This window comes from Aulonocara sp. 'chitande type north' Nkhata Bay, linkage group LG5 (assembly GCF_057382095.1).
Source record: "Aulonocara sp. 'chitande type north' Nkhata Bay isolate Kocher_YH1m ecotype deep benthic linkage group LG5, A_spYH_male_GT1.1, whole genome shotgun sequence".
NCBI lineage: Eukaryota > Metazoa > Chordata > Actinopteri > Cichliformes > Cichlidae > Aulonocara > Aulonocara sp. 'chitande type north' Nkhata Bay.
The window spans coordinates 35478663-35767020 of NC_141348.1; the positions used below are offsets into that span (position 1 = coordinate 35478663).

Consider the following 288358-nt stretch of genomic DNA (forward strand, 5'->3'; position numbering starts at 1 on the left):
TTCCTCCCTCACTCACACTGGCCTTAATGTCCTTGGTGGCCACATACAGATTTTCATCTTGCAGCCAACTTTATGGAAAATCTGCAGTGATTTCCTGCTTCCAAATCCGTCAGCCTAAAAGGGACATTTTCTGCAATGTGAAAATACTGGACAGCAGCTCGCATGAATTTTCAGAAAATCCTGAAAACATACCTGCTTCAGGCTATGCATGTGCCAGTTTTTAATGTATTTAATGTTTTTACGCTATGCCTACTTCTTCGTAATCTCTCATGGATCTTTAGTTACTTTCTTTGTTTCTTTTGACATCTGGACCAAGATCCTTATTTAGAACTTTCCCAGCTGGTGGCTAGATGTTTTCATATAAAGTGAAAACCCAATCAAAGTTATAAAGTTACTCTTTCTGGTTTATTTGGCTCAGGCTTTCGTCCAGATGTTCGGCAGAATTTTTTTTTTTGTATGTGAACCTTTTGAACTGATTTTAACTGACTAACTGGTTCACCATAACTTACTGCTATTTAATTTCAAACAGAACTTTGATGATGTTGCATAAGTATTTCGAAAAGGTGATTCCAGCTCAGTGTGATGTTGATTGACTTGTAAGGATTATGTAGTCCTTCATATGCGGATGAGTGGAAAAAAGCTTAAAATTCTTCCCAATCCCACTACAGTGCCACTGGATACATTTTAAAATGCTGTATTAAATTTAAAGAAAAGAAAAGAAATAGCTATAATTGCACAAAAATGGATCAATGGATAATTACAATTTTAAAATATGAATAAAAGGCATGCTCGAATGCTCAAATGGCAGAAAATATGTGAACAAAAATGTAAAAAATCAACACAAACAGATCTGTTCCTTAGCTATGTTTACATGAAGCTAAATATATTGTTTCACATTAGTTTTATTCTATTTAGGCTTTTAAACCATTCTACAAACACCATGATCAGATTTAACAAACACAGTATCAGACCCTTACATTAGTCTTTATCTCACCTAATCAGAAGAAAAACTGTACTGTATTAATAACTTAGTCTGCTAACTTTCAGACTGTATGTGTCCTATGTTGAATACGATTAAAGAATAGGAAATGTGTGGGAAAATAGACCTCTCTTTCTAAAATAAGAAAAGTTGTTTGTTTGTTTTTTTTGACATATTCAACATTTGTACACGTGAAAACTGTTGGTCTGAAATCTTAATTCAGAATTGTTTAGGTAAGAATAAAAAAATGTGTGTATGTAACCACTTACACTGTGAAAATAATAATTTAATAATACCTCTTGCTAACACTAACTTCTAATAAATATTGACACTGTGTGAATAAATCAATAATATTGTAAACAACTGTATGATTATCATTTCTGTATGTGTCAGCATAGTTATGCTAACAGGCAAAATTATAAATGAATATAACTGATAATTGCCAAAAAATATTGCAATTGTAAGTGTAATTGTCCATTTTGTTTTAGTACACATAACTGAAGTAAAACATTGACATTATGAGACCACTAACTATTGTAGAATATAGTTTCATGCTCACAAGTTATTTTTTCCAGTTGTTGATGCCTGCAAATATTGATCATCTAAAAATAAGTTTAATAATTGTAAAATTTTAAATTTAAAAATAACACATACTGAGAAGGCCACCCTAAAATTCCACTGCTTGGAAAAAATGAAAATCTGATTAGAAGAGATAGGGTGGAAAAATATAATATAATAACTGGGTGGGATTTTCAGATTCTTTTTAATGAGGCATCCACATCCCCCCTCTAGATAAACACCTGGTGCTTTTTAGTCCGTCTGTTTTCCTGTGTGTGCTTGTTGTACCTACCTTTGTTTCTTGGAAAGGTGTTTTGTTTTGACTATTTGAGCTAGCATTCTGGATTCTGTTTTTGCAGATTTTTCTACATTTGAATCGACTATTACATGGTCAATTTTTCTTCTGCATGCCTGCCTTCTGGATATAGGTTCTTTTTTTTTTACACTACTGCAAAGGCAATAAGCCGCTAGTACAGCCCAACAACTGACTTATTTTCATGAAAGAAAAGAAGAACAACATGAACATGGCTGGTTCGCAACTCTTTTCTGTAATTGGTACACCAGGTGCAAAGGAGGGCTCTGGACGGTGTCGTAGCAATGAATTATGCAAAGGACAAGACCGTAGGCACCGCTACAAATCCCCCTTATCCCTATTCAACCATAATTCAGTCTACAACAAAAAAACAACATTGCTTAAGTACCTGAAATATTCCTAAATTAAATGAATTTTCCAATATAAAAATGCTACCGTCACTCACGTAAAAACCTATAATCTTCTTTGCACCCACTTTTGCAAGTGTACTGTATGTTCTTCCCCGCTCAGAGAAAAAAAAATCTATCAATTTGTTCCAATGCTGGACTGTGCTGGGCCCAGAGTCATCAAGGTATAACCAAGTGGAAGAAATTATGGGTGGTCAAGGGTAGCAGTTGAAAAGGGTTGGGTGTACCCCCCTCCACTGAACTCCTGAACCTCTCCCCTACTCCTCATGGGGTAAACCGTTTAACACACACGCCATTCTCCAGCGGGTCAGGTCGAGGTCTCCAGCCTTTCACGCGTCGGCTGCTAATGAGGTTTCAAAATTCTCTGAGCAAGGTGAAAGGAGCCTGACCTACAGTCAAGAAACGGAGCTGTGGAGAGATGGCAGCGCTGTTGGTCAAATCACTTCTGACACAAAACCACAGAACAATGTGCAGTAGGAAGGCTCCGGGCATACACTGAGAGAAGTGATGCTAACTTAAATGTTTAATTTGACCTAAAATAATCATCTCTGGATTTGCAGGTGCTTTTGAGACTAAGTCCATTTTGATGTGTATGCAATGCGACATTTCTGAACATGAAAGCATTTACTAAATCTTTAGCCATGCTTTTAGCATTGGTGAAGTTACTACAGAAGATTTAATTTTTAAACTGTAGGAATTTGAATTATTTCCTGCGGGACTTTTTTCCCCCCTTTCTTTTTAGGATAGCTCATTGTGAGCTCAAATAAATCCCATCAGAGTAGGACTTGTACCACTGAAGGTTAAATAACCCTTCTCTTACAGTTTTCTTTTTTCATAAAACACCCAGTCAGGCATTTTAAATGTTAGAATTCTCAACATAAAAACAGCACTCTATTGAGCAAAAACAGAAAGCAACAACTAAGCAGACCAAACCAAATAAATGATTTTTTATGAATCAGTTTTTTTGTCCTTTTAGGCTGCGTAACCCAGCAAAAAATATTGCCACAAATCCAAATATTGCATGCACAAGGGGAAAATGAAGCTTATGATGATTTGAACCTTGTATTTCAAAGGAATTAAAAACACTAACAGGTGGAATATTAAAGCAAAAAAAAGAGAGAGTGAGAAAAAGATCCTTTGCACCTACAGTGAGGGCATCCTGGGGCTCTGTTGTACTCTGATGAAACTCTTATCCTGATGAGAGTGGTCTCTTCCAGATTGCCAATTCCCTGAATGATCTGTGAACATTATGTGAATCATATGCTAAAGATTTCTGTTTCATCTGATAATGCAGTGTGAATGGATTAATGGCATCTCCACTAGAAGTTCCAGGAAGTTGTAAATACAATGGCTTAACAAAGATTTCCTGACAGCATGCTGTGGCCCAATCCCTTACTAAGAAACTTCTGTTAGCTTTTTCTTTAATCTTTCACCCATCTACATGCCTGCTCTGTCATGGGTAGATGGGGCCACCATGCAGTACACTTAAAAAACGATGTAGAACACAAACAAACCCCATGTTAGCTGTTGAATGTAAGCAAGCTAGCCATAGCAACAGCTTAATTGAGCTTTTCCTTTTCATTATGACTAAATGTCTCATGTATTACTAAGGTTTTGCTTTGGGTTTGTCAGCCATGACTTTAAAAAATATATATATCATCGGGGTAAAAACAAATGAAAGCTGAAGTTTTCTTACCTGCTCTTTTCGGCTGTTTTTCCCCCTCAGTGCACTAGCTTCCTTGTGGCAGTATGCCTTAGGTGTTTTCAAAAGTGTCACCCGGCTTAGCTTTCAAATTGTTTTTTATTTTTTATTTTCTTTTTTACATTTACTCTAATAATTTATGTTATTGGGCAATTTTTGAAAGGCAAATAAGTATCAAACATAATGTTAACCTAAAATACCACATTTTGCTTTTCTAGATTAATATTTAATTTTAATAAGAATTGTATCTAATGCTAGGAAAAAGAAATCCTCGGCATTTCAAGTGACTAGGTTTTGAGTGATTTGACATTCTTTTAAATTGCAAAAGAAATAATAGTAAAGTAAAATATAAATATAAAAAGTATAATATATATATAAAAATAAATATATATATTTACTTACAGCATTTATTTGTAGCTGCTTTTTACTTGATTAAATTAAATGCCAGCTGACTAGACTATTGCCACAGAGACACATTTTTATTACATGTAAACTTAAAAAATATCCTTAAAAAAATGACTTAACCAGTAATTATCTGTCTGGCAGTGCCACAGCCAGAATCCACTCATGTTTGTGACACCACATATTTTTAGATAAACACTGTAAAACAGACATTAAAAATGCTGATGATGATGATATTTAAAATCAATAAATAATGAAAAAAAAAACCTTATCGACATTTTCTTTTTATTACAGATGTTTTTTTTTCTTTGTGTTTTTTTTTTATTGAGGAGAGTCAAGTTGGGCTTTCCATTTTTAGAAAATAAACCAATGACAATATTACAAATAATGAAATTGTTACATCATTCACAGGGTTACAGTCAATATACATTTATACAGAAATACAGGATCTCCCACATCAGTCACAGTGGTCTGAACCAACACTGGTCTATAATATAGGCTTTAACAGACCAGAGGAGCACACAGAGATACCCTGACTGCACTAACCAACAGCCAGAGTGGTAGTGGTGGAGTGAGAGACTGGGGTAGGGTGAGAGAAACAGAAGGCAACACAAGTGACAGGATGCCATACTGGAAGAAAAGCTTGTTGAACTGAGCGAAAGACTCAGGCCTGCTCTGAGCAGCAGCCAGCATTTGTCCATCAGCAGAAGCTTTCTGAAATGTCCTAAACACTGGTAATCTGGCTGCTGCAGCATTCGCAAACTACTTGGACCTGAAAATGTCACCCCAATGAGATACAATTGACCACCACGGCAGTAGAGGGCGCTCTGGTACTTCAGTCTGCAGCCATTAAAGAGGAGCCATTTTCTGCCACAACAGGAGCTAGACTTCAAGGTCTGACCAAACTGTAGTAAGGTGGCGTCCATATGCAGCCCAGTTGCTGGCACAGCTCGTGTTTATGCACACGGTCACGTAACTGTAACACTGAGGCTTAACGGTTTTTCTTCGTCCTTCAAAAAATTGGCACACGGTGAGGACAGAGCTGAGTGGTTTTACTTTTCTTCACAGATGTAAAAGGAGAAAGTACAAGATGTTTCTCTGAAAAATGCAGAGACAAAATGTGTGAAACCATCACTGGCATCACCACCACACTGCATCTACTTTACTACCCAGAGGAAAACAAGGGAAACTGGAGCCTGCATGTGTAGATGCCGTATTTTTGCTGCGGTAAGACTACACCTGTTGAGGTACTCATACATGCTGTTTTTTGGGGGGGAGGTGAATGGTAAAAAGCAACTGCTCTGAAAGAAAAAATAAGTAAGTGAATAAAATAAAGAGCACAAAGACCCTTCTGTATTTACAAGTCATCAAATTTCCAAGTGATTGAATATTGTGATATATACTACTGTACTTCTGAACTGTGAAAACCATTTACAAAAATGGAAAAGTAATTTCATTTAAATGAAATATTCAGTCTGATTTCAGAGGCAATAAAAGAATAATCACATTGAGTGAAAATTCTTTTAGAAACATGCCTGTCATAAAAACTGCACTAGCTGAATCACTAATTCATTTTCTATACATTTTTCAATAGCCTAGAAGTTGAACATACGAGCTCGCTGGTCACTGCTCTGATCTGCAACAATATTTTTTTTGTGCCACGAGAATCATAAGATACATAGAGCAGACACTTCATGCTGCATTTCCAAACACTCCAAATTCAAACAAAAGATTTAAACTCCAATATATGAAATGAAAAATAAAATAAAACCAAACTTTCAGAAAAAGAATTCTCTAAGCTGCAAGAAGTACAGACAGTATGGACCAAAAGAAATTTGAATAATTTCAGCACTATTCCACCACTGCGGCATGTCCGCCCACCCTGTTTTAGGTACTTCCTTGAAGCTAACGTCAAGGATAATTGCTTGATTAATAACTCACAGTCTTGGCAGCATCCAAGGACAAGCATCTGAATGAGCTTTAATGGGGCTGGAGCGAAACCTCACCAGCCTTGTGTATACTCGAGTCTAATTTCTTAAGTGTTTTTCCTGACGACAGCATATTTGCTGTACCATGAGAGCGTACAGCCTCAACTAAATAAAACTGATGAGCTGTTAAGTATTGGGAAATGGAAAGGGAAGATAATCAAAACTCAGGAAAAAAAAAAAGAAGACTACATGTTGGCATCAGTGGCATTTAGGTCACAGCATCACTTCTCACTCACTTCTCAGCTATGACTTAACAGCTCATGAGTCTCCTCCTTCAGTTTCATATGTTATGAAAAGCTTCCAGGGAAATATTTGTTCGATGTGTTGTACCGCAGATGAAAATAACCAAGCAGAGCGTAGGGCAGAAAAAGAATGAAAATCCCACCATCCACTGTTGGCCTTAAATTCTCTGGACAGGCAGGGATAATGAAAGGTAGAACAACAGTGGAGCAGTAACTGAGGTTTCTCACTTTCTTTAAGAGGGGCTTTGGTGCTAAAGCTGTCTTGGGAACTCCTGTCTACATCTGAGGATTTGGTGCAAGCAAACATGGAAGCATTGTCCGGTCCCGAGGAATCTTTCTCTCATACTCAGTGGCATGCAGCATTAGGACAAGACATGACACAACTGCCCCACTCATGAGTGGCAGTTCGCCTGCTGCTGTAGATTCTTTTAAAATCGCCGAGATGAAACCGGACAACTGTTGGAAGCCGACTGTGTGGAGATCAGTGGAAGCGGCAGACAGGTGGCCCACAGGCATGTCTGTGATCAAGAGGACGGGGAAGGAATCAGTGCCTGGACAGAGCAGCAGTGATCAGGGTGCGGCTGCCCCGCTGTGACCAGACACATCTGACCGATGGCTCACAGCTGGACATCCATGTCTGGCTGTCAGGTCTCAGAGCGCAGCTCAGTGGGAGCTCTCCACTGCTGATAACATTTAGTGGCTGTGTACATAAACCCCTGTCTGATTCAACATTCACCATCGCTGGAGAATGACTGCATTGCTATACACTCCATCTTTCCCCCCATAACCCTTCCAACGGGTTACTGACCACAACACAAACAATGACTGAGTGCTCTGAACTCATTAGACAGTACCTTTCACAGGAAACCATAAAATAAATGCATATACTGTCTATTAAATAAAGCCAAGGCCTGTTACATGAAATTGCCATTTATCTACATGGTTTTGTGCACCAACATGATTCAAAAATAATTTCAAAGCATTTATGGAAGATCCAGAGTGTTTTGTTGGAGTCACACAGTAGACTCAGTGCAGAAAAAAAATCTTAAAGTAATAATAGCAGTTCATTGATACCAATAGAGAAATTAATACAACGCATTGCATGTTTTTCCATTCAGTCAACATCTCGCTGAAAAGTCCATTCACGATTCGGATTGTGTGCGCGAGGAAGAAAAATGTACGAATTTGTTTAGAAAAGGAAAACTGGCAGAAGAAGACCGAATATAATGCAGACGCATTACACTCTGTAAAGTGTGTCAAATCTAAGCTCTTACCAAACAGAGTTCTAGTAATTGCAGCAAATCAAAGCACTGTGAAATTAACCACTCACTCAGCATGCTATCAAACAAGTCCCGACGTTTCGGGAGCGACTGCTTCTTTGTGCATGTGTTATGCATGTGCACATGCGGACACACAGCACCGGAGATGAACATGAGTGAGGAAGCTTTAACAGAGACTTAATGCACGTGGATTCTAATGTATAACCTGTCTCTTTTTGTATGACTACACAGGTATTCAGTTTGCTTTAAAAAAAAAAAAAAAAAAAAATCAAGAAAATAAACTCAAGCCCACCGCCTTTGCAATCAGTTCTTCTGCTCCTGAACAGTTTAATTACAATAGCTATCTCTGAGTCATCGTTTTATGGCAGGTCATGTGCATTTGATATGTACAGTACAGGATCATGATTGGGGTGCAAAATACTTCTATTTGGCAGGCTGTGAGGAAAAAAACACTTAAATTTTCTTTAGTGAGAGGAAGCATGGTGAGAGGGAGTCTTCATCACAAAATATCACACAATATAGAAAATTACTTGCAATGAGATTTTTTTTTTTTCCTTTTTCTTCAGTGTTGATTTCACTGTTTATCAGTCTGATTGAAAGTGGTTTTGACATTGTCTGTGGCAAAAGTTGTCTAGTTCACTCTTTTATATCATCTTTCCCGGGGAAACAGTTGGGTGTACACATCGGATCACCTAGTCTCCTCCACACCTTGCCTTTCTGAAAACCACAGAGAATTTCTGTGTTTTTGAACAATGTCCAAAATTAAAAACAAAAACAAAAAAACAAAATCCAGGCCTTGTCGAGAGCAGTCTCCTCAACTCTTCCTTGTGTTCTTTTTTGTTGCCCTTTTAAAGGGTAGCTTTCCTACTCAGTTCATCTAGTGTTCAACCTTATATCATCTATAAATTTAGATAAACTCCTTTCCTTTTTCAGTTTTTCTTCTTTTTTTTTTCTTTAAAAAATTCTTTAAAAAATTATCAGAACAAGCAAACCAAAAAATAAAATAAAATAAAATAAAACAACATCAATGAAAAAAGGTGGAAGATTGAAAAAAATGCGTTGCTGGTCACGTCTAACCTCCCATGTTTCTGGCTCTAAAGGTGGTTTGGCTGTGGGCGGTCTGATGCTTCTTCACAAGGACTTTTGTATTCCTAACTCTCCACAGCTGATCCCAAGGATGGAGGGAGAGTCAGGGTAAGGGGATAGGAGGAGCACGGAGGGAAGTGGAAAAGGGAATGGGAGATGAATGGCAGTCTGGTGGGAAGACCAGACACATTGTCACATGGAAAAAAAAAGAAAAGAAAAAAAAAACATCAACTCCATCCTCTGCACCCAGAGCCCTGCATCCCAACCGCCTTATTTTTCCCTCTGCTCCACTTGGGAGGGTCAAACCTCCACCGACTGGATCTGGTTCATCTGTGCCCGCATCATCTGGACACTATTCAAGATCTTCTTTTGATGGCCTGCTAACGTCACACCAACCCTCAGGATGTCACTGGAAGTACAGACAGAAGCAGATGTTAGGCTGATGTTACCACAGGCTATAAAACAGTCTTTCACGACCTATTATTCCATCTATCTTTCAATCTTTCCATCCACCCACAATATGCATGTAAAAGACAAACGGGCATTTGCCAAAAAAGTCAGAAATTGGTAGCAACATATCGCCACATATCACAGTATAATATGACAGCATAAGACATGACACAAGCATTACAACTGAAAAAAACACATGTATGAAAAACGGTTTGACAGTAATCGAACGAAAGCACGAATGGTTTTGACAAGACACAGAAATAAAACAAAAATAAAGCTTGAACGTCAGTTGTTTTTTTGTAAAGGAAGTCTTCTGGCTGTCTCTCACCACTAAATCGAATGTATACAATGCCAAAATCGCAACATGTTTTTCACTAAAGTCTACCATAGAGAACATCCGTTACAAAGATCATGAGTTCCCGCTGAAATATCCAGTCCCACATTGTCTCAAGGCTTCGGCCCCAAATATCGCTTGCTTATAATGTGTTTCTTATCCATAAAATAATTAGTTTTCTTTCTTCTACTGCTAAGTCTCAGCAGTAATCAAAGTTGTTGAATTACCCATTACCATCTGTTTTCTTCAAAAGAACTGAAGCTCAACATTTCTGTGAAACAATGTCAGGCATGTGATACTGTTATACACTGACAGCATTTTTTTTTAAATCAATTTCTCTACATGTGGCACTCTTAACAAGATTCTATTTTATATGTTTGGGGTAATTGTTCTCCTAGTATTTCATGAAACTGACCCCACATTCTGATGTTTCCTCTTAATCTTTAAAGTGAGGTCAAAGAGAGGCCTGCTGAACACATGGCAGAGAATAAAGGCTGATTTTATAGCTCTGAGCTATTGTGCCGATGGTTCAGCCTTGCAACTGCATTATTACAATCTGCTAATTGCATGCAGTGCTTGCGTCTTTTCGAACAGGCCAGAGGCAGAGTCTGGTGCTCGTTCAAGTTTTAGGTATATATGAGACTCAGCAAACCCACTTCTTGTGATCTTTTTTTCCCCCTTTTTCCTTATCGTATCCAGAATACCAGCAATCATCAGCACTTACTCCATGGTCATCTGAGACACCACATCAAATGTAGTGAAGTCCTCATTGGCAAAGCTGTCTTTATACTGGCCCATCTTGATGGCATCCAGCCACTCATCCACAGTGCTGAAGCTGGAGAAGTCTGGGATGCTGCGGTCCAGGAGAGGGAGATGAACACTGAAGGGGACACAAGCAGGGCCCGTTAAGAACAACGATAATACAAAATGGCAGCTTGAACATCAAAGCCAGTCTAGACCACCTGGGTATGATTCAAAGATGAATTATTACATTACATTTTCAAAATTTGAGACGGAACTTCCAAAAATCCCACCGGCCTTATCCATGAACCAATATTTTTCAAAGTGATTCCTCATAAAGGGTATTTTCCAAATGAAGTGATAGGCTTCAGGGAGCCAATATATTCACTCAGTCTATGTGGAAAATTTGGCCCTTGGTCCTGCAGTTCACCACAAACTAAACTACAGACGGGGATAATGGAAATCAGTAAACCCTGGCTCTCAAAGGAAACTAACACCCAGAGCAGAAACGCTTCAAATGTTTTGAAAATTTTGAAAGTGCTTCAATCGAGGATTTGCCTGAAGCATTCGTGGGAAGGATCTGATCTATCAAACCAAGGCTTTAATTTACATAACCGCTCGGCGCCATGGGAAACAAGAGACAAAAGTTGACGGTGCTGTGGATGACACTGTAGCAAGAGGACGAATTTAGAGAGACAGAGTCTTTTTATGGAGAAAGACTCTGATGCTTATATTCTATCATTGACAAAATCTGTTTTTCACTCAATCTGTTTTTCACTCACCCTGAAGATAAAGGGGTCATCGCCTTCAGTGTGTTAGGATTACGGATCATCTTGTCAAGGTTGTTAACAATCTGGCTGAACTTGGGCCGGTTGTTGCGGTCCTTCTGCCAGCAGTCCAACATGAGCTGGTGAAGGGCACTGGGACAGTCCATGGGCGGGGGAAGCCGGTAGTCCTGCTCAATGGCATTGATGACCTGCAGGGGGAGACAAAGATTTCTAAGGGCCGCTATGAGGCTCTACAAGGAGGAAACTGATTTTTAGGGAGAAGAGATTTAAGAGCCAATTCTGGAAGATGTGAAGACATCTTTCCTTAATTATAAATAACAATATGATAGTTTAAAATACTGAATTACATGGGCTACATTTGAAAGTATGGATGTTTATCTGACAATATATTATGATACATTACGTTATTAGATTGTTAATTGCAGCAGTGCTTTTGAAAATAAAATCATGTAAGGTAGGAAAAGGAAAAACAAAAAAGATTTACATTTTTATTTTTTGGTAAACTTTACATGTATTTAGTGATATTTCTAAGACTTAGAGAAAAAGAAAAGTATCTTTGTTCAGAGTGCCAAAATAATGGCTCATAAAACTTTGAAAAGTTATAAGAAGCAGCTGCTTTTTATTGGGAAATTAAATAAATTAAATTTTTTAACGATGTAGTATCCCACGCCTAAAAAAAGAATTCTCAATATTTCCCTTACAAATACAGTTATTAATTATTATTATCTTAGCTTTATAGAGTAATGCTCCATCCACAGTAAAAATTCATCACAGCCACATCTAACACAACTAAATCCCGGCGCTGATGCTTTCATTTCTGATTAAATGAAAACATCCGTTAAGCAGTGAACTGCTACAGCCATTACTTTGTGCATTAGTGTGCAAAGTAATGGCTGAAATATTTAAATTACTTTTAATTACAGTTATTCCATATATATATAATATATGTGGAATATTTTTGTACAGAACTCACTATGTTAATTCCGATTTTGAAGAGGTGTGAAACTCTAGTTAGGTCAGTAGGAACATAAACCTTATTCCAACAACTTCACATTTCCCCTTACACTCTGCCAACAGTGACTTAATCTCCGGCCTTTAAAATGTATTTAATGCTTTCTCCCCATTAAGCCACCTTAAATATGTGTCTGACGTGTGCCATGGATGTTGTTGGTCGAGGGAGAACACAGAGGTGGTGCACGGCTAACAGAGTGAAACAACTCAGAGGACACTTGTGACAAGGATGCCCAATCCCCTGCTCATTATCAGGACCATTAAAGAAGCTCCATTCAGACCCAGATTAATCTCATTCATGAGACCTCCAAACGAGGACCCCGATGGAGCAGAAACACTATCTGGAGCTGCTAATAAGATAACTGTTGAGGTCCTCAGTCCCTCTTAGCACATTAGTGTTCTCACTTTCAATTTGAAACTATTTTCATTATCTCTCTCCCCATAATTTGCTCTCCCATCCACTACCCAGAGGGAGATAGAAAATGGAGGCTCCAGTCAAGAGCAGAAATTGTCCACTGAGCAGGGCTGTGCATTTCAAATGATCTGATTATGTCTCTGTGGCGAGTGCGGGGAAATTTTCATATAAAGCCCATGTGTGAAAGCTGCTGTTTAGCTAAGGGAAAGCAGATACGATGGCAAAATGCCTCTCTAAGGAATTTGAGGCTGTAATGAAACTCAGACACCCAAAATGTACCCGTAGTAAGGCCTCATTTAAAATGTTTCAAGGGGAACTTTGTCTAAAGAATTAAGAACAGCCAATTTAAAAATTATTTCAGCAAAAATTAAATACATACATCTTGATTAGTCATGTCCCAGTAAGGCCTCTCTCCGTAGGACATGACTTCCCACATGACAATCCCATAGCTCCACACATCACTAGCAGAGGTGAACTTTCTGTACTGGATAGCTTCGGGTGCAGTCCATCGGATAGGGATCTTCCCTCCCTGTGAACACAAAGGGCACAACCTCAGCAAAAGACGCAAGACCGAAACCTGACCGTCACAGTGTCCTGGCTCCGGAGAGAGACACTGTTCATGGCAACAATGCTGATGGTAATCCAAACTGGGAGATGGATATAACAAAACCCCTGGGAGGAAAGTGTGGTACATGAAATACTGGAGAGAGAGGAAGTAAAGAACAGGTGAAGGGGTGATATTTGTCTTGATAGGGAAAGCAGTCTGGGAGTGCACTGTAGTATGCACGCCAGAGCTTGACTTAACCCTTAAAATAACCTATAAAACTTTCTGCCAGCAGCAGACGAATGGAAGCCACGTGGTCATTTGCAAAATCATGTAAATCATTTAGAAGACACAGTTTAATTGACTGCTTGTGTGTCTCGTGTCTCATTAGGTGAAGGGAAGACTTGATTCTTTCATACCAAAGCGCTAGTGTAAGTAGGATCCGACGTATCATCCTCGAGGAAGCGTGAAAGGCCGAAGTCTGACACCTTGCACACAAGGTTGCTGTTGACCAGGATGTTTCGGGCAGCAAGGTCACGGTGCACATAATTCATGTCGGCAAGGTATTTCATGCCCGAGGCGATGCCGCGTAGCATACCAACAAGCTGGATCACTGTGAACTGCCCATCGTTTTGCTGTAAAAGAGATGTATTGAATTACAACCACGTATTGCACGGAGGGGTTCATAAAGAGGAGAAATTCTGGTTCACAGCAGGACAATATGTGCATACAGTTAGACCATCAGTGCAAATTCATCTTTAGATTTGTTAATTCTCAACCAAGTTTAAAAATTGTGTTTTCGGGATCATCAGTCATGGTTTAATATTAAAAAAAAAAAAAAACTTTCACTGTCTTGCCTTAAACTTTTTATTAAACTTAAAAAAAAATGTTGTGTCCAGCTTGAGACTCAAAAAGACTATACCTAAAAATACATCCAAAAGGGACATGGTGCTGTGCTCATACACTATAGGCATTATCTATTTGATGCACCAAATAAAATGTGACATTTCAAGCACCACTGGTGATGAAGAGCAGTGGTGTTGTAATGTCACATTTTTTATGCTTAGAGCTTTTATTTTGTTGCATACAATTTAAACATTCTTTTTTCAGAGATGAAAATGTTAATAATGTCATTTTCTTTCTTTTAACTCTTCCACACACTCTGCTAAAAATGTGCTACAAATCCACACTTTAGTTTAATATAGTTAGATTATATATAGAAAAAAAACATGTATAGATCTGCCTGAAACCCGAGCCCATAATGTCAGCGTAGAAAGTTACTATAACGTATTGGCTTTCCTTTAACAAAACACATGGAAGACAATGTTTGGGTTTGTCCAACTCTGCTCAGCACGGACGGGCAGGACTAAGCTAGGTCTGGCTGGCAGTCTACAGCTGTTCCCCGCCCTGGTTTGGTTAGGGCTTTACCCCATACGTGGGGAGCGTCTGGAGCAGTGGTGCAGCTGTGACTCCAACTGTGCACACCTGCACTCTCCCCACCACCCACCACGTTGCCTGGAAAACAAAAGATTCCACAGGATGGTGCATGGGAGCTCAGAGCCGGGTGTGAACAGACAAAAAGGCTAAGAAGTGGAATTGGAAGGGCAGGCAAACAAGGCCCAGAGCACAGCCAAATTCCTCTAGCCCATTTTTCTTTCAAACACTTTGCTGCTCATTAGCCGAGTGGATGCTTCTCCTCACGTCAAGCTGCTCCTCCTTGTCTACCACAGCAATTAAGCAGAATGCATTATTCATGAAACTTTTCTCACAAATACACAGTGCCACCTCATCTGAAAGCTATGTTTGCATATACTTTAATTGGAAAGATTCATCCAAAGTCTTTGGGGTCAGACTAACTGGAAGTAATACCCATGAATTTGTGAATGAAGGTCTAGTGTGACTAATATGAAAGCAGTGTTTCACATTAGAGACAGAATTTCATTTTTTGTACTTTCTCACCTCATATTGAGCTGCAGACACAACCCCCAGCCTTGATCGATCTATTCCTTTCTCTACCTTGCTGCAGGTTTGCTGCAGAAGGCAGCAGGGGAGACAGTCCTCCTGCAGGCAGCTCACTGCAGTGACCATTTAAACAACCGCCCACCAATCACCTCAGAGAAGACACAAACCATGTTCGGAGGCTTTGACACTGTCAGCAACTGTTGTCATAAACTGTCACCATGAGGCGTTGCAGGCGTTCCCTGTTGCTTTGAGTACAATGTGCTGTCAAATATGTTTAGCAAAGATCTAAATATACACAAACACCATGAGCCACAAGATCAAATTCCAAAAAGAGACGATCCTTTCCCTCTCAGAGGTCAGAGGCAGAATGCAAAGAAAGATTTTGAAACCAGTCTGAGCAGTATACTGACAGGAGCTTGGATGTTTGTTTCTTAAGTCATGGCCTAGGAAAGCTAAACTGGAGGATATCATTTAAAGAGATAGAGACTGTTCTCTGGTAGTTAATAATTAACCAAAAATACCATGGGAAACAAAGAAGAAAGGCAGTGGTTCTGGTGTTCACTGAGAAAATGGAAATTAAGCAATAAGGCTAGATTAATCCATATAAAATATACAAATCTACTAGTCTAAGATGCATTTTTATTTCACTCACATCCCAAGACAGATGGTAAAGGTTTGTCTGATATCTCATCTCATATCCAGTATCATTTTTAAACATCTGACATCTCATTTTAACTCTAGCAAAGTATCTTAATTATTTATGGGGGTTGTAAATGGCAGAGCATGCCTGCCTCATTCTAATATCCTTCTCTGGTTAAGATTATGAAAATTAAAAATCTTGGGAGCAATCCTTATTTCTTGTCAAGGAGTGGTTGGTGGGAGGGTCTTTGTATCCATAGTCTGATATGTATGTGCATCCATACACATTGCAGCATATTAAGTAGAAAGAGTAAACACAAGTAAAGACAAGAAAAATAGAAAAGCACACAGACAGTGCTGCAGTCTACCTTAAAATGCTTCTATATTTATTATTGGTTTCACTTTGAAGAGAAACTCGGAGTAAAAAATGTTAGTGCTGGGGTGAACACACATTCAGTGTGTGTGAGATGCATGATTGATGAGAACAATTTTAACACTGTAACTCACTGACTATACTGGAGAGATTTTATGAATAATATTTCCTTGAACTAAGACTAAACGAGTGCATAAATGACATCAAATTATTTGAGAAGTACTTGTGTAACTGTCAGTGTGCGTTTGCGTGCACGTGTCTATGTGCAAATACCATTTAGTATTCTTGGTTGTGATGCATCTAAATAACCAGCAAACTAATATGACTGAATGATTCATGTTTTCATATTAACACTGCAATCTGAAAACCATCCTACTTACAAAATGCAAAAGCTGCAATTTTACATTTTGAGAAGAACTTCACAAACTGTAATTAACAGTGCATTAATAATCAGGAGATGCTAAAAAAATTCAAACTGACAACTGTGCATTTCTTCAACAACCATTGGAGGTAAATTTACTGAAGTGAAGCTAATTAGCATTAATTCCGTGATCTGGCATAGCAACTAAAATTAAAAAAAAAAAAAATGAAAACCTTGTTTTCTTGATAATAATATGCTCTTGTCATAGTAGGGGTGATTGCCTCTTGTCAGTTTTTGACAGGTAGTTAGCAGGAAACAGCAGTTGTCTAGTGTAACAGACACTGTTGTCAAAAAACTCATTCTGCTAATACCATCACATCAGTTTTTAGGCTTGTCACAAGAAAAGCCCTGAATTGAGACCTCTAAGATTCAAAGCAGTGAAGCAGTTCATCTTGTCAGTGTGTGAAGTTAATGTTACTGTTAGCAAAACAGCTGCAATAAAGAGCTTTCAGTTTCATAAGTCAGTCTGACTCACTGCCAGTTTGTCATTATTAATATACGGCTAACCATGCAACTAGCAGAAAACATAAATCAGTGCAATAATTATCTCATTTAGTACTATGTAGACCACATAAATTAAAATTTGTAGAAGAAGACTAAATCACAGGCGCAATATTGAGACAAAAAAAAATCTATCACGGATGAGACCCAGGCTAAATAATGCAAACATGTAGTCACTTACTCTGAGGAAAGTGTCCAGAGATCCATTTTCCATGAACTCAGTGATGATCATAACGGGACTGCTCTTGGTGACCACACCTTCCAGATGAATCACATTAGGATGGTCAAACTGGCCCATGATACTGGCCTCGCTTAAGAAGTCTCGCCGTTGCTTCTCTGTGTAGCCAGACTTCAGTGTTTTTATCGCCACAAACATCTCCCGTTTACCTGGAAGCTTTAGGTTGCCACTGCACACCTCCCCAAACTCCCCTGCAAAGAGGTTGCATAGAAAAAATTGTTTAATTAAAGTTTGCATCAACTGCTATTTAGAATTCAGCAAACATTGCGTCGTATTCTGGCCACGTTTCAGTCAGATTTTTCCATTACCTGCACCAATGACCTGTTCAATCTTCACACAGGATATATCAATCTCCTTCGCAAACTCCCTCACAGCCTCATTGGGATCCTCATATGTGAACGGATCAATATAAATCTTCATTCCTGGAGTCACTTGTAAAAAAGGAAAGTACAGCTATAATATTTGATTCCTGTGGTCATGCTTACACTGCTGTGGCTTGACAGCCAAATGCAGTGAGGCACATTAACAAGCAATTCACCTTGCATTCACACACTCCTGTACAATTATGGGATTTCTGGCGTGACATTCAAGCGATGAAGGTTGAAAGATGGAAGCAGTAGTGTAGTTACAAATAGAGGTTATAAGTAGTGCCTCATGGCTATCGTGCATGGCTATTCAGGCAGCAAGGACATGGTACCTCCAGTCCTATGATAAGGCAGGTTAAAATATATATGTATAATCTCCTGTGAGTCATAGTGCCATTAACACCCAGGAAAGAAACCTGGACCATATATCAGAATTGCTTAGCCCCACTCCAAGAAATAAATTGGCTATCCTAAGCCCTAGTGCCAGGTAAATTGGCTTAAGGTGGCTTTTAAGCATTCAGGGACTTAAGTGTCCCAAGTTTTAAATCCGATTATTAAGCTCATACCTACACATCAAGCCAGAGGCTATTTGAATGGATACTGAACTAATGGTCCACTGCAGAGCTAGCCGAGCTAGCAGACTGCCTCAAAACCTGGCACACAACGCTGAAGAAACACGGTGCAGAGACGAACAGATGGAGACGATCTTACCAGGAAACCCCCCACCCCATTTACTAAACCCTAAAATCTCTTCCCAAGCTGTAGCACTGTTTAACAGACCACCTTCATGCGATGGCAAAGACCACCAAGAGCAAGGGCAGAAGTCTGAACTGTGACTGGTGTGAGGACAGAATGCACAAAGGCACACTGGCTTCTGATGTTAATAGCTGTGAAATACCCACGCCTTTCACTAGCTCAGTGAAACTGAACTAAACTAGAATTCTTCACACAGAGGATTTTACACAAAAAAGATGAAGCAGAGTGGTAATTACAAAATAAAATAAACAAATTTAGATTAGGTCATAAACTTGAGCTCAAAACAGATCTCTGTTTCTCCAATCATGCAGGACAGAGACAGATTAGCTTTAAGATCTTAGATGAAGCAGTGGTGAAATTACTCAGTCCTTTTTCACAGATTTATCTCTGCATTATTGTCCCTATGATATTGCACTGCCTGAAAACGAAGAAAATCATTGAGTAATTTCATTCATTCAGAGTCTTTTGAATTTTTTAACAATGACAAATGACTCACGTGCATTAGCATGCTAATGGCCTTAACGTGAGTAAAGACTGACCTATTTCTGGCACAATGGATTTAGTTAACTATGAAATGTGTTTCACAGTACACACAGACACGCACACACAGACACGCACGCACGCACACACTTGGAACACTGGTTTTGATGTGGTTAAATCCAAGCTCTGAGTGAGCAGATCCAAATAACAAAGTGGGGGACGAGCAAATAATGGGGTGCTGTGCAGGGCTGTAGCCAAGGACACCAGCATGCAAGGTGGTAGCCATGGAGACAGGTGTGTGTGGCAGCATGAGGTCTGAGTGATAGCCATGGAGATGACTATGTGACGTGGTAGTCATGGAGACAGGTGTGTCTGGTGCAGGAGGAGGAAACAATGGTGACCGCAAGCAGAGAGGAGTGGTGGTTTACTCACTGTGGCCACTGGTGTAGTGCTGCAGCTTGTCTGTGTATTCTGAATCTGCCCTGTCAAAGCCACGCCTCCTGGGGGAAAGACAAAGAACTCTAGCACTGGTTCAAGGAAAAGGAGCAGGGAGGAGGAGAGAAACAAATCAAACAACCCCAGGTCTACCTAAACTGAGGAGATTGCTGCAAGCCAGGACTTGGTGAGCAGAGAAGCCTTTTGCTGTACAGAGAAAAGTATCCAGCTACGCAGTCGTACTAATTCGATTTTCTTTCCAGTACACAACAGTTGGGCAACTGCATGAATCTGCATGTCTCTCCCTCCTTCCCCAAGTTCATATAATGATAACATGGGTGGGGGTTATTGGTAAACACATAAATCTCAATTTTCAATTAGATAAGCTTGTATAGTAATCGGTAACATCACAGAGACTCTTCAAACAGAACATGACAGAGGTCTTCTTCACAGATAAATAAATACAAAAATATCAGGTATTGCCAATTCCTACAGATCTTCCAATAAATACTTGAGGCTTTCGCCAAAAACAAGTTAATCCCTCATTGACTGCTAAAATCCCCAAATTCAGCTACAGAAAACGAAGAAATTTGTGCTCAAGTTTTTTGTTACTAAGACTCGAGTATCTGTTACTTAGCACTGTAGGTATGCACTTCATCGTTTCTGCTTATGAATCCAACTTGTAACTAAGCGCACCACCATAACCAGATATCTCAGAGCGCCACCCTAAGTTCTGGCTCAAAACAAAACAAACAAAACCCTAACAAGATTATACTTCGGTTAGATGAAAAAGCAATTTTTTAAATTCTGTTTCTGTATCATAGTTTTAGCCACTGAGCTAGTTTTTAGTATTACAGACTTAACTTAATATATGGCACATCAGATCAGATTCTTTTTACCTTTTTTTTGCACTGTATGATCTACAGCATAGGTGTCAAACTCTGGCCCGCGGGCCAAATTTGGCCCACAGCCTAATTACATTTGGCCCGCGAAGCCATACCAAATTACTATTAGAGCTGGCCTACTGGTATTATACAGCTAATATATATATTGTTTAGTATTAAGCTTTGCTTGTTCCATATTCAGTTTTTCAGCAAAACGTGTTTTAGTCCATAAGAAAAGATTCATTCTTATATGTGGAGGAATAAATATATTTCAATAAATATTAACATTAGCCCGCAACTTTGTTCCAGTTTTGAATTTTGGCCCACTGTGTATTTGAGTTTGACACCCCTGATCTACAGTATGTCATCACGATCTATGACAGTGACATGTCTAAGCAAAATAGCCTGCCTACATAGTAAAAAAAGAAAAAAAAAAAAGGGTTAGATCTCCTATAGAACACTGAAAAATTTATCTTGTCCATTCTTCTGTGAATTAAAATGCTGTACAGGTGGATGGCTACACTTTTAATTTAAGCGGCCATAATGAGAACTGAATTCTTAATCTTGCATTATAAACCTCTGGCACCGTCTGAGTGTGAGCATCCAAAGAGCTCTAATTTCAGAGATCCAGACTTTTATTATTAAAGCACATTTTATTATTTTTGCTGCTGCGAGACTGAAACTTATTAAGAATTAATATATGTTAATCAAATTGTTTTCATCGCTGCAAAATCACATTTATGAAGCCATGACCCCGAATAAGCTTACTAATAAAAACTCAACAAATAAAAAGTGCTCATGTTGCAGGCCTGTTCAGACATTATATCAGCGAGCAGTTTAATAAACTCTGTGTCAGAACTGACTCACCGATTACAGACGATGATGATGACAACCACCGCGATGAGGAACACCAACCCAGCAGCTGCTGAGCCAATGATGAGAGGCAGCTTCTCCTGAATGCTGGTGTTGTATTCCGCTGTAGAAAGAAAAAAGATATATAGATAAACACAGATAAACATGTGTCATGTAAAAATACACACACCCACGCACGCAGAGTCACAAGCTGAAACATATGGGCAAGCGTCTGAGCCACTGCATATGGAGGGAGCAATGGGTGACAGACAAACATACGGCTCGGTGAACCGATGAGCATTTTGGCATCTTGACTGGTTGCATGCACCATTTTCCAAAGCACAGTGAATGTGTTCAGATGCCACAGATATGGACAAATCATCTGGCAGAAAGTGTGTGAAGTGAGAGAGAGCATGTTTGGGTGAGACCCAGACTGATCAGGCAGCCAAAAATGGGAAACCAGCTACTGAATGTGCACACAGCCACGGCGCCAGATTCTTTTCTTGAGTACCACGAATGATAAACAACTTTGCAATCTTCCAGACAAATGGGTGTGTGAGTTTCCCACTGCTTTTTAGTAATAGTTAATAGTTCATAATACGATGTAATGTAGGTGGTAGTAGAAAAAAAAACACATTTATTAATGAACAATATTCACCACCAAGATGTTATTTACAACTACGTCATGTTTGTATTATTTATTTTTATTATTTACAAAGTTGTGTGGGGCTAGAAGTGTTGCCTAAATCATTAATAACATATAATAAACTCTTTGGAGTCTTCAATCATTCATCAAGAATAAAGTTAGTGCAAGTGATTGATAGTGTGCTGATGTAGGTTGCTGGAACTCTGCTGAGAATTCGCTGATGTAATAATTTCTCTGTACAATTGTATTTGTTTTTTAAACTTTGATGTGAATACAGTTTAATAATTAATTAAAGCATCTGTGCTTTTCTTTTGAAACCCCAGTTTCAAAAATATAGTTACAAGCACAGTAGTTTCTGTTTTTTCTGTTTAACTTTTCATTTGCTAGTCATTTTTCCTTTCGTCTTCTTTCAAACACACACACACACACACACACACACACACACACACACACACACACACACACACACACACGTTAGAGTCTATGTTTACACAATATTTACAGGTACGAGACAGTTTGATACCTGTAGCATTAGCACGGCATCAAGGATATTTGTATTAAAGGCTGAAGACGGCACCGCAGGCACAGGAAATATGATGTTCAGAGGGGGAAAACCCAGGCTTGGTTCTAAAATTAAACAATTCCACTGATGTCTTCTAAATGTTCTTCGTCTTTAGTTATATTGCAGTACAAAGATAAGGTATCGCAGTACCTTGTGTTTGACTTGAAAGCTTAAAAACAAAAAAGCTACATTTTTTCTTTTCATAAAGAAATCTGTTTAACAACACAAAGGAAAGAAATCTGCAGCGCTGAAAAGGAGGATAGTAATTATTATACGAATAAAATATTTAAGATTGCTCTTGCTGAAAAAAGGACAATGGAAATAAGAATATGACTTCAAGGCCTGTCTTATATGGTTTCGGGTATTGGGATTGTTTACACCACAACATGCTTCCTTCGCATTCCAGCAGCTGTCTGAATTCATACTATACAACATGGTGTGTCGGCAGGCCACGCATGAAAGGTGATAACAGCCCTGCGTGCTCTGGTGAACATTGGCTGAATTCTCACCCTCAGTCATGGTCTGGAAGTACAGTTTGCCACTGTAACGTCCAAACCCAGCTACGGTGCGGGCCCGGACCTGGAACACGTAGATGCTTCCTGGCTTGAGGCTGCGGATGACTGCAGTGTTGGTCTGGCTTCTGATAGTGGTAGAGTTATATTCTGATTGGTCCTGCAAGAAAAAAGCATGTTAAAGAAAACAAAATGTTAAATTTGGGAACATTAGTAATAACAGTCTTATAAGAATTATGAACTACTTCTTAAAGTAGAACCCAGAAGAGACAAATAATTCAATAGTATCGACAAGCGCAGCATCTAGCACTTATAAGGAATTTAATATATATATAGATATGTATATTTTTCTTATCTTCATTCATCACGCTGTGTTGTTTTAAACTGTGTGTATATTAATCACATTGTACCTGCTATGTTTGGAGCTGGAACAGTGCAGAGGAAAAAAAACACTGATAAATTTCCTGACTTCTCTACATTTCTTTTAAATTCAAGGTAACCTCAAGAGAACTAATATCAATCATTTGCTACCACAAAAATAATGCAGTGCTTAATGAAGAAGCATGACTGAAAGTGCTCCAACAGCCGCAGTTAAGAAGGTAGAGTTGGTGGCAGTTCTAGGTCAGTCGGCTTCTTTGAGCCATACGTTGTGATGATCAGAGTTGTATTTCACCACCACGCTCTTCCTCTCCCGAAAGCTGACAGGTTTGAGAGCAGAGACTCTTTTAACTGCTCCCTTCAATGCAGTGCTCAGCGCACACTTCTGAGTCACAGCAGGGGTCAAGATGATTGTTTTGACAGCTCTCTCCAGCAGTGTCAGAAAAAGGAATTATACTCAAAAGTAGAATGGCTCAGCATGTAGACAAAAGCTTGACAAATGCTGCTTATGTGTGTGCAAATACGTGTGTGTGCTATGTCTGTGAATGGCTATATGTATTTAAGTGAACGTTCTGCTCAAATCAATGCACGTTTCTCACTTCAAGCGTTGTTGTGAGAAAGTATGCCTATTTGGTGGAGCCTGCCCCTTAAAAACTATTTTTACAGCAGTCAGTGTACCATTGTTTTAACCACAAGTCTGCATCAGTCCCCAGTGGCTGTTACTGCAGGCCTGAGCATGGCTTCCTTTCCCAGTGACGTCTGCTCATTCTCTATAAATGAAAGAGGGTTTGACAAGCTCTTTCTACAAGCTTTATATGATCTACTGTGGGCAGACATTCTGAATTTAAATTAACAAACAAACAAAAAAAAGCTTAACAAATGACACTAACTGACCACTCCATTAGATATACCTTACTAGTACCTAGTTGGACTCATGCTGTGCCATTTACACTACGCTCAGTTAGTTCTAAAGTGTGCAACAGAAATGTGCCCATATTATTACACCTCCACCAGCAGCCTAAACCTTTGATGTCAGGCAGGATGGGCCCATGCTTTCATGTTATTTATGCCAAATTCTGGCAGAAATTCAGACTGATCAAACCAGGCAACATTTCTCAGATCTTTTATTGTCCTGTTTTGGTGAGTTTGTGCAAATTGTAGCCTCAGTTTTCTGTTCTTAGCTGACAGGAGTGCCACCCTGTGTGGTCTTCCTCTGCTATAGCCCATGGTTCAAGGTTCAACATTTGCGTTCAGAGATGCTCTTCTGCATACCTTGGCTGTAATGAGATGATACTGCCTTCCCAATAGCTTAAAGAGGTTTGGATATTCTCTTCGGTCATCAGTATAACCCAGAGAACTGCAGCGAGCTGGATACTTTCTTTTTCTGACCATTCTCTGTAAACCCTAGAGATGGTTATGTGGGAAAGTTCCAGTACATCAGCAGTTTCTGAAAAATTCAGACCAGCCCGTCTGGCATCAACAACCACACCACATCCAGAGCCACTTAAATTCACTTTCTTCCCTATTCTGATGTTTGGTTTAAACTTCCGCCTAAATGTTCTGTGTTGCTGCCATGTGTTTGGCTGATTAGAATTTTTTATATCAAACCAAGCATCCTGTGACTGTATTTATTTATTCTAAAATGGGAAAAAAAGAAATTGAATTCATTTTTATGAGTACGAGTAAAGAGTGTGTGTTCAAATGAATGTGCATGAGCTGTACCTTCTCATAATACCGCAGTTCATAGTCTAGGATGACTCCATTAGGCTGGTCGGGCTGGGACCAGGAGAGGGTGATGCTGTCAACAGTACGGCTCACCTGGTGCATTATAGATACAGTCGATGGAGCTGTAAAGAGATAACAACAACAGCATATTAAGTAAAAAGCAAATCAATCACCACCAACTTCACAGTCATGCTCAGGAGAGTTTTACAGGATCTTTAAAGTCACAGCCAAACACTGGGTTCTGCAAAGGTGTAAGGCTATAAAATCTAATGTAATAAAGTGGAGTCTCCTGTTGGAGAGTTTCATGGCTAGGAAGCATTTCAAGTTGGCAAGTGACAACACTAGCTAAATCACATAAACAGCGTCACGGGACTTCCCAGTATCAACCGTGACTTTCATGGGATTAATTCCCGCTTGTTTTACTGTTGATAACAGACTACCTTCTACAAATAAATCATTTTAAAATCACCAGACCATCATATATTACATGAAGAAAGCACATTTTGAAGCCAAATAAACTAAACAAATTGAGCAAATAACACGAGCCACAAAGAGTCTACACAAAATTCTTACCAAGCTGTTTTTGTCCTCCCGCATTCCTGTTTTATTAAGAATTTTTTTTAAAAATGGTGTTTTCTCTGCCAACATTTTTTGCAATTCCACCATTTATAAAAAATAAATAAGGCTGACTGTTGACTGTGATGGACTGGCTTAGTAATAAGATTAAGTCAAGCTGATTTTAAAGAATGCTGCACAATTGTTTGGCTGGAACGTTAAGTATCCATTTTCTAGTTAAATATTCAAAACTTTTGATCTGTTTGCCTAACAACAACAAGTAAATGGCCTAAAAGGTAAATCCCTCTGGTAATAGTATATAGTTAGGAGTTTTAATATTTGATCACACATTTGTCAGGTCTATCTTGAATAGTATTCTCTGTGTCATAAAGACATTCTTTAAAAAACAAAGCTTGTTTTTTGAATTTTTTTGAAACATTTGTTTTGTTTTTGTGAGTTTAAAACTTATTGGGCATAGAGAGAAAATATTTTTCAAGGTTGTGACATTAGTGAAGTTCTTTTTTCTTTTATGTAGCAAAACAAGTGAAATTATTTTTTACTCCATTGCCTGATTTTAATCATACATGTGTTTTCGAGCAAACTGAGTCACAAAGTAATTTAAACGTCTTACATCATGGGTGGTCTACTCTGGTCTTACACAGCTCAGTGACCTAAAATTCTGTCAGGTCGGGGGGGGGGGGGGGCGTGAACACCTCAAGTCATCTAACATCCATTATGATTAGTTCAGGGTGCTGCAGGTCAGTGTTAAGCTAAGAGAAGCTAAAGGGAATGTATGGGAAGTCTGGCAAGGCCTCCAGGCCTTAATGTCTGCTCCTCTGAGTGTGTGTGAAAGGGTAGGGTGGGTTAGGGTGTCAGAGAAGGAGGGGTGCTGGGCAAGATTTATGGACACCAAGCCCCATGCTCATCCCCTACAGACCCGTGCTGCTCACACACACAGCCCTCAACCAGCAACAAAGTGGCTCCCCAGAGTCCCAGCAATAAAGTCAAAAGTCTCTCCACCGGCACGCGTTCTCTATGGAAAATCCACTGACTGGAAAACTACAACTGCCACGCCTCTATAATCTAAGACTCTAAGGCTGTGTGTGTGTGTGTGTGTGTGTGTGTGTGTGTGTGTGTGTGTGGCTTTTTCATATTCAATAAAACTTTCATTCTTGTTGTGAAACACTTACAAGTGAGTAACAGGAAGGCACATCTTTCTAACTACTGTCCTAAGGCAGGGGATAAAATATCATATATAAGTAAACATATTGACTGAATGAGCCAATGACTAAAAAGTCCCATTTTTAATCTTACTCATTATAATTAACCAATCAGCCAAGCTGTTAATGCCCTCTGACCAAAACAGAAGCATCTTTCTGATGCAACAAATTATGATGTCTCATATAAACAGTGATATTAAAGGCAATGAGTATGTTCTCATGTATTACTGCCAGAAGATAATAAATTGAGGTTCTGTATTTCATCTCAGCAAAGCACTTAAACCATGACGGCCTGTGACTCTGCAAGTACATCATGCCCCTATCCTTGAGCCAGAGGTACAGTAATGTATACAGTATCCAGCCAGGACACCAGTCATAGGAATCTCTTCCATCTCCAAGTTCTTTTGCTAGTTTGGTTGCAGTCACAAGACGACGGCCTAATAAGGCAAACTGTGACTCTAAGGAGGACTCACGAGTATCACATTACGGATGTACATAGCATATATTCAAGACTGCCACATGGCCTTTCCTGCATAACATTTCTATTAAACACACAGTGCAGCCTTGCTTAGTAACCTGATACAGGGCCACAGAAACAAAGGCAGCTCATGTATTCATGTTCAGAGGATGGACACATGCCAACATCGAAAGCTGTTGGAGGGGAACACTGTGGTTTTCTTCTGTTAAAGGACAACTTCCAGACAGAGTGGCAGTCGCCATGTCTGGGCTCAAGAAACCAATAAGGGGCGGTGCAACTAAAAACAAACAGATTAAGATTAAATGATGACATGACTGAGGTGAATACTAAGTAAGAATACCAAGTGTTGAAACATCACGCTTGCAGGGAAAATAAGAATGCATTTATGAATATAAATCCAGCTGTGCTGAACTTTTCAAGTCAGTTCAGTACACACATTTCAAGCTAAGCTGACGTTCCACCAATTGACTGCAGAATGTAGAAGTATGCCAAGTCAGCCTTTCATTGCATTAAGAGCTACAGCACTGATTCACATATGAAAACCATTTTCAGACATCCCATTGATGTACTCCAAATCTACAAGTCTCCATTATATTCCAAATCTTAAAGTGTACCGAGAATTCTTTTCCACAAGTCCATCTATAATTTGAAGGGTTGAATAAATACTTGGTTTCCATTGTGTCAACATTAGTCACTGAGTTATGCCACTAAATACATATTGTAGCTGTTTCAAACAATTTTCTTTGTTGTTACAGTAATTATTTTTAAATCATGTGGATCCTGCTCCATTAAAGATAATTAGGAATTAAAAACAAAGATGTGAAAATCTTCCCTACCATTTAAACGAAGTAAGCCAATTTTCTGTCAAGTAAGATCAATGTCTTCATAGTGAGTGAGCTGCGCTTGCAATGGATGCTTTCGTTTTCTCAATGAATCCTCTGTTCATGTTCTTAAAACTAATGAAGCAGCTATAATGGCAAAGACAGAGATTGCACATTCATATAATTTGATTAGATTGCTGAACCTAAAAGATAAATGCTGGGACCTAACTGGAGTATTTTATTATTTTCCCATACGTTACAGAATAGTGAGGGCACCAGGACAAGGACTGTTAGTGATAATCACAGCCGATACAATATCTTTGTCACAAGCATGCTTCTTCTGTTTCTGTGCCCTCGTATGATTATTATTTATTTTGTGTGACTGCATTTAACTTCCTGAACTCCAGTATAACTAAACTTATAAATAGCTCAGAGATAATCAGACTAATAATCAAATCAAATAATGAATACGCTGGGGCCTGGGGAGGAGTGCAATCGCATTGCTTAATTGTGAGAAGATGGGAGGCCCCAGCTGTTATAGGAGAATTAGGTTTCAGACCCCACATTATTAACCCAGCCTGGGATCTGATATGGAAGACAGTGCTTTTGGAGTCTATTCTAGCATGACACTCTGGCCTTTGCTCACAAGCAGAGAATACAAAGGCTCTGTTTTGCTTAACATCACTAATAGATCTTTCGCTGTTATGTTAGAACATAACAGCGAAAGATCTATTAGTGATGTTCCCTAATCAATTATAGACAGGGTTTAGGGGGATATTTTCACTCATTTAAATCCAAGGCAATTTAATGGGGCATGCTTCTGCTAACACACATAGATAAGTGTGGCTTTCCCATGGAACTGGTGTGAGATTAGGACCTAGTACTGCTTTGGTGAAAAAGAGAGTACATGCCCACTGGAGAGCTCCCTCAGTAGCTACATACCTTCAAGGGCTTTTTTTCCTTCTCGCAGTAGGAATGCTAACCTGACTTAATAGCACAGCATAGAACAGCTGGAAAACCAACAAGATAGATGTTGTGTAGAGCACAGCTCAAATCGCATGTCATGTGTTTCATGATGAAAATGGAAAGGCAGGGGTTCAACTAGAAAAGTTGATAAGCCCAGCTACTATGACCAGCCCAAGAAACTACTCACCCATTATAAGGCCATTATGTTACCTGAGGCAAGAGGAAAAAGCAACTGTGTAGATGCAGCTTAGTTTTTTTCTTTTACTTTTTTGTAATCTTGTTTCAGCATCTTAACTTTCTGTCTATATCCCTTTGCTGTGTGTGAAGGCCCAAGTTAGCAAGTGTTAGGGGAAAGGGTATAAGCTTAATAAAGTCTGAACTTCACTGTCAGGCCATCTCTTTATGTTCTGCTCTATTTTAAAAAGCAGTCTCCTTCTTACACAGCTGATAATTACATGAAATTTATTAAAGTGCCCATTATCTGTGCTGGAAAAACATTCTTACATTACTTGCGCTGGAGAGCAGCTAACCTGAATTAGAACTAAAGAAATACAGAAAAGGGGCTTTTAAGATATTTGATGGTCGATTTCAGCGCAGACAGGGGCCTCCTTCAGGGTTATAAGAACTGAAAAAGCTCCTTTAGACTGAGTTACATAGCGTTATGTTTGGCTGAGCAGTGGTGGGAAAAAAAATCACAGTAATCAAAATAATGATTTTACTTCCTGCAGCTAACAGATGACACCACCTGATGGTTTAATACTTTTCACTCTGTTCTATATCAGTCAACGCAGCACAGCCAAAAGGTGAAAAACATTCGCTGGCACATGAATCATGTTTCTGAGAAAGTATATGTTTGAGGCTTTTTATCTGCATCTTTCTTGCATCACTCTGTGTCTGCAACCATGTGGCTCTGATTTGATTAGATGTTCTGCTGCAGAGAACCATGCTATGATTTGGGGAAGATGGGGGAGGTAGCAAGAACAGGTCAGGGCTTGTAAATCCCTTTTTCCTTTCATTGTAAAAAATCAGTTTCCCTGCAGAGCAATCTCTCCCAAAGGGCTCAAAGCAGCTGGTCTTCTACCAGGCTCTCTCCTAAACAGGCTGCCACTGCTCCAGTCTCTCGACTGCCGTCCATTTATTAGCAGCACGTTGAGATGTCTTAAAGAGAGAAGCCCATATTTGCATGTACTTTTAGCATGCTGGCAGCCTGCCCTGTTTCCCCAGCTGAAAAGGATTGCGGCTTCTATATCTATAAAGATTTTCCAGCGCAGTTAAGCTACAAAAGTGAGATTTCAGTTCATCAAGCTTTAAACCATCTGCACTGGAAAAGATTTGCGGACTTTAACGCACTCACACATCTATAAGCTAATTCTAAAATAGGCGATTCAGAGGTTTGACCAGTTTTCAGATGCTTGCACAGGTTAGCGTTTAATTCTAATCCAATATATAACATCTGCAGGCAGAAGAAATGCAAGCCAGGTTAGTATATGTGGACAGAGGGAGGGAGGGATATTTATACATTTTATAATCAAAACCAGTACATCTCTTTAGTGACTGCATGTTGGTGGATCTAACAAGGACATGCATGGTAGTGAATGACTGTCACTACAAAAGTTGATAGACTGCGAAAATAAACCAAGGGCAATCTTATACCAGACGGTTTCATGTGTTGTATATAAACACAAGAGAAACTGTCAAAGCTGCTGCCAAATCACACGGATTCTTAAAATTCTTAAAAGTTTTCTTTTAATACAACAAACTTTGTACATTCTCACCCACCCATTTCAACTGTTAAACACTTCAGATGGACTAAAGAATACAATATGTGTGTTGTTTGCTTCTGTGGGCAGACTTGGGCATTACAAACAAAGTCTGAGCTGTCTGGCACAAGGATATGCGTGGAATTACATTTGTGTCAAAAGCAGCACGCGAGATAAAACATGAACGCGAGAAAATAACTTCATTTCATAGACGCAGGTATTCATTGCCTCTCTCAGAATTCAATTCCTCGCTTGTAAATTCAACAACCCGTACACGTAGAACAGAGTTATGATACTTTTATTTCATACTGCCTTTTTGTTTTTAACTCAGTTTAGTTTCAGTTAGTTAGATTTTCCTGTTTCGGTTTAGTTTGTATTGTTTGGAAAAGTTTAGTTTTAGTTTTGTTTTTATTAGTTTCAGTGTCTTATTTTATTTATCATTATTATCATAATTATTACTATTACTATTATTATTATTATTATTATTATTATTATTATTATTATTATTATTATTATTATATGGAGGACGTGTCAGAGGCCAAAATTTAGGAAAATTTGTACAGATATTACAATAAAAAGTTGGCTCCGGATATCTTGTGGATATCCAGAGTCTCATTAAACAGGTCTATCAGGTTTAGGTTAACATGTTAAGCCATAATAACTGCGTTATGCTATATTTGTGCACTCTTGTCATGACAGACTATAGGAGTGCAGTGGTTTCAGTCTCTTTTAAAGATTTCTTCAGTATTAAAGTGATCTGGTCATAATTGTCAGCACTTCCTTGGCTACACACACACACACAAAAAAAACAAACAAAAAAAACAGCTGATAGTTAATTCCTACCAAAATGTCTGTGAATGTTCTCAGTCAAGGAGCTTGGAAAGAAGTCCAGAAGTCCGTAAAGAAGTCCAGATGCTTTTCTTTCCAAGATCCTTAGACTTAATTCACCAACTTTATTTTGTAGGTTGTGAAGAAGTACAATATGAAACAGTGCCCATGTTGCTACCCAGTGAATCTCACTTTCAAATGGTAAATTGATCGCACCAGGCACAGAGGTTATGGTGTCACTGCTTCGAAAGTGACGAATCACATTAGTTTCCTTCTTCCTCAGTGCTCCACCCTCCCGACTCTCAAAAGTCAGATTGATCTGCGTGAGTAGAATTCAGCTTCGTGATCAGAGCTGCCTGCGAGAGTGTGAATCCGCTGCAGAGTTTGCCAAGCAGGCGCACTCATGTGAATGATGAGTTCTCTCTGAATTCAGTCCATACGAGTTGCTGAATTTATGTACAGGAAATTACAAAGTAATTTAACTGTTTGTGATAATGAATATCCACACTTGTGAAATGGAATGATTTGTTCTTGATTTTGTTTTTCCTCGCACACCACTTTTGACAAATATAATTCCACAGGTGTGGAATTAAGTTCTTGACACACACAGCTCTGAGAGGAACTGAAGGAACTCCATTTAATCAGCACTCTAATTTAAATGTATTTAAACAAGTTCTAAACTGCCATCTACAAGGAGAAAAACTCCAGAAGCATGTCAGTGTTTTACAGGGTTGGAATGACCAGGCTGTTCTCATTCCCTGGGCACCATACACTGCTGTAGTTAAAAATGCTGGCATCAGAGATACGCACAAGGTGTGTTTTGGCATCAGGGACTTGATGAACCAGGCTGTGGAAAGAGTGATTTAAATCTGATCCCCTGGCATCACATTTAAAGCAGGGCATGGTTAATGAGGGGCATATTTGAACTTAAACCTAACTGTGAGTTTTTGGTGCCTAAACCTAGCCAGCAAGTAAAAATGCAAGTAAATATGAAATAGTGTGTATTGTGCAGTCTCCTGACATGTTTAGGACTTAATCCACCAGCACCTATCTGATCTCCAAATACAAACTTTATTTAATATCTTTCTGCTTTCAGTGTACTGAATTATCTACACCGTGGGACACCTTGTGTGCATATCTGAAACCCAAGTAACATCTAAGAGAAGAGCAAAAACGTAATGCACTGGGATAAAAATGTGTTTAAAAGAGTGGATAGTGTAACAACGTGAAGATATGAAATCCAGTATGGTGTGACATCCTTCAAATGGAGATCTGTTTAAAGATAATTTATTTGACAGCGATTTAAGCAGTGTCCTGATTTACTATCACTCTCATTTAACAAATCTGAATATGTACGAGGATTTACACAAGTTCTGTCAGTTCCTGTCACTCCCACTCAGTAGCTCAGAAGTAATGATTATCTAAAATAAAGAAGATGTGTAAATTGCATTTACTACACCTGCTTCATTTCTGTGTCAATGAGCAGCAATGACTTCTGTCTTTACATTGAAGTCATTCTTATCTGCATAGTATGAAGTTGTTATAATGAGTGGCGCACAATAGCACAGTTTCCAAAAGATCATCTCACATTATAAAGTTCCTGACCCCAATTTACAGTTAATACGTTCAAGTGGATGAGAGTCTGCAGCTTGTGTGTTCAGTATGATCCGTGCGAGCGAATCAAGGCTACATTAAAAAATGAGAGGTATTCATGACGTGCGAGCAGGAGCGGGGGGAAGGTGGCGTGTCACGATCACACCAGAAATTCCAGACGGGAAGAAGACAGTTGCTCAGACAGTGACAACTTTGTTTTCCAGCCGCCTTCAAAGGAATACTTGGTGTACATGACTGCAGGAATTTGAGTGTGTTTTGTAAACAGAAAGGTTGAGCGGGGACACAAAAAGAGAGGATCAGGGAGAAAGTCAAAAGAGACAAAAGCGGGGAGTGGCACCGAGTTTATCATAAATCCATTTGCTTAATTGACGAAGTTAACTCCATAAAGTTTATAGAAAATCACTTAGAAAACAGCGAGCTGATTACGTTGTCACCCCTTTTTGCTTCATGACCTTTATTTATTATCTTTTTTAATTATCAGAGCTTCATGCTCTTGAATGTAAAAAGTAAATAAATGATTGCACGCTCAGTCATTTATGCACCTCAGTGTATAGCTAATACACTCAATGTTAATGAATAATGTATTCACGTTACGCTCAGTTTGACAGCCCACAGACCAAAAGATCATGGCCTTTTCACCAAGATGCATATACAGCTGAGGTGTTTTTTCTGTTCTGCTTTCCTGTATAAATGGAAATGAGAGGGAAAAGATCCATAAAATCTACCCTGAAAAAAAAAAATTCAAATGACTACTGAAAGATTTATGAATAAAATCAATTAGTTAACTAATTTAGAGAATCCATGTGCTAATTCTCTTCTGGGGAGTCATAATTAAATTCTTATTGCTTATTTAAAGCCTGTAGCTGTGGCTCAGGTAGAGTGGGTTTCCAATAATCGCAGGGTTGGCAGTTCGATCCGTGGCTTCTCAACATGCTGAAGTGTCCTTGGGCAATACACTGAACCCCAAGTTCCTCCTTTTGGCTCAGTATCAACAAGCACATGAATGTGGTTTATGTATGGGTTGCTGGCTTACTACCAGAACAGCCTTCTCTCAAGGCTCTGTCAGTACTGAGGTCCAGGTGCATGCTGAGGCCTCCTGTCTGTCTGCCTGGCTGACCTACACTGGCACCCACCATATGTGCCCTTCTCAACACCTTCTGTCACTGTCACACTGCGTGGCATGTATACCGGTGGTCCCTGTCTGACTCTCAGTTTATTTTCTATTTTTCAGCTTGCATCTCTGGCATTTTGCTGATACTGAGCTGCTGCTCCACTGAGAAAATTTCTAAATATTTTATCTCAAGTTTGTTTGATTTTTTTTCTTACCTTGGTCTGTTAGTGATGTGAACTGCATATGCATGAGGATGTATTATAACTTTTTAAGATACTATATAGTGAATGAAGCACACATAAGGCTTTTCAAACAGAAACACTTTTTTAAAATGTTACGTTTCAAGTCTGATCGATAAAAATGCCACTGTACTAAACAAAGGCAGTCAATCAGTGGCCGTGGCCCAAAAATAATATATCTTTTGTAACGGGTTTCAGTGCCCTCAAGTTAACAACGTAGTAGCCACATTGGCTTTTTGGTGTACTGACACATTCTGGCGGTCCCAGCTGGCTCTGTACCAGTGCTTTTCACACCATGGCCCAATGGAGCAGCAAAGGACTTGGTAGCCTGGTTACAGTGGACCTGGGCAATTTGGACCATAATTAAGTCATAAATCTTCTCTAGACCATATGAAAAGGCTGCACCCGATTACACACTGCCCCCACCGCCACCCCACCCGGGTTCCCTCGCACAATCAGCCAGTTCACCTGATAAGAAACCAATTCAGTTCCTCTGCTTTTCAATAGCATTAGCAGCAGCTCACCTTGAGTTAATGAAACGCCTAAACAAATATGTCCTCTGAAATCTAATATACTCAACCAGAATGCAATATGGCAAACACACTGAGGATATGGAGATCTCATTCATCTGTCTGCAGAATACCGATAAGTACTCACTGAGGTAAGAGATGATCTCTATTCTATGCACTGAAATTGATGATACAGCATATCTAGAGTAAGCTATAACATAAATGTCAGTTCTGTTCTTAGCTATTATTTATTCATGTCTTGTCTGCATACAATAACTGGATGGATTTCTCATAAAATCCCTACTGACATAATCCCAACTTCAACCAGTCTCAAGCAGAACCAATTTAAAGGGCCGCCTGGTCACTCTGGCTTGGCAATGGTGGTTTATTTAAAAAATGAGGCAAAAATCACAAAACCTAGGAAATGAAAACATCTAAAATATACTGATAACGCTGCTATTTGTCTGTGTGGCTACTACAAAACAATGTAATTTGCCTTATTGCTACATCTTTTTGCTTCACCTTACTGCTACTTTCATTTGACTGAAATCTACTAAGTTAAAGATTGAGTCAGACAAATGAAAAGCTCCCCAAGAATACAGTGAGATGTAAAACAAAACTGCAAGTTGGTGCAGAGTGAGAAATTCTCTCTGGACAGTCATGCACAGTCATGAGTATACTGACAAAAACTGGATTTGCTGGATATAACCTCTTTTTTTCACAATGCACGTGTTCAGTAATTCACTGCTTAGAGGAGGTAATGACACACTTGTTGTAAATCTTCTTACCAAACATAAGATGGACAAATATAAAATCTATCCTCACCGCATAATGTTCACTGCACAGAAGAGCAATCTCTTTAAAAGAGCTGAACTATTTTGGGGCATTTGTCTAGTTTACGTCTGTTTGCCTCTTTTTTTCCTTCCTAGGTTAGATTAACTAATGAAATGTAATGAAATGATTATTTTACTTATTTAAAAAATAATAAATAAACATGACTTCCCTTTCCTGTCTAACTCTTTGCCCATAAAATATTTGCACAGAGTAGTGACTTGAAAGAAACTGCAGTTAATAAATGAAATTGCAGGCCAATGGTGAACGTGATATATACAGATGTTTTTCATATTTTTTGGAGGACAAGGTAAGTCAGGCACTGAATACGCTAGCAAGAAATCTATTCACTTTTTTTCTTGGCCTTGTGTTGGCAGTACAAGCCACACATTCACACACTATTTTATTCTATGCACACCCTGCTGTTACACAGACTAATGGAGGCACCCTGGGATATTTGGAGTTCAATACAGTATTTTACCAAAGGAAACTTTTACTTGTATACCCACTAACTCCTGAGCTAGACCCTCAATTTCTTTATTCTCCCCCTGAAAGGAAGGGAGGGAGTATGTAATCGGTTGTGCTTGTTTGTTTGTCCATTTGTTAACATTCTAGCAGCCCTAGTTTTCAAGATATCATTTTCAAATTTTGTGCGATGGTAGATACAGCTCGAGGTGATTTAATCTTGGTGAAAATTAGGTCAAGGTGACACCAAATTTGAAGAAACAGTAAAAACTTTATTTTACCCACGTATTGTCTTCACACTTTACAACAATTTAGCAGGCTTTGGTGGTCACAAGTACCTTTGTTGGCTAAGCATAGTTAACACCCAAGGTCAGAACTGGCTTGAAAATAAATCACAGCAAACGATATTGAGTAATATATCATATGGAAGGGCATGGAGAGAGCCTTTTTATTTTTTCAATATGACACCCTATGACATCACAATGGCACCATAACAGGCTGACATCGTCATATCGTAATAATAAAAACTAGAAATATCAAAAGTTTTAGTATAGCCCTTGTCCTGCAGGGAGAGTTGCACTCTGAGTGCTCTGGTTTCATTTATAATCTTGTTCCACACCCAGTATCAACTATCAGTATAACTAATTTAGAATATGTATACATATAGTGCACCACAAAATGTTTGTGAGGATGGTCTTGTGGCATAACTACAGATGCATTACCCAGAAATGGCTTTTTCGCTGCTGTAAAGCATCTCTTTTGCAACTCTCTGCCTGATTTCCAGTGCATATTTCATGTCCCATATAAGTAACATATAAATACAGTGAAGCCAAAGTAAATGGCTTAAGTGTGACTCATTATTACAAAAAAGGCTTAGAGGCACATTTCAAGGCTTCTGCGTATTGCACACAATACAAGGTTTGGGGAATTAGTCATACGCTTATAAAACAGGCTCAAACGGCATTCAGCCCAGAATTTGCTTTTGTGTGGCATTACACTGTGTAATCAAGCGCCACACTTTCCAGGGCAATCATGTCCTTTATCACAGAGGAACTGTCGCCAACCACCTACAGAGTGGGAGGATAAGCCCTGTAGGTAATAGCGTGTGGTGGGTGCTTGATTGGGTATGGAGAGTGAGAAGTTTTGCTCACGCCCCCCCCCATACCCCACCACCCTTTACACCATCAAGTCATAGCAGAAGAGGCAGCCATCCGTACAAGTAATGAGACACACTTTTACGCCACTTGCTTCAAATTTTCTTTTTTGTCGCTTTCACAGAACGCTCTAGCCGATGGTCCAAAGCAGGTCGGATTTACATGCATGTATCTACAAAAATTCATAGACTCTGGCTTTTGTTTTCTCCATCTCACGCTCTCATTTTCATTGTAAGGGGAGGCATAAAACTGCCTGAGTTAATTAGGGGTGACACGATGTTTATGTAACCTCCAAGCCTCACAAACCAGACGCAATTATGGCCTCCAGTCCCTGTGACCCCAGCCTGTAGCGTAGCACGGCAAAACTCCAATCCTGTGTCCCTGGAGTGAGCAGTAAGGTGATGGGGGAAGGTGGGAACGTGGACAGGGGGGGAGCAAGAGTTGAGTTCTTTTCACAGCTCCATCTGACGGGAGCTCTCGCTGCCTAATCCAAAGTGACGGACACTTCAGTGGAGAGGGCACAGAGCCCCCCAATTTCCGCCAGGACCCCTCGGCAGGAGAAGCAGAGAAGCCAAGGGTTGGGGTGGCAGACTTATTGTGGCCCAGTGAGACAGAGTGGGGCAGGGGCCTCATTACAACGCTTAACTGCACTCACAGGCCCTCATTAACCCACCACACCAGTGACTCAAATCAAAACAGACAATAAAAAGAGGTCTGTGCTTGAATAAAGGCCTCTGTTTTAGTGTGACAGAGTTTCAGCATTGTAACGGAGCACTTTATGGAGCTTTTAAACAAACAAATCACATACGTTTGTTACAACGGGTCACTTTAAATAAAGGATTTCCCTCTTGTAGATATCATCATTCAACTTGCATACAGTTCTCTCGTTGTTTTTCTTTTTTTTAAAAAGGCACAAGGAATTTATGATTCAAAAATGAAGGGCACCAACATGGTGCTGTAAGAAGCGCATTTATAAGACTGCCTGCAGTGCAAAGGCATGGATGATGAGTGATGACAGACACCTAAGCCTGCTGCCAATGGAATGCAAAGCCAGTGCAAAGATTAAGTGCAGGCTGTATCCCTCCGCTCATCAGTGCTTTGGGAAACGAAGCTTAGCCCGCCAAATGATGCGTTTCATAGACACAATTAAAGAACAAATCAATTCAGCTGCCTCGGTAAAATAATCAGAGATGCGGTGGCTGAATTTGGCTGCAATTGCATAGTGGAAAGCTTGGAAAGCGCCAACCATTGCACAAGAATGATTAAATAAGATTTTGATTTCTATAAAATCCTAAAGATTACAACGTTGCCCCACTTATCAAGATGTTTTATATTAACATACTAAAATACTGGTTTCTCGTTCATTTATGAAGGTTTTTTTAGTCTACAAGGTAGCTCATACATTGCGATACTAGCCTTGCTTTTATTACTTTTTTAAAAATATAATTCCACAACCAAGTGGCTGCATGCATATAAAGCTGTAATCACTGAACCGCAGATGAAGTGGGGAGACAGCAGCAAGCCTGCTCTCAGCTCCTCAGTCTGAAATACATGGTGATGAGGTCACACTGTAAAGACCAGCAGGCCATCACATTCTGTCTGTCACATCATCAACGGCACTCTCCTTCCCATTTACAGCCCTTAATCTGCATACATCACCATGCAGGAAAGAAACAGACATAGTGGAGCTTTATGTGCTCTGCATTATGTGCTTGTAGAGGGGTTTGAGCAATGAAGAGGTTCTCTACAAGGAGTGTGTGACAAAGGGGAGAAGTACAGAAATAAACACAGTGAGAAGAGGAGAGAAGAGAAGAGAAGAGAAGAGAAGAGAAGAGAAGAGAAGAGAAGAGAAGAGAAGAGAAGAGAAGAGAAGAGAAGAGAAGCCACATGGGGAGTATAATGTGCAGAAAAAGACAGATGGGTCCACTTACCAGCCTGGTTAGTGGTAATGTTGACTGAGGCATACTGAGGGGAGTAGGGGCTCTGATCTGACACCCCGTTGACAGCCTGCACCTCAAACGTGTACTGTGTGTGGGCCAACAGGTCACTAATGTAGACCCGAGTTTCTGTCAGGCCCAACTGGCGGGGTAAAAACTGAACGTTGTCCCCACATCGGGTGCACCCTCCTCGGCCTCCGCCACAGCTTTTGCAGATGATGTTGAAGACTACATCCTCGCGGCCCCCTGAATCTCGAGGGGGCATCCACTCCAGCATTACAGAGGTTTCATTTACGCTGGAGATCACATTTTGCGGCGCTGAGGGGACAGCTGGAAAACACATAAATGTGTGCATTTATTCTAAATGCTGAAAAGTGCGAAGAAAAATTAATCAATAAAAAGGGAAAGAACACTTCAAGAAACAAATGAAAATGTAAAGAGGATCCAAGTCACTATTTTGACTCCAATTTTTGTCACATTACAGCCTTTACTTTTTGTGGGAAGGGGGGGGGGGGGTGTCAAACTGGAGCAAAGTAAAAATATAATAACTATAAAGTTGATGCAAAAATGAAGCCAGGCAAGACTTACCGACTAACAGGCTAACTTTATCATTTCATTTAGAGTTGGTCCTGTTTCATGAAGTTTGTTATTGAAATTATAATACGAAGCCCCCTGAACCAAACAAAGCAGTAATTTAAATGTAAAACAAATGTTTTCCAAACATAAACTCATTGCGTACTTATTTCTAATATAAATCATCATTTTTCCAGAAGGATTTTCCTAATCTTAAACACAGCTTAATTGTAGCATTGGCACATCATCTTCTCGATTCTCGTTCTTTTGTTTTGTATTTTTCCATTTTTCGGATAAGACTTTTTTTTTTCTTTTTTTTACTAATGCAACATCAGTGGTGGTTTCCCAAAAGAGCCCACCCAAAGAATACACATGGAAATCAGCTTTCAGCTGTACCTAGCACAATACTTGTATTGTGCATTGTCACTTTTTAATATCTAATAATCAGTGATTAAAAAATTCTATAGAGATTTGCAATAGCATTGCAATATATACACAAATGTTGCAGCGTTTGCCATTAAATGAAAATTGCTTCTAGGTGGACCAGTGATGTATGAGGATCATGGACAAAAAAAAGGGAAAGAAAGACGATGAAATGTGTTTTTATTCATTATGTTATTCAAGCCAAACCTTTAAAGACATTTTTAGTTCTATATAGAATTGGTGTAATTTTGGGATGGAAGTTGTATTGTGTCCTTGATGGTGTGGAGGGCAAAATTACCAACCCTATTTAAACAGGAGCAGAGAAAAAGCCCGCAAAGATACTGTACAGTCATTTTGAGGTCCGTGCTGACTGCATTCCAAGCTGGCAGCGCCTCTTCCCTCGGGATGCCCATTTACACTTTCTCATTTTCAATGCTGGTGTCCACTCCATCAAGTGTTTTCTTAACATCTATTCTTGACAATTTTCTCATGGAGCATCGTATAGAGTTACTGCAGCGGAGAGAAACCTACTGTTTCTCCTATTGAGACATTCTTAGCAGCTAGGCATTATAGAGTGGAAACTTTCCACATGGTGCTACATGTTGAGTGACAGGCCAAACAAACAAACAATGAGAACTGTTTAGCTTTTACAGACATGTGCACCTAATTATGGTAGACGTATCCTCCAGGACTAATGAGATAAACAATTCCACTCCGCCCACAACATCCTAAAATCTGAATCGATCATTTCTTATTTAACCTCGTTTTAATTGGCAGCAATTAACAGATCTCTGGCTCTGGAAGAAAGCCCACTGGAGTGCCCTTCTTGGTGTCTCTTATACATAGAAACATAACTCCTCCTTGGCATCTCCTTCCTGGGGAGGAGGACTAATATCCGCCCCATTAGCTGGCGGGCCGCTCTGATGGGCCCATTCCCTTGCTTTAATCAGGCCGGGCCCTGCTGCTCTTAATACGGGTGACGTGACGCTGTTGCTTTCTCATTCACAACAGCTGCTCAACTCCCAGAGCCAGGCTTATGCAAATCTCCTTTGTTGGAGACCATCAAATCTTTTCCCTCCTCTCTCTGTTTCAATAGACAGAGGGGGAGTGTGAGGAAAAAAAATACTATCGAAGCATTGATAGAGGCTTTTTTATCCCACTTTCTCCCATTTTGTTTTAGTTAGACTGCGCTCTATGCAGTAATTCCGTCTTTTTCAAATACACGCACCCATTCTCCCTCAAATTCCTCCTTCGTGTCTTTCTGCATGTCTTTCCCTCGCACTTTACCCCTCCCTTGCTCACTTTTGCTTAGGTCTATCCCCGGCCCGTCTCTCTCGTCCAACCTCTATGTCAGTCTCAAATTCAAATTCAAACAGCTTCATTGGCATGACAAGAGAGGGTCTCGCCTCAGCTCATTCTCCAAGTCTGCCCCCTCACATAGCTATGCGGCCTGTCCCAGTAACCTCTGGTCTGGTTTGGAGTACGGACTGTGTGATGTTGAGGAGGGGCAGCTGAAGCTTGTGTGCTGGGTCAGATCTGTGGACAGCCACACTATGAGCATGTCAGCATCCCTTTCGTGTGAGGGACAGCTCTGACAGGGTTTCTGTTTGGAGTTACACAGACTACCACTGTCCTTTGATCCCGGAGCGCTTCTGCTTGTGCTTGTGACATGTGTGTGTCAGAAAGCTCATATCTGACGCCAAAACGTTTTCCATTCATGTCTGTGTATTATGTGCAAGTAATTGGCAAGTTCATATATCACAGCTTCAGTACCATACATACTTGTGCAAGGCATCTGGAGAGGATCTGAGTCGGTGCGATAGTATCCATTTCGGCAAACGCAGTTAATAGCACCTTCACTGGTGGTACGGCTGTTGATGGGACACTGCATACAGGGCTCATCTCCTTGAGTCGGCTTGAAAAAGCCTGACAGACAGGCTAAAAGAGAGAAGAGAAGAATTTTTAAAATCACAAGCAGCTGATTTTCAAAAAGCAGACTGCATGTGAATACATTTTTGTATGACTGAAGTACTAGGTTTCTATAATACTATACTCATCATTGTGGCAGTCTTAAAAAGGGTAGCCATGTAATTCCCTGTATATATGCATCAACTGCCAATGCATAGTTCATATTGTGTTATAAAAGAAAATCCATCAAGTTACCAGAAATCAAATTTAAAAACAAAAACATACACACCATAAATCAAACAAAGATATATCAGAGCAACCCTGAATATAAACACACACTCTTGCATGCCTCTGCAGATATGGCTACATGTACGTTTGCTCTGAATTATTCACCATGCTGTAGTTGCCTGAGAAATCTCTGAAGTGCCCCGCTTCCTGTTAAGATCCCTTTTAAGGGCCTCTTTCTGGAAACATGGGAGGAAAGTTACATTTATCACAGAGACTGTGATGAACACACACACGGCTCAGCCATTAAATGTTTTATCTGTGCATCTGACTTTGTGTGGGTGAATCACAGGCTCTACCACTGGGTACATCTGTTTGCGTGTTGCCACAAGCGCCACTCATTGCTGCGATAAACAAACTAACTTAGCTGTCTATGAAATCCCCTTATCCTCCCCTTTCCAGTCACATTCCACCTAAACCTTCACTGCTTAAAATAAATAAATAAAATAAAATAAAAATAAATAGCCTTTTTTTCAGCATTTGCACCTGCACCATGTCGAGAGATTTTCTCGTATCTCGGGCCAAAAAAGCTACGGTTTTGCTTCAGGTAATCCAGCTCCCACCTGCCCCTCCGATAAAAGAATATAGAGGTGTTGAGACGGAGACATGAAATAGTAACATGAAAAATTTACACACGGGACACACTGCATATCGGTACGTTAAAAGCCCTCGGGTCTTTCGGTGCTTTTTCTGGGTAGAAAGCAAAATGGATTTAGTGCGATGAAAAGAAACAAAAGACAGAAGATGAATGCTTCCTTGCATATTTCTTTTATTTGAAAATTTAAAACTGTTGATTTATATAGGGTCCTTTTTTAAAATGCACTTCAAACAATTTCTCTTCCTCATTAAGAAAACAAGTTATCCAATTTTCTACTAGTATTAAAAGCCTTACTATTACACGACTGCCATTTCTACACTGTAAAGTTATAAAAACACAGCCATTATTTCATTCTGAGACTATACTGGCAATTACAGCTCCACTGTAGCATCTGGAATGTGGAAATATCAGCAGCTGCAACTCCCATTTAAAGGAGGTCATTTCACAAGGCAGAATTAGTCCGGATCCAATCCCAATGTTTAGATTATGCAGACACCAGTGTACTCATAGACCATACAGGCCACAGATTAATGGCCTTTTTCCCTTTTGGAACTCGACATACATTTCTCAGAGCCATCACCTTCGACCACCATGAAGAACAATTCTCTGTAGTTCAACAAATCATAATAGTTTAGCCGTATCACCTACAGACAGTAGAGTAAAACATGCGCTACTACTTTACGAGGGGGCACTTTAAAAGAAGCTTCATTAATACAGTTTACCGTGAAAGCTAGTTTCATTAAAACTAACAAGAAACAGAAGAAATCATTTCTTTCATTCACTGAAAAAGTTACGCCTTAAAGACAAAAAGTACAAACAAACAAAAAACAGTGTTTTGTTACTGAATAGCACAAACGCCAGAATGGCAGAAAATTATTCCTGAACAAAACGGAGACAATCTTAAACATCTCCTCACTCAGTATTAGCTTTGACATGTTTTTCTACCACCGTGATTGATGGCTGAAAAATTTTCGGGGTACAGCGTGAAACATGAGGCCTGGACATTCACCCTGCCAGTCAACGGGGTCTGTGAATGAGGCCCGGGCAACAGCTATGCGGGGAATTGCGATCGAACTTCAGCGGCGCAGTGAGGTCTATGAGAGCGAGGCGCTCTGAGGAGCAACACCAAAGGAAAAGGCATAAAGAGGTAGTCGGGGTGGGGGCGTAAGGACAGAAACAAAGAAAGGAGAGGGGCGATGTGGGGAATGGCTGTGTTTGGAGGGTTTTCAGCCAAGGATTCGAGTGCATCACTGGGCCCACAGTGAACGTACAGTATGTGCTGTAACAGTATGCAGACGGTGCATAACAATCAGAACAATGACTTGCGGAGAAAAATGGAAGTATTTAAATGATTAGCACTTATAAAGCCACATGATGCCATGCTACCACAGTGGTTGCATTTAAATACTCTGTGGCAGCTGTTGGATGGCAAAATGGTAGTTAATTCTTATTTTCCCACCAAGTCCCAAACCATCAAACATCTTTTTTTTTTTACTGTCTACTGTAAGCACATTCAATTAGGCGTGGAAAAAGTTTAAAAAAGCATTCTTTGTTCATCAATTTTCAAACATTTCTACACACTTACAAGTTCCTGTAACACCACAAAAGGTCAAACTGTAACCAATCACATGAGAGCAGAACAAAACTCATCATGGGCAAGTAAATAACATTTCCACTTCGAGTGACTACCTACAACAGCGTTGCTCACTGTGTTAACACCTATTCAAGTTACAAGGAGAAATGTCTGTAAAAAACATCCTATGCCATTTCAAGAGGACACTGAATTATATGTCTTGGCTTTCCTGTGTGCTTCACCAGGGCCATTATTTTGGGGAAATATTTAGGGAATTTCCATTTTACTCTCGGATGACAGATTTTAAGAGTTGCACAGTTGTCTGGTGTCAGATGTAGAGAAGCAGAGACACGGAGAGCAGTGATTAAAAATCAGATCAGAGCTTTAATTCCCTACCTCCCTGCCTGCCCGGATTGCTGCTGCTGAGCTGTTTGATCATCATGCTGGCAGTCTTGCTCAACATGTGAGAACTAAAGGCTGTTATTTTGGATGCTCCTTCAAACTTCAGATATCCTTCTGGCAAGAAAGGTTTAATTACTGCAAGAATATTCATTGAAAAGGGCTCCTCTGTTGCTCCTGCTTCCTATACACACACACACACTGCTATTAATATCATCAATGGCAGCAATCAAACATGCCAAGTTTTCCTATTAGATCTCTGGAGACTGTGAACGTGGATTTTTGGAAATGGGACACACAATAAAACGTGGCAATAAGTCAAGAACAAAAGCCGCATAGAAAAGCTTTAAGGGAATTTATAAACACTTCAGACTCAATTTAGTGGTAGCTGTGTCAAAAGGTCCAGATCACCCCTAAAATTGGTTCCAGGCACACAGCAGGCACGTTCGCTCTTAAATCCCAAATTTGAAAAATACGTGAAAACCTCTGCCAGCAGGGCGAGATAGTTTTGTTATGTTACGTGTTCATCTGAAGAACGAGTATTGCATTACTTTAATCTAACAGTAAGTCTTAAATCGTAAACTGAATACCTTGCCCCATACACACATACCAAACCCCCAGCTGCTCGTGTCTGCCTATGTTTATGGCTTCCAATAATATATAGTGACATAAAAGCTTTAATTAGGGTTTTCTGCTCGACTCACTGAATAAAAATAGTTGTGCTGGAGCTGTGGGGTAAGGTAAGCCACTGCGCTAGGGTGCTAGTCAGTTTTTACAGCAGGTAATTTGCTGGTTGTTTCAAAGGTTTCCTGAATATTATAGCCGAAAGATTTATAACGCACTGAAGAGGAGACCTGTAGCTAAATCCACTGTGTGTGCATGTATTTATATGTGGGAGGGAGCAGGGAACCATGTTAAAAGAGAGAAGAGGGTTGAAAGCTCAGAGTATGACAGAGAAAGGAAGGGAGTGTTGTTTTCAGTGGCAATGACAACATGAATGGCTGCGCTGGCCTGTCCCCTTTGTCCAAATCAAATGTCTCTCTCTCTCTCTCTTGTGCGCGCGCACACACACACACACACACACACACACACACACACACACACTTTCATATCTAAATGAGGACATCTAATTGACATAATGGTTTAAAAATGGCATTTTGTCCCCATAAGGGACGTTTTTGGTCCTCACCAACACAGTACACACACACACACACACACACACACACACACACACACACACACACACACACACACACACAAAGAGACCAAACAAAATCAGGGCCTTTGACATTTCCATCATGGCTTCCTGGGAATTTGGTCACAACCAGACAATCAGTTGGGAGATACAGGTAATCCAGTCTATAAACCCCATATCTGTTGTAAAAGATTAAAAATAAATAAATAAAACAACCCAGCACTTCTCCAGCCTCCGTCTCCCACCATCTCTCATCTATAGCGTGCACAACAGCAGCCTTCTTTGTCCAGGAGGATGGGCCATCACAGCAAAAACAGCACACCCTTCAAGCCCCCTCCCAACTCACTCTTTTCAGGGCCCAATCCACCCTCCCCAAAACTGCTTTATTTGATGAACACACCATCAAAGAATAGACAAGGGAGATAAAGACAGGCAAGGGGTGTGTGTTCATGTGTGGTGTTCAAGGTGTAAAAGAGAAAAGGCTGGAGGGGTGAAAAAAAAAGAAAAAAAAGACAGAGGTGCTAGGTTTTGTGTGCACAGCAGGAAAAAGTGCTGAAAGCGGTGAAAATGGGCAGCGTCAGAGGGATTGTGTGTGTGTGTGTGTGTGTGTGTGTGTGTGTGTGTGTGTGGGGGGGGGATTTCCCTGTATTCCTCTGTGACCAAAGAGGCCCCTAGAGCGAGCCATGGACAAGTTTGGGCTTCCATTTGCTTTGGTGCTGCCTGTAAAAACTACATGAATCACTGACGGGACAAATTAGAGGCTTATATAAAGAGATTTGTTCTTTTTACAAGAGAGACCAACGCTCATTCAAAGGCCTAAATTAGATTAAGACAACCTGTTAGCTTTAGCTTTTGCAATGGCTTTCTCATTACCTTTACTATCATTCAGCCACAAATATAGACTATCAGCCCTTGAACTGGTCACATCTGAGTGGAGTGTAACCTTGTGAAATGTCAGTCACAGCCACAGATAAACTATAGTGGAGCAGCCACGAGTTGCGTGTCTGTTCTTGGGACCGAGGACAAACCGGCTTGCCCCCCTCTGCTTCAGCACTTCCATGGGGAACACTAGACAGCACTGTTTGCAACACAGGGTCTCTGCAATTCAATTAGGAACGCAGTCCTCCTGGCCATCTAATTCAATCAGGCTTGTGTGAAAGCTATTAGACAACTGGCATTCGCTTCACTCCACACACACATACATATGCACACACACACTGGCACACAAATGATATATTCATTTCTCCCTGTAGGTTTCCATGTCTGGTGCAATTAACAGGTCTGGGGCTCTGTGTGGCTCCTCACACTGTGAGCCAGGACAGTGCCAGTGTGTGAGGGTAACCACTGATGAACTCCAAGGTGTAAATCAACCCACACTCAAACTCAAGGATACCACAGGGTCATTTAAATGGGGTATATTGTAAGAAACTCCTGTCTGATATTCAACTTTTATAACTAAGGCAGGTCAGGAAAACTATAACAAAATTTATTCACTAGATGGGTGAAGAGGCTAAACATACACGTTTGCTGATCTTACATACATACATTTTTGCGACTTTGTGTGCTTATGTACTCACAAAGGTGACTGGACTCATGCATCCTGGGGTATGAGAGGACAGCAGAATGATTTTTCCCACTATGTACCTCAGCATTTTGCTCTAAGCTGTGTTTCCTATGCAGTTGTCACAGAGCTCAGATCCCCAATCCCCCTCCCTTCAGCAGAGTCCTTTGAGACAGATTAGGAGCCGAAGTGAGGAGCAGATTAGCTGGGAATGTGGGGCACCTGGGAAATGAGCTCCGAGGGTGTAGGCACCTTAGGAGGGCTAAGACCCAAAGCACACATACACACAAACAGGACCTGCACCGTACCTACTCCCAGGAAACTCATTTAATCCATCTTCTTCTGATGCACATACATCAACACATAAATAAGTAGAGGCCGTAAAGCAGAAAGCTACTAATAAACCCCATCTGGCCATGGCCCAAAGGACAATTTCAGCTCATACTTCAAGGGCTTAACCTCATATATGTGCCACGTATATGAGGCTCACCATCACAAGGTTTGGTATTTACAAGGACAAAAAAAAGTTTTCAGAATGTCAGCGGCAGCTAAAAATATTCTGCAAGGGAAATATTCATCATGTAACAACTGGTGTAAATTAATTTCCAACTAACTGACCTTATTTCTTATTATCTCTTTAACGTTGGCCATAAATAACACAGGGGAGCAACAAGGCACAGATATAGTACATATTACGCTCAAGTATTTTAGGTCTCTTTTGAATTTTTTATAAAGCAGATTTTGATAAAGTAATTTGTATTTTGTTAACTATAATCACAGTTGATTTTTGGAAAATATTGCATACATGTACGCAGCTGGGGATAAAACGGATTTTTCTTTCTGGCTCCAATTAATTGGACAGATATGTTTTAATTAATCTATTCAACTTAATTCTTTTAAGACATCAGAAATTTTCTGTTGAAAAAGGCCTCAACACGGTTCCAGTCCCAACCCCCAAGAGATATTCAGTTTAAATTATCATAATACAGAAAAGCTGAAAATCTTTATTTGAGAAACCAGAAGCCGGAAAAAAAAAGGCTTTTTTCCAAATTTAATATTTTCAAACAACTGATGTACTTTCAATTGATTAATTAAATTTTTAACTCGAGTCATATATCAACACTTTGGTGCAACACTAAAGTACGCACACCATGAGTACACCACTGCACTCAAACACTCAGCGTCTCTGCAGAACATCATTCCCATGTGGCACATGTTAGCTTCTTGACTCATACAACATTGGCAGATTGGCCCTCTGTTCAAGACCACAACGCTCTCAAGACGATCATCGGGTCATAAATACCAAAGCGGGGAAAAAAAAATCAGTGAAAACTATCTTAACCACAGTATTTCCATACTGTCTGATAACTACCATCTGTCAATAAAGGAGGAAACAGAGATGAAAGGAAAGTATCACTGGAGCCATGCATGCTGCACAGTAATAATGTCTGGAATTTTCACTGCACTCTGTTTTTTCATCTTTTCCCACTTTTTTCAGTAGGGGAGGGAAAAAAAGAAGAAGCACAAATGGTGAAATTACAGGCATCTGAGCCAACACATATACACACAGGGTCGAAACATGAACAAGGCTAGAGGGTGGGCGGTTGGGGGGAATAAAGCGGAAAGGGTCATTTCATGCAGGCAGATCACTTGACAGCTTGCTCTCCAGAGGATGTAGAGGTCCAATCAGGTTGCTGGTGGACCTCTTAGGTACATTGGGTTGCAGATGGTTGGGGTGTGGCAGGAGGCATGCCCCATTGTCTGCATTAATCTCTATTTAAGATGGCTTGTCAGCCTTGAGGATCCACATCACACAGAAGGTAGCTAAAATGTGTCCTATTATTTGTAGTGACAGATCATTAACAAGACTGGAAAAAAACATCCGTTAATGCAGATAATGGTATATAATTTGAAATTAGAACATGGTACTTCATAATCTGGCCACTAATTAAATGTCTGTGCTTGGAAAAAGTAATTAATTCAGTAAAAAAAAAATCTGTGGTTTATTGCAGAAGGTTCACAGATGTATGCACTTTGCTTGGTTGTTTCAAATAGCTGAATTCTAATGAGCTTTTTGCATATTTACTAATCACTGCTACAGTTGTTCTTCATTAAACCATCATTTCACAGCTGTCTTTAAATAGTTTGAAAGTTTTCAAAACTATTTAAAAGTCCGTTTAAATTCACCTTTGTTGCATAAAGTTATTTTCCCTCAGCCTTACCTAACATTGCATGCAAGCTGCAAGTAGAGACACTGAACTTTTACTGTAAGTTGACACGGCATACCAGTTATTGTGTTTGTAGTACCTCGGTGTTTATGACAGAGGAAAAAAGCTCCACCTTTCTTTTTACGTACCAGCTGAATGAGTGTGCACTGTTTCAAATTTGAGATGGGTAGGAAATTAGAAGACACAGTAGCGATCAGATGTCAGGCCGTTGAGCTGTGATCGTAGAGGCAAACAAAAGAATGTGTGCAGGCTCCACCAACCCTCGCCTGCACCTTCGTGGGAACAGATCACCTGCTGCACCACGGGATGCATTGAAAAGCACAGCATCCCTCGAAACGCAAGACTATACAGTGGTTGCAGAGTTGCTGCCTCCCCCCCTATGGAGAATTACATAGGGGGGAAAATACATTCCAAACTACTCATGCTCTATATCACAGCTCTCTAAGGCTATGAATCAGACATCTATTTTTAAAGCATTTCTGGAGGACTGTGTTTACACTACGTGCTTTCTTGAGATGTAAAGATCAATGTGTCTGAACTCCTTATGAGTTTTGACTGGGGCTGTTAGTGCTATGGCCTCCTAAACCCCCAAATGTGCCCTTTTCTCAAGGACAGCCAGTTGCTAGGGCAACAGGAGCCATTGCTATGTGAGGCAGCTTCCCCGCTCCGTTCCGCAGGCTGCACCCGGACCTTACAGCCCCGATCGTCTCAGACTGCTGATGACAGTAGGACTCGGTGAGCCCAGGAAGAGGATAAGAGGTGGAAAAGGAAGAGGCAGAAGAATAGTGGGACGAATGGATGATAAATAACCTCAGTGACCCACTGAAGACAAAAAGCACGTCGGCCTAGAATTCACATACTCATCTTCGTGAAGATAAGCAATACAGAATGACTTGTGCTGCACAGTGTGTGAAATAAACAACCTATTAAAGTTGTCCGACTGTTTTTGGAGCTTGTCTGAATTTGTAAAATACCATCAGCTTCACATTGACTTTAATCTTCCTTATCTAGTTCAACAGGCAGCATTTATTTTCTGCGCAGCACAACAGCCCCAGTAACTGGCATCCTGGCCGGTACAGGTGAGAGGCAAGCTAGGAGATGGGTAGAGGCGGTAGAGTCCTTTGTGCCTGGAGGCAGATGTAGGAAATAGCTGACAGAGGCAATCACCGGTCTGTATATGTCTTTTTGTGTGTCTGTGTTTGTAAAGGACAGCACTGAGAGCAACAGCAAGCAAGACCGAGCAAGAGAGAAAGAGACGAGGAAAGACGGGGGAGGAGGAGGGAGGCTTTACTAAAATCCAAACAAAGGCAGAAAGCGGCAGCTCCAAGCTCGGCGACAGAGGCTCCCTAAGGTGCAGTCTAGCTGATGGACAGGTGGCATAAAGGGGCTGCGTGTTGTCCAGTCAGTAGGGACAAGGGAGGTGTCACAGCAGAAGGGTGGGGTGGGGGTGGGTGTGAGGGGCAGTGGGGTGAGTGGCATTGCAAGGAGCAGCTGGTGCTGAATCCTGCCACTGTCCCTGTGTAACCCTCCAATGCACACATACAAACACACAAAGACATACCTCATACAAAGCACAATAGATAAACAGTGCCCCAAACTGGACCGTGGGTATAATTTTCAGGGGCTGGATTTCATATCTACAACCATCTCTCCCTGGAGTGTATTTATTGAAGATTATATCAATTCTTCTGACCACAAGCATTTAATGAGGCAGTAGGGAGTCCGAGTGAATTATATTATCCATTTCATCTACAAGAGAAGAAAAAAACTCCCAAAACAGCTGTAACGTGCCTATTAGGCACCTGAGCTCGCATCCATGAAGCACGTAGACACACGTCTGCACAAACAAACGTTACTTTAAAAATACATTTATAGACAAAATATTATTCTTTCAGCCTGTCAATCAGTAGGAAGACACGTTTCAACCTTGTTCAGCTTCTTGCAAATGATAAATAAATATCAAATCCTTTTGCAGACCTTGTAAGTTGCCAAGAATAATACAAGGCAAAAGGTGTACGTTTCACATATATTCTCTGCTTTGATCGCGTGACTCAAATCAGGCTTACTTGTCAAATGGATAATAAGTTCATAAAAATTCAAGTCATGACAAGCCACGGAAGACAAATCACCAAAACACGATTTTACCCGACTCAAAAGATGCAACCTCAAGGAGCAAAATCAGACATTTGCACCTACACAAAACACATCCAAAACCTCCTCCCTGCTCCATTACACCTGCACCTGAAAAGAGTGGTATTGTTGGGAGGAGATTCATTTGAAGGCTTTAATGACTGCCATTTAGAGGTGGAATACATTAAATAGTCCAATCATGGCTGCGGAGTGAGGTGATGGCCCAAGCATATTTATACTGAGTGAATACATCGACTAATTAGCCTTTAAATATGTCATTAATTCATCTAAAACAAGCGATCTCCGAGCTATTCATCTGCCTGCTCTACATCTTCTCCCCCTCTATGACTACATCCTTAACCCCGATAAAGGAGGGGCTTAGCTGGCTGGTCTCCCTTCCATTTGTCCTAATCAATGGAGACTGTTCAGCCAAGACCCGGGGGGTCAGTGAAATTAAGTATCCAGCTCACACAGAGGATCAGGCTGATTCTGGGGCAGAGGGAGAGATAGGCAAGCCCTTTGTTACCTTGGTAACTAGTCTGCTCCTGAGTTTCTCCAATCTATGCCTTCAGGCCAAGTCTTCCCTTGTTGGGGTGGCTTACACCAAAACAGCTGCTCTCTAAGAATAGTTACGCACTGTGTCCTGTTCATGGAAACATACTTTTTAACATTTTTTCATGAATGCTTGGTGTTTGTTTATGCTCATTGAATAGACAGTATTGCCTAGAACCACTGAAAACATATTAACACTGATTTGTGTGAAGTACTTGCCCTTTACCATGGATGCTCCTTGCAAAAGTATTAATATATTCACACAAAGCACTAACATGACTAACACTAACATATTCTAGCACTTTCTTGGTTCAAATCTCTGAGGTAAATAAATGGTTTTATACTGTAATTATCTCTTTTGTGGTTCACAGAATGGCAAAGCCAAAGAGAGACAGGCAGGTCTGAACACATTACATCTAGTTCGAAGACCTTTCTAAAAAAATGTTTGTAAGCGATTAACTACAAAGGGGGTTAAGAAAATAATTACTGTATATAAGGATAACCATTGATGCTTCCATGTTCCCTCGCAAAGCATCTACTCAAAGAATCCTGAATCCTCTTCATTTTCAGGAAATGCTCCTCTATGCTATGCCAGGTGTTAGCAATTTGGACTTTTTAAGGAGGAATGAAGGCCTGGTTTCAGTCTGTATTTTAGTTTTTAATTTTGTTGTCAGCCCTACAGAAACAATAACATTTGCTGTAATGGGATGTGCAGTTACACTACGTTAATGGATAAATGCATCACTTCATTGTATCTTTAATAGCATCTTTTCTCTTTACAGCATACTGGTTTTGAACCCAACATTCAAATTGTTTCATTATGGGTTGTGGCGAAAACTAATCACATCTTTATTAGATGAGATTTTTTATGTATGCCCATCACGTCTTGGAGAGTCTCTGATGAGGCTAGTCAATCATCCTCAGTTAGAGACGCTTAATAGTATGACTGAAATGCATACATGCCACACATAAAACCCTAATTCAGCGCACCTTGCCTGAAGCATAGCTTTCCACTTGGCACAATTCAACACATTCCAGTACCACATATGTGACATACCCACACAAACCAACACATATCCCCTTTGACATTAATGCCAACGTACTGAAAAGGTCATTGTACAAATATAAAGGCCTAGAAGATGCCTACAGTCGCTGTCTGAGGAATAGCTACTGTACTGTACGTAGCCATACGCTGACAGTCATGTGAGCCATCATTACCACATCTATTTGTGAGAAATTTACAGCACTGGTATAAACTTGCCTATGCGCAAAAAAAGAAAAAAAGAAAAAACAAAGACATCAGTCAGATCCACTTTTGGGTTTCTAAAGTTAGAGTGTCAGAAGTTGAGGCAGCTTCAAATGAGTTAGGGCCTGCAAAAGGACGACTGGCAGATTAGTCTTGGGTTCCTGGAGGCAGCAGGATTATCCTAGGGAGGCTAGCGGGGGTCATGTCAGTTTCACTCAGACTAAAATCCCTGTCCACAGAACCCATAAATGAAATGCCAAGTGCAAAAAAGCCAACAAAAAACAAACAAGAAACATTACACATGTTGTAGATGGTCAGAAATGCCATAGAGGTGTGCTTTCACAAAGCGCCAGACAAAGCTAAAGTAAATTTGTGTAATATCTGTGTCTTAGTCGTACAGGTTTCTGAAAATCGAATAACCTACTATTAACAGGGGGGAGATGAAGTGCCAAAACTATTTTAGAAGATCTGGTACAATGAGAAAACAGGACGGTGGAAACACTGCTACTCTTGCTTTTCTGCTTGGAACTTTGATGAGGAAACGGGAAGGGCAGCCTTCCAAAGCCATTGATTTGTAGACCTCTTCCAACTCTCTTAACCAGAGGGAGAATATACTGAATACATTAAAAAAAAAAACAACCTGCAGTCCTATGTTGTGATTTTTTTCAGGGGTCTTTCTTTATCAACGTACAATCTCTAGAACCCTGGCCTGACATTCACTATTATTGTGAATTAAGGTGTCAGAAAAAAACTGTTCAATTCTAAACAAATAAAACTTTATTTGAAAGTTTATTTCAATACAGAAAAAGTATAAAATACAGTAACAATGTGTTCCACTGGGAACCAGTGCGGGCCTCCTAAGAGGTCAAATACCTTCTTATCAGCACACTAACAGGTTCTGGCTCGACAAGCTCAATTAGCTAGCGCTTAGTGCAGTGTATGAGAAGTCCACGCTCTCAGCACAAGTCCCATATCAACAGAACCAGGGAGATGACAGACAAGCCAGGCCCACAAAGGCCCAATTGTGGCTATCCCTAGAAGACCAATGAATGACTAACGGAGGAGGAAGGACTTATGTTCTCAGGGGTTTTGTGATGTGGCTGATAAAATCTCTCAGGTGAATGACAATGCCACTGTAGAAACTCTACTGAATAAATTACTTCCATTGAGGTCAAAATCCTGAAATGAGTTTTACAGAAAATCTAGTGTTGATAGATGAGGTTAAAATGAAAGATTGAAACTGGGAATATATTAAGTATAATGTGCTGTTTTCTTTTGCATACTCAAGGATTTACAGGAAAGAACTTATACATCACTTTTGATTGGGCTTCTGTTTTGTTTGGAAGACCAAAAAGATAAACAGTGAAGTGTTTAGGCACATCTGATAAAAGTCTTCTGATGAAACAATGACAGTATTTCTGGATCGCTGATGATTTGACTGGAATAACAGTGATCCTGTTGATGCCCATCCCTCTTGCAACATAATACTGACAGATAATGAGGTGCGTCAGAGCCATGATTTCAATCATAGTCAGTCATTTAGTAATGGGAAACCTGCCTGCTGGCATGGCGTACAAGCAGATGGAATTTAAACCACCTTTTGCCAAGTTTTCATTGGCTCTTTTCCCCATTGCCACACTTTATTAGCAATGAGGTACAATACTGTGAATGATCCGTACTTAATCACACTGCCTGCAGGCCAAATTGACTCTCATAATCTCACAAGTTTTCATGTTGTTAAGGAAACATCTTCTGAGGGCCTTGAGTGTCATGGTCCTGGGCCATGTGGGCCCAGTATTCTTAGTTTCTTGTATTTTTGTATTTCGTTCCTTATTTAGGCCATGTTTCCTACGTTGTCCTGTTGTGGTGTTCCTTATTTGACTTCCCCTTGTGACTTTTATCCCCTGTGTGCCCCTCTATGTATCTGTGAGCCCTCATCTCCCCTCCTTGTTTCATTCCATGTTTCCCCAGCCCACTATGCCCGTGCTCTCTCTCTCCTCCTGTTTGCACCTGTGTACTTCCTGTTTTACTTTGACAGTCTCCCGTCAGTGTTGTTTACTCCTGCCATGTCTTGTTATGTTTATCTGTGTCAGCTGTGTTCCCATGTGTGGCCACTTCCCCTGATCATTCCTCTTGTGTATTTAGTCTCTGTGTTTCATGTAGTCTGCGTCGCGTCGTCTGTGTTACCACCCCCTGTGTTCCGTATCTCCAGCCATAGCTTTTTCTTAGTTTATGGCCAGTTTAGGTTTTCTGTTTGAACTATTACCCTTATACTGCCCTCGCTCTGGTTTGTTCTGTTATCAGCCATAATAAAAGGCTCGCTTTTGTTTAATCCACTCCTGCATCTTCGCTTGTGTTCGCGTCTGGGTCCAACACACACATTCCCACACGGTCTATCTCCACGGACCGTGACATTGAGAGCATGACCAAATAAACGAATGCTGTGATCAAAATGTTAAAAACAGATCCTCTAGACTACACTTGTGCAGGATTCCTACATTGACAATGGATGTGTGCAAATGTTGTGTCCATCTCCACAAGGAAAATTTGACTGTCTTCTTCCTTGTGTAGACTTGACACAAAGGCTCCACTGAAAGAAAACTACTTAACTACAAGCAATCTGTTGAAATAGGTCATTATGGTGGAGGCAAGCTGTGAATGCGCCACATCCCCAAATCAATACGTGAATTGCTATATTTAGTAAGAAGGTCGCAAGGAGGAGTTATCAAGGCTCTAGAAGGAATGAATGACATCGATGTATCAGTGCTGTGCTTGAGTGGGGCCTGCTCATTTTGGATTCAGATAGCTTCAAAATGTCTTCTCTATTGGGGCTTACTCTCTGTGGAGTGCTGAGCTATCCCTTACGGTGGCTGAAAATGTCACATTCTGCTCAGTGTCAATGTCATAACATTAACCTTCACGATGGTACACTCATACAGTGCAGAGACATATTCTTTCTTATTCTAATTGTCAGTATTCTCATTTGTATTTAAATCATGCAGAATATATCTCGTAGGGAGTGTTTACATTTAATGTTTTATATAATTTAATTAGGTGGGTTGTCGATTTTAAATTATAATCTTCTGAATATTAGTAATATGTGCAGATGCTACCTAAATGAGATAAAACAAAATTTTAAAAACTATAATCCTTGGATCTTCTCTCTGCTTTTGGCAGATGACGTGATTCTGTTGGCTTCATCAGGTAGTGGCTTCCAGCTCATACAGAGTTCACTGCCGAGTGTGAAGCAGCAGGAATTATGGGAATCACGACCTCTAACCTGGGTTAGTAAGTATTTTGGGGTCTTGGTCACGAGTGAGGGGAGACTGCCAAAAGGATTGGGGGGACGTCCACATTGAAGAGAGGTGATGAGAGAGCTGAGCATAAACACAAAGCTGTCAATTTAACAGTGGTTCTTTGTCCCCACCCTCACCCATAACCTAAAGAATGAGGTTGCAGATACAAGCAGCGGAAATTAGTTTCTTTTGAAGGGTGGCTGTACAAAGGCAAAATTCATAATGTAAGTTAACTATAAATCATATATATATCCTATATATCTTACAGTTAATATCATCCCATAAACAAAACAAATCCACTCCCCTGCCAAAGGAAGTTTATGATAAGCAGAGACATAGCATAAGTTTACACTGAGTCTTTCTTTCTAAGTCTCTTTTTGTTCTATTCCTCTTGCCAAATCACCGTTTAGTTTTAACTATGTCTGTCTCCCTGAGAGCTGACAAGATCTGTCTTTTCGTTTCAGCTAAAATCCCCAGCATCGCGATGACTTCGCACAGTGGAAAAAAAAAGCCAAGACAGAGGGAGACAAAAATCAAAACAGCCTCATTAATAACTGTGACTAATATATTCCATACAGTTCTTTAAGCCTGTTACTTCAGAAGAACAGAGATGCCTATATTGTGGGGGGAGCCAGTAGTGGCCCCAATGTGTGCTGAGATGGTGCCATACAAAGTCAGTTGGTGGGGTGTAATGAAAACACCCTGCACATGAAAATGCACGGATACCCCCACCCCTGATCCCACCCACCTTAAAAGCGAGTGAAACACTGTAAAGACCACACAGCCTTGAGATGACCACAATAAACCAGAACACTGGTCCCAGCACGAAGTGAGCATTTCCCAGGCATCAATACGCTGCAAGGCCAATCTGTGCTTTATAGTAAACACTGGCGGGTGGTTAATGTCCAACTAGAGGAGCAGGGTACGTGATTTTTCTGTTTATCCCCTTGAGTGTGTCTCTGTTTTAGTGCCTGTTATTCTCCAATCCTTCTCTCTCTTTGAGCCACTAAAGCTTTATGAGAGGCTACGCTTTGAGTAAACAGGAAATCAAACCTTGACCTAAAGAACCTTATAGTTCCCTCTTTTTTTAAGGTTAGTGTTAAAATCCAGTATTTATTGTTGAGTTAATAGGTTTTCAGCAACCAATGTATTCAGGTATTCCTTGCATGGAATCCTAGTATCAAGATTTAAATAAATTAACCGTAAAAGGTTCAGATGATACTGAGTGGATAGAGTTGTTCATTATAACAAGAAGTGGCGATATCAATCACTTCCTTAGGTAAAATGAGTGTATCAGCTGAGTCTATTTTAACAGTGTGCAAAGTATGAACTGCTAACGTGTTTGCGTTATCATTCCACGGAATTAAAAGGCTACAGTTCAGCTTATTAAAAGGAAATTAAGAAGTAATTACTGTCCAATTTTCACGCATGATGGGGACATAAAAACACAATTGATAATATCTCAGTACTGCACTCATGCTGTGAGGTCCAAAGGAAGCAATGTTTTTTCACCCCCACACAAGGCAGCAGCCTTCTTATTAGCTTGTTATTTTGCCACCAATAAAAAAAACCCCAACTAAAATCCCTAAAGGGTTTACTGTATAACCTGTGGGAAAATAAAACTAATCATAATGCAAAGACCTAGAGGTAGAGAGGAAGAACACGAAAGAGTGGGGCATTGTGAGATTTGTCACCCATAAACCACGGGTACATATTATAATGAACTGGAAAGCGTATTCTAGCTGACTAGATAAGGATTAGCCAAGCGGATTGTGCCATGCCTTTCATCTTCCAAGGCATGTTTTCAAAAAAAAATCTGTATCCTTTAGATGAACCCAGTTCTTTACAAGAGTGCTAAGAATGAGAAAAACCGTGTCGAACCATACCTTTTAGCCGATAGCTTGTGAATTTCCACGGGAGAGTGGAACAGCTCATTATACTGAGTAATTTATTTGCTTAGCAGCAGCCCGATGGGAGGTAAAAAAGTTTTAACATCCAGAAAATTCTGTAAGTAGCCCATTTACAAAGCAGAGCTGTCCCCCGCAGCAATGAAACACCATCCCCCTCAAAGTGGCTTCAACAGTTAAACCAGGCCAGTATTTTGGCTGAAGTACTAGTACTGGATAGAGTGACAATGTGTGTGTAGGAAACCAACAATAAAATAGATCTTGGAAAAAAAACATGAATTAGAGAATACGCAGTTAAGTGTCAAGTACAGACGCTGCTTATCTGTGTTTTGTAATGGCAGTGATTCTGGCTGTGACTATTTTTACTTTTGGTAGCTACAAGGTTCTAGGAATAGATAGTCTTAAGATATCTAAAATTAGGTGCAGATATACACAGTTCTCTCACTATGAAGCCTCAAGATCCTCTCACTTTCTTCTACTGTCATCTGTAGTTCAGGCTTTTTGCTTATCCTCTGAAATATCTGATATAGCATCCAGTACATGGGCTAGTAGAGAATTCAGATCAACATTCATGGCTCCAGAAGCCAAAATGATGACACTGGAGATGAGCTTTTTTTTCTTCTTGCACTACTACTGTTTGTGGTTTTGAACTCTGGAGCACATTTTCCTACCACCATCAGTTTAAACTGCACTAACTTAGGTGATCCTCATCCGGCAACATGACAAAGTTACACTTGAGATCAAATCTAGTTCTATTTAAATCATTAATTTTAAAATCATTTTTCAGATCATTTTCAGATCATTCTTGAGGTGTGATGTTTGATATAGTGAATGACCTAATACAATATTAGTGAGGTGGATTTCAGCCAGAAGTTGGGAAGACACATGTAGTAACCTGGCTAAGAAAACACAGCACAGTTGTACAGCAGTGGTTCTCAACAGGGGAGAGCTTAACTTTTCATGGGGCTTTGCGTGGAAGTGCACAGTTTAAGACTCAAACACCTTCCTGGGAGACCGATGACAGAAAACTTTGCTATAAGAGTCCAACTTCTGGGATGACATTAACCAGATGGTTTCTAAACATTATGGAATGAAATCCACAAATAAAATAAATATCAACATAACCTCCTTGATTTGGTTGTTGACATTGCCCAAACTCTGCAGAGGCTCCGGGGGTTACGTAAAGCTTGCGTGGACACAATCACCACACTGAGATGGACAGAGATGTTGCCCTTGAATCCAAGGATATTTTCTGTTTGTTGGTTCTTCTTATTCAGTCTCAGCCTGTGGAAACAGTCGTTAAATTAACTCAATCTTTTTTGTTTTCCTTTACAGCAGCAGGAAGTCCTTTCTGAAGCTAAATCGCCTTGATTGCCGACTAATTAAATGCACAGGAATTTATCTTAATGACACTGCAAGGGAGATATATCGACAACACAGAGATTTACAGTGCATGCTGATTCATGCTACAAAGTTAAGTGGCACTCATAGTGTCAAGCAGATAAATAAGTATACATTTAAACCACTTAACTGTAGAAATTACTTTTCTTTTCTTTTTTTAAATCCAAGTACTGGAGGTCACTGTATGTAAAGGAAAAAAAAATGCTTATTTCTCCGTATTGGTCATATTATGAATTATGGTTCAAAAGTCAAAGAAAGCAGACTTATTTTCATATTAACAGCCAAAGTTTTTCATATTATATAAAGTGTTTTTGAAAGGAACTGTACCGTCTCATCTCAATGCGTACGACCAAGTAATCCCTAAGCTGAAGTCAAAACATCAGAATGACAAAATACCGCAATTATGAAGTTTATGGCATTAATATTCTCTCTCTGTGATATCTTTCTCTTCGGCTGCTCAGTGGAGATTATCTCTCTTGGTTATTAGTGCAGCATGTTGACAGGCATTGGGGCATGTTACACAGATAAGAGGAGAAGAAGAGAAACGAACTCTAGCTCTAGCCTGTCCCTGTTAATACGTCCCACCTACACTTTGCCTTTCAATTCCATTTATCTCTTTCCCTTCCCATCTCTTGGCCTCACTAGTGCAGCTATTTAATCTTTAAGCAAGTGAAGTTTAGCAGGGGAGAGATCTTTGTTGTTCGGTGATGCTTCTCATTTTAGATCCTATTATTGTTTATAAGACTCTGCAGAGGAGGAAGCAAATATCGAATGAAATAAAAAAGCAACACAATAAATGACTGTTAGATTATAACTAAAACACCTGTCTATAATGCTGCAGTGTTCCCATTGTGCTCCCACTCAGAGTGGTCTAGAGCTTCTGAGTCTGAAACACTGTGATGCTGTATGAGACTGAATGGTCACCCTCCTAAAATGATCAAGGGTTTACCTCTGTGTGAACAAGCATGCACACACTATGGGCATAAATTACATGTGGCACTTCTAAGCACTTTTAATCAGTGACATGAACACTGTTTTTTCTCTGCTCTCACTTTTAGATTAGCTGCAATGTAGGTCAACAGCACACAACACAAGACACCACAATTTTTTCAGTGTTGACCGAGTTCTAATATATCATTGAAAGAAGCAAAAAAAAAAAAACAAGGTCACTGATACTCGAGAGGGATTCCTGTCTTAAACAGTGAGCTCAATTGTTTCTCTTTTTCTGTGTTTTTTTTTTTTTTTTTACCAGACAGATGCTTTATCCATCAGTCTCCCTTAGCTGAGAGAGCGAGGATTCCTCTAACAGGACACGGGTCGAGGACATCTGAGAGACAACACATGGGGATGTTTTGACAAAGCCCCGGCCTCGTCTCTGATGAGAAAGAGTCCCATATGGATGGATCTGTGCACTGCACGGCTCTCATTTCCAGAATTGCCTGTCCAAGGCAAATTAATCACAAATAAATCCATAAGACTTGTCACTCTGCCTTGCATTCATGGAGAAATCCCAGAAAACTACCTATAGTATCTTGGGGCTCAGAGTGAGACAGGTAGAGGTGTTACAAGCAAGAAGCAGACCAACAGGAAGCCCTTACAGTCAAGGAGAAGGCCAATAATGTGAAAAGAGGTGCCGGGATTATAAGAGGTCATACTGTCTGAATTTGAGATTCAAAAGATGGTGTGGGATAATGAGGAGTGTGACGGAGGGGCATATGGAGCAGAGCCCGGCATGTGCAAAACCATGTGGAAAACGTTTGCAGGCTTAACAGGCCATGATCTTTGAATTCTGAGAGATTCGCAGGGATCGCGGGTCACGTTATCACATCCACATATGATAAATGTGCTGTGAAAATGAGGATAATAAAGTGCATGTGTATGGGTATACAAATGACTGCTTACTGTTATTTCATTTGTGTACTAACAACACGGCTGAATTTTGACAGTTTTGTCTTATTAGACTCTTTCTTTCCCTTATCTGAAGCTCCCTTAATTCTTCTTGTTTTTCACCCTTTTTGCTGCTATATGGATGTGTGCAGGGTGGAGAACAGACAGAGAAATAGAAGACCAGCAGACAGAAAAAAAAAGCACCTGGCCATACTGAAATCCCATCACAGTGGGGAAGAAGGAATAAAGGCTCCTGAATGTTCCCTGGGGCCCCTCTGGGAACAAAATGACATGTCTTAGAGCTCGTCTATTCACCTCCTGCTGTTACAACATCCTACAATGTGTATAGACCAAAGAGGCCGCCTCTATCAAACACACATCACAATCCTTTATTGGATCCGTGTTTAAAAGAAAAGGGGGGTAAAAAAGAAACCAGTAATGGAAATTAAGGGATGCTGCTTATGATGCAGATATTAAGTCATGTTGTCTGTAATGCCATTTAACAGGCAAATGTTGCAGTAATGAACATCTGCTGAGGCACTAATTTGTATTCCTTATGTTTAACTAAACAGCTAACAGCAGCCGAAGTAGCCATCAATCCACAAGAATACAAGAGGCTTTTACTTTAACATAATATTGTGTGAATGCCTATTGTGTAGGCAGGCTGTTGACATTTTGGTCTCTCTTTCTTTCCCTTATTTTCTCCCACTCTCTCTCTCCCTCACTCGCTTTCCTCCGTTACTGCAGCCCAATGCAAACCTTCCCTCATCTTTGTTTGCACAATGCACAATGCAGCAGAAGCCTTGAGGGGGTGTGTTTGTTTTGTTTTGCTTTGTGTCTTGTTCCACACAGAGGACAGCCATCCAGTCATCAGCATGGCTGTTCCCCACGTGCACTGTTAGTCAATTAGAGCTGCCATTAAAGGCAGAGGCACCGAGGGAAATAAAGGCAGCGGCGTGGATTTGTCTGTGCTGCGCTGATTTCCATCCTTAAAGCCTCTCCAGACGAAGAGGCTGCAATAATTGGGATTCTGACAGTGGGTTAGGGGGACTCATTTCCTGGTTTCGCCTCCTCCCCACCACTTTTCCATGCAATCATGTCTATCCAATCATGTCCGCCCACCACCTACCTTTGCACTCGACCCCCCTAACTCTCTTTATCTATAGCCACATTTGGCTGAAGAATTACTGAAGCCTTTCCTCCTTAATCTAATTGCTCTGGTGTAACTCCAGGAACATTGCTTCCAAGCACCTACTACCGATGATGCAGACCTCACCAGGAGACAGACTTGTGTTGTTTTCCAATTCTTTTCAATGTGACCTAAAACACGTAGTTCTACTATTAGTTGGGAGAAGTTCTCTAATAAACAGTATGTCTAAATACTGGAGTAGTTGCCAATAAATCTGGTAGATATCGGAGTTACAGAATATTACTACTCCAACAAATCTGGGCCACAAGGGTACACAAACTGCTACTTCTTTTACAATACTTTTCTTTCTCCTTAGATACAGTGACTATCAAAATCATTGCCAGACATAAATCAAGTTGTTGTTATCACTGTGACAGATTGTCTCCATCTGAATCTTCACTCCTCAATAACATGAGCCACACTCCCACAGTTGAGACCCTTGAACTCACAATAGCATGGGGTTAGATGATCAGATTACACTCAGGAAAACACACATGGGCATTGTTAAAGGAGATTGCAATTCCACTCATGAACATGGCTCTCATTGTGCCCCACTGAAGAGAATGCTTTTCATTCTAGGGCAAACAGGACCTCATGTGTCTCTGTGGTGCACCATCTCCTCAAGGCTCTGAGGGGAAATCAGATCTTTCTCGTCAGGGCCAGCTCTACTGAAAGGGTCTGGTATGGTTTCTTCACTCATGGCACTTCTTAGAGAAGAAACTTAATCTCACTTATAAGACAATTGCAGAGGGAAAAAAAAGGCCTCAGCAATTCGATGTAAGCACCCCATTCTGCTGTCAATATTTTGACAGATTTCATGACAGCATAATTATTTGCCGGGATCCCTGCCAAGGGTTTAATTGTTACATGCGTAATTACACGTTTAGTTGAGGAGATGTTGGTACAAAGCACTGGTTGCATTATTACTATTAGAGGACAAATAGTGTCTTTCATCTTGCCTCCTTTATGCTGTCTCTACAGCTCCATAATCCCCTCATGTAAGAGGATACCTTACGAACCCTCTGAGGGCACCTCTCACAAATCAATTCATTACCCCATAATATCGGCTGGCATATGTGCATCTTTCATAGATCAATTCATTATCCAACTTCTGGCAGCTGAAAGGCGGCGGCAGACCACAGTTTAATGTAGTGATATCAGTTTGCAGTGTTCAGGAAGATGACTAGAGAGCACATGAATTGAAGGCAGTCTTCCATCCAAAAAGGCTTCTAACCAATCGGGGAACTACAACACAACATCTTTTTTTAGTCGTAATGGTTTTATGTCCTTTCTTGGTAAAGGACACACTTCCCAATTGTTTGTGCTGAAGCTCATAATTATTGTATAGAGCCATAAAATCCATCTCTGTATCATTGTGCTGCATTCCACAGCTGCACTCACAGATAATCCATCCCTCACATAAAGCTTTAATAATGAGTCAATGCATCACAGGATCAAGGGAAATGGAGGGAAAAAGAAAATGGTGAAATTCTGCGCTCATGTAGTGTATATATGCTTGCCAGAATAACTGCCAGTACCCAAATCTACTTTCACTGCCTAAGTGGTGCTGAAGACGAAAAGGGAAAATTGGCCATTAAAAAGGTTTTATCCTAGTTGATCTTGACCAACAAAGCCAGTGAACAGAAACTGAGAAATAAATATGGAGGCAATCAGACAGAGCAGGCAAAACGCAGTGAGGATATGAAGTGGATCAACATACTTTCCCTGAGTGGACAACATTTAATTGTATAATCCCATTTAGCTCAAAATACACCATGACTGAGGACACCCCTGAGATGTTCCAATCCACCACATGCAGTGAATTACATGTAGGTCAGAAAACAAGCAGATTAGTGTAATTATGCATGGATGTGGATCAGAGTAGCTTGCTGCACCATCTTCACATGCCTCTTATTGGCCCATATTCCTTAAGGAGGAGCCGCTGCCTGTCCCCATTAGTAGTCCTTGAACAGGCCTGACAGTGTTTGGGGAGGCAGCACCCATCAGGTTTTACCCTCCCAGCACACAGGTGCTAGGGGATGCGCTGTAATTACAGGTGCACATAAGAGAGGCAGCAACACACCGCTCTGAAATGCAGGTGGGTGGTTTGTTGTGCTGAGCTGGATCAGCACTGCTGCAGTCCGCAGGTTACACGCTGCTGTGCTGCTTCAAGTGATCAGCATCTCTAAGCACGCTGACCAAATGCCACCTGGCAGAGTGTGGATAGGGCATGGCACAGGTAAATGTTGGGTGCATTGATGTTTTGAAAAGCCAAATCGATTTGCCTGAGAGGGATTCCAATTGACAGGAAAATGTGTGCAATTTTGAAAAATGTCCTCTTTGTCCCACTGGTTGAGAGGAGGCATACTACAAGCAGAAGAATTTTACAGATTCAAAATTGTTGCTAGCATTTGAGTGTGTGTGTGTGTGTGTGTGTGTGTGTGTGTGTGTGTGTGTGTGTGTGTGTGTGTGTGTGTGTGTGTGGTCTTATTTAAATATCTGTTGAACTTGATCACTGTGAACAATATGCACAGAGATGTGTTTTTCTCTGGGAAGAAGCTCAAATGCTTAAAAGCACTAATATTAATAAAAAATATATATACATATGGAATAAAGAATGTATTCATACAGGAGATAAAACAAAACAAAATCACATACTGATTGTGTATAATTTAAGGATTCGTTTAAGGTCTACTCTAAATGTTCTGCAATTTCCAGAGCAGGAAAGTTAATAAACAACTGCTTCTTTGAAAAGCAGTTATGATTTTAAACCAAACACCTGTGTTGTTTGGTGCTGCGATTCACATCCTTTTACGGCAGCTCAGAAAAACTCAACATGTTCTGTAGTCATGACTTCCAGCAGTAGCTGTGTAGTTTAAGATCCAACGCCAGCAACTATTATTTCTGCTGGAAAAAGGATAGGATCATATTTTGTATGGAAATGCCCCAATGTTGAATAAGCTATGCATAGAATATGTACCTCCCATCATATTCTTGATATATTACCTAATATCATTTTATAGTGTCAATTACATTGTAATAAATAGATCTCGGAACAGCTTAGTGCACTACAAGAGATAAAAATTGCAAGGACTATATCCTTTAGTTGATGGAGTACACTGTTATGACAGAGAAGACTGATTAACTAGTCTTAGGAGAAAACAGAGAGCAAAACATACCTCGACAAACAGTCCCATTTTCCACAGGCTCATTCCCAGCTTTGCACATACAGCGCCCGATAGGTACCATCCACTCTCCATCGCCGTTGCAGTACAGCTTAATAGGCACATCTACCTCCTCTGCATTTGGGATACAAACCCCTCTTGCTGCCACAAGGGAGGTGCTCTCTGCTCCAGATAGGGTCTCCTGGAATAATGCCCCGTTAGTGATTATACGAGGACACTTCCGGTAGAAGACACGAACAGCGATGAGAGACATGCAGCCGCCATAATCTTGGAAGGCCAAGTAAAAGCCATTCCGTGACACTGGGCCAAAGCTTCGAACCTCAGTGTTAATCTTCATCACTCTGCCCCCAAGGTCGACCTGGGAGAAGCTCTCATCTGCTGCAATGGTGTCAACCTTGATCCAGGGGTTCTCCATCCACGGTGGTGATGTTCTGGTGGCTGAATCAGAATCAGATTCATAGTAATATAGGTTAAAAGTCTCTTTACAGGAGCCTGGAACATTAGGAATGCTACTGCAGTCCCTAACAGAGAACTTCATCTCCACGTGGATTCGCTGCGCACCGCGACGCCGGATGTATTTTGTCCGTACCCAGTTGTTCTGATTGGTGTCGAAAACATTACAGACTTGGTACGTCCGGATGGTGTTCATGTTTTCATCATAACCGCTCACCTCTTCCCACTGTTGATCAAAGACATGGAATAAATTTTGTGTCAGCTTTCAAAAACACTTTGATTTAAATACATTAAAACAAAATAAAGCAAAAAACCTGCAACAGAGACACTCGTAAGCCATATTCAATAATGTTTTCTGATCATTTCTAATAACAGAAATTATCATCAAGTCCCGGAGCTACCTAGTTTCCAGCAATAACAGGTATGTTTTCATTCACTTCTAATAACTTCAATTACTGGGAGTAATCAGCTTAAAACAATATTTTGATTCTAATGACTTCGTGGTAAGAGGAAACATAATATCTCTAATAACTTTACAAGGATGCATTCCACTAGCTTAAAGAACAAATGAGAACCAGCCCTCCCAGCATGTTCAAACACGAGTATTACCTTGAGAAAAGGAAAAGCCTTCTCCAACTTCTCAAGGTAATTATTAAGAAATTAAAGTATGTTTCATACTTACTTTGAATCATACTTAACTTAATTTCATTCGATACAGTCAATAAAATAACAGTTTTCAAAACAATAGTAGCAATAGTAATAGAAAGAACTTCTTCTACTGAAAAAAGGCTCACTCTTCAGGGCTTCTAAAACGTTGCTCGGTTATTCCTAATGCTTAATTTCTGGATACTTTAGGTCAGGGTATGAATTGAGTTTCAAGCTTCATCGGGCAGCAGTTTTTTGCATGGTAGAGTCTGTCAAGAGTTAAATATAGCATTTAAGAGTACGTGTTAAACTTTTAGAAAGAATCTCATTTGGGGAAAATAAATGCATTTTGGGTGGTTATAGAAAAGGAAATCTTTTTCCACAGGCTTAGACTTCTTATATTCGACTGCTCCTTCCCATTTTCTCAGTAAAGGAATATTTCACATGCTATACTCAAAGAGAAATTGGAGATGTGACATTAGTCACTTGAACACAGCAGAGAGACTCTGGTTTATATGATAGCGTGTCCTACTTTTTTTTAATTGTAACTTAATAGGACACATTCAAAGCACATGCTGTTATGGGGTATTGAAAATGTAGTGAAAGCGCCTTTCACTATGGTGAAGCACTGAGAAAACATGACATGAATTTTCCACAATCAAAGTCACACTAAACTGGCATAATCATATTACACAGGTAATCATATAAAGAATAATCAGGGGGCAAATTTTACTCCAGGTTTTTTCAGCATGCTGTTCCACTTCAAAGTCCACATTCTGCACACCAATTTAAGTTCTCGCTCCAGCTATACAGAGTCCAGATGCAGCCTCTGTGGATTTCCTGCCCCTTGGCTAAGGATCAAACCAGCTTTAAACACCATGTACTCTAACCACTATGCAGGCCATGACCTTGACCCCAGCATCTCAGCCAAGAAAAGAATCCAGTTCTCACCCCCATGAACCACTTTGCATTGGCTGCTCCTGCTACGGCTTCTACCATTCTTCCTCCCCCTTCACTCTTCACTTCACAGCTGATATAATTTCTCAAATTAGTGCCCACTTAGTGAGGATTTTGACAGATTTTGACGGTTTGGGAGAAAAAAGTCACCCCTCCTGTTACAAACTTGCATTCTATCAAACACTTTTACTAATTAAAGCAGCTTTAGTTCTTAATTCCCATGTCCCAGTTAATCATTGCTAGTGTAATGCTTGGCGTGACCCAAACAATCACAGAAGCCAACCTAAACAGAAAAGTCTGATGTGCAGCCAAAAATAATACTAATAATGAGAGAGAGAAAAAAAGCTGCATTAAAAAATTTAATAAAAGCTTAAATGGGCCAGTCATCCAGGCAGCACTGAAAAAAACTGAAGTCTCCCTATTAAAAAAGAAAAAAAGTGTTTCAATTGAAATTTATATTTATATTTCTCTTCTTGACTATCTATTTACAAATGAATTTCTAGCGTTAATCCTTATATTGATTATCTCACTATAATTATGAGGATTTTCCTTCCGGTACCTTTAGAGATCAGATTAAAACCTAATTAGTTGGAAGGCATGGATGTATGTGCTACAGTTCACGGGTATGGTTAACAGGGAAGGAAAAAAATCTGTCTTTTGCCCAGTATTGGCAGACATCATCATCCCAGGTCATGAGCACCCATTGACCTTCCCACTTGTTGAGGAGCAGTAGGGAGGCTGTGGGCCAATTAAATAAGAGCGGACAGCTTGCTTGTAGTGAGCAGAGCATTGGGCAATCACAGTTTAATAAAATGAATGTGGAGACAGGTGGGGGTTGCTACTAATGAGGGATGCAGACAGGGGAAACTCCAGGAAAGTGTTGGCAGAGATGTGGGGGAAGGGTTGAATCTGGCTAAAAAAGACCCCAAACAAAATGTGTTTTGATGAAGGGCCCCTTTTTGTCCTGTCACGGCCTCTTTGCCCTGCTTTCATCACAGCCAGTGGAGGGAAGCAAATGGGGCATAATAAGACCCTAACGATCAAGCGCAGAGTGTGAAATTAGAAGAAACGTCTTCATTTTCACAGCTTTTTGCACTGGCTCTTCACGGAGAATGCTGTAAAAGGTGGTCGTGTGTTTTGAGTACAGCAGGTGAAGGTAGCACTGATGGAGGATGTCTAGAGAGATTAGATGGAGGGAATGAGCTGCCCTCAGATGACGATGGAAACAAAAACTCCTACTCATTGTACCAAGATCCTGATACATTTGGCCAAAGTTTTCTCAGCAAAAGTCAACAAGCAATGGAATAAGCGCACTGAACAGTACACTAATAGACCGTAAAATAAGCTCCTTTGCATTTGTGCGTGATTTGGGGTAATTTTTCAAAACTGTTAGACATGATACTGCTTCAAGATAAACAAAAACTAATGGTTTTTCACGGTACACATGCTTCCTTCCTCAGAGAAACATCCTCTCATGATGAAAAACCAATGGTGTGAAACCGAATGCGCGACTGGTTCCAAACAAAAGCACACTGTTCTGCGTTTTAATTGCTCTCGTTGGGGTCCTAGCTCGAACAATCTTGGGTCGAATGGTGCAAGAAAATAGCTTGCTATGTTTGGTTGAACCTGCTGGATGTTACTCATTGGTTAATCCAAACGTACTTAAACAAACACTAGTATTTACCTGCATATAATAAGTGATTACTCTGACAAAAAGCAGGTTTTAAAAACTATGATAGAATCTTTGAGAATCCCTATCAGTGGCATAGGAAAGTAAATTGTTACATTCATGGCACAGTCTAACTACTTTTCAAATACACTTCTTGTTACATGAAGTGTACTAGAGTCCAGGCAAGTAATTGCTCTTGTACTTTACACAGAACCTCTATTTTCCTGCCAACTGTTGTTATGTTTTCTTAACAAACTATTTACAGGTCCACTAACTGCCGAGGAGTCTGATTTAGATTACTCTGGAAAAGCAACACTGAGAAACTATTGTCTTAAACAGAAAAAAAAAAAAGCTTCAGAGCGTGAACTCTCTCAGGCAAATTTTCTTATAATTTCTTGAAGTAGTCTTTAGGAATAGTTCTCCAGGCTTAATTGCCAGCATTTTGGTAATTTTTCACCATTGTCATGTTGAAACAATCAGATATTTTCCAGCCCAAAACCTGATGGTACTTTTCTGTGTTGATGAATCCATAAGTACAATAATGGTCCCAAACACCACTGGCTGAAATGGAGCCCCAAACCATGACAGAGCCACCACGGTGTTTTAAATATGGCTGTAAATGGTAAATGGCCTGTATTTGTATAGCGCTTTTCTAGTCCCTAAGGACCCCAAAGCGCTTTACACAATCAGTCATCCACCCATTCACACACTGGTGATGGCAAGCTACATTGTAGCCACAGCCACCCTGGGGCGCACTGACAGAGGCGAGGCTGCCGGACACTGGCGCCACCGGGCACAACGACCGAGACTGTCCGAGCCGGGGCTCGAACCGGCAACCTTCCGATTACAAGGCGAACTACCAACTATTGAGCCACGATCGTAGGAACTCATGTTTGTATCGCTCTCCTGATCTCCTCTGTACAATGATGATTTAAAACACATATTTCAAATTTGGACTGATCCCTCAATAAGACCTGTTGCCAGTGTTGTTTTAGTCCAGTTCTTTTGCAGTTTGGCACACCTTAGCCTTTTATGCCCATTTCCCTTCCTTTAGAGTGTTATCTTGATAGTCACTCTTCTTTTGGGACCATTTTTGATGTGTCTTCAGCAAACAGTAGTTGCTGCAGAGCCACATGTATCTCTCAGGTATTTTACGTAGTCTTTGCTGGATTTTCGTCCCTAATTCTTAAGATCAAGACTTTTTGATACTTTTCAGCTGCTGTAGGAAGTTTTTTTAGGCTTCCAACTTCTCTAAATTCTTCAAGTTTTTCCAAGGAACGACACAACATGCCATGCCAGGATATACCAAGACTTTGGCCAATGTCTCTTTAGAAATCACCTTGATGTTCAGACAGTTATTTTTGCTGTTTTTCCTAGATTTCACTTGAATGATTCATAGGTCACTGTTAAGGAGCTTAACAAACAAATAAACAAAACCAAAAAAAGGCCTTTCCTCTGAAAATATCAGGTACAAGGACTGGACTGAAAATATATGAAAAATAGCCAGTGTCCAAAGAAAAACTTCCAGGACGTCTAGAAAGGCAGGACAATTATTACTCTTTTAAAAATTACTTGAAAGTCTGGTTCCTTGCAACACAAAAAATGAAGGAATGAGGGTTGGCACAAGACTTTTACACAGCATTGTAGATTGTGCTGGACTCGAGACTGCTGCTCCCCTCTTCTTCTGTAGTTATTTAAGGTGCTCCAGTTCAGTGAAGCTCACTGAGAGTGAGGCCCAGAATCAATATCTCTTGTGCCATTTGAGGAGAGAGAAAGAAAAGTTCACCTGACCTGCAATCCATGTCTCTTCATGACAGTATGTCTCTACTTTATCTGTAAAGCCAGGCGGAACGCACCGACAAGGCTGAATTATTGACTAGAGCAGGCCCTACAGCTCGGATTATTAACTAAAGACAGTCTTTTCTTTAAGTCCATGGTTTCATATCTCTTCATAAGTTGTTTTTTTTTAGCAAAAATATATAAATTATGTACATTATGTAAAAGATATTGTATACTACCTCTTGTATCCATTTATCGTGTAATTTAACAGTAACTTTATTTAAACACAATTTAAACACAATTAGTAGGCACAGGTGTTCTTTGTTTATGTTTATGCTGTAATAAATAACCCCACTCTCCTATTTCTGATTTAAGAAAACTTTTATCCATGTTATGGCTTTGTGTAAGTGCCATATTAAACTTTTGCAAATATAAAAAGGTACGTAAAAGGGCAGAGAATTGCACAAAATACAACCAATTTAAGTGCGGATGTTAAACATTTCAAGGATCCTGCCATGGAAAATCCAGACCAGACTGCAAAACCCTCAGAATCAAGGTGCTGTATTTGAATCTGCTTAACCAGCTGCTGCCAATCTGGGCATGAAATGTGATGTTTTGATTACATTAACTTATTTGAGAACTGCACTTGTGATTGACAAGTCATTAGCCAATTAGCACACCCTTCCACCAATCCTTCTAACTCTATTAATGAACAAAGTTTGAAGAAAGAACTTGATGCCTACTAGTGCATACCCATGCTATTGTACTGTTTGGCCTGTTCATGATGTTCAAACTGATGGGGGCTACTTAATCAGGAGTGGTAGATATTGTTTATATTTTAAAAATGGGCCATTTCAGCCTACTGTTAGGTAGTCACTAAGTATGCATGAGTCAACTTTTCTAGATCTACAAGAGACGCTATTTTCAACAAACAATAGGAAGCTTACATTAGGTGTTATAGGTACACAGAATATAAAAAGCAAGTAATGCATCATGCATAATTCAACTTTTGTGGCTATATAGTAGATGTTGTGAAATAAAAAAAATTATAGGAAGTGTTAAATGGTCATTTTTGCCCATTGCTAGGTAGTTGCTAGGTAACATAATGACATAATAATATCTGCTACAAAAAATTCAGTGATCTAAGATGTGCCAAATTTGGCTGTACAACTCCTGGTGGTCTGGAAGGAGTTTGCAAACAAAGAAGAGATAAAGAGAGATTTCACATATTCTAAAGTTATCTGAAACTACAGATTGATATCATGAGCTCATCAGGAAACTACTGAGATCACTGTCCGGCTTCTTTACAATGAAGTCTTTTTGCAACCACAGAAGTTACCCCCAAGTGCTCTTTAGAAAGAATTCAGTTTTAAGGCACTTCCATGCCAGCTTCATTTTTCAGACTCCATCTGCTAAATCCGTCTTTTAAACTGTCTGAAGCAGAACAGTCATAGTCATGTTGCGTGACCAGTGTTCAAGAACAGCACTTGCATCTTTCCGTAAAACATGAACGTAGTAACCCTGTGGACCTTGGCCCACTAGATCCTTAAGTTAAGCTCAGTGTAAATAACCTTGGTGTAAAAATGGACTCTGACTTTAAACTGAACAAACAGATTAATTCTGTTGTGAAATCAGTTTTTTACCAATTGAGCCTTTCCCCCCAAACTCAAGATCTTCTTATCTTTTAATCATTTTGAGTTACACATGCTTTTATAACAACTCAACTGACTATTGTAATGCCCTTTACACATTACAATGGTCATTTACTTCTGTCAGTGATACTTTCAAGCCTTCCAACATGCTACTGCACACCTCCTTAACAAAACCCGTAAGATGGCTCATATCTCCCCTGTTCTGGCATCCCTTCACTGGCTTCCTGTGCATTTTAGGACTGATTTTAAGATTTTATTGTAAGTTTATAAATCCCTTAATGGGTTGGCTTCCTCTTATCTTGCTGATCTCGTAACACCTTATGTTCCTCAAGGTCTCAGATCTGCAGATTAGCTAATCCTCCATGTACCAAAGAATAGATTTAAGAAACTTTCTCAGCCACAGTCCTTAAACTGTGGAATGAGTTACCTCCACATGTTAGGCTGGTCATTTTGTAAAGTATGCCTTTATTCTTCAGCTTTCAGAGTGAACGCTTTGGTATTTAGTGTTGTATTTTGTGATTCTTTAGATGTGTTTGTGCATGTGTGTGTGTATTCATTTGTTTCATGTGAAGCACTTTGGTCAACTTTGTTATTTTTAACTTTTCTTTATTAATAAATGTGGTTTGGAAAGGAAAGAAAAACAGCTACACTGACACGAAAGCACACAAAACAAAACTCAAAAATATTACTTAGTGCTAATGCTGCCATTCACTTTCAAAATCATCCTCGTGACTAAACTGCTTCCAAAGATTTCCACAAAAACACAAGTGTTATGTCATCTGTTATATTTCTCTAGTAGGACTACTATGCTTGTACAACATATTCAAACTGCATGTAATGCATTCAAGTTGGCAGAAAGTTTTCCTCTGGATCTGTGCAAATGGAGAAACTTAACCAGCATTCAGACAGTCAGTACATTTGTTGGCTACAAATAGTCTACCACAAACACGCTCTTTGGGACTGCTGTTGATGCAGTCAGATTTCTGATAGATGGTTCTGCTTGGAAAGCACAATTTGAAGATTGTTGATTGTCATTACAATCATTCGAAGCTGTGTGAATGTCTTTAAAACTGTTATCTTGGCAACCACATGAAAAATCAAAAATGACTGCACCTATTACTGCAGCGAGCAGCAAGGTCATGCATAAGATTATTTTACCTTTCATATGCTATCTGCACATTTTCAATGATTAAAAGCATGTCATTTTATCATAGATATTTACTGGCAAACCAAGAAATAAAATACATTATAGATAAGTGTTTAGCTGCAAAACAGACACGCAGAACTAAACAGCTTGTTTAACAACCCCAAAACTGGTGAGAATAGTGACACATCACTGACGAACGTACTGTCAGAACTCTAAAAACGTTTAACAGTTTCATAGGTTGACATAACATCTACTGTCTGTTTATAGCATCTTGTCATTACGATGTTTGAATTAAACTGATTTAGTTTCACAGTCCTGAGCCACATAACACATCACTGCTCTATCACTGACAGAAGTAAATAAATTATTCACACAAACATGGAGAAAGAGACCCAGTGGAAAACTCCCGGGGCATAGTCGAGCCATTTGCAGTTGTGGGAAATCTGTCAGAGCAAGAGTGGCTTCCCTAGAGGAACACAGGACAAATGACACCCACTCTCTGCATTCAATTACTACAAGAGAGGCCATGGGAGCCAAATCCTGCAGGAGACTGGGCTTCACCGAGAGGAGAGACTAACCCACGCACAGACATAAGTAGAACTGTCTGCTGCAGTCAACTCTAATCGCCACTGTCCATTACTAATGCACAACATGTGAAAGTTGGAGAACAACTCCATCTTTTACCCCAATTCCACAAAGTTATATGTGGATTACGTTAGCATATTTCTATACATAACTCCAAAATTTCATAGACTTAATTGTGAATTACAACAAATCGGTGGTCACTGTAAACTGTAAACAGCATCCCTGTGTTTTACAAATTGCTCGTTTATGTTTAGAAAAAGCATGCCTTGTTGGTTTACCACACAATTACACGTAAGCAGCCGCATTCTTATTTCCAAAGGAATTCTTAGTTATCTTTGATAAATTACAAGGAAACAAATTTCTTTTACAAACATTCTGCAACATGTGCTGCATATTGTCTTTCTGGAAAAGTGTGCACTGCGGTGTGTCCCTAAATGACACGAGATATATCCTGGTACAGCACCACATTATGACACATACATAATGATAACCTAACCCACAGAGTACCTAATTATGCTCTCTGCCGACGCAGGAGACCTCAGTTTTTCTTCCACAGTAGCTGTGTGTGCGCCATGCAGACATAAGTCTATTTCTAAATGACTACTGTTGTTAGTACTTCAGCGTGGCAATGAAGAGGTCAGGAGGTCTGACCTGATGTTCACACGTCTCTCAGCTCCACTTGACAGGAAAACCATTGACCACTTAACCCTCCTCTGCTAGTGCTGTTTTTCATAGCTGATTTTCATTAGGTCAAGCTCTCTGGGTAACTTTAGATAAAACACAGCCACATCAGTTTCTTTGCAGCACATCTTTGAAGCTGTTTATCCTAATAATGTGTTCTTGAAGTGCATAAGTAAGGTGTAAACTTGTTGAAACAGTGCTACACATTTACATATTACCATTACTTTTGTGCAGTCAGTTTCCTTGTGGCCATCTTCACAAAAGCTGCCCAAAGACCCAGTTTAAGTACTGTACACCGAGTGCAGGGGTTTTCATGTGTGGGTGTGCTTAGGCATGGGAAATGCATTTTACTGCCAGAATGTGAGGACTTTTTATTAGGAGATACTTCCTCAACACTTCCTAAATGCCCCTAGCTAAACTTTGGTTTGGTAAATATTATACTGATTCTTAGTGTTTTTATCATTACTATCAAGAATAATGTGGCTGTCTTAGGCACAATATACTGTTTGACTGTCATTTTCCATAATTAAAAAGGAGAGCTGCCTGGCAATACACAGAGAGAGCTATAAAACTTGATTTACACATCCCGAAGCGTAATATTGTTTCATATAAATCACTTCCAAAGACCCACTGTGGGATGACGATTTTGTGGCTTCATTTGAACGAATTTTTTAAAATAATAATTTGACAGACATTATTCAAGTATCCTGTAAAATAAGATAAGAATAATAACAACTGCCATAACATTTCTGACTTTCAGTAATATCATACTGTTTCTTGTTTGCATTGCCATTGTTGTAACATATCACATGCCATGTTAGGATATAGAGTATTTCATGAAGCTACAGAGAACAGTGAAAGCCAACTGCTGGTGCGGCACTCTGCTGGATGTTACTGATCCACGAACTAAGCCCGTGAAGCCATGCATATATATGTGTAAGACAATAGCTTCTGTAAAGCACCTCTTGCTGTTATACTGAGAGGGGGGAGTACGCTCTGTTTCCACACCTGTTGCCCTGGCCCCTAAGGGACAGGCTATCTCCATCACCCTCATTCTTTGCTTTCCAACAGCCCAGGCTTTGGCCAAGCTCAGCCACATCATCATAAAGCCTTAGTGCCCACACCGATAAGGCCAAGCTATACCTGATTAAATCCAAGGGTTTAAGGACTTTACATTTCATTGCACTCCCAATGTGGAACTTTTCCAAAGGAAGCAAGAACTGATTTGGGAAAATAAGAGCCCAAACTAAAAAAAAAAAAAAAAAGGAGAGAGAGAGAGAGAGAGAGAGAGAGAGAGAGAGAGAGAGAGAGAGAGAGAGAGAGAAAATCATATTCATAAAACTGAATATGATTTGGAAAAGAAAATAACCACAAACTCAGGCATTACACCACATTTAACTGGAAGACGTGATTATTGAAGAGCTTAGAGGTCTTTAGTTTGATGTTTAGACTCTAGTTTTACTTATTTTGGCAACCATGAGCATTTTAACTGCATGCACAGAGTTTACAACGGGGACCTTTTCATGTTTCTTTAAATATTCAACTTCTTAGTCTAGAGTTTCCACTTAATATGAAATCTCATTATTAAAAAAAATGGTGAATGAATGTTTTTCTGAATCAAACATTTTGCAAAGATGAAAGAAAAATGTGATGTAAACTGTCTTTGGAGTTTGCATTAGCTCGCTCTCTGCAGATTGAATCCAGAGCTGGCAGGAGAAAATGTTTTGGTATTGATTGTAAAAAATTAGCATGGGAAGAGACAATGTGCCCTCAGGTTGGTAGAGATGAAGCAGTCCTAAATTTTTTACCGTAGAGCTTTGAAGTTGTATCATGGAACTGCTGACGGCCAGCTCTCATCGCTGCATTTTCTTTAACTTTTTTTTTTCTGTGCAAACAGACACAGCGTGATGGAGTATAATTTGAACCATCTTTAATACAAACCACAGAAGCATAAATAATTGAATAAAATCGGCAGAGGTTTTTTGAAATGCACCAGCAAATAAGCCTACAATGTTTTTCTCTCTCTTTTGGATCCATTCTAGGAAGGCAAAAGTCTGTGGTGGAGAAAAAAGTGGAGGAGACTCTGGTTTTGGCTGCTTGAAGTGGGCCTGGCTCGCATGTGGCTTGGAGGAACCAACGCGCTGGCAAACCATGTGGAAATACTGTGCATCAAACACCAACAAGGCTCATAACACATTGCTTCCAGTCTGGCATTAGAACACACATATTTAGCTTTAAATGAACATACTTCACCCATAAAGTGCTTGCCTTGAACCAGAAAGTTCAGATGAGGCTAAAATGTACAACATCTTATTAAAAAAGCTATGTCATTCTCCAACTCCGAGTCTGCCAGCACATCTAAAACCTGCCTATTGTTTTTTTGTCATCATACTTAACCTGCTCTCTCCTCTCCCTAGTGCTGATTGGCTGCAAAGATTGTCCTGCATGCATAAAAAGCCAGAGAAGACCACGGGGTCAGAACTCTCTCTCATTCTCTCTGGTCCCCTCATCTCTCTATCAGCACCGGGATTATTCCTCTTTTTTTTTTTTTGCTTATAATAATTTTGCTTATATAATTTTGTTTATTAATGAGTTGGAAGTCCCGTTTTCAGTTTGGGTTTTATTAATTTACTTTACTAATGCTAACTATGGGGACAATGCTGAATCCAAATAGTCGTGTTGTTGGTTTTGTTTGTTTTAGCAGGGGTTCCCTTCCCTTGTTTTCCATGTTTGTAAGAAATGAGTTTCTACAGCAGTGATGGGACATCTTGTAGGTTTGTTTCTTTTTTGAGGCATGTATTTCTGGACCCTAATATATTTAGGTGCTCGTGCTACTTTTGTCTCCTTGTTTCACTGATAACTTTCATTGTAATCTACCGTTGCATCAGTGAAGCTTCTGCATCTGTTAATTTGTGTGTATTTGCAACACTCTGGCTTGGTTATTTTGGGAATATTTTCCCTCCGCCTGTTACTTTTGAATAACTACAGGATTTATGTGAATTATTGATGTTAATTCAGCGATTTATTTTGAGACTTTACTGAAGTTGTATTTTTCTTTTCAGCTAATTGATGCCCTCAGAGCCTTCAGCTTTCAGACTGGAAACATACATCCTCTCCACTTTGAGCTTTAAGATTCAAAATGTTCCTTTTTTTTGTGATCAACATTTTATTGATTTAAAACGGGGTTGGGGGGGGTAAAATGTTCCTTTTTGATAAAGCTCATATGCTTTTGGCAAGATCAGGTGACCCTGGTCCCTTAGTTATGGTAGTATCGGCTCAGACTGTTGTGGGACTTGTGAGACACTGAGCGTTTCTTCTCGGCTTACCTCTTTCACTTCCAAGGTGTTAAATAACACTGCAGCGTGTCATTAAATTTTGTCTTCTCTTTCTCTCATAGTTTGTGTTTTGTCCCGTCTCCCTATGTCTCCCTATTCCTTTTTCTCTTCTCTTTCTCCTCACCCCCCAACAAGTTGTGGCAGATGGCCGCCCCTCCCTGAGCCGGGTTCTGCCAGTTTTTTCACAAAATGCTTGCTCGTACAGGATTGTCCGATTGTTAGGATTTTCTCTCGAAAACTGTAGGGCAGTATAAAGCATCTTCAGGTAATTATTGTTGTGATTTGACACTATATTAATAGATCTGAACCAAACTGATCTGAACCTAATTTTTAGCTCATGGCTCATTGAGGAACTTGTCCTCTACAGTTTGTTGCGTTTTTTTTTATGTCTGAGCTGTGTTTTTAACAAAGAAATGTGGTTTCATTTAGAGGGCTTTGCAGTTTTGCCGAGCCGTGATAAATTTAATCACTGCATTAAAGATCCTTTGTTGGTTATCGCTACTCGTTCTTCTGTGCCTGTTCAAAGAATCTAAAAAGAAAGCAATCAAATCTGAACTACGGACTGCTATGGTATGAATATTTAAATGCTACGATAAAAACATACAAAGAACACCACAAGTGTGTGGAGTTTGTTATTTCTAAATTCAAGTGATTTCCCGCTCTGCAGAGCAGGCAGGCTCAGTGGTTGATCTTTTGGCCTGAGAGTGAGAAACAAAAACACTGACTACCATCATAAAAAAAGCTTTCATGGGAGAGTGAGCAAATAAGCAAAATTAAAAGCATTTAAACAATTAACCTTATCGACTTTTAAAGAAAGGACAGGGGCACTAAGTACAACAGAGGCTATTACAGGTTAATCATAGAACAGCTGGGAGGGAAAATCTATTTAATAAAGAACTAGGACGATTCCTTGTTCTGTTTTTTGTACTTCTTTCTTGATTGAAACACTGATGTCAAACTGAGAACTTTTCTATTTAGTTCTTGAAAAAAGTGCTACATGGCACAATCTGTGGCACTGTGATAACTGTAATGTTGTGACTGTTATTTCAATGTAAATATGTGACCAAAAACTACATTTAAAAAAAATCTTTGCCACACTTATAAATACTTAAATAATAGCTTAAACGAAATCTTCACTGTCAGAAGTGGCACAAAGTAAAAGCAGGCACTTACACTGTTGTCACTTGACCCTGACACAGGGTAGACAGTCCAGCCGAGCTCCGCCGTGGCTGTAGTGGAGTCCATGAGTGTCTCTGTGGAGAGCCATAAGAAGAGATGGCAGAAACATAATATTACTGGGGTTGAATATGAACTGCTTGAGTCAGACAAACAATTTAAGGGGAAGTCTACAGTATGAAATGTCAAAGTGTTGTAATGCTTACTGAAACATCTGAATATTTCTTTATATTATAAAGGACTGTTTTAAATGTGCTGGAAAAAAGGGGGGAGGATGTCGAATGTTTTCTGTTCCCATTCTCATTTGTCTAGTCAATAAAAAGAACACTAGTTACATTGCTATAAGTTTCATAACAGCTGTGGTGTTATTTGTATGACTTTATAGAAAGAATAGAGCTTAGAGCTCAGAATAACAAAAAACAAATACAATAGAATCTCCATGACATAGAATAGAGGCTACACCCTATACTGCACTGTATATGAGGGAGAGAAACAACTCTGGTAATTGGGGTCAAACAGAAATGTGCCTCCTATCTGTCATGAGGTCATCTGTGCCACACATTCCTCCAGCCTGAACCAACTGTCTGTCATATGCTTACTGAGCCATTGGCACAGTCGCCTCCTTTGCTCGTTTTGCTTAATCTCTGTACCCATGCCCTCACGCCTGCTTTTCCACCACTTCCTCTCACTTGTGCCACACACTTTAACAGAGGGCAGGTCTAATGAATTTCTTCAGCTCATTATGCCTGTGTCTGTCTTGTAGACTAGTGTTGAACTGCAGCAGATGTAGAGACCATTCATCAGGTTCAAGGCGTCAGCTGCAAGTCCAAAATGCCACAGAGGGATTTAGAAGCCCCCTTGACAAACACGGCTACTAAGCTTAACATAAGTCACAGCCAGTGATTGTTATGCAGGGCCAGCAGACAAATGCTTGCTGTGGCTCTTCATTATCATTGTTGAATGGACTGATGGACTAGGTGCTAACAGCGTGGGTTAATTAAAAGTAGAGTCAAGGTTAGATAGATCTGTTTTTTAAATTAATTAATTCATTTTTACGAGTAATAAGTGAATGAAATCAAAGCCAGAGAGGATCTCTGTCTCACAGGACTTTGTTCAGCCCTGTGCATACTCTGAACAAAATCCGTAGCTCTGTAACAGCCTGCAAGAAATGTTGGAGATTTAAAGTTGTTTCATAACCCTGGGTTTTCTCTGATTTTTATTCCAGCAAAGGCAGCAGCTTTTAATTAACAGGTTCCACACACGCTGGTTTATTTCAGGGCCTTGTGCTGACTTTCAGCATCGCACCAGCACTCAGAAGACATAATACCAGATTTCGCATCCTATTCAGTTATCACAAAGTCTAAATCTTATAATTAGGCAGATAAGACTGCAATTGAGCATCTATTGATAACCTTGTGTGTGACTCAGAGCTGAGGAGTCTACATGGGTGTTAGGGAGTGAAATGGTAATTATCCCCCATAATGATAACGATAATTAGTGGAAAGTAAAGTGAGAATAATGAACCCCCTCTGTGGTGGTTAGGGAGTGTTGTGGGGGAACGAGGAGGAAATTTCCCCAGGAATGTAACACTCCAGCCTCCTCTTTCTCTTCTTCTTGTTTTTTCTCTCTCCCTCCATTTGTTGCTTTTCAGTATCCCTCCCGTCACACTATACCGCTTCATTCTTTCTCCAATCTCTCTCTCTTCCTTCTCTCATAGCACACCTCCTCTCAACCCCTTCTTCTCTCCTTTATGCTCAGACTCTCCAGCTATCAGCAGCCCACATGCTGGAAAAGTAGAACCTCTCCCTGAAAGACTGATCACTTTTCTTCCTCCTGCTGTCTACACTCCAGTCCGCGGCAGCCACACCGATTCATTACCTCCCGTGGAGCAGAGCGGCACATAGCTCTCCACTGTCAGCCACTGCCTCGTTTTCAGTGTGAACCCCCAGCTGTGGCAGAGCATGGCTGCTCAGCACGACCCTTTGGCTATTAATCAAAAAGAGGACATGGTACAGAGGTTCTCATCTAAATCCAGCAACAGGAATCACTTATTTTGGTTTGTTCTTGTGGGCAGTTGTTTACAGTGTGAGGATTTGAATTCTGACACTCTTGGGAATAGCACTGACGTATTGATATCAAGCTACCGCTGGTTCATCTGGTTGTTATGATCGGTACCATTGGGGTTGTTTCCAGCCTCAGAATGGGCAAGTTGGGGGTCCACATACAGTTAAGGCTTATTAACAGACAGGCTTCGTTTTGGATTTTACTGCCACTTTTAAATAGTTAAAATAACAAAAAACAAAAGAAAGAAAAATGACCATTAATAAAACAGATCACAGAAAAGTATAAAATCAGGTACAATCAATCAGGGCAAGTTTTATTAAAGGCCTTTAATTAGATGATTTAAAATGCCTAACAGACCTCACAAGACTTCCATTAGGCCTTTAATAGAAAAAACAGATTAATAACACATGGTGCTCACGTTACACTGGAAGTCTAAATTACCTGTCTGTCAACTAACTCAATTACAGGATATCAATCAAGGTATATTTGAAACATATGTGTTAAATAATGACTATTCTCTTTGCTGTATTTGACTGAAGAATATTTCCTGTTCTGTGAAAAATGTTATCAAATTTAAAAGCACCCCAATGTGGGCTTATTAAATATTAAAAGTGACTGAGTACTTGGTGTGTACATTATTTCTTCATTTGGAAAAAAAATCAAAACAAAACAAAAAACTTTTTTTGTGAAAAACTTTTTTAGACATGCGTTTTGTAATTGAGAAAAAAATTTAGCATGGGAAGAGACTTCCCCCCCAATCGCTCTCTAAACTTAAATAGTCATTAAAAGATTGTAGGTTTTTCCCCCCCCAGAAAGTCTTCCAGATGATCTCTTCATTACCAAACAAGTTGGCATTTTGCAATATATCCCCCTAACACTGGAAACTGTGTAATGGATTTTTCCAACACCAGAATCTGTTGTTCAGAAGGACACAGATCTGATGACAAACTGCAGCCTCTCAATTTCCCACTTACAGCAGAGAGTGTCTTTGTATTGTTTGTGCGGCAGCTGAGGGATGCAGCTCGTGGGAAAATGGACACCGTGTTGGCGGTCGAAAACAGCAACGATATTTCTCTCGACAAAGAAATGCTTTCAAATATGAAGCATTAATGAGCCAACCTTTCTCAGATCACAGACAGCGATAACAATTTGACAGTAAATAATTAAATGTTGGATGTCTTCCCCCCCCCATTTCAAACCTGATACCCTTGACTTTGGAGGGTACTATGAATATGCAATGAGACCTAGGAATTTAAGAAAAGCCTACTAGGCTGAGAGTGCTTCCTCCAACACTTCCTGAGACTAAGGAGAGAGTTTAGTGCTGATCTGAGAGAGAGCTCTCCAGTGAGAGGCTGTCTGAAGTGACAGGCGGGGGGAGTGGAGGGGGGGGGGGGGGCAGTGGTACTATAACAACACTCTTCTTCTCTAAGAGGGGTCAACGCTGCATCTCAGCTTTCTAAAGAAAGCAGCAGCATTTTCAATGAGGGATACAGAGAAGAGCTGTTCACAGAAAAGACATTTCAGCTGAAACAACCATAGCGAGAAAGAAAATAAACATTTTGAACATGCAAATGTGTGCTGAAAACTTCAGACTGAAAGGAATCTAGTGTGTACACTATTGTGTTCAAGCACTAATGAATGAGAGGAATAAATGATATCATTGATAGGTGCTGTGTAAAATCTTTTCATGCATTATTCTTTTTTTCTGCAGAAGTTGTGGTCCAGGTATTTCCTTTTCCCCTTTTTCACAGTCGGTTTGTACTACTGCGTGAGCACTCATGATTTGGCCAAAGGGCATAGAAATCAGTTTTTGATAGATAGAAAACCAATTAGTTAGAGGAGACAGACAGAATCCCGCAATCTGAGTGATAGATGGCTCTCCTGCCAAAGTTAATCTTTAAACTAAACCTGTACACCTTTTCCCAGGGCAGGTAACACAAAGAGCACAGCTTTTCAAATAGAAAGCCGTCTCCTGGCTTTCAATCACATACAAGTACATAGTGTACATGCTGTTACACGCTCATGTGTAATTATATAGTGAGATATTTCTCCTTCACTTTCTTTTAGCAGCATGAAGAACCCAATTGACAAATTGCTTTGCAGCTTATTGCATCACTGCTGAAAGAAAAATCCTGCATATAAATTAGTCTGACATGGTAGCTTTAAACAGAATCAAAGAGAACATACAGATTGTTTTCCCCCCCAAACAAACTAGCCTATATTTAGACCCTTTAGGTTTAATGCGAGTATTTTAAAGATGCAATTGACCTCTAAAAACAGCATGAAGCAGCTTAGAAGTAAGATTTCTTTTTATCTTTCTTGCAACCAGAACTGTAACCTCTGTTTTGAATGGAACAAATCCCTCAACGCTCACTTCAGCATCGGCATAAACCGCATATGGTTCTTTCCGTTGCTGTGATAATGTCATCTAACAGAGCTAAAAAGCAGCTAAACATTCTCCTCATAAAATCCAAGCTGTGTAAAGTTCAGTTTAACCACTGTTGAATTCTGCATGTGTATCACGTTCTACTACACCGAACACCTGAAACCACAATATTTAATGGCAAATGTGGGAAGATTGTAGTATGCAGTGCAGTTGTAGAGTAACATGAGCAAGCTGTTCCTAAAAACAGAATCCTATAGAGTGGACCCAGCACGGAAATCTGCCCAGATTAAGGAGAAAGGGAATGATATACCCTGAGGGAGCCACTGCTAGTGCAGAGACATGATTCATAGCTTTAATGATGGACAAGGCTACTGTATGGCCTGTTGGAAATAATAACAGTCTGTTTCATTTAGAAATAGGAAGTGGATGGAGCCCCTGGTCTAGAGCAACTTAGCTCAACTCATCTGTCAGCACAAGCTGGGCCCATTAAAGGTACTGTAGAGCTCCCACCACTGTCACAGAACAGCTTATCCCTGTGTGTTAAATGAATTTTTAATCCCACTTTTACAATGAAACAGGCTTTGTGGACCATGCACTATGGACCCAAACACCAGAAATACAGCTTTTCTTTCTCAAAGTGTACAAGGCAGACTGGCATACAGCCCTGGGTGTACAGGTGTGTCAGTAGTGAGACATATCAGAGAGATTTATAGCGTGTGTAGATTACTAATGAGTTCCAGAACTATTCAGAATTGAGATGATGGTGTAGGTGTGTTAGGAAAGACCATACACTGTGCGCACCGCGGATGACGTCAGTGCGCACACTGTGTCTGAGTAGGATGTGCGGAAGTGCTTCAGGAAGGTGAACGCACGCAAAGCTACTGGTCCGGACGGGATTCCCGGCCGCGTCCTCAGGTCATGCGCGGCTCAGCTGGCTGGAGTGTTCACGCACATCTTCAACCTTTCCCTCTCTCTGTCTGTAGTCCCAGCCTGCTTCAAAATGGCCACCATCGTCCCTGTACCCAAATCCTCCACCATCTCCTCATTGAACGACTGGCGACCTGTAGCCCTGACCCCCATCGTAAGCAAATGCTTCGAGAAGCTGGTCAGGGACTTCATCTGCTCTGCACTACCCGACTCACTGGACCCTCTACAGTTTGCATACCGCCACAACAGGTCCACTGATGATGCCATAGCCCTGACACTACACACTGCCCTGTCACACCTGGAGAAGAGAGACACGTATGTGAGGATGCTGTTTGTAGATTACAGCTCAGCATTCAATACCATCGTTCCCTCGAAGCTGGACAGGAAACTGCAGGATCTAGGACTGAGCAGCTCCCTCTGCAGCTGGATCCTTAGCTTCCTGTCTGACAGACGCCAGGTGGTCAGACTGGGCAGCATCACCTCATCCCCCATCACACTGAACACTGGTGCTCCACAGGGGTGTGTACTGAGCCCTCTCCTGTACTCACTCTACACCTACGACTGCACAGCCACTAACAGCTCCAACATCATTGTGAAGTTTGCGGACGACACTACAGTGGTGGGTCTTATCACCAACGGTGATGAGACGGCTTACAGGGAGGAGGTCAGCACCCTGACCCACTGGTGTCAAGACAACCATCTCACCCTCAACGTCGCAAAGACAAAGGAGTTGATAGTGGACTTCCGGAGGTGCAGAGAAGTACACACCCCCATCACCATCAACGGCGCTGCTGTGGAGAGAGTGAGCAGCTTCCAGTTCCTTGGCGTACACCTGGCTGAGGATCTTACGTGGTCAGTACACACAAACAAAACAGTGAAGAAGGCCCAGCAGCGCCTCTTCTTTCTCAGGAGACTGAAAAGATTCGGCATGAGCCCCCGCATCCTCAGGACCTTCTATCACTGTGCCATTGAGAGCATCCTCACTGGATGCATCACCACCTGGTATGGCAACAGCACCGCCTACAACTGCAAAGCTCTCCAGCGAGTAGTGCGGTGCTCTGAACAGATAATTGGAGGTGAGCTTCCCTCCCTCCAAGACATCTACAGGAAGCGGTGCCTGAGGAAAGCGGGGAGGATCATCAAGGACTCCAGTCACCCCAGCCATAAACTGTTCAGACTGCTTCCATCAGGAAGGAGGTTCTGCAGCATCCGGTCCCGTACCAGCAGACTGAGAGACAGCTTTTTCCATCAGGCCATCAGACTGCTGAACACGTCATAGACACCTCAGCTTCACTACTGGAACTTCAACATTATGCACTCCACACTGTATATAAATGCCACTTGTTTTGCACATATTCAACTCTGTATATTTTATTATTATTATTATTATTATTATTATTATTATTATTATTATTATTATTATTATTATTTTATTTTATTTTATTACTATTTAATTTGTAAAAATGTGTATACACACACACACACACACACACACACACACACACACACACACACACACACGTAGGAAAATATTTAGTATACACATCCAGAAATGCATACACTATTATATATTGTACATATATTTATTAGTTTCAGGTTGGCCATTCTTGTATTTTGCTCGTTTGTGTTGTTGTGTTTGCACATCTCTGTTGCTTGTGGGGCTCGCACACAAGAATTTCACTCGCATGTGCTGTGCCAGTGTGCCTGCACATGTGATGTGACAATAAAAAGTGATTTGATTTGATTTGATTTGATATATAAGATAGACACCATTAACCATGTTAATGCTTGTAAGGTTAGCTATACAACATTCATAAGCTGTATGGCTCTAAAGCATACACATCTGCTAATTAGTGATATGTAACAGAATCATAAAAACACAAGAATTTTACTCAACAGGAGTGAAGCTCCAACTTTTCAGATGCTCTACTATACAGCAAGAGATACTATTTATCAGGTAATTTTATTTAAAACATTTTCAAAAGGCACTAACAGCACAAACATGACAGAAAGATTCAGTTCAGTAACTTTAATTAGCAGAAACAAGGCCTACCACTACTTGCTACACTACTTGCTACACAAAGCACCCATGGCCCAAACCAGTGTCCAGTGAGTTCTTTTAAAGGAGAAAAAAAAAACTAAAAAGGAAAAAAAAATATATCCGTAGGGGCTAAAACCCATTACTTGTAATAGGCTGTAAAGAGTATCTTTCATATGATGGACACTTTAACACGGGATTGCCTTTATTTTGGAGCCAGCCTCAAGTGGTCATTAGAGGAACTACAGGTTTATGCTCTTCTGCTTTGGCTTCATTTTTCAGTCTTGGGTAGGACTCAAAATTCAGCCCCACTTCATCAAGGATGCAGAGTGTTGGGTTTTCCAAGGCAGAGAAAGATGGGCAGTTGATTTTGGCAGAGCATGGTGCAGAGTGAAATATAGTACAACACTGACAACACGGACACACAGAAAGTAGAGCACTCTCACAGCACTAATGGTTGACAGAATGATACAGCATGGCATTCCCAGGAGGCCTCAAGCAGGATGTACGACAGTAATCCCTACACAGCCAAGCTGTGTTATCAGTCAATGTAACTTAACTTGTCAGCAATGCCATGGGACAACAGCCAAAAAACAAATGTAAGAGATGCAAAAACTGTGACTTGACGTATGTCAGGTTCTCAAACGGCCTGCCATTAACAAACTTAGCATCTCATGGGTTCTTTTAATTTTTGTGATGACAGAAGACAGCTTAAGGTTGTGTGTACTGTAAACGTAAAAACAGCCAGGTACTCTTTGAGTTGCTGTATCTCCCTACACAGTTTGTATTTTCTTATTTAGCCAATCCATTTTGCTTATTTAATGTAAACAAGCAGAGTAGCATGAAAACATAACTAAATTGCCTTTTATGGGCCTGCTTATAAAAAGTACTATACTATAGGTATAATAAGCATGTTTGGCTTTTTATGTCAGTAGGCTTGCAGGTTTCTATAGTTTATAGATATATAGTAAATGTTTCACGAGTAATGAATCCTAACTTTTTGTTGGATAGGTAGTAAAAGAAGTCTTTTATTCACAGAAAAACTTTCCAAACTAGTTAGACGTTGAGAAAAGTAGAGGGCGTTTTTTGTAATCATTTAACAACTGCCACCACCCCACATTACCTTTGACTACAATACTACTGTTGTGCCAGTCATGCGAAAGTGCAGATTTTCATAGACGATATGTTTTTGCTATCAGTGACACCTGTAGGGGCGCATCATTAAGGACGTTTTACCCTTAAAATAGTTCAGTTAGAAGACACCATATTTCATGGTAGAGATACGTCAATCTAAGCAATAAACTGTGAGCGGGAACAGTCACCTGGCCTCACATAAGCCGTCTGAAAGAAACCTGGCTAATAACACACGCTTGAGGATTTATTAGTACGCCTTCCATATTTCCCAAAAATGCCTGACACTCCAACAAGACCTGGTTAAACAATCAGTACATTTCAAATTTTGCAGCGGAAAATTCTGTAAAAGTGGTTCCGCAGTTTTATAAGCAGCAGCTGAAGTGAACATGTGTATGACTCAAAAAAGAGGCCATACTAGTGACATTCCTCTAACCATCCAATCATTTTAAGTCTTGTATGAGCACTCTGGTGTTCATCCATGAGTGTGGTTGAAATACCTGCAGCAAAGTTAGACAGGGATGCACAAATCACCTTTCATCAAAGTGACAGCTTTTCAGAAACCACTACTAATTGACTTGATGGAAATAATCACCACCAGCCTCCCACACCTTGCCTACAAGCCATTAGTCAAAAGCGGTTGATTAAAAACGTACAATGCTCACGGAAAAACAAGTTTTCTCTCCTTCTCCTTTCTTTTTTGATCTTCCTAGAGGCCTTTTAGGAGCTGTGTGATCACGATATGCTTGTATTAGTCCTAAAGATGAGATGTTCCCCCCCAGCTTAAAATATACTCAGAGAGTGTGGAAGCAAAGGGACCAATTTCCCCTCCTAATTTGCCCTACATGAGATGAGATCTGTGGCAGTCAAGGGACCAGCTATCTCCATGCCTACCAGTTTGATTGGCAGCTCTGGCAAAAATGAGGAAAATATGATGCAAGAAAAAATGCTTTGGAGATTTAATACAAGGAGAATCCCCCAGAGTTCAACTCTGGGTTGAAAAGAAAGTGTATGTCTAGGTATGTTTGTGTGAAAGCGAGGTAGGTGAAAGCGAGGTAGGTACCCTTTTTATTGTGCTGGCCTGTCCTTGCTCGGCTGATAAAAAGGATTCTACTATATATTAGCAGCCAAGTCAAGCCATTAAAGTCTGACAAACAAATTTAGTTTACAACCTATTCTACATTCTTTTAAAGACTGTCGTCCTTTGAAAGTTGCTTTAAAACCGGTTGTAAATTCCAGTGCATGGGCACTGGATCTTTATCATTTGAGGTTTGTTGATAAGGTTCCTTTAAGTTCCGAGCTGGATTTTGGCCAAAGACTAATTAGCTTCATTGAAAAATACATTTGATAGTTTTTACAGTCACATTGAAGGCTCCACTAAGATAGTCCCAACAAAAGGGAACCTATAAACTGAACAGGATTGATTGACACCAGATTGATAAACATTTAATAAGAATTACAGCAAAGAATGCTGTACAGTACCATTACGTGCATTACAAAATGTGCAAGACAGTGGCTTCGGTTTATGGTACTTAAAAGTAAATATTTCTCTCCAGTAATCTTTCTTATATCTCTATGCTTAAGACGGCTTTTAAGTATTTAGTTTGAATTATGACTTTTTTCAGCAGCATTAAGCCCTAATCAAGACATATCAAGACAGCTCCACAAATGACAGTGAGAATCTGCAGCAGTTCTCATATACTGAAGTGTATCTGCGAAACAACACAGATTTTTTTTTAAACACCCTAATTTGATTTCTGGGTCAAGTACTGGGGGAAAAAACAAGACGACCCCTAAGACTGTTGTGTTTAATGATAAATGCAGCTCATCTGGAGCTGTAAATGTTTCACAAAACCTAAATAAATGAGTAGCTTTTCCTTGGTGCAAAACAGTATTTGTCACAGGCTAAGTTGTGATTACAAGCAATCAAGGACGCAAACAGGAACCTTCATCTGTGAAGAGGTTGGATACAAAATAAAGCAGTAACATTTAATAATTTAAAAATCATTTATACCAAGAGAGTCTGAAAACACAGCAAACCGTTGAAGTCATTTAAGAAATATACCGGTACCTGGTTTCTGTGTTTCACCTTTGATAGCTCATGAACTGTCTGCTATTGAATAACCAAGGTTGTAAGATGTGGCCTTGCTCTATCTACACAAGGACACCAATATGCTCCCTGTATGACACATCCATGTTCATCAACAACAACTCTATTTATCATCTTACCTTTTTAAATTGTGTGTGTTGTTAAATAGCTTTGGAGATATGAAGAATCACTGTCTGCTACAGTTACCAGCGTTTAAACACTGGTTCTATTAGTTCAAGTTCTATATTATATCAGGAAAGACAAATAATATTATAATTGCTCATTATATCAAATCTTTTCAAAAAATGTTGTTGTTATGTTAAGATATGAGATTAGAAGCTAGCATGATACTATATGAACATGCTTTGACTTGCTGTGTTAACTTTACTGGAATTCAAGACACTGTTCAAGCATGTCAATGAATTCACACACGGTGGAATCAATAAATAAATCAAAATAATTAAGATTGAAGGGGGGGAAGAAATGTCACCGTCAAAAATGCCATTCAACCAAATCTGCCCTTTTCCATCCAGAGTTTTCTGTTAAGCTTCCAGGTACAACATTTCATGCCTGCATGTCATCTGGAGGAATTTTAACAGCGTTATTGATGTGTGAGAGGTCAAACTAGGGAAGCTGATCTCTTGACAGTCAATACAGCCTGTCTGCCAAGAAAGTCATCACATCAGACTTTCTCTGTCTGGGCAGATATTGCTGCCTCCACATGTAGACAGACCCACACACCACCCAAATCCCATGCTAGTTAATCAACTGCACGGGGTACTAAGCCAATATATTTTCTCACTTCTTTGTTGCTAATGTTATGGAAAGAATGATACTTAAGATAAGAGGCTTTAAATAATGTATGCACATTAAAAAGTAATGAGGTAGGTGCAGAAAAAGAAAATGCTCTATGCGGTTGAGCAACTTACAATAAAATGGTGCTGTTAAGGATGTTACGGACCGATCATGTGAAAGAGGGAGGGTAGATGGAGGAGTGTAATGTATATTAATGGGTATCTTTATTTGTGTTTTACAAGGCCTGTTGCTGTGTGAGGAGGGCTAAAGAAGAGTAATGATTCATTTCCTTTTAGCAGTACACCAAAGATTTCCTGTTTGCAATTATCCTCATTTACATTCATTTCCTTCTCTACCATATTTTCTTTTCTTGTTTCCACTGACTGTCCTGTTTCCTACAGTCCACCTCATCTGAACCCCATCGTCCCATCTCCACCCCAGATCATAGGTATTGTTTCCTCTCTGCTACCACCTGACATTGCTTTATTACATCCACCCCATTATCAGCTCTAATCCCCCACACTCTGTGACCCAGAGAGAAAGAAAGCGTACCTCCTAACAGGCATGACTGTTTAACTATCACCACCGCTGTCTGTCCCCACCCTGCTTTTCCTGATGAGGACCACACATTTCATGGAAGAGGAAGGCAAGGGGGATCACACGGGAGGAAAGGCATACTGGCGGATTCCAGGCCTGTGAGCTAGCTCCTCTCCCTCTCTAGCTGTGGAAGAGTTATGGTGGGGTCACAACCTTCTGAAGGTCTATAAAGCAGAGAATGGGAGGCAGTGGGAGGCAGTGGAAGGCAGTACCTCAGTCATATACTTTCCTGCCTGCATGCCTGCTTCACTGCTGGGACCATTACCGCATCCAATCACACAGACACAGAGCAACAACAGGCCACAGAATAACCCAAATATCACTTACGGTACAGGCACCCCTAAAGCCCCAGCAATCAACATCCTCTTAATCAACAACTGCACGGCACAATGGAAATTGTGTTGCCCAACCATTAAGGCACCTTGAGGACTTACTGTTAGTCAAACTAACATACACTGGGAGACATTGGATACCAGTGGAGCACAAACACAGAGCTAATGGTTTCACGGTGGTCAGCTGTGAAAGAAGACAGAAGCTAAATGAGAGAAGGGGAGAGAAAAGGGAAAAAAGAGAGAAAAGATGGAGGGGACTTAAAGAAAGCAAGACAGCGCTACCTTGGAGACTGTTTATACAAGGCAAAAGCCTCTTCCCTGATCTGTGCCAGCCCTCAGACAGTGTACCCTTCATCTGAAATGAGGGCCAGCCTGAGCATATTAAATTGCTTAAAGTGGGTTTTTAAAGAAACTTTAAGTCTCAAAGGCCTGCTACTGTTTCACAAAAGTGTCAAGAAGTTAAACAACTGCATAAGAATAGTGTTACACAATTATTACAATTTAAAATGATTAACTTTACAAGCAGACTTCAATATTTTCAGGAATTTAATTTTTTATTGCTAAAGGGCACTTTGTCTGGATATAAACAAGGTTTGGATAAAACAAATAAAAATTTGAGAAAGAACAAAAATATAAACTCTCGTTCTATTTGGCCATACAATTAAAAACACTTTCCACTGCAAATGTACCAACACAACTCTGCCTAAAGCAAAGATTCTTTGCTTTTAAGAAATCCCCCTTTTAAGGTTTCATAGTACTCGCATAGCAAGTTGGCTTAGTGTATCTGTCATGTGGCATTATGTCGGGAACAGGAAGGTGTGCGCCAGACTTGGCCATTCGCCTATAAACTTGGATAAATGTTTGCATTACAACCTGCAAGGTAAACAGACAGCGTCTGGCTCAAGTTAAATCCAGAGATGCTTTGTGGTTTTCTGTGGAATGCAAAGTCCTTCTCTCCTGTGAAGAAGTGAACCCTCCTTCTGTTTGTTCTACAGCCATTACAGCCACTTAGCCTGACAGAGTACTTTGTTTCCCTTATCTCCTCAACAGCTAAAACGCATAAGTGTATTTTCAGCGTCTGTTCAACCTTGAGTTTAACTCCTATCGCCATATTTACTTGTGACACACATGAAAGATTGTTTTTTATGACTGCTTGCCCAGAAACTAAGAAAAAAAAGCTTCTTTATGTGAGCAACTTTAAGGTTCATTCCAACAGGAAAAAGACAAAAGGCATATTTCAGTGCCAAGTGCTGCCTCTGACAGCTGAACACAGAAGTAAGACATACAAACAGAACTTGTGCTGACTAATGGCAGGAGATAGCACTGCCTAGCAGTAAGTCAAAGGAAAAGAAAATATTGTTGTTTGAGTGATTTTACTGATATTACTCAAAGTCAAGAAATAAAAGTATCTTCAAGAAACCAGAGCAACACTTGTTTCTGTGCAGGTTAGAAAATAACTGTTCTAGAATTCTGTTAACAGTAAAGACCACGTCCTGCTTTCTCTATCCATAATAATCATATGGGTTTGCAGGATGTAAAGTATGGCATCTTCCCAAGTACGCAAGGGTGTCCAAGGCTCAGCGGACTGTCAACGTCAACTTTCAGCCCAAAGTTTGTGACCATGTGGACGGTATGCAGTGCAATTACCAGAAGAAATAAAATAGATGCCTAGTTCGACGTAAGGCTGTACAGGCCTTTTCCCCATTATATATACTTCAATAATTCATCATGAAAAAATACAATGACAAGCAGATGATTTTGAACTGAACAAAAACCCTGCCCCAGGTCTGGCTGTTGTACTTGAAAAGCAGAAAAGAAACAATCTCCAGCTCCAGGCCACTCCAGAACTTGGCACATCTCAAGGATAAACACCGACACAATGCTAAGTAGCTGGCATACTTTGCAGGGCAAAGACTGTACCCAAAAGTTATCACATCTCAGCCACAACTACCTTCAGAAACATACACAGGAGCTCTGTGTGTTGATCTGTAACTCATTTACTAGAAACGTATCCTGTGTCCTGTTGTATGAACTGAGTTGCATGCATGCCCATACAAGAAGGACTTAAAAGACTTTAGTTCTTCTAGTCAAGATAACATCACCTAGAGGACAGGAGGGAGTGATAAAGTGGAACTGCTTATCAGACGGGGAAAAACGTGTTGAGCTTCATGATTACAGACAGTGCTCTCAACAACCAGATATTCAACCCTCAGACACACCACAGAAAAGATTAAATGCCTCTAAAAACATTGTCAGCAGAGCTGCATAGTAAAAGCTAAACCAAGATACTTCCACCTGGTTTTGGTTAGGCTGTTAAAACCTTAAAAATCAAACCTCATTCAGCCCCTGAAAACAAAAACAAAATCTAAAACACAGTGTATTAAATTCTACCTGAAGATCTTATGTCTCCCTAGAAACCACTTTATTTCTCAGTTTAACCAAATTTACCCTTAACAGCGTCACTTCATCTCATTCATTTAAACACACATTGTCGGGAACTTCTGCCCAGCCTTTCTTCATAGCTTTAATAGAAGAAGGGGAATGAGCAGGAAATAAAAATGTCACAAAAGTAAAAGTGTTATATTTCAAACTGAAATATCTCGATGGGAGTTTCTAAGGGTTTTAGAAGTAGAGATGAGAAGGGGATATAAACATCTACACACAACAGAATATACAGTGTTCACTCCATTGCATCATCTTTACATTTACACACATGTGTGTACATATAAAAATGGATGACAAAGAGAAAAAAAAACCCATAACAACCTAAAGTTTATTATTAAGGCCAAAACAGCTCCAGTGCTCCTTTTTGCATTTCTCTGGAACTCTTCTAGAACAAAGAAACAGTGTTCTTCCAAAAAGTAATTCCCTGCTTGGATGTGTTGATGACTAGGGAGGAAAAAACAGCCAAACATAAAAGGCCAAGATCTCCACTCGCTGTTCAACTGGTTCAACTCCGGTGACTATAAAAGCTGTAGTAGAAACAATGACTTTGTGTATCTTGAATTAATTATTAGGTAATGTGTTTGAAAGAACATGTGACGTATTATTATACTAACTTAGTATGATGTATTACTCGTATACATCTCTGTCTTTTGTTTCTACATCTGTATGTCATTTTTATAAATTGTGCTTTTGTGACCCGCCACTAGACTTCTGGATGTGGATGTGTTGCAGTTTTGCTTACATCTGATATTTTTGCATTTTATTATTCCATACTGAACCACTAACATGCACTGTCCCTGCTAATCAGATGAAATCACACATCGTTGCAGAATGGCATGTTCTGTAACAACTTTACTTGTGGAAAAATTTTAATATAAATCTTAAAAACCCTCGTAATAAAAAAGCCATCAATAGGTAGCAGATTTCAACATTAAAGACAGGCTCAAACATGAAAAAAAAAATACAGCCAGGAGAATCCTGACAAACCTAAAGATTAGGCGCAGACATGGGGATCAGGAGGAACAAAATGATATAGATAAACAGATTGAAGGATTGAGCCAGCTGAAGCACAGAGAGACTGATTCACAAGCGTGGTGAACGGTTGGCAAGCAAATCAAGCCTGTGCGGGGTTACAGGCAGGGTGAGAAGCGGGTGCATGAAGGGCCTTCACAGGCAGTCATTTGCCAGCATTCAGCTCCCATCAATATCAGGACAGATTAATGAGGGGCTAGAGGGGAGAGTAGGGAGAGGGCACAGAGGACTGAGTGGGGGGGCAACGGCCAGGTGTTGGAGGAGGAAGAGAATGGGAATAAAGAGGACGCAGGCAGTGATCCGCGAGGAATTCCAGCCGAGCAGCAACAGGAGTGGTGTGGGGGGTGGCTGTTAGTCATGCACTGCAAAAAAAAATGGTCATTAAAAGGCTGCACTTGGTTCTGTTTTCATTTTTTAGGGATCATTAGTAGTCTAATTTATAAATGAAACTGTAACACACACACACACACACACACACACACACACACACACATACAACTGGGCAGAATGCAGCACTGATCTGTGTATTTATTTATGAAAAGTGAAGCATCTTTTAGTTGTTTTACACAATATCTGGATAATGGAAATGCAGTAATTCCCCATCTTTCTACAAGACAAGTAAAGTCACTCTTTAGGCTGTTCACCTCTTTGAAAAAGTATTTTGAATTTCTCTTCCTGAAACACATCATTTGGAGTGAAAACTGGTAGTAAAGAAGCACTTTTACATTAGATCTTTAAAAAAAAGATTCAACTATTGCAACATTGTATCATGTGGACTATGGCAGACTGAGAGGCATAGATAAAAATGAAAGAACGGGACGAGGGGTTTGATGTGCGTTTGGCTGCATGTCTGAGAAGGTCTTTGTGAGGCCCTTTAAAGGTTTGAGACAAAGTTTTAAAGCAAAATCATGTTTCAACTTCAAAAAGTGCTCCTCCCTTAGAGGAAAGGTTCCCAGTATGGATGACAAAGGGTCGTGTTCTTTTAGGCATCTGGGAGCCTAAGGTTGTGCTTTATTGTCAGTCCTGCCGGTTGTCCAAGTGGGTGGCCGTGAATGTATGAGTGCTCGTGGACCGTGTATATATGTGTGTACACATTTAGGTGTCGCATGAGTGAATGCGAATGTGGATTCTGTTTAGCTGATGTGAGTGTGCTATGAAAACTTGTGTGTTAACACAAAGGAACAACATCAGTGGTTTAGCATGTGTATGTGTGTGTGTGCGCGTGTGCATGTGCATGTGTGCGGGTAAGAAAGAAAACTGAGCCCAAGGGAGCAGGGATTTTGGGGTGACCGCAAGGAAGTGTTTGGGGAGGTGGGGTGGGGGGCAGGCCCCTCTTGCTTAGTCTATGACTCGCCAGGTCATGTGACCACTTGTTCTCACAGAAGCACTGGGCAGTCAGAAACAAGAGGGCAGCGTGTTAAGCCTGCAAGGCTGTTCATTGTTTGTGCAGGGTGCCTCACTGCTGAATGCAGACAAATCAGTCCTGAAGTATCAGCATCAATCCACAAGTGCAAACTGGCCTGAACGAGGCAGGACAGAGGCAGCTCATTTATCTGTTTGCATGTCTCCTCTGTCTGGCTCGGTTTTCTGTTGTCTATCCTGATGGCAGGGAGAGGAAGGAAATACGTCTCTCCCTCTCTTTTTCTTAACTCAGGTGAGGTTGCAAATCCTGTAATTATTAAAGGTACTACGTGTAAAAATACCAAATGGGGGTAGAAGAATGCGTAAGTGCTAATTTGAGATTCTCTGGTTACACCTCTGGACTGACACCAAGCAGTTGCATTTCCTCTTTGACTAAGTGAAGGAAAGGAGAAGAGCAATATATCAAGACATATAGTATTACCCTTGGTAACATTAAATCCAGTTTTTTCAGTTTCAGTTTTATTAAAGGTAAATGTTTACCAAGGCAACTGAATATCATAACACTACAATTTCTAACCTGCTAGACAGGAGTGCAAAAGGGATCAGAAACTGCTGATTGATGTGTAAATCAAGAGACCAATGATATGAAAGTTGTTTTTTTTTTTTTTAAAGAATAATGTCACAGATTTACTCTAAAGCTGGTTTGCATTTAAGTTGTGCTTAATGAAATTCACTACAGCAGGTGTGAGAGCAGTGTGTAGGTAGTACACTTTGTAAGGAGATCCACTTTATAAGAGTAAAAACAGGCCCGACCGTTTACACAGAAACAGGCCAAAGAGTGTTTGTTCCTTTTTCAATTAAACTGCCAGCATACAGGAAATTATTGTAGCATCTGCATCTTTTTTACTAGTAACTTCAGCCCTTATATAGTCTACAGCAGTCTGGAGATGTAGAACTTACTCATATTACATGAACTTGATGAAAAATATTTCACAGGGCTGTGCTAGGTCTATAAATTGAAACATAACACAATTCCAAAAAGACATCTCATCCTTTTGTTTTGCCCGAGCACTGCAAGTGCAGCCAAAATCCACACTGTCATTCAGGAACCATATTAGAGATAAAGAGAAAGGACAGAGTACAATTGAGTCCTGCCTGTAGTGGAGGAGAGAACAATTATCATCTTCATTGACTTTCTATGGTAAGTCAGTGAAGTCAGTTCCATCTGTTTGCATAAAATAATAAAAGTTTTTTTTCTGCTGGGATGCACTGAGAACTAAGAGCTAAGATTTTGTAAGCTACCAAAGCAAAAGACTGAGCCTTGCAAGAACCAAAACTGGAGACAACTGACAAAAAAAGCACCAGACAACAGAAGGAATCAGAAAGCTCAGTACTCAGTCACTTACATGTGTAGCAAGCTTTCACTTTTTTATTTTCAAAGTAAAATTTTCACATCAGCTGAAGGCAAGTTTATTTCTGTAAGTGAGGCTGAAGCAGTTTTGATAGCATGTGTCTGTTTTTGTAGAGTATTTTTCCTACAAAATGCAAATTCCTCAGCTAAACACAGTAGCGAAAATGAGCTTTCAAATAGGTCAGTAAACAAAGGGTGTTAAATGCGTGAAATAGCAAAATGCATTTTGTAAAGGTATCAGCACTCAATCGCTTAAACCTGTTGGGATATGAAGAATTATTTTTGATATGAGTTTCAACACTCTTTTAATAAGCCCTACACAATCGTGAGGTCACATATTGGACCAAATTACTGAATGAAGCATATCTTCTTCACATTTTACTAAATGTCAAAAGCCACAAAATAATTTGAAACATTTGCTCTGAAGCACATACAACCAGCCAAACCAGTGACATTAAAGTCTTTCATATTTTCCAATCGCAGCACTCTAAAGATATCGCAGATCATTGTAGATAGCTTTGTGAATCCCCAACACTGGTTCCCGATTTCTTCAGAGGGCTGTCAAGTTGCGTTGGTGGTTATGACAAGGTCAGATTTAACAATCAGCTAAAATAAACAAAATAAATTGGGGAATTCTGGCACAACTCCTTTGGAAATAAATGCCAGATCCGTTGCGAGAAAACCTCAACACACACACACACACACACAAAGGTCGCTTTGATTTCCAGACAGCTCGATGATTCCCAAGGGTGGGGTCTGGCCTGGCGAGGACGGTGGCGGTGGTGGCGGTGAAGGGGGTGGTGACTGACTCGGCATCTCTGACAAGCCCACTGTGGCACCGGGTGGCTCTCCCTCCCTGGTGACCTGAGAGAGTGTTAGGGCCTTCGCTGAATAACCAGTCCCATCCGCCACATTCAGACAAGGGCTAAAAGGTTAATTGAACCTCTGTGCTGTGCCTTCCTCTGTGTAATTTACTGTGATTAATGCATGGAGGTTACTGTCAGACTCATTTACTAATTGTCCAAAGCAGTATGTAATTAACCACATCTGCAAAAATGTGTCTGGAACTGTACAGGCTCAGAAGAACAGGGCTTGTGTCCAGACAACAATGTGCCTCTCAGTCAGTCGGCTCTCTTTGTTACAGTGTTAGTCTGACTGAAGAAACGAATGCATTAAAATTGCTGAGCTTCTGTAAAAATCAGACTCTGTTAAATTTAGAATAGGACAAAGCCACTCCTCCACTAACAAGAAATAGGGCTGCTCACCGTGAAGAAGACTTCAGAGGATTAATACCTCCCTCGCACAAGTTTCTGTGTGAAACTACTGACATACAGAAGTTCACATCAAGAGAGGAGATGAAGCCAAAGGGATCATAGTGTGCTCTCTTATAATGCATCTTTGACTAACAGTGTGATATCCAGGCTAAACTTTTCAAGTTGTTGTTTTTTCCGCCGATGCCAGCCTGAGCCTGTCTGGCTTCGTTTCCTGTGTCAATTATTTCTGCAGATTCTTTTTGCCAGACTGTCAGACAGCTCTTGTATGCAAAGTGTGCAGCTCTCTAAAGTGAGAGTGTCATGTAGGCAGCTAAAGCTATGCTTGTGTTATCTTTGTTTTGCATGAGCATCGGTTATTCAAACGCTTGGAAAGTTACAGGGAACATTGTTTTGACTGCTTTCCCGAGACAGCAGCAAATAAATAACAGAAATTACAAATGTAATGTTAGAGTCTATAAGCCTCGGCTCTTAAAGGACTTAAATTTTAATGGAGCCTTCTCGTTTTTTTGATGATATAGATGGCTAAAGTCCCCTGACGACACGCTGCCACAGCTTATCTTTGGGAGAGAGTGTGTGTGTGCATTAATTTTCTTCTGTATTCTCTCTGCTGGGGTATGTGCCTGCATACGTTGAGCACATTCTGCCGGCCCAGTGCTGTGACCTTATGTCCCTGTGTGCGACTGTGTGTGTATTCAGCGCTCTGGGGAACCTGGCCTATTCTCTTGCTCTTTCTTGATAATGGGTGTATATACATTTTAATCTTGGATTACTTGGCCGAATTCGACGAGGGCTTTTTTGTCAGTATGGTGCACGCAGACAGCCGCCCTGAAGCTGAGCACGAAAATCATTGCCATTTGTATGCTTTTTCCCCCCATTTTTGTGCTGCTAACTTAAGGCATCAACAAACACAAAGGCATCGAAACAGAACTGAGCTGGGGAATGAATTGCATTCAGTCTATCCTCCCTATACACAAAATGATATATCAGTTGTGTCTTTATGCAAAGGACAATGTTGTCTCTTACAGCCTCATACATCACCCGAATTTTTGATGAGCACACAAATTGACAATGATTACATTTACATCAATTAAAAGCCACTTTCACCCTTAAGCTTTAATAAGATTTCCAATGTCATGTTTAAACAACATTTTCTCACATTTTCTAAGGGCATCTTTTCAAACTAATTACAGCAAAGTCAAACTTCCCTGTAATTAATTGTTATTTATGAGGGAGAATTAATTTCCAGAAAGTTGTGGGCTACTTTGAAATGTATGCTGACCTTGGCAGTAGGACACAACGCAGTAATGCATTCACACCGTTGGCAGATTTTATGCAAACGAATGGAAACCTGAATACTTGATCAGGTTTTTGCTCCCAAGGTTACATGGTTGGTGGTTTTCCCTGCTACTCTTTGATTATGTATGCTTTGTAGAGCTTCTTGTTATACATTTTTGACAGTCGCCAGTCTATCTATAAAGGTAGCAGAGATTCACAGTGGGTCGCTACGGTGAGCTCCAGAGGGAATGCAAAGAGAGGAATGAGGAATTGTGGGTTGTAATTAATTTACTGGTAGATTGCACTGGATAATGCCCGTATCATTACTAAATTAGGCTGACATTGGTCTTGGTGTTGATAGTATTTGGGGCATGTATCAATACACAAAGGATTTGCATTTGTCTGTTTGTGGAGGCAATTATGGATCTTGAGAGTGTTTTTTTAATTGTAACGTTCATATGCATATGAAACAAAATAGTGTACGAGTCACTGAAATAAAACTGCTGTACCATTTCATGGGGGTCATGTGTTAATTAATCTCCTCTCCTTCTCTATGATCAAATAAAATCGCACAAGGTAGTTTTTACATTTGGACAAACAATTACATTCATTTCCTCAATTAAGTTTCAGTATACTTTAGTTCCTTTGGAATTTTAACAGTTAAACATTTGTAATATTTTTAAGGATAATTCAGGAGAGTCTAGTCTCATAATGAAGCATGTCATAGATATGGCAGTCCACAGAGCAAACCATGGCAAGCAAGCTTTCTAAATTTTAAAATGCCAATTTTTTTTCTCAGTGTATTAAGGAAGCAACTAAAAGGAGAATGGAACTTGTAACATCTGATTTAATATTATGAACAACTGTTAAAATACAAAAATGTATTTGGTGTTTTTATTGTTGGTATCCTGATCCCTCCTTGTCCCCCCTCCTTTGTCTTCCCTTTGCCCTCAGGTGAAGGTTAAAAGGGAGTTCTTTATTCCCACCTTCACCACGTGCTTGTGAATAGATTAATAATAGAAACTAATAAATCACTCTACATATATTTAAGGTTGAGGTCCTCACTATCACTAAATGTATTTGTGGTGAATAAAAAGCATTTCATATGTATTTTTCTTTTTTAAATTCATCTGAATTCTCGCATGTGATCTGCAACATCACAGCTTGCCCCTGAAGCTCAGTAACGGAAAAGACGTTTTCAAGATGAGTCTCCAGAACACTTGAATGGTTCTCTCCATTCTCTCCTTTCTCTCACTCTTCCCTTGTCCTTTGATTTGCACTTGAACAAAAGCAGTCAAAATGCAAAAATGTTTGACCATTCCACAGGCGTTCACTCTCTGCATAAACTTCTCTGTTGCCCCTTTGTGCGATTAATACCTTCATGTCTTTCAGACTCCCCCCCTACCCCAACCCCACATTGCCATCCCAGACAAGCCTTAGTCCTCATTATACACAGCTTCCACTCTAGTTCCCAAGATTAGGCAAATGAGCTCCCAAGCGCAGTCTATAGACAGCAACCCAGACCCCACTCCCTTTTCAAAATCAATCCCGACATTCACTACAAAAACTTACAAGTACATAGTAAGTACTGTTTTGCTTTCTTATATAACCTAAAATTGTAGTCTGACAGGATATGAGCAGCAATTACAGTAAGTGGATATTAAAATATTAATATTTTCCCCTTTATTTTATAATTCACCCAAAATTCAGAATAAACATTGCTATTCATAACAATAGCTCATTCTTGAGCAGTGGGGCAAATCCTTTCATACAGCAGAAAATGAAGGCTCTTGAACAAAACATCACATGGAAAGCAAACATAATTCAGCATCAATTGAATCACTTCCTGTCATTTCAAATGAAGCATGAATTAATACATTACTGCTCATTTATTCTTGAGTGAACTTCATCACTTAGCGTGGGAAAAGACTGTAGTCTGCAAAAAGCTTACAGAGTAGCAAGAAAGTAATTTTGTTGTTGTTGTTGTTTTTCCCCCCAGTGTAAAGTTTTTTTAACCTATTAATTTCATAGTAAGAAGGAACCTACTCTTGAATTTAAATTTCTGTATAAACAGAGTTACCAACTTGCAACACATGCCTGTCCTATCCATTATAGTTTCAGTTTACATACAATACATGCCTGTTCACATTTGTAATACATGTATTGAAGAATCAAAGAAATTGATAGTTGGCAACAAAGATTTATGTCACAAAAATACAGCCTACTTTGAATAGAAGATTGCAAGAAACTGAGAGATAACAGTAACATTTATGTTTGGTCTTTTGGATACTTTTTTTTAGCCTATCAGACATCAGTGCGATTATTCACAAAGTGATGAAGTACTTCTGTTTTGGCCAAATATGTGATTTCTGAAGTTACAGAGACCTGGACCTTTGACCACCAAAATCTAATCAGATTTTTTTTTCTTTCCTTTTTTGGTCCAAGTAAAATTCCCTTAAGGCATTCTTAAGATATTGCATTTACAAGAATGGGAAGGACAGAAGATGGGGTCAGGACAAGAGGTCACAGCGACCTCAATACCTTTGACCACCAGTATCTAATGACTTTTTCCTCAACTCCATGTGAATGTTTGTGCTAAATTTGTAGAAACACACCATTTTATTTTTAAGTAATCTGATTTTTACTGTCACTTTTTGAATGCTGTATTGCCTTTTCTTATCATTAAATGTATCTATACTTAGAATTATTTCAATAGAAATGTAGGTTTATTATTTTGTATTTTCTAACATAATGATTAAACTACACAAGTAAGATGGTTTTCAATGACAGCAGCATTCAGCAGTAGTTAAAAAGGAAAATCAAAAGGATATGCATGCCCATATTGCCAAGAGCTGGTGCATTTATGGTGGTGTATGTTGTAAGCATTCCATTTCTACTTTCCTTACTGAACACAATAAATACATTTACTGGGAAAATCCATTCTTTCTTTATCAGATAATGAAATCTCATATTTGGGAGTCCCATATCCCAACTTGGACGATATCCCAGCTATGCACATTTCAGTTTAACAACTCCACAGCACAGTTATACGAGGAAACAGTATGGTATTGAGCTTCAGAGAGATGTGAAGCTGATTATATCTTTCTACCTCCTTCCAGCTCCCTGGGTTTTCCAATACTCTTAACCTCATTGTATTCCCACTGGTCACTGCAAGAAGTAGTAGTCAGCTAAGAGAGGGTTAAATGTCAGGAACCGTGAAACTATGGATCAATAGTTGTGGGAATTTGTGGTAATCACCTTATTTGATTTTGATTTGAATGATTTAATACACAACTGCACTGTTATTGAATTACAAGTATTAGTGTTTTATTAAATTTTTGAATTCATTCAGCACATCAAGGGAAAAAAAAAATCCCCTCAAGTGAATTTCACCCTAAACCATACTTATGGCTTACATATTGCAACTGGCTGGACACACAGATATGTTAGTTAATGTAAGGTAAAAATAGGGATGCACCAAACAACATTTTCAGCTATACAGCTTTTGATTGCCATTGCTGTTTCAAATCCAGAGAAGGCCATGCTTCCCAGGTTATAGCTTCCTCACTGCAGCAGATCGGCTGAATCTGTGGCTTCTTTTAAGCTTTTGCTGAGAACTCAATTTTTTAGAGGTTAGAATGTTGTTCTGTATGTTGGGATATGAAGAATTAGTTTCAATATGGGTTTCAACACTCTTTTTAATTAGCCCTACACAAATAAAACAATTATTCAGCAACCAATTAACAAACTACATAACATTGACTAATGCAGTAATCACTGTTTATCTGCTGTGCCCCATAAATGTTTTCAGTCATTATATCAGGGATCCAGTTTCATAAATTTATATGATTGGATTTGTGCTTATTCAAAAATGAAAATGTAGAAAAATGTGGAAACAGAAGTGCAAAGTTCAGTTTTCTTAAACTGTCTAACATGCCAATCACGATTTGGGCAAATTTCAAATAAAGAAAATTCACTCTGCAATTCATCTTAAATGGAAAATGTAATTTATCTTCATTATAAAATGCTGACCATTTAATACATTTACACCAAGTGACTTCCCATTTTATTCAAGCCAATCAAAACAAAGTACTACAGGCTACTGGCAAGAACTTCTTTAATAACTAAAATCCAACTAAAACTAAATTGTAGTATATCTCTCTTTAACGAACATCTTGTTTTCTCAGTAGTGTTCACATTACGTCTGACATAAAGCTTACGATCAAACAGTTCCTTTTTCAGAAATAATTACTACAAAAAAAAGAGGATTTTATAAATACCTGAGTCTATATATAGATTGAGCTGAGTAATGAAAATGAGGGAAAACAACAGTCAGTAATCTCAAAGTGTGCTAGCTACTGCATTAGTGTAAATAACCAAACAAACAAACAGGTAAATTACTTATTTATAATGACTTCTTTGTGTCTTTGGGCAAATACATGGGGAATACATTTTGAACTAAAAAATGTAACAGAAATAAATTATATATTAGACACATCATCTTTTACTAGTATTTCATCTCTTGTTTGAATCACCCTGCCCTCCATATCCCCTAATTTACTCCTACAAGTAGAATCTAATAAAATGTGTAGTCACTGCAAATGGCTTAGATCTACAAGACATCTCATATTACTCATTGACAGAAATGAACTCCAAAATGTCAAAGTCATCAGCTACTTAAAAAAAAGCAGTACTGAAGTTGATAAAACAACTCGCTCCATCTTCTTGGCATTAACCTTTATGTACATTCCTTTCCCCCCGCCAACACATGACAAGAACCACAGAGAAAATTGTTGTTAACCCAGACAGTACTCATTCCTTGACATTTGCTCCCAATTTATTCTGCTTGTGTGAGCCAATCTGTTTAAAAAAAAATATTGGGCAAACTCACTGCCTAATGGCTTCATGAACACCAATACCACTTCAAGAACTTTGGAGGCATGCATGTGAAAAATGAAAGACATAAGTAAGGTTAAGATTTGGCTCTAGTTACATTTGTTTGGTTTATGATTGTCTGGTTTTGACACAACATAAAGTTGGACAGTAAAACTTTGCTCAAAGCTGCTTAACTGCTGCTAAATGCAGGAAGACGTTGCATCCCTTTCAAACTTGGAAAGAAGTGTGAATCCTAAGCCAGCAGCCAAGATGATAATAATTCATCATACATAGCTATTGGTCCAATCTAAGCTGGACCACAGCCAAAACAGCACTTTCAAGAGAGAAAAGACACCTTTGCCTTTTAAAGCAGCCATAAATCCTGTTGATTGGAGTTAAATGCTTTCATTCTGTGGATACCAGCTATTACACCAAGCTGTGTGTAAAAAGGGGGGAGGGATCATTCAGAAACAGCAAGGTACTCAACTAATGTTCATTTTAGATGAAGTCAATATTGGACTTAATGTACAGATCAGTGCTGTAAGACATGAGTTTGCATTTCTTCTGTGTTCCAGGGGGAAATTATGAAATCCAAATACATGTCCTCACCTTTTGTTCTGACTGATCATACTGGTATGGTTTAACCAAACTACCCATTATTTAGCTGACATACTGTATAGGACTAACCTGCACATTAAGTTTACAGTAAAGATCATAATGTATGAATAACATCAACATGTAGCAACATTTGACTGCGTCTTCTCCTAACAGTTGCTACCTTTACACTGTGACCACTGCAGGAGTGGAAGAACAAACAAAGAAAGACACAAACCATGCTACATCCAAGGTTCATTCACTGCAGGGAAACTTTCTGGATGGATCACTGGGGCTATTTTTAGCAACTTCTTCTCACAGTGCTCCACAACAGCTTTAATCCTAAAATAAATTGTGTTTTTAAAACCTCTGTCCCAAAAGACTTTTCAAATCCTTGACTGCAGTTCTATTACTGATAGAATACTGACAATCATTCTGCTAACAGTCACGAGCACCCGTGAGGTCAAAGCAAAGATATCAAGGTAATGATTATAATGAGTTTTTGACTTTTAATTTGTATAACTTTAACTGTAGCAGAAGGAAAAGTGCAGGAAATAATATTCTGATGCAGCTGCCAAGAGTTTACTATCAACTCTACTGTTGGCCTAGGGAAAGAGTAGACAGAAGGAAATGAGACTGAACTAGTCTGTACTGTTTCAATAAACATTTGGTGTCCGAAAGGCACACCGAGTCAAAATCACTGTAATTTGCCATTTAGCTACACTTTCACTTGTAGTTTAGACTAAAAGGGTGCAAAGTCACAACTTAAAGAGTAATCCCATATATTTAGTACAAGTACACAATATGTTGTATCAACGTTTTCAGTGTATAGTAAGTAACCCTTTCTCACATCTCTTTACATGCATCCTAGTGCATTTGCTTAGCAATCAGACTTGAGTGGGGTCAGGGCTCCTCTTCCCATCAGTCCCATTTACACTGTGTGTTTATTTTGCAGTGGAGAGACAAAACGTCAGTTGCTTAGCCAAGGCTTAATGGGCAATTACATAAAAAAAGCATGACTGCTTTCAATTAATAAGTCAGCAATGCAGCAATCCATATTAATTTTACATTAATCAGTATAGCTAAGTAGTAGGAGTAATTTAGCAGACTTGTCTTGAAAAGGAATGATCAGCAGTGCTGCAATAAAGCAGTAATCTTGCGAATATTTGCTTTTTAGTACAGAATAAGGCAAGATTAGCCACAACAATAAAATTGTGTAGGTCTTCCTCCTGCCTTAAAAAGAGCTCTGACACAGTAATTTGGAGGTGTTCTGTAGTATCTCATTCCTATGGTTTACGTCATAGTGCTTGCTCTGCAACAGTGTTTAAGTACGTGGTTCTTTTAACATCCGCATGAATGTCTGGACACAAGGTTTCCTAGGTGAACACTGCATTGTAACAAGATGTCAGAGGTTTTATTGTATGGTTTTAATTACTAAAAAGGTCCTTTTATTCATCATACAAAAAATCTGCATGAAATACAAAAGCATCAAGTCCCCTTACCATTTGTATTCAACTTACTTGGCCTTGTTTTAGTAATATTTTTTTTAAAACCACTAAGCAAGTAGTGATTTAAGCGGCAACCTTTCTTCAGGTTGTTGAATTGCAATTTAGTGGGCTGAATAGCTACTTGATGAGCCGTCTAGAACAATAAAAGTCAGGGTGCAGCCCTTAAAGACTCTTTGTCATCTCTGAACATTTTATGAAAATCACTACAACAGAGTCAACATCTCTGCTTACACAGGAAAAAAATAGCATGCCCTTCTGCGGCTTATAGGTCAAATCTCTGCAGTAATCTGTAGATTAGATTTCATACAGAGATCATAAACATCTTAGTTTAAGCATAGCTATATGTTCCAAGAAGTGCATGATTGAAGGAAATGATTAAGCGGAGCTGGCCAAATCCCCTGCTGGTCTGCTTATAGTTGACATGAAAGCAGCTAAGCACTGGAAAAACATGGGGCTAGGTTCCTTATGTTAACCCAAGCAGACATGTCACTTACTGTATTATATAAAAATAAAAAAAACACTGAGAAGAAATAGCTCTATGCCCTCCTCTGAGGCTTCAGTATTATCTGTCCAACTACAAATAAAACGGAGGTCAACAACAAATGGAGGCATTACAAGACAACTTAATAATATAGTCTCGCCAGTCCTCAAGGGCTCAAAACCAAGTCAGATCCCCCACAGTTTCTTTTCACCCTCTGACCTGCTACTGCTACTTTACTGTTTGCTATAATAAACATATCTTAAGTCTGACACATATCCTCCAGTGAAGATCCTAAATCCATAAAATTGCTTAGCTGTATAATACACATAAATTATCTACTTGACTCCCAAAAAGCAGATAATGTGCTGATCATGACAAAATATGCACAACCACATCTTCTTTCCGTTTCCAGAAATGACCAATACCTTAACATAAGTGAGCTCATCTTCTAATGCTGGCTGCCATTTGGTGAAAAGGGGAGCACACATGTACAACAGTGACAGAAATTATATGCTGACTTCTGCAATCTTAATGAGGAGATTAGGTATGACTTTCCTCCCTTCAGTTCTTGTACCAAACTCCATCATGCCTGTGTAATAAATTGCTGGGGCTACATCCTGCCAAGGCTGGCTTCAATAATCACCACATTAAATTCTTCTGCTGACAAGGAAAAAGCCGTTGGTTGCAGTGAATCCAGGATCATGCAGTCCAACAAAAATATGTGATTATTGTTTGCAGTAAGTCCCTCAGCAATCTTAGACCTGAGTCAGGCATATGCAATCAGCTCGAGTCCACTGGCCGGGGAGCTAAAAGGAACTAATGACTCATGGTCTACTGATGGAGCGGCTCAGTGAATGTGAGAGAATATGATTTAAGAAAGAAAGGTGGGCTTTGAGACTTAACCCCATACTGTCAGACAGCCCCCACCAAGAGGGAGGACAACATGAAGTGTGGCCTGACAGTATAATTCACTCAGGGAACGAGCATGTTTACCAGCCCTGTTATCCAAATTCCAAAGCATATGCTGCTCGCACGAGCATCAAGATTCTCTGTGCAGATGGTCTTCCATGAAAATCAAATCCCACTCTTACTCAGCCGTGTAAACTCCTGTTGGCATCGGCCAAGGGGCTGTAAAGCCACTCGCAAGCACAAGACAGCAATAAGGGACATCATCGGTGCCATCACTGCCATATGACCGAATAAAAATATTTTTAAAAATACCATATTTGCCAGTCTACATTTTCATTGACTTTCTCACTATGCAAATTAGCAGGAGCTAAGGAAAGACATAAAATACATAACATTTATAAACAAAATGTTTTTTTATTCCACTTTTCAATGAAATACTGAACTTGCTTTTTTTTTTTCCCCAAAGCGTGACATTACCAAATTAGAAAAGAAAGCTAAAATATTATTGAGAATTATTATAAAAAGGAAAATATAAGATTAAAAAAAAACTGCTGTTCATAACATTTAGCATTTCAACATACACAATGATTAAACTGCATACTTTCAGAAACTAAACTTTAGTTTATTTGGAAAGTTCTGGCCTCTTGAAATACCGTCTAGCTATTCCCCGTCAAATGTCACCACAAAGCTTTACCATGGCTGTAAGAAAAGACTGTTACATTTATTTCAGCCAAGACGATGTTCAATAGATAAATGTAACACCCTTTTGGCAAGCACAATGTCAATTGTTTTATGATAGATATAGATACAAGTACAAAAATAAAAGCAGATCATTTAAAATGAGATCGTCTCCTTTAATGTAGCACTTGCTGTTGAGATTATATGAATTAACACACTGACAATTCATTCATGCACTTTGTAAGAGGCTTTTTGGCTGAATCAAAACGCTGCCACAAGTCTGCCAAATAAAAAAACAATACAGAAAAAAAAAAGCCTGTTAGCTTTAAGAGCACTCCACAAAACAAGAGCTCAGATCTTCTGCTGTATCATCTCAAACCTGAATGTAGAGGTTAAAACAAAGCCTTGGGCTCAGTATAAAGATTACTATTATTATTAAGATTATTTAATCATCATTTGCTCTTCCTATCCATCTGACTTTTTGTGAAGAAAAACAAAATTTCAGTAATGCGTTTTAAGAGTGTATCATTCTGTTCCCTATTGTCCATATTATTTTCTCCAAAAATAGATCAACATGCTGCAAAAAAGGTACATGACTTTATCTTAAGTTATTACTTTACATTAAGGGTGCACTACATACAAATTAAATTAAATTAAAAAAAGACTATGTTACACAGCAAGCACTTTGGATCCTAAGCGGTGCTACTTTTGTTTCTCAGCCTAATTGGCTTTAATTAATCAATCGATCTTACAGCAGAGGCCAAGCCTCCAGTCCACTAAAATAAATATTAGTTTGCCTAAAAACAATTGAGCTCTGAAAATGGAGAGGTTGTGTATAGAAATGGCTTTAATTCTTAAAAAGTGAATGTAATACATTTGTTAAACCCTTTGAGCTGATGCCGCAAATCAACAGAGGCAGTGAATGAAGCAGAAATTACACTAATTGTGTCATTGTTGTCCATATACATATGAACCCAACTATTATAATTAAAGCAAGATCAAAAGGTAACAAAAAGGTAAAAGACTAAAACAAACTGTAGCTGGCTAGCTCCTCTGTCAATGCTGCTCTTCAAAAGGCCGCTTTCCAAGAGCTTCAGTTACTGCTGTATTTACTGTGTAGTTCATTGATGGCCTCTCCCTCCGTATAACAGATAATAAATCCTAGACTATATAAACGAACGATACAATCTCTGGACGTTTTGACTTCATCTTGCTCTCGTGTTACTGAAGCCAGACTGGATGCTAGATTGTGGTTTCAAGCAAAGGTAAGCCAACTCCATTACACACCTCTGAAACACGTCATATTATATGAACAATCTCCCTTTAGAGATTAGACAGGCTTCTTCCCGACCTGTTTTTAAATCACTCCTGACACCATGTGAGGTGTTGGTTTTTAGTTTTAGTTTTATTTTAGTCGTTTTTAGTTGATTCTATGCAGTTTTATCTTTTTTTTTTTTTTTTTTTTTTTATTATAGGGCTGTTTTATTTTTTATGTATTATGTGTTTTATTTATTTATTTTTGCTGTTTTCTATTATTCTATTGTTTTTAACTTATTTTCTGTACAGCACCTTGGTCCTGTGCTGGGTAAGTGCTTTATAAATAAAATTGGATTGGAGCTTCCTAAAATGTAATAGATGTTAATTCTTTACATACTTTTGATATTGTTGTTCTAAACTATGTTCTAAACTTTTTTTTTTTTTTTTACCTTTGCTATCCATCCCATAGCAATATATTTCATATGTCATGTGCATCTCATCTCAAGTCCATTTGTTATATATTTAGGCATGATTTGCACACAGCCAATTTCCCTGTGGACCTCCAAGACAGCGCCAGCCATGGTTTTTGAGAACTTATGTGATGCAGCTGCAGAGCCTTGATATAATGGATGTCTGTTCACTAAACCCAACCACACTTTGCCTCTGACACAACCTTGCACCTCCTCCAGCGTACATCCCAAAGGAGCAATTCACTTTGTCAGGGATGTTAAATATAACCAACCTACAAACCCACCTGTTCAAGGCTCCCCATCCACTCCTACACTTGCACTCCTACACATAGAAAAAAGTCAGTGGCAACAACATGGCTAGACAAACCATTTGGGTTAAATGAACAAAGAGTGCTTTCTATCACATTTCAACTGAGATGGCCCTTAGAAAGTCATAGCACCCCCTGCACTCGTGTAGGAGTTGCTCAACACCATCACCACAGTTTTCTACTGAAATATCTTGTCCTGCAATGTTTCAGTGTGTGCACAGTGTATAAAGTCTTCTTCCCATCAAGTATGTTTTTTGTTTTTGTTTTTTGGGGGGAATTTAGAATTTAGCAGGGATCTGGGCTGTGGCTACAGTGGGAGGAACAGCGATAGAGCTGGGAAGAAGGACTGTCCTGGGACTAAAGCCATGCAGCCAGAGAGGAATGGGGCTTTGGCGGGATGTGGTTAGAAAACGTCTGGGACCAACTAAGGATGGGAAAACAGCAAAAATATAAGTTAGTTATCCCCATATTTAGCAGTTTTCAGTGAAAACGCATAAACGTGTGTTCCAGTGTGACAGGAAAATTTACATCTTTCATCTGGTGTCCAAAGCTAGTCTATTTCTTTTGAAAAAAAAAAATCCAATGCGAAAAAAAAAAAAAGCAGCCAGTTTTTGTTTGCCAGGAATATACCACTAGATAACAGAAACAAGGCTAATTAAATCATGTCCAAGCAGATTTTGTTTAGAAGAACACTTAATTTTAAAGATAAAACAGGTAATTAAAGTAGACATTTTGTTTCGATGGAAAGTTGTGTGAATGGAGATAAAAAGAAAAAGTTTTCAGCAGTGGATGTTTCAAAGGGTGAAGAAAGAACAAATCTCTAAATATTGCACATCTGCTGCAAAAGACTCAAGTTTGACAATATCCATAAAGCAAATATCATTACATCGTTAAAAATCCCCTGTCCACCCCAATAGCTTATTTTCGTATAAGAGCTTTTTCATCAGATTCAATTCAGTGATGAAGAGCTTCTCCACGTGCAGTGTCAGGTAGAATGATGGTTTCAGACAGCCCATTAACTGCTTCAATTAGACCTGCTGGTTCTCACCTCCTCCTCACTCCCTGTGAAACTGACTTAGCTCTTCCGCATCGCAGCTGTACACAGCAGACAGACACACGCTCAAGTGAGAAAAAAAAGAAAACAACACTATTCAACACACACATCTGGTGCCGCTTGTCTGACGCCTTTAAAAAAAAAAGAAAAAAAAAAAAGGAGGCACATATGTTTCTTTATAGCCGCAGGCACAATTATGTCCCTCCTGACAACCTTAAAAAAGGCCCTTAAATCACTTGACACTGGTGAGGTCCTAATCCAGAGACAGGATGACAGGTAATGTATTTCTACGAAGTGGTGCGTTTCTGTTTGGGCTCCCAGGCTATTAATGTTTCACATTAGCATTGGGGTGACAGGTGGAAGCTGGTCACAAAAAGAATAGCAAGACAAGCCGTATTTTTGTTTTTTGTTTTTTTTAACGGAACAGGCTGGGCGCAGGACAAAGGAAATGAAGATGGCAGCAAATGTTTTCTGAAATAAAAGCTGTGAGCGCAAGCCATTAAGTGCCCTCCACCTACCTGAGTGTATAAGAAGTGTAAGGAGTTCAGCACACTTGTGTCAGCTGGAGGATTATGTGCTCTGTTTTCTTTGTCCCATAGCCTTCCCACAATGAAAAGCTTAAAACCTTCACAATGACCGCTTTCCTTTGAAAAGTGACCAATTTTTTAAATGTATGGCTTGACTTAAACATACAAAGGTTACTTTTTGTTAGAGAATGAATGAAAGACAAAAAGTGCACGATTAATGAGTTTGCATCTACAACAATAAGTCATATGTGCTGTAGTGTTTGCAGATACTCAGTGGTGAAAACATTTAATCTCCTAAGGCAATAGATTTTTCTCAGCACTTAGTATCATGTAACTTTAAATCCATGTTTCATTAAGCTTACTTGATGCTACACATTTGAATGGTGGATGAAGTTCAGGGACACTGCCTTTTCAAAACAGCAAAGTTTATTGAAGTTTGTAATCCTCTTAATACTCCTTTTAAAAAAATGGATTGGGTTTGTCATGTTGCATTTCTCATGATGACAAAAGAAATATAATCTAATAATAACTCCTATTCTTTGAGTTTTGGTTGCTAGGTCCCACGGTGACATTTCCAACTTTATGATTTTGTTGCTAGATGCTTTGTCATCTGTGCTGCGATTTAATATCATGGATATTGCAAAACTCCCAGCTTAGCTCGAGTGCCATTTTCAGCACAGGACTTATGTTATTAACAGAAATTTTAACCTTGAGTTAAAACAAGATCATCAAGAAGCTGCCACTTGCAGTCTGCACTAAGCACAAGGAAACTTAAGGTTCTTCAAGACACATCCTTCAGGCTTTAACATGAGCTGGAATCAACAGCAAATGTAAACAGCAAAAGGTGATTACTTTTTCTTCCAGAGACAGCATATGCTACACTGTGATAGGACATGCAAGAGTAAAAGGACATGACAAAACACTAGCTGAAGGGCTAGTATATTTACCCCAAAACCTTGTGTTCACACCTCCTCCTGAGTAATCCAGCTTCAGGCCTCTGATATTCATGTTAATGTCAAAGAAAAAAAAAAAAAGCCTCACAGGCCAACCCTGCAGGTGTTGAGTTTGAAATAATTCAGAGAAAAAAATGTTCATACATTTGTTTGTTTGTTTGTGTGCGCGCACGCGTGTGTGTGTCTGTGTCTGTGTGTGTGTGTGTGTGTGTGTGTGTGTGTGTGTGTGTGTGTGTGTGTGTGTGTGTGTGTAAGAGAGAAAGCAAGAAAGAGAAAGGAGAGCGAGAGAAAATGAGCATGCTAGTATCTGTGAAATAGAGATTAGTACTGCTCAAGCCAAAAATCTGTCTGTGCAGAAGAAAACCACTAAACACTATTACGGGTCTCAATTTCTGTTTCTCAAAAATGGGACATATTACTGTAGGCACCGAGATCAAAGGAAAACCTGTTTTTGCATAATATGCTGTTTTACAGGTTCTTATGGCAGGCACAAAAAAGTTAAATCACACAGTAAAACGACCTAAAGCCTTTACATTTTGCTAAATGAGGCAAAAAATGAGGCAAACTCAAAACAACAACCACTGTTCTCTTCATGTTAAAAACTGTTGAATTTAACCTGCCCACGGGAAATCTGGAGCAAGGATTTAAATGATTGTTTTTCTTGTATTGCTCTTAATTGGCAGCAAAAATGGCTCCTGTCACCAATTTGGAATAAAATTTATGTGTTTGTGCTTGCTGGCAATGTGCGTAAATGTGTTTATGAGATTGTGAATATGCGACTGTAAGAGGCTACCTCTCTGTAGAGTGAAAGTAGTGAGGTCCAACTCAATTTAGTCAGTCACTCAACACCGAGGCATTCTCAGCGAGCAGTGCAACCCCCAGACTCACACCCCTCAAGTGTCACACAGATGAGGACAGACCACTAATCCCAAACATGCCTTTTCAGTACCTCAAACAGGCAGGGTTCCTTACAGCAGCTCAGTCAACTTACACAGACACTACATGCATACATGGTGCCTGCCTGACCACTACAAAGTGTCAAACCATTTGTAAAGGAGAGCAGCTTGGAAAGTGCTCAGAAGAGGTGTAATCAGTCTGAGGTGTTACCATACGCACAGCATGGGAGTAACTGTAGCCAATTTGGGGGTTCCTTCCCTGCTGAGCCACCCATGCCACAAATGTAACTGTTACTTTATGTCCTTTAGGAATCATTTATTGCATGGTTTCACCCAGATTGATGACTAAATCAACTGATAATGAAACCATGCAGGAAATGATTCACATGTTTAGTATATCTAAAGATATAAAGAAATTTTAAATACTTTGTTCTTTTAAATGCCCGTTTTATTCTACGAAATGACTGCTTCAAAAAGCAGACATGGGTTAAACACAGATGGTACTGCTCATCATACAGATGAACTGAAAAACAGAATTAGTTCCAACACAAATTATTAGTAAGGTAATGGCTTAGGCAAACAATAGCAAAAGAAAGAATAAATACTTAAGAGGGTTTCCTATTAGTCTAAGTTGCTTTCTCAGCATTCCCTGCCAACTCAATCCATGATAACATACATTTCTAGTACAGGCGCACAGCCGGTGTTACCCATGCTGAACCACACTGCAGAGTCCTGCTTAGTATCACGTCTGACCACAACCAACTGTAATGGTCTCCTCTTAAGCCTGACACCGGCATCTCAACTCAAGTGTGCTAGAGACAGAGAGACTGTTAGTATAAGTCTCTTTGTGTTCTGCTGGAGCATCTACCTGAATCTTAACTCCCACATATTTTTACTTTCTGAAATCAGCCTCTGTTGTGATGCAAACTAAACAGTTCCTTTTGCCTCCTATTACATATCTTCCATTGCTGAGCCAGAGTTGCTCCTGTTGTTTAGTTATTAGAAATGCACTGTGCATACCAATACAGCTTCATCAGGGGTCCAGGTAAACAACATACATTATTGTGCAGTGCAGTGGAAAAACACTTAGACCATGCTAGGAGCTTTACTGCTAACTATTCACTCTACATTAGAACCTCTCAGTACAAGTATTTAATACCCATATTTATTTACATCTGTATGTGTTATTAAACAGCAATTGATGGATTAATCACAAACATTAATAAGGTCAGTTTTATATTTCAAGAGTATTTTAATCAGGGAAATTACATCATATATTTGAAACTGTTTTATTCCAGATTAGGAGATGTGTGCTAAAGGAGAGACAGAAAATGACAAACCCATAGCTGATGGTGGTTTGAGTTTATACGACAGTGCTACCTAGGGCTGCTCGATTATGGCAAAAATGATAATCACGATTATTTTCACTGAAATTGAGATCTCGATTATTTGACGATATTTATTTAACCCTTTAAGACCTACCATAGAACTAAGTCCGCCAGAGCTTATATATATATTTTTTTTACATGCTGTAGTGCCATTTCTGGGAGCATTTCAAGTTGATATACATCAATACAACTGTTATAGCCCATGTTTTAATAATATGTCTGCATTAAGTCCATAGTAATTACATTAATTGCAAAAAAGTGCAATAAACTACAAAAAAATTGAAAATCGTTTTTGTTTTTACATATATTTCTACTTGGGGAAATTTAAGAGGCTTATCCCTCAAAACTTTAAATACAAAAAAGTTGCAAAAAATAGTTTCCCACCACAGGAAATTTATTTTGAGTGTCTTCATAGTTTTATTTTGGAGATACAGCAATTTTTATATACTGCAGGAAAAACAAAAAACAATCCTATGATGCAAATTTGCAAAGAAAACAGCATGTGCATCAAAATAAAATATTTCCAGCAGTGCAATTCGAGTTCTAAGCATCCCAGAAACTATTCAGAAAAGTATAGAGTCAAACATGACTTATAAAAACACCAGTATAGGCTTTTAAGGCCTACAAGTAAAAAACTACATTTTCCACGAAAATGACGTCACTTCCGGTTTCGGACAGGAAATGGCGGACATGCGATAGTTCGAGTTGACGTCTGTTTCAATGTGGGAAGTGTTACGAACAGCTGATCGGATCGGCAAAGCGCGTTTCTGGAATATTATGTTTTTGTTCCTGCAAGCACTTTTTATGCCGTTTTTGCAAAGCTTTATGTGGAAGGAAACCGTGACCGAGGACAAGCTGATGGCATAAGACAAGTCCTCCGGTTTCATATGCAAAACAAATTATTGCGCTAGCTTACGCGGTTCCGGTTCTACAGGGATGTAAAGGGTTAACAATAACAATGTATTGGATAATGACTTTAAAAAATAATATAAAATAGTGTGCAAATACTGATAACAGTGCAAATGTTTGCAATATAAAAAATAAATGAAAAATGTAAACATCTATGTTTAGTGAACTTTGCAGTGTTGCTCTGTGGTGCAGCTATGACACTGTAGCAAAGTTTATACACTAGGTCTACTTGATCCACGTCTGACTCCGCGAACCCATAATGTTTACACACCATTGAAGTTTTTTTTTACCTCTCTTTTCAACCAACGGCAGTCACTCTCCTCTCTAAATAACTTCTGCTTAGCTTTCCGAGCTTCCCTCGGGTCCTCTTAATTGTTGTGATGTGTGTTCGAAATGCAAAGAGGTGGGCTCGATTTGCCACATGGAGCAGCGCGAGAGTAAAGCACGATGGAGGGGCTAATAATCGGCTCAGTCATTTTTAATGATTGTTGAAAGCCCAGAATCGGAATCGTGATTAAAATTCGATTAATTGAGCAGCCCTAGTGCTACCTGAGTGCTGACAACTGTTATCTGCTGCTATATTTCATCTTTAGAGAAACTACATAAAAGTCAACTTTACATAAAATAAATACTACATTTATGTAACGTGACCACACTGCATCTCTATGTATCTTAGAAAACAGGTGGAAAAAGGTGGACTGTGCAATGCATATATGAGGTGTCCTTATTGATGCCTGTGCCTTCTTGTACTATTTGCAGATGAAAAACCTATTTGGACTCTATGAATAATAATATTCTATGTATTTAACCCTATCGTGTGACATTCATTTCATTTAATGGTCTCAGCTGGACCTCTGTATTGATTTCACAGGCACAGTAGGTCTCCTGAGATCCTCTATGGATATTCCAGCTGCCCTCCCAAATGATCCATTGTGATTTGTACCCAAAGGGCTCCTGCCACTGAAAGGCATGGAAAACAGTCATCATTTCACCATCTCCTTGTATACCTGGCTCCCGTTTGGTAGGCCACGTTACCTCATGGCTGTATTGAGAATCCAGACATGGTTTTATTGACCCCAAAAGACATGTATCGGTCTTTCTTTGGCAGCTCTTCAGAACTGTGGCCATATGGTTTGCAGATAGTATTTCCTGCTGGAAATCTTTAACAGGTTTGAAATTAGCATATAATAAGAATGAATTGTTAGCTGGAAGAAGAGGGGGGAAGATGGTATTGCAATAACAGGAGCTCTTACAAGTGAGAGTGAGGCAGATGCTGCTGATTGCTCCCCTCCACTAGATCCATTTCAGACAAGTGATTATGTAAATTCAGGTAAGCCTTCTCTGCTCGAATGGAACGTTTATCATGGGCTTTGCTGAATATGAATTGACTATAATGAAGTGTCAATTGATAAGACTCCATAAACAAAATCATAGGAGTTTAATCTTTGCTGAGTCTGGGTTATTGATTTTGGAGAAGTAGTTGGTTTTGGACTGATGGCATGAGGTCAAGGCAAAACAAAAAACAACAACAAAAAAAAACAAAAACAAAACAAACACAAAAAAAACCCCAGCAAGTGGAAAAAGTCTAGCTTTCGTCTGTCCCAATTACACTATTTTTTTAAGAAAAGGCCTAACAGCAAAACCATGTTCACTGTGTGGGCCACGTGTCACTCCACAGTAACCTGAAATCTATTGTATGGCTGTAACTGGGTTGAGCTCTGTTTCACTAGGGAGACACACATCACCATCAATAATATCACATAAATCATTTGTGCCCTTCAGCTAACTCCAGACAACAAACTCACCACTGATGCTCAAAGAATGAATAATAGAAATACATTTTTTTTTAAAGAAACATATTCTGCCAATCAGTTGCTAGATATCTGCTGCAAATTAATTCGTGTTTTTATTATCTTGACCTCTTGATCCGCTGAGAATGGGCTAGAAACATAAATCTCATTAATAAAAATGAAGCTAAATTACAGTTTTGAAAAAGACAAAAATTTGTTGAATTTTACAAAGAGCCCAAACAGTATAAACTAAATGATTGGTAGGATCTGTCAAAACACAGTTGTTGCTAGGCAGGTGTACCCTGATAAAATGAAAACTGCCCATATCAGCTCTCAAAGTATTCAATTTTCATTAAGTCAAAAATTGCAGAATTTAGTGCTTATGAGAGTTGAAAGATTTAATTGCACAGATAAGTGAACAGACCTCTTTTACTACCCACCATTCAGATAAGCATGTAATGTTAAGTGTCACAGGGTTAACTGTATTAAATATGGTGTATGTGGACATCAATAGTACCACTGCAAAATAATCATAGTCTCCAGCTAAAAGTTAAAATCATAATTATAAATTTACTGTTAACAAACAGCCATTCAGGCATACCATAGTTCTGTAATTAGACTACAGGCAGTTAAGCACGAAGAAGTGCATTTACCGTGCCGTCGTCATAATGTGTGCCTTTGACAGCCCTCACCCCCCCAGAAAGCTCATTTTCTTCAGTTTTATCAAAGGTAACCAAATGTTACCAGAATGGATACTGTCTGTCTCCACTCGTCAGTGTTAAATGTATTTATTTTGATTGATTATATCCAGTTCCAGGGTTTCTGCAATTGACTGAATGCAATTTCCAAATTAATCTATGAAAATACTCCAGCTCTCTAAAACCAGACAAGTCACAGCCAAAGGCCAAATCAGTTAATTGCCTTGTGTTAATTCCCTATTCTCTGAGCTAATGCAATTACTTGTGAAAAGAAAACCAACTATCACACTTGAGGACACAAAAAGTCATTTTGGTTCCCTTCCCTCCATCTGTTTTTCAGATGTTACACCCAGTTTAAACTATTGAATTTATTCATAAAGCATCTTAAATAGAAAGGTTTTTTGTTTTTTTTTGTTTTTAAAAAGCATTTATCTCATAATCCTGTGCTCGGAATATTTCTGTTCTATTTATATCACTTCCAAATATGTTTATTGCAGGAGAAAAAGTGCCAATTCAGGTCATAAAATATGAAAGGAAGATGGTAACTTTGAAAAGTAATTTGATAGTGATGAAACATGTAAATACTTGTTTTGAAAAAAGTCAAAATAAGGCTTAGGCATGTACTTATTATGTACACAGGCTTAAGAAGTTGAACTGAAAACAGAAGCTTGATCTGTTTCTGTTGTGGCTGTTGGAGCCGGTTAGGTCAGCGACGCAAGGCAGGTCATCAGTTACAGAAGAACAGAGCCTGTTTTCCCAGCACACTAATCAGATAAAACACATCTGCACCTCAGCTGGGGTGTCTGTCTGAATGAGACTGCTAGACCCATTAAGGTCTGATATTATGAAGCTGGGATTTGGTTTCATATATATGCATGCTGACCAATCTAAGATCCAGCTAGCCAGCCAGACCCAGTGGGAGATAGACAACAAATGTGTTAGTGGGTCTTTGTAGCGAGAGGAGCTGTTGCATACTGCATTAAGCACATAACTACTGGCAAAACCAGAAAACGGCAGGGTTGGTACAGACTAAAACGCTGGCTTCTACTGGGAAGAGATGGGGGAGGGGGTCTTGTTGTTGATATGGACTGTGGTGGACAGACGGTGTGGGGCAGAGAGAAAGGATAGAATGGAGGGGGAGGCAGAGATAGAAAAAAAAAAGGCAGATGTCACGTGGGCCCAGATTCGCGATAGAAGTGATGCATAGCATGGCACACAGGCAGTGGTTCAGGTGAAAAAGGCTTCCCTTTGTGATGCAGATGACAACGCAATCAGCCCCGCTTTGTCTCGGCCAATGGGCTCTGCTCCCAGGGACATTGAGAGACAGACACTAATCCGGTGGGTTTGTGTTCTCCAGCCACACTCATAAAAGCAGTGTCACAGTACCTGGGGTGTGTGTGGATGGGGGTCTCTGAAACGAGGTCTGACCTCTCTCAGGGTACTCTCCCTCCGCCTTTGCTTTCTTCTGTCTTTCTACTCTCATCCTAGCTCAGTAGTTGGCTTTGCTGGGGTGAAAAAAAATTTAAGTGCCGAATTGTTAACGTGCATGACTCCATGTTCGCGTTAGGGATGTGACATAAACAGAGGTTGCATTGATTAATTCTATTCTTGCTTTGAAGAAAATTCTGTTATAAACGGCGATTTCACTGCTTGGATAAAATGAGGAATTATAGAGTGACAAAGACACAAAATTCACTGATTCCACATAATAGCTGAGACTTGTGTAAAAAATGAAAATTAGGTCTACATGTTGCAGAGCCATTTTGATTGTGAGTGCTTACACGGTTCATATTATGAATAATGTCTGGAAACACATTTCACTGTCCCCTAATGATTTCCATTCCCAAAGGGTTGGGATGAATCAGGCGCTCCCTAATAAATATGACTTACCAAGAGACTGCGCATTGCCAATTAACATGTGCTAATTAAGATAGCAGCCTATAAGAACATCCTTGATCTAGATTCCTGTGTGAAATATCAGAAAGGTTACAGAGAGGTAAAGCAAGTTTCTTCCACAACTATCCAAAAAAAGTCTCTTCCAGTTAAGCAATAAAATACTATATGGAGTCTTTGTCGCACGGTCTGAAGCATGCCCACAAATGACTCATTTAATAAAGAGTTAGAGTTGCTAAATTAATTTATGGCATGTGTCTGCAAACTTGATTAGGGAATATACATGACAGATGTACGATATGCACACACACAGACACTTGCTGTTAACAAACAGCTGTCCGTATTTCATGCATTTATGTTCTATTAATGTTAAGGATCATTTGATAATGCTTACTGCAACCTAAATGCGTCGAGTACTCAAATGTTCTTCTACTGATTACAGCAAGATATTAAACCAGATCAATCCAAATTTCTAGTTCAAGGTCCAGCATCTATTTATAATATATTTTCAAGCACACACATATTCTGTAGACATAGACATATACATGAAAACTTGATGATTTTTAAGTTTTGTTTTTTCTCTTGTTATTTCAGTTATATTTGCATGTTCGCAATAAAAATTCTATCTAATAATAAATGTATAACACCACAATGTATGCACAAACAGATGAACTTCCTCACAGCAAATAAATAATTGTTAATCTAAGAGTTATGGGCATTTTAAATCATAAAAGTGTCTGTAAATATGAACTCACTGATGTGGAATTTGTTGGTACCTTTTCATTTTTCCTGTGATTGTCTAACGGCTAAAGAGAAATGCGTGCGAAATATTCAGTTTTAAATGAATTCCCTCCAGTTGTTGAGCACTGGCCGCGCTGGGTAGCACACTGAAAAACTAGAAACACCTGTTGACTCTGAAAATATTTCCATTATCAGATACCATCGAAAAGCAGTAATATCTGTTCTTCTCAAACTAGTCTGACCTGATTTAGAACAAAGTGATATCTGTTCCTTTTCAAAATATATGAAAAGTGTAACGGACCTGATAGTTTTGGATACAGAGCCTGTTAAACAGCAGGTTCATAAAAATTATTGACTTACCTAAGGAGTACCTCAAGCATACCATTTACACCTCTGCGGTAAGTAAAGTCACTCGGTGCAGTATGTGGAATTTGTGCAGCGAGACTCAGAACACTTTTGTGCTCGGCTAGTGAGGGTTTTCTTAAGTAGGTCATATTGTGTTTTTAATGTATAATGTAGTACTACCCAGTATGTTAAAGGAAGAAGACTTCCACTATTAACTCTGCAGTGCTTTCATGTGCATTTCCCCACACATAGATTTTTCAGGGATGCTACCTAGTTTTTTTTTTTTGTTGTTGTTTTTTTTTTTTTAAATCTGTCAAAGAGTACAACGACAATACCCTTTTTTTTTTTATTTTGAAAGCTAGATCCACTCCTTCCCACAGTCCTCAGTATCCCCAGACAGGATCTTGTCATGCAGTCAGAGGTACTTCACCATCTTGGACTGCAGTTGGCAATGGTGTAGAACTGCTTTATGTGCTGCTTTGCCGAGTTCACCGAGCCTGAAGAGCAGAACAAACGCTACCAGTGCTAGCTACAGTCCATAACAGGAGAATTGGACCTTGTCCACAGGATAAGAGACTCATTGTATAAGCAGCTGATATATAGATATCTCTATATATCTCTCTCTATATATATCTCTCTCTCTATATATATCTATATATATCTCTATATATATCTCTCTCTCTATATATATCTATATATCTATATCTATATATCTATATATCTATATCTATCTATATATATATATATATATATATATATATATATATATATATATATATATATATATATATATATATATAATACGTATAGTGCTTGTCAAATACATTTTTTGAGGAGGAGTTAGCATTATTTTTGTTCACATACATCATGTATAAGCAAGTCAGAAATTAAGTACAGTTTATTTGTATACCACTTCTCAAGAACAAAATTCACAAAGTGCTTTGCAATAGAGAATAAGATATAAAATACTCTGAGCATATAAAGTAAACAAATAAGATGTTTGGCAAACATGTCGTTCTTTACACCTTCCTGTTTCAGTGAAGTGTATTGTTGTCAAGAACTGAAAGTACCCCAGATTTGAAAAGTCTTTCCAAGTCCACGCATGTGGTATCATGGATGCACCATTAATTTTAATTCATGTCAGTTTACACATGAAATACTAAAATGTCAGTTTACCATCACCTCTAGAGGACAAAATGTGTATTGACTAGAAGGAATGAAGAGTTGGCTTCAGATAGTGAACCACAGAAGTAGAGCTGAACAGCCAAAAGCATGGAAACACTTTCAAACAGCCCATCATGCACTGAACTGAATTCGAAGTTAAAACAAGCTAAAGCCAGGAACAACATACAACTATTTTGCTTGCAAAGCCAACTGGAACAAAAGCTTACAAAACAAAAAAAACCTTGTTTGGAGGTTTTCTGCTTAACTTTTAGATGTTTCTGTACTGATTTCCGTATATTCACTCTTGCAGAAATGTGACCAAAGTCTAGGTTTGATACATACAGCAGCTCACTGCAGTGACTGTAACCTTTTGCAAGGACTACAAAAATTTCTCAAGCAAATCAGTAATAATACTTCCATAATCTCACCCTAAAGGTAGCCATAGATGTCTCTGAAATGTGACACCCTGCTTCAAGTGAAACAACTGGTACCAGCACTAATTGAAATTTTGCATGCAAAGTGACAATGCCTGGGCCCTCGGCAGCATGGATTAAGGCTTGAATAGAGACAGATTCTTTGTGAAAGCCTACTGTGCCGGTTGGCGTGCAGGCCAGCTCCCTGCATCTGCTCACTGGGTGGACTGAGAAAACACTGGATTGTATACGGTCGCTCATTTTACCTTTATCTAATCCCATTTCAGAACCCGCCTCCGTCAGTCTTTTGTTACTCTTCCACAAGACATAATGCTTCCATGTTACACTCACACATCGATTCCTTACAAAATAATTCCGGTCAGAAACAGCCACTTAATTTACATATGAAAGCATTTTTTAAGCAAACTTGGCAGGATTTTCTAAACATTAAGAGTCATACTCTGTCCCGAAGAGTCAGGTCATCCTATTTTGTGGAAGAAAAATGGTACTGATAGAAAATCCAAATGTAATACACAGAAAAGTACATTCTTGCATAATTATTTAAAAAGGGAAACCATTTCAAACATCAACTTTGCCACTATTTGCCAACATTCAACTGAGTCTTCCAGTGTTCAATAGAGCACTGAAGGAATCCAGTGCATATTGAAATGCAATCAAATCTGTAAGACATTCTTTGAAGACTCCATGCTGTGATGTCATTCTGCCCCACGTCAGCATCCTCTACTGTGGTTTCTGTCCCTTTATATATTTCAAAGAAAAACAGGAGGAAAAAAGTTATATCAGTGTGATCTATTCTCCAACTAACTTCACGAACACCACGCATACATGTCTAGATGGGGTTGTTATTGCATCACAGCAACACCAATCCTCCTAGCTGCACTGCACAAACTGTAATACCACAACAGAAAGGGCCAAACGGAAAAGCCAAATTATCTGTCTTGTAAATTTCATCTCCTACAAACAAAACAGGCGACTCGAATTTTATGGCTCAGTATGAATATGAGAATTTCCACTCAGCAGAATTAGATGAGCGCCATTGTTGTTAGTGTGGCTGTCAACTGAACACTGATGACAATGAATGGCCAAACTAATGAAGAGATAAATCCACACTGTTTTCATAGACATGTTTGGCATAGCTAGGCTAATTTCCTAGGCAGTAGTATGTCCATTAATTTCCGAAAAGAGCCCGTCTGTTCTTGTTAACTAAACCAATAAGACATGGCATCAGCTTACATTAACACAAATAAACAATTTAGAGTTGTTTCACATTCCACGCGGTGAATTAAATGCCTTTGAAAACTGGCTGATTGCAGCTGATGAATGAATGCCATTTGTAGTTGTCTAACATGGTGATACTAACTGAAGCCGGGGGAGTACATAGCGAATAGAGATGAGACGCTGAGGGGGAAAAAAGATGATACGATAGCTTTAACATCGTTTGCAGTATACTTTTCGCAAAATAATCACTTGGTACACATTTGGTTGCCTGGAGTTCAGCCCCAGTTTTAATCCTTGCCAACGTGACCCTTGCCTGATTCTTTGATTCTCTGTACAACAAATAGTATTTTCATGTTTACGCATTCAGCTGTAGAAGCTGTAGAAGACGCTATAATTTCATTCATCAATTCATTTTATATATTTCTTTTTATTTTAAATATTTCTTTTTAAAAAAAACAAAAAAACCAACTAAAACAACGTGATTTAGCGATCAACACATATTGAAATTACACGGGACAGTGTAACATAGCAGACAATAAATAAACAACATGGACTATTGAGAAATAAATGCATTTGACATGTTTTTCCCCGTTTACTGAAAAAAAAAAAAAAAAAAAAAAAAAAATTGTGTCCCGGTCAAAATGGTCCACTGGAGGGATTTCTTCTGTTGCATGCTGGGATGGGGCTCTTTTTTTTTTTTTTTTTTTTGGGATTAGAGCTGCAGTGACCTCTTTTTCAACTCTTTATTTTACCTACGTAAACCATTCTTGCAACTTCATTGGACAGTCAGCTAGGGTGATTCAAGGGATAAAATGGAGGGTGGCGGTGAAGGGGGGGCTGCTTCGGCTTGTGATGCGACTAGCTGGTTTCCACATCAAAACTGAAGTACCACAGTCCCAAACGGTACTTGCAACATGAATGTTGTATTTACCGTAAGTACTATCAAGAAATATTAACAGCATCATTCTTGGGGAAATCGCAAAATTGCACAGCAATGGCTGTTTGAAGGACGTGCAAACTGCTTTTTGAGGCAATACACGCTGTCTACTTTCACATATTTTTCACATTAAATTTTACAAGTAGAGAAACAGTATCCATGGACATGTTTGTTTTTTAGAGAAAATGAGAAGACAAGAGGAAGTGGAACACTCTGTAGTGTGAATTTGATGTTATTTTTGGCATTTGTCATATCCTGTGTTACCCCTCACTCATCGACAGAATAGAGCAGATAAAAATCAAACAATAAATAAGCATTATGAAAGCAATCAAGCACTCATAATAAGTCATTGAACAAAAGCAAACCTAAAATTACGTACATAAATACAGTATTTAGTTTTACAGTAAATTGTTTTATTGAATATAGTCTACATAAAATAACTATCTGGTAAATATATATATATATATATATATATATATATATATATATATATATATATTATAAATATATTATTAAAAATGAATTTGGGACATGAAGTTTTAATCTGCACAGTTTTAATGTGAACATATCTAAGCGTTTTTATATTGTTCATAAGAGAAAAATATATATATAAGTAAAAACAAAAATGCAATGTATGTATTGTATGAAATACGGGTTGCACATCATTTCCAGTATTTTTGTAATGCTGAGTGCACTGCATCTCTAACTTACCTAAGTAACAAGGTTGATGAAACCTTAAATTGAAAAAAAAAAAAAAAATCAAATAAAAATTAAATTAAAGCTAACAAATGTTCAACCTGCCAATAGGAAATGTAATGTAAGCTGTTGAGATCTCTCTTTTTTAGGTCTTGGATATGTTAACTACATTGAAACCATAAACTGGAACAGTCAGCAGTAGTCTGCATAAATACGCATGACATCTGTCAAAGTCTGTGCCAGTCCTACAGTGAACCTGGCACGTCCTCCAAACTTTCTGCACATATCTGGCATCCTGTTACATATGCACAAGTGATGTGAATATTTTTCCATGTTTTTCTTTTTCTTGTTGTTTCATCCTGCTCTAACATTCAGCTGACTTTCCAAATAGTTTCTTTTCGCCACCTGTAATTATGAGGTTTAGTTAAACTGACCAGAGGAGGAAGATGCATTTGTTCTCTGAGAGCATCCTCAAAATAGACTGAATAAATAACTGGGCTTTCCATTCTTCAGTGCTGAGTCTCCTAACCTGTCACAAAGCAACCTGAATCCATCAAATCAAAAACAACTGAAAATTACAATTTAAATCAAGACTGGAATTCTTAAATTAAAAGGAAACATGGTTTCCTGATGTTTAGGTCTGCTTATTTTTATTTAAGTTTAAAGAATCTAACATTAATACAGTCTTTCTGTGCTGCAGCACTTGTATATTATGCTGCATAATATGTGGGGAAACCTTACTTTGGAGCATCACTCACATACAACAGTAAACACACATTACGGGGATTATTTTCACCATTCAACCTGTTTCATTATGCGCTGAGCCACGATGACTCTTACCCTTTCCTGCTTAGCCAGGCTTTGCGTACAAATGACTGCATAGTGACCAGGCAGAGCCCTTTTGTGAGTCTGACAACAGGATGTTCAATGCTTATGTTTGTAATTGTTTTCCGGCAGCCTAAAAAACAAACAAATAAATAATTTAAGCAGAAGTCCTTGTTTGTCGTTTGTTACGCTTTTGTCACCAACTGTTGGACAACTAACAGTGACACACCTCCACGGACAAAACGGATGCGCCTTACCTGAATGGGATCTCATGTTTTATATTCTGCTGGAGCTACCTGTGCAACACAAAAGGCTGTATGTTTCCTCTCTTTATTAAGGCTATTAGCGCTTGATAACATCCGCAGCGCACCTGCGAGATGCGGGAACATATGTTTTATGCCCCACGGCCATCCCTCTGCATGAACCGACTCTGTCTTTGCTAGAATTAAGTACTAGAAATGCAATACTACTAAAATTTACACATATGAAGGCAGGAGGATGGAAATTTAGTCCGAAAATTAAATCGTGAAATCACGCGCTTTGTTTCAAACTCGAAGCCGGTAAGATGATGCGGCTTTACGCGTTGGGATGAAAACACTAGCTTACCTTCAATAGCTATTACGGCCGGTAAGGTCCATAATATCCATAGAATATCCATTATTGGTTACTTAAAAGTCCCAGACATTCAAATAAAATATGTTCCGAAAGCCATTGACAGCAAAGGCAGAGAGGGGACAGGCAGTCCTTCTCCTCCAATAGAGCGATCCCAGATAGCAGAGACTACGAACTCAAATCTGAACCAAGTTTGGGCGAAACCAAACAACCGACAGACAGAGGGGAGTACTGAGCAACATAGAAACACGGCTCTGTCTTTCAGGAAAATATTAGTCCAGTAAGTGCTATATACTCTAGAAACAGCAATGTAAATAATCAAGGTTAAAACATTCAAATTTGTAGTTTCGTCATTGTAAACGCTCATCAACACGTTTGTTCATCCCCGTCAAATCTACTTCAATTTACCCGGCTGTCAGTCATCGACAGAAGGACGGTCCACAGTACCTTACCTAGCGATAATTAAGTTTTTGTGGGGCATTTATAAAAGATGGAGCAACTTATTTTCACTGCCTCGCTGCTCGAAGTGGAAATAGTCGTTTTTGCTTTATCAGTCCAGGCTTGAATATGTATTTGGGGTACACTTCGAGGCTCTTATAGGGAAGTAAGAACAACTTCACCGCAGCTTTCTGGCGCTGGAACAGGTGACCAACAGGAGAGAAAAATGTGAAGTAAGTTTAACATTTTCATGTCCTCTTTATTAATATATTTTCTTTCCAAGACGTTTGATTGCGTTCAAATGTATACTTTTCCACAACCTTGTACTTCAGGCGGTTTCAGCGAAAAGTGATTCATAATGTTAAGTCACCGTGTAAGCATTAGTAATATTTTAATTACAAGCAAATGCTCGCATTGAGTGCAATTATAGTTCGTTTTTTGTGTTTCCAGATTTAAGAAAAAGTGTTATTTATATTAATCAATGTAACGATGTAATACAAGCATATTATAATCCAAATTATGAGTAGTACCATTTGAGTAACAGTGTTTTAAAAACTTTATATTACTTCCCCTCCCTTTGTTAAGGAAAATATATGTGTGTGTGTGTGTTAATCACTTTCATACTTTATGTAAAATTAATAATTTGATTTGAACATGTCATATGAACATACAGTAGTCTTTTAAAAACTTGCCAAAGAGTCAAATATGTATAATAAAATGTGACTCCAATCATTTAAAAATCAGATGATGTAAATCATCATAAAAAGAAAATCAGCTGATGTGATGCTGGCTCAGTGTTTCAGTACTTCAAAAATATGACACAATTAATCTTCCACAATTATTAACTTTGAGCTGTGTTTGCACTAAATTGATTTAAGTTGGCACAACAGAATCTGGCAGCCCTGTTCCTGGCAATCATTGCCATCTATCAATAAAAATGCTATACATAAAATAAATACACGTATCAAAAATCATACTGCCTTCAACTTTGAATTTTCTGCTGTTTTAATGGGATTACGCTTTGCCAAGCAGGTCCGAGTTGCCAGTCATAGTTGGCACCAAGTCAAAATTTATTGAGCATCTTGTGAGATATAGTTACAGTTTTTTAATTTCTTGAGAGTAGTATAAAACTTATTTCCTGTTCTAGGAGTTGGTAGTAAAAATTCCAGTGTCTTTGTAGGTACTGTGTAAAAACTAAAACACAGACTGGTTTTATATGACACAATGACAGGCATGGGGACTGACAGCGATATATTAAAACAGCTGCAGAAACGACAGAAAAGTAAAAAAAATGATCGCTTTGCTTTAAAAGCAACATAACGATATACACTGAAATGCATTCAGAGAGAGAGAAAGCCAGGCAAAAAATGTATAATTTTAATTTGCTCTTTGTATAAAGAAAGTACCAAACATTGTAGGACAAACAAAAGCGGTCTTGCAGATGTCCTCATGACATTTCCAGTCGAAAGTAAACATGCATGAGGAGGATATGTCCTAGATACTAAGTATGAAGTTACTAAAGCTGGCTGAGGAACAAGAATTTATAATAAATTGTTTGTCATCAAACATACCTTTTTTTTATTACATTCCACAATCCTGCAGCTATGCAGCAGGACTCTCATGGGTTAAATGAGCCAGGCTGATTTATTTGCCTCCACTGAGCTCAACTATATTGATTCCAGGTCACTTGACTGGCTGACTTCAGATCATGTTCAGGTGACTACAAAACAGATGGAACACAACGGCAAGGCACCGAGAAAGCAGCTTTTCCTTATAATGAATTCCATACAAGCTCAATATTGACTTAAGCCAGGAAAGAAGTGAAAGATGTTGAAGGAATGATATTAATACTTCTCTAATATTACACAGAGATCTCTCTTCCACGCTATGTTATGATGACTACAATGTCTGTAATATATTGTAATGCAGAGCAGAGAGGTTTAACATTAGCCAGAAATACTCTTATGGTTGTTTACATCTTTGTTATCCACAAAAACGCAACATACAAGTGCTACAGCTAAAACAACACTGACCACAGCAGATGATATTAAATAAAAGCTACAGTATAACTCATATGCAACAAATTATGTACAACTATTCTCTTAACAATGCATAAAAGGTGCACTGAGAAATTAATTTGAAGTTCCTTCAGCTTGCTAAGGTGCAGCCACTGAATACATATTATGTGCGGGCAATTTGTGTGTTTTTAACAATTAAATATTCATCAGAATGATATTTTGGCATTGCTTAACATTATATGTATGAATTATAAACATATTTTTTATTTATTAATATATTTCCTATAGAATTCACTGATTTAATTTAACACTAATATTTTACTTTATTCTATTCTATGTGATTGTGCTTTTTTTGGCATTTGTTACATATTTAATATCACCAAATAACTATTCCTTTCTTCATTTAATATTAAATATTTTATCAATGCGGTTATAGAAATAGAAAGTCTAGGATTAAATAATATTTAATATAGAGTGTAAAAAACTGTAATTTAAATATAGATTTCTGAGCATCCTTTGTATGACATTAACAGTTGCATTTATATTTATAGTAAATAATTAACAGAACTTTAAGTAAAAAAGTTTAACTTTTTTATTTTATTTTAATTTTCTAATTTTACTTAAAACTAGGAGAACATTTCACTTTTATTTGTAAATTTCATATATTTTTTCTTTTTTGGCAATTTCTTATATTCATCAAAATGTACGGTGCTTTTTATGTGCTATTTTTTTTAAATTAAATATACATACTGATTATGAACAATATATTCATATTTATTAATTCAATATAATTTTGTATATTGATGAGAATGTAAATAATATTCATATGAGGGATCTCAGATTTAGAGACACAATATGCAGGCATTCATATTTTGTGTATACATTTATAAGGAAGGGATTAAAGGAATTAAAATGTTTTAAAGGTCATAATATAGAAAAAATAATTTTATACAGAATAACAGAACAAAAGAATATATTATATTTTTGGCCAGCAGTAGTGGATGTCTTTTCCAATGATATGAAACGTCATTGCATCGACACTGCCACCTAGAGTTTAAAAGCTCACACCATTGACAAGTGCCTTGTTATTGAATACACCGCAAATGTATACCAAAAAAGTGTCTAAGGTAGTAATGTGAGTTGAGTCTAGTTCAACCTTTTTTTTCGCACTTGCCTGAAAGTGCAGCTTCTATTGTAATTACAGTTATAAAATTTTGCTATTGTGATAATTAGACTCATAAATTAAAAAAAAAAGTTTCATGGTCTTAAAACAAGATTTTTTGAAATCAGAAATTCAAACCTCACTTGCATGATTATTTACACTAAATATCCAAACAACCTCTGGAATAAAAAGAAAGATTTGTTTGTTATTTGTGTTTTAAGTTCAATTAGTTCAGTTTTAAATCACGTTTTCAGTCAAATTTCAATTATTGTCATTGACTTTGTTTTGTTGACATATGATAATAATAATAATCAAATTTTACTGTATATTTTTACCAAAGAAAATTTTTTAGCTTAAATTTCATTTGACCTCAGCCTATCACAGAACCCGTTAATGTTTAAAGACATGCTATTTTTCATTGGTGAAAATGAAATAAACTTCATGGGGGTGAGAATGAGTTTCTTCAATTCATAAGCTGATTTTATCCTTTGGAATATTTAATTCAATTCAATTCAATTCTTTATTTATTTGTCACATGTAGTTATAACTAGTACAACACACAGTGAAATGTTTTTTCCGGCTAAAAAGTACTCCCCCCCCCGACTGTGCTTCTTACTAGACTTATAATAAAAAATATCTATATAAAAGTATAAAAATGTATAATATCGTGCAAAATATTACGCTGTAATAGTTAAGAGCTATAGTGTACGTATTTACATACTTGCGCTTAGGTTCATTCAAAACAGCCACACTGCACTGGAATCGATTTCACCTGGAGCCTTAAAGGGCTTACAGGGAAGTACTGCACCCAGTCAGCGTTAGCAGCTGGATAAGGACCGAGGAAATAAAATGCTCTCCATAAAAGTTGGTGTGTGATCCCTGACCCTGTGCCGAGAAAAAGCTGCGAACTCCTCTAATCTCGGGAGACCTTTTGCATGTGGATTAACCTTAGTTAAGACAAGGCCAGGCGGTGGAGAGTTGGCTGGAATGAACTTTGACAAGCAGAGAAACCAAAATTAATGTGGATCGTTCAGGATTTTAAATGTTATTTTTTAAATTGTCAGAGCAGTGAAGACAATTTTTGTTGTTTTGTTAAAAAAAGAAAAGAAGAAATAACACAGTCACAGAGGATCTAAATATACCGTAGTTGTTTTGAAAAGAAAGTATTTGTTTAGTGGAGTCGAAAAAAAGATAGTCTTATTGCTTATCTTTCCTCCCCCCCCACTGCACTCCTACCACCCGCCACCACCTTCCCAGCGCATTGGTTTACCCCTGCCAAAAATTTAATTCAATCCAGCTAAGTTGCTCCAGCTTTAATTAAATAGACCAAAAGCCTTGGCAGGGTTTAATTTACTTTCTCGTTAAGTGAACTTTACAGAAACTGTATAACTTTCACTAGTATACTGCCGGGACCTGATAGAAGGTTTTCTTTATTATTATTAAACTTTTTAAAATCAAATCACACCATTTCCAACAACTGAGTTGAGTTTTGAGGTGAAGTGAAGGCTGAAGTCTGGTTTATGTTGGTCCACTGGCTTATAGTCAGATGGAAATGTGCTTGAATGGTGTACGCCTGTCAGAGGGCAGACAACACTTTTTATCATCATAATAAATCTTAGATCTATTGCTGTAAAGCAGAGACCCAGTAAAAAGTGATTCAGCTGACAGTCATGATGAAATGAATGCCTTGATAAAATGGCAGTCATCAATCATGACTTTGGTTTTGGATGCTAACGTCCCCTCTAAGCTCTCTGCTAATTGATATGAACCGTTCACATAAATCAGCGGCTGTGTACTGATACTGCATGCTGTTGACACTGTGGTTTGCATTTCGGAACTAAAGATTTTATTTTTCCCATAACACATACTAAGTTGGAGTCCATGTGTGTTGTAGTTATTCTCCTGTAATGTGGATAGTTTTGTTGTATTGGAAACAAACTAGAACGTTTTCCTAAATTTAAGGATGCATACTTTCACTTATATCTTCACTTCTACTAACTTGACATTGTTTTGTGGACTGTCTAAAAATAGCCGAGGTCTGACTGCAGATGAGTCCAGACTTCAAACACTATTCGAAATGACCATTAGCAGCATATAGAGCTGAATACACATGCAGATCTGCACCATTAAATGAACTGCTTTCTTTCTTAAGGAAAAACTAAAATTGTTCTTAGGAATATATTTAAATAAAGTCTCAATTAAAAAATAAACAATAAAGGTAACTTCTTTAGTGTACAGCGGTCGTATCACTGTTGCCTAGTTAGAGTGACTTCTATATAACACCTTTTAATTTTCATAGCGTAAAGAAGGAAAAAGTCAAGAAGCAAAAATGTTCCTTCTTTTTTCGCTCACTTCTCTTGGTGTACAGACAGTCAATTTGTTTGTCTTCAAGATAGCTTTAAATAAATACAAGATTACATGTATATATAAATATATACTAGTATTAAACTTGATGCTTTGGGGTTTGGGACTATTTGTAAAATATCTGAAAAAAGTGGTACTGGGTACATTTTAGTAGTTGTTGTCTCAATCACTAAATAATATGTTTTATTTATCTCATACGAGTGGCATGATGTAACAGAGAGAATATGTTATGGGAATTATCACACAACACGTAAAAAATATGTATCCGTAATAAATGACATTTACACAACTACATTATTTATATAGCATGTTTTATTGACTTTGGATGTTGCAAGCTGAGCAAGCTTAAATAAAAACCAGACAACTGTATGTCTTATCTTTTTCTCTTTTCTCTCCATCTAGACTGTCAGCCATCACAGAACAACAGATGGAGGTGCACGACAGGATATTGCTTCTAAGAGGATTCCTGTTTCTTTCCCTGTCACTCTGGACATTTTTGTGGGGACAGACTCTTTCATCGTGACCCAGCTCAAATGGCTTACTGGAACTGGTGTAGAGTTGATGGTTAAGCCCTCTAAAAGCCACCACTACCCGTGTTGACCTGCTTGGCAAACAGAATTTCCCGATCATATCTGCTGTGAATAACATTTAAATAAGTAACCGGGTGGGATTAGAAAGTACTGGTGTTCTCCTAAGTCTCTGAACTCTGACGTTACCCGAATAACTCTAAGGTATGTTCCAGCTCTTTGCATGTTAATGGCCCGGTATCAAATTTTCTCGTCTCTTTAGGACTACCATAACATCCTTACAAGAAGCAGTGGTTCCCTCACATCAGCTTGTAGTTAGAATATCAAATGCAGGAATATTTGCTCCTGCATGTGAACAAATATGCAGGCAGACATTATGATATTCACATTTCTACAAAGAATCATTTCTAGAAAGAAGTTTAAAAGATAAATATTTGGTCATTGACTCTTATTAGCATTACAACACAATTAGCATTTTTTTACTGTTATGGATGCACCACCATTATCATTAATAGTAACTTTTTTAATTAGGAAAATAAAATATTAGTTGTTTACCGTCTCAATAGCATGACAGCAACCGAGTGATGTAAATCAGAAAAAAAACTGAAAAATCATCAAAAATAATTTATGACAAATTTGAGGTAATATGTGCTGTTTCGAGCTCTACTAATGACATAATGTACGATTTCTAAGACAGTGAGACGCTGTAACATATTTACTATATATGGATTAATTTTATCATTTTGGAATGTAAAGTATTTTATTACTTCAGTCATACAGATATTCCGAAAGTTTGTATTTAAAAAAAGGCAACTGAGGGCAGACGCTTGATTTCTTCTTGTGTTCTGGCCGCATTTTTATTGCAGAAGCCCTCTCTCATGGCACACAGAGCATGCTGACGTGCTGAGCCTGTAATCTGTTTTATCTCCATGCACCAAAAAACGAGCTGTTTTTTTCACTTGCACAGAAAGCTATATAGTTACATACAGGTGAAGCTAGAATTTTATTAATCATAGTGACTGAATAGTGAGTTTTAACTTTTTTTTTTTTTTAAATTCAAAGTGGTGTTTACATGCTGCATGATTATGGTAACCTGGTATGTAAATCGGCATAAATAGAGGAGATGTATATACTTACACATCATCTTGTGTCTTTATGATTATCGGGATCGTCCCGAGTTATTAGGGTCACATTAAAAGTTTTACCAACTGTCCAGAGTAATGTAGCAGTTCAGTTTATCACAGTAGTAACATAAATGTCTTTATTAGCTTTTGTAATACTATTTTTGACTAAATTTAAGTTAAAAGCATTATATCTTATACCTTATATCTGTACTTTTTTAGGCCATGTCGCATTAGTGATTTCACACAACTGACTGACCTCCTAAGGCGAATGTAGGTTTTCACACTTGCACAGTTCAATGAATATCTAATAAAAGTTCTACAGTCATGTAATGACTTCATGGGGATCTAGATATAGATGCTTTTCCTGTCGGAAAACATAAAAATGGTTAATTTAACTTGGTTGCTGCTCTGAGGGATATTACCTCTTTACTGTATTTCCTTTGTATTTAACCTAGACCCTAAGAGGAAGGAGGGAAACTCAGAATCTCCTGGGGGACCCAATTATATTTTCTCCTGTGTTCTCTGCAATATAATGACTTTGCAGCAAGATCATTTTTCCTGCTTCTGTTTTATTTTCTTCTGATTTTATCTCAGTAGACATAAGAAATTAAGCTTATTTCACTCAAGGATCATTTCTCTGGTCCCCTTATCCTGTTTCATTTTATAGTTTTTACCTAACGACCACTATAACAGGCTATGAGGGACTGTCCTGCTGCCTGTGGTAGCAGGTCAGTGCTCGAGGTAAATTATTCTATTTCGCAAACTGTTATTCAATTCATGCTATAAACAATGATCGCTGTCTTTTAAGGTTGGCCCGGAGCAACTCCAAATTCAGTGGTGAACAGTTCCCCTGCAGATCATCATGCTGAATTCAGCCATAACTTTTCATGCAGTCAGTCATAAAGTTTCAGCTTGAACAGACGTGGTAGGTTTCCAAACCCAATAGCTTGTGGCTAGATTTTTCTTTGCAGTCTAGCACAAATCGCTGACCACAGACCAGACCAGAATTTGTCTGGAGGCTTTAAGGATCCTCAGATGTTCAACAGAGTTAACTTGCCAAATATATAGGAATTATATTTAATGCTTATGAAGTCTATAAAAAGCAACATACAATTTAAAATGTATGTGATTACAACAAATTGGACATGTACTTGATTTAACAAGCCAATACACAAACATGTCCTGGTTATATGAAGAATAAGTACAAACAGTGACGTATTCAAATGTGGGTGGTGGCGCTGCACTGTGTATTAGTGTCTAGGCATACACATTTATGCGTTGTATAAGCATGTACGCAAGTGTCCCAATGCCACTCCATGTAAACGTCTGTATTTGGAGAGGGAACAGAGAGAGCTGAAGTACAGAGCAGAGTGAGGAAATAGAGCAGAAGAATACAGGCCTGACGTAAAGAAATCCTGGATAATTCTGCCCTAAGATGTGTGAGGGCTACAAAGAGCAGAACGCAACATCCAGAGGTTGTTCCCATGGCAACCTTTGCCCAGGGAGATCACTGACCCTCCCGCCCTGCAGTGCAAGCGGGGGCACAGATTGTAGGTCACATATGGCACCAGTGATCCAATCAGGTCTAATCTGGCTTGACTTTTAGGTCATAAATTATACTGGCAAGCTGGTACATATTCAGGCTTCAGTCAGCTTAGCTGTCTAACAATGGTTGCTTTAAAAGACAAGTTGATGAACTGACCCGTTAAGTAGGCATGTAAACAAATGTACATTTCGTCCGTCATTATGGAACACATACAGATCGAGAGCATAAGCAAAGCATAAAAAGCACCATCATATTGATCTGTTGGGTTGGCTAAATGCAATACAATAAAAGAGCAATTCAGCAAAAGAATGGCTTTGCATTGTTACACATGCTGATTACGTCTATTAAACAATATACACATGTACCAAAAATGTAATATGTCCAACATTACAGAAATGATCACATGCACAGTATTTTCACATTAAAATATAAATGTGAATGTCAGTTTCTAGGTCATGTCAGTAATGTTAAATTGTCTTTTCTGCAATATTGTATTAAAAATAAGGTTTTTTAAGTATTTAAAAGATATAATGCTGGTAAAAGGTTACCTTGAAATATTTTTTTTAAATCTTTTTTCAAGCCAAAATACACACTTTTTTTTCTTTTTTCTTTTGCACAACAGCAGAGTTAACAGTTATTTGGTATTTGTGAGAGCTAGTGCCATTTCTTAGCTTAGCTTATCTACTTAGTACTTTTAATTTTTATTTTTAGGTTTATTTAAGCATTGTCTGACAGTATGTTTGTACTAAGTACCGCAGCAATTTCCTAATGTTGTAAACCTGCTCAACATTTGGCAATAAAACCCTTTCTGATTCTGATTTAAAGTAGTCAACACCAAATGTGGATAAAAAGCATTTTTTAACACTTGTGATATCTGAAAATTCAATAAGAAGCAATGTGTTTGCAAAATTCTATTTAAGTATGAATAAATTTAGGACATGTAACATTACTAGTCTGGGATGTGGAAACCCCACAAAGGGAAATGAGAAATGCCCGATTGCACAGGAATTGCGTGTTGGTATTTCACAATGTTTAAATGAATTATAATGCCCCTACCAAAGTTCTTGTATCATCTGCACACATATGTAATTCATGATGACCTCAATATCACCAGTGTGAGAAACTCTGAGGGAAGCTTTTTTTCTGGATGTGGATGTTAGATGCCGGTGGTCATGCAGCAGAAACACAGATATGATATGAATGATTCATACACCATGTTCCTGGAATATTGGGATAGGGAACCTGGCCATCATCAAATGGGCCTTGTAGTTATATGTGCCTTTGCAAATAGTTTCCAGACACAAGAAAAAACACCCACACCCACAGATACATCATTGTGAACTAAGCTTTTAAATCCTAGCTTAAGTTGGGGTTGTTTCATGGTCTGGATCATCTGAATTTTCTTTGCACTCACTTATGCATTAATAAAGCAGATGTTATGTGTGGTATCTTTGCTGCATATTTAATGGATGCTTTTTGTTGCCTCAGGTTGTATATTTTGCTTATATTTATTGTGTCTAATGTATGTCCCCCCATGTTTATGGATATCTTTTTCTGTTTTTCAGTTTAAATCATTTTAAGATAAATGAAATGAAATGTGCAACATAAATAGCATTTCTATCTGATTACACTTTATGCATTCAGGTCAAACTCAGTCTGATAGAAAACTGCTCCTGATCTCAAACCATCTCTACTCACTCACTGCCCCGTGGTTTGTGATTTCATGAGTGAGCTGGTAATAATCACGGGTGACTGGATTTTCACCTTTTTGCTGAGATCTATACATGAAGGCACAGCTCAACTGTGAGACCTTGAGCTGCCATATGGGAATGCCTGAATTCTGAAGTCAGACAAGTCTTTACATCTGCTTCTCATTGCCTTATCTGCATCTTATATGCACCCAAGTAAAGGAAACCAGTGTATATTTAGCAGAATTGCTGTAATTATTTTTAAAAAGCCAAATATGACAAATTATTGCAGTATGAAGAGTGTTTATATGTTCTTTTTGGTGATGGATCTGTTACAGTGTTAGAAATAAATGGAAATGGAATGTAATTTTAGACAGCTCAACATATTCAAGAACAGCACCTGCAGGTGTTAATAAAATTATACCAGTTCAGCGGTCTAGAATGAAGCATGACTTATTTGTTTTTTGTTTTTTCTCTTGGCTTTTTCGCCCTAACTCTGTCTCTCTGTGCTCTATTTTTCTTTATTTCTTTTCTCGTTCTCTTCAACCAGTCGCAGCAAACAGATGCCCCTGCCTGAGGCTTCTTCCTCTTAAAACTGAGTTTTTCTTTCCCATTGTCACATGGTGCTTACTCATTGCTTGTAGGTTTTTCTTCAACAATATTACAGGGTCCTTTACCTTGGTGGATAACAGGCCTTGAGGCAACTGTTGTGATTTGGCACTATATAAATAAACCTGAATGAATTGAACTGGAGGGAGTATGTTATGAATAACAGAAAACATTCAGTAAATATTCAGAAAATTTCAGCAATGAAATTATTGTACATTCTGATTTCAGTTGAACATATTGAGAGGATTACTTGTGAATGTTACTCTTATTTTTTGGGCTCAGTCTTTCTTTTAGTGGAAACTGGTCACTGGTCTTGATGTCTGCCTGCACAATTATGACTCATGACTGCATCTAGTCAGAGTCAACTGTCTTATCTCTTTTCCCTCCTACAACGACTTCCTACATTTCTTCTGTCCTTAAGTCATTTCAATTTGGCTGATACACTAAGTTAAATATATCTTAACAAATATTACTCCTTTAGGTTGATCTGATGAATTATTTCCTTAAGAAACACAACAGATTGTCAAAATTGGCTTGGCTGATTGGCAAACAGTACAAAGATAAGAAAACCAAACTGAATGAGGAATTAATTATTAAAACCAAAACTGGGAAAACACTAGGAAACCTGAACAGGAGCATGGAGACGCAGGAGTGGGTAAACAGACCCTCTGAAAAAGGACCAGGGAAAACAGAGACAATATATACACTGAGGGATGATCAGGGAAGTGGAAACACATGGGAACACATCAGGGACAAATTAGCACATAGCAAAACAGGGAAGCAAAACTGAACACAATGTACATGAGATGAGGGATTGACAAAATAAAACAGTAAGAAGCACTCACACCAAGATTCAGACAAGGACACACGAGCTTGACACCAGGACGGGGATAAACAAACATGGGAACACAAGAGAGACTGGGGAGACAAGGACAAAACATGAAGAAGAACATGGGAATAAACAGGTAAGGGGGACAGAACACTGAGACATGACTGGATGAGAGAGAGAGGGTGAGAGACACTGCAAGAGTAGATATTAAATAAGGGAAATCAATACAATACAGTGTTATCACAGTCATTTCACATTATTCACCAAAATAAATCTAAACTAAATAAAATAAAATAAAATAAAATAAAATAAAATAAATGGAAAACATAAGAGCTTAGTGAAAACTAAAGGCAACGATGTCTGTCTGCAGAGGATGAGTAGCTTTATTGTTGCATTATATTCCAAATTATATTGCTATGTTACAATGCTGATTGACAGCCTATAATTATATTGTTCATTGTGATTGTTCTGCATAAATAAAAAGAGAAAATATTGTGGCAGTGTGCTAATCCTATGACTAATGTTGTGAGTATAAGGCTGACTCATACCAAGTCTGTATGAACTGTTTCTAGCTGTACTGTTCCAAACTCTGCATCTGTGTCTTTAAAATGTCTTCAAGGGGAACTTGATGGAACATGGCTTGATGGAACTTTCTGGTACAGCGAAGTGCACACAAAGTGAGTGATCTGACCTTTTCTTGTTACTGAATCATGCAATGTTCAACCTCTCAGACTGCTTGTTTTAGGAAACCCGTCCGAACGCATGGAAGAGAAGTAAGACAGGATGGAGGAGCAAAAGGTGACAAGAGCAGAACTCTGACACTAATGCAATCTGAAGTGGCCTGTAATGCGGTGTTTATAAATTGAAAAAATTGACCTTCCTTGGAGAGGTGACACAAGCCTGCACTCCGAGATGTTTCAGGGGCTAAGTGGAAGTTTCAGAGCAAGCTGCAGTGGAGCCTGAAGGCCGAGCAAATTTTTCATGAGTAATTTAATATCTGGAACATGAGAGCGTGCTCCACTCAGAATCCTGGCCCGGATACGGACAGTGATCTGTCAAGGGGGAGGGGGAGAAAGTCAAAAGGGAAAACCAACGAGTAGCCAAGACTGTACATCAACTTTCATCCAAGGATGCTTAGGAATGATGCATTGCCACCAACCTCAAAACATGTCTTTACCAGGAAATGCTTCTGGGAGACCAGTTTTGGGGGATTATTCTTCATTTTGTTTAAACGTGAATCTCTCGGTTCTTAAAAATGATCCAAAATTGGGTTTCGGTTCATTAGCACCATGCAACACAAGTGTTAGTTCACATAATGTGTTACTCTTAAATATTATTCAAAATTTGCAAGTCAAGCCTTCTAACGTAACCACTAACTCCTACTAAATCATCAGATGTGTAAAAGGATTGAAAAACTGGGGAGTTGTGTTGTCAGCAAAATGTTGCAACACCAATAGTGAAGTCTGCTGCTAGGTCTGTAGCATGGGCCACAGCAATTATGACTTGGTACAAAGCTTCTGCTGCTGAGTAACCCAGTCTATGGTCCAGTTCTTCTTCAGTCCTTACACTGCCTCCTGCTCAACAACAGTCCTTGTTTAGCCCTATGACCTTTGGGCAGAAATAGTGGAGAAACAGAAACCAGAGTTGAACAAACCACTGCCAGTCTAGGATTTTTGTGGATGAAATTTTGAGGGTTATGTTATAATCCTGGAATTAAATCTATGAGTGGGGAAAGGCACACATAAACTTATGCAGACTGGACCACCAGCAGTCACATGCGGCTTCAGATTATCATGAACTCCTTACTCCTTCCCACTGGAAGTCTGGAAGCGAGAATGGCGTGTGGGAGAGAAGTCTTCCTCACAGACAAAAATCAGTCATGCAGTCTCTTCTTTTATCAATCCAATTGGGCTAAATTCAGGAACATCTTGTTTCAGAGTGAAGCTGAAAAATATATTCATGTATTTACTGATTTTAGTAATAAAAGCTCTTCAGTTCCCTTCACTGAGCCCATGTTAAATCCAGAATTGAATTTAAAAACCTTCCCCCTAACAAATCTGAGATGAATGGCCCCATCATCTCTTGTAGACCTTTTAATATTGTGCCAACACAACAGTGCATTTTCCTCTCAGTTGCTTATTTGGGGTTCCAAAATCTTCCACAAATAGGCTAAGAAACAGTGCTTTCGGTTATCAGACTCCTTTCCTGTGGAACCAGCTCGAATGTTGGATTTAGGAGACAGACATCATCTCTATATTTAAGATTAAGGGTTAAAATCCTCCTTTTTGATCAATCTCATCCCTTAATTTCACATCCCTCAGATGTGAGGGATGATGGTGCTATATACTCAGACTGTTGTGTGACCTCTCATGATGCCCTCAGTATTTCCTTTCCTTTACACCCTTTGTGTTTAAATGAACTATTGTGACGGGCCATAACAATGCCATTTACTTTTGTCTTCTCTCTCTTATAGTTTTGTTTTGTTCTTGTCTCTTCAGTTTTCTCTTTCCCCTCACTTCCCAACTGGCAAGTGACTGCGCCTCCCTGAGCATAGCAGGAGGTCTCTTCCTGCTAAAGGTAAGGTCTTAATTCTCACTGTTGCCAAGTGCTTGTGCAAAGGGGATCATCTGATTTGGGGCTTTTCTCACCAGAATTGTGCATGTACTTTACATGTAAAACACTTAAAGGTGCTGCACAAATATACTGCATAAAAAGTGTGATTTTCTCAGTGAGTGCGGCTGTAAATTACAAGTCAATACCTCTTGAAAATGTTGCCTAAACTGTTTTATTTAGCTGAAACACACATAATAATAACATGCTCATGTGCCAATGTTGCCGTTTTCTGCGGTGGACGAAGGGTTAGCACCAGTAATCTGAGTAGCTTGTGGCCGTGCAGCCCCATATGCACCAAACTGCAATGCACTGTGTACTCTGGCACCTTTTTGCCAGAGTACACAGTGCACCACCATTATTTTTTTCAGCAATCTAAACTCGAGTGGCTCGTCTGTCGGATCAGACACGGGTCTGCCTTGGCGCTCCATGTGAGCCTTGGCCACCCATGACCTTGTTAGTGGTTCATCACTCTTCCTTCTTTGGACTACTTTTGATATATACTGACCACTGCCGACTAGAAATACCACTCAGTTTTAAAGATACTCTAAATCCACTCATCTAGCATCACAATTTGGCACCTTGTCAAAAAGCACTGTACTTACAGATTTTCTTCAAAATCATTTCGTGAGTATATAAAGGATAATTTGGTCTTTATTGTTGTCACATAATATTGTTTTTACTTGAGAAACGTAAAGACTTATTTTAGATGTTGTAAATTTTAGCTTTTCAGTAGAGTTTAATGATTAATTATGCAAAATAATATTCATGAGAAAAATGGTAGTGTCAGATACAGCCCTGCTGTATCACACACACACACACACACACACACACACACACACACACACACACACACACACACACACACACACACACACACACACACACAAAGTCAGATCCTTGTATTTGCATAGAACATAAAACAATTCCCAGGACAAGGAAACTACAGATACATGAATCCTAACAGTACTAGTTATTCAGCTGTGTATAACACCACATCACAATGTCATGTGAGTGAGAAAATCTATTTGACAAAATTTGGAAAAATGCCGTTTTAAGGCTATATTCCTGCATAGTAGCATTCATATTTTATTGCATATATATTGTATATTTTATTCAAATATTTTTATTTTGATGATGATTTATCTTAAATACAGCATACAAAAAATGATGTTACTTAAGGGAAACACAGTTCTGCAGCACTGTTGTATTTTGATGACCTTGTTGTATAAAAGGAATGTAATTCATAAAATATTTTTACAGGTCATGTTTCTACAATCCAGTCACTGCTTTGCAACAATAACTTGGAGAAAGAATTGTTTTTATCAGTGTTAACATCATCTTTGGAGGACATAACTAAGCCATGACTTCAAGCTGCTTCAATGGGTGTATTCCTGATTGTTCAAAAAATTCTTTGCATATAATTAATTCTTGACACTCACCTCAAAAGTTAACATCTCTTCATTTCACCATCCTCTAGCTATCTTTAAAGTTGGGTGATTATCAGTATACAGATTTTCCCATATTAGATTCTTTTGTGAGAAACTGTCATCTACAAAATATTTAGTATTCATGGTCATGATCATTTTATATCATTAAACATCAAACCAACCAGAGCCCTTTGGATAAAAAGCCTTTGCTTTACTACTTAAAAAAATAATATTTAAAGCTGCTCTTGATGATATTTTTCTAAATAGGTTATTTATATCTTTGAAGGTTCATCATAGATTGAATTAACTAATCATGGCAGCTCTTTCACTGAAGAACAATCATCCACACATCCATTATCTTATACTTATATAAAGTTGGCTCACAGTGACAGGATGCTATGTATTCTGGTACAATGCCTGCAGGACTGCTGGTGCCACGCCAATCTGCAGGTATAGCTCACACTCTACATCACATCACATGAATAAGATGTAAAGGCACTTGAACTCCCTTGCTTGGGGCATCAGAGAATCATGGCCTCAGACTGGGAGGTGCTGACTCTCATCCCCAGCCATTTTACACTAGGCTGCAAACCACTCCATGTGCATGCTGACGGTCATGCTACGTTGAAGCCAAAAGAACCGCATCATCTGCAAAAAGCAGGGATGTTATTCTGAGGTTTCTAAAGTGAACACCCTCCCAGCTATGACTGGAGAGCCTGCTTTTTACTAACCTAAAAATAAAACAGCAAAAGTTTTTGTGAGGTTATAGTTAAGTTGGTTAAAATACCTTCCTGTCTGTCCCTTGTCATTTGTGTCCTGCTGAATTTTTGCCAGGAACGTTTAGTTCTAATTTTGTGCTATTAATTTAGCAAACCTCTAATTTAAAAAAAAAAGAAAAGATTAGGTTGCTGAAAACATTATAAAGGTATTTGCTACACAGTGTTTTTCTTTAGATCTCACTGAGGTTTAACATCAGGAGGATGAAGAATTTAGTGAATCATAATTTTTATTGTACTGTTGCTTTTATATAGATTACCACTGTAATACCACAGTTTGTGTTACATTCATAGAAATGTTGGAATTTTTTAAATTTTTTTCAACCTTTACTTATACAGGTAATCCCATTGAAACTGAACGTCTCATGTTTGTTTGTTTTTTTAATTTATGGCAATATAATTATATGTTTTTAAATGGGTAACAACAAGATAATCAATATTAAACAATTGATTAAAAAATATTCTGTCCACTAATCTTTCTTAAAAAGTGGCACTTCCCACAGTTTTTTCTATCTAAAGCATATAAAAACATTTATCAGCTTACTGACTGAAAACCTATAGCTTATGCTTGTTTATCACAGCAGACTTTCTAACTTGTTCCAGCAAGTAAAGCACAGATAAAAAAAATAGCATGAGTTGTGACTGACTGAAATTATTTTAGGCATGCAGGGACCTGGTCTTGTGCATTGTTGTTATAAGCTTACTAAGAAATTCTCATTAGCAGCAGCTATGCACATGCTCAAACAAGTCAAAATTCAGTTGTTAATAAGGTCTGCGGCTGCGACACGACCTGTGTCACAGTGATTTCCAAGATTAGAGCTATTCTCTCTCCACCAAGTGGCTCTTCAGTAGGTTACTTTCCCTGATACTGTGAAGCTGCTGACATTAAAATCGATCGCTGTCAACACACTGTCAGTCCTGATACCACAAAGGACATTGACAACTGGGGCTGGTGAGAAGACCTGCAGATAAGGACAAATGTCTCTGATAGAGACCAGAAGGGAAAAGAGTATGAAAGAATTTACCACTTGACAGTCCCAGGTGCTTCTTTATATGATTTCATGGATGGACTTGAGTTAGAGTTAAAATACAATTAAAACATTCAAAATGGACATTTAAACTATACAATATATTTTATTTTAATGCAGCTAAATCCTTTTTAAGGCTGAAAAACTATGATTTTATGTTTTTTTACATTTTTTTTTATTTTTTTGTGCATGTGTTGAAAATATTTTTATTCTCATACAAACCAGTGTCTTTTAAATGTGCGGTGGGCCAAATGTTCAGCATGGTAGAAATGTAATGTAAACCTGTAAACCCACTCTGAGAGTGCGCATGCACCATCCCACCAATCTGGATCTGCTAAAGGAAAAAAATGTAATATATTCTTCCTTTATCGTGCTCCACTTTACCACTAGGTTTAATGACAACTGCCCTTTCAGTTTTTACATAGTCCTGCTGACAGACAGATAAACAGCAACAGTAAATGTATTGTATGTTTCAGACTATTAGTGGCTTTTTACTGAGAGAAAAAAAAACAGCAAATATTAGATTCATGATTAATTCTTTTGATTTAACTGTGTTTGTACACACGTAAAATCCACAGAAAATATCAACTACAAAACCTGTGAGACTGAGTTTAGGCTCTGTGTCACTTGTGGTTATATGATGTGTTCACAGCCAACACTGGATGGTAAAGTGCTTGTGCTTACCCAGCTTCGAGCTTCACCATAAGCCATGGCTGGGTGGATCTAGAGTGTTACACAGGGGTCATGAAGAGTTTGGTAGTCTGAACTCGCTGATGTTAACTGAAGCATGCAAGCATCAATGCTTGCACCCCTCGAGGCACTGCTGCCCGCTAAATCTGTGTCAAACTACGTAAACCCAATGCATCTCCTCTGCAGTGCAAAATCATGAGAGACATCAGTTGTTCGCCTCTAGAGGCCGATCAATGGGCCAACCAAACTTATTAAGCTGCGTAAATGACATTCGACAGAATCTACTAAGTGTAAAACCGCAGGGTGGAATTAGGTAAGGACAGACACAAATATACACAGTCAGTGACCTCTTTGCAATGCTTTGCTTCAGCTTTAAAGGTCCAGTGAGTGCTTTACATGTATAGCATCATAGTGATATGAAGCACTGTGAACCCAAAACATTGATATTACCCCAGAATTTAATTATATTTGTAATGTGAGAGTTCCTATTACTCCCAGTTACACAATATAGTTACGTTCCTGTATGAGAGAAGATCAAATCAAGTACTTAGGAAATTATATTTAAAAAGTGTGTTACTTTCTACTACTTGTTTCTCTAGATTCCTTCCTTCCCTCTTGCACTCCATTTTTCCCTTCTTCCCTTTGTCTCTCTTTTTTTTCCTTCTTTCCTTTTTTCTTTTTGGAATATTAGGATGTATTTAAATAGGATACAAGCCAAATTGCTTGGAATCTGCTCAAGGTCTCACAAGATGGCTGCACACTGCAAGATTCAAACTGTGGATGAAGAACAGAAACCAAGAGCCACATACAAATTTGACTGGATTATCAGTTAACTGTTCTGAAAAAAGAATGAGATGTACATGAAAACCTATTACTGCTTGAAATGTATAATATAGATAATTAAGAATGTCTTTCAAAATTGTTGAGTTTTTTTAAGGTTGTCTGCCCCCAAGTGGTCAAAATATCTAAATACAGTTTGAAACAAACACAAGTTATTTTTCTTTTTGTTTCAGCAACCAGTAAGAGGTTTTTCATGTTGTATTTCATGTTGGTGTCTCATGGTGGATAAACTCAATGTCTTCCAGGGGTATCCATTAATATAAAAGACTTTATTAACCTAAACATAATGTAATGCATGTCAAAAATAAATAATTATACAACCAGATAAATGGCTAAACAAGCATGAAGCATGAAAAGGCACTGGAAACAGATGGAACACAACCCTGCAATTACAGTTAGTTGTACTTCTCTGCTTCACACACACACACACACACACACACAGGCAGACACGTACACACACAAGCACACCAACACTTTCATGCATTCTTGATCTGTTTATGGTTTGTTCGTGTCACAGTGAAGGCCATTTGCTGACCTATATAGACAGCAGCGTTTGAGTAACTCGTGATGGGAACGCTACGTCCAGATGCCCCTCTGTTTGCTCGGGAGTGAAAATAGGTCAGAGGTCGGGAGAAAACCAATGAAAGAATGGGATTCACACAATCAGCAACAAGCATCATGGAAGAGAACAAAAAGTCTGAGCTGTTTCCTTATGCCATGTTTGCTGCAGGCTCGGCTTGGGTAAGAATGCTACAGTCAGGAAATGCATAAACATAAGAGTGTCTGAGTGTCTGAGTTTGAAATATAATTTCATTGTTCGTTACAGAGTCAACCACTGAGTGTATGTCATAAGCTGAAGGAAGCAGTGAACAATCGAGTGATTTCAGTCACTCAAATATTTTGTGTTTACAAAAGAAATTTGATGAAATTATGTGCTCTCAACATGCCGTTGTTGATTCTCTGCAAAATAGAAATTGTGTCAACAAGAAATTTATTACAACATTTCAGAAACAAGCTACAATTATGGGAAACATAAAACCAAACGTGTGATATCAAATAAACTAAATTTCAAATGGTACACCTGTTATATCTTTTCCTATCTGAACAGCACAGAGAACCATATAACTGATGTTATGCTAACTGCATAACCAGCACAAAAATATGAAGGCAGTATGTCTGTTTTGGTCAATATGCCAAATGAAATGTTTTTCATACTGCATTTAGTGTCACCAGGTGTTTCACTCTATATGAGATTGTACAGCATTTTTGTTCCTTGCTTCTAACACAAATTGAAAAAAAAGGTCAGCACTTTAAAGAAAATATTTTAAGTCAGATTTTTCCCTTTTTTTTTTCAGCTATGAATGAAGCAGGGAATATGGTTAACCTGGGTCAAATGGAGGGCAACCTGTCATATCAAGACCCAGAAAAACAGGACACAGAGAGACCAAGTCATAAACGGCACCAAATACTAACTAAGACAACCAAAACTAGAAATACTGAATAAACTCAGAGAAGGCTTGGGATAAAGCGCTGTAGTCAGATTAAACTAAATTGAGCTCTTTGGCATCAACTTGAACCTCAATGTTTGGAGAAAGAGGAATGCTGAGGATGACCCAAAGAACACCAACCCCACAGTTAAGCACGGAAGTGGAAACATTATGCTTTGGGGCTGTTTCTCTGCTAGGGGTATTGGATAACTTCACCACATTGCAGGGCAAATGCACTGTAAAATCCTGGATGAGAACCTCCTTCCTTTAGCCAGGACATTGAAGATAAGTGATAGATAGGTATTCCCATGACAATGATCCAAAACATATTGCGAGGGCAATTAAGAAGTAGCCAAAGAAGAAGCAAACTAAGTTCATGGAGTGCACACTCTCCAGACACCAATCCTATAGAAAATCTGTTGAGGCAGCTGAGAGTTACCATCTCTTTGTAAGTGAAGTGAATTCAGCAGAGGAATTTCAGTATTAGCAGTCCCATTTGTTTATCCCAAATTTCAGATACTGTCTGATTATTGTCAGAGGATATCTTTCACTATAGTGAATACTCTACATTTAACCTCCCTCGCTGGATGTAGTTTCACCAGGTTGAAGCCAGAACCAGAGATATCGTAACAATTCTTTAATCTGTTTGATCTGTCATGTTGAGTAGCCCAAAATCGCACCGGTCTTAGCCAATCTAAGTGCTCGAGGAGCTCTGTTTTCAAACATCAAATTGTTGACTGCTGAAAAAACAAGCGGCGCATAACTTTTTCAGCATTGCATCCACACAGTTTGCACAGATGAAGTCATTTAATTGTGTATCGTGTTTAGGGAAAGAATTGTGTGCTTTGAAGACATTGCTGCACTGCTATATATCGGCCACTAATAATGTTTAATTAGTTGGCCATAATAAGCTTTCCAACAAAGTTTTGTTGTAAAGTTACTCTTTGAGTTCTCTCTGCTCCATTTACCATAATTATGAATCTGTAGTTTTATATGTAGATTGTGCTCACCTGGTTTAGTCATCTTTGATACTGCTTAACGTGGCCTCGACCTTTTACTGCATTTGCTTGGTCTTTTCTTTAAATAAGAAAGCAATAATCTTAAATTACAAGTCCTAGCTGGTCTTTGGTCGTTTATAACATTGCTTTTAAAGGTTTTTTTTTTAAAGAGATGGTTTATTTAAAGCATTAAAACATAGAACAAAGAAGGCAACTTCACAAAGCTGCATTGGATTTTTGAGCTGTTAGAAACATTGGTTATCTCTGACTCCTGTCATGAAACCTTTCTGTCTGATTACTGATCTTTTGTTTTACTCGCAAAATCTTCTTCTTTGTAAGTAAGGACTTTTCTTTTTTCAAAGTAAGTTTTCAGATGGTCCAAGGCAGATATTTCCCTTGTTTTAATCACAGCCCTGAAGCGCAGTGTAATTGTTTGATTATCATATTTGACCTTCAGTGTGCTGACTGGGTTGTTTACATGGTTTTGGGGTTGCCAGAAAAGTAAAGAAGAAAAACACCAAAGATCTGTGTGATACTGTAATTGAGTGTCACATGTCGGTGCATTTGCTGGATCGTGCCTCGAGAAACCGTCCTCACCATTGCTCCCATATGTTACAGTCATGTGAGCATTCTGGCAATCGGCACCACTTAATTTTCCACTTTTCCCTCTTTTATGCTCCTGGCTTCACATCCTGGCAGGCAGCACAACCTTCTCCTTTTTTTCATATATATCCATCCACAGAACATCACAATCTGAGATGCCTGCATCCTGACTTTTCCCCAGGGACGTAACTTGATTGCAATTTTGTATCAGCAATGGAAAGTCTTGTGGGTTTTGTGTTGGTGGCAACTGTTGGCAAGACTCTGCCGACTTGGCACACAAATATTTTAAAAGAAACACAGCCAAGATGCAACACAAGCCAACAGTGTTATTTACTTTAATAGTGTTTTCCCCACTGGTGGAAAACAGATGACAGTAAACAGAAGGGAATTACCAGCAAATTGATAAAACAGTCTTAGGATAATTCATCACGCAACTTTTCTTTTACACAGTGCGCTGTTTCATTCTTCTGTATTTATCAAAAGATGCTGTAAACTAGTCCAAGCTAGTTAGTGGAGTGGAGCATTAGTGCCATCTAGTGTCAAGGGCATATCACCACAAATCCAGGCTTAGAAGAAATGTCTGCTAAGCAGGAATATAGTATCATTTCATGCTAATGTAAGCCCGTATTCATCCATTCACAACTACTTAGATATGTAATAACAGGAAAAGCATGTTGCTGGGGTCATTTTGGCCTGCAGTAAAAAAATAACTCATGCCGAGTGATAATAAGCTACAGTAAGTGGACGGAAAACTCAGAACTCGCACATTCGTCCCGACTCTCATGCTCAAAGACAGCATGCTCTCCTCTCCTGAATACGCACCAAACGCACACATAATGCGCGCCTGCGGTCTCTCTGAACCACACCGAACTGGCAAGCCAACAGTATTTTTTTCAGTTGATCGATTGACAAAAGAAAAGGAAAGGTGGTGGAGAGAGGAAGAGACTGAAAAGAGAAAAGGCTAAAAGACACTGGAACCTCGAGGAGCAGGTCAAGACTGTGGAGACTTGGCACACAAATAAGCCACCGTGCATTGCGGCGTATGTGACGCTTTCTAAATGTGATATATATAATTATTAAGGAATTGTAAAAAACGTGTCATTCTAGTTCTGAAACGAGTGTAGCTTAATTGCTTTGTTTGTATAGCTATGTTTGCTCATTCAACCACAGCTATAATGCATCACGAATACTCAGTATTCATACTGACTTATTTATAAGTCCCTTTTTTATCGTTTTATTTTTCATAAAGGTTTCCTCTCAGTTGAGCACTGTACACAAACCTATAGTCGTTTTCCTGTTACATTAAGGGTATGTAACATATCAGCCTGCTGCATTTGATGATAGCTGTGTTATTTGAAAAGTATTTATGAAAACACACTCATATTTTATATATTTTTTGTTTTTTGCACTTGTGGACACAAGTTCATTATTATGTTTTATTAGTTAATTTTAAGAAAACAGAAAACAAAACATAAAGTTAAAGACTGATTGGACTAAAACATTACTGTTTTTTAGCCCTATATTCCCAAGACATCAAAACAATATGGGAATTCCCCAGTAAGTCCGTAGAGAAATTGTGGTATTTGGTACCCCTAATCAAAATGTAGATGAGTTTATTCTTGGTTTGCGTGAACATAGACGGCAGGGATGGGGTCCAATTTCCAGCCTGAATTATAATGTAAGTCGACCCCGACATTAATGCTGAATAAGAACCTGAAGCTGAATGCCAAACAAAGTTCACCTATCAACAGTCATTATTTATTCTTCTAGGTTTCTTTGCCTTGAGCTGATCTTTTTTTGATGCTTGCTTTTTAAAGGCACTGTAATAAACAAGTGCAGACATTTTTCTGTTATTGTTCCCAACAAGTGTGGTGGAATGCCCAGGCTGCTGTTGTCCTGTCAGTGATGTCTTTAACATGGCCTTTTAATGTCAGCTTTGATTATGCATAACAACACCTTCATCTGTCAAAACATGTCAGCCATCAGTAGCATATCTTATTTGTCAGAATGATATGGGGATGACCTTGGCCAGACTGATATGATTAAAGTTATAAAAATAAATGCATTTAATGAGCTCTGGAAATGTCACACTGTGTTAACTGAAATAGTTTATGAACAATACCGATCCTGTCAGTGAGCTCAAGTGGTGCTGAGCTGGTCCGCTTTTGAAGAAGCCGTTTCCTGTTTGTTTACACTTTATACAATAAACACAGTTAATGGTCTAATTCTCATGGTTCTGGGATTGTGTGATAAATTTGTTATTTTGTTACCTTTTATAATTATATTTGTATTTCTCCTTGTATTCATATTTTTCTAATACCCCAAGTGTTTTTTGGCTTTGTCTCCCTCTGTTTTGTATGTGTGGCATTTTGTTTTTCTACTTCCTGTTTTTTTTTTTTCCATTCTTTGCTTTTTCTTGTGTCTCCTAAGGTTTGATTTTGTCCCTTTTATCCCTGGTTTTTGTCAACCTGTGGCTTATTTCCACCTGTGTCTTGTTCTCCACCCTCTATGAATAGTCTTGTCTTCCCTTTGTCGGTCTGTCAGATTGTGCTTCAGGTGTCTTCCACTCCCCTCTCTTGGATCCTTTTGTGATTTCCACTTTTGTTTCCTATTTTGGTTTTTGTACATTTTTAGATTTTTGCAACAGCCAGAGTCACTTTGCCATCCTGCTATGGTTCCTCTCACCACTTACCCTTGGCACCAATGGTTATTTTTGCAAATATAGAAAGAAAATACTGATATGAATTTTCTCAGATTTCCTAACAGAGAATCCAAATGTCGAATTATGAATTAAAAAGTTCCAAATTCTTCTTCTTTAAAGACTCGCAATTTTATTTTAGGGTCTACTTGAATAACTGTATGTCTTACAATGAAAAGGAGGCAAAGACTTTTGAATAATATCAGTAATCGATTATATTAATATTTCTCAAATGTTTAAACGGTTACATTTGGTGTTTAAATGAAACTCTCTTTTAAGACATTGTAGTAATTTAACTTGTCCAAGGATTACATATTTGACTTCGTGAGTTCAAGGTGAGAATGAAAGCTGTAATTTATTTGCTTCATATAAAACCTTTGATGGCATTTATCTGTCTGCTGAACTCATAAAGACGAGACATTGATGGTGGCACATAAAGAGAACCCAGATCAATCAGTCTTGCAAAGCTTGGTGAATTTAAAAAGGATAATTCTTCACTAGCCCTGACATTTGCTTTGAAGCTCATCAAAGTTACGACAGGAAACAGGATTATTAAATCATCCATCATCCATTTAAAGGACTAGAATTTAAAATATATTCAGAGTTCTAACACCATAATGCCATCTACATTTCTAATTAAAATAAAGTTATGTGTTAAAGATTTAACAGGGCTAGAATACGATCTTCATTAAAATCTCTGCAGGATTTACTTACAGACATGTTTGTAATATGCACTTTGTCCACAAGATGCCAGTATAACCAGGTCAAAACAGAACAGAGTTTGTCAGTGCTGACAAATCAAACTCCAGTGCCTCTACCATGGGTGTCAAACTCCAGTCCTTGGGGGCTTTGACTCATATTACAGCAGCTTATGAGTGAGTGAACATGGGGCAATAAAAGTACTTTTAAAAGTACATTTTTCCAAACACTTACATTTACTTCAGTATTTCTTTTTAATTACCTGAGTAGGGTTAGGGGTTGTCACCTCGTTAGAGGTGCAGTCAAGTTCTATAGAGTCTTGCTAATGACCTACTAATTTTATTCAAGTCTGTTGCAGCAGGGGCACATTAAAGTTTCAGGACACCAGCCCTCGAGGACTGGAGTTTGACACCCCTACTCTAAACCATTATCCCTCTGCCATCACACCATGTGTGGGTAAGATGAACACCCCTCAGTTACATTTGTTCCCCACAAATTTAAGTGAAGATTAAGGAAGTCTTGGCTTGTAAAGTTTGAAGTAAAACAATAAAAACAGCTTTTTAAAAAACAAATGAAATATAATGATAGTGATTAGAAAGCTGACAGCTAAGACAAAAAGATTTGAAATACTTAATAGATCCAGTGTCTGAATTGGATTTGCAAAAGGTGAGTGGCATTTATATAGCCCATTTTCCATTTACTGCAAAAGCACAGACTGCTGGAGTCTTAATCTCACAACAAGAAGAAAGAAAGTAACACATGTAGATTTGCAATATAATAATCAACATGGAACAACTGTAATAGTGACCTTTTATAACGATTACAATGGGTAGTCTGATTAGCTCAAAATTCACAGAAAAGCGCCCTTACATCTTATGTTATGGAAAATAAGCACAAAGATCCTCTTAGAATTAGATTATAGAGTACAGATGCAGTAATGATCCAGCAATTGTTCTTACAGCATGTGTAATAGCTGGATATTTGTTCGCTCAAGAATCTGCCATATTAGAGAGAGTAACTAATTTGTTAACCCTTCAGATTTTCACTAAAAGAGCCTTTAAATCATGGATACATTTTTTTAATACCCTAAGTGATTTAATGATGTCAAAAAGGTAAGAAACAATAGTTTATGCACTAACATTATATGAGATCATGGTGCCTTTTCCTTAAAATTGTTTACACTATTTGAATCATGAGGGTGTCTTTGTGTATACCATATGTATAGAGGTCATAAGTACATTTCTGTAATGTATGCGACCATTATCTGAAATTGTTGATGGAAAACAAAGGATTACATTTTCTGTTTCCAGTAGCTTTAAACTGTTAATGCTAAATTCTAAAGATTAATGATGGAGAGTGCATAGTAATCTTACATTATGTAGCATTTAAAGAACACAGGATTGTATACCTAGATTAGAGTTCAGAGTTAGATCTGATGGTATGGTTAACCAATAAGAACAAGATGGAAGGAAAAGGCACACTACACTGTGAATATTTATTTGTGGCCTAGGGCATAGTTTTATTTTGCAGGCTTTTATTTAAAGATCATTTTATATATTTATGTACTTTTGTGGCTGCACGCAAATAGTTGTTTTGTTTTGTTTTATTTCATTAGAATATACCACAGAAAACAGCCTAAGCATGTTCCTCTTTGTCCACAGCATCTGAGATAATCCGTTCCCGTGTAACTACACATCCATCATCCAGATAAGGGTTTAGTGTCAGCATTGCATAACACAGATGCTATAGTGACCCTATGGCAGACTATCTCATGTCACCAGTGATTTTGCACGTAAACAAAGAGACAGTGGGCACAGCCATGTACACTATAGAGAGCTATCTACATATTTATTCCTCACAATTCTTGCAGCAAGTGCCCAAAGAGCATTTCCCTGTTTTTAAAATGTATAAATCCATCCATGCTCCTTCCTGCTTGCAGGCATGAAAGGATTTACAGAACTACAACTGTCCACTTTTTACATTCTGGTTGTCACTGACAACGGGCAAGACTGAGCGCTTATCTGTGTTCATCTAATGTTTGCATTAAAGTGTAGCTGACCCACAAGATGTTTTACATGTTTCTGTTTAACATGAAATGAGAACATTGCAGAGAATTAGGTCAGATGTCTTCTATAAATCCACAGCCAGGGGAACGAGTTTGGGTGCCTTTAGATTCTTCTTTTTTTTTTTTTTTTGCCAGATTCTTTTGCGAATCAGTGAAGCAAAGGTTCAAAAAAGGAAAAGTAAAAAAAAAAAGATCTGAACAATTTGCAGTTAGGTAAGACTGCATGATTGGGCCACCAAAGACTTTTTTTTTTTTTTAGCATCTAATGAATCTTTTGAAGTTCTTTCATGTCCTGGTGGATGCACAAACAACCTCAAGCTCCATAACCTCATTAATGGGCTGTAATCTTTTCCTGTCACTAAAACTATGTCGAGTCAAGCAAATAGCTCCAGTTGGCTTTTTTATTTTGTTGAGTAAGCTTTTACTCCAAAAACCAAGTGCCATGCAAATGCAAATACAAATAAAATGCCCCAAAAAAAGAAAAAAGAAAAAAGAAGAAGCAGAAAAAAAAAAAGAAACCCACACACACACATAAAGCACATGCCGCACACACTGAGAGGGCACCTATTTTTGAGCTATGGCAGATGTGGCCATTGGCTGTGATGGTTAATCCAGAATACTGGGTTTGATACAAGGAGATTTAGCCATAACCATGATACGAACATCTGTCAGGCTCCCCTTTCGAGCTCTCTAACCCAGGCAGTACAAAAGCGGAATATTTTTTCTCTTACCATTTTGATGAAGAAGAGGAAAGGCAGTTAATAGTTTCGGAACCTGAGGTAAGTGCACAAGGAATTAATCAATGTAGGATGTTCCATGGCCTAGAAAAAGAGGTGCCTGATTCACTACCGCTTATGTAATATGTTTTCCACAATTCGGATTCTACATGCTTTGTATTTGTGATACATTCAAATTGACAAATGTTCTTTATGTTTTTAACAAATATTATTCAGGCGACAGTAAATACAACTGCATTTCATTAATACATATACTGATAAAAGCAGGTATGACAATGCAGTTACAAGTATACTGGACAAGGTGGAGACATTTAGACATTTCAAAGACAGTATATATATATATATGTGTGTGTGTGTGTGTGTGTGTGTGTGTGTGTGTGTGTGTGTGTGTGTGTGTGTGTGTGTGTGTGTGTGTGTGGTTAAAATAACATTGAATTAATAGTTTATTTAATAGACTGGATAGAAATGTTACTGTTATTATCACTGCATTACTCAGTAGGTGAACCAGTGCTAACTGTTTCAAAGATAATGTAAAATTGTATTCTGATTTGTTTTTTGTTTAGTTGATTTTTTTAAATGAAAAGAGGCTATATGGGGTTGTGTTTTAATTAGTCAACTTGGCTTAAAGGTTATACTTTATAAGTTGACTCAAGTGTTGTTTTGCTCCCATCATGGATGCATTTGATTTCAATATGACATTCATGCTATCATCTTTTACAATTAGCTGAAGATAATAAATGCATATATCATCTGAAATTTGCAACTGCACACTTAAATGCAGATAGTTTGAAGTGTTCAGAAGTGGTTTATTATATTTGAAGTGTTGCAGTGTCAGTGTAATGTAGATGGCACTCTTAACTTTATAAAGTTTAATAAACCTCTGCATTTGATACTCAAATTATCTGAAAATGTGGTCAAGTTCTGTCATTTGACATTTGAATTTTCTTTTATACTTTGCAAAAGCACTTTTAATTCAGGATCATACCCTCACTGCCTGCAGCTTGCAAAGAGCGTAAAATAACATTCCACATTCACAGCATGACATGTTGCCTTGTATAAAAATGAGGGGGAGGGGGGGGAAATGTGAGCATGCCAATGGACATGACGATTTTAGATTGACTGATGAAATGAAATTTTAATGATCCTTGACAGAAATTGGGTCATTGCAGCAGCATACAGCACAGAAGGAAAACAGAACAGATGTTGAAGGCAAAGTAAGTGAGGCAATTAACGATGACATTATTACAGCATTAAAGAAAATGATTCTCAAGATGCAATGTGTCCTAGAAAAATCAATATGATGTATTAATCATCGAAACATTGCTGGCAAAAGGTTCCATTAAATAAGGGAATAACTGTATTAATTACTTGTAAAATACCACATTCAGCGACACATAAGCGATAGGCTAATTATTTTTTAAGGTCACACTCTTGGTGGGCCAGTCATATTTGAAGATAAATTAATGAATAAAAAATGTCAGATTACATTCAATAGTATGTTCTCATGACTTTAAATACACTGTAGTCACCTAAAGCTACTTTTTGTTATCATTGGGTAAATTGGGTCTGCAGCAAATGAATTATCTATCCTCAGCAACATTTGTCGAAAAAACACCCCAAAAGAGCCCAAAACGATAAGGGTTTCATAACATTTATAAACAGAGATGGGCAGTAATGTGTTAAAAGTAACGTGTTACAGCAGAGGTTCCCAAAGTGTGGGGCCCGCCCCCTGGGGGGGTGCAGAGCCATTGCAGGGGGGGCGTGGTATGAAAAGAAAATTTTTCTTGTAAAACAAAGGGGGGTCTAGCAAAAAAAGTTTGGGAACCACTGTGTTACAGTAATCCCATTACTTTTTCAAGTAATGAGTAAAGGATTAACATTGCAAAAAAGTAATTAGATTACTGTTACTTTCTCGTAAGCACGCTGCGTTACTGCATTACTAAACCGTGATTTTGTTTGCTTGATGCAATGTGCATAAAGTTAAAAGTTTAAAGCTAATAAAACAAGTTTTAAAAATAGACTATTTAATTTGATTCACATTTATATGATGGACTATGCAGAAAAAATATAATGTTACCTAAATAACTAAGTAATAGAAACTAATTTTGAAACTAAGTAATCAATAAAGTAACAGGATTCATTTCTATAAGAGGTAATCAGTAAGTAGTAACTAATTACTATTTTCAAGTAACTTGACCAACACTTTTCATAACATAGTGAAGAAATACTATATTTAAAGACTAGTCGATGTCTCTCATTCAGACTACAGGTAACTGTAATCTGCTAAAGCAATCACAAGGCGGTTTCTGGTGCAGCACACAGAAACTTTTAAGATTATATATGTTCTACCATATTAGCATGAATGTGACCTCTAGAGTATTTTCAGAAACTGTACATCACACCTTTTTGTCTTAGATATGTTTAATTAAATGTAGACTGTCCAGGTTTCAACTGTCTAGTTATTGAGCTGAGCTGAAGTTGAAGAATTTGGAGGTAGTCTTCCTTCTTCATTATTCTAATCACTTTGTGCAATGAGTAATTTAAATGAATTCCACTGCAAAGAAGACTGATGAAATATCCAGTCAGAATTATGCCAGAAGCTTGTTAATGGCAACCAAAAGCACCTGGCCAAGGTGCAACTTGCTAAGAGACATTTAACCAAATACAAGCGGGAGGTAATATATGCTTCTGACCTTGTATGTATATTTTCGGCCCTATGTGGATTAGAGAAAATTGAAATTAAATCCAGTTATTGTTTTTTTTTCAGTGCAGCAATATGTGAATTATAACACATTATCATAGTGTATTCGTAAATGCTGCAGTGTCCATGCAGTGCAGATATTTCAACGTTTGCATGCAGCAGAGATAATTGCACATACAGTTATTATGTTGCAATAATTATATTACATTAAAGCAGTGTCTGTAATTCATCAGCACCTGTCTGCCTTTATTTCTTTATAAAGTTTCCTTTATAAAGTTCGCGGATGACACCACAGTGGTTGGACTCATCTCAAGGGGGGATGAGTCGGACTACAGAGATGAGGTCAACAGACTGACTGAGTGGTGTTCAGTTAACAACCTCCAACTGAACACCACGAAAACTAAAGAACTTATCTTGGACTTCAGGAAGGGCAGAGCAGACCCGGCCCCACTTTACATTCACGGGAGCTGTGTGGAGAGGGTACACTCCATGAGGTTTCTGGGCGTGCAGATATCTGATGACCTCTCCTGGACTGCAAATACTACAGCGGTGGTTAAAAAGGCCCAGCAGCGTCTCCACTTTCTGAGAGTGCTCAGGAGGAACAACCTGGAGGAGAGGCTGCTGGTGACATTTTACAGAGCCACCATAGAGAGCATCCTAACGTACGGCATAACAACATGGTATGCAGGGTGCTCAGCTGCAGACAGGAAAGTACTGCAGAGGGTCATCAACACAGCCCAGAAGATCACTGGCTGCTCTCTGCCCAGCCTGGAGGTCACTGCAAACTCTCGGTACCTCAGCAGAGCTGGCAATATCATCAAGGACCACTCTCACCCCAGCAACCAACTGTTTGAACTATTACCGTCAGGCCGACGGTACAGGTCACATAAAACCAGGACAAACAGATTCAGGGATAGCTTCTTTCCCAGAGCTATCACCGTAGTAAATAAGCACAAAAACAATTGAACCTATTCCATACCGTCACTGTCATTATATTATGCTGCTATTCATACTGTCATTATATTAATGCTGCTATCCTGTATATTATGGAACGCCAGGACTGCCATAATGAATTAATTAAATACACCATTAAATAATTAATTAAATGTGGCAATAATTAATTAAAATTGGAATTAATTAATTAAATAAATAGTTATGACACATGTAATTAATTAATTATTGACACATTTAATTAATTATTTAATGATATATTTATTTATTTCATTTTGGCAGTCCTGGCGCCTGGCTCTCATCATGAAATAATTTTATCTGTCAGCCTCACCCATCAAACTCAGGAGGCGGGGTTAACGCTGCCCATGCAGCTTCTCTAACATTTGATTGGTTGCCGTGCAAAGTAAGTCAAAACAGGTCGATCCTAGATAATCGATTGCTTGTGTAGACTTGGGGCAGCCAGTTATCCCAGAATGCAGATCAAATCACAGGCAGCAATGGTGGTGGTGTAGTTTTTCTGTCACCAGCTACACTTTTAACAGTGTTTTAGCCGCGAATGTCGCGCCGTATGTCTGGTCAGGTTGTCAACATAGAACATGTTTGCAAAAGTGCTCAGATGTTTTCAGAGATTTCACTAGCTCTGCTAACAATTAGCATGCACCGAGGGGGTTACGTTAACCGGTTTGTTTACATATTCCACTCTCCGTGTTCCACATGTTGCATTCGCAGATTCTCATTTTCACCGAACGATCGTCTCTTTCCGCCTGGTCTTGTGTCTCTGTGCTTCTGTAACATAAAGAACGAGCTGACATTTTTCTCACGAAACCAGCGATCAGCTCAACAGACCCTCAGTTTACCTGCATGCATCCTCCTCCTCATCTGTCAGCTGTTTAACACCTGCTGCTAATTCAAGAAACACGCCTAGTTACCTGGTGATAGTCACAGTTTAACTGGGCAGCCGGTGCTCGATATAAAGCAATGTCAGCGCATTTTTCTGCACAAGATAAGTAAATATAGTGTTTTCCCCAAGCGCAGAGCTGCTGGAGCTTGTTTCCTTACAGAGCACTTTATAGGCGAACAGCTTCATCAGCGGCTGATGTCCAATCACCGGCACACAGCTTTGAAACCTCAGCTGAGTTTTAGCTCTCAGTGGTTAAACGCTGGACTTCATTCACTCAGGTTCTGTCTGTCGGGTCACGTTTACTTCGCTGTTTTATTTACAACTGAGCAAATCGGTTTGGCTGAGGTTAAAGTTACGTTTCATAACTGCATAAATGAACCATTTGCCTGTCTCCATAATTGAGAGCATTTTCTCTTCTTATGTCAACTCTCTCTCTCTTTTTTTTTTTTTTTTTTTTTTTTTGCTTTTTCGGTCATGTTATGTTTACCTGTCAAAGGCTTGTTACAAACTATGAAACACATCGTGCAGACTTCTGGATGTTAGAAGAAAACTAATACTGCTCATGAATGAGACTAAAGGCAGGAAGGTGTCCTTTAAAACTAAACATGTTAATAGGACCTCCCTATTTATATCATAGTTTATGATATAGCACGTGTATTTCAGTAATAGCCTGCTGAGGCCACTATATGTGCTGGCCTCATATCAAATGTGAAGGCAGACTGAGTCTATGTTTGACGTTTTTTATATCTAATCTTTCTTTTCAAACATTTAAACAGCAGCGAGTCTGCAGCTGAGGGAATACAAACTCAAATTGTCGGAACAGGTTTGCTCGTTTCTTGGATTCATTTGGTGATTTATTAAATCTATAACTGTTATTCTAATCTGCTGCTGAGTCTCTTACACTTTTCTTTATGCTGTATATTTTCACGTCTCTGGAATAGTTGGAAGTTAGATAGTCAGGTGGGAAACTTTGTGTTAACTCATGGAGCTGAGGATATCGTGGATATCGTGGACATGCTGACCTCGCTGCGTGGTGTACAGAGCGAGGTCAGCATGATTAATATTCACAATAAAAATATTAGCCGAACATCATGAAGTCTGTATGTGTTTCATAGTGTCGAACAACCTTTGTACAGTTAAAGCCAGCAGTTACTACATGACAGAAACACCAACGTTATCTCTTTTATGCGTTTATACACAGGTCACGCTGATTACTGAACAAAAACCCAAAGATCAGATGTTAAACAGATTTATTTGCTCTCTCTCCTCCTTAAACATGTTTTTAATGTTAGTTATAATTCAGAATTGGCGACTGAAACACGTAGGACACATAAGAACATCAGGAAATAAAACACCGATAAATATAACCTCAGTAAAAGAAGTCAGTGGGGGTTACTACAGCTGTGTACCGGGGCCTGCGCTTTGTCGGTGGGATTGCTTGCGAGGCGAGCGGGTCTATCCCACGCTTTGCCGTGAGACTGGGCAGACATCTCCGAAATCATCGAAACACTTTTGCAAAGAGGCTGTATCTTGACAAACCGACCAGACACATGAAGATTAAACCACTACATTCTCGGCTAAAAAAATATTAAAACGGTATTTGGTGACACACAAACAGGGTTTTTCAAAGCTCAGTTCTGTTAGCTTCCACATGCCGGTTGTTGTGTGCTAGAAACAATGGCCACCAGGCCAAAGCAATGGTTTTGACTCGATCAGCGTTAACCCCGCCCCCTGAGTTTGATGGGTGAGGCTGACAGATAAAATTATTTCATGATGAGAGCCAGGCGTCAGGACTGCCAAAATGAAATAAATAAATATATCATTAAATAATTAATTAAATGTGTCAATAATTAATTAAATGTGTCAATAATTAATTAAAATGTGAAATACATAAATAATTAATTAAATGTGTCAATAATTAATTAATTAAATGTGTCAATAATTAATTAAAATGTGAAATACATAAATAATTAATTAAATGTGTCAATAATTAATTAATTACATGTGTCATAACTATTTATTTAATTAATTAATTCCAATTTTAATTAATTATTGCCACATTTAATTAATTATTTAATGGTGTATTTAATTAATTCATTATGGCAGTCCTGGCGTTCCATAGTATATATTGTACATACTATTGTTTGAGTACTTACGATTGTTTTTTTTTTTTGTACTTTTTATATTTTACATTTATATTTATTATTGAAACTTGCACCAAGGGAGTGGCACTCCAATTTCGTTGTACTCTGTACAATGACAATAAAGGCTATTCTATTCTATTCTATTTCCTGATAAGTCCATGTAGCAAACCCTACAAAGTCATTGTGGAGAAGATGACAGCCCATACACAGCAATGGTAATGGTACAGACTGTGTAAATATATACCATATTGGCATGTTAGCATTACCAAGGCACAGCAGCACTTCGAAACAGCTTTGCAATTCTGAAACAAGCTATGTTTCTTTTTTTTTTCTTTTTTTATTGCATCAGCAGAAGCTTTTTTTTTTTTCAACAACTGAACCATCAATTCTGATATCAGACTAATGACACTGCTGAAACGATGCAGCCTCATCAACACATATAGCTGCTCTGTAAGCAGTGAGTAATTTCAGCTTATTACCCCTGGTACACCGACCCAACTGCCAGCTCATGTTTTAGCCCTGCACTGAATATCTGATTTAGTTTTAATTGGTTTGGAGACCAACAGACGAAGGGCAAACTACAATCTTTTTTTGTGTGCTTCTTTGCAACAGGATTAAAGGTAAACATGCATAATCCAGTGTAATTCTCTAGACTGACTGAGTGACCTTACAGTCACATTCAATATCAGTAAATCATTTTTGCCAGAAAGCAACATCCATGCAATAAATTATTCAGTAATCCAAGTTGATGACTGAGATGCAGAAGTCCTCCCCCTCACGTGTCACCCTAGTTTATTAATCAGCAGATGCTTGAATTTTATTTTAGCACTAAACTCAGGGCTCAACAAGAAACAACAATGTTATTGTATATCCTGCCTTGTTATGATCAGCTCTCGTGTTTTCTGGTACTGATGTGCTTTTTTTCTTTTCTTTTTTCTTCTTCTTGCTTTTGAACAAAGGCAGAAAATCCTTGACTGACCTGAAGACATTTAGTCGAATGGCAAGCGTGTAACATAAAGAAAAACACAGGAATCTCCAGTAAGCACTATCTCAATACATGTATGTGTATATATGTAGCTATGACATCACATTAAAATTGGAATAACTTTGTGGAAACATCAATCATATACATATATATATATATATATATATATATATATATATATATAAATAATTTAAAAAAATTAATCAACAGATTCTGTTTAAAAAGAAAGAAAAAAACCTTAGTTTTGCTTTTGTAAATGTTTGTGTTGTAGTCAATGATTTAGGCCCTTATAAAAGTTGTACAATAAAGACATAGTATACGCTTACTGAAATTGGAAGTGGTAAGTTACTCAAAGCACTTCAGAGTAATCAGCCTCTCTCCTTTCTCTCAGCCGCAACATACACTGAACCTTTAGATAACATGCTCCCCACTTGAGAGTGGGGAAGAGCAGTTTAAACTTTACTCCATGATTTGATTGAATGCAGTACCCTGCACTGACATTTACCTTTACTTGTAAGCCAGCAGCAATTTGTACTATCAAAGCTGGATTCAAAGCTGCACCTTTTGCTGCTGTTTTCTTGATCCAAGTAGCTATCTGCATTGTCTGGGGAAAAATATAAACAACATTTAAATTCAATATTTTGATGGAATAAATTTATAAATTGGGCTGGATTGTATTGGTAAGTGTGCATTCAGTCAGTGTTATTATAGACACACGCTCCTCAATCCCAGGGTCTCAATCCTTGTAACCTTATGCCTTGCTGATGTCAGAACTCGGAGTTTGCCTGTTATTTTTTTCTCAGAACTGCAAACACAGCACATGGTCAGTGTGGCTGACAAGTAGAAACAAGTAGACTTTAAACTTCTGTCTCAATTCTGAATCCAGCCAATCCCAGTTCTCTTAAACCAGACACACTCTGGACAGGTTATTACAGGACTGCTCTCAAGTCACTTTATTTTATAGATAGCACAACCAGGTGCAATATATGACTTCATTCAATGAGAGTCTGATCTCGTCTCACCCCTCTCTGTGATGACAGATCACCTCACCTTTTAGTGTTGACATTTGTGAGATATACACTATATATATATCATGGATAGAACACTATTCAAGTAATACTTGGAACAAAGTAGGTCATTCCAGGTCATCAGTGATTAACACTTCCTTTTTTGACTCTTGTCTATTTCATAAATTTTGACTGATTATTTGTTCATTGGTAAATTCATCGGCTTTTTGAGCTTTTGCAGCAAAAGGTCATCTGATTCTCAAATGTTTATTCATGATGTTGCAGGTCTTAGTTTCCTTCTCCAGCTCTGAGCTATTGTAATAAATTTACTGTCTTGCACTCAAGCTTTGCTCCACACTTACATTTTACAGCTGTTATTGGTGAAGTTGTTGTTTTGTTTTGCTTTTTTAAATCTGTGGCTCATCCATAGCACAAAGGCTATTGATACCCTTAATGTTGCGTCACTTCCCCTTCCTCATCTATACTGAAAACTACAAAAATATTTCACTTTACAGTAATACAGCAAAGAACGCAGGCTCTGCGCAGAAGCACTAATTGATTTTTTCTGTTTATTTTTCTTCATATAACAGCTGGTGCAGTAAAACCATGGGCAAGTCAGGGAGTAAAGTTCTCATAGAAACCTCTGTGGATGGGGTTCAAGCACAGGTAAAAGCAGCCACCTTGAACACAACACACAACCTTCACACACAAACACATCCAGAACCTAACTGGCAAACACATATAATATCTGTGTGTTCTGTAAAAACCCATTACCCTACTGTGAGTGTTAATGCTCTGGTGGTTAGAAAAATATGTGTTTCCTGGTAAAATGGGCCAGCTGCTGTACTCACTGGCTATGACAGGTTATGCAACCAGATCAGACACAGCTTCCTTTCACACTTCAATTTTTTTCACATCCCTCCATCATACCTATAATCATCAAAATACATTACTGTGCTTAGGAAAATCCATTTTAGCCATTAATAACAGGACTAAAGAGTTGCTCTGAGTGATGGATAGAAACACAGTTATTTTCTCTTCAAAAAAAGAAAAAACATTATATCTTTATGTAAACTTCTCACAAGAACCGACGTAGCTAGATCAAATTTCCAGTGTGATCTTTGTACTGTAACTTTTTAAGTAAATTAATAACATTTTACAGATAAATCTTCACACTTTTCTTGCACTTTTCCCTATACACAGCAAATCTCTCCAAATGCCGTGGGAGATGTTTTAATTAACGGCCATAAATAAAGAAAAAAAAAATCTTTTGGCACCATCATCACTTTGGGTCATTTTTTTAAAATGCAAACAGTGAAGCCAGATATGATGAAATCAAAAAGAAGAAGAGAACAAATTTAACAAAAAAGTAACTGCTAATTTCACAGAGCTTGAATTTCTTATCACCATAATTTACTCTGTTTAGAAACAACTATTAGTATGAAAAACGGACCATTTACAAACTGGATTCTAAGTAACTGAAGGTTTACTAAATTTGATGAGGCCTCAGAGTTAGTATTCATTTAATTATTTATACTAAAAATAGATGCACTTGTGTAATGGCTTTGTGAATAAATGGCTCTCTGCTGTTGTTGTTGCTGGACCTTGCTGAAGCGTTTTCTAGTCAGACAGTGCCTCCTTTTTTAACTCTGCCAGAGACTTTACTTTGAATCAAAGGCCTCTGTTACTTTTCCAACTCAGAAGTCTTTGTGCTTTGTGAGAATTCAAAAGTGAGACCTCTGAATTAAAAGCATTTCCTTTTCTACACTTCTTCAATGAGTTCAGTGAGTTTCACATTAGGGTAAATTATGCTTTTTCTTTGCTGGTCCTTTCATGCCCTGTCTAATGGAACTGGATAGTGTTACGCTTCCTGGAGCAGGATGCACAGAATTAAATTAATATTTCAAAATGTTTATAATGATTTCCTGCTGCACGCAGAAATGTGCTTTCTTCACTTAAAGCTCAGCTTTACCATAATATTAAATGCGAGTTCACCCTGAACAAGGGCATGTACCAGCAGGAGTTTGTGACATTACAACTTGTTCGCATCCAATGATGGACCAGTGCAATAAGTAGGAAAACAGTTCAGTGAAATAGGACACACATTGTAATCAGTAGGGAAACATTTGAAACAAATAATATTTTGATATTAACTTTTTAAATTATTTAATTAGGTAGAATGCGGAGATAGATAATCACAAAAGTGCTAAATTATTTATAGAGCTTAAAACATGTTTAAAGGGTACCTTAATATACTGGATCTTGAATGAAATAGACATGTGGAATTTTTTGGGAATCTCAGCATTGTTTTAAATAGATACAGAAGTTAGAGACAGCTGTTGTTTAAGACCACATAAAGAGGAGGCCACATTCACTGTATAAACTTATATTAACAAAACAAAAATCACTGAAACTATAAGAGCCTGGGGGCCTGGCCTTAAAAAGGTAGGAGTCTAAGGCTACATTCACACTGCAGGCGAAAGCGCATCAAATCCGATTTTTTTGACCCTATGCGACCCATATCCGATCATGGTATGACAGTGTGAACGGCACAAATCCGATATTTTCAAATCCGATCTGGGTCACTTTCGTATGTGGTACTGAATTCGATACATATCCGATGTTTCAGAAAGCGACTGCTGTGTGAACGGTCAAGTCGCATTAAATCAGTCTTTTACGTCAGTGACACAAGACAGACGCCAATTATCAGCGCCGGAGAAGCGCCCGAGAAGACATCGCGAACGCTTCCTGGCCAGCCGGTGAAACTGCTGGGAAGACAACGTTGGAGAAACGTTAACATTTTATTTGTACTGCATAATCTGCAGATTCTGACAGAAATCTGCAACTATCCTTTGAAGCACCGCTCCTCTCTAAAACAGCAATAAGGATAATTATTAGGTTATCTACATTATTATGTAAATAACAAAATAACTTGAGGCAAAAATTGGGAAACGTGAAGTCCGAGCAGACAAAAAAATCAGATTTGATCAAAAAATCGGAATTGAGCATTAAGACCTGCAGTGTGAACGTAGCCTAAGCTGACCACACAATGGCCCTAAAACCCAAAGTTTCCAATCTTCAACTAATTAAAAAGTGCATAAACTATCGAATAGTACTGTAAAAAAGAAAAAGACCTAAATCTCAAAAAGCCGCAAAACAAAATAAAAAATAAAACTATTGGAAAAGAGACTCCTTTTCTCCAGACTCGCTTAAATTGGTTCAGTTGTGTCCTTGTCTTTGCTTCAGTGTTTCACGCTCATATTTTAAAAGAGACTTTTGAATTTCTAGCACCTAAACTTTGAAACAGACGTCCTCAGTTTATCAGATCAAATGAATCTGTGGTTTGTTTTAAAGGCTGCTGCCCGTTGTCTGTAGCCTTTTGTTCTCCTAATATATGTGTAAAGGACGGTGTATGCATGAAAGACTGTGTTCACATGTATAAATATGTACACTACTTTTTAATGTGGAATGTTGTTGTTGTTTTTTATCCAAACTTTGAAGCACTTTAAAACTGTGTGTTTTAAAATGTTATATACGTTGTTATTATTATTATTATTATTGTTGTTATTATTATTATTATTATTCCAGTGCGTAATATCCTTGGTCATCTACTGTACTTTCCCCTCAGTGCCCCAAATTTTCTTTCATTCCTTAACCTAGCTGACCCAAATTTCCTGTGCCAAGTGAGTGTACTTTTCAACTTATGCTGTGGCTAAAAGTCATACCCTAACACCCAATCTCTACTTGTTCTTGCTGACTGGGTGCCATCATTGTAAGCTCTTGTGACTCGGTGGTGGGCTCCACAAGACGAAGCTAGACTGAAGTGCATTGCTTCACTGGGATTAGGGATTAAGATTTCCCTGGCTGCTTTGGTTGAGTAAATCTGGGGATTATGATGTCGACAGCCTGTGGCTGCAGGAGAGGAAATTGAATTGTGACGGACGGAACACCGATGGCCCAGAATTACAGCGCAGTGAGTGAGAAGTCAGAGATGGGAGTCCGTGTCTGTGCCTTTCTCCTGCTCAGGAAAACCTCTGCTGGATACCATTTACTGCCTTAGGGGTGTAGGGATTGCTTACATAGCAGAATCAATCTGAGTAGATGTTTAGGATGTTGATTGTGTGCTAAGAAGATTTCTGTGTCACTGGTAATCCTGCTCTGACCTGTGAAGCATCAGGTGGTGAGTACTGTGAACTGCAACAGGAAACACTTACATATTAACCAAAGGATTTCTCACTTGTTGTACAACTGAAGTCAGTGTTAAAGACAATATCTTGTCCCTATGTGTGAGACTCCAAAAACATGAGAAGCTGTGTAAATTTGACGGTGTAAGATAACAAACTGACACATTCAGTGCCAACTTACTGTGTTCATGTGTGCCTTGTCTGTCTGTGCATAAGCCAACCCCTGCTGTTGCTCCTCCTGCTGCTGCTGCTGTTAAATTCGAAGGACAAACTAAAACCAGCAGGATGAAGGTGAAATGGACCCAGCTGGGTTTGGTGTTCTTCCTCATATTGTCACTGGTGATGACAGGATGCTTCTTCTGGCAATATCAGATGCCAAAAGTCCAGCCAGGTGAGAGCACGTGATTGGTGTCCGGTGAATAAAAACCTCAAACAAAGCACATTTATATTGATTAACATTATATTAATTATAACACAGATGCAAATAAAAAAAGTCACAATTTAGGGATTTTATACAGGCTTTTTTTTTTTTATAGTTATTTAGGTCAGGCTAAATATTGCAATTAGCCTCCAGACTGTGAGCTGTGGATTATTTGAGATTTCAAGCACTCTCTTTAGAGTTGAAATAAATCATGATATGATTTTTCACACAAATTGCACAAAAGTATTATACTTCTGAAATGTGTTTGATGTGATTTGAGTCACTCAAGTCTTGCCTTAGACAGTTTGCCTTAAAACTGTCTAAAAAGCAACTGGAGAAGCTTTTTTTTAAATCTTCACTGTGCTTTCTTTCTGGACAAATGATTAATATGCACTTGGTTACAGCCAAATTAATCATTTGACAAGCAGGTCCTCAGTGTGCTATCCAGTTACAGTCAGCTCCTTATGTACATCCACTAAATGCCTCTTTCTTATCTGATGTGAATGCAAAAATGAGACACTCAAGATATACAGATCTCTTAATTATGAGATAAAACAATCTCATAATTGTATGATCTTTATCTTGTAATTATGAGATGTACCAGTAGCTTTCTTAGTGGGAGCATTTGTAGCATCATTGCAAGTTCAAAATCTCAGAAAGCAGCTTCAGGTAAGGTAAGCTAAGAACTTTAATGCAGTAAAGCAAACCCAGCACAAGATATGTAATGTGATTCTACATCAATAAAGAGGATAGTAATGGGAAAGGTCTTTTGAAAGAAATCAGCTCTTTAGAATTAAAAGGGAAATAATAAATCCATTAAAATATTACATTAATGCATGACGCGGTCACATGCTTTTTGATGAAAGAGTTATGTATCGCACGTTTTGTGAAATTGGATCCTATAAGGTTCATTAAAAAAAGCAGAGAATTATTGAACCACAAGCTCACTTAGACTACATTATACTTGCCCTGTCTGACAGTATCAAGTGGTGATTCCAGTAGTCTACCCTCTCCCTCTGCTCTTTATTTCTCTTTTCCCCTTGTACTGTCTATACCACCCAGATGAAGGAATGGGTCGCAGTGCCAAATCAGAGATGATGTGTCCCCGTTTCCCAGAGCCTCTACCTCTGGAGCATCCTATCCCCAGTCTAAAAGAAGCATTGGAAAAGGTGATGTCATGCACAGACCACAGACTTAAATCTGCAGGCGCTTTTCCAGCATGTCCATTTAAGTCGGAGTAAATTTACAGGCTGGCCGGTAATCCTTAACACCAAATGTCGGTTCAGTTGACAGAGGGAGATTAAAGACATAGTGGATGAAAAATCTGAGAGTCTGTCTGAGCAAAAGGTTGTGTTACTGTAGCCAGGAGGTTGCACTGTAGCACCCACTAGAGAATTTGGGAATGCAATGTAGTGGATGAACATAACTGCAGTAACCACAGAAATAAACTGAAATGAGCATAAAGTCTGGTAAATCTAAGGTGGAGCAGATGATTGCCATTTACACTTTAGTTTGTATTTTCTATCATTTGAGAAAAGCTTCTTTTACTGTAATCTCAGCAGCCACCAAAGCCAAACAGAAAATGGATAAAAGACATGTGAACATTTGATCTGATTACATTGAAAATGTTCTTGTGCTAACATTGCCACCCTCTCACCTGTACATACTAATGTAGTGTAGTAATCAAATTCAGTCATTTCTCCTAATTATTGTAGTAAGATAGCTATACCATACGCTTCTTCTGGGGTATACTCTCAGCAGCATATCATATCAGGTCCCCATAAGGAGAATCATGTGCTAACGGCTGTCTAAATGACTCGGGTAAAGTTTGTAGCATGCGTGCTTGTTTTTGTCTGCTTCCACTTGTCTTTGCACTAGGATGATGTCGGCATAAATGTGCTTTCATATTCGTTGTGTTCTCACTAGTGCTGTCAGTATTGATCTCGTTAAAATGACGTTAACGCCATAACGCGGCAAATCTCCGTTAACGAGTTACCCCAGTGTGTGGGCCTGGACGGTGTCAACACGTTAAAAAGCTAACTGCGCTAACGCACTGCGTGGCACATCTGACATACTGTTTTACTTTTGTCCATGACACGCTTACCATCAGGGTCATGCTTCACATGAAAACCAAGATAGTTCCAAACGCCAGATCTGAATGAGGGTGGGGGAGGTTCAATTTCGGGTAGCGTTGAGGCAGTTGCCATGTTGCAACGAGCTTAGCTTCTGTCTTGCTAGCTTGTGCTGCGCTCAGTGGATCTGCGCTCGACAGTGCAGCCTAGGCGGAGTAGTCGAAGGCAGATCCACTGAGCTCTCAACACAGACAACATCGTCAGAAGAAAAGTTGATAAAATAAATTTTAAAAAATGTATTGTTCGATACAAATGCCTACCGAACCGAAAGCATTGTATCGAACGGTTCAATATCGATACGAGTATTGTTGCACCCCTAATAGATAGATAGATGCCACCTTCGTATCTTTAAAATAAAGTTCTAACATGAAGCAAAGAATAAGAAGTTCATTAACTGGAAATATTTTGGAACTAACTACTCACTTCTTGCTGTGTCTCACCCAGGTGGACGTTTTGCTTCGGCAGACCATCAACCCTATCAGCCTTCCTGCCTTGTCGGCCATCGTAATCCTAAATGACACTGTTTTGTGGACAGGCAACTTTGGAAAGCGGAATGCCAGCGACCCTCACTCAGGACCAACAAATGAGTACACAATCTACAGGTGAGTGCCTTAAAGCTCATTCATAGGTCTTATGATCCTGTCTATAAAAGTCCAAACTTCATTAACCTGCTTGATTAAAGAAGAAAATATTGAAAATATAAGGAAATATTCATAACAGCTGGTGAAAAGAATAGTCTTCCCTGGTCCACAAAAAATAATGACATAATGATAATGAGGTGTACATTACCTGTTCAATTATATATTCTTGGAGCAGCAGCTGGAGCAGGTCCTTTATAGAAATCCTCTTAAAACCAAAACTAAATTAAGCTGTTTTCACACAGGCACTGCAGCCCCGACCTCTTCTGGGAGTTACCCGACAGAGGTGCAAATGTCAGATCAGGCATTAGCCACTCTTTACCCTAACCAGCTCCCCTATACAGAGTCCATGTCAAATGTGTGAATACAGCAACCGATATAGCAGTCGAGTGTGTGCATCATGTGTTTTCCTGCCGCACACAATATATAAGCAGTATTTCCAGTCCCACATGAATCATCAAAAAGTGTCTGAAGGTCAAATGTGAAAGCATCTTTAAATCTAATATCATTATAGTTTGTTTATTTAGCTCTAAACTAGTCATACTTACATACAATGAGTCCAAGAGTCTTGGAATCAGAGATAACAAATGTATGTGTTTTCAAATGTGAACTTCCTTCAAGCTCATTGAAAGTCTCACATTTATAATTCAGAAGGCATGACCTCTGTCTGATCTATTGCCAAACAGCTGATGCCATCTTTTGTTACTAAAATGTTAAGTGCAACTGCTTCCACTATTAATGTCACAGTCTGCAGCTCTGCTGGCAACAGGCCCGCTGCTCATGTTTCCGCAGACCTGCCTTGCAGCTGTTTGCCAGATGTCCTCGGGCTTTCCCTCCAGTTCTCTTAACCTGACTACATCACTTCAAAACACTAGTTCCTAGTTGTCAGTGGCTCCAAGATCCCCCCCCCCCCCACACACACACACACACAACCACATCGTTCTTTTGTGCTCGTTAAGCTTTTTAGGAGTTTGCTCGATTGGTTTCTTGCAGCCTGTTAGTTCCAGCTGCTGATTGCCGAATGCCTATTTATTGGAACTGGCTGCTGCCTGTAAATGTCTGATTTAGTTTACCTGTTGTGGATGCCTTCTATGGTGCTGACCCTTGATGCACCCACTGCTGCTACCTGGGTAACAGGTGGAGGGCTAGATCATGTTACCAAACAATTCAGCCAGCACACATCTGGATAGTATCAGTGTCATGACAGTCCACACTAGCTCAAGAGGTTAAGTGAAATGAGATCAAAATTTATAACTTCTAACAATGTTCAAAGTCAAAAAATGCAGCAGATCAGATTTTCATGATTTTCTTTGTTTCTTTTGTGTTTTTAATCAAATAATTTTCTATTTCAGTGGAAACATCTCCTCTTGTTATCCATGCAAACACAAGCAGTTTGTGAAATACTCAAGGGATCATGCACTACACATGCAATTCATTCATTTCTGTTTCTAGACCATTACTTTGTGTTCTGGGGCATTAATTGTACTTATTTATTTATTTAATTTAATTCTGTTTTTATCAGTGACTTTGCCGATCTGCTGACCAATCTAGCTACTGTCTCCCCTAATATAATATTGCTGGGTGACTTTAACGTTCACGTGGATAACTGCGACCATCCTCTTACCAAGGACCTTCTATCCTGCCTTGATAGCTTCAGCCTTAAACAGTACATAAACTTCCCTACCCACATTAAGGGCCACACTTTGGACCTAGTCTGCTGTTCTGGACTTACCCCCTCCATCTGTACAGCTGACGAACTGCTAATTTCGGACCATCTACTTCTCTCCTTTAATGTTCACATGACCCTCTCTGTAATTAACAATCCCCGTATTATCTCTTTCCGGAATATCAAGAATATAAATCTTGATATCCTTTCCTCTGCTTTTTCTAGCTGCTTGTCTTCTAACAACTTAGCTATTCAAGAGGACCTGGTACTTTTTTATAATCATAGCCTTAGTAGTATTCTAAATTCCCTGGCTCCACAAAAAACCAGAACTGTACTTTTTTCTCGCTCTGCACCCTGGTACACCCCTGAACTCCGGCTACTGAAAGCTAAAGGCCGACAGCTTGAACGTCTCTATAAGAAAACTGGCCTTACTATTCATAAGGATATGTTTAATAACCACGTTCTGTTTTACCAGGAATGTATTAGTCAAACCACATCTGCTTATTACTCTGCTATTGTCTGCTCAAGTGAGAACTCTACCAAGACCCTTTTCTCACTATTCAACTCTTTTAACAGGCCACCTGATTCTCTCCCTGCTCATCTCTATTCATCTAACTTCTGTGATGCTCTAATGCTATTCTTTATTGATAAAATTCATAAAATACACTTAGACCTGGACCCTAATGCTCAATGTAGCTTCTCTGTCCTAACTTCTCCCCCTTCTCACTTCCTCTCTGTTTTTCAACTTCCATCCTTAGCTGATATTGCTGATCTCATCCATAAATCAAAGCCTTCTACCTGCCAGCTCGATCCTATCCCCACTGTCCTCGTCAAAGCCTGCTTACTCCCTCTCCTTCCCCTCATATCTGCTATTATTCACTCTTCACTCACCACTGGAACTGTTCCTGCTTCCTTCAAAGTTGCTGCTATTACCCCAATTCTGAAAAAAACTGGTCTAGATCCCAACAACTTTAATAATTTTCGTCCTATCTCCAATCTACCATTTCTCTCAAAAATCCTTGAAAAAATAGTTGCTTCACAAGTCCATCTTCACCTAACTGATAATAACCTTTACGAACAGTTCCAGTCTGGCTTTCGTCCTCTACATAGCACTGAAACTGCTCTTATAAAAATAACAAACGACCTTCTTATAGCAGCTGATTCTGGTCTCCTCTCCATCCTTATCCTTCTTGATCTGAGTGCAGCTTTTGACACCATCTCTCATCCCATTCTCCTTAGCAGATTAGCTTCTATTGGTCTCTCTCACACTCCACTAGCCTGGTTTAAATCATACCTATCTGACCGCACTCAGTTCATTCAATTAAAATCCTTCACTTCTCAGCTTTCTCCTTTATCCACTGGGGTGCCCCAGGGATCTGTCCTCGGGCCCCTTCTTTTCATCATCTACCTTCTTCCACTCGGACATATTTTTCGTAAATATAATATTCAGTTCCACTGCTACGCCGATGACACCCAGCTCTATCTCTCTACCAAACCTGACTCTACTCTTCCTCCACCCTCCCTCATCCTCTGTCTAGCTGAACTTAATTCTTGGTTCTCCTCCAACTTTCTTAAACTCAACAGCAATAAATCGGAACTTCTTCTGGTTGGCACTAAACGACTGCTATCCAGAATTAACAATTTCTCTCTCACCATCAATAACTCGCTGGTCCCTATCTCTCCCTCTGTGAAAAGCTTGGGTGTCATTCTCGATAGCACATTATCTTTTAACTCACATATCAATAATATTACACGTGCAGCATATTTCCAACTCCGTAACATTAATCGCCTCCGCCCCTTCCTCACACCTCACGCCACCGCCATTCTCATCCATAATCTTGTTATCTCTAGAATTGACTACTGCAACTCATTATTATTTGGCCTTACACAAAAATCTATCAACAAGCTCCAACGTGTCCAGAACTCTGCTGCCCGTATTATTACTAGGACTTCTTCTACCCACCACATCTCCCCAATCCTGAAGCAACTTCACTGGCTCCCGGTCAAATTTCGCATCCATTTTAAAATAATTCTGTATACATTCAAGGCTATTCATTCTCTCTCTCCACCGTACCTCTCTGACTTATTACAGATGAAGCTCCCATCCCGCTGCCTCAGATCTTCATCTTCTCTTTCTCTCTCTGTTCCCTCTGCTCGTCTGATCACAATGGGAGGGAGGGCCTTTAGCTGCTCTGCCCCTCGACTTTGGAATTCCCTACCCCCGGACCTCAGAAATATTAGTTCATTCTCTCTTTTTAAGTCCACCCTCAAAACTCATCTGTTTAAAATTGCCTATTCTTAAATTTCTGTATGTTTTAACTTTTATCTTCTATTTTTATCATTGTGTATATTTCCAGTTTTTATCTGTTGTACAGTGTCCTTGGGTGCTTTGAAAGGCGCTATTTAAATAAAATGTATTATTATTATTATTATTATTTATTTTACTTGAACGTTTTTCATCAGACCTGTTTAATATCTATGCCAGTGCTGAGGGTGAGAAGTTAAAGTTTTACAGCACTTTTAGAATGCTTAATTCAGCTGTACTTAGTAGTAAAAGCAGCTAATCAGATGAGATGATTAGCTAACTTCAATCCACCCATTTTCTTAACCACTTATGAGGGGAAGATGGGGCATATCCCCAACTGTCATAGGTGGAGACACAGGGTGAATCCTGGACAGGCTGTCAGTTTATCACAGCGCTAACTCACAGAGTAACCAATTAATTTGATAAGCAATAATCTTTGGACTATGAAGCTGGAGTACCCTGAGAGAACCCACAAGGGGAGAACCTTCAAAATTGGCATTAACAGCTAAGGATGATGCGAAGATCTACTTCCAAAGCTATCACAATTTATCCTCTTGGGATTTCATCCAAAGGTGGTCACAATTTGTCAGGTTTAACTAAAGTAATTGACCATTTTCCAGAATGCCAGTGTATCTAAAATTGGACTCTAACACTTACCTCAAAAAGAAATAGTCGAACCATGAAAAAGACCTTAGAAATGTTACCTCACTTATTGCTTTAAAGAGGTATAAAGCTGGAGGATTTGAGAAAGACAGATGAGTCAATCAATGAAAGCCTCCAAATCGGACTTTAAGTTGCTAAGCTGGCGTCCTTCGTTTTAACTATAGAAATGTCAAAGGTCTTTCATCAGACCCTCTTTGCCCAATACATGCTGTAATCTGAAACCCCAGTGTTCAAGTTTGTAAAGCAGTCTTTCTCTTAAAAACCCAATGCTAGAAAAATCATTACATGATAAAAGGTTATTGTCTCACACTTAAGAAGTTTTCTCTTTATTTACATAACAAAGCCCAATTTTTAGTTATCACTCAGTTAGAAAAATACTAAGAGCTAGTCGAATACACAAGTACAGTTTATTTTCTAATGAATTACCAGAAATGTATTTAAAATCAGTGTACACCCATGCTTTCCACTGAGCCAAATTGCTCTTCAGTTTTGTGCTGATGGACTTCTTCTATCCACAGTTTCAAAAAATTAACCCACATTGAAACGAAATACCAAAAGATGTGAAAAAACTCTAATTGCAAGATGTCTTAAAGTTGAGAGTGTACAAAAAGATCAGTGATCAAGTAGAAATGAGTGAAAACACAGATGCAACGGTAATCAGGTGGTACAAAATAAGCCACAGTGCGACTAATCAAAGCTGAAGACGCCGTCTTCCTAAAATGACACCACAGACAGTGCAATCTGTAGCTCGACAGGCAGTGCTTTAGATTTGGCACAGCAGTCACCAGTGGAAATCAGAGTTTCTGTGACAGCTTAGATAGTGTGAAGAAAAATGCGTAACTCCGACCTGCATGTAATAAATCTCAGTTGGTCTTTTGCACACAACTTCATGCGTTTTCTAAAGAAGTTTGATAAGTTAATCATATTAAATTAAATTAAATAAAAATTATTTTTTAATAAAAAAAATATTTGGTTGTTTGTTTGTTTTTATGGGTGACACCAAGAAAAAATGGGGCTCACACTGTGAACTACCTCAGTGAATGCGTAGCACGGACAGTGTAGAATGGAGGTAGGAGTGTGATCATATATAGCAATGCAAAAGTTACTGAGAAAAAGACGTATATAGATTGCACCGCCGTGGAGTGTGTGAGGAGGACCCAGGAGCAGACACAGGCAAGGAGACAGACTGTTCCAACAAAAGGCGAGCCTTTATTTCAGGCTAATATACGTGGAACATAAAAGAAAGTGAAAACAAACTAGAGCCCAAAAAGACTGAGAAACTCTGACTTCACAAAGAAAACTATGAATCAACTATGGTGCTAAGACTAAGGCTATGAACTAACAAGGAAGCTATGATGACGGTGACTACTATGACTGTGAACTATGACATTAACTATGATCTTTGAACTGTGACTTGACATGGGAAAAATAGCACGATCCGACAAAGACTGAAGGGAAACACACAGACTAAGTACACACAAGGGGTGATCATGGGAAGTGGAAACACATGAGGAAACAGCCGGCACAATAAATCATAATGACACGATAGGGAAAGTGTAAACTAAGCACATAGAACATGGAAACGAGACTTTAAAAATAAACAGGAAACATGACGGGACGGGACGCAGACAAGAAACATGGTTGACAATATGAACCACACAGACATGAAATATGACAGCTTAAGATATGAACCAACAAGAAAGGCCTAACCACAGGGGGCGAACACACAAATGGCTCTAAAAAGCAAAGAACTAAAACAGAGCAATTTAGGAGGTAATATCTAAATTAACTTAACATAAACAATGAATAGCAAAGTACAAGGAAAATCAGATCCTAATTAATTATAGCAACAACCAGAATTTAACATATCTTCAATAACATACGTCAAAAATAAAAACTGAACTCAAAATGCTGGGTCACAGACCCAGCCCGTGACAGATGCACTGGTTTACTGAAGAAACCCAAGAAAAAAAGATACGTGATAAAGCACAAGGGCAAACTAAAATCAAAGAAGAAAAACTGGAAAGAAAAATAAAAGATGGTTAAAAAAATTGACCTTTTTTCAGTTGTTCAGATTTGAGGACGAGTTTGGTCTAAACAAACAGTGATAGTTGGGGATGGATATGAGAAAAAATAACTAAAATAATGCCACTGAAAATGTTGTTGTCTCACCAACATAATACTGCACTGAATATCCTACTACCAGTGGAATTACTGGACTACTTCATGAATCAAAGGAGATTACAACAGAGGACACATAATAAATAATTTCAGAATACAGCATTAGAAAATGTTATACTCTACTCCTAAAATAATTACCTTACCTTACCCTTTGTTATCTCTCTGTGTACTCCAGAGAGATAACAAAGGGTAAGTCTGAAAGAATGCTGCAAATTCCTTGAATGAATCCTTAAAAAGAATGCCAAGAATTTCAAAAAGGTTCCAAGGACTCTACATAAGAGGTCAACCTCAATTACAACATTAAATCTTCCTTATACATTAATAATAAAAAATCTATAATAAATAGTGTAGATTTCCAGTAGATAAATGGGTGCTTTATCACTTTTCTCTCCTTCATAACTCGCTGTCATCTTGCTTTCTCCCTCTGCTGCTCTTGCACACTGTGTCCATCACCATTATTTGGCTATGATCATGGTGCTGAAGAAGATTTTGTACCTTTGGCAGCATCTGCCTGAAGGGACAGATTTCCTTTTTCTTTGAGCCCCTGTTTTCTCCAATTATGTTTTGCACTTTATGTATTTTGGCACTTTATTTTTTATTTTTTTTGTTTGTTGTTTTGTTTTTAGGTATGAGGTTCAAGGAAATAAGCCCCAAATATGGAGAATTTAAATTTTTTCAACAGGCTGTTTTGGCTTTAACACCACTTCACTGACTGGATAAATTTGTATTAGTGTACTTTGAAGTATAGTTTGTTTAATTAACAGTTAGATTTTCTTAAACTATTAACTATTTAAACCAACTATTTTATTATATTATTATCAGTATGACCAAAGTCATTAAAACATCTCAGTCAGAATATACTTTAAATTGCAAATTCATTTCAGGAATTTATTAAATAAAATCCCAAACCCACATATCAGTGTAAATGAATTCAAAATTCAAACTTCTGTGCACACAGCTTGGACTGATCAGTCGGTTTTTGAAAGGATAGCTCAACATTTTGGAAAAAAAAGTTTAGTCACTCCTTATCCACACAAGGAGTGATTTGCTCATGGCACATCACTTTGTGGTTGATGGTTGGCTGCTTGCAAAAATTCCAGTCTCCGGTTGCCTAGATAACCCTCTAGGTTACCCTGTTTACCCTACCCTGTCAATAAAATGCATCCTGCACTCTCGTTAGTATTTGCTTTAGTTATTCGCCTCAAAGCTTAGAAAAGCCTTCTACACAGGCAGTTTCAGCAAAAAAGAACAAAGAATAATAAGCTAAATCCACACCTGAATAGCTGCTTTAATAGTAACAATCCATATAAATTTCACTCAGTAATAAACTGAATTTGATAACTGGGATTGGCACCAGCTCCCCCACAGCCCTGAATTGGATAAGCAGAAGAAAATGGATGGATGGGTGATACTGCAGCAAATGCAGAATATAGCAGTTATTGCATGTTCATCCTGGGGGAATGTTTAGTGTCGCTATCTTAAAAAAAAAACAAGAAAACCTGAATATAAGCCAGGGAAGGGAAAAGGAAACCAAGGAGGAATACAAACAATATGCCTCAGTGTGTGATTAAAAAAACCTTTTCAACCTTAGCTATCATATTGCTTTGTTATCTCTCTTTTAGAATTGCAAGTTTATCAAAACTTTTTCCAACGCTGATGCTGTACAAGCTGTGGGAGGACGGGAAGATTGGCTCTCTTGATGACCCTCTGGAGAAATATGTGGAGAACTTCACCATCAAAAACCCTCTGGGGAAGATGCGAGACTCCGAGTTGAAATATGTGACAGATGGCCTGATATTTCTCGACAGTGGAGAAGTTCAGATCCGCTCATCTTCAGTCACTCTACGGAGGATGGCTAGCCAGCTCTCGGGTACATATTTATACTATATCCCTATGACCTTAAAATAACACTGAATTTTAGCCTTTTCTTGTTAAAAGAAAACAAAATGCTTCAGCAAAGCGGCAGTTGACTTTTGGGTTTGCATGAAAAAGCTTTTTGTCAGCCAATAAACAGAAGTTTATAAATCACAAATTTATCTGTATCTATAATTCATGTGTTAAATATCTGATTGAACTTTAAATAATTTCAACCAGCTACTATTGTGACACCAAAACAGCCCTGACCTGCCACGGCATGGACTCTTCTAGACCCCTGAAAATGTGATGTGGTATTTGGCACGAAAATGTTAGCAACAGATCATTGAGGGTGCTGCAAGCTCTGAGTGGGGCCTCCGTGGGCTGGACTTGTTTGTCCAGCACATCGTACAGATGCTCCATTGGACTGACACCTGGGGAATTTGGAGACCAAGTCAACACCTCAAACTCATTGTTGTGCTTCTCAAACCTTTCCTAAACCATTTTTGCTTCATGGCAGGGGCACGTTATCCTAGTCAAAGCAGCCACAGCTAGATACCACACCTTTCTATTAGAACTAGCATGAACTTTTCAGCAATTTAAGCTAAAGTAGCTCGTCTGTTGGATCAGGCAACAGGTGACAGTTTTTGTTCCCGATGTGTGTTAATGGACCTTGGCCCCTCATGAACCTGTCGCTGGTTCACCACTGTTCCTTCCTTGGATCAATTTTGATGGTTTTATAGGTGCCCGGAACCAGCCATCACAATTTCACTCGCAATCCTTTCAGTTACATATTTTTGCTGCTTCTAACACATCAACTCTTAGGACAAAATATTCACTTACTCCCTAATATCTTCCACCCACTAACAGGTGATGAAGAGATAATTAGTGTTATTCACTTCGCCTGTCAGTGGTCATAATGTTATGCCTGATTAGCATATACATGACTGTATGGTTTTCCATACCGGCCTAATAAGGAGGCTGATTTTGCCAGTGGTCCAACTTGCAGAAATATTGTCTCGCCCTCTCCTTTGAGAGAATGTTTATCAAAGGTCTGCTATTCTTTTTCTATCTCTCTTCCGCCTCTTCCAGTTTCCAGTTATTCCAGTGTTGTTCGTGCAGTTGACCTTTTATTATCCCAGGAGATTTGGTGGCAGACAAAATTGCACAGTGAAAGTGAAGCTTCTCGGGAACCATTCTAAATGCACTGTTCAACAGCCTATCAAAAATATCAGAAAAACAAAATGAGACCAACTTTGAGAGTATGTGCCTCAAGAAACAAGTTTTTGATGGAAAACCTCTTGAGATAATTTCCTTTCAGAGGAAGAAAGAATCCCAAGAGCCATTAGCTTGCAGTTAACATCAAAAGCTAAAGCAAAGAAAATTAGCCACTTCAAGGTTGAATTTATAATCAAGCTGGAACAATAGAAGGGAACAAAGAGACGAAAGAGGTTTCTAGGAAAGCTCTTGCTACATGCTTGATTCCTGCGACAATATCCATTTATTTATTTGGCAATAATATTTCTGGAGACTAATGATGCTTTATGGATCGATTTTGAGCTGAAGCAAATGATTCATGAACTGATGAGCCAAGTGGCAGTAAACCTACTATTACTGTGTCACAATGAAGAATTTGGTGCTTTTCCACAGCACAATAAATTCAGTCCGTCTGGATTTTGAAGAGTGGTTCAGACCCCTCAGTAATATGAAGGTGTCTTTAGAAAGTTGCCAATTTTCTGACATATTCTGACAAACAATTAATGAATGAAGGACAAAAACAATGTAGCTGGTTTGACCTCCCTTTTTATGGCGGAGGCGATCGTAGCTCAAGAGTTGGGAGTTCGCCTTGTAATAGGGAGGCTGCCGGTTTGAGACTCGGCTCCGACAGTCTTGATCGTTGTGTCCTTGGGCAAGACACTTCACCCGTTGCCTACTGGTGGTGGTCAGAGGGCCCGGTGGCGCCAGTGTCCGGCAGCCTCGCCTCTGTCAGTGCGCCCCAGGGTGGCTGTGGTTACAATGTAGCTTGCTATCACCAGTGTGTGAATGTGTGTGTGAATGGGTGGATGTGTAAAGCACTTTGGGGTCCTTAGGGACTAGTAAGGCGCTATACAAATACAGACCATTTACCATTTTGTCATTTAAAGCCATTTAAAATCCCTTCCTACTGTTCTTCTAATTTAATCTTAAACATCTATGATCTTTTCACTTTCATTGATATGCATAAGTAAAGCAGACATTTAAAGGCGCTTGCACTACTTGCAGTAAAAAAAAATATCCAACCCTCAGGTGCTGTTTAGACTTGTAACATTTATTCAGATAAGACTTCAGATAAGAGTTGCAATGAACATGCCTAAGCAGGAAACGGTTTATCTGAAGAAGTTTTCAATAAGTAACACTTCTGTCTGTGTAAAGAATTAAAATATGAGACGCTCATCTATTGCAAGGAAGGATAATAGGTCTTTAAATATCCAACCATGTCTCACAATTTGTCAACAAGTCAGAGTGGCTGAACATCATAAACCTTTATAGACAACTGGTCAAATATATCACGTACAAAGAAAGTGCTGTTATAAGGTAAATGAAATAACTATTAGAGTGAAATATAAAGTGATGATATGTGTTTGAGAAGGCTAAAGTATACTAATGCAATTCACCCTTTGTTTTTGTTTTTTTATTTACAAATTTTACTTTTCATTTTATTTATTTTTTTAAATTTAACACTGTTTTGCTGTTGTTTAATCCAGGCCTGCCCAGGAGGCTCCGAGCTACAAATTTGCTTTGGAAAGGAAAAACTCAATCTGCAATCAATCTTCTACAAGATGATGTCCTCGTCGCGGATCCAGGCACCAAGTATGATTTCTTTCATTGTGGTGACATCAGTGTATTCATGGGGAAATTCTAACCAAGCAAATAAGTGTTCCTGCAGTGTACAAATATTATTCTGTTACTTATTTCTTACATTAGAACTACATTCTGCTTCGTAATGACAAAAACTGTAATTACAATAATCCCTCTTGATGCTACTTAGATTTTACCTGGGGAGGATGTATAATTAAATGTCAAGTTTAATTAGCTCAGGTCTTTCCACATACTGTACCTGTCTCTACATATTACACTGATTAGTAAAATATTTGACCTTTGAGTAAACAAGTGTTTTCAAGTGATATTTTAATATCTCCAGCACCACATTGTGTTTGTATTAAACCTGCAGGGACCTGAGCTCAACTAAGAAATAGTCCATCAAATATGATTTGGAAGCAACGTGTCATTTTTATTCTTTAATATTTGTCCCGATGAAACAAACAAGAGTTAATATTTGAGTAAATCGGTCTTTAACCTGCTAGCTCCATACTGCAAAGTCTCTGTGATGTTGTACTGCACCCCCAAGGGAGCAGTCTATATTGCGTTCTCTGCTAGTGAATGGGATTTTTATGTGCTAGGCTTCCTGCATTTTCTGTCCAAAGAGCGCGCTCACTTAAATTACATGGAATATTTCAAGTATGGTGATATTTAAACGTGAATTATCATGTATTCTTCTTCATTCTCCCAATGCTTTTTATATTTGTTCTTGCAGATGTCACTACAGTAACCTTGCCTTCTCACTACTCGCTCATGTGATGGCAGAGCGAGTGGCCGGAGTTGACTACCAGCGATGGATCACAGAGAACATCCTGGACCGGCTGGGGATGGAAGACACCAGCTTTGACCTCACCCCAGGGATGCAGAGCCAATTGGCTGTTGGAGTGTACTCAAATGGAAAACCAGCCCCACTCTATGACCTCGGCTGGTATCGGCCTTCTGGTCAGATGTTCTCAACAGCTGCAGATTTGGCCAAGCTTGCCATGATGCTGCTGGGTGCGTATCATCGCAAGCTGCTGGAGCCAGACTCTTTGAAGATTATGCTGACCCCACTCTTTAGGTGCGATAAGGATTATTTTGCTAACCGTACTGGAACGCCATGGGAGGTGAATGAGCTGATGGGCTATGAACTGTTGCGTAAAGATGGGGATTTGGATGGCTACTCTGCCACTTTTTCTCTGGTTCCCAGACTGAAGCTTGGCCTAGTGGTGCTAATGGCAGGCAGCCGATCTCAGAAACAGGATGTGGTCACAAAGGCCTACAACCACATTGTCCCAGCCATAGAGAGAGCCTTCAGGGAGGCCAAAAAGGTCCTTGTTGCTCCTCCAAACCCTGATCATTACATTGGATTTTTCACTTACAGCAACATCACTTTCTATGAGATCAAAGTAGGGCCAGACGGAGTCCTTATCATGCAGCAGTTTGGTCCTCAGATTGAAGAGCTCATACCAGAGAAGTACAGGACAATAAAACTTAACTACCTGGTTGATCGTGTGTTTAAAGTGGTGTTTGAAAAAGAGTACCCCTGTGTTTTGCGAGTCGGCACCGCTTCAGTGTCCCTGGAAGCTCAAGATGGCCAATTATTTAACTTCTACGTGTTTAATAAGCAGGGTTTATCTCCAGGTTTTGATGCACCAGGGCTGAACACATATAACGTGGTCAGAATACCCCGTAGGCCATCCTTCTCCAGCTGAATTGCAACCGTGTTGTGGCCTAAAGACAAACGTTGTGTCCTTGGGATGTGTAAGGGGATGTAAATAGACATTATAAAATATCAAAAGACTGAAGTGAGATGTTGCGATTATTCTAGAGGTCAAAGACATGATATTGCTTTTGATATACAGAGAGCACAGATAAGCATGACATGTTCATCCAGCTGTATAATGTCCTTCAGAGAAAATGTATTAAATTCACTTCTGAACAATGCATATGAATATCCTTCTCACGCTGGCCCTTCATTACACTTGAGAACTAAACAATTCGCACTGTGGTGGGAGTGCTTGTGTTTTTTTCCTGTGCTTCATTTGAATTTCACATCGTAGTGTCTTTCTTTTCTTGAGTTTTCATCAGACAGAACTGGAGAACAACTCTTATTGTGGCCATTTACATGAAGAGTTACATTCATTCTATATTCAACTCTTAAACTGTGATTGAAGTTGGATGAAATATGTCACTCATACATATTCATCTTTCTCTGGAAAACAATGTGTTTGTGTTACTTTACTCATGGCAGGTAGAAGTAGAACATTTAAATGGCAAACTGGAATGTCACCTATTAAATAGGTATATTGCCACAGATTTGAAACTGCTGGGTTAAAAGCAACAAACAAGCACCGACATGTCACTAAGGTACAAATTGTTTTTGCTCCACAATAAGAGGCGATTAAGGACAGGAACACTTCTGGGTGCCTGTGTGACTCTTTTCTGTATAATCCCTGAAAATGGACTCATTCATACCGACCTCTAACACCAATATGAATATGAATACTCCACTCTGAATGCTGCGAGAAGATAACACATTCAAGAGAACAAAAGTAACGTATAATGCAAAGGCCGATATTTTGTTTTGTATTAGACAGCATGTCTGAGAATTTTATGGAAATGAAATCTGTATTGAAAATGTTGTTTAGTGTTCAAGCATCCAGTCCAATGAGTGAAAGTGAGCGAATGTGAATGCAAATCTCCCTACTGTATCCATTTCATCCTGCTGTGGCTTGCAGAACTGCCATTCTGCTATTCAATTCAATGTTGTCAAAGCTTATTCTGATCAATAGTGGAAAGCATAAAATATAATTTGACTCGTGCGGTGTAGTGGAAAATTAAAACAAAAAACAAAAAAACAAAACACGTATTATACCATGCATCAATTCTCAACCATTGCTCAAAGGATTGGCCAATATGCTGAAAATTCTCAACCATAATAACAGCTGTCAGTATATTTAGAGGTGTGTGTGTGTGTGTGTGTGCGCGCGTGTATGCAGTGCCCCTGCTTCAACAGTAATCATTCATAACAAAAAAGTGTAGAAAACCACCTGCTGGAAAGCCAACAGCGAGGCCAATGGGCCTAAAAGAGATAACTGGTTCAAGGATACCTAAATAATAAGCAAAAAGGTAAGAATAACATATTCTATTGCTAAGTGAGGTGGGTATACAGCCTGTAATATGTGGTGGGATTGGTGAAGACTACCACATATTTAGGCCAGCAACACAAGGGCAGTAGGACAACTTACTAGTGACTCTAAAGACACAATACATTCAACCAGTCAATCTGTCCTAGCTTATTATTTTGATTCAAACCACACTAGGTCTATAAACTCTTGTGGAAAAAGACATTTCATAATGCAATCACGGTGATGAATAAACTCTTCAGTTTCATGGTTCCGTAATCAAAATGACAGCACTCTAATAATGTGTTTCCAGTATTTACATAGTTCAAGCATGTGACAGCTATGTATAGACTGCTTAATATTTATTTTGCTTTTGAATTAGCCATTGCACAATAGCCATAATCAGTTTTCATTTTTGCAATCACAGTGAACAACAGCTTGCAACAAGAGAAAAAACCCCAAAAACATTAGCAACAGCTCACAATAAATTATCACATTCTTTGTCCCACTGAAACACAGAGACATATACTACTTCTTTTTGCAAATTAGCATCACGTTAATTTTCAGGTACAACATATCAATTACAACATGTAATCATTTGGCTGAGATCGATCTGATTTTCCACTTTCTGACATAAGGCATACAGCAGTTAAAAAATAAGACAGCAGGTAAAATGTGCAGGCACTGTTGTCAAATATGATTCAAAGCTTCAAACAAAGGATAAATAATCATTTTACATCCAAGCTTTTTAGTGACATGTGATAAGTTTAAGAAAATAGCAAAACATACTGGAAATTATGCTTATCCACATCCTTTGCTAGGATTATATGAGAATATCCATAATACTACTGCTAAATATGATACTGGAGCTACAGGAAAGCTAAGCAACTAAAGACTGTAAATATAGGGGGACGGTTAGCTTGGCTCTCAAAGATTTAAAAAACAAATATATGCCCTTTACCTTTACAATGTATTTTTAACGGTATCTTGATATTTAAAAAAAGGGGGGTTTCTTTCACATTCAACCTCCTATCCTGTCAACCATATTTTTCCTCCACCATCACTAAACATCAGGGGGTCCAGTCCCAGTCCCCAATAACATCATGCTCCATAGTCTCATCAGCCTAACTGCCAAAAATTCATACATTTCCAGTGTCATGATTTTGCAGTAGATTTTGTTATTTTCTTCCAAATGATCTCTCTTTGCACTAAAATACAACATGAAAGCAACTTTTGGATTTACATGGCTCATCAACTAGAACCTTTTTTTACTTTTGAGATGAGCCAATGTTAATAAAAGGGTCAGAGACAAGCAGATGAGACAGTTTCATTACATTATGACACAGACTACTTGTCCTCATTTGTTTCAAGTCTCCGTTCTAAGCTAGGCTCATTTTCTTCTGGCAGTATTCATCATACAGCATCATGTCAGCAAATTCTGAAAACAAATAAACCTAAGATCCAAAATGTTAACCTGTCAGTTTACAATATTTCTGCACCAGCTGCTTTCTAGCTTGTTCAAATAAAATGTCAGAATACAGAGGTCTTGCACGTTGTGTCTGTACAAGCACATGTGAGGATTTCAGTGTCCATACTCAGTGTCATATTAGGGGACAGCAAAGGGATGAAAGCATTAGAGTCCTTCCCCTCGGCCTGACCCCTTGAACTTGCAACGGAGGGATCCAGCAAAATTTTAGGAAAAGGAGGGGAGTCTCTGACAGAGTTATTGTCCTCCCCCTGGGAACAAACAAGTTCTCGAAAACACTCTCTGAACCGCGTGGAGAGCAGGCTGTAGATGATAGGGTTGACTGCAGAGCTGAGGTAGAAGAAGACGCCCGACAGGATGTGGACATATTGATAAATGTTGTGCATCAAGTCGGTCCACTGGCTGATAGAGCTCCACAGAAGACGCTCGATGTGAAAGGGTGCCCAGCAGACTCCAAACACTGCCACCACGATTGCTGGAGAGAAAGATGATGAATACATTTATTTTTGCAGAACAGATTTGAATGTTAAAATTAAACTTGTTGGCTTGTGGTCCTTTATAAAAATCCACTCTGCGGTTTATGAGTTCTTATCAATTGTTAGCGATCCAGCCATAAAATGATTTATCTCCTCAACTTTATTTGAAAACCTGTTTAAACAAACTGAGACAAACGTTTCTATAAGGAGTACACAGGTTTGTGGAGATTTTCTTCTTCTCATTTTCATTTAAAACAGCTGTATATGGATGGACTAGAGTTAGGTATTCTGGTGTGTTCAGTCAGTGTCATGCCATTGCACACATTGCATTAGCAAAACTTGAAAGAATAGCATGTTCTTGCCCAAGGGTTTAAATTACTGTTATTCTGTCATTGCTGCTGACATTATATGAATTTGTCAGCTTGTAGGCTCCTGTTTGGTCTGGTTTGTGAGCTAAATGGCCGCACTGTGAAAATAAGGTTTAGGAACATATTATGTTTTGATGTTAAAATGTTCCTTTCTGACCACATCAGTCTTACTATGCTTATGCATTGGACCTATATGCTCATATTTTCTTACCATGTTCGTTTTAAACATCCATAAATGACAAAAGACAGCTTGTGTCAACAGCTTTGAAAAAATGACAGCGTTTAATGCTCCAGGAATGAGAATGAGGTCGTAAGAAGGACGGATAAACAGCTGTATTCATGACCTTTGTGGTAATTGTGAAGTAATTTAGAGTTAAGTTAGATTGCTTATTGATGCCCTTAAGGCAAATGAGTCAAGAGATTCTTAAAAATGGAAATTCAGCATATCATTATCCTTTGACTGAAGTTCTTGTTTAGCAAATGCTGCACTTCAGCAACCACAATATATCAAAGACATAGATTGTAGACTCTCTTAGCTTACAGATAAGACTAGAAACCAAATTCAAATTCAAATTTTATTCAAATTCAAATTTTATTTGTCACGTACACAGTCATACACAGTACGATATGTAGTGAAATGCTTGGACAACTGCTCGTGACCTAAAGAGAACAAAAAAGGAAAAGGCTATGAATAAGATAGGAAATAAATATGAAAAATTAAAAAGGGTAAATTTAACTAGGAAGGAATAAAATATAAATTAAGGTTAAAAATGAAATAACTGTACAACACAAATTAGAATGAAGGGTAAATTTAACTGGGAAGAATAAGATAAAGATAAATATATAAATTAAAGTTGAAAATAAAATAACTGTACAACAAAATACACAATATAGAACTATATAAGAATGTATGAAGAAATCTAAATATAAATAAATATATACACAATAACAGCAGCTGTACAAGTATTAACTGGAAATGAAGAATATAGTGACCAGTGTTGTGCAAAACCAAAGTCCAGAAAGTCCAGTGTGTGTGTAAGAACCATATGTGTGGGTCAGTACTGTGTGGTGGTGTGATTGAGAGACCGTATCGCCTGCGGGAAGAAGCTCCTCCTCAGTCTCTCTGTGTTGGTCTTCAGGGAGCGGAATCGCTTTCCTGACCTCAACAGAGAGAACAGTCTGTTGTTGGGATGGCTGAGGTCCTTCACGATCTTCCTGGCCTTGGTCCAGCACCGCCTGCTGTAGATTGAGTGCAGGTCAGGGAGCTCGGAGCGGATGGTGCGCTCAGCTGACCGCACAACCCTCTGTAGAGCTCGTCTGTCCTGCATGGTGCTGTTCCCGAACCAGGTTAAGATGTTTCCCGCCAGGATGCTCTCTATGGTGCACGAGTAAAAGTTCCTGAGCACCTTGGAGGGCAGTTGGAAGTCTCTCAAGCATCTGAGGTGGTAGAGACGCTGTCGGGCCTTTTTCACCACGGTGTTGATGTGACAGGACCATGACAGGTCCTGCGTGATGTGAACTCCGAGGTATTTGAAGCTGTCCACTCTCTCCACTGGGCACTCGTTGATGACGGGGGTCTGGTAGTTCCTCTCCTGCTTAGTGCTGAAGTCCACTATCAGCTCCTTTGTCTTACTGACGTTTAGAAGGAGGTTGTTCCTCTGGCACCAGTTCTCCAGATTCCTAATCTCCTTCAGGTAGGCCGTCTCGTTGTTATCAGAGATCAGGCCCACCACGACGGTGTCGTCAGCAAACTTGATGATGGTGGTGGAGCTGGTAGTGGCCACACAGTCATATGTGTACAAAGAGTACAGCAGGGGGCTCAGAACACACCCCTGGGGGGCTCCAGTGCTGAGAGTGGTGGAGGCTGAGACATGTCCGCCCATCCTTACTGCCTGTGGTCTGCCAGTTAGGAAGTTGGAGATCCACTGACACATAGATGAGCTGAGTCCCAGATGCTCCAGCTTGGTGGTGAGTGTGGAGGGAATTATGGTGTTAAATGCAGAGCTGTAGTCTATGAAGAGCATTTTAACATAATTCCCCCTTCTAGTGTCCAAGTGAGTGAGTGATGTGTGGAGGAGATGAGAGATGGCATCGTCTGTGGAACGATTTGGACGGTAAGCGAACTGTAGTGGGTCCAGTGTGTCTGGTAGTGAAGAAATGATGAAGTCTCTGACCAGGCGTTCAAAGCACTTCATCACTACTGAGGTGAGGGCTACAGGGCGATAGTCATTGAGAGAAGCAGGGTGGGGTTTCTTCGGGACAGGAACAATGATGGACAATTCAAACAGGTATTATAAGTCTTATCAATTTTAGGGTTTAACGACTGTTCTTGGCCAAATTTAAATGCTTCATTCTGTGCAACAAACAATGTTCAGCATTTTTTTTGATGATGGAGCACAAATACATTCCTCGCCAAATAATTTAGGCATAATGCTCTCAGGGGCTCTCCCTGCAGGAGATCCAGCAGGCACAGGCAGTGTTTGGCTTTTTATGATCGTGGATCATTTGTCTAAAGCTTCATGGTTAGGACAAAATGCTGTATTTTACAGTTTTTCAAAGAATCATATTTATATTCTATATCATCTTGTTCCAGCTCTTCATTAAAGATATATTTATCTTGGGTGAAATACTTGGGCCATATTTTTCTCTGAATTTTTTGCATAATCTTAAAGAAGTCCAGACGCTTTTCTTTGCAAGCTCCTTTGACTACGATGACCTGAAGGACTGAGAACCTTCACAGACTTTTTGTATAATTGTTACGTGTGTGTTTTACTAAGTCACGGCTGATGTGTTTGATGTGTTTAGAAACTTTATCTTTACTGTAATATAAGAGAAACTTTGGTAACAAAGTTTGGCTGAACAGCATGAATTGACAACAGGAATTGTTGTCAAGAACACAGGGTATATGTGTGAAGATGTTCAGTATGAAACTACAGCTTGATGACCAATCAGTAGCTTTCAGCTTGCTGCGCTTTTAGTTGTTGATAGTGAGTGGAAATCAATTAAAGAGCTTTTATCGAGTTAGCTGCTCATAGATGCAAATGTTAAACCTTTTTAAAAACTAAAATATGCATGTCATTTTTCCTGAAAGTCATTGTGTTGCAGCTACTTTACATGGGAAACACACGTTAAAAACAAAACCAATGTTATTTTACTATCAATTACTATTTGACTAGAAGAACAAGATAAGGAGGATGATGACAGAAGCAGTCTGATCAACTGTGCAAATCAAAACAATCACAATCTTTTTGTCCATACATTTCATATTATTATTTTTAATTTAAATTTTATCACCCATTCTCCAGAACAGATGACATTCCTGATAAAGGAATCCACCTGCAGTGGAACCAGAAAGCATCCCCCAAACCTCTTGTGAATTTAACAACATTTCTAAAAGATGTTCAGTTGGGATTCTTTTAAGAAAAACATAATTTAAAGGTCCCCTGTGATGTTTTAGACATCTAGTAGTGCTATGGATTTATTTGTTTTTGCACCTGTTTTCTGTATCTCTCATGCAGTTGCACAGAACATAACTGCACAGAGAGATGTGTTGCACGGAGCCTACAAAGGCAGAGGAAGCTGTTATGTTTTAGAAGAAAAAGCCATGCGTTCAGCACTTCCATTAAGCCTCATGAATTTACATTTCACACCTTGGAGAGTAACATTGAACGTAAACACAACTTTTAGTAGTTTTGAAGAAAACTCCACAATTTTACTACAATTTATTTGGCTTTTAGAGCTCTGGGAAAAATAACTCTCAGACGGAATGTGCTACATATGAGGTAAATATCTTCTTGCAATATGCAGCTCTACAGATGCAAAGATAAGAATAAGGAAATGTCTTTATTTTTAAGTGTTGCTGGTATTTTGTATGCAGCTGGGGGCAGTTAGATGTTTTTTTGTTGTTATGATGGCTATAAACTTGGTTATATGCTTTTATTTAACTCTCAAATATCAGCACGGATCTCAAAAAGTACAGAAAAGGTCAGGGTATAATTTTAGTTTCCAGCGTTTCATTAAATAAATCACCAGTGTGTTAGCTAAAGAAGCAGTTTAAAATTCACCTTTAGGCCTTTTCTTGAAATATTAGATATTTGTGACTGCAATATCAGTTAGAAATTCATGATATATTGTTTGTTTGTTGCAGGTTTTTAAATAAAAACATAATAAAAAAAAAAGTAACGACTAATCTCTATGCTGTGAAATTATGACTGGCTGTACAAATACAATGAGAATAGCATCACCAACATCCACTCTAAACTCCTGAGAGGAGCTATGACAAAAGCTTAAATGCAGACATTTCCTGTGACATTACCACTATCATGCTGCTAATTGTGTTCATAATGGATATTCTGATAATTTACTCTTTGCAATAATTGCCAGTTGGTTCAGAAAATAGGTTTTCAGATTGACTCCTAATGCTATTTTTTGCCAGTTATTATTTTTGCCATTCGTAGTGTGAGAATCTTTAGATGGATGTAATGGGAAATTCCTCAATGTAAAAAAACAAATAGCTACAGCAAAAGGGTCTTACACTAACGTGTAATCTTGTCAAGTTGCAGAATTAGGAGATGCGACTCAAAAGGAAGCCCTTCCGAATCTTAATGATCCATCCAAACTGCTGATAATCCTGTGTCATTATTTACTCTCTGTTTTCGTCACGTTTTGTCTATGGGATCATGCCTTGGCAGTGACAATACAGATTAGAGGAGATATGCTTTCAAGTCAGAGCAGCATGACAGAGCAATGCTTGCCTTTTGAAGAGAGAGAAAAAAAACTCACAGAGCATTTTGATGACCTGTCTCCTTCGGCCATTCTCCACTCTCATCTTCCTTCGAGTGCTGCAACAATTCTTTCCCAGGTTCCAACTGGACTGGCGCCTTTCTCTCCCCAAATGAAGGCCCATGACTAAGTACAGCATGCTAATAACCATCATGGGTATAAAATAGAAGCAGACAGTTGTGATTTGCATGACCAGGTTATAGATCCACAAAGGTTTCAGCACAGTGCAAATAGCTGACTCCTCCATTCTCTCTGGCAGGTAGAAGATGCCGTGCAGTGAGGTGTTGGGGATGGCACAGATCATCGAAACCACCCACACAATGGTGATGACCCGTTTAGCGTGCTGGTTAGTCGACAGGTATCGTGTTTTGAGTGGATATACCACAGCTATGTACCTCTCCACACTCAGAGCTGTGACATTAAGGATGGAGGCAAAGCACACAGTTTCAAACAGGAACGTTTTGAAGTAGCAGCCACCCTCACCAAAGGGGAATGGATAGTTCTGCCACAGGTCATAAATCTCCAAGGGCATCCCAAACAAAAGCACGAGAAGATCCGATACAGCCAGGCTCACAAGGTAAAAGTTTGTAGGATTACGCATTTTTTTGTGCTTTGCAATCACTGCACATGTGAGCAGATTTCCAGACAAGCCAATGAGAAAGATGAGAAGGTAAACACTGGTCACTTGGAAGAAAAAGGGAGAGCGTTTCGGACCCAGGATTTCAAAGAGGTTGACCTCTGTGAACTGGTTGTTAGTATAATTCCCAGAGGCATTGACAGGAATGCTGATATTGTGGAGCAGTTTTGATAAGTTTAAAGAGGATCCCTGCAAAAAGAGGTCCATTGTTGAGAGGAAGGCTGGAGGCACAAATGAAGGAGTCAAAACATCCTCTGCTGGTTTCTTGGGGTATTCAGTGCTATTAAAAGAAAAATAAGAAGATAAAACAGACAGTGCCGTGATCAGAAGAGGGTTTTTTTTCTGTTTAAGAGCTCTTTGATGCTGCTTATTGGGATCAAACGTAAGCTTAATATTTCTTCATCTTGTTTAATGAATAACTTCTCGACAAATGCATAAATTCCCACAACATGAGACCTAATTTTATCTAACCTAAAAGCTTGGCAGTTATTATTGTTGCCATTTTGGGGGATTCCTGAGTGATTTTGTCCATAATATTTCTGAAAAAGCAAACATTTCCATTTTGCCTCAGAGAACCTCAAGGGACCATCAGTTTGAATCAAAACTTCATCAGATTAAAGTAAATTAGATGACAACAGCAGAATTTTTTTCATTCTGGGTGGGAAAACTATTAACCTAATGCAGTTTCTGTTTCGCTCATGCATTTTCTATTATTCTATTATCTTCTCTGTCTCTCTCGGTTTTTGGCATCCTTTATGTCTAAAACAAACAACAGATGTTTCTTAAGATGCATCAAGGAGTGTGTGAACCAAGATTTTTCAGTGAATAAACTAATTAGTGTGATGATGTCAGTGGCATATCATTCGAAACAAATAAAGGAAACTTTAAGCTTGTTAACTAGGTATGACACATCCTTGTTTGTATTTGCATCATTTTGTTAAAGGAGACTTTGTTGCTTCTATTTTAAATAGCAGTAGCAGTAAAGAACTGAAATTCCACAGACTTATAGAAAAAGAACATTTTCTGTCATTTCTGCATAGGTAGAAAAAAATCATACATTTTTTACAGATTGCAGATTCCCTCGTGGACAGGAGAGCATTGCTTTTAGTGGCAAAATAATATTACTAAACTCTTTCTCATCAGCGGATGACTGTTTGGGATAATTACCACTCTGCACTGAGAGATGCTAATGACTTCATCTCAAAGGTTAATTATGTGGCCAAATCTCATGTATTACTCGGCAACTCCAAGGTTATTGGACTAATATGGTATGGACAGCATTATGAGAATTAACGTTAAATAGAGTTGAACATTATATTTATCTGACATGTCAATTAGGAAATATAACCAGCCTGCAGTTAACAAAAGATTCCAATGAAATTGTGTTTAATGTCTTTAAATCGTGTTGCAAATTTTTTTTATTAATAACTGGATATTTAAGTTGAACGGACTTAATTGCGCATTTTAAAATACTTACAAGCACTAGTGAAAAAAAAAAATCAAAAGCAGACTAGATGCAGACAACTAAACAGTTTCCCAAAAACTAAAACAACAGTTCAATGTAAAAGTAGAATTAAATTCTCACCTTGGTTCTGCTCATCTGCAAGTCGTTTCTGACTATCCGCTCTCTGTGCGTTCATGATTGAGAATGACGAATCAAATAGCGCAAAAACGAAGCAAATTGAAATATAGATATATACATATATCAGCCTAATGCTGAATGAAAAGTTGTTTGACACGCTTCTGGTCGGTGGTTGAGGGGAGAGGAGATACTTGGAGGATCCACAGGGGAGGAGACTGTAAATGCGCTGCAGCCACGTTCCCATCACACAGAGAGAGAGGGAGGGAGAGAGAAAGAGAGAGCGGATGGGGGGGGGGGGGGGGGGGGGGGCGTTTTCTGGGACCATACATCTGCTTCATTTATTTATTTAGGTTAGCCTATTAGGGTTGAATCATAAAGGGCGTGCGTAAGCTTTCATTCATAAAAAAAAACGCCAAGAAAGGGGCTGACCTATAATCTTACACTTAATAATCCAGCCACTGGAAGTAATAATCTACTGTAGCACTCTATGGCATTAGAATTAAGAAATATAACTGTTAAAGGTTTCTTCTGTTTTTGCACTTAAGGGTTAACGGTGCATTTTTTGAGACAGCAGAGGGGGTTGTTTCAGCAGGAACAATTATGTTTCAGGATTGCGTCATTGAGTCTATGGATTGCATATAATTGAAATTTCTGCATAATGGTCCACTGTAAAGAGATGAGTTAGCATAAAGCTCCAAGCAGATACAAAAGATCCCTTCTTTCATAGAGGACTGCATAAATAAGGAACAAAAAAGTGAGAGCCAGTGAAAATGATAGTAGTTCATGTTTCCTTATTGTCATTCAACTCTGCCCACTTTAAGGAAAGCCTGGCTAGAAATCAAATCAAATCAAATCAAATCACTTTTATTGTCACATCACATGTGCAGGCACACTGGCACAGCACATGCGAGTGAAATTCTTGTGTGCGAGCCCCACAAGCAACAGAGATGTGCAAACACAACAACACAAACGAGCAAAATACAAGAATGGCCAACCTGAAACTAATAAATATATGTACAATATATAATAGTGTATGCATTTCTGGATGTGTATACTAAATATTTTCCTACGTGTGTGTGTGATAACAATAATAGTAATAAAAATCATAGTTAAAATGTAAAAATACTAAAGAAATCAGGTTGTTCAACTTTGTCTCATGAAACTAAGAAAATCCTTTGATTTGTTGTCTTTGTTAAGTAAAAAATTGAATTAATGTGGATACAAGAGCCAATGAATATCTCACTGGGGCTTATCCAAGCTGTGTTAGTGCATCTGTACATGTGTTCTGGACTTGATTTATTTTCCATGGTTTAGAACTATGTGAGGGGTTTCAGCTGGCAAGCTCAGTTTGGAGTTCCTCATTCAGAAGTGCAGTCACGTCTTTTTCTTTTCTCTCAGTGGATTGTTCCTCTATGCTCACCAGCTGTAATGTAAACCCGAGGCACATTCTTCTTATAGCTCACCTAATTTACTATTACATGAGCCATCCTTCATGGAAAGTGCAGCTTATTTTTACTGAAGCACAGGTGTGAGTTGAAGAAGCAAATCAAAGTAGAACTGGATTTGGATCCAGTCTCGTATTCCCATGCTATAAAACTTGTTAGCCTCCGTCAGTCAAATGGGGGCAGAACCCTGTCTGACATTGGGTAAAAGTCAGGCCATTACAGAGCTAACATGGAAAGACAGTCAACCATTCATGCGAACAACTACACCTACAGCCAATTTGTAATCAGCATACATATATTTGGACAGGAGGAGGAAGCTAAAGCAACCCAAAAACAGAGGGCGAGTACATGCTTATATGGTAGTGACTTGTGTGCTGTGGAGCATTCCCTTCTTTATCCTTATTTTTGACTCTAGTGGCGATCATCATTTTCATTTTAATGCACAGCAAGATGTTGTATTTAATAGCACCTGAAACTACCAGTTGAGACCTTAAAGTAATACACAAAATTGAGGTCATAGACAAGCGTGGAAAAGTGTGATTTTCTCTGTAGATTTCTATTCAGACATACCTTTTTCATAACCCAAAGAGTTTCCATTAGAAAGAATAGAGGTTTAAAGCACTTTTTGCACTGGTTTCAATCTTCAGACCCCAAAGCTTTATACATAACATCTGTGATCCAGTGAGATGACATTTTCCTGTAAGATGAACTTAAATTGAAACAGAGAGAGGGTCTGTGTGCTTATATCAAAGCTAGATTTAAATAGAAGCCTACATAACTTACTGTAACGTTTTTAAATCGTATTTCTAACATTTTTTCTTTAACTCCTGCTGTGAAAATAGAATTTAATCATGTGTAAAGGTATAAATCTTTGCAGCTCCTTTACTCCTTTATTTTGTTACACATATTTAGTAGTTTGTTAGCACAGCTTTGCTTTTCTAAAATAAACACTTAGACCAACTAATTTTTTTTTGTGGTCATGAAAATCACCTATAAAAATAACAACTGACCTGGCTTAATTTTCATGGGGACATGTCACTCTTGCCACTCTACTGTTTTTATGTTGCTGAGTGAAGTGCTTAAATGGGCATTTAAACCGTTTTTGCTTGCTGCAGTGATTCCTCTTGAAAGCCAGTGATGTTTTTTTCTGTCACTTTTTCTTCTTCTCCCATGCTATGGGAGCCTGCTTTTCAAAGTCCACCTTCCTATTCAGCTGGAAAAAAAACAACAACAACTGATTTGTGACATGGTTCAACAGCACGTCTTAGGTATCAGCTCTCAGACGCCATGACCCAGCCTTAAGTGTGAAGGTTGCATAGAAAAGTTGTAAGGACTTTTTGAGTTTTGAACTTGTCCAGCAAGCAATCCTGCCCTGTTAGCTTTAATGTTGTAAACAGCCTCCTGATGCGTTAAGTGACATTTTGACTAAATAATTAAAGTAAAATGTCATTATTATAGAATACACCAGTGTATGAATGTGAGAGTGAATGAATAGTGGTATTGTAAAGTGCTTTGAGGGGTCCCGAAAAGCGCTATATAAATGCAATCCATTATTATTATTATTATTATAGAACACCCGCCGTCTTATGAAGGCCGTCCAAAACAATTATTTCACAATGCCTAGGCCTATGTTTATACCTCGGTGGAGACTGAGTTGTTTGTCCTGTGGTCAAACTGTGTGGAAGTACAAAATGTTTAAAAGCATGTCGGGCAGAATTTTAAGTGCCTGTGGGTAAAATACTTTCCTCAGCGCATCTAACAGAAGTACATCTGAAAATTAGGTTTCAAATAGTGTCTGGAAGATACTGCAAAGCACACAGTATCTAATTTTCATTCTCACACTCCTGACTTATTTGTAATGTGGCTGTAATTAAATAAATCATCATAATTAAAGCTGGTATGTGCGATGTTTAGTGATTTATAAGTTATTACTAAACCCATCTGTCTGGTTGAGTTTTGTGTACAACTATAATTTTGTGGAGACTTTCTGTTTTTATGATGATGAGTAACGTGAGGCAGGTGGTAGGACCCATCACACAGTAATCACCAGCAGACCAAAGCTGAAAATAAGCAAGACAAAACACAAACTACAGAGGAGAGCAGACAAACTTGTGGCATCTGAACACACTTGGAGTGAAAAGGGGAAAGTGAAGGGAAGTAGTACTTTTAATATCAAGTCAAGATGTCAAGATGATGACACTGCTTCAATAATGTTGAGGTCTGGATTCTGGGGAGTCCAGTCAATGACTGATAGTGTTCCATTGTGTGTTTCTTCTATCCACTTGCATTGGCAGAGTGTTTGAGATCATGCTGAAAAGTGAAGCCACTTTCAGTCAGATGCTTTCCAGGTGGTACTGCAAAGTGGATCAGAATCTGATGCTATTCATCAATTTTGACAAGATCCCAACACCACTGGCTGAAATGCAGAGCCAAAATACAGCAGAGCCTCCCCCACCCTGTAGATAACTGTAGACACTCACTATTGCATCTCTCCTGCCCTCCTCTGTAGCTACTGATGATGGGTTGAAACAAAACTTTCTCATTTTTTCAATTTTACTCCAAAAGGCCTTTTGCCACAGATTTTCAAACCAGTTCTTGCAAATTTACCATAACTCAGCTTTTTCTCCCCGTTTCCTTTTATAAGAATGGCTTGTTGACAGCCACCCCCTGGCTGAGATTATTTCTGATTAATCTTTAGTTAACAGTAGTAAACTAAATCAGTTTAAGGGCCAGATGCACCTCATCCTTTTTCTTAAGGACATGACTTTCAGACACCTGCTATTAATAGCTTTTTTAGGTCTGTCACTTCTTCTTTTTGGTTAATAGGTCTTTGGGAACCATCGTGTTCATGAAAAAATACTATTATGTCGTGTCAAATTGTATCATATTTTTTTGCATTTTTTGCAGTTTTAACACATTATGAGGGGAATTAGTTTTTTGTGAATGGCTGCTAGTAACAAAGTGCCTACAGATAAAATGTCAAATTGGTTCTTTGCTAAATTCCCTCTTATGTGAGGGCACAACACTGGTGCATCACTGAAGTTCAGCGCCTTTTTTATTCTTGAATGATTCATAGATTGGTGGCTGATAATTTATATTATCAGGCAGCAAAAACAATGTAAGTTTAACAAATTATTACACTTTTTGCAAACTTGTAGAGCAGGGGTGGCCAACCAGTCAGAGACCAAGAGCCACTTTTTTTTTACTGTGTTACCGCAAAGAGCCACATCCTACACATGGGCACACATGAACATCACCCATCCTTTCCTCCCTCTCTCTCTCTCTCTCTCTCTCTCTCTCTCTCTCTCTCTCACACACACACACACACACACACACACACACACACACACACACCAATATGATAATGACTCCTACAGTACTAAAACCACAGGCCAGTCATTTTCAACAATTGTGTGCACTGTCTCACACACACAAACTCTCAGTTCAACCAAGTCCACAAACAAAAATATAATAATCTACAATAGCATTTACTTTTACAATGCATGTTGTTTAATGGGACTTCTGGCATTCCTTGCCTTGTATGTTGACCCAAACATTGACAGTATCTTAAGCGCAGCCCGTTTGACATTGGGGTATTTTTCCATTGGCATACTTTTCCAGAACTCAATGGTCCCTTCCCTTAAAGCAGGTTTCAATTGGTCCTCCTCACAAAGATCGATCATCTCCAACTCAGCCGCAGCTTTATCTGTGACTAGCGAGACTTTCAAACAGCCGGTCTCTGCATTCAATGGGTCGACGAGGAACGTAATCTGTGGCCTTTTCAATTGTAGATCATGGAACCCGGTCACAAAGCTTTCGTGCAAGTTTTCAATCAGCGTTGCATATCTGGCTCTTTGCTTACTCAGGGCAGCGCTGGTGACTTGCCCGCTTGGCTTTTAGCAGAGTGGGAAAATGCGTTAAATCTCCCTTTTGAATATGTGTCTTGAACAGCTTCAGTTTGTTGACAAACGCAAACACACTTTGCACCAGGTCAGGCAGCATTTTTAACTTACCCTGCAGGGTCAGGTTATGTCTGTCCAAGTGACACAGCATGTCGACCAAAAAGGCCAGATCCATAATCCACTTGAGGTCCGAGAGCACGGGATAGTCCTTGTCCTTCTCTTCCATAAACAGTTTCATGGCATCCAAAAGCTCAAAGAAGTGAGAGAGTACCTGGCCTTTTGACAGCCACCTCGCAGTGCAGCGGCAGGTCACCTGGAAGCCCTTGGTCCAGCTCAGCAATGAGATTCTTGAATTGCCTGTGGTTAAGCGCATGTGTGCGGATATAGTTGACGATTTCCATCACAGGCTTCATGACGTTATCTAAATTCAATGATTTAGACACGAGTTGCTCCATGTGGATGATGCAGTGGAAATTCCAAAAGTCAGGAATAGTTCGGTCAGCTTTGCACAGCCCCACAAGCCCGTTCACAGATCCCATCATGGCTGGTGCTCCATCCGTGGCTATTGCAGTTCATTTCGTTATGGGCAGATTTGCTTTTTCTAATGCAGCCATCGTGGTTTCTTTCACATCTATGCCACGGGTTCTGTCTTTTAATGGCACAATATCCAGGAGTTCTTTGATCACACAATCGTTTGACACAGACTGTGCAAATATTGCCAACTGAGGCTTGTCTTGTATATCACAACTCTCATCCAATGCGACACTAAAATACTCACATGCTTGAAGGTCAGAGTGCAACTGTGTTTCAATAGCCGTGTTAATGTCCGATATTCTGTGTTCAACAGTGTGGCGGAACAGTTGGACGTCTGATACCATGCGTTTTAATTTGTCGTTTTCAGGAGACAAGATTTCAACAACGTCACTGAGGCATTTTTTAACGAACTCCCCTTCATCGTATGGCTTTTTAGCCCGTGCAATGTTCCAAGCCAGCTGATAGGATGCGAGTGTTAAGGTCTCTGACCGCTTCGTAAATTTTTGGAAAAACTGTATGTGCTGACTTTTCAAAGTGGCCAACTCGTGCTTGCGAAGTTCAGTCCCTTTTGGGTCGATGGTTCTGGTCGATGTTAGCATGGAGTGAGCTGAAGTGGCGCTGAAGATTTGAAGCTTTGAAATGCGCTAATGACGTCTGACATATAAGGCAGAATGGCTTGCCATTGCGTTCAACAAAAAAATATAAACTCTCCCACTCTGTTAAAAACATCCTGTGTTCATCTTCATATTTTCTTTTTGCTGTGTATTTTTTCCTTGCCATTTTAAGGGCAAACTTGCTCCTACTGGGAAACTTTGCGGTATTTTCATCTCACACACATGGCCATTTAATGAAAATACCGTATTGAACTCAAGCGAAGCGAACGTGCACATTTTAAAACAACAACACAAAAAAACCCCAAAACACAAACTTTGATATGAACGTAAGAGCCGCATGAAACCAGGCAAAGAGCCGCATGTCGCTCGAGAGCCGCGGGTTGGCCACCCCTGTTGTAGAGTAAGGACTCATGCACTCATCTTGCACTTAACTTAAAATTAACATTCCATAATACAGGATATTAGTTCTTTAGTGATTGCTTAGGGGAAATTGCCTGCCATCCACACACACACACACACACACACACACACACACACACACACACACACACACACACACACACACACACTCTAATACAGGACTGAGACAGTAACTCCCAGTTTACAATAATGCCATGACTGCTGCATTGACGCATGAAAGGATAGCTTGTCTGTATTGCAGTGATGCCAATGGCTTCTGGCAAATACTCTTGTTTTTGTGTGTGTGTCATTATGCAAATATCATCAAATAAAGTGATTTTACAAGAGACGAACTGTGTAACTGAAGACAAATAAAAAGAATGAACATTAAATAAATGAAGAACCTCTACAAGCTGCACTCACATCGTTCAAACTTCACACGCCCTTAACTTAGGCACGCTTGGGTCTGCTTGCAGCTCTTTCTGACAGCAAGGTTATATGCACAAGCTCAATCAATTCAGAAGCATCCATTCATACATAATACATCAGGCTTTTCTGTTCTCAGTTTGGAATGAAGGATTACCACCATCACCAAAACAGAATGTGCACTAATCTGCTCTGTCAACTTTTTGGTGTCCATTTTAAATAGACTAAATGCTGCAATGCTATGTATAAATATTTCAGCTACACTGTAATCCACTGAATGACCTTCTTACTTCAATTTCATTTGATCCTTAAAGACTATTATTCTTTTAAGTCGTATGCAGGAAATTGTGATTCTTATTCAGTCCCTGTATGGCTTTCTCTATTATTCCATGTGGTGACACACTCTCTTTGCTCAAAGTACACACAATAAAATTGCTTGTCTGTGCCATTTGTCTGTGCTCCACATGTGCTGACTTGCCAGTCGGTAATTTTGTCTGTCTGCTAGTCAGTCTTGAGTGCTTTTATACGTTTTTTGTTCAAAACAGCTGCCTGCTGTGGCCACACTTCAGAGCACTCAGATGGTCAATCAGAAAAAGTCCAAAAAACAACAATAGTCATGTGGTTTCAGCTGGAAAGCTCCTGGAGACCTGCAGTGATTATCTCTTGGTGACAACTTTTAAATTATCCGTCTGACATATTGTTATAACAAGAATGTAATTTGCACCACTTGCAGGGATGAGGAACTTGAAGATCTAGCTTCATTATTACACTTCTGTACCAAGCACAATCCTAAATATATAAGGTTTTAAAATACCACACTGCAACTTAGTGCAATGTAATATTTCTGGATCACTTGTACAACAAATGGGGGCACCTGGGGAAAAGTGCAACCCTTAATGTAAGTAAAGAATTCCACCAAAAGCCCTTCCTGAATAATATCGCTGATGGCAGATGGCACAGAAATACCAAGCCAAATCCTTTTATGAAACCTCACCCAACACTCGTACTCTGTATTTGTAATTCAGCTATAATCTAATAGTTATTAAAAATATATATTTGTTTTGGCTCAACTTAAAATAAAGAAGATGAAGCTACAGATAACATGTGAATGAACAATTACAGCACAAATAAGTATTCAATTCAACCTTAAAAAATTCATTATAATTTTCATAAAAGGCAATGTTCTACACAAAGCACAGTGTTTTTTCTACACAGTCACATCATAACAAGAGCCAGATGATGTCGTCTATAGCCTTTGATAAAGCACTGAATCACTGCTATTATTTCTAGCTGAAAAGATGCTACACTAAAAAAAACTTCACCACAATAAAAGAAACAAATAAAAAATATTCTTCTTTCATGCATACTGCAATCATTTCCAATTATTTTCAGTGCCATGGTCTCTCAGATGATATCCCAGCTGGAGAGAAAAACAATTGTTGCCCTTGACACTTGAAGTTGCCAACAGAGGGCACAGCACGTTCAGGTTGTAATATTGACTGGATACACCTCCACAAAAGCAACTGCGGATGTTTGGAAAGCATGACAGCTGTGTGATATCTATAACTAAATATATATTAGTTATTATCATGCAGCAGTTAACAAGGTGGTGTCGAAGTGTCCAACAAAAAAACTCTGGAAATCTGGGTGCTCTTACATGCTCTTTTGCAGCTACAATTCCCCAAAAGTTGGGACGCTGTGCTAAATGTAACTAACAGGCAATGATTTGCAAATCTCATAAACCCATAATAGAAAAGATAGCATGTTTAAACAAAGACATTTTACAGTTTCATGACAAATGTCGACTGAAAAAGGCTGAAAAATTAAATGGTAATAAAAAGAAATGGCTGGAGGAACAATTTCCAAGTAATTGGCGACAGGTTAACAACATGGTTGGGTAAAATGAGAGCATCTTAGAGAGGCTGAGTTTCTCAGTTTCTCATTTACCATGTGGAAAAGCATCGCATCTAAGTGGAAAACTGTTCTGTGGTCAAGTTCTTTTTGGAAAACATGGATGTCCCATCCTCCAGACTAGAGGAGAGCAACCATCCAGCTTGCTATCAGCGCTTAGTTTAAAAGACTGGATCTCTGATGATGTGCAGGCGCATTAGTGCCTGTTCAATCGACAAGTGTGGGAGCACACTGTCAGTGCCCAAAGAGCCATACAGATTTCAAACATATGCTCCCATCCAGATCAAGTCTTTCATAGTTCAGCAAGACAATGTAACTGTAATGCATTCTGCATTACAACAGTGTGGCTTTGTAGTAGAACAGTGTTTCCCAACCTTTTGGAGCCAAGGCACATATATCACATTAGAAAAATCACATGGCACACCACCAAACAAAAATGTTTAAAAAAAAGCATATTGATCATTTTTCCCCTCGCACCACATATATGGGTTTGTCCCCAGTATACCCTTTTTGCCGTCTTCTGACCACTACTCATGCTAGGGCCTTCATCTAGGTTGGACCCAGGTTTGAAAAATTTTCAAATATTTATCTGTTGCTATTACGGCTGCCTTGTCTCGCTCACAGCATATGTAATTTCTTCTTGTCTTCCTCTGTTTTACTGGCAGTTGGCAACCCATTTAATTAGAGCAGGTAGTTGTACTGCCCTCTAGTGGAAGTTGTTCTGCCCGTTACTCATGCCGGTCGCATAGTGTACTAATCAGGTGGAACCAGATAATCTTCCACGGCACACCTGATCATTTCTCATGGCACACCTATGTCCCACAGTGGTTGGGAAACACTGTAGTAGAAGAGTCAGATTGGTGAACTTCCTGCCTGTGCAATCCAGACCTTTCACCGACTGAAAACATAGCTATAATCTTATATGAGACAATGAGAATGGGAAAACCTTCCTTTCCCAGTAGTTTAGCAGCTGGTCTCTTCGCTTCTCAGACATTTATAGACTGTGGTTAAAAGAAGATTGATGCTACACAGTATAATTAATTGTATTCTGTTTTTATTTCAGTTTTACACTGCATTCCAGTGTTTTTTGGAATTGCAGTTGTAAAATACTCTGCACTAATTTACATCTTTATACAAACAGTTAAGTTGTTTGCGGCGACACTCACTCTGCATTTCCCCTCAGTTCCACACAGTGTTTCTGGCTTGCAATTTTATTGTTTTTGGTTTTCTCATACTCCTCCCAATAGCCCTGTTTCCAGCTGCGCAACAATAAAGTTCAGAGCCCAGTATTAAACCCATCATGGCAAAGGCAGAGAAAATTCACAACTAAATTGTGTGCATTTAGAAGCTAAAGAGCCAGAAATTTCCCTCAGGTATATGTGGAGACCAAAATAGAGCAGGTCTATTGGCAAGGTAGCTCAAAATGAAACTGTGAAAATGTAATGTTTTTGCAGATAGGCACATTTGTTAATAGGTTCACTAGTTGTATTTTTGACACTCAATCAATCAATCAATCAATCAATCAATCAATCAATCAATCAATCAATCAATCAATCAATCAATCAATCAATCAATCAATCAATCAGTTAGTTAATGCAAGATTATTGATATAATGGTGTCCCTTGATTTAAGCCTTTCTGCTATTTTCTCTACAAAGTAAGGGTTTTCTAATTTTGAAGGAACTGATTTCCCCTTTATAAGTTTGATTGGCCTGCTGTAACCTCCAATCATCACTGCAATTTTATGCTAGAGTGTGTACTGATGTAGATCTCATCACTCGACTTCTCGGGTTAACTACCCCACTTTTATGAAGGTGGTAAGAGTGAGACAATTACTTAAATTTGTGCAGTATGGAAACTGATTTATTCCATGTAGAAGTGGAATAAACCATAAGGTTTCATATATACTTTGTCAAATAACTCTCAAATGAATAAAAGCTTGGAAGAGGTGCTAAAGTTTTTCATTATTTAATTGTTGTTAAAGTTCTTAAAATAGTTACAACTTAAACACTTTGTTGAGGTGGGAAAATGCAGTGTGAGGACATTGATGATAGAGATAGGTTTCTGGAAAAATAAAGAAATAAAATCTGAATAAAAAGATGTAACTATTGTTCTGATTGTGTGCATAACTATTCAATTGGTTCCTCTGTTATTGTATGGGATGCCAAGAGGTCATGGTCCCCTTTAGCCACATCTTGGTTTCTCATGGCTTGACCAAAAATAACTTTTGGAACTAATGCAGGGAAATGCAACCAGTTTTACTACAGTGACATAATATAACTGATGTCATAAAATGATATTTGTTTTGTGTTAAACATCTGACGTATGTGTTTGAATGCAGTCTGCTGTAGCTGCTTTTAAGACTGTTTGACTTATATTCATTCACACAACTACACTGAATCATAACAAGTAAAATAAGATGTAGCCTAGTTTTCTTTTAGAAAGAAATTCTGTCATTGATTAACAAGCGTAGGCAACATGAGACAAGGTGTAAAGTGACATCTAGTTTAAACATAGACTTTATGTCCGCAAAGAGTAATAAATGTACAAAACTTCATCCAACATGATTCAGTAAACATACAGCAGGGCCATTCATCTTACATGATGTAGCTTTCACATGTTTTCTTAGAGCACTTCCCCTTAGCGTTGTCATGTAAACATGACTGGCCTTTTGCTGCACAACGTTTTTTCCATAGTTGCTCTTAACAGTGCACTGCAGATGTAAATCAAAGAGGCTTTGAAGTCATGATTTACCAAAAAAACCCAAAAAAAACCCACAGGCTGCCTAAAAAGAGCACATATCTCCAGTGTAAAACATGTTTAATCATTGCTATTAGTTGCATCACATGAGAAAACTTTAAGTAGAGATGTGTGGCTGTTTTATCCTCAGATAAGACCTTGGCCTCTGCATCAAATAATCACACAATTTGAATGTCATTTGGTTTTTAAGGCCAGTGTTTCGTGTTGTTGGACCTTTTGAATCTTATTAATTCATTGTTGCTTTGATTTTGAGAAGTGAACTTGTTCCTTGATTCTATTCATTGTGTTTGATCCCTTGTGTTTATGAGTTTTTCTTTTCAGTGTTAGTTCCCTACTATATTATTTGAGATCTCTAGGTCAGTCATAAATGACTTTAGTGTTATGAGTTTACTTCCTCTTCTCTCACTCTTGTCTCTGTGGTTCTTCCCTTGGTATCTATATATGTTAAGCCTGTCATGGCATGTCTCTGTGCTTGTTTACCTTTGGACTCCCCAGCCCGTCATGTCTCACTCTGTGTGTGTGTATGCGTGTCTCACACTCTCTCTCTCTCTCTGTCTGCCCTCTCATGTCTTTTATACTTAGACCCCCGGAGAGCAGTCATTTTGGTTTTCTACCTTAGACCCCCGCGGAGTCATCATTTTGCGTTTCTACCTTTAAAAGCCGGAGAGCAGTCAGTCAAATGCTGGAGTCATTCATATGTATATTAGGTCGTTACCTAGGAATTCTGGAGGGAGGGGAGTGGGGGTGAGTGATTGAGGGGGTGGGGGAGTGGAGTGTTTCAGTTTGCCATCTTAGGGAGAAATCAACACATGTCCTTTGTATGTCCTTTGTTGCTGACATTTATTGATGAAAACAGTACAAAAAACCAACCATTTGTACACATATTTACAAATAATGATAAAAAGTGAGTGAGTACATTTCAACATTTTCAGCAATCACTCACAATCCTGGCACTGCCACGGTATCTGTCGTCTGCATTTACCACATGTGTACCTGTAGCAGTGAACACATCGCACAGTGGCCTGATTTTTTTTGCATCTGTGTTTGACCTGACACGTGGCCCTTTTTCCAGGGCTCGGTGTGGAGTGGCATACCTGAGTGGTGAATTCATTGCGATCTGTCTGTCTAGTGGATTGAGGAATTTCCCTGCGAATCTTGTTGACTGTGCCGAGGATGGTGGTTTTCCGTCCAAGAAGTTTTTGCGCAAGTGAAAGCGATGTGAAGAAATTGTCCGTGGTAACATTTCTGCCCTTGTCTAGGAATGGTTCCATCAGCCTCATTACTACATTTTCAGAAAGTCTCTCCCCAGTGGGACGATTGGGGTCCTTGCCAAGATATGGGAAGACATTGCAAATGTACTTGGATTTTAGGTCGCAGGCCACCCAAAACTTGATCCCAAACTTGTCCGGTTTACTTGCAATATACTGCAGGAAACAGCACCGAGTCTTTGATGGGAAAAGCTGTTCATCAACGGTGATATGTAGACCAGGGTTGTAGCACGTGATGCAGTTGGTGACAAATGATCCCCACACACTGGAAATTGCAGCGAACTTGTCAGTCTTTGCTCGATCACAGCGGGTGGACTTGTCATCAAAGCGTAGGTGTTGCATGATGTCTTGGAAGCGGTTTCGTGCCATACAGGGAGTGCAGAATTATTAGGCAAATGAGTATTTTGTCCACATCATCCTCTTCATGCATGTTGTCTTACTCCAAGCTGTATAGGCTCGAAAGCCTACTACCAACTAAGCATATTAGGTGATGTGCATCTCTGTAATGAGAAGGGGATGCAGAGGGATGCAGCAGTCTCAAAATTGCAAAGCTTCTGAAGCGTGATCATCGAACAATCAAGCGTTTCATTCAAAATAGTCAACAGGGTCGCAAGAAGCGTGTGGAAAAACCAAGGCGCAAAATAACTGCCCATGAACTGAGAAAAGTCAAGCGTGCAGCTGCCAAGATGCCACTTGCCACCAGTTTGGCCATATTTCAGAGCTGGAAGAAGTCTGCATCCTTCAAGAAAAACATGATTTTCATGCAGGACAATGCTCCATCACACGCGTCCAAGTACCCCACAGCGTGGCTGGCAAGAAAGGGTATAAAAGAAGAAAAACTAATGACATGGCCGCCTTGTTCACCTGATCTGAACCCCATTGAAAACCTGTGGTCCATCATCAAATGTGAGATTTACAAGGAGGGAAAACAGTACACCTCTCTGAACAGTGTCTGGGAGGCTGTGGTTGCTGCTGCACGCAATGTTGATGGTGAACAGATCAAAACACTGACAGAATCCATGGATGGCAGGCTTTTGAGTGTCCTTGCAAAGAAAGGTGGCTATATTGGTCGCTGATTTGTTTTTGAATGTCAGAAATGTATATTTGTGAATGTGGAGATGTTATATTGGTGTCACTGGTAAAAATAAATAATTGAAATGGGTATATATTTGTTTTTTGTTAAGTTGCCTAATAATTATGCACAGTAATAGTCACCTGCACACACAGATATCCCCCTAAAATAGCTAAAACTAAAAACAAACTAAAAACTGCTTCCAAAAACATTCAGCTTTGATATTAATGAGTTTTTTGGGTTCATTGAGAACATGGTTGTTGTTCAATAATAAAATTATTCCTCAGAAATACAACTTGCCTAATAATTCTGCACTCCCTGTAGTTCCAATTATCTGTGGGTTTCCCAGGTTTGCTGACCAGCAGTCATTTACACTACCTTTCACCCCAATAGAAGCGTACGCTGCAGATGGAGAGCCAACGGCTAAGGCCAGGAGAAGTATCTCGAGTCGCCTTCAGAGCTTCCTGTGTTTCATCACTCTTGACATGCTTCATAGCATTCAAGAATGGACTATTCAACATGCACAGCAAACGGAGCATGTTCATTGGTTCATGGACCTCCCTGAACTAATGGCATTTATTGCAATTGTCATCTTGCGGGGGGTTTACAGGGTTCCATCGGTAAATGACTGCTGGTCAGCAAACCTGGGAAACCCACAGATAATTGGAACTATGGCACGAAACCGCTTCCAAGACATCATGCAACACCTACGCTTTGATGACAAGTCCACCCGCTGTGATCGAGCAAAGACTGACAAGTTCGCTGCAATTTCCAGTGTGTGGGGATCATTTGTCACCAACTGCATCACGTGCTACAACCCTGGTCTACATATCACCGTTGATGAACAGCTTTTCCCATCAAAGACTCGGTGCTGTTTCCTGCAGTATATTGCAAGTAAACCGGACAAGTTTGGGATCAAGTTTTGGGTGGCCTGCGACCTAAAATCCAAGTACATTTGCAATGTCTTCCCATATCTTGGCAAGGACCCCAATCGTCCCACTGGGGAGAGACTTTCTGAAAATGTAGTAATGAGGCTGATGGAACCATTCCTAGACAAGGGCAGAAATGTTACCACGGACAATTTCTTCACATCGCTTTCACTTGCGCAAAAACTTCTTGGACGGAAAACCACCATCCTCGGCACAGTCAACAAGATTCGCAGGGAAATTCCTCAATCCACTAGACAGACAGATCGCAATGAATTCACCACTCAGGTATGCCACTCCACACCGAGCCCTGGAAAAAGGGCCACGTGTCAGGTCAAACACAGATGCAAAAAAAATCAGGCCACTGTGCGATGTGTTCACTGCTACAGGTACACATGTGGTAAATGCAGACGACAGATACCGTGGCAGTGCCAGGATTGTGAGTGATTGCTGAAAATGTTGAAATGTACTCACTCACTTTTTATCATTATTTGTAAATATGTGTACAAATGGTTGGTTTTTTGTACTGTTTTCATCAATAAATGTCAGCAACAAAGGACATACAAAGGACATGTGTTGATTTCTCCCTAAGATGGCAAACTGAAACACTCCACTCCCCCACCCCCTCAATCACTCACCCCCACTCCCCTCCCTCCAGAATTCCTAGGTAACGACCTAATATACATATGAATGACTAGCCAATTTAGCTTCCACTTCCAGCATTTGACTGCTCTCCGGCTTTTAAAGGTAGAACGGTAGAAGCCTAAGAATCCCAGTGTTATGTGTTTATTATTCTCTTCCTGCATCAAGTTTGTGTGTCTAGAGTCTGGGTTTTTGTCCCTGATGTGTTTCCTGTCTTATTTTAATAGTCTTTGTCTCACGTATTTACTTTTGCTTCCACTGTCTTATTACTCCTGATTTCTCCCTGCTCTTTTTCCAGCTGTTTGTTCCTGGTTTTTCTTTTGTATTTATGTTTTGCTTTTTGTTGGCTCACTTTCAGTTTACCATCTGCTTTTCCATATCAGCATTTGAGTCTTCGCACTCATCTCCATGAAACCTGACACCGTGTCCAATGAATACCTTTGGTGCATTTATGGCAGTAACCATGGTAACACATGACAGAACATAATCACTTCTAAGCTGATAGCACTTGACACATTAAACACATAAAATATGACAGTCATAGAATTTGATCAACCTACATGGCTTAAGATCTATCCAACTTACAATGGCTGCTCGAACAGATTTTATTTAGGCTTATTGGACACATTTCAACAAGACAGTAATTCTGACAAATAATCAAATAAAAAAAAAAGACCATGTCAGAGCTACTGTACTAAAATTAAAGAATAATAAACAAATGCTAATTAAAAAATATCATTTAAATCATGAAACAAATGTAATTTATTATATACTTCTGCTGTAAACATGTTAATGTTTTGGTAACTATGATGTTCACATGTACAATATTACTACAGTTTAGTGTCAGCATAGAAATGTGTGTTAACTGGGACCAAGTAGAGTTGATTCTGATAAGACTTAGCTATGCAGTTATTTGGTCTCAACTTAAAGTCTTGATATTTTTAGCCTGATCCATTACAGTCGAGTGGAAAAGTGTCAAATTATTTTAAAGTGGGATTGATTTATACATGTATATTAACAGAAAATGTTCCTTAGTAAGAGAGTAGGAAATTCACAGCAGTAAAATTAGACTATTGCAACTGAACATCTGTTTCCAACCTGCAACCACTATTTATTTGAGACTCCAGGGACAGCATATATGGTCCATGTGAAATTGAGTTTTGAAATTTGTGACCTTGAACGTTTCTGAAAAATCCCACTTTCACATTAATTATTCCCTTGACTAGAACATAACATCGTTACTGGCATCAGTTTATTATGCTGTTATTGCTTAGTATGGTCAGTATCATTTTCTTTCATGTATTGCTTACTTGTTTGGGAACCAGAATTTAATCAGCTCATAACTGTTGTACTGAATGATAATTAGGGCCAATAAAGTCCTCAAGATAATCAATATGTAACTGAAATGTCAGCAAAGACTTGCAAACCTTTTCTGTGTATCTCTATTCTATATTTTCCACCCTCAGGCTAATTCATTCCACAAAAGAGGACCTTCCTTCAAGAGTGGTTCTGTTTATGAAAACAGCAGAATCAGAAACCAGTATGGTATGTTTGTCCCTGATTAGTAAAGTATTTGTATCAAAACATCAATAAAATATACCAAAAGAAAAATACACTGCAGTCCGAGTATGAGTGTCACCATGATGGACGTGCAGCTGCAGTGGTGTCTTTTTAGATAAGCACTCCATTGACTGATTGTTGTGTGCAAAATATGGGTGTCTCTTTTTTTCATTCCAAATATAGATAAGATAACATTAACACTGAATTCAAATGCATGTGTGCAAGTGGCCAATTATAACAAATTAATAAAGAAATACATTTTTGGACAAATCAACTCAGTTCTTTTTTCCTTTGTAAATCTTGAAATGACATAAGATAAGATAAGATAAGATAGAACTTTATTAATCCCTCGGGTGGGTTCCTCTGGGAAATTCGACTTCCAAAAAAAGCACAGCAACGACCAAAGTTACATGAAAGCCAGTTTAAACCCTTTATCCATTATCTAACTTTAATTACAGTAGTCTCTGTTTTCTTTCCTCCCATTTATTTATTTATTTGAATCAGGCTCACAAAGGTCAACTGTGGTAAAATGGGTACCATTATTCAGTGATTCAGAATAAAAAGCCTGAAAACAAAAAGCATTTTATGCAAGACTGACCTATTTTGCAGTTTTTGCATGCTACCTATCATTTCCTGAGTCTGAAATGAAAAACCAATGTACTTTGTAAGTCACACACTCATTAAATTCAAACTCTTTATTACACAATGTGAAGTACACACAGTGTAGTTTTTATTATAGTGACAACATCTCATTGTAAGTATTAGTGTGTTTGGTGTTATTGCAGATTTACTTTATTTTGCGCTTTGACAATCATTTCTTGATTTGTATTGTATGAATCCGATAATCAGTTTGTATAACTGCTTATCCAACTTAAGTTCATTGAGAGGCAGGCACTTATTCCAAATCTGACAGGGTGAGAGTGGGGTAGATGGTGGACAGATCCCCAGTCCATTGCAGAGGCAGACAACCACATACTATTATATCCACACTTAAAGCTAACTTAAAATCACCATTTAACCTAATGTGCTTGCCTTTGAACAATGAAGGCAAAGACCAAGGACCTGCAGGAACCACAGCAAGCAAAATCCACACAGAAGGGTCCCAGGCGACCAGGAGGTTCAGTCCAGAAATCTTCTGTGATGTTACGCCACGCACACTACATGTAATTTATTAATTATTATACATTTATTGCTTTTTAGAGATTTCACTTTGCATGTGATTGTGGCAGTATAAGCTAATTAAACAATGGCTGGAAACAGTCTGCTACTCTCTACAATTTTGACTCTTAAGCGTTGCCGCTCAGACTCAGACTTTTACACTGAACCCTGACCTTACAGGAGAGGCAATATAGACGATAGCTGGAATAATACAAACAATAACGGGAGTAATAAAGACAATAATATAAGGAGTGTGTGCTTAGCCTGATTTGTAGAAATATACAAGTAATATGTAACATGTAAAAAGATGCCTTTGTTAAACAAATTGTAATGTATTGTAACTGTGTTTGGCTTACTCACAATAATGAGATTTTCTTCCAATGTAGATTTGTTTTAATATTTCCTACCTTGCCTTATTTAGTGGCCACTATTGCATTTACTACCATACCTGCTATTTTAATCATCTGTCTAAATGTTGTATTTGACAGCCTTCTGGACAGGTATAGTTCCAAGACCCAGTCTCTATGTAAGCTCTACTATTAAAGAGAGGAGCAGGACTTTTGAGTAATATTTGTTCAACACTCTTATGAAATGTTAGCCTTTTGAAGGAGCTATACGAGGAGAGAATTTGGTAGTAGTCACAGTACTAGCTAGAATAACATAAACAATTAAATGAGTCATGCGTAAATCTGACACTCCTGATGAATTTCCACAAGGATAGTCTGCAGGAAGCGGTTGAGTCCATTTATAGCTTTGCAGCAAAGCTGTCACTGCTGACTCTAGAGGGGTATAAATTAAAGCAGGAGACATATCATTAGCAATGAGTCTCCAGAATAGAATTAACTTTTATGAAATGACCTTCAAAGTTGATACAGACGGCAGGTTGGGAACAAAATCTATTATATTTGTTGAGGATTATTTATACAGCTATAACTTTATTTTTTCCCTGTACTTCTTACTTTCTTCTTACTTCTTCTTACTTGACACTCTCCTAATATCCAAGTTCCTCCTGTAAAATGCTGTGTTGTTGTGGACAGATTAATATATATCAAGAAAATATTGCAAAAGCACAAAATAAAGTAAATCTGCAGTAGCACTGAATGTACTAATCGCTACAATGAGAGATTTTGTCAGTTTAATTACAATTACACAGCGCCTGCTTCACATTGTGTAATAAAAAGAGTTTCAATTTAATGAGTGTGACTGATTCAGCTCATAGTTAATGAATGGAGTCTGTCTGGGTTTTCAGACTGTTTTTTATGAGTCATTCTACTCCTGATGGTGTTGCACTGAAATGGAACCCCCTTGGCTTATTGACCTTATAAGCCTGTGAGGTCAAAAATAATGCCAAAACAAAAAATAAATTAGAAAAAAAATAGCGAGAGTTATCTGGACAAAAATGCCATGTTGAGGAAATAGATGTGCTAGAGCAGCAGAGGTCCACAAAGGGTGCCACGCCTGTCAAGTAAGAACAGGAAACCGAGGCTATAATTTGCACTGGCTCACCAAAATTGGAGAACAGACGACTAGACAAATGTTTCCTGGTCTAATGAATCTTGGTTTCTGGTATGGCTTTCAGATGGTACAGTTCGCAACCAGTGATTCATCCTGCCTTGTAAGTTCAGGCTTTTTGTAGTGAACTGTTGTGATCTGTATTTTCTTTGCACACATTAAGTCCCTTATTATTGAGCATCATTTAAATTCCACAGCCTACCGGAATGTTATTGCTGTCCATCGTTTCATGATCACATTGCACCCATCAACTGATGACTGCTTCCAGCAGGATAAGATAAGATAAGAAAAGCTTTATTTATCCCGAGGGAATCTCTTTTGTCGTAAACATGCTCAATGCAGCAAGAGGAAAAAATGAGTGCAGATAAAATAAAATAACACAACTATCAGTACAAGTAATTATGACAAATGACATAATGCTAATGTTAGTGCAATGAATAATTGGATGGCATGGATATCATGCCATGCCACAAAGCTCACAATATCTCAAACTGGTTTCGTGAACATGACATATCCAATATAGCATCACTGGGATGTGGTGGAACATGAAATTCACATTACACATGTGAAGCTGACAAATCTGCAGCTACTGTGTGATGCTATCATGTTGATATGGGCCAAAATCTTTGAGGAATGGTTTGACGACCTTGTTGCCACAAAGACTCAAGACAGGTCTAAAAGGAAAAGGGGGTCCGACCAGGTACTAGGTATTAAGTACAGGTGTAACTAATAAGTGTATAGTGAATATTGTACATTCAAGCTGTTTTCGAAATTAATCTGATGCAGCCCTTTGAATTACATTTAACTATGTAGCTCTGCAGCATTCGTTAGACGTAGTCGCTTTCACTGCTGCAAACTGTATAACATTAAAAACTAGAATGAATATTTGTTTTTTACAGATCAGTAATATGACCGGCTCTGCTTCTGTCAGGCCAGTCACGGAATCATTTTGTTTGTATTCACTTGACATTTCTACAATTGCATTTCTATTATTAGGCCACCAGATGAAATATGATCCATTGGTTTTTCAAGTGTTTTGGCATTTCAGGGTGTAGTTCGTTATCTTTTTATTGGCTATGCTGTGACATAATAATGTTTGATGGTTATTCTTCATTCAGTTTACAACTTTAGATGCGTCAGAAAGAGTCCACTTTTAAAACCCAAAGGCTCAGATAAGAAAGACCGCTTTCACCTGAATCACGACTCCTAGATTATATCCTGTATCTTGATTAATTATGTGTATCCAGGTTCATTGAGTTTATATATTAAACCCATTTTTTCAATGGTAAGACTGAAATGTCTATAAAACTTTACATTGTCTAAATAAAGGAAGAGATCTAGGTGTTTTTGTTTTCGCTTTTCTTTCCACAATAAATGGGAAGTAAATATTGAATTACAGACAGAAAGGCCAAGTAGGTATCCTCCTTCACCTAAAACCTCCTAAAACCTAAAACAAAACACTGAAATATGTTATTGTACAGTTACAGTTATTGCTATAAAAAACAAATAAGTGTGCAAAGACTACCATGTGGCCATTAAAGGTCATTTTTTTGCATTGCACTGATGTCACAGCTTAAGGATAAGTCTCTGCAGATGACCACACACGTGCAGACAGACAAACACACATATCACATACACAACTTTCGCCCTGTCTTCCTAACGTGCATTAGTACCAAGTGCAATCTTCTCAATATAACAAGTATTTCATTCTACTTTGTATAGTATGTTATTCTTCTTTTATCTTATTCTATTCTATTATTTTTGTTCTTAATTTTTACTGCTCTTAACTTGTACTTTCTGATCAAAACACTACTACTTTTAAAACATTGCCCACATGTGGGACTAATAAAGGTTTATCTTATCTTCTTAAACCTGCAGTATTTGTGTGTTTGATTCCTGTCTTAGATATCTAACCACCTACCTACCTAATTAGTAATAAATCCCATGTTGTTCTGAACATGTATAGTATTTGAAACTTAGTTTGTTGGAATCCAGTCACACCACACCCAGCTGATGGGCACTTTACCTCGGTATGTAGACTGGAAACAAAGGAAAACAGCTAGCTTCCTATAGTCTTCTTCTTCTTCTTTTTTTAAGCAGCAGAAGACTGTCGCCTTCCCCCTGTCACCAAGTACAAGATATATGAGGCTGTATTTTTGCCTGGGTTTTCATTCAGCCATCCATTCTCTTCCACTTATCCTTATGAGGGTTGCAGGAGGGCTGGAGCCTACAGTATCCTAGCTACTATAGGACGAGAAGAGGGGTACACCCTGGACAGGTCGCCAATCTGTCGCACTACTAGCACAGAGAGACAGACAACCATTCTCACTCACATTCACACCTATGGGGAATTTAGAATTACTAATTCACCTAACCCCACTAACTGCATGTCTTTGGACTGTGGGAGGAAGACAGAGGACCCAGAGAGAACCCACACAAACACAGCGAGAACATGCAAACTCTACACAGAAAGGCACCAGACAGACAGCGGAGGTGAACTCAGGACCTTCTTGCTGTGAGGCAACAGTGCTACTTTATGCACCACGCCACCGCGCTCCCCGATTGCTGGGGTTTCTCTCTAAAATTGTTGGCTCTTTAGAGTATAAAATGCCAACTGAGGTAACTGTTATTGTGAATTGTTAAATTGAACATTTCAGTTATTGTTATCACAAGATTAACATACAATCTATTATAGTCAATTACACCAGAAAGTATTGCATAGTAGATTAAATTTTAGTTGTCAGTTTAGTTTACTATTATTCAATATGACTGCAATGTTGTTATTTCTTGATTGGACTCCACTGGTAGAAAACGATATTTTCACGCGTCCTGTATGTCAGAACCAGATGAAGCCATGAAGTCAAAGTCCACTTTGCCATTATAGATTACTGATCATGGATACATTATAGACCCTATTACAATATAACAAAGTTAAAAGTCTGAATACTTTCTGAGCTAATATTTTGAACCTTTACTCTGAGAGTATCCTATAATAAACATGTTGTTTTTTAGCTTAAACAACAACATGGAAACTGAAAAAAATAAAAATATTATCAAGCGTTCAGTTTAGTATGTTACCAGTTTACTATTACTTAACAACAGAGAGCAAATGATTACTGTGTATGGGTGCAGTAACTGTTATAATGTACTCAAACCTCTTCAAACACAAAAGTAAAGTACTTTTCAAATTAGCAGTGTCTTACCTTCAGTCACACCCACACTGATAAGTCACAGTGATAAACAGTCAGAATGCTTTTATCTTGATGTTGTTGTGATAAAGGATAAATGAGTCAGAGTTATTTTGAGATAATAAATTGCATTTAGCTGCAACAATGCGTAAAAAGGGCAAAGGTTCGTTATCCAACAGTAAAGAAATGCAGTAACCGTGGCACGTTTGGATTTCTCGACATCTCCTTGTAAAATAAAATTTCTTCAATGACCATATGCTTGGATGACATGATTTCAAAATGTTTTACAGCCCTAAAAACATAAATCATAATCATAAAGAGTCAGTAGTAGTTTAGACACATAAATATTTGTTCCAAGTTAGAAAATGGTAAAGTTTATGGCAGGAAAAGCAACAACTGGACCTCCTGCTAGGGCACAGAACAGAATGGGCATCAATTACAGCAAAGTCCCTGAGTGTGACAAAGCAGCAGGTACAATGTTGTACATTGTTGTGCTGTGTTATTGTGTCGCATACAAATGACGTCACAGGACTTTCAGCTGTATTGCTGTAATGACCTTGACTTAATGTACATTTTAAGTGGCACTCAATTATAATGAAAAACGTCTAAAACCGAGTAGAGAAGCGCCTCGAGTCGGGTAAAAGCAAGTTGGTACTGGTAGAAAAGAGTGAGCAGACTTCTATCAATATGGCTCTGGTGCTTAGGCCCTGTTCTTGTCCTGCATTGATGAGAGCCTTTATTGTGTATTTATTTGTTTGTTTACTTTCATGCTGGGGTGTTTTTAGTCTTAACGTCCACAAATACATCTTAGCAGCCTGCAGAAGTTTGACGGATAGTTTAATTGACCCACTTGAGTGTGAAATGTTGAGAAGTCACTCTACTTGAAGAGATTCTATTCACTCTCAGGCTGATGATTTACTCTCTCCACCCTAAACTGCTGCCATTAGTGTGAATAATTGCCCTTTCCCATGACTTGGAGGCTATTATTCACTTTTTGCAAACAGAAAACTGTTTGTTTTGACAAGCTTGGACAAATAGTGATGCAAAAAAAGGTTTTGACCAGTTCTTAACTGGGCCTCTTAGTCTGGTCTGTTTATTTTATTTGCGATTAACAGAGGTCACTTTGTGCAGTAAAATGCCAGACCCAGTTAAATTCACCAACTCTAACCTATTACTCAACACTTTGTCACATCAAATCAGCCCATAATAATGCTTCAGCACTATTAAATTATTAACATGTATCGAGTTATCCCAATATTTTTACAACCCACTGTACTGCCCACACATTTCCGCCAGACAGCCTTACGTGGCAGCCCGTTGGACTGAAAAGAATCCTTTCCTGTCTGAAGTGAAGATTATTGATTAACAGTGCGGGCTTAGCCTCATGTACTAGTACCACCCTTCTACACTGGCTGTATGATAAAGGCAATGCAAAAACTGACTAACTCAGCCTTTAAATGATGACATAGGCATAATTTTACATTTTAATTAGATTTTATATATATAGTGCCGAACCACAACATTCCCAGTTATCATTACCCCTGCTTACATCATACAGTGACTCAATTGGCTTGAGTCAGTGCCATCATAAACTGTGTGAATGGCATATAGTACAGGTTTCCTGTATGTCACAATTGTTGACACATTCAGACAGATAACATCCTAACGTCCTTCCTAACACCCTTTTCACACACACACATAGAAACAAAGAAACACACACACCTACTAATATCTGGCTTTTTCTTTAATGACTCTCCAGTTTTCACAAACATTCCTCAGCTCCAATTCCAATCAGCAGTGATGGAAAAATTATATTCTAGATGGGCAGACTAATCTTCGCCTGCCTTTTAACACCATGCCATGAGGCGTGATGAAGCTGTCGCCTCCATCAGTAACACCTGTGATCCTTTGTCATTTCAGCCAAAAATCCCTGACTGTCTCCTTTCAAGCAGCACTCAGACATTGTTCAGTCGAGTTTGAAATATATAAAAACTAAACCACCGTGACACTGGCCTCCAGGCTGCTTTTCACTCTTTCCTAACTTTATTTTCCAGCATGTCAGTGACACCAAATGTGGCACACCTGAGAAAAAAAAACAAAAACATAAAACGCAAACTTATTTACCAGCAATGGGAAGTGAGTGATAACATTGAATATACACATTAGGTATATTTTTATGTGCCATTGTAACATTTTTTTTATTTTAAAAAAGTTTCATAGGTTCCGTGCCAGTACAGTTACAGGTCAGTGAAGCAGGTTGAGCAGGTGGTCAATGCCAAAGGCTACAGCAGGGGCCTGGGTTTGATTCTGCCCTGGGTGGCTTCCTCTATGTTGTTCTCATTTTTACTGTTCTGTTGAAAAAACAGAATTCCCTCATAGACACCTCAACTTTTTTAATTAATTTAATTCAAGTATTATTGAAAAAAAAAAGATATTAATTTAGAAACACGATATAATTTATAATTAATGTGTAATATGTGATTTTGAATTTAATTTATTATGTAATCTATTAGATTAATTTACACAATAATGTTAGTTGATAAAATAAGTTTGGTCAGTTAAGGGTTACAGCATGGCTCCACCAAGGTTATCACATTTGCCTTACAGGCAGAAGAACCCTAGTTTGAGGATACACAAACTCAAGCCAGTAAAAAGCTAGTGTTCTCCTAGTGCCAGCCCTAAAGCTGAAAAAATGGAACAGGCGTATCAGGAAAGGTATCCAGGATAAAACCTGTGCCAAATCAAAGCAGACAGATCCATCCGCTGTGGGAACCCCTAGGGAATTTGGGAACGGCTCAAAGTACCTTCATTTGAGGGTTAAGGGCAGGACATCCTCAATGAAAACTATTTCTTATAACAGCTTTTGTCAAACTGCAGCACTTTAATGTAGAGAAGGAAAAGACTACTGTCATAAGCTGAAGAGCTGGTCAACCGTGGTGTGAAGTGGGTGTTTTCGTGGGTAAAAATTATTTACCCACGAAAACACCATAAATTAGCATGAATGAGTATTCATTCTCCTCTGCTATTAAACGTGTGTGACTGCTCAGCAGTAAGATAAACTCACTTCAATAAAGTGCAAAGACAGCAGTTTGACTGGAGGCAATCACCAAGCTGTGAAAACAGAAGTGGATAAAACACCAGTCTGAGTGTGGCTATAAATCAAATAAGGCGAGATGTCATAAACAATAGAGCGGACTGTTGTAAAAGTCAATTCAGTAATAAAGAAACCTGAAGACCACTGAATTCACAGGAGTAAAGACAAAACGGTGACTTTCCCCTCCGGTAAGGAAGAAATAAAGTACAGTGCTCAAAACATTAAAGAAACACTCAGTAGGAAAAATATGGAAGGAAGATATGTCAGTGGCCTTGAGCTTTAATGCCATTCCTGATTTGTTGCCCCTCTAGTGCACCTGTTTCATTATCACCAAGGCGGCTGAAGCAACCCCCTTTAGCTACTTAGCCGACTAGATTCTCCACGTCAAAGTATTCAGTTCCCAGTTGTAAGCAGTATCTGCTTCACCAACAGATAAATGCCCTGTAATGTAAAAAAACAGCAGGACAATTAGCAACAGCCACTGCTGTTCTCTTCTTCTCTAAGACAATTTCCAACAGCTGGAAGAAAAACAGTTTAATTCGCTAAATGGCCGTAAAGATTTTTTTTTATCCTGCAGAGGATAAGCATGTTTTGGTGATTTGGGCAATTCAATTAAAACAAATACAAGCATTTTAAAAATTACCCAGAAGAAATACTCACAGATTACCTTAAAGAAGTCCAGTAACTTTCTTTCTGAGCTCATTAGGTTAAATTGTTAATGTTACTGTTAATTTTTTACCTGCTCGTCATGGACAAAATGCATGTACACCATGGTCTTTTCCAATGCAAATTAAAGCTTACAGCTGTGACTCAAACAATTTAGAGAATAATTTTGGTCATGTAAGCAATGAAAGAGCTAGAAGACAAAAAGTTGCTTCATCTTAAGGTCCAATTATAGCACCAGTATATATATATATATATATAAATTTAACACAGAGCCAGAAATGCAGCAGGTTCACGTTACAGGTGTAATAAGGGACAGTAAAGAAATGAGCTACATAATATATTTGTTATTAGATTAGATTTCTTCAGGGAAGTGAGTGATAATTAAAAAACAAATAAAATAACTTCATTTTCCTGCTCTAGCTGAAATCACCTGATAAATCGCTCAGACTCAAACTAAAGATGACCAAAATAGATTTGAGATGCACTGCGCCACAGCAGGTCTGTTCACTGGGTAGATTGATCCTTCATGCTACGGGTAAAAAAATTGTTTTTAATGAACTCATTAAAATCCTGCCAGCTGTGTCTCTGGGCTGCCACACCCACTGCCGTGTACGTGATTGCACATTTGGTGCCATTCCAAAGCAAGTCAATTAACTTTACTTGCATCTCTTTTTTGTTTTATTAATGGAGGGTCAGATGTACCGCTTGAAGCCTTTTTCGACTTATGTTATACCAACCCTGATCGCACCATGTCAAAAAATCCTTTTAGAAAGCATGACCATGCACTTTTAATGATGATTAATTCAAGTCAGGGCAGGCTTGTCAAGGACAAATAAATAAATAAATAAAACTGAACTCTGTTCAGCTGTTTTCTGCAGCAGAAGCAGGAAAAGCAGTCAATTTTTTTTGCACTAGTATTCAGTGAGTATTCTCAGCCAGGGGCTAATAAGATCTCTGTACACACCTCACATAGGAGAGAACACTATTTGCTTATAGCTGTAGTCCAGTTAAGTGCTTTTGGGTGTGTTTTTGTTGATAAGAAAATCAAAGATATGAAAGAAAAGTACTGACACTGACATAAATAAACCTTTTCTGTAATAAACAACGCGTTATGTGGGGGGAGGCCTATTTAAATATAAAAACTGTTTGTCTGACATTTTTCCACATTAAACAAAGCCCATTATTTGGATCAATTTCTAACAATGGGTCTGTGAGTCACTATCATCCGAGGAATTCAAGATAATTCTTTAACCAACCCAAGATGCAGCACACATGAGCCAGAGATCCATAAATCTAATCAGAGAGACGATGAGCTCAAAGTAGGATTTATGAATTTCTCTTTACAGCCTTGTAAAACACTAACTCTAATCTCACTAATTATTAACCCGTGAGAAAAACGTTGCTCTCATTTGCGGCATATCTGGTCACATGATAATGGGGCTGCTGGGTAGAATTGTATAAAAGGAGGCTTGTAGGCACAGGGAAATCAGAAACATCAAACTGAGCACCTGCTGAGCACATCTACAATAAGACGCAAAAAGACTGCAAGACAAACTGCTGTCTACTGTCACCATGAAAGCCACATTTGCCATCACCGCTCTCGTCGTCCTGGCTCTGGGCTGGACCTCTGAGGCTGTGCAAGTTGAAGTAAGTGCCTTCCTTAGCATCATTGCATGACTGATGTGTTCATGATGAGATTGCAGGCTTGAACAATGGCAATTTTGTGCTCATTAGTAGAGAGAGTGAAGCTCAAATTTTGGGAAATTAAACTAACTTTTGTTCTGGACTTTCATGGATTACAAATCATACTGAAACTGTGTAGACTCTGAAGCTTTAGATGAAGTTGCAGTGCCTTTGTAACTGCAATTGCTTCTCTTTCAGGAGAACGGACTGTCTTTCTCAATGGAAGCTGTCAAGCGGCTTCAAGAGATGTCGGAGAGTAACGGTATGACAGGACAACAAAACCCAAGACTGAAGGCTAACACCATGTCCCTCTGTGCTGACCCCATGCTCCCACAGGAGTTTCTGCCACTCTGCAGGCAGAGAGGAGCATCTGCTTCCCTTGTCAGATTATGTAAGGCATTTATAAATTCAGTTTGCCTGAATCATAACATCTTAGGTCATAAATATTAAATATAGATGACTCAGCAGTGTACCTTATCTGCTTCCATTTCTTGTCTTCATTTTAGCTGCTGTACCCTTGGACATCTGTGAGATCTGCGCATTTGCTGCCTGCACTGGTTGCTAAACAAACAAAGCAAGCCAGAAACATCCTGCTTACTTGTGATTAATTTTTCATCCCCTGCTAAAATGTTTTAAGGAAATTCGACTTTTAACCACATGCAATGATGAACCAATGGCTTTATCTCTGCATTTTTGACTCTGGCCCATTGGATGCCTGAAAAATTTAGACTAAAAATATCTCAAAAAGGAAAAGAAAAAAAGAATCTGACAAAATGGGGAATGTTTTGCAAACTGTTACTTAGCATAATATAGCATATTTACTATTTTATTTTTCTGCAAAATTCTTTGGCATGCATTTTGTTTTGGATTTTTCGTTTGTTACATTTCCATCTTGCCTTGCTTTATATTCATATTTAAAGAAATGTTTTCTTTTTATTATTATTGTTTGGAATAAAAAGCCTTCATTGATAGATGACGTGTACATTGTGATCTATTCTACAAATGCAAATATGCTATTGCCATTCTTATTAACACACTAGTAGGTAAGGTAGCAAAAATATTATTTTCATGTTGTTAGTTGTAACAACATCTGACCCATATTTTAAATGGAAATTTGACTACCAAAGCTACTTTCAGCGCTTTCCTCGTCACAGGGCATCACTACAGCACAGTTTAATGCTAGATGCCCTTTCTGTGAACAGTGTTGCGACTTTTTTTCTAAAAGGCGACTAGCGACAAATCTGGCGTCTTTTTCTGGTGTTATTGGAGACTCATTTATGACGACTTTTTGACGTGAAAGCGCATATCGCTCTTACTCTCAACAAGCAGCAGGTGCTGCAGTGGGCACCAATTATCAGCAACCCTCCCCCAGCTGCTATCAGGGCAGGAGATGTTCCCATCTATGCGTCCAAACTGCAAATGAATCGCGCATGAGCAAAGCCGATACTCCCGTACTGACTGTAACGTAGTCAGTTCTTCTTTTACTGTTATTGTCATGGTCTGGCTGGCAGACCGTGGGGATGTGGGGAAAGGAGGACCCAAAACGCAGACTCTGCGATGCAAACAGTGCTCTTTATTTACAGTGAAAAGGCTGTAAATACAATAACTCCCCGTTGCTCCCTCGAACCCCGTGTGCGTGCTTCCCTCCGATATCTGTGCTCGTGCTCCCCGCTGTTGTGTTTCCGCACCCCCGTGCGTGCTGCCTCTCCGGACCACTCCTCCTCCTGTAGGGAAACCAGAGACGCAGCCGTCAACACTAACCCTCGGCGGGCATATACGCACAGCACAGACCTAAGCTAACACACACTGACTTGGTAAGATAACTCAATGATCCCGCGCCGGTGGGAGCTCCAACTCTCTCCTAAGTAGCTCCCCCGACGAGCCCTGATCACCAACAGGTGTGGCATGAACTTCAGGTGTGGCCAGTCCTTCCGCAGGGCCACACCCCTCAGGCCTGCAGGTGGCTGAGCTCCATCCTCCAGCCACACCCGCAGACATACACACCCATACCCTGCCTATACATATGAGTGGGACACAGACTAACACAGCACAGTGCAGAAAAACACACACATCACCAAAATAAAAATAATAACAACAATAACATCAACAGTCAAAACTGCTCACGGACCCCGAGTCCTCCAGAGCTGGGTCCGTGACAGTTATGTTGTTTTGTGGGTCACAAGGTTTAAAACTACTTATAAACACACACACACACACACACACACACACACACACACACACACAAAGTAACTCCACCAGAGTGACTATTTCGGGTCACTTTTGGAGCAGGGTTGGAATTGTGACATTAAAAATAAAACAATAATTGCTAAAAGAAATTTAATTTGTAGTTTTAAATAAATTCTAAATGCATTTAGGACGTTTTTAGCTCACTTTATGTCTCTTCCACGATGTTATTTTTCTCTCCTACAACGTAGGTTACAAATACATTAGCATGACCAATTATGCAAATTAGGTGATGACGTTATTTAGCGACTTTTCGCTACTTTTAGGACAGCCAATAGATGGTTTCCTTACTGAGGAGTTGGCAACACTGCCTGTGGAACTGAACCATTACACTGTGTAATCGCAACTGGCCAATAGATATATATATATATTTTGAAAATGGCTTGTAACATTTTATAACACTTACTTACTGAGACATCCAGCATTATGTAGACTCCCCTTTAAAATCCCCATCTAGATCTTTAAATACTTGATCTAGGGCATGATGTAATTTATTTCAGTCAAGTGTACAGGGAAGTGGAGGAGCAATAAATGTAAACAGAACCTGTGTGCACACAAAAAAGTGATTTCATTTCATGCAATATTATAGCAGGAAATTCGTCATCACAGATGACATGGACCCAGAGCTTTTATGTATCTGAATTTTGAGGGTTTTGTGAGTATATTTGAGTTTGGGTTTCTGTTTTGGGAATATTCGAAGTTTTTAAGTTCTTGATCGTTACATGGATTTCATTATTATTCTAAAATGATAATGATAATAGTTTCCAGTTTGTACCTAATTTCATCTTTTCTGTTTTGCCATCTGTATTGAGGTTTCATGTGAGATTTTTTGAGAAGCACAATTCATGGCTTAGCAAGCTTCGGGGAGCTGAAAATCAGAGTTTTCTGTGTCATGGAATTGGCTCTTTTGTACCTGGCTAAATGCCAAGTAAAAGGGGGCCTTTTGTGTTCAGCATAATCATGGTGACTGATGCTGTACACATAAACTGATTGGGAGCAGGTTATGGTATGAGTTTTGGTTTCAAATCATCTAGAAAAACCACATTTTCTCTTTTATTCATGGCACATTTTAAGTTTCTCTCCTGGGGAAATATGTTTTATATGCGCAAATATTTAAGCCTCATCTTACTAAAAGACACTGAATGAACTGCAAACTGTATATCGCATTGTTAGGGAAATGTCTATTATTCAGAAAAATGTATGAATGCTTTAAAAACTTTAATCTGCTGCTTAGTATGTTTTACACTGCTGGAATTGCAGCTGCAATAACACAGAGCATACACCTAGAATACCCGTGCAATAAATTAATTTCACGTTGATCTGCTAACAAACTAAAGTGATTTCCACATTTCTTTTACTAGGCAGTTTTAATGTTCTGGAAGATCCCTCGGACACCTGCAGAGAGAGTAGGACGGTCTAAAGTTTTTCAGTAGTGTCTAAAGTCTTTGTGTTTCCCTGATCAGCATCAGCATTAATATATGATGCTGTTCCTAAAACAGGAAACTTACACTGTACTTTTTGTCCTCATGTCAAATTTGTACATACTCTAATGGTGCTGTATATTTTGAATAAGTCGCTATGGAAAATACCTGATCTTAAACCTCACATACGTGTTGAAATCTCAGTTAAAGTTATTTTATCTGAAGAATTCAAATATTTGGTGTCTGTAAACCGTGAGTGCATGGGCTGTAGTTAAATCATAAAGTTAGCTTAAAAGTGCTACAAATCAATAGTGCTAACGAAAAGCTGGAGAGGCCGACGGTGACCTCTGATTGTGTTTAAGGGCTTGTTTATATTAAATAAACCATGATACAAAGCATTACAGCCCATTAAATAGCCAACAGCCTTAATGAATGCAGCAGGAACTCAGAAGATTCATACAGCATCACTTCACAAGCAGAGAAGTATAAAGACTTCTGCATTTCTACAAACTGCACACCATCATAACACCTCAACCGATATTAACACATGGCCATTTTTTTGTGTGTGCCATTCTAAAAAACCTGCTCAGGCATTAATTTCAATGCTGTTTTTCCTGGAATACCCTAAAATCAGAATCAGCATCAGAATACTTTATTGATCAAATTATGTTGGTTACAGTGCTCCAGTACAAACAGTAACAAAGACAGACACTACAAGAAGTAAGACTACAATATATACATACATATAAGTCACTTATTGATAAATATCTGAATAAGAAAGAAGAGCATGTGCAAAAAGGGTGGAGCTATTGCAGTATACAGTGTTTTAGATGGATGAGTTGTACAGGGACATGGCCACAGGCAGGAATGATTTCCTGTGTCGTTCAGTGGTGCTTTTTGGTAATCTCAGTCTCCCACTGAACATGGTCCTGTGGCTAGCCAGCATGTCATGGAGTGGGTGGGAGGTGTTATCCAACATTGTCTTTATCTTGGACAGCATCCGCCTCTCCGACACCACCTTAAGAGAGACCAGCTCCATCCCCACAACATTGCTGGCCTCAGTTTATTGAGTCTGTTAGCATCAGCAACCCTCAATCTGCTCCCTCAGCATGCAGCGGCATAGAGGATCGCACTGGCCACAACAGACTCGTAGAAAATCCTGAGCATTGTCCGACCACTGTTGAAGGACCTCAAAAAATAGAGACGACTCTGGCCCTTCCTGTAAAGTGCTGTGGTGTTTTTAGCCCAGTTTATTGTCAATGTATACGCCGAGGTATTTATAGTCATCCACAATGTCAATATTGACCCGCTGGATTGAAACAGGGGTCAAGTGTTTCCTGGTCTTCCTGAAGTCCACGATCAGTTCCTTGGTCTTTGCCACGTTGAGCTGCAGATGATTCTGCTCACACCACGTGACAAAGGAGTCGACCACAGCCCGGTACTCTGTCTCATCATCCCTGCTGATGAATCCAACCACTGCAGAGTCATCAAGAGAATATACACCTTATTCAAAACTCTACTGCACACATTTTGTGTATTTTAAGTATTTTGGTTTGTTTGCTTATTTCTCCATTTTATTATATTGGTGCAATCCAACCATTTTCTGAAGGGTGACAGTAAGGGTCTACAGTCTTGAACCATTCACGTTCACATTCAGCCAGATTAATTTGCCTAAAAGTCCTTGGACTGTAGGAGGGAGCAGGAGTACCCATAGAGAACAGTGAGAGGCGTGTTTTTTACTATGTTTTGTTCTTGTGAAGCCTCTGAAATATTTCTTACAAATAAAACTGACTTGACCTGAAAGTGGCTTTATGTAAGACATTTGTTGGTTCTGAGCTTTCAACCCTGCATTCTATTCAATACAATTCAGTTTCATTTATACAGGTCCATTCTGAGTTTAACATTTTAGTTGTGTTTATTATGTGTTTTGTGCAATTTGTTCTTGTAATTTTTATTTCTGCGTTCTGTTAATTTTTCTGTTATTTTATTCTCTACTTTGGTTGCAGTTTCTTTCATAATTTGTAATTAAGTTTAAGTTTTCCTGCACTTCTGTACTTTCGTGCAGTTTCAATGTTAGATGAGCCCATGCTGTGTTATTCCCGGTTTTATTTTGGTCTGTGGTAAGTGATAGTAAAATAATGAAATATATAAGAAAGTCAAATGTGTAAAATTATAAAATAATATTGCAAAACCTAGTATGAACCATAACTAAGGTTAAATTACTATGATGTCTGCCCCAAATTTGTCAACAGATGCTGGGATCACCAAAAATAGTGCCAGGAGTTTCATACAGATGTGGTGAGAAGTTTAGAGGCTCTTATAATGATTATGAATATTATATTGTAGTTTGGGGCTTTTAATGATTTCTCTAACTTTACAGTATACATTTTAATGACTTTAAAAAGGAAGAATTGGGTGCAGAAGTTTGAATTTATTCACACAGGGTAAAAAGTATACATACAAGCTCAAGTATACCCATATGGAAAAGAAATAGAAAAAACTTATAAAAGACTTGTATAAGATGTGGCCTACTTCATATAGTGAATCATATAAGGCTTATGCGATTCACTCATGAAGGTGGCCACTTTCTCATTACTTTCATATATTGTTTTAGTAAGTATCCAAAATATACAAGTTTCATGTATATAATTTTTCAAGGGATCTTATATCTGTTTTCACTCTTGTATGCTTTTCATACAAGTTTCACACAAGACAGATACAGACTTTATAAGATGTATATATATATCGTTTCCATATGGGTATGCATGCACCCCACCTTAAGCTATATTAAGATAACAATGAATTAATATCAGTAGATAGGAATACAAACTTCAGTCTAAGTAAAAACAAACCCCAACAACTTTTAATCGTACTCAGCTTGAATCTGAATAAAAAGAAGCAAAATAAAAAATATCTATTTCCTGATGCCTACATTAAAATTTAGGGAACACCTAAAATGTCCAACTGTAATTTGATATACAATGAAAAATTACAGTCTTTGAATTATGCATTTATTTAAGCAAATACAAAATAATTTGAAAATATCATGTGGTGAAATTATTATTAACCAGTCTGCTTTAAGAACAACATTTACAATGGGTAATTTAAATTAATAGTTTATGCCATTTAAATGTCATGCAGCTGTGTCAGAGATTAGCTTAAACCTCGCCCCCAAACCTTTGAAGGTTCAACTTCAAAGGAAAGTGGATGACGTCACAGTGGCTGCAGCCGAACGTGGGCGGGGCTTAAACCTATATAAAGGAGCCGTCCAGACTCTCAAGCATTTGGTTTACAAAGAGCACACATGCCTAGTCCAACTCCAACCAGCCAACAATTTATTTCCTCTTCTACATTTCAGAGTCAGAGAAATAGTAATACAAACTTAAACATGACAACTCCACACAGTAACACCTCAGTGGAAACATGGAAGTCCTTAAGTGACCACTTTTTTGGTACAATTGTACCACAGTGGCAATCTCTGCAGTTCAACCCAGAGTACTGCAACACTGAGCTGCCTTCCACTTTGCTGAAAGACATGTTGAAACTTTGTTCCATGTTAGTGGATGCAATGGACACAACCGTGGAGAAGGGAGATGCAGTGTCCACGCAGAATAATGAGCCTTCTCTTCACTCAGTGCACACAGAGTCCCCTGAGAAAACAGAAGAAACAGGAGCAAAGGACAGCATCCTGAAAGAAATTTCTGTAGATGACCACGGTGATAATGAAGAAACAGAAACTCCAGGACTGGAGGACTCTTCAGACTCAAAAAACCTCAAGCTGCATTTGACTGCAGAGGAGAGCAGTCTTGATGAAACATCCACAGATGATAGTGAAAACAGAGAAATTCTAACACTGCATCGTGTACCTGCACCACCTTGCATATATCCAGATATTTTAATAGGTTTCAGCTGTGAGTCATCTGAGGAAGAAGCGTCTGTGTCATCCCAGAGGTTTCCTCCTCAAACCCTCACCGCAGCCACAGTAGAACCGAAGAAAAACTACTCAGCTGATACAAAAGACTTGGACAACATAGAAGCTTCCCCCCTGGAAAAGCCTGTGAAGAAAACACTACATAGGTCAGTCCGTAAGTCTGATTCAGATTTTGGTTCTTATGATGTCACTCTGGCATCTGATTATCTGTCTGAAGAAAAGATGTGTGTTTACAAAGTTATTCAGTTGGTAGTTTCAGAGGCCGCAGGCAAAGCCTCGTCTAAATACAAGGACTTCACACGGTGCCACAACTCCGACTCTATCAGCGATCGTCTGCTTGAAAAAATCTGGCCTCAGATTGACGAGAGGGATTTGGATCTATCTCCAAAAAGGCTGACCAATATCAACAAGGACATTTTCACCAATCTTTGCAAAGCACATAACTGCAGGGAGAAGTATTTGATTTTATATCTGAGCGAACGGCTTGACGATATTACTGTCCCAACATTTACAAAACACCTGTTGGCCTTACCAAAAAGAGTACTCACTATATATAAAAACCGAGAAGAGTACGTAAAAGTTGTTGAAAGCTTCACTAAAGATTTGGTTCTGCACGCTATAAGCAACGCAAATGAGGCAGGGAAATTGCCTCCAGGTGCAGATAAAGCCATCATGAACAGGTTTACCCACAGGATTTGGGCTAAAATTTTGTCCCAAAAGCTTAAAATGTCCTTAGAGAACACTGAAGAAGTCAGTGTGAAAGTGTACAATGAACTCCGGCAAAAGTGGAAAAATCCAAACACTGTCCTGGAGTTAATGTTTAATGGCCAAGACAATATTGAAAACGTGATTGTCAAAAGTTTCAAAAGAAATGCCCCATTGAAGAGACCTAATTTCTTCTCTAGGGTTTTCTCACGAGCACGTTAAAGTTTACCTGACACCTGCATCTAAAAAGCTGCGTTTTCAAAAATACCTGGGTACATGTGGACGTAGCCTAGATGCATTACATTTTTATTATAATTCTTCATTGTTAATGTTAAAACCAGACTACTTTAAAATAATTGTTTCATGAACCACCTGGTTGATAATAATTTCACCACATTACATTATAACATTTTTCTGTCCTTTATTCCGTCTTCCTTCTCTCACCCCAACCGGTCGCAGCAGATGGCCGCCCCTCCCTGAGCCTGGTTCTGCTGGAGGTTTCTTCCTGTTAAAAGGGAGTTTTTCCTTCCCACTGTCGCCAAAGTGCTTGCTCACAGGGGGTCATATGATTGTTGGGTTCTGTACTATTGTAGGGTCTACCTTACAATAGAAAGCGCCTTGAGGCAACTGTTGTTGTGATTAGGCGCTATATAAATAAAATTGAATTGAATTCAAATAAAAATGAATAAAAGAAAAAAGTTTTAAAAGTGTACTTAGTTTTATTTGCTGTCAATTTGCCTAGAATGGAATATCAGATTAGATCTTATATCTGTTTTCACTCTTGTATGCTTTTCATACAAGTTTCACACAAGACAGATACAGACTTTATAAGATGTATATATATATCGTTTCCATATGGGTATGCATGCACCCCACCTTAAGCTATATTAAGATAACAATGAATTAATATCAGTAGATAGGAATACAAACTTCAGTCTAAGTAAAAACAAACCCCAACAACTTTTAATCGTACTCAGCTTGAATCTGAATAAAAAGAAGCAAAATAAAAAATATCTATTTCCTGATGCCTACATTAAAATTTAGGGAACACCTAAAATGTCCAACTGTAATTTGATATACAATGAAAAATCACCGAACTTGTCTTTGAATTAAGCATTTATTTAAACAAATACAAAATAATTTGAAAATATCATGTGGTGAAATTATTATTAACCAGTCTGCTTTAAGAACAACATTTACAATGGGTAATTTAAATTAATAGTTTATGCCATTTAAATGTCATGCAGCTGTGTCAGAGATTAGCTTAAACCTCGCCCCCAAACCTTTGAAGGTTCAACTTCAAAGGAAAGTGGATGACGTCACAGTGGCTGCAGCCGAACGTGGGCGGGGCTTAAACCTATATAAAGGAGCCGTCCAGACTCTCAAGCATTTGGTTTACAAAGAGCACACATGCCTAGTCCAACTCCAACCAGCCAACAATTTATTTCCTCTTCTACATTTCAGAGTCAGAGAAATAGTAATACAAACTTAAACATGACAACTCCACACAGTAACACCTCAGTGGAAACATGGAAGTCCTTAAGTGACCACTTTTTTGGTACAATTGTACCACAGTGGCAATCTCTGCAGTTCAACCCAGAGTACTGCAACACTGAGCTGCCTTCCACTTTGCTGAAAGACATGTTGAAACTTTGTTCCATGTTAGTGGATGCAATGGACACAACCGTGGAGAAGGGAGATGCAGTGTCCACGCAGAATAATGAGCCTTCTCTTCACTCAGTGCACACAGAGTCCCCTGAGAAAACAGAAGAAACAGGAGCAAAGGACAGCATCCTGAAAGAAATTTCTGTAGATGACCACGGTGATAATGAAGAAACAGAAACTCCAGGACTGGAGGACTCTTCAGACTCAAAAAACCTCAAGCTGCATTTGACTGCAGAGGAGAGCAGTCTTGATGAAACATCCACAGATGATAGTGAAAACAGAGAAATTCTAACACTGCATCGTGTACCTGCACCACCTTGCATATATCCAGATATTTTAATAGGTTTCAGCTGTGAGTCATCTGAGGAAGAAGCGTCTGTGTCATCCCAGAGGTTTCCTCCTCAAACCCTCACCGCAGCCACAGTAGAACCGAAGAAAAACTACTCAGCTGATACAAAAGACTTGGACAACATAGAAGCTTCCCCCCTGGAAAAGCCTGTGAAGAAAACACTACATAGGTCAGTCCGTAAGTCTGATTCAGATTTTGGTTCTTATGATGTCACTCTGGCATCTGATTATCTGTCTGAAGAAAAGATGTGTGTTTACAAAGTTATTCAGTTGGTAGTTTCAGAGGCCGCAGGCAAAGCCTCGTCTAAATACAAGGACTTCACACGGTGCCACAACTCCGACTCTATCAGCGATCGTCTGCTTGAAAAAATCTGGCCTCAGATTGACGAGAGGGATTTGGATCTATCTCCAAAAAGGCTGACCAATATCAACAAGGACATTTTCACCAATCTTTGCAAAGCACATAACTGCAGGGAGAAGTATTTGATTTTATATCTGAGCGAACGGCTTGACGATATTACTGTCCCAACATTTACAAAACACCTGTTGGCCTTACCAAAAAGAGTACTCACTATATATAAAAACCGAGAAGAGTACGTAAAAGTTGTTGAAAGCTTCACTAAAGATTTGGTTCTGCACGCTATAAGCAACGCAAATGAGGCAAGGAAATTGCCTCCAGGGGCAGATAAAGCCATCATGAACAGGTTTACCCACAGGATTTGGGCTAAAATTTTGTCCCAAAAGCTTAAAATGTCCTTAGAGAACACTGAAGAAGTCAGTGTGAAAGTGTACAATGAACTCCGGCAAAAGTGGAAAAATCCAAACACTGTCCTGGAGTTAATGTTTAATGGCCAAGACAATATTGAAAACGTGATTGTCAAAAGTTTCAAAAGAAATGCCCCATTGAAGAGACCTAATTTCTTCTCTAGGGTTTTCTCACGAGCACGTTAAAGTTTACCTGACACCTGCATCTAAAAAGCTGCGTTTTCAAAAATACCTGGGTACATGTGGACGTAGCCTAGATGCATTACATTTTTATTATAATTCTTCATTGTTAATGTTAAAACCAGACTACTTTAAAATAATTGTCTCATGAACCACCTGGTTGATAATAATTTCACCACATTACATTATAACATTTTTCTGTCCTTTATTCCGTCTTCCTTCTCTCACCCCAACCGGTCGCAGCAGATGGCCGCCCCTCCCTGAGCCTGGTTCTGCTGGAGGTTTCTTCCTGTTAAAAGGGAGTTTTTCCTTCCCACTGTCGCCAAAGTGCTTGCTCACAGGGGGTCATATGATTGTTGGGTTCTGTACTATTGTAGGGTCTACCTTACAATAGAAAGCGCCTTGAGGCAACTGTTGTTGTGATTAGGCGCTATATAAATAAAATTGAATTGAATTCAAATAAAAATGAATTAAAAAAAAGTTTTAAAAGTGTACTTAGTTTTATTTGCTGTCAATTTGCCTAGAATGGAATATCAGATTAGAACGGCCTCTAAAATATAATATTTAATTTATTAAATAAATCAAATGATTTACAGAAAATAAAATTCAAAAACACTTTCATTTTCACTGTATCTGTATGGCTATAGAGGAGCTGTTATTATTTTGCCTGTTTGTCAGTGCTGGTACGAACCCCGTTGGTGCTGTGTTGATCCTTTTGCAGAGGTTTGAAGTTTCTTTCGATAAATCTGAGTCAGTTTGGGTCGTGTGTCGTGTTCACTATATTTAATTTTACCTAATTTGTGTGTTTTTACTGATTAGTTTCGGTAGTATACCCTGGTGTTTTTCCTAATTACTTGTGTATTTATAGCCTCTGTCTCCCCTCAGTTATATGTCATGTTGTACTGCTTGTTCACATTTACTGGCCCTCGTGTGGCTTCTATTGGTTTAACTGGACTTTGATACTGGCTGCCCTTTGGATTATCGCCTCAATAAAGGTTTGTTTTTTTGTTTTAATTTGTCTCACAGGTGTATTTTTCATCCACATTGACATTTGTAAATATATTAAGCAGTTTTAATATATTCAAGATTATCCTTAATGCGCAGAAAGGAAGGTTTTGTGGAGCATGTACTTGTAGGTTATTTGCGTTTGCTGACAGGTCCGGTGATCACTTCAAAACTAATGCACAGGCAATTTTTCTAACATTTAATTTCCTTTCACCCAATTCTACATCAGGATGTAACACAACATCTGCTCAAGCACCATTCACCTTCATTTCAGACTCAAATATGCACCCTATCAGCATTCAGTAGTGTGAATAATTTAATTTATGCCGCCAAACTACCTCGTTAAACAGACATGCTCTCAGTTCAGGACACCAGTGAACTCTTGAGCATACCAGCCCTGCCACCTGCACAATAATGAACTAGTAATGTGTTGCTACGAAGGCGGATTCTGGGTTTTGGGGCTTTATAGGTGAAAAAATTATTGTATTTTTCTCCGTTCACTAATCTTTGCTCTCTTTTGTAAATGCACAACAAAAATTAGTTTTTTTTAAAAATAGCTATATATAAGCTATTTTTAAAAAGACAAGAGGCACTTCTTTAGTAGCATTATTTACTTTAATTTACTTATTTACAACAGTACTCGGTGAACTCTGTGATAACAGCCAGTGACGGGGGAGGGTCACAGTTCTTGATATTTGCTTGTGTGTGTGTGTGCGCGCACTTGCAGATCCTTTGGTCTGTTCCCTATTCACACACGGGTGTGATTGAGGCTCTAACTCTTGGGGTAAAGCTGTTTACTTAATAAGATCACACACTAATTGTTGGTGTAAACAGTGAGTAGCAAGGGTGTGTGGCGTCTTTGATAAATGCTGCTAGTCTTCTTACTCTGTTAACTAACACAGATGATGATCAGGTTTGGAAGCTCTGTTCTGACAATTTACAGCCTTTACTGCACTGTGCACCCACGCATTTGGTTTGGTTATAACGTTTCATTTGGCGATTCTGTATTTAGCATTAGTTTCCTTGGGAGCCAGGCCTATTTTAATTTATGGATAAAGGCTATGGTTTGATCTGAAGTGTTGGAGGGCTGCATCAGCAGGTTTGACACACAAGCCACTTTTAATTATGGAATAAGCCCACAAGTATTACCGGATTCATGAATCTGTTTGAGTCTGTCATTCCTAGATTCATGACAATAGGTGAGACTGCAGTGTTTGCCATTGGACAGTATGTTATAATCTTATGTGTGTCTATCCTTTTATGTGACTGCACGCAGTTAAGATCTGTGCCTTGTTAAAAGTGAGGTTACTACTTCAGAGGAAAAAAACATAATAAATCTCCTCTTAGACAAGCACTCCCATCCATTAATCAGATGACATTTGAACTTGTCAACGTAATGTCTGACTAACTCGGTCAGTTTCCTTCATAAGTCATGATTGCAATATTACTCACATCTATGAATATTTACATAAAAATTTCAGCACATTAAATGAGAAGTTGTATTAAAGCACTGATGCATGGGACACGATTACAACTTTGTTTGTCTCTCATGAAAGCTGGAAAGCTCACTTAAAACGAGTGCATTGGATTTGTTTCAGATTTGCAATTAATACATTAGCTCCCATCCCTCTCACTGAGCCTGTTTGCAGGGGTGAGAGCAGCTTCAGAGCATGAGGACTTGATGTTTAAAAATTGTGGATACATATAACTAGGTTCAGTGTTTGTTTTCTTTTTGACTTCCATAAAGAAAACTGGGAACTGTGTAAAACCAAGCTAAAATCTAATAATCATCTTAAAATAAAGGAGTCAATCTGTGGTTAGTTGGTAGGAAATGCACATAAAATGAAATCAGCCTACTTGCTAACAATCCTGAAAAACTGTTAGCAAGTCAAACAGCTGCCGATTAAAAGACAGGGAAAGAGTTCAATAATAAGCTAAAACTAGTCATGGGATTTATCATCAAAAGCATTTTTGCTTTGATATTTGACCGTTTTTACCTATTGCTGTATGTGCTCCAGCCAGAAAGCAGTTATATGATACTTATTGAGTGTGAAAAATCAATGAAAAGTTACCACATTCTTTATTGATTTTCCCAACAATGCTTGGCTGGTTACTTAATGGTTCTAGCCAAGTCTGTGCATGTGGGTGTAGTTTAACCTTCAAGTGTCCGATTGCTTTTGTGACATTTTTAAGTTTCCTACTATGAATTTGGAGAATGCAAAGTTTCATACTTCATGAACCATCCATCCATCCATCCTCATCCGCTTTATCCGAGGCCGGGTCGCGGGGGCAGCAGCCTAAGCAAAGAGGCCCAGACCTCCCTCTCCCCAGCCACCTCCTCCAGCTTATCCGGGGGAACACCAAGGCGTTCCCAGGCCAGCCGAGAGATATAATCTCTCCAGCGTGTCCTGGGTCTGCCCCGGACAATTCATGAACCATGGAATTAAAATGCACAGTTTTCTTATGACCCCAGAAATTTATTTTTATTTGTTTTGACATTATTTTAAAATGCTGCACAGTTTTGCAATGAAACATGGATTATAGAACAGGATTCAGAGAATTCCTGAAGTGTATGCAGTTGCAGATGGGCCATGGTTACAAGATGTGCTTTCATATATATTTTAACAATGTTTGTTGCAGCTTGTTGCATTAAAAACTGCTGTTCCTAGGACTGCGCTCTTCTGGACAGAAATCTCGAATGTTGGTCCTAGCAACTGCGAGAGCCACTTGCCTAGCTTGGGGGTCACTGCACCGACTGCTCCGATTACCACTGGGACCACTGTTGCCTTCACCCTCCAAATCTTCTCGACTTCTTCAGCCCTTGGTATTCCTGCAGCTTCTTGAGTTCCTATCGCTCAGTATCACTACATCTTCCTCTGCTTTTCTAGTTGGTTAGCCATCACCAGTTTGTCTATCTGTATTTGGAAGTCTCACAGGATCTTAGCTCAGCATTCTTGACCACCTTAGGTGGCATGTCCCATTTTGATCTCTGAACTTTCAGGACATACTTGGCACAGATGTCTCTGTGTACTACGCTGGCCACTTGGTTATGGCGTTCCATGTATGCCCTGCCTGTTAGCATCTTGCACCCTGCTGTTATGTGCTGGATTGTCTCAGGGGCATCTTTACACAGCCTTCACCTGGGGTCTTGCTTGGTGTGATAGACCCCAGCCTCTATGGATCTTGTGCTCAGAGCTTGTTCTTGTGCTGCCATGATTAGTGCCTCTGTGCTGTCTTTCAGTCCAGCTTTGTCCAGCCACTGGTAGGATTTCTGGATGTCAGCCATTCCTCTATCTGCTGGTGCTACATAGCGTGACTGTCATTCCATGATGATTCCTCCTCTTGTGCCTCTTCTTTCTCAGGTTTCTGCTGCAATGCTGGGTGTCTGTTGTCTCGTCCCGGACAGTTCTTGGAGGATCAAGAAACTGATACCGCTGACAGGCCCCCTGGCTCTTAAAAACTAATTACAATTTTTGAGTTCATACAAAGAAATTTTAGTAAAATGGATGAGCCTGCCGCATCAATTTCTCACTTTGATTTTCAGTGTCTTTGAATTCATCCTTATGTAGCTTGATGTGGCATCCTTTTGTTCCCTTTTGTTTGTTGTTTTATTTTTTTTCCTCAAAAACATTAAAAAGGGCAACATTCGACTGATCAGGTAATTCTTAAAGAGAAAAAACCACCTATAGTTCTGTAAACTTCATGAAGACTTTTCTCATCCAAGATGCTTTGTCAGAACTGTAAAGCCTGTTTTGTCTTCAAATCCTAATTTTACATTAATTTAGCTGTAATTTAAATATTGCCCTAAAACCCCCTTTACAACAAATTTATTGATGGCTTCTCTTTTAATCCCTAATCATACATTAAATAAAACTTAAATGAAAACATCTGCTTTTCTGCACGTTTTGAGCCATCCTGGATTTTCTTTTTTGCTGCTAAATATCAAATTATCTAACAAATATTAACACTGAATCAAATGTGCATTGACTTCTTTTGATTTTCCTTGATTTATATTTTATTTTTAATGTATTTTTTTGTAATGCTAAAAAATTGTATTTAATTTATTTTGTGAACTTTGTATTTTTTTCCCCTTATACTTAGAAGCATATTTGCTCATTAGGAGTTTTAATTGGCTTCTAGAGTATCAAAGTCAAACCAAGACAGATTTTGCTGAATAGAGAATTTCAGCTTCTTTTAATAAGCTGTTTCAAGGACTTTAACTTTGATGCACTGCTTTTATTCATTTAGTCTCTCAATGCATGCTCAATCGTCCAGGTAAGGAAATCCCAAAAAGCTGATTCTGTTCATCTGGAGGTAGCATTTTCACTGGGGGAAACATTTCTTCACTCATCCAAGTGACTTCTTCAATCTCAGCTGACTGCAGGCTCCCCCAACCTTTTAAACAGTACATTTGCACAATGACTACAAACTAGCACCACTGGCCAACAGTGGGCTGTGAGGTCATTTTCTCAATCATTAATATGTAAATTGCCATGAGCATTGATCAATGAACATGAATAACATTCGACTTTTTGGGTTCTCACTCATGGGTCGTCCCCAATCTCATACAGTTCAATCTTAAGCCTTCAAACTGTTATCTTTCTCAAGGTAATAAAAAGTAGAAAAGGTTTAAGCTTTTAATTCAGCAAAAGTAAAACATATAAAACTAGATATAGGTTTGATTTTATGAAATAAAGTTTACAAAGACAGTTATAATTCATTGTTGATGGCAGCTCTCAGAATTGTCTCTCAGACTCTCACAGATTTGACTGCCAGACTTCAAAACAGTGCCGTTTCAGATCAAATATGCTTATCTGTTTTCCAGTGATTCCCATCTGTTGCCAGTTTGTAAAATGTCGTAATTTACACATGTGTACATACATAGCTGCTTCTTTATCAGACAGCACTGACGAGGGATGAGATTTATTAGCTGGTACTGAGATATCAGATGCGTGGTGTGAAAAGTCACAAAACATAAAATATTGTGCCGACGGAGGTAATAACACAGGTAGTTGTTATAAACAGATTACGGTGTTTATAAAGGAAAAAGCAGATCCAACATGCTTGAACTCACAACTGGTTGTCGAATGCCTTCATTTTATCACTTTATAATGGCAAAAAAGTGTAGTTCAGACTCTCCCACCTGCTACTGTCCCCCACCCATTGTTTGTATTGTGTTTACAAGTCTCCTCCCTAATTTTTGAAAATATCTATAAAAGTCTTTCCATTTCACTGTTTCTTGGTCGGTTCACCTTTTCCAGCTCTAGTGTCTCAACATCATCAACCACAGAAGAAAATCATAAATCGAAAGGCATCTTCACATCATCTTGAAAAATGAGAGTCCTCTTTGCTCTTTTTTTGGTGGGATGTGTGTGCGGTGTACCTCAAGGACTATGGGTCAGAGTAAGTATCATTTGTTTTTGGAAGTATTATAGATCCAAGGCTCATTTTTAAAGTCTCTTTGGTGTTTTTTGTATATTTCGATGCATTTCTGGCACAGTAGCTTATGGTTGATATATTCAGGCTATCTTCTTACATAAAACATTAACTTCAAGGAAATCACTCAACCCACTTATGTTCAGTGTGTCCTTCAAAAGTACACATGACATGACTGTCCTGTCCTTTCCTCTGATTAATCTCTGCGAATACAATGAAAATTTCGGCTTTTTGACACGACATTAACAAAACTTTTACTGGCCCAGATGGAAACTTCTTGTCCCTCTCCCCACAGGTTGGAGACAAAAGCTTCCCACTGGAGGCTGTGAAGCAGCTCAAGAAAATCATGGAATTAGATGAAAATCTTGGTTCTCACTCTGACGCACACACTTTCAAGACTGTGTGTGCCAACCCTCTTGTGCCGCAGGTGTTTCGACCAGTGTGCCAAAAGGATGAAGAAGTAGCCGTTTTCTCAAGTCTAAGTAAGGAGAGCCCAAAGGGAGATCAGATTATTTTGGTCACAAACACATTACGGTATTACAGTGTGTTCCTGTCACATCGTTATTTCTCCACAGCTTACTGCAAAGGGTATTGCATGCATAAGAAATTATGCAAGTAGCTCATTGGGCACACTCTGAGCAACCAGTGTTAATGATTTAAAGCAAGATCCCAAACCAAAAACAAACAGTGTGTTATGTGTTATTATGCAACAGCAGTCTTGTGTAATATATTGCAATCATTTTTTAAGGACAAAAGCAATAACAGTGTTTTAGTCTGTAAATCAGTTTGTTTACCAACTCTCTATTCAATCTATAATAGCTGGTCCCAAGCTCAATTAAGCATAATAAGTTTCAGTCCAAAAATGGACAAATTCCAGTTGTCATAGATGCCATATGTTGCCATTAATTTTACAGAATGTGTAAGCAAAATTTCCTGAAACAGACAAGATGCTTTCCTTCAAACCTTTTTGCAAATGTAACATTTGTTTGCTATTAGACTCAGAGGGTTAATACACCTTTACTACTATTATTGTGGGAATGGTAGATGGTATTTGTTGCATGCATTGTTACATGAGAATGTCACTGGCATTTTAACTAGAGAAGCCAATTAGTTTCCCACACACTCGAAGCAGTGGCAAATTCACTATTTAATATATCAAAATATGTCTTGGAGCACCTCTAAAGCTCATATGTCAATCTGCATGTGAAATGTTGCGTGACAGTTTGTTGGTTAGTTGTTTCCCCCTGTTTTTAGGCTTTGTTGTATGCTGGTTTTGCTGGATGTTTTATGTGTTCCCACACATTAGCCTTTCCCTTTTATATGAATGACTTGCTCAACCACCTGAACTCCAGTTGCTGAGCCAGTCTCAGTATCCTTTTGCCAAATTTAAACAGCAAACAATTACGCACAGGCTCTTCCATCTAATCTTTAGTTTTATTACTCAGACAAACACTCTGTAGGACTCAAGATTAACGACACAGACAACAAGCATAAAGTTTAGTTGAGTTGCTCAAATGGATTCATAGAATCCAATGTTTTCACATTGTAATAGACACATCCAGCAAGTGCTGCACCACAAAATGCCTGGAAGGATAACACCAGGCTTTGCAGAAAAGTCATCAGAAAAGACACTTGTTGCTGTAATAACATCCAATTATCACTATTAGGAGTAATTTTTCAAAATGGAAAGCAGGCCATTGGGTAAAATAAGGAATGTTTTTTTCTAATTGGGATTATTAAAATAATCGCTGAAGTTGTTGTTATGTTTTTTCTTGCACTGTCTAGTGGTTATAAATATGAATGAGTGTGAGATATGTGCCAACCCCGCCTGCGCTGGATGTGGATATTGAGGCTGCCGTCAGCTAGACACACACCTCCCCTGAGAGTCTCTAAGGTGTCATCATCCATTGTTCTTCTACATCTGGGAGTCATGGAGTCTCAGCAAGAAGTTTTCAAGTATTCAGAACTGTTAACTGTTAATTAATGTAAGGGGAAGAGGGGTTGTGTTATATATAAATTCATTGCAAAGCAAAACTGTTGATAAAAATGATATTTAATGGAAATCTGGTGGAATGTGTAACTGCAGAACTTAAGCTGGAGAAGTAAAACAATGCTAAGCTGTATATACAGATCCCCTGGAGCTTGTGTGCAAGTTTTTATAGACAAAATTATAGGTTTATGTGACATTATATGCAATAATAAGATGCTCTTTTTCTCTGGCGATTCGATGATGATTTACTCAATCATTAAGGACACACACAAGCTGAAGAATTTAATAACATAATGTTTTGCATAAGTTTGTTTCCTACAATTTCACATCCAACTAGGATAGAAGTAAACGATGCTGTCATAGATAATATATTCTCATATGATGTAGTTGAGAAAATTCTCAGGGGTATAACCATGAATGATATAAATGATCATCTGCCATTTTTTAGATGTAGAAAATAGAAATATCATTGAGAAAGACGTCAGAACTAGCAGGATAACAAGATGTATTAGACATAGTTAAAGCTGATATGATTAAACAAGCCTGGAGCAGCTTGTTCAGAAGATGCAAATGAGGTATAGAAAACTTGGGGGAAATAATAACTGACTCATACAATAAAAACTGCAGAAAGAAAAATTAATGGTCTAAAGAATTCTTTAAAATTAGAACAAAAGGGCAGGGATAGCTCAGTAGGTAAAGTGGTCGCACCATGATCGGAAGGTCGGCGGTTCGAATCCACTTAAAGGCTACCCTGAGGTACCCCTGAGCAAGGTACCGTCCCTACACACTGCTCCCCGGGCGCCTGCTTAGTGGGCTGCCCACTGCTTCACTGAGTGAATGGGTCAAATGCAGAGAAAAACAAGTAATTTCCCCATGGGGATCAATAAAGTATCCATTATTTTTATTATTATTATTATTAAAAGAGTCTAAAAATGAATATGAAAAGTATAAAAATAAATTAACATGGATACTAAGATCATCATAAGCAAAAGAACACATAATAGTTTACTACAAATACAGGTAAGGCATACAGAACACCGGGAGAGTTTGAAATATTCTGATATTCTAATTTCATTGCAAATACTGGAACACGGCAATCAAAGAGTTCTTTGTAAATCTAGGAACAAAACTAGCTGTGACAATTAAAACACCCAACAATAATCAAAGAGAAACAGGTTAGCTGGATATAGAGAGCCATAATCTATATTTCAGAGGAACGGACAAAACAAAAATAATACTGTAACAGCAGGACAGTGTGCACTGAACTCCGCACCACACATGGCACAGGGCCTCCGTTACACCAAAGACACTCACACTGTAACACTAGACAGGAACCCAAGTGACCTTACAAAGAATGAAAATAAATTAATATGTCTGGACTTAAGCATTTGACACCATTGACAAATTATTGGAAAAGTTAGAAATATAAATGAGTAAGACAGACTGCACACTCATAGTTCCATATTTGACCCATTGGGCAGAAGTATTCGGAAATGCATATAGAATGATCACCAACTTAATATTTTTATTACGAGATAAAGAACTAAAAATAGTATTGACAGCAAATTATTATCATTTCACTACCCCACTGTTCATTTGGATGAATACATTAAAATTTGTGTTTTTTATTATTAAGAGATTTTACAGTTATTTCGATTATGTAAAAAGTAAAAAACAATTACCTCCAGGCATTCAAGATTTGTTCCGGTTGAGAAGAACCAATTATTTTTATGTTAATGTAATTATGACATACTGTTTTTTGATGGGGGGCTTTTGGTCACATTGTCCATTTTTGGTTGGCTAAATATTGTATTATATATGAGGGGTAAGTGCAATATTGAAGCTTTTGCTTCTGTGTACACTATATTGTATAAGTATTCTCTCGGCATTCATCCCAAAGGTGTTCTCTCTGGTTGAGGACAGGACTCTGCACAGGCCAGTCAAGTTCTTCCACACCTAACTTGCTCATCCATGTCCATACGGAGCTTGTTTGTGGTTTTTTTTGTTTTGTTTTGTAGTAATGTCAGAAGTGGAGCTGTCCCCAAATTGGTCTTACAAAGTCCGAAATGTTTTTGTATGCTTTGGTATGCTACGTAGAGTTCCTTACTCCTAAAAAACAAGTCTTCACTGTTGTAGAGTCCAGTGGTAGCGTTCTTGAGCTAATCTAAAGGCTGCGTGAAGTTTGGAGGTCATTATTGATTGACTCTGCAGAAAGCTTGTGGCCTTTACACACTATGCAATTCACCATCTGCTGACCCCACTTTGTGATTTTACATGACACATACTACGTCATGGCTGAGTTGTAGTCTTTCCCAGTTGCTTCCATTTTTTTGTAATGCCACTAACAGTTTACTGTGGAATGTTTAGTAGCAAGGAAATTTCACAAGGTGACATCCTGTCATGGTACCACGTTGGATTTCATGGAGCTCTGAGAGTGACCCATTCTTTCACAAATGTTCATAGAAGCAGTCTGCATGCTTAGGTTCTTGATTTTATACACCTGTGGCTATGAAAGTGATTGGGACTTTAATAATTTAGGATGGGTGAGTAAAAACTTTTGGTAATATAGTGTATTTCTTTCTTTTTTCCTTTTTTTTTGTTTTGTTATGACAGACAGAAACAAAATGGACAAACATTTCTATGTACAAGCATCCACGGACACACCAAACCACAACTTCACTTAATCCCAGCAGGTCTTAGTGGTCAAAGTACTTGATTTTGGATTAAAGTGACAAAAATCGGATTTACCATTTTTTATGCTTTGGTAGATACAATCCTTTGTTACTAAGGCCACAAATCTGTTAAACTTTTAAAACTCCTTAAGGCAATTTTATAATAATCAAATCCTTTGGATTGATGAAAGAATGTTTTTAACTGAATATATATATTTACAGACACAAACCTGCATGCACACAAAAGAAGAATGATGCTTCAAAGCCACTGAACTGGGATAAAAGTAAAGGGTATTAAGCAAGTATAATGAAAGCAAGTCTAAAGTGAGTGAGCTGAAGGGGTCATATTCAAAAATGTTTTATTTGTTAGACAAATCATTTGGCTTCAACTAAACTCGTCCACTTAACCAAACTGGTAACACCCTTTTAATGTAATTCTTCAAATACACGATCTGTTTGCTTTTGTTTGTTGCCCGCGACTGATTTTGCCAGGATCTACCATGTGTCTGATATGACACGATGAAAATGTATCCAACAGACTAGCCAGTAGTGCAGCTAATTTATGTAACAGCAGCAGGGAATGTGCATCACTGCACTTCAGACATCAATATGCACGACCTGATTCGTGAAATGCTCTCCGGCCCCTGTGTTTTGCAGCCATCACAGCTGTCACACACACACTCTCATCAGTCATTACAGAAACACCCATTTTTAATCATTTAAAGCTGCTCTGTTGTCTGGACAGGTTTTTAGTTGAATCCACTGATCTTTAAAACCTCCAATAATTAGTTTAATGGATCACTTTAATGGGCTGCTTTGATCACGGTGACCAGCCTTAACAGTTACTGCATGTCTGTGTGGTTGCACTGATGTTTCAGTGGAAATAAAGTTGAAACCTACAATATTACATGCCATTTACAAATGAACGGTGACAAATATTGCAGTCCATAATGTATTTCAAGTCTGTTATTGTAGTATCACATTGCAGTATGTGCTGGGTTGAGTAGATACAAACAGACGGATACATACATATGTCAAACTTCTGGTAAGTCCTTATCCTCTATTATTCCTTCCAATTTTTGCAATGTGCAGGTGTACCACTACCAATGGCAGCAAAAGGTTATTGTGGCCAGATGGTTATCTTTTTATGTATTAACACATTCAGATAACTTACACTTATGGACAATTGAATTCACTGAGTTCCTTAGATTTTCCCAGTGTTCTGAATATTGATGAAACCAGTGAGTCATGTCAAACAAATCGTTTTTATGCTGGCAAAGGGAAACTACCAGTTGAGATTGATAACTAGTGACTGGGCTCGCTGCACAGGTGACATCCTGTCACGGCAACGCGTTGGAATTCAGGCCTTGGCCATGTCAGGTTGAAAGATATTGTAGAGCCATGAGCACCACTTATCAAAAGATTTAAGTGAAAAGTATATACATTTGAGCCTATATGTATCCTTTTGGCTGTGTGTATTTGAAACAATGCAAAATAAATTCAAATCCAATTATTGTTTTTAAAAGTAAAATAATATGTATGCAGCACAATCTTTCAGCATGCTCAGAAAAGAGCAATTCAAAGAAATCATTAAAATTACCATGACATTCATGTTCATGACGAGGACATATAAACTTGCTGCAGATGCAGAATTGATATGAAATCTGGGAAAATTATATGAAATTATAATTAGAGGAAGTTAAGAGCATATCCTGGCTAATAACAAGAAAATGAAAGATCATCACAAAAATCGTTAATTTAAATATGTGTTATTTTAAAAGAGAAACAATGACAGACCCTCACTTGTTAAGGAAGTCTCACCTGTTCAACGGGATCTAAGCGAAAAAGGAAATAAAAAGGAGCGAATGCTCTTGTCTCGTTCGGCTCTTCTGCTCCTTCTTCTTTTTGACGACATTTGGCGCCCTCTCGCGGTGTTTCACTAACATTACAACGAGCGGTTTGTGATCAAATAACTGACTTAAACAATAAACCAACGCGAATCCGACGAATAAGTGTCATTGAACGTTAAAACACGAATTATTCATAAGGCTAAAGAGAAAGCTGGTGTTCATCTCACCCTATAGCTCCGTATTTATGTCTTTAAGGAGAAAAACAAATCATTTAACTTTGAAAACAGCCGCCAGTGAACGAAACCTTGGAAGTGTCGTAGAAACGGGCTGATTTTTCACATAGAAATATATTCTGTATCAGGCAGGATTGCGTTATTTTTAAAAAAGACGCGTTTCTGTTCGGTTGTTTTACACATCCGCAAGAATTCAGTGTACGTCAGCTGTACTCTGGCAACGTTGACCAGCTGTTAAACCCTAGTGTTTCATTTGGTGTCCCTTTGAATTGATATCACGTGGCTCGTTGGTCTAGGGGTATGATTCTCGCTTAGGGTGCGAGAGGTCCCGGGTTCAAATCCCGGACGAGCCCTCGTCTTTTTGCGTTCGTCTTCCATAGGCTTTAATGTCTAAGTCCCTCAGGTTTATTTTTCTAAGCGCGTTTTGTCACACTTCCACTATAAATTAAAGTAGCCCTCTGTTCTTTAAAAAAAAAAAATGCTACACAAGTTTGCTCAAAAGATAACCCTCTAATATTGCCTACTGTCAGGAGAGGGAAGCCCATGGGTGGGCTGGTTGGGTTGATAGGGTGCAGCAGAGCAGGGGAAATATTCATTTATAAATAAGTTTCTCTGCACATGCTGTTTGTGGATTTAGACAACTAAATTCAACAGTATGTAAACAGGTGTTTCGCACATTTGGATTAATTAGGACATAAGAAGTAAGCAAAATTACCTGCCACATGAAAAATGTTACTCCTTTTGTGCTCACTGCTCTACAACAGCACTAGATAGATGTTGAATTACCAGTTATGCCACTTTGACATCTATGAATGCATGACAGGGAAGAGAAGGAAAACTGAGATGTGTTGAGGCTGTATGTGAACTATATCTCCATATTGTCTGCTGGAAGTAACACCAGGCTAAAGCAAATGAAGAATTAACTTTTTCAGCAGTGTTAACCTGCCTATTAAAGGTGATTACTCATTTACTAAGGTTACCAGAGCCCTAACATTTATCAAATGAAAAAGCTAAAACTTTGATTTTACCTTTAATGAGTCATGTATAACCCAGCTATTCATTGGTTTGTGCAGTTTGTGTGCACTTATCTGTCTACATTTTAAAAACAAGGTAAAAGTAGACGAGCCTATAAAAAGGTTTAGTCAAAAAAATCCCAAATGTCTAAAGCTGATGACTTGTTAGTACCAGGATAGCATCACACAGTTGTTCCACAATACAAAGGTGCTCTATTAGATTGAGATCTGGTGACCGTGGAGGGCATTTGAGTGCAAGGAACTCACTGTCATACTCAAGAAACCAGTTTGAGATGGTTTTGAGCTTTGTGAAATGGTGTTTCATTCTGCCGGAGAAGACATGGTCCCACAGATCAGCAGTACACTGTACAGTACACAACAATACTCTGTGGGCCCCAAAGAGTGCCAAAAATATCTCCTACACCATAAAACCTCCACCAACAGTTTAAACCGTTGATACAAGGCTGGAGGAATTCATGTTTTCATGTTACTTATGCCAAACTCTGACACTATAATCCAAATGTTTCAGCACATATTGAGACTCTTCAGAGAATGCAACATTTTTGCCAAATATATGTTGTCCAAGTCTAGTGAGCCTGTGCCTCAGTTTTCTGTTCTTAACTTAAAAATGTGGCCTTGTGCTTCTGTGGCCCATCTCCTTCAAGGTTTTACATGTTGTGCATATAGACATGTTACAAACATTACATTGTTATGTTTAGAAGTCAACCATGGCTGCTGCAGAAGCCTCAAGGCAGATAAAGAAAGCCCAAAGGCTGATAAAAACAGTTCATGCTTTTTTGCATGCCAATTATTAAGAAATACAATTAATTACATCCGAATATTGAGGAATGTACTTCATATTTTATGCATAATTATACCATTTTTCTTTCTAAAGAATAGCCTGGTTGTTTGAGGCTTAAACTTGAAAATTAGTGTTTCAGTTAATAACTCTTCTCCTATCCATCTGTTCATTTTTCTTTCACTGTTTTATGACAGTTTATCAGTGAATTGTTTAACTGAGGACCAGAGATGGGCAGTAACGCGTTATCCGATTACTTTTTTTCAAGTAACGAGTAAAGTAAGGTATTATTATTGCAAAAACGGTAATTCGATTACCGTTACTTTCCCGTAGGAACGCTGCGTTACTGCATTACTAAAACCGTGATGTTTTTGCGAGAATGTCTCATGACAGTGACGTAAGCGAGTGCGACAATCGCGACACCAGCTGTGTGCAGATCAACAATGGATAATATATCGAGTGCGGGAGAGTATGAGCATGCAGCATTTAAAGCGTGGAAGTACTGAGCTTACTTTGAGTTTGATACCATAAAAAGGGACAAAAACATTAGCGTCCGTTGTGCGTGGAAAGAAAACTTCTTTTTACAGCGAAAAAAAACCCTAAATTTCCAAGCAAGCACCGGGAGTGCGCTACGACTTAATGGGAAATTCACAGAGAAACTCGCAGATTCTTCCACTGACCGCTGCGGCACACCTGCACCAGGGTAAACCTCCGCCTACCCCACTCCTGCTTTACAGGTGAAAATAGAGCAAAAGCACCGCTAGTCTTTGATTTTATTTATTTTCTGCTGTGTTTTACTTGCATCTATTTGAAAGAGTGAATATAAACACAAAAAAATATTTTATGTGCTGCAATGTGCAGAAAATAGGTTTAAATGTTAAACAAATTTATTCCAGTCAGAGAATGGTGCATGTTATTAACTTTTTGCTTCATGCATAAAGTTAAAAGATTAAAACTAACAAAACAAGTTTTAAAAAGAGACTTTTCCATTTGATTACATTTTGTATGATGGATTATGCAGAAAAAGTAGAATTGGGCTGAAAGATCTATCGCTTTATTACCTATTCAGGTTGTAAATCGTGTTTTTAAAAAGTAACTAAGTAATTAATTACTTTTGAAAATAAGTAATCAGTAAAGTAACAGGGTTACTTTAAGTCAAGTCAAGTCAAGTATTTATTTATTGTCATTGTCAAAGAACAATGAAATTGCGTTTGGGGGAAGTAATCAGTAATTAGTTATTGATTACTTTTTTCAAGTAACTTGACCAACACTGCTGAGGACTGAATATAATGCAGTTCACATAAAGCAGCAGCTCTAAATAACTCAACGTCCACCAGAGGGCACACATCACCAAACTATTTTTACCTTATGCTGCTGACCTGTTAGCATATTCCATGCATATATTTATTTTCCAGCAAGTGTCAGTATTGCATCTTCTGCATTCTTTCAGCCTGCTAGCTTTACTAAGCTCCAAGCCAAGTACACATCACAGAAATCAGCTCTCTCACAAACTTTGCTCATTGCCACTGCAGCTAGTTTAAAGTACACCAGCTATCAGGCCCTCCTTCAAGCCCATGCAGTTTCCTGCTTTACATGGTGACAAGTAGACCTCTGAAAGGGCTTTATGAAACAGAAATCAATGCCAGCACACATCAAAACCAACCAAACCTATAAGCAACTATATTGTAAAATCTATTTAGATAAGAAAAAGTAAATAGCTTCTCCTACTGCAAAGAAAACAGAAAGATGGTCTGACCTCTTTTGTTGTCCATCCTCCTGAGCAGGCAACCTGGAGGAGGTGAGTCCTGCAAATATTATAATTTGTTCAGCACAAGAGCTAACCATATCTTTAATTACAAATAATAACAGTAATTTGAAGTTGGAAAAAGTTCTGACTAAGATCTTCTAGTCCACAGAGATAGGATGGCCAGCATCTTTTGCAAACTGTCATTGTGAAATAATGCCTCAAAATATATAAAAATACCAATTAATTATGAGCTAATAAACACAATCCAAGGTAAGAGCATGTTGTAATAGTCTCCATAGCAACAAACTCTTAAACCTACTTAAAAGACTTTAAAAAACACATCCAGTGTGCACAAGGATGTGCCTGCCTTTACATTGCATGGTTCACAGTGCCAAAGTAACCTCAAGTGTGCAAACCAAAATAACAACACTGGTCCGGCCGGGTTGAGTCAAACGATGATTTTAATGATCACACGCGTGGGAGATGGACACCGTACGCAGACAGCATCAGATCTCAAAATGGTGGAGCATTGATCAAACTCTTATAGCCTCTAGTGGCCCCCACCTAGTCATAAAAGCCTAAACATTCACATTCTTTCTCTCACACGGCGCCTAAGCTACGACCTTGGCTCCCTGTTTATCTGCTCCTGCTGAGATGGGGCAGAAAACTCCAGTATGTTCTGTTCTCTTCTAATCAGACAAATAAGGCGATGACTTTCTGCGAACAGTATTTCTTATAACTCAGCAGTATAATGCATCATAAAACAATATCATTCATTCACAATAAATCAGCAGTCTAATGTAATACAGTTTAACAAATGTAATAGTTATCACCTTCTTCTAATTCAGGAGAATAATGCAAACTAAAACTACATACTAATTCACAATCTTTAATTAGGGGTCTAACATGGCATAAAATAATATTATAATCCCACACTCCCCCTGTTGAGCTCTTTAGAATAAAGAGCTCACCTACACCCTGCAATCCAGTGTTGCCGGGTTCATTTCTTCTTACCCCTGAGGCCCTTTGTCCCCCTGTTCGGTGGACCATATGTGAGATGACCTCTGTGTTTGCGCAGTTCAGATGCAAGAAAAACTATTATTACAACAACAATAGTAGGTACAGATGACACTCTCATCACTCCCCAGTTCTCCCACAGCTTTATTTTGGTGCTACCTTATACCCTTCAGACGTACTCAGACTAGAACCTCTGTCCGAGGAGCTTTTAACAAAAGACATCAAAAACAAATTAGCCATTTTTAATTCTAACATGTGCCTCCCCCTTTTCACAAAAATCATGTGTTTCCTTCCGCCTACCGTCCCACGGTTTCCTCTCCAGTGTGGTACTCAGCTTCTCATGAACACAGGCATTTCATCTTCTAAACGCTATTCAGTTCATTTCAATGATTAACGCTTAAACATGGAAATAATGATTTATGCTTCTCACTGGTTCTCTAAAAAAGCCTGGAAACCTTTTGGGTCATTATTAGCTTAAGTTTTACCATACCTAAGTTATCAAAAACACAAATGAAGTCATAAAAATGTTCATATAACCCTTGTTTGATGTTAAAACTCAACTTCCCCCCTTTTTGATACATTCCCATGTGTCAATTCAACGGAGCTAGAAAATTAAAAGAAAAGGTTAGTGACCTCGTATCTCAGAAAGTATGAGTCCTTCTCCCATCCAGTGTCATTGCTCCAGTCCTGTCATCCTGTGCCAGGGAATGAAATCAATTTAATTGTCATGTTAGATCTGTTCAACTCCTGGCTCCGCCCAGAGCCTACGTCCGCAGAATTGCCAAGAAACAAAACCTGTATTAATATGAACTTCACTTCAATATGAACTTGTTGACTACTTTTGACACAGCAAAGGAACATTCTCTCCTTCTCGAGGACAGGCACTGACTCCCACCTATCTCCTGGAGCCAACTGTCCCTTATGGAGACACAACATTGCAGCTACAAGGTTTTGCAGATTGTTAAGTTGATCTGTGTGTAATGCTCTGAATCAGGTATGTAATATAAAATGAATGTTGTTTAATTAACTGCCACTAATTAAAACTTAACAAACGATATAACTGAATAAAAGATCACAAAGAATAACATGATATCAGTGTTATGTAAGCGCGTCCGGCCTTCTATGCTCGAAGTCACTCCACTCCATAGATCAGCCAGACATCGCGCTGACTGTAGCTTTTAACCCTTATTAACTTGAGCACAACTCTATAATGAGCAACAAACTGCAATATGTATAAAGATGATCATGGTTACACCTGCAATGAAAGATCATATGACTATTCTGACACCTGTAAATAGAAGATTAACCTGAGGTTATAACAATTACTGTAATACAAATGTTAATGTAATGTCAATAGCTTCAATAAATGTTTAATGCAATGCTTGTTATATGATTCTGATGTAACAATAATGCTGATGCTAAAATAACAGTAAAACACCCCCTTCTTATCCCGTTTATAAACTTCACACATAAACGTTTATAAATGCCTCTTTTAAATTTTATTTCCCCCTGTTTTGCCCTCACTGACCACAGCAGGGGAATCTATGTTTTGATTCATCCATGAATGCAGCTCACCCGATTCATCACTGAGCCCCACCGTCACTGGCATCTGACAGGGTGGCGCTGCATATTCTTCCTTTAATGTCTCTATGTTCAATCAGTTAATTAGAGTGCTTGAACATGAAGTAGACTGCGTCCACAACAAGTCAATACAGCTGTAAATGTGGCCAATTATAAATCTATTACCAATCAATAACAAAAAATAGCTTTTATTTTATGCATGCTTTTAGTCAACCACTCACCCAGAGGATCTTCAATCCCAGAAAATTCCTTCTCCTCATTTAATGAGTCTGTCCTCCTTCCATGCACTGGTAATATACTCACATATCTATATTATTGCTAATATATATTGTAATATATCTATATCACTAAAGCACTTCTGGATGGATGCAAACTGCATTTCGTTGCCCTGTACCTGTGCATGTGCAATGACAATAAAGTTGAATTCTAATTCTAATTCTAACTGGTCCATCCAGAGCCATATCATCTTGAAATACAGGGAGTGCAGAATTATTAGGCAAGTTGTGTTTTTGAGGAATAATTTTATTATTGAACAACAACCATGTTCTCAATGAACCCAAAAAACTCATTAATATCAAAGCTGAATGTTTTTGGAAGTAGTTTTTAGTTTGTTTTTAGTTTTAGCTATTTTAGGGGGATATCTGTGTGTGCAGGTGACTATTACTGTGCATAATTATTAGGCAACTTAACAAAAAACAAATATATACCCATTTCAATTATTTATTTTTACCAGTGAAACCAACATCTCCACATTCACAAATATACATTTCTGACATTCAAAAACAAAACAAAAACAAATCAGCGACCAATATAGCCACCTTTCATTGCAAGGACACTCAAAAGCCTGCCATCCATGGATTCTGTCAGTGTTTTGATCTGTTCACCATCAACATTGCGTGCAGCAGCAACCACAGCCTCCCAGACACTGTTCAGAGAGGTGTACTGTTTTCCCTCCTTGTAAATCTAACATTTGATGATGGACCACAGGTTCTCAATGGGGTTCAGATCAGGTGAACAAGGTGGCCATGTCATTAGTTTTTCTTCTTTTATACCCTTTCTTGCCAGCCACGCTGTGGAGTACTTGGACGCGTGTGATGGAGCATTGTCCTGCATGAAAATCATGTTTTTCTTGAAGGATGCAGACTTCTTCCTGTACCACTGCTTGAAGAAGGTGTCTTCCAGAAACTGGCAGTAGGACTGGGAGTTGAGCTTGACTCCATCCTCAACCAGAAAAGGCCCCACAAGCTCATCTTTGATGATACCAGCCCAAACCAGTACTCCACCTCCACCTTACTGGCGTCTGAGTCGGACTGGAGCTCTCTGCCCTTTACCAATCCAGCCACGGGCCCATCCATCTGGCCCATCAAGACTCACTCTCATTTCATCAGTCCATAAAACCTTAGAAAAACCAGTCTTGAGATATTTCTTGGCCCAGTCTTGACGTTTCAGCTTGTGTGTCTTGTTCAGTGGTGGTCGTCTTTCAGCCTTTCTTACCTTGGCCATGTCTCTGAGTATTGCACACCTTGTGCTTTTGGGCACTCCAGTGATGTTGCAGCTCTGAAATATGGCCAAACTGGTGGCAAGTGTTATCTTGGCAGCTGCACGCTTGACTTTTCTCAGTTCATGGGCAGTTATTTTGCGCCTTGGTTTTTCCACACGCTTCTTGCGACCCTGTTGACTATTTTGAATGAAACGCTTGATTGTTCGATGATCACGCTTCAGAAGCGTTGCAATTTTGAGACTGCTGCATCCCTCTGCAAGATATCTCACTATTTTTGACTTTTCTGAGCCTGTCAAGTCCTTCTTTTGACCCATTTTGCCAAAGGAAAGGAAGTTACCTAATAATTATGCACACCTGATATAGGGTGTTGATGTCATTAGACCACACCCCTTCTCATTACAGAGATGCACATCACCTAATATGCTTAATTGGTAGCTTTCGAGCCTATACAGCTTGGAGTAAGACAACATGCATGAAGAGGATGATGTGGACAAAATACTCATTTGCCTAATAATTCTGCACTCCCTGTATACATACAACAAGCCAAACCACACCTTGGTCACACCAACCCTTTTCCGCCCTGAAGATGTCCAACGCCATCTTAGTCTGGACTGTCAAAGGTGACTTTAACGCTGACTGTTCCGACAATCCATTTTATAACATTTCCTGGTCAGATTAGCCAATCTCTGCACACTGGAATAAACATAATCAACATGATCAACATTTTTCCTGCGTGTTATTTCACCATCTTATTGATTCCAACGCTCCATCCCTATGTGGTTTGCTACATTATGTTTATCTAGAACTCCACTCTGTCTCTAAATGTTTGAAGAATTTTTCATGTTTGGGGTCAAATTTCAAGAATTTGACCATACGTGAAATTAATGGTGTTATCACCCCCATCGGGGCTTACCTTTCCCACTTCTGATGATATTCCTCCCTATTCTTTGCAAGTACCCCCTTTTGGTGGTGAGAAACTGTTGGTGTGGTCAAGTGGGTGCTGTAAAAACAAAAGCTCAAGACAGAACAGCTATCAGTCATGTACTTCATACAAAATTAGCATATATTGAATTTCATATTGATCCTCTGAGTGTAATGGCACATTTTAATTTTAATTTATTAAAGCTAAACACAATAATTTTTCTTTATTTTGCTCTTGTTCTTGTGCAGCACCACCTCTCAGCACATGCCCCTGTTGGTTCTATCCTACTTTTAAATTGCTGACTATTTCAAGAAAGCACCTAAATGATGGGGACCAGTGTTTATTATTACATATCTCCATTTTGAATGTGACAAGTCTACCATCTCCCTGTTATCCATAGATATTAATAGAGTTTTTTTGGCTTTTTTCCTCTATAAAAGTTAATTGACTCTTTACAGTGGCCTGCTATGGTTAATAATAACATGTTCAGTCATGAGTGAAATCAAAGCTTTTCTTCACTCTAGCATTTAACATTCCCAACAATATAATGTGATACCTTAATTAAAACAGCTAATAATAATAAAAAAATTCTTAATGCAAACATCAGTAACTCAAAATTAGCAACCAAAGGGTTAAGTCTGCAGTTCACACTCATGTGAAGCTACAGTCTCCCCCTTTAGTCTCTGTCATCCTTCTGTTCCTGTAAAAACAAAACAAAGCAAGACAAAACATCCACCCTTCTTCTACAGGCTGGGTGAATTGTTTGTGGACATTTACTAATCCTAAAGTCGGCACCGTTTTTGTCTCAGTATCAAGTCAGTTAAAACTTTTAGTCGTCAGTCCATCACAGTCCAGTCACATGCATACATCCACACACATTCATACCAGATATTGCTGATAATGGAGTCTCACGCGCAACCTATTGGAGCATCCATCACCAGCAAGATGACGTCATCATTTTAAAGGAAAACAGTTCCTTGTTTTTTTGGACTGGATTGACTCGCTGCAATCCTTTTAGGCTCAGGACTTCTCATGTGATCAATGTCCCATATAAGTGAATTTCTCCAGAGCCCATTATAATCATGGAGAAAAACACTTTGCGACTGTTTCCAGTAAGAATATTTTATAGCGCTTTAAAGTTCAATCTCTCAGGCCTGGATTAAAGAGCTGATTTGTTAAATCAGGAACTCACAAAATACCAAAATATCACCACCAGTGGATCACACCTCTCAGATGTTCTTATTTCAGTGCACTGTAACAAAAAACGGGGCCTGTTGCAAACATGTCCAAGCATAAAACCATCTTTCTCTCTCTTAGAGAAAGAAAACAATCCAAACCTCACTAATAAAATAAACCTAGTGTTAAGCAAAACCCAAAAATCAACCAAAACGTCACCAGAAACTTTTTCTCCCTCCCTGGACAATATTGTGTAGGAATACAGGTACCGTAACTCCTTTTTGCACTGAAAAAAAAAACATGTTGGATTTACTTGATTCAATAGTGGACACTGGTTGCACACAAATGTTTTGCTTTGGCAGAAACTTAAACAACTGAGTTAAATCAACACAACCTTTTCATATTCAGTAAACCTGTGCATTTTGTGTTCATAAAACACAATTGAAACATGTTCAGATGGAGTAAGTTGAGCTCCTGGAATATTTTAATCCTTCACCATTCTGTCATTTTATTTCAACACTATTCAATAACTTTTATCCAAATACTACTTGGTCACTTAAATACCACATGTTGTCTTCATATTACATACGGTTCAACAAAGTCTAGATCCTGGTTACCATAAAAATTGAATGGATCTACAACAACTACCATCCACCTATCTTTATCCTGGTTGCAGCAGGGCTGGGAAATAACCCTGAAGTGATAGGTTACCAGGCAGGGTACACCCTGGACAGGTCACCAGTCTATCACATAGAAACAAACAACCATTTACACTTACATTCACAGATAATTTAGAATGATCAATTAACCTAGCTCTAATAACTGCATGACTTTTTCTCTCACACTGGAAACCAGAATTTCGTACAGATCTTTAAAGCCTGAGGCAATTGTGTTAAATACACGCGAAATGCTTACGTGCATTTAACGTAAGGGCAGGCCCCTTTTTTTTCTTTTTTTTTTTCAGTGTGTTTCTCCTTCAATTAAATCTCAATCACAAAAATGTGGTGCTCCGAAATAAAACTCACACCGTTAATTCATCATTTTCACTCTGTACCACTGCTCCTTATCAGTCTGTGTGAAGCACAGTAAAGAATTCAGTCGAGGCCTTAAGCCATAAACAGACATCACGCACAGACATTGTTTTCATAACCAAACTGCTCTAGACCTTGTCCCTTAAATCTACACAAATGCCCTCTGGGTGACATGAAACGCATTTAACCAATAAACAATCAATGGCTTCTTGTGTCTTTTTTCTTTTTTGAGCCAAAGCTTGGCCTGTCTGTCGTCCCAATTCTGTTAATCTATCCTTTTGCCGCTGTACTCAGGTTTCCAGGTTGAGAGAAATCCACCTGTATGGACCCCGACATGGAACCCGACAGATTAGCCAGAGGTCCCTTTACTACGGTTCGGAGCCGCGGACCTTCAATAATAGTAATAAATCACAGCAATAGTACATTCATGTAGTTGTAAAAAGCACGATAATATATTAAGTAATCCAAAGTATTCAGAATACGTTACTCTCATTGAATAACGTAACGGAATACGTTACAAAATACATTTTGGGGCATGTATTCTGTAATCTGTAGTGGAATACATTTTGAAAGTAACCTTCCTAACACTGTACATGGATGAAAGAAACAGTCTATCCCACGCCTGTATTTCTTATCCTGTTCATAGTTGAGCTGCTGGAGCTCATTCCACTACAAACTTACACAGAAAGGGGATGTTGACAGTCTTTGTCGGGGTCAACACAGATACGGAAAGCTTCAAATCGTAAATTTATAGTTGCTAAATATTGACACGTGTTTGGACTGTGAGAGAACATGCACAGTCAACACAGGCGAGGCCCCCACAGCCAGTGGATCCCGTTTGAGCCAATAGTCTCCTGTGAGGAATTTGTGAGAGTTGCATTTTGGATTTTCACAACTCTGAATCCCCACCTCCAATCAGGTGTCCTCTTTGAAGGACCGGTACCCTAAATCAGCGGTCCCCAACCCCCGGGACTCGGACCGGTACCGGTCTGTGAGTCGTTTGGTACCGGACCGCGAGAGTTGAGGCTCAGGTGTGAAATGTATGGTTTTCAGGGTTTTTATCGGTTTTCAGCGTTATTTTGTTATCGTTTTTATCGTTAACTCGGTTTTCCTGGGTCTTTTCACGTGTGTTATGAATAAATCTTCTTTTTTTCGGTACCGGTACTAGTTTTATTTTGTTGTATTTATCTGCGACACATTAAAGGCCGGTCCGTGAAAATATTGTCGGGCATAAACCGGTCCGTGGTGCAAAAAAGGTTGGAGACCGCTGCCCTAAATCATGAATTAAGTCACCAGTTTGAACCAAACCCAGCATTGAAGATCAGTCTTGTTTTCAACATTTACGTTGGTCTGAACAGATAAATCAAACTTTTACACATCCCAATTTTTTTGTTGTTGTTTTTTTGCTCCAACGTTAAATTTAATAATTTCAGCAGGTATCTGGTAGCACTAAAGCAAGCCTCCTCCTCCTCAGCCTCCTCAAACCATACTCCTCTACACCTGATGGGCAAGTTTAGCATTCATCCACACATAGAGTTGATTCCCAAGAGAAGCGGATAAAAGCAAGCAAGTACTAGAGGTGGATGAGGACTTGCATTGCACTTTCGTGAACACAAGATTATGATAACAACTGCAGCTGCATGTGAAAGGAGTTTAATCCATTCCTTACAGCTTTATTTTTGAGGTTGAAAACACCACCAAGCTCTGAGCACTCTGAGCTGACTATTGCTCTCAATAGATGCATGCTACGTGCTCAGCATAGTGAGGGTTGGCAAGACTTCTTTGGTGAAGGGCTTTATGCTCAGTGTCAGAATCACAGGGCATGTCATTGCTAAATCACCCTACATGCTCAGCACATAGTTTCCTTTGATACAGCATGACTGAGCCGACTTTAATTTATTTAGAATTGGATGTTTTCTGGATTAAATCTGTGTACCAGGAGATGAGCACATAAAAGAAAGTGCGCGGTTGTGGAATTTTGTGAGTCCTGACTTGAATGCTGCCTGGAGCATCAAATGTTACGTCAACATTCCGCAACATCAGGTCTTTGTCTCTATATGACACCAGCATAAGATTTTTCAAAATAAAAGAAGTAATTGCTAACACACTTTGATCAATATTCAACATGCCATCTCATTATGTCAAATCTGTTCCATGATTTACAATAAGGATGTTTCTAACTTTCCCCCATAAAACTAAATCTCTTTATTAGCTGAGCAGAAGACTTTTAGTTCTTTTAGTGTTCAGAGTCTATTTATGCTGAAAGGCAAAATTCTGGGACATTTTGCATGTTTGAAGTTTTTCCTGCTATCAGATATTTAACCTAAAGGCAGTGAAGGGCTTCAGATGAGTGTGCAGTCACTCTGTATCATAAATTTGATAACATTGCAGTACTCAAACAGGAACAGAGGAAAGCTGCGTTATCTTATTGCTCTTATTGCACGTCATGATATTGTGAAGTCAATCATGATAGGGTTCCATGTAATGCATATTTTTATTAGTGATTAAACTGCAGACTTTGCAGGAATTGTAGATGTTTTGATACCCACAGTATGCTTTGCATCATAATCCATTTGCACCATTACAGCTTTGCAGTATTTGGCTGAATCTATGTATATATAACATGTATAGCCCTGTATCATCCTGCTACTTCTATCAGCACACATTATCAAAAACACCTATAGTGACCTGGTTCCACTCACGTCCATACATGCCCATGCCATCCTATATGGAAAAGAAATAGTAAAAACTTATATGTGATTACTCATGAAAGTGGCCACTTTCATGATAACATTCCCCATATCGTGATTAAAAGATGTGGTATTCTTCAGAGCATGACCTGTTTTTCTCATTTCCCATACTTTTCTCTTCCCATCATGCTGGTACAATTTAATCTTGCTTTCATCTCACCAAAGATTTTCTTAGATGCTTTTTAACAAAGTCTAATCTGGCCTTTGTGTTGTTAAGTGTAGAAAGTGGTTTCCATCTTGTTGTAAACACTCTGTATTTCTATTAATGAAAATGTTTCTTGATTGGAGACTTTGACCATGATACGGCTACTTTGCCAAGTTTATTTGACTTGGTTAAATGTTATGAAGTTGTTTTAGTTGTCTTCTGTCATCTTCCAGGATGTTTGGCCAGTACATTCCTTGTTTTTGAGAATGTACCAGAGTGTTGATGTGACCACCCCTGAAGTTGTTGTTTTCTCTATATTGGGTTTATTTTGCTTTTTGAGGCCAATGATGGCTTCCTTCGCTTGAATCAACATTTCTTTTGCCCTTATATTAAGAGTTGAACTGAACAGCTACAAAATGCAAGTTGAACAGTTGGAATCACCTTCAGATCTTTTATCTGTCACACTTGTCATGAAATAATGAGAGACTGACCTGACCGTGAAACTGCTCTTACATTTGACTCTTTGAAAATGGGGAATCAAATTTTCAAAAATTCCAAAACAGTTCATTCAATTTGTTTGTTAAACTCTCCGAAAAATAGTGGTACGTCTGTACAGAGCCAAAATCCCCAAAAAAGTTGCCATTATCCAAACATTTGTACACCTAGCTGTCTACAAATTATGAGAAAAGCGTGATCGTAGAGTCACAGCATCCGTAGCCTGATAAATATTTAGTTTAATATATCACAGTTTAATGTTTGACCATTTGATCTTGGATGAAACAATCAGTTGGAATAAAGAATGACTTAAGTACACTTAATTTCAAGAATACTGCACTAATATTTTACCTCTGATCTGATAAACGAGTCTTGCTTGTTTAAAAGTCAACCCACATATCATTATAATTATTATAAATTAATTGTTTACGTGCAGTTCTATGAAATCTATGATTTTGAGGCAGTTACAAAGTTATAAATATGTTAACGTTCATCTTTGGCTTTATTTACTCAGTTCTTGAGTTTATCATTTCATTTAATTTGTGCATTCATCAGTGAAAATATTCATTCTGTCAAGTGCTTATACTTGTTTATTTTCCATGCAGACACTGACTTGTAGTCAGTCCTCAGATGCACCTCAGAAGGTGTAAATATTTACAGCAGCACCAACACACATTATAAAAGGAAGATGTTTGTCTCTTGCATACTAATCTACACAATCAAAGACTCCAATGTCTGTTGTATTGAAAGTACTAATACCCTCAGGTTATTTATTATTTACACGTCAATCGACTTTCAAAACAAGGTAAGAGCAGATCTGCCTATAAAAGGGTTGCAATTACAAAGATATATCTCAGTTTTTCCACATACATTGAATCTACTGTCATTTCAGCCTCTTTCAGCTTCATTCAAACCTATGGACTAAGGATCTGTTTATCTAATTACATGTACATTACAATTTATAGTCAGTAGGCAAGCAAACAAGAGCAGTTTGATTCACAAATATTTGAGATATTGTAATCAAGCACATTTTGTATTTGGGAGTTTTCGCATGCTAAAACACCAGATAATTTTATTTTTTAGTGAATAAATATTATAATGAACAAAAGTATGTTTCTTTTACAATACAGAGATGACAACAGACCTCAGAGTATAGCTTTTATGTTTATGTTCTTCTATTAAAATTTAAGGCCAAAAGAAACAATCATGGCTCAATGAAAAAGAGATACTTTTGATATACAGAAAATTAAACCATAGTCAGATATGAAAAGCCCTGGCAAAAATAGATATTTTTACTTCCATCCTATAAAAAACAAATTCTAAACTGCAATTAAAGCCCCCGCCAACGTTCATTACTGTTATTAGGTATTCGGTGAATGTGCCATCTTTTGGCAACAATTTCAAAATGTTATTTTTTTGCAATATTATGAAAGATATGAAGCGATCCCAGTACTGGGACATCCAGAATCGATGAGGGTTAGAGAATCTTACGCTTGTTTTCACTGAAACAGAGCTTAAAGAATGCGCAAGATTCATTATGTTGTGTTTCTAAGACAAGAGCATAAAACTAAGTCTACTTTTTCCAAACACAGCGCTGGCAGCACTAAACTAAAAACATTTCCTAATGTAATTTTGCGTTAGATTATTAAAACAATAAGCGCCTTTATTTTGGAAACATTTTTCTTTTGGGATTTTTACACCAACATTTTGCTCAGGCAACTGAAAGGACAAACAAATTTTAGCCAGTGAATGTACTGAACAACCGTTCAATCTTTTTTACTTTTGGCCCGCTAAATTTCACAGCCATAACACACAAACACACACAGAAAGAAAAACATAAGCATGCACTGATAGACATTTGACCCACCAACCCAAACAGTCCTTTCCTGCAGACTTTTCAGTGATTAAAGGGTTTTTTTCATTCTCTCGTGACTGTATATAGATCTGAGATAGGAACATACACACATCCAGAAAACTGAGACAGAGGTTTTTTTGTGTTCAAACTTATGCAAACCGCAAATCAAATAAACACCAAAATCCTCCTTTAGAGCCAGAAAGCTTTTACAATCATTGCTTTGAAATTATATACATTTACAGTCATAACAGAGTGAAGTTAACTATTTCATCTAAAACCACCATATGGTTGATATTGTTTAAAAAAAACATTTAAAAATTACTTGCACAGGTGGGTGATTATCAGTGATGGGAATAACGGCGTTACAAGTAACGGCGTTACTAAAGGCGTTACTTTTTTCAGTAATCTAACTAATTACTATTCCTATCGTTACAACACCTTTACAGTTACTAACAAGAAAATGCGGTCCGTTACTATTTTTCAACAAACAGACGCTTGAAGCTGTGTTCAGCTCACCGCATTTTATATCAGTTGCACGGAAGTAGCTAACTATATAACTAATCTGGACGCTACAGCTTTAAGCAGCTGCGCTAGCAAGCACTCTCTGCTTATGAGCAAAAAAAACAACAACAAAAAAAAAAACCAGGGGAAGTTTTAGGAGTGACGGCGAGAGAGAGAGTTTTGAGATGTGAGAGATTTGTGACGTTTAGCGTTTTTGGGGTGTGTAGTTCATGTGTTGTCTTGAGTAGTTAGTGTGTAGTGTTGTGGATAGTTTTGCGTTGTGTGTCAGAACAATGAGGCGACTGCTGTCTCCAGGTAGAAAAAGGAGTGATACACCTGCTGCTGTCAGACCTGCAGGTATCAGGCTCCTTTATAGTGGACAGAAATTATGTTTTTGGAGTGGCACAAATAATTTGTGTGGCATCTTATTGAATGCAGAACAGCTGATTGTTCTGTAAATAGTTTGAAATGGTTATTTAAAAAATCAAGGTGAAGGGTAAATGGATGCAAATAACTTTGTTGTTTGCAAAACTTGTGCATAGGATTTTAAAATTGACAATTTATATTCGCATTTAAAGTTATGAAATATGATTCATTAAACATGTTTGTGGTTGTTACAGTAAAAAAATATAACTTTTTCTACTCTGATTTTATGGGGGGTTTTTTCTGATTTTAGATCAATTGTGTTACAGTTTTTTCTGATTGCTTAAGCACATTTTTTGTAACTATTGGCTAATTTTGCAAAACTCTTCACACAAATAAGAAAACCTGTCACCCAATCATCAAAACATTGTAGTTCTCTTGCAAAAGCAAACACAGCTAGATTAACTCTTCACACCTTCGTAAAAATGGTGTTTCCGTATCAAACAGTACACACAAGCCATCATCTACTAAGCACACAATGCGCCAACTGCACACCGATGGTATGAATACAAAACACATCTGGCTTTTGCTTTCTCTGTGCACAAGGTAGGCTATGTCAGTTTGAGCTCATACTTCTGTCATAGATCCATAAGCATAGAGGGATCCAAACTTCAAGTACTGGTGTTTATTCAAACACATCAAAACAAACACAAGTGTTTATTTCCAAGTATAGGATTATTTGCAATCGCCATAATGACTATATGGGTTACTTGGTCTGCAGTGAACATGCTTCCTCTGCCCCAGCATCTGGTCATCTAGCAATTCTGTAAAGTAACAATTTCAGTATTTTTACATCAATGGTATTGGTGTGTTTCTCATTGGCATATGGCAGTGCTACAAATCTTTGTGCGAAGTGACTGTACTAACCGATTCTCATTTCAAGATGTCCTTATGGTGCTTGCTACAGTGTAGCGGCTCGAGTTAGGCTGGACCCGTTGGCCAGCTACCCTCAGGGTCATTCCACGGTTGATTACATGGTCCACTATTGTAGCTCTGATGTCATCAGCAATTCTATTTCTTACTCTTCCTACCCTTCCTCTCCCCCCTCCTCATCTTCCTCTCCCCCCTCCTCATCTTCCTCTCCCCCCTCCTCGTCTTCCTCTTGCTCCTCCTTGTCCTTGTCGTCCTCTTCATCCTACTTCTTCACCTCCACGTCCTCTTCCTCGGCTTCCTCTACTTCTCACTCTTTCTGCTCCCTCCATTGTACTCCGCACACACAGCTTACCTGTATTATAGTGCTTAGGCTGATTGCAAAGTGAACTAATTATCTAAAAAAGTTTTCACATGTGAAAGTGTGCCAGACAGTTGGCAAATTAGTGTTAATGATAGCCATACATGTGTATACTTTTGCTAGGAGTGTGTTGGAAATTTGGTAATTGAGTGTTGTGCAGTGAATTGTGCCTACAGTTTTGCAAAGTGTGTGTTACAAAATTGCAAACTGAGTGCAAAGCAGTTTTTGTGCTTTTAGTTTTGCAAACTCAGTGAGTGGTTTTGCTATAAGTCTGAATAGTTTTAGAGATTGTGCTGCAGGAATCACAGTTAGGGTTTAAGCATTCAGAAAAAACTGTAATACAGTATGTCAAAATGAAAACATAACTGTAAATTCAGACACGTGAGGTTGTGCTGAAAAGGATGATACCAAACAAGGCAAAGTAAATCGGTTTTTAAAGGTAAAATGTAGAGGGAAAATCAAAAGTAGTTAAAAATGGCCAATTATACCCTGGACCCCAGAGGCTTAAACATTTTTTTAAAGCAACGCAATAGTTACTTTTCAAGTAATTAATTACTTTTAGAATATTGTAACTCAGTTACTAACTCAGTTACTTTTTTGAAGAAGTAACTAGTAACTATAATTAATTACCTTTTCAAAGTAACTTGCCCAACACTGGTGATTATAGTCTGGTGCAGAACTTATTTCTAAAATAAACCTGCATATAATTACAGCTAAAATAATTTTGTGTAATTTGGCCATCTGGATAAAATGTCTTTTACTGTAGATAAATAAGATTTTCTTTTCTGCTTGATAACTGTTTGTCCTTAAACTTTTTTAAGCAGCGCAGTGTGAAATTAGATTTTTGTAGAAAATAAGATCAGTTACATATGTTTTTGTGATTTAGCCATGGTGCGAGTATGAAAGGTTGGCTGTTTCTAGGTGTTTGCCCTGTTTCCCCCTGTGTACCATCACCTCTGGCTTTAAGACAGCAGCGATAGGCATCAGCCCCACACAACCCACCTAATTGTCTGATTAAGAAAATAGAGGGATGGAAATTAATTTATACTACCTTCTCTGATGTTTTTGTCTTTATTGGTTCATGTTTTAGTAACTGATCACTGTTAAGTGTATAAAACTATTCACAATCACAGTCCAATAACGAGAGATCACTCGGAACAATCGAACATGATTTACTGAGATAGAGAAATTAATGTATTTGTCGATTAGACTTCGATGACCCATCATGGCAAAACAGAATCCCCCCCACCCCCATAGTCTAGACACTGGCGGTGAAGATGAAGACTGAGGCCAGGATCAAGCTCTGACAGAGATGCCTGTGAGGTGGAGATGGGGAGGAGTAGGGTTATACAAATGAAAGCCTGAAAGGGAGCGTGATGGTGATCACGGATCTAAACTATGCAAAGTGGAGGCTGATTGGCCCAAAGAAGGCGGGCAAGAAGATGATTGGACTAATGGAGTGTTATGGGGAAATGTTTTTATGCTTTGCTTCATAATAATAGTGTTCATATTTAGAAGCTGCAGCCCAGCTTCTAAACAGTAAACTGTAAGCCATATAAGCCATATGATAAGACCACATGAGATTTACACACAAAGCTGAGTTTTGCAGAAGTTGACTCACAAACAGCACCCACACACGAACATGAAAAACAGGAACTGCTATGCTTGTTAAATAAAGGAAACGCCTGCGACTCGGTGTGAGTCTCTCTGAGTCTTCACCCGTGCACGTTAACTGTCAAAGTGTCTGAGTGTCATTTCTTCACCTGTGCGTTTGATAATTGTTTAATCCCGAACATGGAGTAATGATGACAATACTGAGATTGACAGCGATACCGTTTAGAGAACAGAAAAGCAGCCTAACACCCAGGAAAGCAGGCAGATGACTGATTACAGATCAGCCTTATTGAATTTACACATAAGCGTCATTATAATATGTATCTATGCATGCAAAGAGATCATTTTCACACAACTTCTGAGGTGGGCATGATGATAGTGTACTACAAAATGTTCATGTAACAGTCTACACTGGTTAAAACGCCATTTAGAACAATGAGAAAATTACTTATTAGAAATGAGAGTGACGATTTGTTTATGTACCTTTCTGTTTCTTGTTAATGCCCTCAAAATATGTCTTTTTATCTTGTTAGATTTATCATACTGTATGTTATCTTTGAGGGAAAACATGAAAATACAATTTAGAGAAAGAAAATCTGCCAATCCAACCTCTCTCTCTTTCTCTCCCAATTAATCTCATTTTATAGCCAGATGGACTAATAGGAAGTTTGGCTTCAGTAGTATGGGATTACACTTGAATGAGCAGCACATTTGTGTCCTTCTATGAGCTGGATGAGATGAGTTTTAGGAATGGGACTGATGCGAATAAGTAAAGATTTCTCATAATCTGTCAGTATCCACCAGAAATGTCTTTGGTCTAAAGGTTAAATAGAAGCGGACATCTTTTAGAGTTTAATCAACAGAAAGCTATAGACCAGGTTTGCTTTGCTGTGGCTTCCACCCAGTGAAAGGAAGATTGTATATATAATGATTAACTTTCAAGGTTTGGTCAGAAATACGTGGATGCCAACTGTCTCTCATTAACATCCATCAAAGAGCCCTCTGTTTGAAGCAGCCACTCATGTGCTGCTGTACTGAATAAACAACTAGGAGCCATCTGTAATTGACGACTAATGGGACCTTCTGTTCATTTCCATGTAACAAGGAAAAGGCTTCAAATTCTATTTTAATTGGGAGCATTATCAACAGGAGAAGCCTGTGGGAGAAACCATTTGGATGCACCAATCAGGTTAATTGGATACTAACTCTACTTGGCAAGTAATTTTCAGATGAATACGAGAGTTTAAGGAGGTCAGGCAAAGTATGACGTGCAGTAAAAGCCATCTCCACAGCAACAAATCTAAAAGCTACCATTCCAGATTGTTATCAAGACGTGTCATTACTCAATAGGAGAACTGTGGTAGAGCGAGAGCTGGATGATTGATTTTCCTGCCTTAAGAATCTCCTGTGAGTTTCTCATCTAACAGAACAGATCAATGCTGAGTCCTTATAAAAACACAGGTAAAACCACCTTGCTGACTTCAGTTTGCTGGTTAAAGACACATCTGGTACTTCCATCTGACAAGTGTGCATAAATTGTCACGTGAAAGATTAAAATGAAACTTCCCTGTTTTACTTAATCCCGTGTAGAAAATCCAAAGGATTGTTAATATAAATCTGGAGCAGACCAAAAGGTTAGCTTATCTAATAATGAAACTACTAAGGCATAGCTGTTTTTCAGTCAGACAAGGTGAGTTGTGACAGTTTTAGTTCAGCCAAGTTTTGACTCATGATCCCTTGGCTTGTTATGTAGGCTTGGTGTACTGGAAGACATGTGACTCTGTTTATGCTGTAAACTCTGCTCTTTTTGTGCATTTTTAGAGGTTTGTTAACTGTTTCCATCTGTAAAAGTAAGTGCCCGAAGTCTCTCAGATTTCTGAATTGCCCTGGTTAATCTATTGCAGTGACTGTTTCCTGGCATAAGAAGCTCATTAAGGCTTGGCTTGGCGTCCTCTCTCCCACCGTTTTTTAAGGTCTGGGGAGGGGAATAGCACTACGTTCACTGTTTGGATCAACTTATGCATGCAGCTGTGTAGGAGAGTCAAGACAGTGGGTGGGGGAGGTGACGGAGGACTAAAAGGAGAGGGCAGAGGGGGGGAGCCAGGAGACTACAAAAGAGATCAACTCTCCTTCACTTGAAAGCTGTGCTCTGAGGAAATGTACGAGAAAAGAACATCAGAGCAGAGATGAAGCATACAAACCAAAAGTTCAATATGGGGGAAAAACAGTGATGTGTCTTTTTAAATTGCCTTTTTTATATTCACTTCCATTTCTTTCATATTTTTTCTTGATGTCTTACATGAAGCACTTTGTATTCTGTTGTTGGAAGGTGCTTGAAAAATACAATACAAACATTTTAAAACTAAAGCCTAATGTTAAACTTTCAAAACACTCCTTCAGTTTAATTTTATCACTGCCAAAAATTAGGCTGGCATTAGGGATTGGTTCACACTTTATTAAACTTTTACTTTTTTGGGGGGGCTGGCACTTTTTTGAGGAAATCTTTTGCATGTGATGTTTTACAAGGCTCAGCACATGTATGACATGTCCTCCGAGAGTCATCCAAATTAAAATTTGCACTTATTTTGAGAAAGTCACACATGGTTTTGTATCACTGTGTTTCGTGCAATTCATTAATAATGCATCCATCCATCCGTCCAGTGGACCCTGGACAGGTCTCTGCTCTGTCGCAGGGCTGTGATCTCCAGACCACTCCAGATCCAAACAAAATAAATGAAAAATAAATGAAAGTAAAATTGATAACACACACCCAGTCTGACTTTTCTGACATTTCAGAGCAGAGGACTCACCAACTTTGTTAGGTACAATTGCTCATTAACACAAATATTTAATCAGCCAATCATACTGGAGCAACTCAGTCCATGTAAACCTGTAGACATGTTCCAGAACACCTCCTGATGTACAAATTGACCATCAGAATGGGGAACAAGGGTGATTTAAGTGGCTTTGAATGTGGTATGGTGGTTGGTGAATTTTCCCACACAATCATCTCTCGTGTTTACGGAGAAAATGTCGCGGTTTGCGGGGCAAGCGGTGGTGTTTATGAATAAAGGAGCCAAAATGCAGGCAAAGGCTGTGATGCGAGTGAGCGTTTATTTACAATGAGTGAAGTACAAACAAAAAGCAAGGGTGGTAAGGACAGAACTAAGGAATGGCCTGAGCTGGGAAAACTAATGAACTAACCTAAAACATGTAGCAGGGAGAAACATGGGATGGTGAGCAGAGAGATGCAATGACACACCAACTAATGCAGACAGACCAACAATGAGCACAGGCAACCACACACTATATATATATATATACACACACACACACACACACACACACACACAGAGGGAACACAGAATGGCAAACCGCAGGGAGGCACAGCTGATCCTAATTAACATGACGAGGCAAGAGACGCAGGCCTTCAAAGTAAAACCGGAACCCACAGACTGAACTACCGACACTGACTCAGAGCACAGAGAGAGCACACAGACTGGAATAACCTGGCACACAACAAAGGAGGCACAGGAAGAAACTCTCAACTAGAGTACATGATCAAAATAAACATCAAATCATCAGATAATAATAACAATAATAATAATAAACACAGAATGCTGGGTCACTGACCCAGCACCATGGCAGAATATGCCTTGTTGATGCCAGAGACCAGAGGAAACTGTCCAGAATGCTTCAAGCTGATAGGATGGCAACAGTAACTAAAATAACCACTCATTACAACCAAGGCATGCTGAAGAGCATCTCTGAATGCACAGCACGTTGAAGCATAAAGCAGATGGGGTACGGCAGAAGAAGATATTTTCTTGGCACACTTTGGGACCCTTAATACCAACTGAGCATCCTTAAAATGCCACAGCCTACCTGAGTATGATTGCAGACTATACCCCTCCCTTTATGACCACAATTTACTCCTGTTCCCATGGAGGTTCTCGTCATGGATATGCAGCTGACACATCTGCAGTAAAAACCACTTCAATGCTCTTTTCAATAGGAATCTACGAATGCCACAAATGCTTAAGTTGTGAGCTGGTACTAGCAAGGTGTACCTATAAAGTGAATCCAATGCAAATACTTTTCTTCACACCTGGAATTTAGATACACATGCAGAGGTCGGTCAGAGTTCTCAGACAGTGATCGAGACTGCCATCAATCGGCTGTCTCTGAGGCCACTGGATGAAAGAATGACTGCACATCCTGTGACAGTATAATAAGAGGCACCAGAGCAGAAAATAAGTGTCAGCTTATCAATGGCTTACAGTGCGTGAATGCAGCAAGTGACACACAAATAGCATAATTTCAACATTTTAAAAGTGAAAATTCACATTATAACCACTGACATGGCAGCTTGTTCAGTAACCTGTTTCACAGCCTGCCAACAAGCCAACGAAGTGTAGCTTTGTTTCATTAAATGCCTCAAGAGCACAGAAACCAGCTACCAACACTGACGTATGTCAAATTTTTAATGTTAGTCATTATTCTTTGTGTCATTACTTCAAAAGAATTCAAACTTTCTTTTCTTTTTTTTTTTGCACTGAGGCAATTGTAGATAAGGTGCACTCTTTTTTGTGAAGTTAAAAGCTTGGCTTCATGTGCTTCTACTTAGCATGTAAATTTGCTGAGCATATCCCTCCCTGACTTTATTGCAGATTTTTCCTTCCATAAATTTGGCCACGGCGGATGGTGTCACTCTAAAGTTCATTCATTTGCCGCAGTCTTCATTCCCTGCACATTTGGGAGGACAGTTTAGGCCGTTATATTCATGACTGTGAGGCTGTACGGAGGAGAAATGGAGAAAGTGAATGCAGAAGTCAGGGCACAGACCTGAGTCTTCATGCCCTCATTAGGTGCACAGGGACTGGCCCTCATGGGTGCCTCCCTCTGTGAAATGAGGCTGTGGGGGGTGTGGAGAGAGACCATTAGGGTATTTAACCTCTTACTAAAAGGAAATATATAATATTGAGACTATAAACAGTTCTGGAAATGTGCAAGACACAATGGCAAATGTACTTAATGCAGCATCTAAAAGAATTACCAAGTGTAATAGTAACTCTGTAGAAATCAGTATAAATGCAACACATTAGATCAAACTTCATCACAGCTAGGTGAGAGAGTAAATATTCCTTTCCTCTTGTATGCAAAAGCAAATATTTTGCATACTGAATAATGCAGTGAATCATTATTGATTTAACTTATTTCTTTAAAATTGTGATAGCAGTTAAAACTATAAACTATCACGATTTTTAAATGTGCTCAAATGAACTAGATTATCGAGTGGGTTGTTAATTTTATTTTTTGCCCCAAGGAAAATCTCTGCTTCGAAAAGGGAGAGAATTAGCATCTTCTTGCAGCCTCACTGCTCCTTTTATACCGCAGCCCTGCAGCTGTCAGCCTTGCCTTCCTTTCTCAGTTTGATCTGTCTGAGCCTCTGAATCCCAGCCCTCTCCTTTTTTCCTTCTCTCTTTTTTTTCCCCTATTATTCAGCCATGTCCACTGTGAATCAGGGGTCTGGAGATCATGACACAGATTGTAGAGTGGGTCTCTGATACAGAGACAAAAGACTATTAATACAAAATGTCATAACATAAAAGTAAAAGTGACCCAATCAAAGGGAGGGAGACACGTAGAGGGTGCGAAATGGAAAACATCGAGCTGTCACAGCACTCTGTTCAGGCTGATTGAGGTGAAGTTTTTGATGAGCGATTTCATATCAGCCGTTTCAGGGCGAGTGACACTTTGATGACACAGTCATAACTTTTTAGATCTATATCTGTTCAGTTTTTCCATTACATCCGAGCTTTCAGTGACATCTCTTCGGCTATACCCAACCATTTTTTCCATCTTTAATTAAAGCGGAACATTAGCATGAAGAAAGATCACACTTAAGTAAGTAAGTAAAATTTATTTATATAGCACATTTCACAGATAAAAATCACAAAGTGCTTTACAATAAGATCAGACATACAAGTTAAAATTAATTAAAAGCCCGTTTGTATAAAAATGTCTTCAGCTGCTTTTTAAAAAAGTCAGTAGAGTCTAGACAGCGTAAAGACAACGGCAGAGAGTTCCACAGCCTAGGTGCCAGTACCTGAAAAGCCCGATCCCCACGTGTTTTAAACCTAGTACGTGGGACCACCAGTAGCCTCTGACTTGAAGACCTAAGTGCTCGGGATGAAGCATGAGGTTTCAACAGGTCAGAGATATACTGGGGAGCTTCACCATGCAGAGCTCTAAAAGTTACAACTAAAATTTTAAAATGAACCCTAAAATTTACAGGCAACCAATGAAGAGAAGCCAAAACTGGAGTAATGTGTGACCTTTTGTTTGTAGCAGTTAAAAGTCTTGCCGCTGCATTCTGTACAGACTGAAGGCGATCCAGAGCTGATTTGTTGAGACACGTAAAAAGACCGTTACAATAATCCAAACGAGAAGAGATAAAAGCATGAATAATCATCTCAAGTTCTGCCTTTGACACCAGTAGCCTGAGTTTAGAAATGTTTCTTAGATGATAAAAACAGTTCCGGACAAGTTGTTTAGAGTGTTTCTCAAGAGACATTGAACTGTCATATATAACACCTAAGTTTCTGTCTGAAAAACAAAATCTTTAGAAAAGATTAGAGCTTCTTTGATTTAAATAATAAATTGAGTTTATATTGCTATTAAGGCAACAGTTCTAGCTCTTTTCTTCAGCTACATTTACGCACATTTTATTCACACTTGAGCCGAACATACTTCTTATAATTAGTGTCCTTCTTATCTGTTTTTTGAAAAATTCTGTGATTTTTTTTTAACTATTTATGGCTGTACAGGGAAAAAATGTTTTTAATGCAGTATATGTGCTGTTTTAATTGTTGTTTGGGTGTTTTCTTCCGCTACAGTATGAAAGACCTTTACATTTCTTGCCTGAGTAAGCTTCACACTGGATGTCCATCCATCCATTTTCTTCCACTTATCCAATTCAGAGTCACAGTGGGGTTGGAGTTTATCACAGCAGCCACAGAATGAGAGGGGGGGTACACCCTTTTCAGGTCGCCAGTCTGTCGCAGGACTAACAGAGAGACTGAAAACCAATCACACTCACATTCACACCTACTGGCAATTTTAAATCACCGGTTAACTGAAGCCCACTCACTGCATGTCTTTGGACTGAGGGAGGAAGCCGGAGTACCTGAAAGGAACGCCACTCAGACACAGGAAGAACATGCGAAGGCCACACAAAAAGGCCCCAGCAGGGTGGTAGATTCAAACCCAGGACCTGTGCATCTCTCTGGCTCTTGACGAAGGCGGTCGCACTTTCTCCCTCTCCCTTCCCTTATCTTTCCTGCTTGGCTTTCTCATGTCTCTGTCTGGTCTTGTCTGCTTCTCTCCCTCTACCCTTGAAGAGTCTCACAGTCCGTTCTCTAAAACCTAAAAGAGGAATTATGGATTTGATCAACTGGTCCCTGAATCCAATTGACACCCTCTTCTCGATGAGAAGCCTGGGTTCAGGAGAGCCTATTGAAGACATCTATCTTTTTGGAACCATGATAACAGGGTTCTTGCTGGCTTGGCCCTGGCTTGGCCCTGGCTTGGCCCCGGCTTGGCCCCGGCTTGGCCCTGGCTTGGCCCTGGCTTGGCCCTGGCTTGGCCCTGGCTTATCGAAGAATAAAGAAAGCGGAAAGAGCTGTTCAAATCAACACAAGGCTGCCCGCTATGTTGATTGGAACGACGGAGCAAGCCATGGCTTCTCAGAATGGGCTCATTAGACGCAGCACGGATGACATCTTGGAGAAGCTTGCGGCTGCTGTGAGTGCTGAGACTCTGACAACATCGGACAACATCTTGGAGAGGCTCACAGCTGTCGTGAACACTCATGCTCTATGAGCAAACTGGATAACATCTCGGTGTAGCTGGATAACATCGTGGAGAGGCTCATGGCTCTCCAACAGGAATGGTGAGGAACCAGTGATGGACATTAGATCGACTGTAAAATTGACATGCAGTGGTTCGCACTAAAGCAAGAACACCACCATTATTTCATGTGGCTACCATATCGGCACCAGCTGCAGTGTCAAGGCTGGAGCTGAACAGAACAAACAATTTCTCCCCTGATAACAAACTGTATTTAGACTCTTCATTCCAAACACCCTTGTACGCTTATCTCCAAGGCCGAGTCGGACAGCGGGTCTGGGCCCAGCACTGGATGAATAGCTGCCGGGCAGGATGGCAGTGTCTGGATCGGCTTACTTCTCACCCCTTACCCACCCCTGTTGCTTGTCACGTGCTTCATGATGTTGTGATGTGGACATTTATGTGCTCTTTGTGCAGAGGAGGGTTTTTTTTGTTTTCTGTTCTCATGCTGTCCCGCCCTTGCATGTGACAAATAAAGGCTTTCTTGACTTGATTTGTTAGGCAACATGCTAACCATATTGTTACAATAATCTAACATCACTCAGACAACTGTCAGCTGTCTTATTAGACAGTTTAGTCAGCTTTCAAGACACCATGAGTTTATTTTTGAAGTACATGATGCTCTGTTATTATTACATTTCCTTTGAGTTATCATTAAAGTACAGCATGTGACCTTCTTGTCTAATTTTAACTGGTACTCCTTAAGAGATAACGTGCTTGGGGAAGGATGGGAATAAACTGGAAAAACAATACGCTATCAGCCAGATATGACAAAGTTTCCTCTTTGCATATGTAACGCTTCCAGCTCTTCATAAATCACAGACGCTCAGAAAGGTTGGCTTTTCACGTTTTTTTCTGTAGAACACATGGAAAACACTTAACATGTGTCTTCTGGTGGTACCCGCAATTGTAGCTCCCTCACAGTGCAAACGCAACTTGTGTTGACAGACTTATAATCTACTTCTTAATAAAGAAAAGATGGAAAATAATCATTTCTTCAATTTTACTGTCTGTCACACTGAACTTGTACACAAAAATAAATCTTATGACTTATAAAAATACATTTCACAATCGTATAAAACAAAATAACAGGGTACAGAAGTCTCAGCAAACAGTATCACCGGCTAAACATTGTCCTCTAGTGGACAAATTTACAGTAGCGCACTACATTTTCACTTGCTTGTGCTTTACAGACAAAATGACCGTTAACAAGCGCACGTACCTGCAGAAGACAGAAAACATTTAACATGTGTATTCTGGTGGTTCCCGCAATTGTAGCTGCTACAATGTAAAACAACGTCACAAAAAGCACAGAAAAACAGTAAGTCCAAACACATTTCCTGCTATGCGCAGCAACCACTAGGGGGCCGACAAAAGCTTACTGCCAAAGAGCATAAATACGGCAGAAACACTGTTTGACAGCAACCACAGTAACATTCTAACATCAATATAAACCTATATACATCGACATGTACAACTTGTGTAACAACATTCACACCAGAAACCATAAAGGCAACAGGGGATGTAACATAAATGAGATAAGATAAGATAAGATAAGATAAGATAAGATAAGATAAGATAAGATAAGATAAGATAAGATAAGATAACCTTTATTAGAGAAGGCAACTGAATGATTCTGGGTCTGAGGAGAGCGGTCTGGTGGAGCTTTTTTGTGTAGTGGCTTCCTTTTTTTTTCAACTTTCTTAAAGGAATTAAAATTTGGCACAAACATTAAACTTGATTCCTGGAAGCTAATTCAAATGTGTTAGTTAAAGGTCGAGGTCACCTCACAAAGAATTTTTCAGGTATAATTAATCATATTTTATAGCCAAAAGGTCAAGAAGCCCACATTGTGAGCTCCATTAATCACCATGATTGTGTCTCCACAGGAAAAAAAACAGTTTGTTCTGTTCCTCATTGAAGAGGATGGCACTTTTATTTCAGTACTTGCAGGAGACCACATTCTTCACTTCCTATACCAAAGTAATAACCAGGACAAGGGGAGGCTTCTGTACTTCTGGTGGTTTCACCTCAAGCTCATTGGTTTTGCTGATTCTCCTCAGGGATTTTAGTTTAGGTGCTTGTTGCCCCATTTAACGAAGCTTTCTATTAGTCTTCTCTATCCTCCATTCAGTCCAATCATACATTCTACTCATCATAATGATACGTTACATTTCTCCCTTTTCATTACACCCCTTGTATAATCCTGACAAGATATTGGTGTGAACTACAAGTGGGCTTATCGGTTGAGGCAAACAGTCATTAGGCTATAATTGCAGTTTTATTGAAAACGCTGGCTAGTTGAGCAGAACTATATGCTTTCTTGATCCCAGCTGCTTGGATGTTTCAGTTGCTCATTTACTCACGGTGAACTTCAGGCAATCAGTAAATAAAGTGTTTTTAACAGGCCAATGAATGGCTGTATAGTAATTCCTAAAATTCGATCTAGTTCTTATTTCCTTTATTATTTATTTTATTTTATTTATTTATTTATTTTAGAAAAAAATGTCCATGGTACTTCATGATTAGTAGAAGGTTGTGTAGGGTGCCTGAGGAACAGAGATGGGCGGTAACGCGTTACTGTAATCTGATTACTTTTTTCAAGTAACGAGTAAAGTAAGGGATTACTATTGCAAAAACGGTAATTAGATTACCGTTACTTTCCCGTAGGAACGCTGCGTTACTGCGTTACTAAAACCGTGATGTTTTTGTGAGAATGTCTCATGACAGTGACGTAAGCGAGCGCGACATTCGTGGCAAAAACTGTGTGCAGATCAACAATGGATCATATATCGAGTGCAGGAGAGAGTATGAGCGTGCAGCGTTTAAAGCGTGGAAGTACTGACCTTACTCTGAGTTTGAGTCCATAAAAAGTGACAAAAACATTAGCGTCCATTGTGCGTGGGAAGAAAACGTCTTTTTACAGCGAAAAAAACCCCTAAACTTCCAAGCAAGCACCGAGTGCGCTATGACTTAATGGGAAATTCACAGAGAAACTCGCGGATTCTTCCACTGACCGCTGCGGCACACCTGCACCAGGGTAAACCTCCGCCTACCCTACTCCTGCTTTACAGGTGAACATAGAGCAAAAGGACCGCTAGTCTTTGATTTTATTTATTTTCTGCTGTGTTTTACTTGCATCTATTTGAAAGACTGAGTGTAAACACACACAAAAAAATATTTTATGTGCTGGAATGTGCAGAAAATAGGTTTAAATATTAAACAAATTTCTTCCAGTCACAGAATGTTGCATATAATTAGATTTTTGCTTGATACATAAAGTTAAAAGATTAAAACTAATAAAACAAGTTTAAAAAAGGGACTTTTCCATTTGATTACATTTTGTATGATGGATTATGCAGAAAAAATAGAATTGGGCTGAAAGATCTATCGCTTTATCACCTATTCAGGTTGTAAATCGTGTTTTTAAAAAGTAACTAAGTAACTAAGTAATTAATTACTTTTGAAAATAAGTAATCAGTAAAGTAACGGGATTACTTTTTGGGGGAAGTAATCAGTAATTAGTTACTGATTACTTTTTTCAAGTAACTTGACCAACATTGCTGAGGAATGTCACTTATAGACAATTACTTTAGGTACATCTTGCTAGTAAGGTGTTGGAGCCCCTTTTTGCTCACAGAACTGATTAAATTTTTTGTGCTAAAGATTCCCAAAGGGTGCTGAAAACATTGCTTCATGATTTTGGTCCATACTGATACAGTTGATGAAGATTTGTCAGCTGAACATCCATGGTGCAAATCTCCTGTTTCACCACTGTACAAAAGTGCTCTACTGGACTGAGTACAATGAACTCACTGTCTTCAGGTTGAGATGATTAGAGCTTTGTGACATGGTGCATTATCCTGCTAGAAGTAGCCATTAGCAACACTGTTATCAGCAACAAAATTCAGACAGGCTACGGCCTTTAAATTATGCCCAGTTGGTATTTAGACAAACCAAAGTGTGCCAAGAAAATAACCCCTCCGCCACTACACCATCACCATCCACTTGGACTCTTGAAACAAAGCATGGTGGGCCCATGCTTTCTTGTCGTTTACCCCAGATTCTGACCATACCATTTGAATGTTGCAGCAGAACTTGAGACTCATCAGACCAGACAGAGCAGGTCATCTACTAATCAGAAGGCTAGTGGTTCGATCCCTGGTCTGCATGTCAAATATCCCTGGGCAAGATACTATCCCCAAGTTGCTCACTGATCCATCCGTGAGAGCAGGAATGTGTGTAAATGTTAGATAGAACGCATTTATATGGAAAAACCATAGAAAAAAGTGCCTGTGTAGATGGGTGAATTAAGCAAGTTGTATAAAGCACTATTTAAGAACCAGTTCATTTACAACGTTTTTTTAAATCTTCCAATTTTGTTGAGTGCATGTGAATTGTAGCCTTGGTTTCCTGTTCTTAGCTGTCAGGAGTGGCATCTTTAGTACATGGTCTTTAGCACACCTTGATTGCAGTGAGTGGTTATTTGACTTACTGTTGGCTTCCCGTCAGCTCATAGCAGTCACACCATTCAGACCTTTGGCGTCAGCAAGGCATTTTCTCCCAAAGAACTGCCACTCACTGGATATTTTCCCTTTTTCTTTGTAAACCCTAGAGGCGGTTGAGGGGGAATATCCCAGGAGGTAAGCAGTTTCTGAAATACTCAGACCAGCCCATCTGGCACCAACAACCGTGCTACATACAAAGTCACTTAAATCATCGTTCTTCCCCATTTTGATGCTCCGTTTCAGCTTCAGCAGGGCATCTTAACCATGTCTACACACTATATAAAAAACCTTTGGTCAGGCAAATGTAAACTGACATATACTAAAAGTAGACACTTATTGGTTGTGCCAAAGGGAGAGGCCCCATGAGAAGAGGCATGACACTGAAAATTACGGTGTAACTGAAAGTTTTATGAATTTAAACATGGTGTTGTAATATGAACTCAGCAGAGGTGATGACTTGCCTGAGAAAACTGCACATCTATTAAGATCCGAGCATTTCCATGAAAATTCAAGCTGAGGCATGACACTGACTACTTTCTTTCACTGCTTGCTTTGTTGCTCATTGACTGAATGGAAAAAATCTGAGAAGACAACTGGAATCAAATGCACGAGACACACCCAAGTGCTTTGTATTTGAAAAACCATTTCATCAAAATCAGTGAGTTAAGTTGCATACTCGGGGCTTTTTGATATTCATAATATACAGTCTGACGCTATCTCTCTCTAAATGGAGAACAGAAACGATAAAGTGGGATGGCAGAATGATGTGTAGCTGGGAAGAGGAAAAGAAGATAAACCAGTAGAGAAAGTTAACTTGATATCATGACATGTTTCCTGAGGGCCTAAATGAGCCATTTTCAGTCCTGATATTAAGAAAGTACTGCTAACAACATGAGGACTTCATTTCATGCCTGCTTAGACTAAACCTCCTTTTTCATGCTTCAGTCAACATGATTCCCCTGTTTTCCCAGTGACCACATGATGCCAAGAAATTAATGGTTTCAATACACCCACATTCCACACAAGCTATAACAAAGCAGGTGGAAAAGTACAACACACATGCTGGCCGAGAGGGTTTTTGGACAGATGTGAGACAAAATGTTTGAAATTTTTTAATGTTTTTACTTTGTGTTGATATATTACATTTTGTGAAAATTTGTCCCTTTTCATCCTAAAACATATAATTTTTCTCATATATCACTGTTGCCTGCTTTTCATTTTTTGTTTTGTAAAAATGGTTACATGTAAATAAATCTGACTTTAGTATTGTTCTGCTGAAATGCTTGAAGCGGTCAGTGAAAAGAGCGCTGTAATGAAAATTTGGAGGAAAAATATAACTGAAGGGCAGAGAATGGGGGCAAAAGGAGAAAACTTAATCATGTTTGTCCCACCAAAACTGTTAACAAGATTAACAGAAAAACAGACACATTTCATTCATTGAATTTGAGATTTAAAAACTTGTATTTGGACAGAACCATCGGTGGTATATTTCTTTTACTTTTCTTTTTTTTCTTTTTTTTTGAAATTATGCAAAAAAAACATGCATGACAAAAAATGATCTTAATGTATCGTCAATTATACATTCATTTGCCTCTTTTGGCAAAAAAACAAAAACAAATTATAATAATTCTTCAAATTGTGAACATATCTTTGAAAGCTTGTGAGGTAGACTGTTAAATGCACATTTAAAATATGAAACAAATTCAGACATTTGCAAATTCGGTCTATTTAAACAGAGACGGGCTGCATTAAAAAAGGACGACGAACGAGTCTGAAAATCCTTAGTTAATAGAAAAATCACAATTGAAATCTCACAATTAACAATGATCTCTGCCACAGCACCCATTAAAAAAAATCAGTGCATCACAGTGGGTTGATTGTTTTGTTTAGTTATCCGCTACACTTTTGTCAGTTAATCATCGTAAAAATAAACATGTCGAAAGGTGGTCCCATATTTAAAATAGTGGAGAGACAAATTAAAAAATAATAAAGCAACATAATCAAATTAAAATCTTAAAATGAGTGGTTAAAGTGAGTGCATTAACAGCGTTGGGTGTCTGGGAAAGGTCAGCACAAAAGTCGCGCAGCTGAGAGAATGACTGCAACAATGGAGAAGGCTGGCCGTAATCCAGCTGACCCGCTGGGTGACATACAGTGCTCCCTGTACTCCCCGATACAGGCTGCATATGCCATTACATGGGGGATGTAGTTTTGTTCGTGGACCCCATGTAGGAGGTGAGCCAAGGGACCTTTCGCAAACACAGCCACATCCTCTCCTCCATGAGTCTCCGCGTTCAGCGGTACGGCTGCCTGGGCCTGGTAGTTGTTTCCCTCTGAAAGGAAGAGACAGAGACAAAAGATGCAGGCAGTCATTATTATTTTTAACTCGCAAGGGGATGATAGGGACTAACTCCCAGTGATATCCCTCCATGTTTCAGTGTCCTGCAAGGACACCAAGAAGCTCAGGTTCTCTGAGCATATGCTTAATGTCTAAGTGTTAACAAACCTGAAACCCTAGTTAAACACCCCTATTTTGGTTACCAGGGAAAAGCACACCACACACGCTCCAAGTACACCCACCCTGCTCAGTGCCTCACACCGTGGGTGATTCTACAGTGGAATAAAGTCTAGCCATCCTCCAGTAGACTAGTTCCACAAGCACTGAGGTAAGCCCAACTATATCTTGGGGTCTCTTCATCACCAGGTAGAACTGCAAGTCAGTTTAAGCAGCCGGGTATTGAACCACCACGGTCTCTGCCTTTGACCACTGCCCAAATAACAAGCGCTATCTTATCATTATTCTGAAGCAATGTGAATAAAACGTTTTTACTTACTATAGTCAACAGCAGAGACGTTCTCCCTCGCGCCATTGATAACTTTGTGACCTGGTCCGTTTCCATACAAAATTGAGGTGAAGGGCTTCTGATCAACATCACTCAGCATGGGAGCCAGACCTGTGGAAGAACCAGACGTAATGTAAAGAACTGCAAGTTCTCCACTTCAGCTGTACAGTATCTAACATATGCTTGTCATTACATACCAAATATTGTATTTCCTCTGGGTGTGTAGCCTCCAAAGCTGAATACGTGAGAATGGTCAGCAGTAACTATGGTCAGCGTTTCATGGTCGCTGGTCAAAAGACCTGCCCGGCCAATAGCCCGGTCCATTTCCACAGCTTCATGAAGAGCCTGCTTGGCCTTGCCTTCATGGTGTCCGTGGTCAATACGTCCTCCTGGTGTAAATATTTACAGTTAGGCTAACATGACCTCAGAGTGGTTTGTATAACATGTAATTGAGCCAGATTTGTTTGTCCCAAAAAATGCCAATGCAGCTGCTTTAGGAATGACAAAGGGCATCTTGGGAGAGACTTTGAAGCCCTGCTTATTTTCTCTGTTTTGTAAACTTGGCCTGTTGCTCCATAAAGTTGAAAAAACTGGCTAAAAATGTCAAATCGCTCCCCAGTATTGCTATCTCTATAAAGATGTGGAGGAAGCCATTTCAGATGGTCTGGTATCTAACAAAAACCTCTCTTAATGCAAGCTAACCAG

The 288358-nt window shown here is 38.8% G+C and overlaps 8 protein-coding genes, 1 long non-coding RNA gene and 1 other non-coding gene across 19 annotated transcripts in view; 6 read left to right on the plus strand and 4 right to left on the minus strand.

The window, feature by feature from the left end:
- Window positions 1-4431: 4431 nt before the first annotated feature.
- On the minus strand, window positions 4432-130535 carry ephb2b (eph receptor B2b). Of its 4 annotated transcripts, none has more exons than XM_086293209.1 (16): window positions 130385-130535; window positions 81070-81149; window positions 66988-67672; window positions 42236-42391; window positions 39452-39787; window positions 24967-25091; window positions 22864-23026; window positions 21162-21270; window positions 19408-19472; window positions 17683-17796; window positions 17318-17565; window positions 13660-13875; window positions 13076-13225; window positions 11265-11458; window positions 10466-10621; window positions 4432-9366 (listed from the first exon to the last, which is right to left on the minus strand). In XM_086293209.1, exons 1-16 carry the CDS (start codon window positions 130434-130436, stop codon window positions 9258-9260), a joined length of 2958 nt encoding a protein of 985 aa, XP_086149335.1. In that variant the 5' UTR covers window positions 130437-130535; the 3' UTR covers window positions 4432-9257. The 4 variants fall into 4 exon arrangements, with proteins under 4 accessions (XP_086149335.1, XP_086149333.1, XP_086149334.1 ...); XM_086293207.1 differs by having other exon boundaries at window positions 17683-17805; XM_086293208.1 differs by having other exon boundaries at window positions 19408-19475.
- A 12027-nt stretch (window positions 130536-142562) lies between these two features.
- LOC147331146 (uncharacterized) lies at window positions 142563-147870 on the plus strand. Its single transcript, XR_015129255.1, has 4 exons — window positions 142563-142831; window positions 143315-143372; window positions 145194-145272; window positions 146569-147870. It is a non-coding gene; the product is annotated as an uncharacterized LOC147331146 (long non-coding RNA).
- An 11365-nt stretch (window positions 147871-159235) lies between these two features.
- On the plus strand, window positions 159236-191367 carry lactbl1b (lactamase, beta-like 1b). 5 transcript variants are annotated; one of them, XM_086293213.1, is made up of 10 exons: window positions 159236-159398; window positions 160509-160570; window positions 167013-167091; window positions 168636-168711; window positions 172446-172620; window positions 173713-173819; window positions 175227-175384; window positions 183858-184105; window positions 186834-186939; window positions 187664-191367. In XM_086293213.1, the coding sequence occupies exons 4-10, from the start codon at window positions 168652-168654 to the stop codon at window positions 188640-188642; spliced, it is 1833 nt and encodes a 610-aa protein (XP_086149339.1). In that variant the 5' UTR covers window positions 159236-159398; window positions 160509-160570; window positions 167013-167091; window positions 168636-168651; the 3' UTR covers window positions 188643-191367. The 5 variants fall into 5 exon arrangements, with proteins under 5 accessions (XP_086149339.1, XP_086149337.1, XP_086149338.1 ...); XM_086293211.1 differs by lacking the exon at window positions 167013-167091; XM_086293212.1 differs by lacking the exon at window positions 160509-160570.
- Window positions 190538-198073, minus strand: nmur3 (neuromedin U receptor 3). Its single transcript, XM_086293216.1, has 2 exons — window positions 197168-198073; window positions 190538-192016 (listed from the first exon to the last, which is right to left on the minus strand). The coding sequence occupies exons 1-2, from the start codon at window positions 198009-198011 to the stop codon at window positions 191586-191588; spliced, it is 1275 nt and encodes a 424-aa protein (XP_086149342.1). The 5' UTR covers window positions 198012-198073; the 3' UTR covers window positions 190538-191585.
- Window positions 198074-201981: 3908 nt separating this feature from the next.
- Window positions 201982-205272, minus strand: LOC147331149 (general transcription factor II-I repeat domain-containing protein 2A-like). The gene is made up of 4 exons (XM_086294090.1): window positions 205005-205272; window positions 204819-204952; window positions 204368-204724; window positions 201982-202044 (listed from the first exon to the last, which is right to left on the minus strand). Exons 1-4 carry the CDS (start codon window positions 205270-205272, stop codon window positions 201982-201984), a joined length of 822 nt encoding a protein of 273 aa, XP_086150216.1.
- Window positions 205273-227962: 22690 nt separating this feature from the next.
- On the plus strand, window positions 227963-229108 carry LOC147331150 (guanylin). Its single transcript, XM_086294300.1, has 3 exons — window positions 227963-228109; window positions 228344-228536; window positions 228652-229108. Exons 1-3 carry the CDS (start codon window positions 228035-228037, stop codon window positions 228708-228710), a joined length of 327 nt encoding a protein of 108 aa, XP_086150426.1. The 5' UTR covers window positions 227963-228034; the 3' UTR covers window positions 228711-229108.
- Window positions 229109-234398: 5290 nt separating this feature from the next.
- Window positions 234399-237179, plus strand: LOC147331151 (uncharacterized). The gene has a single exon (XM_086293217.1). It carries the CDS (start codon window positions 235115-235117, stop codon window positions 236666-236668), a length of 1554 nt encoding a protein of 517 aa, XP_086149343.1. The 5' UTR covers window positions 234399-235114; the 3' UTR covers window positions 236669-237179.
- A 584-nt stretch (window positions 237180-237763) lies between these two features.
- On the plus strand, window positions 237764-239888 carry LOC147331152 (uncharacterized). The gene has a single exon (XM_086293218.1). The coding sequence runs from the start codon at window positions 237857-237859 to the stop codon at window positions 239408-239410; it is 1554 nt and encodes a 517-aa protein (XP_086149344.1). The 5' UTR covers window positions 237764-237856; the 3' UTR covers window positions 239411-239888.
- A 12983-nt stretch (window positions 239889-252871) lies between these two features.
- trnap-agg (transfer RNA proline (anticodon AGG)) lies at window positions 252872-252943 on the plus strand. Its single transcript has one exon. It is a non-coding gene; the product is annotated as a tRNA-Pro (tRNA).
- Window positions 252944-286252: 33309 nt separating this feature from the next.
- Window positions 286253-288358, minus strand: part of alpl (alkaline phosphatase, biomineralization associated) — a 13765-nt gene continuing 11659 nt past the window's right edge. For all 3 annotated transcript variants that reach the window (XM_086293226.1, XM_086293224.1, XM_086293225.1), the window contains 3 exons: window positions 287851-288042; window positions 287645-287764; window positions 286253-287143 (listed from right to left, as the gene is read on the minus strand). In XM_086293226.1, coding sequence (XP_086149352.1) covers window positions 286878-287143; window positions 287645-287764; window positions 287851-288042 — 578 coding nt within the window. In that variant the 3' untranslated portion in view covers window positions 286253-286877. The remainder of the gene's footprint in view (window positions 287144-287644; window positions 287765-287850; window positions 288043-288358) is intronic.

Bases quoted from the DNA above. Each gene is read 5' to 3' on its own strand.
- ephb2b (XM_086293206.1), bottom strand. From the start codon at position 130,436: ATGGATATTCTATGGATATTATGGACCTTACCGGCCGTAATAGCTATT. The intron at 17,806-19,407 runs GTGAGTAAACCA...CTTTTTTACAAG, and splicing joins GCACTACACCAGTGGCCACA to TGACTCCAGGAATGAAGATT. The intron at 11,459-13,075 runs GTATGTATTTAA...CTCCCCCTGCAG, and splicing joins GGGACATGACTAATCAAGAT to GTCATCAATGCCATTGAGCA.
- lactbl1b (XM_086293211.1), top strand. The intron at 173,820-175,226 runs GTGATGTCATGC...TGTCTCACCCAG, and splicing joins TAAAAGAAGCATTGGAAAAG to GTGGACGTTTTGCTTCGGCA. The intron at 186,940-187,663 runs GTATGATTTCTT...TTGTTCTTGCAG, and splicing joins GTCGCGGATCCAGGCACCAA to ATGTCACTACAGTAACCTTG.
- nmur3 (XM_086293216.1), bottom strand. From the start codon at position 198,011: ATGGACCTCTTTTTGCAGGGATCCTCTTTAAACTTATCAAAACTGCTC. The intron at 192,017-197,167 runs GTGAGTTTTTTT...CTTTCTCTCCAG, and splicing joins ACAGGTCATCAAAATGCTCT to CAATCGTGGTGGCAGTGTTT.
- LOC147331149 (XM_086294090.1), bottom strand. From the start codon at position 205,272: ATGGGATCTGTGAACGGGCTTGTGGGGCTGTGCAAAGCTGACCGAACT. The intron at 204,953-205,004 runs GTACTCTCTCAC...TGTTTATGGAAG, and splicing joins GGTGGCTGTCAAAAGGCCAG to AGAAGGACAAGGACTATCCC. The intron at 204,725-204,818 runs GTGCAAAGTGTG...CTCTGCTAAAAG, and splicing joins TAAAAATGCTGCCTGACCTG to CCAAGCGGGCAAGTCACCAG.
- LOC147331150 (XM_086294300.1), top strand. From the start codon at position 228,035: ATGAAAGCCACATTTGCCATCACCGCTCTCGTCGTCCTGGCTCTGGGC. The intron at 228,110-228,343 runs GTAAGTGCCTTC...CTTCTCTTTCAG, and splicing joins CTGAGGCTGTGCAAGTTGAA to GAGAACGGACTGTCTTTCTC. The intron at 228,537-228,651 runs GTAAGGCATTTA...TCTTCATTTTAG, and splicing joins TGCTTCCCTTGTCAGATTAT to CTGCTGTACCCTTGGACATC.
- LOC147331151 (XM_086293217.1), top strand. From the start codon at position 235,115: ATGCCTAGTCCAACTCCAACCAGCCAACAATTTATTTCCTCTTCTACA.
- LOC147331152 (XM_086293218.1), top strand. From the start codon at position 237,857: ATGCCTAGTCCAACTCCAACCAGCCAACAATTTATTTCCTCTTCTACA.